We start from the raw sequence: 288358 nt of genomic DNA, 5'->3' as shown, positions 1-288358 counted from the left end.
ATCTTATTCTAAAATACTGCAAACCTAAAAAAGAAAGTGGTATGCTTTATTTTTCTGATATTTGGGTCAGAAAGGCTGTAGCCTACTTACAAATGTACTAATCTTATTTTACTTCCAAGAAAAGCAATGTTCTGTTACCTGCTTTAACATTTCCTCTTGAAATTGCTAGTAGTAACACTGATTTTTTTTTTTTTTTAAATACATAAAAACATCAGCGGCTAAAGAATTCTTAGTCTAATTTAATTTACTGTCAAGCTAAGGTGATTGGCACATAAAATCTGATTGCAGAACTGAGCTGTGATGTGCCAAGATGACAAATATAACATAATGTACATTTGGGGGGTACTTTTGCACCAGGCAAGCAACTGCCTCTGACTGAGCCTGTTTTTTCTCTCTCTCCTTTTCACTCCAGCGGTTTTGAAGTTCTTGCCTTGCCAATCTGGGGTCTGCAGAACTGCCCTATACAGTTGATTTACATCCTATAACACTGACATCTATATTGAACTGAAAAGACTCAAAATTAAAATTTTGCACATAATATTGCTAATAAACATTACCATAAAGCTGCCTTAGGTCTGCTAGATATTGATTCTGCAATATATAATGTGATAGGAATACAATTTCACTAGATGACTTCAATATCTCTATTTGGGGAAAAAATTATCATTTTAGATTGATTGGGATGATTCGGTAGGGGAGTGCATATTAGTGAAATATAAGAAACGATCTACAACCATAGATAAATTCAACAATGAAAAATATACTAATTAAATAAACAGTGTTTTATTGTTTTCCAATGAGTCGATCTGTATTCAGGTATACAGTAATTGAATGATCCAATGTAAAAAAATAAAATAAAAAATACTGTGTAGTCTTCATTTTATAAACAATTCAATAAAACTAATCGTTTCTTAATTTGGAAAGTTATAAAAAAAAACGGTACAGTTTCTTAGCCCTGAACATTTTTAAAACCCTCACACAGTCACAGGCCTCAAAAAACACTAGCAAAATTCCAGACTCGATATTGCATATACTCACGATGTGACTATTGATGATTGTGATATCGATGCTAAAACAATATATTGATCAGCCCTAAGCAGCTTTGATTCAATCTTTATCATATAGTGCTATAGAAATAAAGACCACAATTTGAGCCAAATTGAAATGTTAAAAGATAAATGGTAACATTTTGGTTAGATTTAAATCTATTGACAAATATTTTATCAATGTAATAATACGGGTAAACATAAATTAAATGTTTCTCAGAAAAAAATGGTACAATGTTGTACCAAAGAAGGTACAATCCCTTGTCACTGGGGCAGTACCTTTATATGGAACAGAATTGTACCTTAAGACAAAGAAACAAATTTGTACCACTGCAGTTTGCACCTTTAAGGACATGATTTGCACCATGGGGAAACCAAAAAGTACATTTGACCTACAGATACAATATGGTACCATCATCAAAGGTAGAAATCTGATCCAGAAAGGGACCACTACAGTAACAAGACACTGTGTACCTTAAGCGTCAAAAATGCTTACCAAACATTTATTTAAATGCCTTAAACGTTTAGTTTACAATACCTATAGTTTTGTTTTACCAGTTGTTTGTATTATTCTATTATATAACTTAATAATGAATGCTTATAAGTTTCTTTAAACAAATACTTTTAAATGAGGATTCATGTTTAAATAAGGAAATAACTCATAAAATCACTTTGTCTTTCCAGTAATATTTATTTTCATAGATATTGTAATAAAGAAGGAGTTTTCCAATACTTATGTACCTTTTTTATGAGAACAATTGTGATAAAAATATACAGAACAGTATGATAAGAGGTCTTTTCTGTACCATATAAGGTACATTTTTTATAAATGTACAAAACTGTTCCTCAATGAACATTATTTGTAACACTTTGCACCTTTTTTTCTGAGAGTGCATGCTGCATTGAGAAATGAATACATCCTGCAAAGTCACTGCTACTGTTTAGTTCATGATAACTTATGTATAAACTAATGTAAAGATTTCAAACTGGATCTTATTGTAAAGTCTTCAAGCAACATTAACTCATACTGGGGTAAATGTATTTAACAGTGTCCTTGTAACAGTGTAATTACACATTTAATTACTGAGTAATAGTAATTAACATGCACTTGCTGCAGGGTTAAGATTAGGGTTATTGGAAGTAGTTATGTATAATGCGTTTATTGCTATAATATGTACATGTAACATTTAACAAAAGCAGCTGTAACAAAGTTTTGGCAATAAAACTTAATTATTCCTGCTACTTTTATTATCATATAACTGAAGCAAATGGAGCAGCTAAAAAACATAATAAACTCCAAATCTGAAAGCTTCCTGAAGCTAAACACATACATCATGCCCTTTTTTATGGAGAGAACATCTTAAAATCATTTACCATTAAAAGTGAATTGTTCTCAAAGGGTAGAAACAGTATTGTGAATAAAATAATAATAATATAATAATATAATATAATAATATAATGTATTCAGAAGAGTTTTGAATGTCTGTTGGGCATAATCAAGTTTTGAATGCAACACAATTTTCATCAATCAATTGTTAAAACTAAATTAATCATTAAAAAACAACAGAAAACTAAGATAAAATACAATACAAGCCTTGTCCAGTGAAGTAAAGGCATAATATGCAATCACAAATCATTTAATGGGAAAATCTGTCAACTAAACTTTCAAACCCAACAGAATTCCAAGCATGCAAAACAGAAAAGATAAATGAAATACCTCTTATACATGATGTCTTCAGGTCTGCTCAACATGAGTTGGTACAATCCTGTGACAAGTCCACTCAGCACAGCACAAAACACATCTCTGCCTCTGTGAAACTCATCCCTGCAGGCTGACTGTGTGTCATTCAGAGTGCCAAGAGCAGCCGTGAATTTCTCAAATCACATTACCTCACAGAAAGCTCCACCTCATCTCTGTGTCGAGCTGCATTCCCTGCCATGCTCCAAGGTTCTGAGGGTATTAGTGCCTCTCAGCAGCAGTTACTGCTGTCAGGAAGAGAGAGGGAGAAAGAGAGAGAGAGTAAGAGAGAGAGAGAGAGTGTGTGTGTGTGTGTGCGTGTGTGAAAGACAGAGAGAGAGAAAGAGAGATGTTTTAATGTATCTTCTATTCTGTGATCCAGCAAGCTAAAGCTTGACCCTTTACCAAAGAAGTACTTCCAAATGTTTCCAGCAATGAAAGAAAAAAGCCTAAACACTCCACTATTTTTAGTTAAAAAAAAACCTCAATGGCATCAAAATCCATTAGCTTCTACTGTGCATTGAGTACTCATACATGCACATAACCCATAAGAAACAGAAAGTCAAGGTCGCACTAGTTAGCATGACCCTGTTATCTGCAATACTGCTGATTGCGAAATTTTGGTAGAGTGACTGGACCCCCCGAGAGGTTTATAGGATTGGGAATAGGAAGTGAGGAAATAGAGGGAGGGATGATGGGTTCGAGAGAACAAGAAGAACAATGCTAGAGGGCTGGTCTGCCTTAAATAAGTTCAGCAGTTCAGTTGGCCGGCCCTGGCCCGGTTGGAAGAGGCGTGCCAGAGTGCAGTACGCTTGTAGTGTGAAAGCACGCCTGAGCCCGAAACTGAAGATGCAATGTCACTTTTAGGGGACTGTTTCATGTGGATTTATTAATCATCCTTGCTGTTCAATGAACGCAAACTGCTGTAGTTTATTAAAGACACAAACCCCTCGGTACACATCAGCTGCATCTTCAGCAAACCTCCTAATACCTGCAGCTTGAGGACTTTTAAGATAATTTATGAGCGTCAAAAATGGTGGATCTGTTCAGCAAAGTGTCTGACTGCATGTCACTGCATCCCAAACGACTAAAAATAATACAAAACGATATAACTAAAGCAATCAACACTGTACTGAGCGAGAGTGATCATCGATGTAAGCGTGCTCAGGTCCGGTAGGTACAAATGGAATGTGAGTGCAGGCAAAGAGGGTGAGGGGATGGGGGACAATCGCGCTTTGGCATGGTTCAAGGCAACTGTACCTAATTTGAGTGCACACAAAGTGAGACGTGGTTTCGCCGCCGAATCTTTGTTAACAAGATAACTCCATTTCTTACTAGACTGGCCTCAAGAGTCTCCCTAGTGACTAGCGAAGTTAAGTAACCTTGTTAGGCCATGTCCACACATACAAGGGTATTTTTATGAAAGGGCTTTTCCCTGTTTTCATTTTATAATTCATTTGTTTTATAGTTTCATTTTATATCCACATGAAAACCAAAATAGCACTGTGAGGCTCATAAGGACTCATAAGGCCTACAACTATTTTACGATTTGTCAGTTTAGTGGCTAATTCATACTAAAATGTACGATTTTAAAAAGGGGGCGTGGCACCCAACCCTGTCCCTAAACCCAACCGTAATTGGGGGACCAAATTGTAGTAAATTGTACTAGTGAATTTAATTAAAAAGTTAAGAATTGCTGTGAGATTGTGTTGGTGATGCATGTTAAAGACACGCTAAACCAATAGGTGGAATTCCATTTATGCTGGGTTCACACCAAATTGGGAATTAAGATTGCAAAGAGTAAATTGCAAACAAATAAATGCAAATGTGAGAACAGTTATCATCCAGCGGGCGAACGATGAATTACGCAATGAGTTTCCTGCAAAATGTGTGGAATTTTGCATCTACCACGTTTGGTGGGGACCCAGCCGTGTTGGCCAATCAGTAAGAAGAAAAAAAAAAAGCACACACACTGACGTCATCTGGCGAAAACTCTGGTTATAGTGTCCACATGACCACACTGTACCCTGAGTGTCTGAAAATTAATCATCTTTATTTCTATAGCTCATTTACAATGCAGATAGAAGTTCTAGTATATTGAAATTGAAACTGTGTCAGTCCAGTTTTTAGAGTTGAAGTTCAGTTCAGTTCAGTGTGGTTTAATTTCACTGCTGAAAGTCAAAACACTGAAGAGCAACTCCATCAGTTTGTGCAGCTCCACAAGTCCCAAACCAAGCAAGCCAGTGGCAATATTCACCCTCTCTGGAGTTTTCAGAAAGTATCGGTTTGAGGCACCTGACGCTGTGTTTTTCATAGAAAAAATTGCAGTTTTGAAAATACATGTTCATGTGGACAGGATCTTAGTTCATATCCTTTTCACGTGGCAGAATTAAATCAGTCTATATTTGTTCAACTTATGTTTATTTCATAGTGCTTTTACAATGTAGACTGTGTCAAAGCAGCTTAAAATAGAAGTACTAGTAAACTGAAACTGTCAATCTAGTTTTCAGATTTGAAGTTTGGTTTAGTTCAGTTCAGTGTGATTTAAATTTTACTGCTGAAAGTCCAATCACTAAAGAGCAAATCGATTGATGCGCAGCTCCACAAGTCCCAACCAAGCAAGCCAGTGGCGAGGAACAAACTTCACCAATTGACAAAGTGAAGGAAAAAAAACCTTGAGAGAAACCAGACTCTGTTGGGCAAGACCATTTCTCTGGCTTGCTCTGGCCATTTGTTGCAAAAACTCGATTTTCGATTCTAAATTGATTTTCGATTCTAAATCCACATACGTTTCTGATTTATTTGCTAATTTTTCTCTGTTCGTTTAATCATAATATGTGTAGTAATCAAAACATCAAACATGATAAAGTAAAATTGTGAAGTATGGTTTACATGAAATTGGTTTTCGGCATCCCATCCAAATTCACATTATGAGTGGGAAGTGAGAGCAGCTATTGCTTCCAGTGCCCAGGGAGCAATTATCGGATACGTGCCTTGCTCAAGAGCACCTCAGTTGGGTCCCGAAGACAGGAGAGAGTGTGGTTCTTTCATACTCCCCACTTTCATTTCCTGCTGGGACTGGCAATCGAGTCTGTAACCTATAAACACTAGGCTACAACTGCCTGTACATGCCCTAAAGTGTAGAGTACAAACCCCACCTGGAAGTAAAGCTAATATTTAATTAATTTGGCATCTAATTATAGTACTGTAGTGGAAATACTTTTAATTAAATATCATTCTTGTGTGTCCTAATAAACAGGGCCAACATTTGGCAGAAAGCTCATGACAGGATGCCTGTCAGCAAATAGGATATGAGATGGTGAGGAAAGAGTGGGCCGACTTTTGAGCACCATCCAACAACCATGCCATGAAGTGCGATGTCATGCAAGTGTGTATGCGTGTTTAACAAATAGGCTACAGTGGAGTATGTAAGCCGCTTTAACAACTACTCTGTAGTCTCTACTTTCAAAACAACTTACATTAATTGTTTCTATCTATTTATATGTTCTGTCAATTAAAGGATTTTGCATCAAAAAGGTTTCTTTTACATCTGTGTCGATATTACTACTACAAAAGGTGATCATTCTGTTCAAAAACATCATATTTTCACATCAGCAGTTTAAACGGTAACCAATTAGTTCAATGTTCTTCTGTTTTCACAATCACAGAACCAAACAGCTGAAAAGATGTGGCCACACATAAGTAACATGGTTAAATATACACTCAAGACACCACTTGAGCAGCTAGTGGAGCAGGAATTGATGGACATAGGGGACAATCTTGTCAGATACTGTGCCTCCAGCTTCACATGCCAGCTATGTCACCTTGGCATCGGTAGCGCTTTATGAGCTTGGAATAAACTCTAGATTCCTGGCACACTAAAAAAAAAACAAAAAAAACACACACACACTTTTATAATAAAATAAATTAAGAACTGTCAATCTGACTTTTATCACTCCAGGCAAAGGCATCCTAATGTTTTGGCAGAGGGTAGATGCCTTAGGACAAACTCTGAGGAATTGTTGCCACATGCCAGTGAGGAAGGTGACCATTATAAAGCAGAAAAAGTATCTTCACTGACCTTATATTCAGTTTTTAAAAGAGATCCCATTTCTTCAGACAGCCAAAAACCAAGTATGGAACTTCACTTCAATTAATTGACTAGACATTTTTAGATATGAACAATATTGTGAATATTGCACTTCAAATCAACACAACCAGAAGATACACAACATGAACCATAAATGACAGAAACTATATTTTAAACAACATTAACAAATTGTTTCAGCGTCAATGGAAAACAATGACTTTCAGAACCGACAATGCATCAGAAAGGTCAGTGCCTTTATAGACATTGGTGCACACTTGTCTACATTTCGGACACTGACTTTCAGTTTCAATGAATAGTCTGCCTTCCTCATTTAGTTTGGTAAAACGTTCCCCACCCTTATTACAAAGTTAACACCTACAAAAACTAACATCAATTTGGAACAACTAACTATTGGTTTTACATAATGCTTAGTACAAATGATTGCATTGAATTAAAGAATACAAAAAATTTAACAAACAGTTAAAGCTTGCCTTGTGTTTATGCAAAGCATCAGATTGTGTTTGATTCTGGGGCTCAAACATTTGAATGCTGCCTGTAGTTGTTGTGCTTAGAAGTCTGTCATCACCTGAGTGGTTTTCCTGTTACTAGAGGCAATGTTGAAGTGCTCTTTCATTACTGAAGTGATTTCTTGCAGGACTTGTGCAGCCAGCAACCATCACACTTCTTCAATTCTTTTAAACACATCCTGGAATCCACTGCTGCCATCATCTTTGACTGAAACTGAGATTTACCAAAAATCCCATTCCTCATTTTAGGTAGAGTTTTAAGGGATTGACAGACAAATCATTTGCTTTAGATTAACAAATGAAAGTGAATACTGTCAACATTCTTTGATTGTCTGAGATCATCTTGGACAATCATACTATTGGAACTTGAGGGAGAGTAGATGACTCAGTAGTGAGTAGATGTTCTTGTTAACTTCAGTGTCCATCATAAATTAAGATACATGTTGACTGCTTACCCAGCAAGCAATTCTTTTAGTTAACAAAAAGTCTAATAGAAGTCTAAACATAGATGCATTAGCTAAAAAAAAATAAAGAAAAAAAATAAAACTAGGTCTGTCAGTAAAAATTGAAGACATCAAACAATAGTCTTATAATAGGCTATTTATCAAATAGACAAGAATAAAGTAACTTACATGCTCCATTCAGCAATGAAGATTGAATTTCATCTGAAAAGTTAAGGTAATAGTATTCAACTTTTACAGCTGTAATTGTACAATGTACAAGTTCACTTGTTAGCAAATACTTAGGTTTGTTTTTCTATCTTAGAGAAATCATTACAAAAGATTTCCATTGTTAGTGATACTGTCTACTACAGCCTAACTTACCCCTAACCATAAACCCCTCACATAAGCGCAAATCATTAGTTACTAATAAAACATGCTTGGACACACACACACACACACACACATTACAGACTGCCACTAAAGCTAACGGCAGTTGAAGATGGTGACAGACATGACTCACTGTTGCAGTGTAATCTATAATGACCACTTGGTGAACAGTCTAATCCCTCCAGTAAAATTGCCCGTGTTCATATCGTCAGTTGAATACCAATTTTAACTATTAATTTACTTAAGGAAACTTAACCAACTTAATGTTGTCTCATCACGTGAATATATTGGAGTAAATGGCTTCTCACAGATGAAATGTAAGACAGGACTTGGTTTACTTTGATTAAGAGTTATGATGAGCATGGATAAATGAACTCTAATAAATATTTCAATCTCTTTGTCTGCTTTTATTTCATGGTGATTTTAAAAATGTATTTCTAAATGATTATTACAGGTGCTGACAGTTCACACCTCTGCATTAATTTAATGTTAACAAATGTCATTTTATAGTCATCCGTCTTTACAAGTCAAATGCTTTAGAGTAACAATTTTTGCTCTTGTTTCAGAAAGACAGACTTTACTACGCTAGCATGAACAACAGGGCTGAAAGTGGTGGAGAATATGGCCACAGTGGGGAGTATACAAAGGTTTAAACGCTTCCATGAGCTGATATCCCCTCGCTGTCACTTGCTGAAGAGCTACACGGACCCTTACGAGAGACAGGTCAGAGCATTTTCCAGCTGCCCAGCAAGATGTGCCCTTGGGTCACAATAAGCTCTATCTGCTCTCCACACATTTTAAGTTCAACCTCTACTAACCTTTTTTCAGTGGTGGTTGTGTGTAAAGCTCTTGTGTCTCCTTGGTTTCTGCAAGCTGATGGTATGTGTGTGTTTGTGTGTCTCTAATGTGCGATTCCTTTTTGAGCTTTCAGACACCACTGTGCTCCAGCACGCATCTGACATTTATAGTCAAAGCCATGGAATGTCTAAATAACAGCCTTATGCAATGTGGAATGATATACATGTCACTAATCTCAATGTCAATTACAGGTAATTCTAAAGGACCTCCAGTGCTGTTAGATGCTTTTCTTCTCTTTTCCTGTTGTATCACTTTCACATTGAAAAAGTATAGAAGTAATGGATTAAAAGCATAGCAATTAAATTCTGGCTGTAAAACACATACTTCAGTAGGTTCAATGACGTTTTTGGAAACATTGAGCATTTGCTTTTGCTAAAACATCATAGCAGGAATACACTGGAATGATGATTCTGGTCGGTAGCTGTAATTATTTTCATGTTATAACAAAAAAAAAAAAAAAGGAGAAAGAAAATGGATGATAGATTTATATGCCAATTCGTGATTCTACAGGTAAATGTTAGCATGAAAAGAGTTGCAAAATTGACTTTGGTTTTGTTGTAAAAGAATCATTAACTTAGAATCTGAAATATTTTATGGCATTCTTTAAAAAATAAAGATATATATATATATATATATATATATATATATATATGTGTGTGTGTGTGTGTGTGTGTGTGTGTGTGTGTGTGTAGTTTATGGTAAGAGGTTGATAATTTAGAAATTATGGGATGTGTAAAAAAAAAGTAATTAAAATACAAGTGAAATTAAGTATCACATCATAATACACAGAATTTAAAAAAAGGATATTCACATGGACACATTTAACTTTTTGTTCAAACCAGTAAAATAGATGTACATTTAAGCATCACAACCTAATGTGCATAATGAAAAGTACATACTTCTTAAATAAGATTTTACATTTGAGTTTTAAATGATTAATTTTTACAGATTAGATTCAATCAGGGATTAAATAAAAAATAATTAGCTAGCTCACAAATATAGATCAATGAAATGAAAGATAAATAAGCCTGCTTAACTACACAATTAGGCATCGGATGATAACTGGTTTCAAGGATTACTGTGGTTTGGAAAAGTCAAGCTTTTAAAACCGCAAAAATTTCTGTTATACTGTTCCTACAGTTTATCTAAGGTTTTTTTTTTTTTGTTGTTGTAAAGAAATCTGTGTTATTGAAAGAATGAAAAAGACAAAATTATTTATTAGAAATATTTAGCCTGACATGTTTACTGTTCCAAAATATTGGGTGCCGAAACTTTTTTTTAAATAATGGCTGTTAAATTGCAGAAATTTATTGTAAAATAACGAACATTAAATGACAGATATTTCCTAAAATTAAAATTTCTAGTAAATTTCTATAATTCAACCTCTGTTATTTTACAGTACATTTCTGTAATATAACGGCTGTTATTTTACGTTTTTCTTTCGGCAACCAAGCTGCCAGAAATAAACTGTAAAATTATGTTTTTTTAAATGCTCAATAAATTGGTTCATTCTGCTGTGGTGACCCCATGAATGAATGAAATGAATGAAAGAATGAAAAACTTAACACTTCATTAGGACATTTAAATAACTGTTCATGAAGATAGATATAATTGAATTAAGGTATAAAGCGGGTGAAATGCACGTGCAATTAAATTTTCACCAATAGTATCAGTTGTTTAAAACTCACTGGTATAATTAATGATGATTGATCTAAAGTACAAGTTTGGTTAATAAAGAGGTACAAGAACAAAATACTGAACTAAATAAAATAAAAACAAATGAAGAAGCCGCTTATTTAGAGCCAAGAGATGCTTTTTCAAAAAAATAATAATAATACAAACTGAACTCAGGGTTTAGTCATTTCTAGATTTGTCCTTTGCTCCCTTCAGACAGGCCTGGGACGGTCAGATGGATAGAATTACCAAAACAGGATGCAACACAATAGCATCTCCCTCCCTTTCTCTCTCCCAACATTTTCCTCTCCATCATCTATCTCTAAACCCACAATTCATTCCTTTATAACCAATGAAAAGCAGAAAGAAAACGGCAGCAAGAGCAAGATTGTTCAATCTAGCGAACAACAGAAAGGATGCAGTATTTGACCAACAATAGGGCTGTCAAATGTGTCACGTAAACATTTACCGAAAAGCTTTTCTTGGCATTGTGTAAAGTCACCTTCAGCTGCAATCATTGCTGGCTCTCAAGCAGAAAACCTCCTCCTTTTTTCATTTTGGGACACTCATGATTCTGAAACAGAGCTGCATGGAGGGAAAATCTAACATTTAAACCCTGTTTAGCACTATATTTAAAACAAGTCAAGTTTTTTCTTCTCACTTTTATCCTAAAACGTCACGCCAGTTTGTTAATCAGGTCTGCCTGATTAAAAAAAAAATCTAATGAATGATATTCCCCTTTTTTCAAGCAGCGTGACTTTATTACATGTGGATGCCTAATTAGTAAAAATGGTCTTTAGCACAAACATTTGAGAATGACTCTACAGCACGTCAGTTATCGAGAAGTAGTGTTTAATTATAGTCTATTCTGTGTTACCATGGCATTAAACTCCCAGCTTCGTGCTAGAGAGGGCTTGTGATCAACCGCTGTCTGGGGACTGTGTGTACAGAGAGATTCATGCACAGGAACAACTTAAAAGTCATTTTGGGTCTTGCAATTATAGCATGTTGTAGAAGGAGGAGATTCGGTTACACTGAGAACAAGACAGCTAGTGTCAGATTATCTTAAAAGCTTAATCAGCACATTATGTACATCGTGTATGCACTTATTCTTTGACTTGAGTGAAGCAATTATTACAATAATCAGCTGGCACTATCGATTTCAATCAAAGGACATGCTCCTAATTCACTTATTCTGTATAGTTTCTCTACTGTGCGTGTAGAAAAGTTTCTCGTGGGAAATGTCAACTGAATTCTAATGCTAGTTCTACACCGATAAGTACATTTAATATGATGTTGACATTTAATATGGCTTGTGAGGTGGAGCCACCATGGATCAAACCTGTTGGGAAATCTCATTGATACTCCATTGCATTTGGATTTGAATAATTTGGAGACCAAAGCAGCAGCAGGTTAAAATTTTCATCATATTCTTCAACTATTGCTGAACGTGTGCAGTGTTACAGTGTCCAATATTCTGCTGAAAGCGCTCCCTTTCACCATTGTCATGAAGACGGGGACCTGGTCTATAGCTCTGTTTAACCTTCCTGTCGTGTACGGGTAAAATCTGACCTATTTACAACTTAAATCACTCATAAATATTGTTATACATCTGATTGCCTCAAGGCCTTATGATGTCCTTCACACTATGCATTTGAACATATAAAAGTGATGATCACCTCTTTCATTATAATTTTAAGTGTTTTAATCAACCTTGTTATACCTGTGGTGTTCCCGGTCAAAAGCAACCACCATAGGATATGAATGGGTATCCAGGCTATATTCATTCATCAGACAGAAAACATCCCCACAAACACTACCCCAACTCACTCACTCCAGACTGAAAAATGTCTTTTGCAGGTAGACAACTCCTTTACGTGTTTATGTGCTGATCCTCCAGCCTGATCTCACAAGGAAAAAAAAACTATTTTACGTTTTGTCAGTTTAGTGGCTAATTCATACGAGTTCAGTCGTACAAAAATGTACGATTTTTAAAAGGAGGTGTGCCACCCAACCCCACCACTAAGCTCAATCGTCATTGGGGATAAGCAAATTGTACACAACTGTATGAATGAGATCGTACAAATTCATATGGATTAGATACTAAACCAATAAGTTACTTTCAATATTGCCATGAAAGTTGGATCCTCCAATGTGAATCAACTTCCTGATAAAACAGTGTATCAGATCTTCACACAGACAAGGTGTCTGTTATGTGAATCCATCTGTTTCTTTTTTTCGGCCAATCTCTTAATGAAGCAGAAGCACTTTTAGCTTAGCTTAGCAAAAAAATATTTTATTGGATTAGACCATTAGCATCTTGTTCAAAAATTACAAAAGTATAACTAGTGCTAGCTCAGTGTCCATGTTTACCGTATACCCTCAGTCACTATTCCCTGTTAGTACACTATTGTGCAATTGAAGGACTGACAATTCGATCACTCAAAACACAGGAAAGGATAGCATTTTGTTTGTGCTTTAGCGGATGATAAATCATTAAGATTGATTACATTTTTAATTTCTTTGCTCAGACCGTGAGATAGTTATTTTAGCTAGCTGTCTATTAGTAATGAAACAAAGTATTTTGATTTCTGTCATCTATTGTTCAATTTGTAATACATTTTTAGCACCTATTTTTATTTTCATTGCAGTTATTGAATATAATAATCTAATTCTGTAAATTAATATTAAATAGTACTTTGAGACATTGTTCACAGCTAAAGAATGTTGAATAAAAATTTGAAGGAGAAAAATGTTTTTTGTGCTAATATAAGAGCAGTTAAAACAGACATGAAAATGATGGAGAGGGTTGGGGCGAATGCCCTTAACATAGATCATCATTTTTTAATTGACGTAACCTTTTTTTGTTTGTTTTATTGCTTGTTATTTACTTTGAGCAAACTGAAATGAAATGTTTCAATTTAATGTTGTAAATAAATCTTATTTTAAAATGTAAATATTGTCTCTCGATGAATAGAGAACTATGCAGAGAACATTAGAGAGCAAATCAGGGCAAAAACTGGTGTAATTCAGTTATGAGTTTTAGTTTTTACTGTAATAAGTTCAAAATAAAATCTAAAAAATACTGTATTAGTTAATATAGGGCAATGTTTTCTAGTCACTGTAAAACCTTAATTAATAAATTAGGAACTTACCCATGGCAAATATTTACCTTTGGCCCACAACAGACATCTAAGAATAGCCCAAAACTAGACTAGTCGTCCAACAGACTGATTAGACGGACTTTATATGTGTGGTCATTAATTTCTGTTTATTTGATCTAGTCAGTCTAGTTATCTGTCTAGTTTTGGCCTGTTCAGACATCTATTAGATTTCACTGAGAGCACAAATTTAGCCTTGTTTTAGCCAAAATGACTATGTTTAGACTATCTATTAGACATCTTTTAAAAAATTATTGCTGGGCCTCCTCAATTCACCTTTGGTAAATACTCACCACTACTGACCTATAGTTTCAGAAATACTATAACAATTTGGCATATCAAAAATTGGTTAGAGAACTAATATTCTTAATTCTTCCTATAATAATTTTTTAATGAATATACCATGAAAATACTCTCCATATAAACTGAATACTGCCAAATCTAAAATAAGCATAATATTTTGGCATACATTTAGCTGATTTGGTTCTAAATATTATATATCATATTCCAAGAATATGGTATGTCAAAAAACAATGATGAATGCATTTTTTTTTAGCCATCGCGGCAAAGGATATGGCAAAGCATGTGTGTTATTCTGAACTCAGCCCTAGTCATTAAATACAACGAAGAAAAAGGAGGGGAAAAAGTCCAGAAACACTGGCAACCTTTCTGATGTAGAGGAAATGGGCAATTTTAGCAGTAGGTGTTCCCAAAAAGGTTGAGTTTATGGTTGATTACAGCTCTCACATCTTTCACCCAGCAGCGCCGATGTGGTCAGAACCAAGTTTGATTGTCTTTGAAAAAGCCGTTTTGAAAAACTGACCTACTTCTTCAGATGTGCTGCCCACACTATTTGAGAACACACTATGTGTTTTTTGCTTTGAAACAGTTTCTAAAGCCTCATATAAAGTCGACCTACCTAGTCCAAGACATCTGATGACATCTGAAAACATTTAAAAAATGAAATTAGGTAAAACATGATGCATGATTACTCTTATATAAACAATTGCTCCATTATCACTGCTCTTAATAGATAGCCAAGTGGTCATTTTAGTCATTATTGGTTTGACCTACTTGACAAAATGTTTAGAAATAAAAAGATTTTTCACACAAGCAACAACTTCAACTACCAGCTGTGTTGAGTGAGCAAATCAGACTTTCATGCCCCACATGAGAGCATGTAACCTGTCAGAATGTTGTTGCAAACTAGAAAAAAAACAACATGACATCATCGTCCAGATATGTGCTCGCCTTGTGTGAAAATATACACCAGTCCCAGTTCATTCATTTTTGATTCAAATTCAAAAAATAAAAATATGGCTGTGAATGAACCTCGGGGCAGGGTGGTAGCAAAGTGGGTGGCTAAATGAATGAATGAACCTCAACTATCTCCTCTGTGTCTGTAAACTAAACAATGAGACATGACATTTCATTTCAAAGTTCTGCTCAGAAACCCAGGATGATCATTTATGTAGATGTAACTTGTACATTACCTCCCTAAGCAGTGCTGCAGACCAGGTTCCCCTCTTCATGCCTTTCAGCAGGAAAATGCACACTGCAGCTATGGGATGATAACCGTTTTCAAGGTATACTGTGGTTTGGAAAAGTCAAGGTTTTAAAACTGTCAGTTTTCTGCTATACCGTTCTTAAGGTATGCAAGACATTTTTATTTACATTTTAGTTTTATTTTTTAGGACAACATTATCTCCAGCAGAAAAGACATCCAAAGATGCTGTTTTCAATTGTAAAGAAATCTGTGTTTTTAAAACTAAAGACAGCAAAAGTCAATGATTCATTAGAAACATTAAACCTGACATGTTTACTGCTCCAAAATCCTTTAAATGTTTCTTAAAATAAAATATATTGTGTTCAAAGGGGAATTCCAGATTCCAACACAATAGAGTATCAATGGGACATGCTGGACCAACAACCATTTTGGCTCCATCTGACAAACTAAAGAACTTAAGAAGAATCTACTGTTAAGATACTGTTGCCAGATACCACAAGACACTTGAAGTGGTCTCGCAGAAATAAATATATTTAATATTATTTTAAATAACAACATAGCAGTATTTATCACCTCTTTTAAATGTGAAAGGGTTTCATTCATATACACAAACTGAAAAACTGAGTTTGAACATTGAAGTTAATTACGTAGAATGACACCTCTGACCACCCCTAATCTAACTTGTGATTCATTGACTTTACAACACCTTGTGTCACTTTCAGACAGGTGCCGAAAGTTAGACAGTGAGCTTCATTCAACCAATCCGCTTTCATTGCTGAAATCATCTCCAGATGAATGCCATAGCAACCCTCATCTGGTCCTCAAAGTGGCACATTACACTCAAAGTGTCTGAACACAAGACATCAGAAAAGAAAGGAAAAGAATGGCCACTCACCGATCAAATTGGCCCCTGCTAAGAGCCAATGCATGAAAAATACTGCATGTCACATTGCACAATACAGCTTTGCTGTGACAGCTTTTACCTGTTTCCAGCTGAGAATTGTCTGAATTGGTAAACAGGAGTTGCACAGCATGTAGCGTTTATGCACAGAAGTTGATACTATTTGAAACGGCTGACATTTTGTGATCCCTCTTCTGTAACAGAGTGGGAATGTAAAACAAGTGTGCTTAATAATTTAGGAAAACAATTAATATTGTAGAGCCGTGAGTCTGTAAACAACCAACAAATGAAGCTTTGAAACTGACAACACTATGATAGCAGCTCAGCATGAATCACACAAAAGCACATTTACTCCACAAATGAACACCGACAGCCTTCCCATGGTGAGCTTAGGCATCATAAAGGACATCTAGCTTGACAAAGAAGATTGAAAACCCACAGCGTTTTGGGATGGTTAAAAACCCCCTAACAAAAGAGGAAAAGTACAGAAAACAGTGTAATCTGAAAGACACTTCGAACAGACAATGTTTCAAACAGCAGCTTGAAGCCTCAAAGCACATTTAAATAGTTTGATGGTTATATAAAGATGAAGTCAGCGGGAATAGAGGTTTTAAGTTTAAATAAAATACAGATTTACATAGCTATGAAAGCATGAGGGTATCCTTGTGTTATTGAAGTAAATAAAAGTTGCCACTTGTTAGTATTTTCAGATTTTCCTTTTTTTTATCAAAGAGATGATAGTGAAACAAGGGGAGTCAGATTCTTATAAAATCAGTTAATGTTATAGCATAACTGAAATATGTGACTTTCCGTGTATGAAATATGCAACAAACAAATTCTGCTGTAATAATAATCTAAATATTTAAAATTCTGGCCACATTTTCTTAAAAAGCTCACCCTTATGGATTTGGTATGTGTAATCAAAAGGAAACTACAAACACTTAGCTCCCCCTGCTGGGGTAAAATACTTATTAACATTCGGACATTAAGATAATTATTACACACGCGCGTGCGTGCCTGCATATCTGTCTGTCTGTCTACAGTTGAAACCAGAAGTTTACATACAACCTGAAAAAGGGAACATAACCATTTTTTTTCAAATAAACATCTGACGGTAAATCATACTAAACATTGACTATTTTAGGTCCATTAGGATTACCTAAATCATTTACATTTGCTAAATGCCAGAATAATAAGAGAATTTTTTATTATTATTTCTAGACAGTCAAAAGTTTACATACATTTCCTTAGTGTATTCTTAGTGTTGCTTTGCTTTTTTAACTGTATAACTTTGGTCAAATGTTTTGGGTATCCTTCCACAAGCTTCTCACAATATTTTGAGGAATTTTGGTGTAACCGAGTCAGATTTGTTGGCTGTCTTACTTCCACAAGCTTTTTCAACTTTGCCCACAAATTTTCTATAGTATTGAAGTCAGGGCTTTGTGATGGCCACTCCAAAACATTCACTCTGCAGTCTTTAAAGCACATTTTAACTAATTTGAGTCATGGTCTGTTTGGAAGACCCATTTGTGGCCAAGTTTTAATTTCCTGGCTAATGTCTTGAGATGTTGCTTCAGTTTCAATTTCTACATAATGTTCTTTCTTCATGATGTCATCTATGCTGTTAAGTGGACAAGTCTTGTAAGGCTTGTAAGCTTTCCCCTTTGTCCTCCTAATATAACACTGGTCATTATGGCCAAACAGTTTAATCTTAGTTCCATCAAACACCAGGACATGTCTCCAAAAATTATTCTTTTTCCCCAGTGTAATTTAGCTAATTGTAATCTGCCTTTTTTGTTGATTTCCCCATGTTGTCCAAAAGAAAGCAGGGCGTTTGAGGTTTTCTTTAAATACTATTATACAGATGCGTCTCAAATTAACTCAAATGTTGTCAATTGGCCAATTCCAAAACCTTGACACCAATATCTGAGCTTTTTCAGAGGCATAATAATCTTATTGTACGTAAACTTGACTTTCAAGAAAAGTTAAGCATAACAGAAACAAATTTAATAATCTTAACTTACCTAAAAGAGAAAAAGTTTAGTCACATTAACATCTGACTTTTTTTTTTTTAAATGGTTATGTGCCTTTTTATACAGCGTATGTACACTTCTGGTTTCAACTCTATCTATCTATCTATCTATCTATCCATCTATCCATCCATCCATCCATCCATCCATCCATCCATCTATCTATCTATCTATCTATCTATCTATCTATCTATCTATCTATCTATCTATCTATCTATCTATCTATCTATCTATCTATCTATCTATCTATCTATGTCAATCTATCCCTCCATCCATCTACACACAATAGAAAAACACAATCCCAAGAAATAAACTCATCAGAAACAGACTCTTATGTGACATAGGAGTCATTTTGTTTCTTACCAGTGCATTTCACCCAGAGACTACATATAGGGGATGCCATTTAGCTGGACCTGTGTGAAGTTGCTTGAGTGCAGAAAAACAGCCTCATCATGCAGGCAGAGACTCTGGATACTGGCTCTAATGCAGTGGGATTCAGAGGTTGAGTCATCTGATGCTTCTATAATCCAAGGAACCACACACTATGAGGAAAAGGATAAACAAGATCCAACTGAAGCATGCTTGAAACATCTTTCTCTGGGTTGGCTACTATAAAAGCACTGATAGACCAAATGACAGAATAAAAGGACACAGTTTTTGGCGGAAATGGATTTCTAAAGAGAGGCCAACTCGGTTGTTTCCACAGCAACAGGAGCCTGCACAAACAATCCTGTGGTGCTGCGGCTTGACTGATCCATAACTGGAAAGGGGGGAATACTACAAAACAAATTTTAAACTGGAAATTGTTTTATATAAGTGATACTAGCAGATGTGTTTTGATTAATGGCTTACCTTTGGGATGGAATTTTGAAAATAATCAGCTTCAAATGATGCATAACTGTGAAAAAAAAAAGTTACAATTAATGGCAAGTAAATAAAAACGTTACATTTTACTTCAGATTTCAAGTTACACAAAAAATGTAAAAATAAAGCCGAAGACAAAGATGGCCAATACCAAACATGTTTTTATTAAAGAATATAACATTTCTTTTATAAATCACCATCTGTAACACACACAAAGTAACAGTATACAAGTATACAGTCAATCTTGGACAATTGTATCATATAGGAATGATACGAAACACTGTTTAGAAAAAGGATTGCTTACATAAAGTAGTTTCTTCAGACGAGTTCTAATGCAAATACTTCGAGTATGATTACATGCTTAACCAAAATATCACCATATTATCAGTCTTGTGGTTCTTGATACAGTTTAACAACCAAAACATGAGGAAATACAAATGTCACCTAGTAAACACATTTTTTGTTTTATTAATATAAACAGCTTATCAAAATGATCAGCTATCAAACTTCGAACTGAGAGGCAATTCATATCCTATGAGTGCAAGCATTCATCGGAAGTGCTCATCAAATAAACTGTTAAACCGTTTTCTCAGAAACATTATCATGCTGCCCTCCTGAAAAATAGCTTTCCTAGAAAGCAGCGCAAGCCTTCAGAAAGCTTTCAATTCTTGTTCTGTTCGGTGTGACTACAGGAAAAATAACGATTCTTGAATTAGAGTAGCAAATTGAAAGTTCAGGGTTTCGAAGCAGCAGAGCTCAGAGAAATGCAACAACTATACACAATAAGTTTAGGTCTGATGAAGTCGATCAATAAGAACAAATCACACTGTAACTGAGCAGTCCATCTGCAAGTTAGATTACATGCTCCATTAGGATTAAAGAATATGCAGTGGAGCTTAACTCTCATGCCAAGTCCTCACACTATGTGCTTCAGATCAACCTGAGCCATGTATGCATCCAGCTCTGCATCCAGATGGCTCTTGCTCTTGGACATGTACTCATCCAGTTGTTCATCCAACTGCTCCCGAGTGGCTGGAACCTGGGGGCTGTCGAATCTAACTCGGCTGTACCCTGAATATGCCTTCTTACTGATGGGTGTAAAATGACCACGGCCTGCGCACACAGGACGAGAGTTTATAGCTGTAACAGAAAAACAGGTATGTGAAATATATGAAAACAGACGTACTGAATAGATCACTTAAAAGAGCTGAAATAAATGAGTAAGTCAGCGAAAAAAAATTTTTGGGGACATTTGGAAGCTTTTATTTGTGTCCTTAGTCATAATTGTACTATGTTCGTTTGTTTGTCATTAAAAACTATCAATGAATTATTGTATTAGCAACCTAGTATTTTAAAAACAAATAAATTGCTGCAATCATACCATTTATATGATGGTCGCTGGACTGCGAACGAGCCAAAAGCAAAAAATATATGTAAATGTAAAATATATTTACATGCATATATTCAATTCAATGTGTAGCAATGTTTATGCTGTTTGTCATGGAGTACATGTTTTTAGTTAATGTTGCTGGCTTTTTTTTTTTTTTTTTTTGAAAGTTTCTTGAAAATCAGAAAGATTTGAATTGTCATTATGGGTGTAAAGGATCACGGTTCATTTGTGATTTATATTGATCACAACCCACAGTTCGGAACACACGTGACCCGCGGATTAATCCTTTTTTTCTCCGTAGATTCATCTTAAATGTGTAGTGATCACAGAGAGATCGCCTCTCGCATCATTCAGACCACATGTATGAAAGCATGCTTTCCTGTAAAATATAATGATAAGGGGAGAAGTTGTGGTAGGTTAATTGGGATGTAGTGGATTTCTTAGGTTGAAGGTGTTTTCTGTCACTAGTTTAGCCTGTACTCAGTGTAAGCTGCACAATTAGTCATTAAAAGATTAGGATCTCAACACCCACGCAAAATAAATTATAAATGTTGGCGATTTGCATATTTTTATTAATCCTTCGAATCACAGCATTAAAACCTTTGTTTGAAAAATGCAAGAATCAAGAAAGAGATTCAGTCTTTAGTCTTCTGAGGTTGGTAACGAAGGTACAAACAGTCAAATAACACAGAAGAACTGGGATAACAGTTTATAGTTTTAGATGTAACCACTGATGTTTATGGTAAAAATCAAAATCACGGTCAAAAATGAAAGTTGTAGGCAGCAATTACATTATTTAACCAAAAGGTGATGACAATCAGCCATCAAAAATATGCCACTGAAAACATGAACTAAAAATAAATATGAATTGTACAAATTATAACAATGGATTTAAACATTTAGTGTTATCAGCAACAGTTGTAGTAACAGTGAATTTTTCACAGTACTAATATTTTACAACTTATTTTTATTCAGCTTATGATTTCTTCATTTTGTTTTTAATAAATGTACAGGTTCTAAGTTCTGTTTGTTAAAATCAAAAGTTTCTTGTAATACTGTTTATGTAATAAATGGAAAGCAAATTACATTTGTCTCCTCCCCTTTATGGCTGATGCGAAAAATGGCCCAATCTGTGACTAAAAACATTATGTGATCCAAATCATGAGATTTGTGATCCATTAAACCAGTGGTTCTCAAAGTGGGGGTTGGGACCCCCCGAGGGGTCACGGGACAATGAAGACGGGTCACCTGGTGATTTCCAAAAATCTATTAATTTTTAATAAACCATAGGAATTACTATATTCTATCCATAATCCATAGTTGTTTATAGTTACTATATAACACTGCAGGGGTGGCCTACCCTGTTCCTGGAGAGCCACCTTCCTGCAGGTTTCTGTAGCAACCCATATCAAACACACCTGCCTGTAATTATCACGTGGTGTTCAGGTCCTAATTAATTGGTTCAGGTGTGTTTGATATGGGTAGCAACTGAAATCTGCAGGAAGGTGGCTCTCCAGGAACCGGGTTGGCCACCCCTGTATTTCGTACTGTATGTAGTTACTATAATAGATTATAGTTACTAGTTTTATTTGGTTGCAACCCCTGGGGTAATTACATAATATTAAAGACACTGCAATAGCGTCAGATGCAGCAGATTGATTTTACAACACCAGGTTAAACTTTCTGGCTCATTTACAGCACTGACAAACATTAAATTAAATTAAACAGACTTGGGTCTATTGGTGTGTGTGCGCCATTGCAAGCAAGATTTCTGTATTTATAACCACCTTAGAAGATATTGGGGGTCGCTTGCATTGCTATTTTGGGGGTCGTGGGCTGAAAAGTTTGGGAGTCCTTGCATTAAACCACTAATTGTCATATAGCCCTTTTCAAAATCTAGTTTTAATCACTGTAAAAAAAAAATAAAAAATAAAATAAAAAAAGCACAATGAAACCATCAGAGCTCAAAATGTCTTGTTAATCTATAGAGAACAGGTGCTACAATCTAAACAAGGAGTTGTCGAAAGTGTGAGTCAGGTGAGTCTGGCAAAATATTACAACATATTAAAAATCAATAATGTAATCAATAAAAGATAAACATTTCATTTTACAATAAAAGTAAAACAAGTCTCTCATACCTTGTGCTGCTCCTGGATGTAGCACCTGTCGCACTACATTTCCTTCTGAAGAATCCAAACAATAAAAACAAGTTGTCATTTATACGAAGCACACTTGATTTCAATCATTTCAGTCTGAAGTTAACAATTTTAGAACAAATTAAAATAGTTGGTTTTGTCCTACAGCATGAAAGTAATTTAGTAACACAACACATTTTAAAGATGCCAATAAGATAGGTATCCAGGTTACAATCTCTAAGCAATAAGCATATAGATCAGTGGTCTTAAACTCAGTTGCTGGAGGGCCGCAGCTCTGCATAGTTTAGCTTCAACCACCTCCAATTCACCTGCTTAGTAGTCTCTAGTAGTCTTGAACACCTTGATTAGTTGGATCAGCTGTGTTTGATTAAGGTTGGAGCAAAACTTTGCCTAGCTGCAGCGCTCCAGGAATCAAGTTTGAGACTTATGATTTAGATCAGCGGTGCCCAAACTCAGTTCTGGAGGGCCGGTGTCCTACAAAGTTAAGTTACAACCTAATCAGACATACCTGAGCTAGCTAATCAAGCTTAATAGGCTTTCTAGAACCATCCCTACAGGTGAGTTAGGGCAAGTTGGAGCTAAAATCTTCAGGACACCGGCCCTTTAGGACCGAGTTTGGGCACCCCTGATTCAGATAACGGTGAACTTCAGCAGGTGTTATACCTGTCCTTTTAATGGCTCCTCCCCCTCTGGGTCCCATTGGTCCAGCCCAATTCATATTGCTTCCAGGCTGTTGCTGGCTCCACCCTCTCTGAACAGCTACACCTACAGTGTTGACTTTACCTGGCAGTCTATTCACACCTGCACACAGAAACACATGCTTGTACGTGTGATTTGAACTACTGTTCGTTTCATCTACTCGGTCACTCACTCTTTTTTGTACAAAATCCTTTGACCATTCCTCTTCTGCTTCTTCCTCCTCCTCTCATCTGCCCGTGCAATCCCATCATGCCCCCTCTCCCCACAGGATGGCCGAGCCTCGCCTTCACGTTCATGTTCACTTTGCACAGTTGATTATTTATATGCTGCAGAAAGGAAGAGTGCCAGAAATGATTTAGTCTAGCACGCTGAGATCAGCAGCTCTGATAGTTTTGTATTGTGTCAAAGAGAATGTGTCTGACAGCTGTATTGTGTAGAGCGGCTAGCACAGAAGGTCTGTTGGCCATCTCCAGAGCCAGACGCTGATTCTTCAGTGAGGCTGCAGTCTGCTGGTTCCCTGCGGCAGCGATGGCCATCACATCTGCAGCCTGATGCTTCAGCAAACTGGTGAAGCTGGAGGAAGGAAGAAAGACAAACACAATATTTCAGCTGCACTGTAAACAAGAGTATTTCAGGGAAACCTTTCAAACAACATCATGAATGTAAAATCAAACAAAAAGTGCTCAGGGGTAGATTAATTATTGCATCGGTGCTCTTTGGGTAAGGTATTTATCAGAATAAACAGCAAAAGAAAGTCTAAAGCACTCAAAAATGTGGAAAAAAATATTAAAAAGCTTTTATTGACATGGCTCATCCTTAAAACTGGGCCTAAGCATTTCGGCAAACACTTGCCTTTATCAGGGGAAATGTTGGTTTTATATTCGCAGATTCGTTCAGTGACAACTTGCCTATATTGTTTACCCAGGTACTTTCGCTCTCAAATCTAAAGTCACGTGCAAGTATGACTTGAAAACAACATTAGCATCATTTATTTGATTTGACTGTGAACAATGTACTTTTGATGTGATAGTCATTGACTGTTAAAATGATTTCCATTGGTAAAGAATACTTTTCTGAAATAATATTAATAAGGAGAAAGTTCAAATGTGTGAATATTATAGCAACTTTACCTTAATATAAATGCAAAAATAAATTCTTACCGGTCGTGCAGAGAGACAGTGCATGTGCTGTTCAGAATGATCTTCTGGGTCTCCATAGGATTCATTTTCACATCCATCTTGCGGTGTTAAGGTCAGAATTTCAGTCAAACAAATGAAAAGGGGCATAATGAGAAGTCATATCAATATTTACATTTAACTTTAATATAAGTTATACAGGTCTAATGCTAGGTAAACATGTCAAGACAGTCTCGGCTAGCACTAAACTGATTTGCACGAGACAAAACTTAGCAAACATCGGAACGCTCAAAACTTTAACGGAAAATGTCGTATTAAATAATTGTAAATTTATACATATTGATCATAAAACGCGTTCATTGACTTCCTACCATTCAATATAGCACCAAAGCTCGTGTACAGCACCCAGATGTTATTGGAATAACGTTGGTTTTGGTCGACTGATTTCTCTGCCAGGTGCGTGAAGATTGGGACAAATTCTGACACGCCGATGTGTCCGCCTGAATGCTCTAGCGCCCTCTGCCGGTCATAATGCCACAATCCGCTTAGTATTTATTTTTTATTATTCTTTTATTACGTTTTATTTAGTAATATTATTTACAATTTTATTACTTCATTTTTATAAATTGATTAATTGCTTCAAATTTATTTAACCTTTTAAAATGGCTTTCATCTTAGGAAAATCATTGTAAACCATTTCATCATTTTTCTTTTTCTTTTTTTTTTTGAGTTTCCAAAAAAAAAAAAAATACATATATAACTTACATAATCTCTCATACAGAAAGAGACTTACAGATCTTGCATTTGCTTTGTATTTTCTTCCCTTTATAAAATAAAATCCATAAAATGGCCTTTAAGCCATGTTGCCTTTAAATTAAAAAATAAATAAATAAAAAAAAAATTATATATATATATATATATATATATATATATATATATATATATATATATATATATATATATATATATATATATATATATATTTTAGACACATAATATTACATTCAAAAGTTACAATTCAAGAAAAATCCAGGCATATTGGTAAAATAAGCTCAATCATTTTTTTCAATTTAGAAAAAAGTATTTAGTTTGTGTTCTTAATGAAAAAGAAAAAGTTTCTTCCATGAAATATTTCTCCTGAGACCCGAAAAAATTATTTTTTTCTATTTTTCCTTTTTCTGTGATTTCCTACATTTTTTACATTTTGTTTTTATATTAAATTTCACAGCATGTCCACTGTAGTGAACCACAGGACAATTTTAGTTTAAAACGGTCGCCACTCAGACAACAAAACTGTACAGGATATGGCTGTAAAGGGATATTAATCTAACATTAATGTAACAAAAACTAAACAAAAGCCTTTTTTGTGTTGAAATTCCTGAAACAGTTTAGTCTGAAAGAGAGCCGAACTCCAAATTTAACATAAAAGTGATTTAAATATGATTGTCATTCTCTAATTGTTCTGCCTCCTACAACATGCAGTCAATTACATTAAGATGGTCCTGGTGTCCACTATAGTGGACATTTAAAAAAGGATGATATTTTGAGGCACAAACAAGTTAACTGCTTTGAAAGCTAAATGTATTGTTTCTGACACTTTAATAAACTAATATATTTATGTATTAATAATAGTAAAAAAAATAATTAATTAAAAAGCTTAATTTTACATGCTTCTCTCCTTTCCATAAAATGTGCTTTTTTGTATGTCGGCCATTTTGGATGCAGTGTTAGAAATGGTTCCTAGCATGCCAGCCAATCAAATGACATGTCACTAGAAAGCCCAGGATGTCCTCTGAACAGTACAACGGGACTTGACAGAGTAGCCCAAAAAATTCAAAGAAAATTCATGAAAACGCATTGTCCACAACAGAGGACACAAGTCAATGGGTTCTCAGGAGAATATATAGTGTGCATTGTATCAATCCATTCTCCAATGTGACTCTAATTTTAACCATTTTTGTAATTACTTTTTATTAGCTGCCAGAAGAATTAATAAGTTTCTTGTCTTTATTAATAGGCAATCTCTACTTCAAAAATGGCAACTTAATGCATTTTAATCTCTTTCCAGTATGGTAAACCATTTAATAATGTCAAATCAAATGGACAATCACAGTTAATAATCTTTTTATCAAAATTTACTAAAAAAAAAAAAGTGAATTAAATACATATGAATTAATATCTAGTTAATATTTTTACATCCCTATACATTGGCTTATCATTTTCTGAAAATCCAACGGCTTGGCTTACATTATAAAATAAACTTAAATTAAAAATATTGCAGTTAAATGATGCTATTAACCATGATTTAGCTAAACCATCCATAGTTTACCCATGCAAAATAAAAATAAAAACACAATCTTATGCTAGCAGGCATTACACTTTCACATGTGACACAACAATTTCCAAACAAAAATCTTTTTTTAAATGATAAAAATATTCATCTGACAGAGGTGACAGCGCTGACAAAGTTGACAGATTTGACGAGTGTAACAAACTTTTTACTATCAAAACCACACCAACATGGCGAGAACATGCAAACTCCACAAAGAAACGCCAACTTTTTGCTATCAAATACATAAATTTATTATGTATTAAATGAATTATGTTTAACAGTGATGGGTTGCAGCTGGAAGGGCATCCGCAGTGTAAAACATATGCTGGATAAGTTGGTGGTACATTCCGCTGTGGCGACCCCATGAGGGATTAGGCCGAAAAGAAAATGAATGAATGATTGAATCATTAACAAGCAGTGAATATGTTACTATTAATTTTCACATTTATGTTTTTTAAGATTCAAATTTAAAAAGATATAATGATGTTGACTTCTGATGCTGTTGGCATTTTAGAAATTTATTTCACTAACAAATGGAGCTTATGGGATTTTGTTTTTTGTTGATGCTTGATGCTAGGAAAATCATCTAAAGATGTTAAATATCTTCCTCAGCAATAACATGATTATGTTGATATATATTTGTGACACAATTACTATCAGTGTAAAATATTTTAAAACATTTAAACTCAGAAATTTGTCTGACACAAAAAAACTTGTCTGACACTAAAATAGACATAGACTGTGGTAAATGTTCTTTTAGACTACCGCTCCTTATAATAACTGATTTATTAAGTTTTAATAAATGTCTGAGATTATAGACATAAAATGGGGACACATTTTTGAAATATTGTCATGCTATTAAAACAGCTTTGTTTTAATTTAATATAGTGCTAAAATTTTATATAATAATAATAATAATAATAAAGTAAAATTAAAGAGATAGTTCTATTAATTTTAATTACATTTAAAATTGAAATAACTAATTTTTCCTTTAATATCATCAGATATATTTTTATATCTCCTATTTGTAGTCTACTATTTGTAGTAAAACTGGTCCTACGCAATTATTGCGCCTCCCAAAAAAGAATAAATGAACGAAAAAATGGATTTACTATAATAAAACTATGGTTTACTTAATTTTACTCATATTTGTAAACATAAACAGGTAACTCAGGCACAACGAGACTTACAGTAAATGTTTGAGGACTTCAGCTCTCCCTCCGTTTCATTTTATAAAGTAAGTTTTGTTGAACTTGAATAGCTTCACACGTAACTTTACGTTTGTCTCGCTAGGGGAGTTCTCTCTCTCTCTCTCTCTCTCTCTCTCTCTCTCTCTCTCTCTCTCTCTCTCTCTCTCTCTCTCTCTCTGCGCTGCTCTCAGCGAGCTAGTCAGACGAGCGACACACACAGAAGATACGCACATGTGACACAAAACGAACTTGTAAGTATTAGTGCTTATATCTGCTTCTATACATTTATAGTTTGTGTTTTATGTATTTTGTCATTAACATTTGCCTGGGAAACTTGGCCATACTGTCTCGGAATACCGAATAAATCAGCGTCTGATTCAGGAAGTAACTGTTTGGCATTTCCTTGACTGAAGTAGCTGAAGTTATAAGTGATGGAGACGTCTACTGTGGAAAAGCCTATCAAATGATTTGCTTTGTCAACATATATAGTTATATTATCGAATTCTATATTTTTATAATAAAGCTTTTTTTATCTGTTTTTGTAATTTTAATTAATTAAATTTTAATTACATTTTGACAGCATATTAGGCTCAAAAGTTAAAATGCATAACCTGTGCTGCATTGTCAGTGATTGTTCACTATTGCTGTAAAAACTATACAGTGGCTTCAAAAGTGTTTGGACATTTTATCCACATTTTAGTTTTTTTTTTATTATTACTTTAAATATTGCACAGTGGTTCGACACTGGTTTCACTTGAGGACTGGAAATCTGGAAAGTGGTGACCCAACGCAATGAAATAGTTTTCTGTCCAAAGGTAAACATACATACTTTTAACATCAGACATCACATTAATAGTGAATTACAGTAACCATTTAACTGAAGCTTTACCAAATGATTGACCATATTTTGACTGTTTTAAATAATGGTTTACATTACAACATGGTTGGCTTACAAAAAAATAATCAAACATAATCCTGTTGCACTACTTCACCTGATTTTGGTTTTATTGTAAAAAAAAAAAAAAAAACAACAACTAACAAACAAACAGGTAAACATGTTAAATGAGAATCTGAAATATTTTACTTAAAAAATAAAGATGATTTTGTGTTCAAAAATGTTTTATTTTGATTATGTTTTTAAATAAATAGATTTTACACTTCATATTTTCAGATATTTCATAGTATATGTATTAATTCTGGTACTATTACCATAAACCAATATATATCTACCATTTGGCAGAGGCTGATATTTAAGAAATTATGCGGGGAAAAAAATGCATTAAGTGTGGGGACTAGTGACATTAGGACTTAAGAAATGCAACCCCAAAAAAAATATTTTTTAATTAGCCTAGCAATATTTTGCTTGCCAAAAAAAGAGAATCGCTATAAAATATCCTTTATTATTATATGCTATATAATATATAGACGGTCATGCAGGTCAAAAATTTTATTAAATATTCTGCTACTGTATATATACTTTTAATTTTAAAAATCAGAAAACTCCTTGTATCACCTAACAAATAATTATGCAGAATAGCTGAACCTTATGATTTGTCATTACTAGCCAATTATCATCTGTCTCAGAAGTTCAATACAAGTTTGAAAAATCTAAATGTTTTTGCTTGAAAAGCGTTTGTGTGCTGTATTTTAGTGTACATTTTTATTGTACATTTATTTATTTGTCTTTGATACAATATGTTAGAATATCTTACTCAATTGATATAATTTTTTAATAGTACTTACTAAAGTCTTTCTCTTTCTCTTCTAAATCAGTGTGAGCAGAATGTCTGTAAATGCCCCGAGCAGCAATGATGCCTGTTTAAGCATCGTTCACAGCTTGATGTGCCACCGGCAGGGGGGAGAGAATGAGAGCTTCGCGAAACGTGCCATCGAAAGCCTGGTAAAGAAACTCAAAGAGAAACGAGATGAGCTGGACTCTCTCATCACCGCGATCACTACAAATGGAGTTCATCCAAGCAAGTGTGTCACCATTCAAAGAACGCTGGACGGACGTTTGCAGGTCAGAGACAACCAGCTAACATCATATTTTTATACTCATCTTACTTTATTTATACAGCACAATGCATTTTATCACATATTGATTACATTTGTGAAAATCAGATGATGTCTGTGGTTTGTTGTTGCAACAGGACACAAGACTATACTAACTGCTGAAATGTTAATTCAGCTGGTTTTATGCTGGTCTGTTTAGTGAACCAGCACAGCCATGCCAAACTTAGCAGCCAACATTATTTACAACAGGTCAGTGACTTTTGAAGAAGCTGGTTGACCATAAAAGCAAGTTAAGTAAGTTAAGAATCCTTGGTGGGAACAATTGCATACCAGGTTGTTCCAGCATATGAAAATTTAAGCCACAGTTTTTTTTTTGTAACTATGATTGATCAATTAAAGTGAATTAAAATGTATTTTAAGTTTTGATAATCAAATTAAAGCTAAAATTTAAATATTAGTATTTTAAAAAGCTGATTATAAGAAGAAATAATAAGCTTTTAAATAAAAAATACTGAAATTTAGAGTACTGAAATTGTTTTTTTTTAGTATTTGGATTATGAAAGTTATACATTATAATATACATATATAATCTATATAGTTGTAATTATACATATAATTATATGGGTGGCGCAGTGGATAGTTCTGTCGCCTCACAGCAAGAAGGTCGCTGGTTTGCGCCTCTGCTGGGTCAGTTGGCATTTCTGTGTGGAGTTTGCATGTTCTCCCCATGTTCGTGTGGATATCCTTCTGGTGCTCCGGTTTCCCCCACAAGTCCAAAGACATGTGATATAGGTGAATTGGGTAGACTTAAATGTCTGTAGTGTATGTGTGTAAATGGGAGTGTATGGGTGTTTCCCAGTGATGGGTTGCAGCTGGAAGGACATCCGCTGCGTAATAACATATTCCGCTGTGGCAAACCCAGATTAATAAAGGTACTAAGCTGAAAAGAAAATGAATGAATGGACGAATATAATTATATATAGTTATACATAACATACATATATTATTATTATTATTTAGTCAATTTATTTTTTAAAACCTTCTAATAATTTAAAATAAAAATAAAATTCAAATCTAAGACTTATAATTACAAAATATTAACAAATACTGCAATGATATTAATATGATGTTAAAATAATGATACTAGCATCCAAATCAATTCTCTTCTTTTTTAGCAGAGTTATCATTATGTACCAGACTGTTGGTATCATCTTACACATAAAATAGTTTGTTTTTATGGAAAAGCACATCAGCGTTGGATTATTTTTTATGAATGTGACTGCACACATTGTAAACAGGGTATGTGGCCAGTTCTCAGCTTCAAAATAAAACTAGAACATAAACAATATCAAATAAAGCTCCAGCATCAATATTCAGGAAAAGAAGCAATTTTTTCCTAAAGGTTGCATCTCCATTCCAAGTGATTGCACTATTGTCATCTGCAGGGGCAGATTTAGTGATTGGGGGACCTAAGCCCTCAAGCCATCAGGCCACAAGTTCTGAAATGCATCCTTTCTACTTTTATTTCATTTTTATTTATTTAGCAGTTTTTATATATCACTCAATCTTCTTTTCTATGTTTTATCTTAATGTAAGCTTTACATTTTAAATAATTATATATTTTTTTAATAAATTTACAATTGACTGATTTATTTTTTCTTTGCCATGATGACAGTAAATAATATTTTACAAGATATTTTTCAAGACAAGTTAGGGTTATTAGGCAAGTTATTGTATAATGATGGATTGTTGAATAGACAATCAGGGGGGAAAAAATAGATTAAAGGGGCTAAAAAAATAAAAACTGCTTTTATTCTAGCCGAAATATAACAAATAAGATTTTCTCCAGAAGACAAAAAATATTATCAGACATACTGTGAAAATTTCCTTGCTCTGTTGAACATCATTTGGGAAATATGTAAAAAAGAAAAAAAATCAAAAGGGGGTTTAATGTTTCTGACTTTAACTGTATATATATTATAAATTTGACTGCTGGACTGCTCCATGATTGGGGGTGGTGGATTTTTGTTTCATAATATTGTTTTTACATGACATTACATAATAATAATATTAATAATAATAATAACAATATTTTATTGTATATTAAATCATAATTAGGCAACGCAGTGGCGCAGTAGGTAGTGCTGTTGCCTCACAGCAAGAAGGTCGCTGGGTCGCTGGTTTAAACCTTGGCTCAGTTGGCGTTTCTGTGTGGAGTTTGCATGTTCTCCCTGTGTTTGCGTCGGTTTTCTCCGGTTGCTCCGATTTCACCCACAGTCCAAAGACCTGCTGTGCAGGTAAATTGTGAAGGCTAAATTGTCCGTAGTGTATGAGTGTGTATGTATGTGTGTGTGTGTGTGTGTGTGTGTGTGTGTGTGTGGATGTTTCCCAGAGATGGGTTGCAGCTAAAAGGGCATCCGCTGAGTAAAAAACGTGCTGGATAAGATGGCGGTTCGTTCCGCTGTAGCGACCCCGGATTAATAAACGAGACAAGCCGACAAGAAAATGAATGAATGAATGAAATCATCTTTAATTATGTAATAATTTTACTTGTTTGACTCTCATTATACAAAATATGATAGACAACGTTATATATAGTTTATAGGTATAATTTATACTTTTAAATATTTATTGGGGGCCCAAAAATGTCCTGGGGCCCTAAGCTGCTGCTTGTTGGTTAAATCCACCCCTGGAATCATAATGGATTTTCAAGACCATAATTAACTAAAATAAATACAAAATGCCTATATTCACTTACACCAACATAAAACAGTCATATCACATTACTTTTCACAATTAAGACCAAAAGTCTGGCAGACTTTCACATTGGCAGCATTTTTGAAACCATCAGAGGAGGGGAATCGAGGTATGGCTGATGTTAACATGGAAATCTTTTCTCCCAAAATAGTCATTTGAAGATTTGAGAGAGACTCAGAGAGGCTCGAGACAGAGAGTTTTCCCTTCCCCCAGCTGTAGACGGAGAGTGAGGCGGGTGGAGGGCGAGGAACGCTTGTTTTGTCTGAAACACAGGAAAGAGGCGGAGCCAAGCTTAAGCCTGTCTGTCTCGCACTCTGTGTATGTGGGAGAAAGAGAGAGACGACTGTGTCAGTATTTGAAGCATGAGTGCAATGCGTTCAAGTGGCACATTTATGCAACAAGTTCTAAATGTATATGTTCATCCGTATGTATGTGCGCTAAACTCTCTGTTTCACGTCGTACGCAGCTATTTGGGTTTGTTAGTGGAGAAATGTGATGTTTATGAAAACTAGAGAGTTCTGAGAGTTTAATATGGTGTTCTGTCTGTGTTTGAGTTTGTAAAACGTAATGGGTTTGGCAATAGACCAGCTCTGTCTCTGTGTCTGTGAGCTGACTGTCTCCGCTTTGACTCGCTCAGGAAGGTCAGTCTCCAGGGTGGAGAGTTGTAAGTCATTCCAATAGCAAATGAGGTCACAGTGTGTTGCCACTCAAACATGATTTAGAGAAGATGGTATGACAGCAGAGTCAAATGTTTTTCTGTGCTTTTTATCTTCTGTTTGCTTCCCTTTCTTTTACTTCTTTTACATTGTATCGTTTTTCTCCATGATGTTGTGGTCTTAAGCTTTTGAAATGGCTTATTAAACCTTGAACAGTCAGTAATTAGATTGGGGCCACCACAGCAGAATGAACCGACAACTATTCCAACATTTGTTTTAGCAGTGGATGTCCTTCCAGCCCAGTACTGTGAAACACCCTTACACTCTTGCATTTACACACACACTTATACACTACGGCCAATTTTGTTGACTATTCACTTATACCGCATGTCTTTCGACTGTGGGGGAAACCGGAGCACCTGGAGAAAACCCATGTGAACATGGGGAGATCATACAAACTCCACACAGAAATACCAACTGATCCTGCCAGGACTCGAACCAGCACCCTTCTTTCTCCAAGGCAACAGTGCTAACCACTGAGCCACTGTGCTGTCAGAAAAAAATGGCAAAATCTTTCGCAAATTTTAAAAAAAAACTTAGGTTGTCTGCATTCAACGTCAAGTGGAAGATATCTCTCAAAATCCTCAGCATGCATAGAAGATCAAAAATAAAAATATAATTTGAATAATGAAATAAAAATAATAATTTATTCCCTCAATTTTGTTTTCTATTCAGGCTGAAATATTACAATTTGCATATTAGCATAATAAGCATCTCTCAGAAATGTACATAATACAAAAAAGTATGGGGTCATTACAATATGATAAAATACTATATTACAATATTGAAAAATTGGTGACTGTGACAATGTATTAACTTTTATTGTTGTTCAGTAAAGCGTTAAAAGCATCTTTTACAAATCTGGTAAGTATAAGAAATGGTTTCTAAGCAACATTTTTTCTGATTTCTGGTTCATGTGACCCTGAAGACTATAGTAATGGATGTTGAAAATAAAAAAAGTATTTCACATAGTAATTTCTCAACAGTACATAATATGCTAAAAAGGGTGCCTTGGTATAAGAGTATTAAAAATCTTTATGTTTTGAACAGTAATTTATGTAAAGCACATTTTAGTTGAATTTAAAAGTTGAATGATTCTAAAATAATAATTATTATAAGTCCTGATGTTCATACTGAGCATGTTTCATACTGAAAGCCAATTAAACAGATGAGGCATCATGGTTTTCCAGTTGTGTTTTACATCATATTACAGCATCAGTCTTCTATTTCATTTGGCATTTAGTTATGTCTTACTTGTGTGCCAAAAACATCAAATACATTTTTCTCTTCGAGAATAATTCTTTGGAACAGAGCTCGGACTCAGGAAAGGGTGGAAAATGAATATAATACTGGGAATACTCTGATTATTAAGATGTTTTGGGTCAGTGCAGGAACAATAACACTAAATTGATATACTCACTGGCCATGTTATAGGCACACCTTGATAGTACTTTGTTTAACCCACTTTTGTTTTTGAGCTGCCTGATTCTTTTTGGCACAGATTAAACTAGGTGCTGGAAACAACAATTAGATGTTTTGGTCTATACTGACATGATAGCATCAAGCAGTTGCTGCATATTTGTTGACATTTTCATAATGGCACTCCACCAAATGTGCTATATTAGACTGAGATTTGGTGGCTGTGGGGGATATTTTGTGAATTATTGAATGTTTAGGAAACCAGTTTGAGATGAGCTTTAACTTTGAGACATGACACTTATGTTATCCTGTTAAAGGTAATCACAAGATGGCCACATTGTGGTCATAAAGGGATGGAGTTTGTCTTCTTCAATAATTGGTAGGCAGTGGCATTTAAATCATGCCCAATTGGTACTAAGAAGCTCAAAGTGTGCCAAGAAAATATTCCCTAGACTATTCCCAGGATCTATGCTTTCATGTTACTGATGCCAAGTTCTGACCTTCACAACCAAATATCAAGCCAGACATTGAGACTCAACATACTAGAACTGTTTCCAGACTTCTGGTACCAAATTTCTGTAAGCCTGTGAGACTTACAGCATTCTTAACTGACAGGAATGTCACCAGTCTGCTCTCTTGCTGCTGTAGCTCATCTGCTTCAAGGTTTGATGTGTTGTGCATCCATAGATGTACAGTATATGTTGATTGTAACAAGTAGTTATTTGAGTTGTATGTACAGTTGAAGTCAGAATTATAAGCCCCCCTGTTTATTTTTCCCCCAATTTCTGTTTAACAGAGTAAAGATTGTTTCAACACATTTCTAAACCTAACGGTTTTAATTACTCATTTCCAATAAGCGATTTTTTTTATCTTTGCCATGATGACAGTAGATAATATTTTACTAGATATTTTTTCAAGACACTTCTATACAGCTTAAAGTTACATTTAAAGACTTAACTAGGTTAATTAGGTTAACTAGGCAGGTTAGGGTAATTAGGCAAGTTATTTTAAGACGATGGTTTGTTCTGCAGACTATAGAAAAAATATATACAGTAGCTTAAACAGGCTAATAATTTTGACTTTAAAATGGTTCTTAAAAAATTAAAAAGTGCTTTTATTCTAGTCGAAATGAAACAAATAAGACTTTTTTCAAGAAGAAAAAATATTATCAGACATACTGTAAAAATGTCCTTGCTCTGTCAAACATCATTTGAGAAATATTTAAAAAAGAATGAAAATCAAAGGGGGGCTAATAATTCTGACTTCAACTGTATATATATATATATATATATATATATATATATATATATATATATATATATATATATATATATATATATAAAGGTGGCTGGTGAATGTAAAAGAAAACATAAGTGATTAACAAAAAGGTCGATCAGAAGTCTTCCTTTTGTTAAATGTTAATAGCTTAATCCTATGTCTAACTACACCTTAAACAAAAGAACATGCCAGTCTCAGAAGATACAGTCAATTAGGAAGAAATAGCTCATATATAAATCTAAAAAGTAGTAGAATATATAAATCTTATGATTTATAATACATTTTTAATTCATAATTCTTAACCATTATAATTCTGAATGTGTGTAAACTACAATGGATTTTTGTACTGCATGTTGAGATGAATTGTTGTCACTGCTCCTCAGGTGGCTGGACGGAAGGGTTTCCCTCATGTCATATACGCTCGTCTGTGGCGATGGCCGGACCTTCACAAGAATGAACTCAAACATGTCAAGTTCTGTCAGTATGCGTTCGATCTGAAGTATGATAACGTGTGTGTGAACCCCTACCACTATGAGCGTGTGGTGTCTCCTGGAATAGGTGAGTATGTTACTCACTTCATCACTAATACATTTTTTTGAAAATATTTTGATCAACAGGCAGTAATCTAAACATGATTTCATTATATGCCATTAAATTTATCATGCAATACATTGTGCTCTATTATTTTTTCATTCTTCTTGTTTTGCAGTGGGATTCAGTTTGCCAAACACAGGTGAGTGAAGCTCTAAATGAATAGGGCCATTAGTGCTTGTGTTTCTCCTCAATGTGAAAGAATGTCTCAAACATTCATCACGGCTAATCGCTGATGGCCCTGATCGGCATGCTGCTGGCAGCCAGCCTTTAATCAGACAGAGACTGCCATAAAATGTGTCAGATCGAGACAAGCAAGGACTCGCCTTGCAGTGAGAGGCATAAACAGGAGCATGAGCTTGGAGAGGAGCTCAACAATGTTTTGACACTCTTTCTCATCCCTCAGGCAGGATAATAAAAGAAGAGCACATACATGACTGCATCCAGTTGGAGGGTCCGTCTAGTATGACATTACAGCATGACCACCATCCTCCAGATCACTACAGCCCACAGCCGCTGAGACTGATGTCCCAAGAGCCACCCCAGAGGACCACTTCATCTGTAACTCTCTACCCCAACCTGCCCCTTTCTCCACCCCGTAAGTACAGCAAAACTTTGATTAAGCAAACCAGTTGACAGAGTAGTTTGATATTGATAATAAGTAATTTAAAGTGATTTTCTATCTGTCTAACTCTATCCAAAGCGAGCGCTCCTAGGTTGTCCATACAGGCTGAACGTCCTGAAGGTCTTCTCCAGATCGCATCACCAGCAGGACGGGCCTTGTCCACCAGCACTCCACCCTCCACTCCAACACACAGTCATCCACCCACACACAGCCAACCTTCATCCCAGCAGCCTTCTGTCAGCCAGAGCGAATACAGCAACTCCAAGCACACACAGACACAGAGCTCTTACCATAGTGAGTTATACATTGTGTAAAGGTTCTTTACTATCTACTGTAGCTCAATTGGAGTGTTTGTTTTAGAACCTGGCACATTTTCTCCATTAGCTTGGTTTATTTGTGCATATGTGAACATGCCAATTGCTCTCAAAACCAACCAAACAACCAACCAACCAACCAACCAACTCAAATCCAACAAACCAGCCAACCTAAAACCAGTCAACAAACCAGCCAGTAAAATCAACCAACCTAGATCCAACAAACCAACCAAGTTAGAACCAGTCAACAAACCAGCCAGTAAAGTCAACCAACCTAGAACAGAACCAGCCAGCAAATTAGTCAATAAAACTAACCACCCAGCAAAGCCAACCAACCTGGTTCCAACAAATTAGCCAACCTAGAACTAAATAACAAACCAGCCAGTAAAACCAACCAACCTAGAACCAGCTAACCAACAAGCCAGTCAAAATTAACCAACCCAATTCCGACAAACCAGCCAACCTAGGACCAACCAACAAACCAGTCAGTAAAATCAACCAACCCAGATCCAAAAAACCATCCATCTTAGAACCAGTTAACAAACCAGCCAGTAAAACCAACCAACATAGAACCAGCCAACAAAACAGTCAGTAAAACGAACCATCCAGTAAAACCAACCAACCCAGATCCAACAAATCAGCCAACCTAGTACCAGATAGCCAACCAGCCAAAACAGTCAGTAAAACCAACCATTTAACAAATCAACCAACCAACAAAAGCATCTTGAAAACAAACTCTGGAGCAGTTTGGTTGACTGGTGTGAAAAAGTAACAATTTTAACCCCAAAGTTATTATATGCATTTTTTGTATTCATATCCAAAAAAATGGTCACATATACACAAATCCTGCATACCGAGTCTGATGCGTATTAATCAATTACACGCACAACATCCAGAGTCAATTTAAGCAGTGATGCTTGTTCTCTCTCCTCTTCAAAATAGAAGAAGAAAGAGGAATAGGAATAGGCCACATATTGTGTTAATTCTATACTGCATAGAAAGGAAGGCGAGTTTTGCTCATTATCAAAGAGCTGCTCAGGATTATCCCAAAAGTTTATTTCAGAAAATCAATGGAATTTTGATACATTGCTTGTGATACTTCACACATTTACATATGTTAACAAAACCGAAACACAGACTGGCAGTACTATAGAGATTATAATAGATGGTGGCCACATTGACATATTGGAGCAAGCAATAATGTCTATGGGCAGTATATCAAAGGTATGGATACACACACACCAAACAGCAGCAGGAGAGAAGTGCTACAGCGGATCCCAACACTCTGCTACATTCTGTCTTTATTTTACACACTGTCATAAAGTTATCTTTCTGGGCATTCTGTATTTTGCCTTTCACTACGGTAGATCTGAACCGTCAAAACACCTCTCAAAGTGCTTTTCATGTGAAAAACACAACAAATCGAAGCTGATTCGATTTTTTTTTTTACTACGGACGAAAATTGTCAATATGATTCACACAATGTGAGGTCAAATTTATTTTTTAAAGTGTGAAAGTTACAGATAAAAAACTCTGATCCAGTAAGCAATAATCTGGAATAAATTAAAATGTGTTCACCATTGACTTTTTTAATATTATCAAGACTCTCAATTGTGTTCTTTTATGCATTGAAAATTGGAACAACTAATTTGCTTTAAATTTAATTGTGTTTCAGCGACAACCTGGACAGGGACCAGCACAGCCTCTTATACTCCTACTGGACCACAGCAGAATGGGCGGAGTCACCAGCAAGCCCCTCCCCCTCACACTAGCCACTTCTGTTAGTAAAAACTGACATCATGTCTACACCCAATCTTCTGAATGCTATATAATAACTCATTATAGAAAAGAATGAATAAAATAACATTTAAAAATAGATAATCGTAATGTTATTTTTCATGATCATATTTATCAGTAACTATGATATACCTAACATATGCCCTTCGTTGCATTTTAAATGTGTTTTGTTTTCATTTTATACTGTTTTTAGGGTCTCAGCATCACACACCGACATCATATCCTCAACCAGTCTCCAATCATCCAGGTACACACAAACATGATTATCTACATGAAAAATGTATATAATCAATTCGTATTAACCATAATGCATGGTGTAAATGTTTTATTGTGTGTGCACTACAGGCCCAGAGTTCTGGTGTTCAATCTCTTATTTTGAGATGGACGTGCAAGTTGGGGAGATGTTCAAAGTTCTAGCAAACTGTCCAGTGGTGACGGTAGATGGATATGTGGACCCTTCGGGTGGAGACCGCTTCTGTCTGGGTCAGCTTAGTAATGTTCACCGAACTGATGCCAGCGAGAGGGCACGGTCAGTGTGCATTCAGCATATAAATTACACATGTTTATAAAAGGAAATGCGAGCATATGAATGCCTGACATCCACCCAACAGGCTTCACATTGGTAAAGGGGTTCAGCTGGAGTGCCGTGGGGAAGGGGACGTGTGGATGCGCTGCCTTAGTGACCATGCTGTCTTTGTGCAAAGTTACTACCTTGACAGAGAGGCAGGGAGAGCGCCAGGGGACGCGGTTCACAAGATCTACCCCGGAGCCCTCATTAAGGTGCACCTTTAATGACATCACACCTTTTAACTGCTTCCTTCGGTGCAGTTAAATCAGATCTACCACATCTAAAACAGAAGGAGAAAAACCATGTGCTAGTAGTACACTACAGATAATACATGTATTTGTAAAATCTGTTATTTCCAGGAAAAAATTAGAATAGTGTAAATCATTAGGATTAACCGTTGTGTTATGTTAGATTTTCATCAACTTTCGGGTACTTTTGAGTCACAAATGTCTCTTTATTTCAGCAAATGGAATAATATTTGGTAATGAATCTTACTTTGACACATATTTTGGGAAAATTATTTGAATATGTAAAAAAAAACAACAACAACACACTCTGGGCAAATTTTCCACCCTTTCATTATGTTCGAGGCTGTCTTTGGCCCATTGACTTTCATTATAGTTCCTTTTTTATTGCAAAGCAATGGCACCATATTATTATCCATTCTTGATTGTTGGTGGTTTTTCCATTTAGGAAGATGTACAATTTGTCATTTTTATCTTATTCGTCAGTTACAGTGCAAAAAAAGCTTATTTTATGGCTTTTATATTGAGTTTTATGGAGTATAGTGTGTGAGGGTGTTTTTTTTATCTTATTTGTTTATTCAAGAATTAAAATATACAACCACAACCAGGAGATCAATATTAATGAGATACAAATAAGGAAAAATGCAAGCTACATCAGCTGCAGAAAGAAAAAAGACTAACAAAACAAAGAAAGGGGTAAGTGATTTGCAATTGTATAAAAGGCATGAGAGAGACCTTTGCATACTTGAAACATCAGAGAAAATCAAAATAAGCACCTCAGCTCCCAGAACATAGTAAGCATAGTGAGTGTATTTATACATACACACTATAATGTGATGTTATACTCCATAGAAATCTATATAAAACCCAGAAACGTTTTTGCACAGGCCTATCTAAAGGGTTAATGTTGCACAGGCCTATCTAAAGGGTTAATGTTGCCAACTGATGATGAACAGTAAAATTAAATGTTTGACCTCCTCCCAACAGGGAAAACCACCAACAATCAAGAGTGCATGATTATATGGTGTCATGCAATGAAAAAATGTCATTATAATGAAAGTCAGTGGGGCAAAAACAGCCACTAACATAATGAAAGGGTAGTCAATTTGAACAGTGCGTATGGGTTAAAAATTAGGATGTAAAAGACTGAAATATCTAGCTCAGTTCAAGCACAGGTAAATAAATGTCATTGAACTCTTCTAGGTGTTTGATCTCCGTCAGTGTCACAGGCAAATGCAGCAGCAGGCAGCGACTGCACAGGCAGCAGCGGCTGCTCAGGCTGCAGCGGTGGCTGGGAGCATCCCTGGGCCTGGTAGTGTTGGAGGAATCGCTCCAGCCATCAGTGAGTCACTGCTCCCACAATTATTGGTTTCAGTAGTATCAATATTTCAGTGTTTTCAAAAACAATTCTTCAAACCCATAGACCAAGCTTTTTAATTCTGTGCCAGTTTTTTTGAGTTTGCAGTCCACAGCAAATAAGTGCCAAGAAAGCGTAGCTTTCTGTTAATTTATGTCGGCAAGCTGCATGATAACATACAGTATGAGTTGTGTAGTTTAATTCAAGTACAAAGGACTCTGGTTTTTAGGAAGAACATTACCAACATAACAGCACAACCAGCGTAGTCAGATATGTAAGCGAATTACCTTATGAGCTGCTTCTTTTAAATGAGCCAAAAACATACAACAAAACTATTTTAGCCAGATTCACAAAAATGACTCTTATGAAGCAGTTTTTTTTTAAATGAATCAAAAACATATTAGCCCAGTGTTGTCTGATTCTTGAACAAATGACTCTTTTGAACTAATTATATTTGGTAAATCAAATGCTTAATGCAGGAGGCTAATTCATGAGCAAATGAATGTATCTTTTTTTTTTTTTGAAGACAATATATACTCTATAACTGTAGGTTAACCATGTTTATATCCTGCCCACTGTACACACAACTTCTCAACTCTTCTGATTTTGACTAATGCAATGATATGCACCTTTTGTGGAGCTGCTTTGGAATGACAATCATTGTGAAAAGTGCTACACAAGCAAACTTGAATTTAATCAAAACATAAAACACAACAAGAGTTTTCTGATTCATGAACAAATGAACGGATTCTTCTGATGTTTAATAATGAATTCAACACATGCAGCATGGCCAGTGTAAACTACCTGACTAAAGTCTAGTCGTCGATCCTAGTTGAAAGAGCAACAAATAATAACTTGATGATTAGTTGATGATTTGGAAAAGTGGCAGAAGGTAGATTTGTCTGTTGAACTGCATCCCAATCATCACAAATACTGCCTATTGGAACCCACATGATCCCAAGATTCTCACAGAAACCAGTCAAGTTTGGTGAAAGAAAAGTCATGGTTTTGGTGTTGCATCAACATGAATGGCAACATCAACAGACTGAAGTTTCAAGACATTTGTGCTGCCCATTACATAACAAACCACAGGAGAGGGCAAATTCTTCAGCAGGATAGCGCTCCTTCTCATACTTGAGCCTCCATATCAAAGTTCCTGAAAGCAAAGGTCAAGGTGCTCCAGTATTGGCCAGCCCAGTCACCAGACATGAACTTTATTGAGCATGTCTGGGGTAAGATGAAGGAAGAGGCATTAAAGATGAATACAAAGAATCTTGATAAACTCTGAAAGTCCTGCAAGAACGCTTTCTTTGCCATTTTAGATAACGTTATAAATAAGTTGTTTGAGTTATTGCTGAGATGTATGGATGCAGTCCTCCAAGCTCATGTGACTCATACACAATAGTCATTCTTTTCCACTGCACCATAACTTTATATTCTATACTGTACATTATTTCTGTTAGGTGACAAGACTTTTGTCTAAGCAAAGTCAGATCTGACTGTCCTAATAAAATAATTAAAAATCAAGGCATGATCGTATTTTATTTAGGTAAAGTAGGCATAATCTAGAGGCCTTTGCCCTTTATATAAGCCACTTCTGATATTAAATGATCAACTAGAAGTCAAGTTATTATTTGTTGTTCCTAAAACTGGGATAGACGACAAGACTTTTGTAAGGTAGTGTATAGTCTGATTCATAACCAAATAACTAATACAAGCTGGTTGTGTTTTAGTTAAATCAGATTCTCCAATAAATGACTCTTTTCATAAAAAATACAGCTTGACCAGTACTTTCTGATTCACAAACAGTAAACTCTTTATATTTAGTCCTAGAATTTTTGTAATGTGCCAAGCTAGATTACAACTGCTGAGAGAGAATTTTATGAATTGAATCCTGAGCCAGTAAAGAAGAATGGAATCACATCATATGTCCAGCCCTACTCTTACAGATTCTCCCTCATACAATTTGGCAGGTCTGTCTGCTGCAGCTGGGATAGGTGTTGATGACCTGCGTCGCCTGTGCATCCTGCGCCTCAGTTTTGTGAAGGGCTGGGGACCCGACTACCCTCGACAGACCATCAAACAAACACCGTGCTGGGTGGAAGTACATCTACACCGTGCCCTGCAGCTGCTGGACGAGGTCCTGCACACTATGCCCCTCGCTGACCCCGGACCTGCCAACTGACCCACAGACTGCAAAATAACAAGTTCTGTCACAAAAACATTTAGGTCGACAGACAGAAAGAAACCTGCACGGGCAAACAGTGACTCATAATACCAAACACACACATAAGCCGTTGTGCCTTCACACACACAGTGTTTCCACAGACATGGCCAGCAAAGTGCCACTGAACTGACCAGTGTTTAGTCCTGTCTTGGGTATTGTTGACAAGGTTGTCATGGTAACACAGACCAAAGGCCCCACTGATGAGTAAACACTAAAGGTCCTGATGTACTCAGAGCAGATTTTTTTGTTCTTCATTTAGTGCTTAAAGAGTGTGTAATTCTTGTACAATGGTACAGAGAATACCCACCCACTCTGAATTTACAATGGTGAGAAAATAGCAGCTAAGAAAGCATCTGTTTGGGAAAATTCTGCAGTTCGGCTTTACAATCAAGTCTTGGCACACTTATTTATACCGAATAATAATTACACTTTAATTTGTACTACAAAGTAGCTCTTTACAGCTTGTTTTTACTTGTAGACCCACAGATAATTCTACAATACCCACAGGATGATGGTAGCTTAAAGCTCTGATATTTAAATATTTTATTTTTCATTCATTCAGTTTCTTTTGGTCCCTTTATTAATCTGGGGCCACCACAGCAGAATGAACCACCAACTTATCCAGTATATGTTTTATGCAGCCGATGCCCTTCCAGCTGCAACCCATCACTGGGAAACATCCATACACACTCATTCACACACATACACTACGACACTACGAACAATTGAGCTTATCCAATTCACACAGCACATCTTTGGACTTGTGGGGGGAAACCGGAGCACCGGGAGGAATCCCACACGAACACAGGGAGAACATGTAACCTCCACAGAGAAATGCCAACTTACCCAGCCAAGGCTCAAACCAGTGACCTTCTTGCTGTGAGGCAATCGTGCTATCCATTGCGCCACCGACACCCTATTTTATTTTTCTTCAATAAATGTTGCAATATGAATACAGTTTTGCAAGATGTTTTGTATAGCTCAAATTGGCATTTTTCTGGGAGTCTTTCTAGATTCAGGTACAGAACATTGCAATGCAAAAATGCTTTTCTTACTTTGCTTTATTTAATTACTAGTTGAAATATTCTTAAATCAAGTAAAAACATTGTTTTGTTTTCACCTTAAGTTAAAGTTGAGAGTTTTTCCTTAAAACAAGCACATTTATCTGTCTATGGGAGAAGTAAAATAATCTTGTATTTGCTGTGAAATGTGGATGTTTGGACTAGAAACGAGACAAATTCAAAGTAAGATAAGCATTTCTTTTTTTTTCGTATAAATAATTAAATACAAATAATCTTTGTTACACCTCCAAACATTATAATTTTTGAGCCCAAATGTTTTAAATTCTCTTGAAATGCTCTGTAGGCAGCACAGTGGCGCAGTTCAATCAAGGAGGAAACCCATGCATAGACTGGGAGAACATGCAAACTCCATACAGAAATGCCAACTGACCGAGCTGGGGCCCAAACCAGCAACTCCTTGCTGTGAGGGGACAGTGCTAACCACTGAGCCATCATGTCACCCAAGAAAGTCATTAATGATGCTGCTTGCGAACCTACAACCTTAGTGTTGGTAACGTAATGCTCAGCTCACTGAGCTAGCTGATCAGACATGTCTTACTGGTTATAAAAAATATTGTATTTAGCCAAAATTTGCATCCTGGCATAAATTGGAAAACCAAGACATTTTCTCCAAGACTAGCATTTTTTATTTATTTATTAATTTTATTTTTTTGTATTTTTTGTAGGAGAACAGCATAATGCTTCATTCTTATTTTTCTGATTGCTAGGAGTTGCAAAATTCAACTTTGGGTGAAACACACTGCTCCTCACTTTCACCGCTTGTCAGCGGTCCAATCACCATGGAGGAGGGACACCAATCAGATCAAAGCATTGTTCATAATCAACGAACACAGCAGCAAACAAATGACAAATTGGCTATAAATTTTTTATACACAAAAATAAGTTTCTAAAAACAAAACCTATTTTTAATACCTTCCTTGTTGAAATTTCGTACAATATTGAATCTCTTAAGCTTATTAATAATAATAAGAATAATAAGTTTCTTAAAGCTTATGACAATCTTTTTTCTTAATGATTGAGGCTGTGTATTTTTCTCTCTCTCTCTTCTTTTTTATTTTTTGTTATTGTATTTTTTCTTCAATGCAGTGATGTTATTATTTTTGTATTCAATAAAAAAATGACAAATTGGCTACACTCATATAAAAAAAGAAGGCAAACATTTTGATTATCCTGATGGCGAGCAGCAGTTGGCCAACAGGTCATAAATTCGCCAAAACTACCAATTAAACCTTCAGTACATTTCCTGAGCAACAGTTTTTGCCATTTTAGGTAGATCTCATCTTAACACACTGATATTTGTTTATCTTTGGAGGGTAAAAAATATCTGAAGTGTAATTTTATGTTTAGGTTTTGCTCTCGTCCGACTGCACAGATTCCAATATGTTTTGGCCTCAGTTATGTCATATTATGAGAAAAGTAAGTCTGAAAAAGATCTGTTTTATGTTCTGTAATTTTAAATCTATGTTGCCAGTTCATTCCACTGTGGTGGCCCCAGATTAATAAAGAGACTAAGCTGAAAAGAAAATGAATGAATGAATGAACAATGCAGCTGATCTGAATGCAAAGTGCAGGCCGTCAGGAACAAATACATTAAAACCAGCTAACAGCAAGAACAGAAATGGGCTGTATTCCACAGACCAGTATGTTTGAACTAAAAAATCTTGAACTGAGACCAAAGACTTGCTTGAGATCAAAGACCCGCAGTCTTAATGACAATCTGCTTGTTAGGAATGCCATAACATTTTCTAATTCAGTGATACAGAGAAAAAAGTTTTGTTAAGAGTGAGATTTTCTTCTGCTAGGCTGTATGTGAGTGATATTAAACAAACAGTGCTAAACTATGTGCCAAAACAGTCTGTCACTTCCATGCATGCTGATGCCTTTATAAGCCATGCATGCTGAGACAGGAGTGAGGTCACCTAGTGGTTATTTAAAGGACTACATTTAATCTGACAGAAGTGTATGTATATTGTGTATTGTATAAAATATATGGTGCATGGTATAATGTTTTAACAACAATCATATTGATCATCTTTCTTTGCAGTTACTGCACTCTTCTGGCCACATAAGGCAGCCTATTTGCACGTTTCACAATATCAGCAGGTACAGATGGTCAGGAATTCCAAACTGTTTTTTTTTTTTTTTAGATTCCCAAATATTCTTATAGTCTCCCCTGAGATTTGAACTTAGTATTTATAATGTCATTTGACATGCAGGTAAACGAATAAAATATTGAATCTTTTTTATTGTGATTTCAAATATTTTACAACATTAATATATATTTTTTTCAGTTCATTTAATGTTGTTTTTGTACTGCAAATGCTGTATTTTCAGATGTCCAACATATTGATCTTTGCATATCACATGTGGACATATCAGGTTTTTTATTGCAGGCATTCCTTTAATTGCATGCATCATTAAAGCAAAACTAAATTATATATTTTAAGAATATTGATCTTTTTTTTCATTGAAAATAACTGCTTTCTATTTTAATACTTCCAAAAAATTGGAAACAGTATTTTAAACATAATGTTTTTAAAGAATCATGTCTTTGTCACATGATCCTTCATAAGTTAGACTTATCGTCTGATTTGCTGCTCAAAACCATTTCTGAATGTTATCGATGTTGAAAACTGCTAAAAATCAAACATGTTGTTTTTGTTTCAGGCAGCATGGTGGCTCAGTGGTTAGCACTGTCACCTCACACCAAAAAGTCTCTGGTTCAAGTCCCAGCTGGGTCAGTTGGCATTTTTTTGTGGAGTTTGTATGTTCTCCCTGTGTTGTCATGGGTTTCGTCCAGGTGCTCTCCCCCACAATCCAAAGACATGTACTGGTGAATTAAATAAACTAAATTGGCTGTAGTGGGCAACACAGTGTAGCAGTAGGTAGTGCTGTCACCTCACAGCAAGATGGTCGCTGGTTCAAGCCTTGGCTGGGTCAGTTGGCGTTACTGTGTGGAGTTTGTATGTTCTCCCTGCGTTCGCGTGGGTTTCCTTTGGGTGCTCTAGTTTTCCCCACAGTCCAAAGACATGCGGTACAGTTCAATTGGGTTGGCTAAATTGTCCGTAGTGTATGAGTGTGAATGAGTGTTTGCGTGGATGTTTCCCAAGGATGGGTTGCGGCTGGAAGGGCATCCGCTGCGTAAAAACTTGCTGGATAAGTTGGCGATTCATTGCGCTGTGGGAACCCCAGATTAATGAAGGGACTAAGCCGAATAGAAAAAGAATGAATGAAATTGGCTGTAGTGTTTGTGTGTGTATGTGAGACTGTATTTGTGTTTCCCAGTACTGGGTTACAGCTGTGTAAAACATATGCTGGATAAGTTGGTGGTTTATTCCACTGTGGCGACCCCTGATGAATAAAGGGACTAAGCCAAAGGAAAATGAATGAATGAATGTTTTTGTTTCTTTTAAATCACTCTTTTTAGAATATTGAGGACACTGAACAGACCAAAATGGACAGTAAAGATATCTATAATATTACAAAAGATTTAATTGTTTATAAAATCTTTGTGTTTTTCAAAGAAAACTGAAAGTACTAAAAGAAGCAGTAAAAATGCCATCATTCTCAACATTGATAACAAGAACAATCCTTAATGATTAATCCTTAAGTGATTAAATTATTATTCCTCACAACAATGGCAGGAAATCAAGAATGACTTCTGAGAGATCCTGCACTGGAAAAAGCCTTTCGTTCATCCAATTTTAAAAAATTAGAGAAATGGTTCACATCTAAATTTGATCACTTGAGCCAATGAAAAATAAATAATTTGCCTTCAAATATCAAGTCCATGAAAGAACAAAGCATATTGAGTTTCTGTTTAATATGCATGCAGTGTGAGTAACCTTAAAATTGTACACTGGTCAAAACAAATATTTCATAGTTTCCTAGAGCTCTTAAACAAAAACACATATTTAACTATGTAAGTTAAAATATATTACTTAAAAATATATAAGAAATTATATTAAACTGAAATGAAAGATACATTTTTAATTGGATGAAGTGCTTGAAATTTTCTTCTAGTGTGTTAAACTTAAAACTGAATTAATGATGCGTGAAATTAACGTTTTTAAATAAAACAATTATTGTGTGATAAAGCTGAATAAAATAATATATATCAAGCCAATCGTACTTTTTATTCTAAAACACATTATCCTGAAATTAATTAATTACTTAATGGAAGGAACTCCATGTACCTCTGCGGATCTGAAGTTGCTGGAAAGAGACAGAGCGCTCTCTGTGTGTGTGCATCTCGGTGTTTGGATGCTGAGGCTGGTGGGCGTATCTTACAGTCAGGGTCTCGATCTGACGCAGTGCATCTCATTCCATCTGCTCAGCATCACACCGGCCTGGACCGCACCACACACGAGCACACCGTCAACCGGAGAGATGTAGTCATGAACTATCCACAGTATATCAGCTAAACGAAGTACCACCGACATCTAGCTTATTGTTTACTCCTTGGCTGTTATCCGCATCGCAGCGCGCCCAACCCTCAAAATGGCTGAGATGACCGAAATCGGCGCGGCGTACGGTGAGTTCCCTATAGCATTTCCCCGACAGACCTGTGACATGAATATGGCGCATTTATGAACGCACCTGACCTTTTTAGGAATGCGTGATTTTGGTCTAATGTGGAAAGTCGACTGTTTAACCGGGATATGTTATTCAGTCATTAAATATTAAGTGTTTTTGAATGTCGCCATGATGCTGTTTTAATGAAGTGATGCGCAGTGAGAAGGAGCAGGAATGACGTGATGTCTGTTCCTGACAGGACCCCAGGCCTCTTTGTTTGTTAAAATCAGTCTCCACCCCGGTGTACTCAAAAACCACCAGCTGATAAGGGCTGGTCTAATTTATCACGAAGACAGTGGCTTTATATAGGTTTTCAGTCAATAAGGCTGTTGTACAAATGTGTGTTGATTCCAGTAGTGGTTTTGTTTTAAAGAGTTATAGTTGTTAGAGATTATAAACCATTCATTAGGTTTGTCATTTTCTGTTTGCAAAGTACTACTGACTTTTATCTATTGAGAAATTAAATGATAATAATCAAATCAATAAAATATTATTTGTAAAGACATAACATTATAATTAAATCAATAAAAGATATGATGAATAAATCAATACAATTTAAGACACTTTTTTTAAACATATTTTGTTTTCAGCTGAGAGATGCTGTTTTGCAGAATGTTTTTTATTGTTTCTTACTTTAAGTCTCTCATCCACTGTCAAATTCAAAGGCAACATGGGTTTCCAGTAGGGTTGGGCATCTAAGCTATAATGCCGATCCGATACGCATCTCGATACAAAGAATACGATCCGATATATTAGCGATACATTTGTGACATATTGCGATGCAACACGATACGATTCACACCCATATCACGATACGATGCGATATTTCAGCACTAACTAATTAGATCAAGTTCATGAGATGATGTGAAAGAGGATGCTGTGCCATTGAATGAGTTTGATTATTTATAAACCAAGCAAAACCAAGACTTTTTTTTTACAAACTGGCTCTTCTCTCAGAGCCAGAGTGTCAGTTTACATTTGTAAGAGCCATTATGTTTGTTGTAATGCTGTTTTTGACCACTGGGTGGAGTGTGGGTTTGGAAGAGTATATAGGTAGACAAAGACTTAGAACAACAGGTGTGTAATTAGAGGGAAGCACAACATTTTTTGACCGTGTTTGAAAGAGCTTTATGGAGGCATTCAATGTGATTTTATGAGCATTTATATACCAGACTGTAAGTGGAAATTGAGCCATAAGAACTGTCTGTGCAAAAAATAAATCTGATAAGCAGTATTTGGAGGATGATTCGTTTGTTGAGCTCTCACGCGTCAGAAACAACCCTACAACACCTCAAGTGACAAAATGGTCATTTGTGTCACTACATTTGTCAAAAAATGGCTTCTTTGTGGATCATCATGCATCATTTTTGGACTTTCTTGAGGAGCAGCCGTGATGAACTGAATGAATGAAACAAAGGTATGTGTAGCGCTACTTAATGAATGACTTTGTGTGCACACAATAGCGTAAATCCAATGCATTGGTTGCTTAAGTTTTAAAGTTGCTTAGGAGGCAAACGATTTCAGCTGTGAATATGAGTTTAATGAATTGTGATGATGATGGTGCGGCTACCTGTGAACAGACAGAGAATATTGTGCCATTTGAGAAGTTTGAAACAGAGCATGTGAGGGAAAAGCGGCTCATTAAGCTTACTCCTAAGGCTTTATTGGAAAATTTGGAAACTCTGCAAAAGACACGAAAGTGTAAACTAAGCAAGGCAAAGAACTTAATGGCTATTATAAAGGATTTTATGTCCAACCGAGAATATGAAAAGGAGGTGCAGTGTTCCTTTGAGAAATTCATCAAATTGAGAGACGAAACAAAGGAAATGCACAATTCGGTGATGGTTCTTTTGCCCAGTGAAGAAAAGGAAAAACAACAAACATGGTTCAATGGAAAGATGTTGATTTGCGATGAGTTTGTAGATGATGTTGAGAAATGGTTGAGCGCTGAAAGTCAAGTTTCATGTTCTGGTGTTGATGCAAGGGTATGTCAAGAGGATGTTAATCCAGATGATAGCATTTCCAACATATCCTCATGTAAATCCAGTAAATCGTCCAGTAAGAAAAGTTCAAGCAGTGTACGTAGTGGGAGATCTTCTGCTGCTTCAGCACGAATCATGGCAGAGGCAGAGAAAGCTGCATTAATAGCGCGTGCAGCTGCTTTAAAGGAAAAGCATACTTTGGAGGTACAACAAGAAAAGCTGAGACATAGACAAGAACAGCTGGATATTGATGCAGAGATTGCAGCCGCTACTGCAAAAATTGCTGTTTTAAATAATCAGTCTCTCAAAACCTGCACTGATGATATGAATGCATATTGTGATAAAGGAACTGTTACTCTCAACCCTCATGCAGAGGCATATGTGCCAATAGAAGTCTCCCTGCAAGAAAGCTCAAGGAACGTGATTCAGCAAATTCACAGTGTGCCACAAATTGATCCTCATTTCACGTCACAAATGCAATCCTCAAGTGTAATGCAGAACATTGATGGAATAATAACTTCGAACCTTTGTAGTATCTTGCAAAAACAAAATGAAATTACCACTCTGCTTGTACAACAACAACAATCCAGCACACTGCCTCAAAGAGATATTCCTGTGTTTGATGGCAATCCTCTGCAATATAAAACTTTTATGAGAGCATTTGAGCATGGAATAGAAGACAAAACCAAAAATAGTAGAGATTGTTTATACTTTCTGGAACAATATACACAAGGTCAGCCAAGGGAGATTGTGCGCAGTTGTCAGCATATGGATGCACAAAGAGGGTATGTGCAAGCTAAAGCATTGTTAAAGGAACATTACGGCAATGAATTCAAAATAGCTTCTGCATATGTAGAAAAGGTTTTGGCATGGCCTTCAATAAAATCTGAGGATGTAAATTCATTGCAGAGTTATGCTCTCTTTTTGCGTGGATGCTGTAATGTAATGGAAGAAATTGACTATATGGAAGAGCTAGAGATGCCAAGCAATTTGAAAACCATCATCATGAAGTTGCCTTACAAATTAAGGGAAAATTGGAGAACTGTTGCATGTGAGTTAATGGAAAGACGCAAGCAGAGAGCACGGTTTAAAGATATTGTGATATTTGTTGAACGTCAAGTCAAAATGTCATCAGATCCCTTGTTTGGTGATATCCAGAATACCCAGCCTGTGCAACAGAAATTCCAACCTAAGACTAAAGTTAGAAACAGCTTTGCAACAACGGTTGTCACCAACAATAAATCAATTCAATGCTGTGAGACTGATATAAGATCAAAGGCCCCAGTTGTATGTTTGTGCTGCAAACGTGATCACTTATTGGAGCAGTGTACACAAATGCAAAACAAGCTGCATAAAGACAAATTGAACTTTCTAAAGGAAAAAGGTGTTTGTTTTGGCTGTCTTTCTTTTGGACACATAAGTAAAAGATGTGATAAGCGCTTGACTTGTACAGTGTGTGGTCAAAAGCATCCCAGCATTTTGCATATCCAACAAAAGGAAAGAGTGTGCACTCAAGAACAAAGTCATTCATCTTTAAGTAGTGCACATGTTGCCCTTACAACATGTGGTCAAACAGGGGCCGGTGACGATGGAGACTGTGCATTATCAATTGTACCAGTTCAAGTCAAATCCAGCAAAGGACAAACGGTAATTCAAACCTATGCATTTTTGGATCCTGGCAGTTCTGCCACATTTTGTTCAGAACGCTTAATGCATAGTTTGAAATTAAAGGGAAAGGAAACTAATATTGTTTTGAAAACAATGGGCAATCAAAAGGCTGTTAATAGCACTGTTTTGACTGGATTGGAAGTGTCTAACCTTCTTGATGACACCTTTTATAATCTTCCAGAAGTCTTCACTCAAGAAAGAATGCCTGTATCCAGAGACAACATTGTCACTCAAAAGGATTTGGAAAATTGGCCATATCTGAAAGGTGTTGAGATTCCTCAAATTCCTGCTGATGTGGATTTGCTGATTGGAGCAAATGCTTCCAGGGTAATGGAGCCCTGGGAGGTTATAAACAGCAATGGAGATGGACCTTATGCAGTTAGAACCCTATTGGGATGGGTTGTAAATGGACCACTCCAAGGAAGCAGGAATAAGGTCAAATGTTCAGGTGTGACTGTTAACAGGATTTCTGTAAGAAAATTGGAGGATATGCTTGGTAAACAATACAATCATGACTTTAATGAGAATTCTGTTGAAAAGAAGGAAATATCAAGAGAAGAGCATGCCTTTATGGAAAAGGTAAGCAAGTCAATTGAGTTTCAAGATGGACATTATAAATTGAATCTTCCTTTTAGGATGGAAATTCCCATGTTGCCAAACAACCTTTGTGTGGCTAAACAGCGCTTAATTGGATTGAAAAGGAAATTTGAAAGAAACAAGATTTTCCATCAAGAATATAAAGATTTCATGGATGAGGTAATTAAACACGGTTATGCCGAAATAGTACCGTTACATCAATTAAAACAGGATGAAGGGAAAGTTTGGTATATCCCTCACCATGGGGTTTATCACCCCAAGAAGCAAACATTAAGAGTGGTGTTTGATTGTGGAGCTGCCTTTAAAGGTACATCATTGAATGATCAGCTTCTGCAGGGTCCTAATCTGACAAATTCACTGTTGGGAGTTCTTGTGAGGTTTCGACAAGAGCCTATTGCATTTATGGCTGATGTAAAAGCAATGTTTCACCAGGTTAAAGTTGCAGAAGAAGATACTGACTTTCTTCGTTTCCTATGGTGGCCAGATGGTGATATCAATCAGGACTCTGTGGAATACAGGATGAAAGTGCATTTGTTTGGTGCTGTGTCGTCCCCAAGTTGTGCTTGCTATGCTTTACGTAGAACTGCTGAGGACAACAAAGATGACTTTCCTGAAAAGGTAATTGACACAATTTACACAAACTTCTACATGGATGATTGTTTGAAAAGTGTACCTTCTGAGGAAGAGGCCGTCTTGATGATCAAGGATCTCACAGATGTCTGCTTAGCAGGAGGTTTCCAGTTAATAAAATGGATCAGCAATAGCCGTATTGTGCTACAAAGTGTACCTGAAGAACACCGAGCCCAGGGCATAAAAATGATGGATCTGGACAAGGACCAGTTGCCAATGGAAAGAGCTCTTGGTTTGTGGTGGTGTGTTGAATCTGACACTTTCAATTTTAAAATAACTAGCAAAAATCATCCTTGCACCAGGCGTGGTGTCCTGTCAACGGTATGCTCTGTCTATGATCCTTTAGGATTTTTGGCTCCATTCACTCTTACAGCAAAAATTCTCCTGCAAGAGTTATGTAGGATAAGATGTGGATGGGATGATCTGCTACCCTCATATCTCCAAAGGCAGTGGTCTTTATGGTTAAAAGAGCTTGAGAAGATGGCAGATTTCAAGATGGACAGATGTCTAAAACCAGCAGGAATGGATGAACTTACCAACGTTCAGTTGCATCATTTTGCTGAAGCAAGTACACTTGGATATGGCACTGTGACGTACCTTAGGATGGAGACAAAACATGATGTTCACGTAACATTCCTACTCAGTAAAGCTAGAGTAGCACCTTTGAAATCAGTAACTATTCCACGTCTTGAATTGACAGCTGCTGTGCTTGCTGCTCGAGTGGACAAAATGTTAAGGGCAGAGATGCAGTTTCCATTGGTTGATTCAGTATTCTGGACAGATAGTACGTCCGTGTTGAAATACATAAAAAATGAGGACAAACGTTTTCTTACCTTTGTCGCCAACAGGATCTCTGCAATAAGAGAAATTACAACACCATTACAGTGGCGATACATACCTACGACTCAAAATCCAGCAGACTGTTGCTCCAGAGGTCTGAAAGCAGATCAGCTGTTAACAAACAGAGAATGGATCAATGGACCAAGTTATCTGTGGAAACCAGTGGAAGAATGGCCAGCACAAATATTTGATTCTGCTCTTAAAGCAGATGATCCTGAAGTCAAGAGGAACATATGTGTAAATAGCACTCTTGTAAGTGAACAGTCAAATGCTACTCATAGGCTGATTACTCATTTTTCAGACTGGACAAAGTTGAAGGTTGCTGTTGCTTGGCTCTTGAAATTAAAGACAGTTCTGAAACAACGAAGTCAAAAGAGAAAGGAAATTCAAGCCTCTTTAGACTCTTCTGGAGTAACTTCTAAAAAGACGGAGAAAGAACTTCGAAAACTAACTGGTTCTGTGGTTACACCAAATTTAAGTTTGCAGGATGTGAATGAAGCTGAAGTAGCTATTGTTGCATTCAGTCAAAGGCAACAGTTTAAAAAGGAAATCGATGCCCTGTCAGTTTCACCTGTTTCAAAAATAAGCCGAGACAGCAAGCTGTATAAATTGGATCCCGTCTATCAAGACGGTATTTTGAGAGTAGGAGGACGATTGATAAATTCTGCAATGCCGGAAGAAAGAAAGCATCCGATCATTCTGGCTAAGGATCAGCATATTGCCACGCTCATCTTGCGTCATATACACCAACAGTTAGGTCACAGTGGAAGAAATTATATGCTTTCAGAGCTGAGGAAAAGATATTGGATCATTAAGGGTAATGCAGCTGCCAGAAGGATTATATCGAGTTGTGGCCATTGTAGACGTTTTGGAGTTAAGGTGGGTGAGCAGAAGATGGCAGACTTGCCGAAGGAACGACTCCTTCCCGATTTGCCTCCATTTTCGAATGTTGGGGTGGATTATTTTGGTCCTGTGGAAGTTAAAAGAGGACGCTCCATTGTAAAACGTTACGGAGTCATCTTTACTTGCATGGCAAGTCGAGCAGTTCATCTGGAAGTCGCCTACTCATTGGACACTGATTCATGTATTAACACTCTTCGAAGATTTATCTGCAGACGAGGGCAAGTAACTCAAATAAGATCAGATAATGGTACCAACTTTGTTGCCGCAGAAAAGGAATTAAAGGAATCACTGAGATCATGGAATCAAAACAAAATTCAAAGGGCAATGCTCCAGAAAGGTGTCCAGTGGAGTTTCAATCCTCCAGGAGGTTCGCATTATGGTGGAATCTGGGAACGTGTAATCAGAATGGTCAAAAGAATTTTGAATTCCATCCTACATCAGCAGATTTTGGATGATGAAGGATTCCATACTGTACTATGTGAAATTGAGGCCATTCTAAATGATCGCCCAATAACTAAGTTGTCAGATGACCCCAATGATTTGGAGCCACTTACTCCAAACCATCTTCTTCAGATGAAAGGTAAACCAGTATTACCACCTGGATTATTTGAAAAATCTGAATTATACAGCAAGAGGAGATGGAAACAGGTCCAGTATATGTGTGACTTATTCTGGAAAAGATGGACAAATTAATATTTGCCTTTGCTTCAAGATCGGCAGAAATGGAATAAGGAAAGGAGAAACTTTGTTCCTGGTGACATTGTTGTCATTGTGGACTCGTCTGCCCCTCGAGGGTCTTGGTTAATGGGGCGAATTCTGGAGGTTTTTCCAGATAAAAATGGACTTGTTCGTTCTGTGCGAGTACAAACTAAAACCAGTGTACTTGAGAGACCCGTGACAAAACTTTGTCTGTTGTATGACAACATGGAAATATAATGGACTGATGGTAAAGACTGTTAAATTTGACACCTACACAGAATTGATTAATGCAATGTTTATAGTGTTGCTTTAATGGCTCTTTGTATGTACATTGTTGAATTGTTATGTCTACCTGCCATGTACAATTAGGGGCCGGGGTGTAAGAGCCATTATGTTTGTTGTAATGCTGTTTTTGACCACTGGGTGGAGTGTGGGTTTGGAAGAGTATATAGGTAGACAAAGACTTAGAACAACAGGTGTGTAATTAGAGGGAAGCACAACATTTTTTGACCGTGTTTGAAAGAGCTTTATGGAGGCATTCAATGTGATTTTATGAGCATTTATATACCAGACTGTAAGTGGAAATTGAGCCATAAGAACTGTCTGTGCAAAAAATAAATCTGATAAGCAGTATTTGGAGGATGATTCGTTTGTTGAGCTCTCACGCGTCAGAAACAACCCTACAACACCTCAAGTGACAAAATGGTCATTTGTGTCACTACAACATTAGAGGGCCATTTTATAACATATAGCACATATTATTTAAGTATTTTCAAGATAAACAGAATGTATAAGTGCAATATATATTAAAAAAATATGTATATATTTGCACTCTTTCAACATAAATAAATTTAGCATTGCACAACAAGAATTGTGATTTAACTTTTCAACTATGAAAACAAGTTTTACAAAGATATTTTGCCACTGATTATTCAAAACTTAAGGTTGTGAACTAGCAGTGTTATGCTGCTTTGAAACATCACTGTCACTGTAAACAACAGGCTAATAAAAATATAACAAACCAGCAATCTTCTTGCTGTGACGTGGTCAAACTACCCACTGTGCCATCGTGACACCCAATTATTTTTATCATTATTATTATTAATATTATTATTATTATAATTAAATAAAAATTAACAGTAGGAGGTTTAAAACCTTCGTTCTCCGTGACACTAGGCTGAATATCTTTGCAGATGAACAATGCAATAGCATTCGTTATTGGCGTAGAGCGAGCAGAACTGTTGCGCATGGAGAAAACTTGCAATGCTTTTCTCACCACTTTTGGAGTTGGTTGAAGCAGTGCGAAAGCCGGGGATGCAGAAACACTGGAAGATGCTTTCACAACAACACCGTGGTCCGCTTCAAGTGAGATTTCAGATTAGTCGTACTGCCCGCGTATTTTACAGATGCGCGGCACATTTTACAAATTGCATCTGTCCTGTCATGTCGTCCATCCTTAAATCCATAATGTTGCCATACTTTAGATTTAAAACTCAGTGGGGAATAAAATGTTTGTTTTGCTTCTCGCGCTTTCTGAGGGCGCACCACTAGCTTCATCCGCACACCTGATACACTGAGTTGTAGTGTGTGCACATCCGCAAATCCGTTGCTAAGGCTTACTTTATGTAGGTCGATTAAATTATGCGCCAAAAACAGGTTGACAACACTTGTTAATAAATAAAAAATACATTCTATATTAAAAATATAAGCTGTATCTCGGAAAAATCGATGCATCTCGCAAAAACCGATGCATCTCGATTTGCTTCCAAAATTTCATTCATCCTCTGCTGCTCAACCGATGCACTCGCATCGTGCACGCGCATGACCGCGTATCGATACATATCGGTTAATCTTCCCATCCCTAGTTTCCAGGCATTCAGGTTTTAACTGATGAGAAATAACCCTCATAACCAGGGCCCGATCTTGGGATTAATTTAGGTTGCCCCCTGTAGTGCCCCTCCTCTAAGTGAGTGCCGATTTATATTAAAGCTCAATTATAAAGATGCACTTTAATTCATGTCATACACCAGATGTTACCTGTTACTTCAGCTATTTTTCTTGTGTCAAGTGGTTTTGTCTCTGTAGATCGACTGATTTGTTCTGAAATAGAGATTGAAATTGTTACAATGTTGATTGGCATGGTTTGCTTTTCAGACAAATATTTTAAAAAGGATCAAAATTGATAGTCGCGACTTGCGAGTAGACTAAACATCCCATTCGTTGATCAGAATTACTAGGTTTACTTCCTTGGATTCCACTCATAGCTGTCAAATATGTGTTATTTTAAATTACCATTCTGAGTTGTTATGTCAATGGTAAAGGTGTGCTTCATGGTGAAATCGATAGTGAAAGCAAATAATTCAAACGGTTGTAGCACCAATTGAATAACTTGACCCCCACCACCCCCCATTGTAAACTGTGGCCCCACCTTGGCCCTTGCCTTTTAAAAAATTCCTAGATCCGCCACGGCTCATAACACAGTTTTGACACCGAAGAAGTCTCTAAAAAATAGTTTATAGTAAAGGACTGTCATACACACTTCAAGACCTTCAAAATACTTGTTAATTTTGTCCAGTTTTTTAACAATTACTTTACAGATATATAAAACAGGAATTTTATATGGCGGGCTAAATTTCAGCTGTTTTAATTAATCGTGAGTTAATTCATTTCAAAGGGGTATATGCCGAGCTAATGTGTTACCCATGCTGATACACTTCCGGTGACCTGTTATCATGATTTTTTTTCCATTTCATATGGTTCCTTTTAAAGCATCGATGTTGTAATGCAATTCAAATACAATCTGTTAAACAGACTTTGGCATCAATCTAGTTGCTCAAGCGTATAACGAGACAAAAAGCGTTTGCTTGCACGCGCCCGTCAGAATTGGCAGGCTAGCGCAGAAGCTCCATTGAATATACTGGGGTAAAATAAATGCTCATATTATAAAGACATGGCGGGGAAAATGTAATTTAATGCAGTGCTTCTTGTATAATCTGAGACCCACTTTATATCGGATATCACTCGGCCAGTGGAGATAGATGATTTTTAAAGAAAACAGACCTTAAAAGCGCAGATTTTGCAATGGCATACAGTTTGCCGGAAACGATTAACCCAGGTTACTGGCAAATTAAAAGTCCTATTAGCATGCTTCGGCATATACCCTATGGAGTCAAAATTTGCAATTCTCCAATTATATATGAATAATCTAAAATACACATTCAAAGAAAATTTCTTAGCAATTCTGAACATATGTATGGATTTTGCAACAAGGTGTGGATTATTTGTAATTTGAAATGTCAAAGGATTTGGAAGGAATTATTCAATATTAAGAAAGTTGCTGATCAGTTATAAAATGCTTTTAGTTGAAAAATATTAATGTACGACTGATTCAGTACTTCAGTTCAGTTCTTTGTGGCCAAATGGACATGAAATGTTAAAATTTTATACAGATTTATAATGCATTCTGTGGGTTAACATGTGGGGCACACTTTGATCTATTTCCACCCAAAAGCTATAACACATCATTTCAACCAGTAAACTTTATTAATTACTTTAAATATATATATATATATATATATATATATATATATATATATATATATATATATATATATATATATATATATATATATATATTCATGATAAGGATTCATGATTAACATGACACAGCTCCTGCATGTGCTTTTTTCTAAACTTTATTTAATAAAGATTGTAATGTGTTTTAATTTAAATAAGAAACATCAAGTTTTTTTTAAATACTTGTTTTTATTAAATTTCCCTGGTTGCTACAATGGAGAAGGACTATGTTGTCCTATTATATTTTTCACAACCATTCAGTATGCATTATTATGTTTAGTGAAAGATAGCTTTTAAAGGGTAATGTAAAGGCAAAAATGTGTCATGTGTGAAGCTGTAAAGTCATATGAAAGAAAGGAGTGTCCTCAGACCTGATGCCAGCACCAGCTGGTACCACAGTGCCCACCTCCATCTGGCATCAGCCTCCGAGAGACATTTACCCTCCAGACAGTTAGTTCACCCACTCTCACAGTGGGCTCAACATGTACACAAAGAACAGGCACCGTATATTTCACCATGAATGTCATTTCACTGAACTGCACTGTTTTAAAACTGAACTACACAGTTTCAATTTACTATGATCTTCTATGTGAAGCTGCTTTGACACAATCTACATTGTAAATGCGCTACACAAATAAAGGATTAATTGAATGTTGAAAACAAGGGCCTATTTAAGAATTCTATAAGACACATTTTGCAAATACTGTACAATTATACCTTGTTTTGTGTTATGCTATTCAACCATTCAATCAGTGATTAATTTTTAATGAAGTAAATGCTAATGGGCAGACCAAGTCAACAGAAATGGAACTGGAATGTTTTCTAAATTTGCGATTAAAAAAAAAATCTATTCATTTTTAATTGTACTGACCATGACTTGATTTAGGTGAGATGTCAGCTTTCTCCCTGGTGTTTATCCACTCATGCTTTCAATATTTGTATACAATTTTCATATTCTGATATATTTGGACCAAATCGTAATTTTTATATTAATATTCTATATCCATATTGTAATAAACTGAAGAAAATGTAAAGTTTTGAGTGTCTTTTAAATATGATATTTTTATTTTGACCTTAAAGCAACACAGAGCAAATACAAAAAGCAACAACAATAATAAAGACAAAAAAGAAAAAACAAACAAAATAAAACAAAGACAAAAAAAAAAGATTTAAAAAGCATTGTTACATTAGTTCCTCCAGTTTTATACATTAACAATGTTACACATATATTTCCAGGCCAGTGGGCACAGTTATGGTGATCTTGACCTTTCAAAGATAATTAAAGTTTTGAGTGTTGCCATGTTTTTTTTCCTATGCTTTTATTCAATTTATGCCCGTTAGTTAATAAAAAAAGACATTCTTAAAAAATATCAAATTATATGTGAACATGTATATTCATCAAAGTTTTTGAGTGCATCCCATTATAATGTATACTTTTATTATAATTGATAAGTTAACCCCATTCAAATGAATGGACTTTAAATAAATGAAACAGACCAAATTTATCCAAGCTATATTTTATTTCTAATGAAACATCAAAACAAAAACAAACAAACAAAAAAACTTATATGCTGCAATGGTTTGTCAATAGGTGTACATCTACATGTTTATATTGAGTCCCAATTCCAGCAATATGCAAAAGTATCAACATTTTTTCAATGGTTATTTATCTTTAAAAAATAACAGTAAACAATACATAAACAAATGAAATTGAATAAATTACCCGTCTTTTGAGTCATTCGCAAACTTTTATTCTTTAACTAAAACTAAGCTTTTTTGGGCAAAACCCAGTCAACAATCCCTGTCGTACATTTTCATGATGTTTTTTGCATCATTATGTGTGACGCTAAGACCACAATGCTGGAATAAATGGCACAACTAATTTCTGATATGGTTTGTAAATTGAAGACAATTGATTTCACGGCTGTAAATCTATATTCCCTTATATGTATATTTCCTGGAATGGTCAAATCAAAGCAATTTTCACTGAACCCGTCATCCTCCACCACAGAGTGGATGGCTTGCTTGCTCACCATTCAGCAGATGTTTTAGTTTTACAGTTGCCCTGCTTGAGGGTGTAGCATTGATAGAGCTCTTTTAACAATCCCTCACATATCCCCATAAAACCAATCTGTAATGTAACAAGCAATGGAGCTACCGTCACCACCCCAGACAGATCTTCTCTGCTGTTTGATATTTGATTATTCTACCGTGTCCCCAGTCTAGACACACCTGTCAGGCTCTAAAGGGATGTTATTTAGATTTATATCCTCCGAAATTCTAGAATTGAATCCTAGAGATGTCTCAGTTTAGAGTTCAGAAGCTCTGAGCTTTTTTTCTATAGGTTGGTGTCTATTCTCTCTGTTTGCCTATTCTGGTTCATGCCCCATGGGATGTTTCCAGGTAACTGTAGCAGCTGTTTTTTCTTCTTACATCATATAGCAATAGGGTGAGAGTCTTTGTCTGTGGCTGGTTGAGAGTGATGAAGAATAAAAAAAACAGACTGGGTGGAGCACTAGCTAATCTCTTTTTCTGTCTGCCTCGAGCTGTTCATTTTGGCTGCAGCTCCTTCATGCTGTTCTTTTGGGCTGTAATGACTCTAGATATTGTTTGCTGCCCTTCTCGTTCTCTTCTGAATCTAAATTGCCTTCCATTATTTAAACAAACACGCAGGGATCCAGTAAAACTGCTGACCTCATGTCTGATCTCATAAGTTAGGTCACTGTGACCTCATAATATGGTATGGTGAGGTGGACAGAGTGATCAGCATAAAGACTCATTGTTATTCAAGCCATGTTTAAACAGCTTAGCTTGGCCATGTATCAGCAACACAAACACTCGCCTGCAGGGAGCATTTCTGTTCTGCTGCCATCAATCATAGATTAGTCTCAATTTATGTCACTGCTCTGACAGCGCAAGGACAGAAAGTTTCAGTAAATACACAGTCTTTCAGGATTTTTTCTATCATTTACTGTGAATGCAGTTTTTTCTTACTGATCTGTAATACAGTCACATACAAATTCATTAAACATACTTTGGGATCAGTAAAAATGTGTTGAATGCCCACTAAAGTTGTACTTTTTAATACAATAAATACAGCAAAAACAATATTTATATTTTATTCAATACAACTATGTTTAGGGGCCAATGCACCTACGGATCCGTTCCAGTTCTTATTATTCTTACGGCTTCTTCTTATGCTCTGGTAGTCTATTGGCAGCCATATGAGCCTTTTGTGGCATTGGCGCAAACTTTGGCACACTGATAGAGGACAGTCTCATCTTCAACCACAACAAATTTGGACTCTAACTCAAACTTTGTAGTGCCATCACCTGTCCAAACTTATGTTAATCTTTATAACATTTTAACCGAATGAGCAACAATCAATATTCTTTTTGATTCTTTTCATTGGCTCAAGTCCATTCAAACGCACCCTCTCACATCACTATTTTGAATTTTTTGTAAAACCTATTTGAACAAACTCGTCTTAGGCCATTTCGATTTTCACAAACATTCTATCACATGATTTACAGACCATGTTAACAAAAAATTATGAAATTCAAGATGATTAGACAAACCGGAGATACGGAGTTTGATTAACTTGCAAACAAATTTAACATAGAGCTTGCGAAAATTGACGTGAGCTGCAGCATTTCAGCGCAGTGGTCTGGAGATTCATAAAAATGCTTTTTTGCTTATAACTTCACAACCCAATGTCCAAAATTCATAAAATTGGTATCTTTACATTCATCAGAGCATGCCGAGTCAAGTGAGGTCTGATTTTTTTGAATTATGTTAAAAGTTGCTAGTTTTTACGGATGCAATGGCGAATTGTTATAAAAGTCAGTATGTGTCTTCGGGACTGTGCCCTGAAGGCGTTCAAAAAGCTTCGTTGCAGCACCGCTTTTTGGCCAAACGTTACACGACCATATTTCTACAAATGCTAATTACTTTTAAATAACTTTGCATATTGTTATGAAACTTGTTGTGTCTTGATTCATTCCTTGGGTTGTCCTGAGAATATCGAAACCAATTATGCCTTAATTAACCGAACTTTGTGTCCGCCATGTAGCCTTAGGTCAACAACCTACTTTTTCAAACTCCTCCTACATCGTTTGGCTGATTTGCACCAAATTTGACTCATCATCTTCAGGCCATGCTGACAAACGGTTTTTGACAGACCAAAAGTTATGGCAATTATGTTGATAGAAAATACTGTTGTTATTTAGCATATGCACAAACGGTTTGAAGTATCAAAACCAAACTTAACTTGTGTGATTTAGACCTGACATTGACGAAGCTACGTCAGTTTGCACCACCTTCTGGGTAAAATTGACAAACAATTAAATTCTATCAATAGAAATCATACAATATTTATCAAAAGACTTTTGAATAGTTCTGTCTACTGTCATGAGACTGGTCTTTTTTATTTTAAAATCTGTTGTGTTGAACTCTCCATAGATCTTTAGCCCAATTTCCACTAAATTTGGCTCAGACCATGGTGCCAAAAAGTTGTAGAATTTTCCAGTTGCTCTGTAGCTTGTTTCCATGCTTGTTTATGATGTGGACGCTGGTCTGCTTGGCCCTGATAATTGCTTCTTGCAGCTATATTTTAAACTCTTATTCATTTCTGTTAAGACGTACATTCTGGCAATTTTTTTTTATTTCAGGGAACAAATCCCTAATTAATGGATTTATAAAACTAATAATAAGTGATTAATTTGTGGGAAAAATTCATGGCCACTGCTTATGCTTCTGTAAAAAATGACGATGTTTTTGATTGTTTATGATGTTTTTGATGAATAAAAATGAATAAAATATCTTTATTATTAATTTGATCAATGTTCATCAGCATATATAAGTATTTATATCCTAAAATAATAGGACATCCTTTCCAATGTAGGTAAAAAATATGAGAGAAATTAGAGGAAAGTTCATTCAGTACAAAGTAATAGACAGATAATAGACAATACTACACACTATCCAGACTCTATAGGATGGGACTAGCTCGAACAAATCTGTGTTGGAAATGCAATAAACAAGAGGGTACTTATTTACACATGATCTGGGGATGTTGCTTAGTTTATCCATTCTGCTTTAAAATTAAAACAATTATTGAGGAGTGGCTACGCTGTGAGTTATCTGTAGAGCCATGGCTTTGCCTTCTGGTTGACAAACGTTCGAGGTTACAGAAGTAACCCTTCGTTCCCCGAGGAGGGGAACGGAAGTGCCATGAATGGGAGGATTCGGATCAGAAGCCGCTTATCTGGAGAGTATTGAACGGGCCAATGAATGAAATTAATTGGCAGCGTAAGCTTGCGCAGGTGTGCGACATCTGCAATTATCTCAGCATATAAGCACACCTGAAGCCAGCAGACGCCATCCTTTTAAGCTGAAGAGACTTTCAAACAGCTAAGGGACAGTCATTATGGCGACGGAATATGGCACTTCCGTTCCCCTCCTCGGGGAACGAAGGGTTACTTCTGTAACCTCGAACGTTCCCCTTCGGTTGGGGAACTTCAGTGCCATGAATGGGAGAATATGGAAAGCGCCATAATGACTGCACCTTACCAACACCCCCGATGAGGAGATAGTCAAGCAAGCGTGACGCACCCACATCATGGGGGGCGCGGTCCTCCAACGTGTCCCTGGCCCTAATTTATCCTACTTCAACAGAAGTTTTACGGATTTAGATATATTTTTTGGGAAGTCGTGAGCATCTAGATAATTCTAGGAAATACGACAGTACGTTGGGAAGCGTGCAATCCCGATAGGGAGGACGCTGCGGAGGCCATCCTTTACCCAAGGGGGGGATAGATGGCAGAATTTACCTATGGACTAGCCCTAAAAAGGGGGAGTACGCATAGCAAAGAGTGGTTAGCGGAGAGGGAAGACACGGGTCCGCCCAGGGGGGGGACTTAACCGTGGCGGAATAAGCATATGGGATCGCCTAGTGGGGATCACGCATAGCAGGCACCTATACCCAAAACGCGGACTGACCAGCGGGCAGACCTACAACGTAGTGGGCCAGCAAGTGACTCCTCCGCTGAGTCAGTGCTGGGGGCCACGGAGGAATCTGCAGGGCTCACCTGACGGGGAACTTTACTGACAGATAAAAAAGGCGCACGTACCTCCGTGTTAGGGAGAATGGCGCAGCAAGCGTGTTTCAACACCCTACCGAGTTGTCTCCTCAATCACCAAAGGGTTACCTAATACCCTTGAGGAAACCGGCTCCACTCGCAGATTGTAAAACCTTGCAAATGTGTTGGGTGTCGCCCAGCCCGCAGCTCTACAGATGTCTGTTAGAGAGGCGCCGCGTGCACGCGCCCAAGAGGATGCAACGCTCCGAGTGGAGTGTGCACGTACTCCCGGGGGACACGGCTGACCTCGACTCGAATAAGCGAGTGAAATGGCATCCACAATCCAGTGGGATAATCTTTGTTTCGATACGGCACTTCCCTGCTGCCGACCGCCATAACAGACAAAGAGCTGCTCAGATGATCTAAAATTCTGAGTACGGTCCACATAAATGCGCAGAGCGCGAACTGGACAAAGTAAAGAAAGGGCTGGGTCTGCCTCCTCCGGGGGCAGCGCTTGCAGGTTCACTACCTGATCTCTAAAGGGGGTGGTAGGAACCTTGGGCACATAACCGGGGCGGGGTCTCAGGATAACGTGAGAGTAATCCGGCCCGAATTCCAGGCACGAGTCACTGACCGAAAATGCCTCCAGGTCCCCGACCCTCTTGATGGAGGCCAACGCAACCAGCAGAGCTGTCTTCAGGGACAGAAATCTTAGAGATACTGATTCGAGTGGCTCAAAGGGATCGGATCGCAGACTCGTGAGAACGAGGGCGAGATCCCAAGAGGGCATGAGAGGGGGGCGAGATGGATTAATTCGCCTAGCACCCCTAAGGAACTGGATGACCAGGTTATGCTTTCCCACGGTGCCGCCAGCTACCGCGCTATGATAAGCGGAGATGGCGGCCACGTAAACCTTGAGAGTGGAGGGCGACAGCCTGCTGTCCAACTTCTCTTGAAGGAAAGAGAGCACAACACTAATCTGGCAATTTCGGGGGTCTTCTCTGCGAGAGACGCACCATTCAGTGAATAGACTCCACTTCAGGGCGTAGGCGCGCCTCGTGGAGGGGGCTCTAGCCTGAGTGATGGTATTAACCACCGCAGTCAGTAGGTTACCTAAGTCTTCCTTAGGTTCCAAAGATTGGGGCGAGGGTGCCAGATGGTGCCCTGTCCCTGAGAGAGTAGGTCCTCTCTCAAAGGGATCCGCCAGGGGAGGGCCGTCGCGAGGAGTGAGAGCTCTGATATCCAGGTCCGGTTGGGCCAAGGGGCGCAACTAGCAGAACCTGTTCCTCGTCCTCCCTGACCTTGCACAGAAACTGCGCGAGCAGGCTCACTGGGGGAAACGCATACTTGCGCATGCCCCGAGGCCAGCTGTGGGCCAGTGCATCCGTGCCGAGAGAGCCCTCGGTCAGGGAAAAAAACAACTGGCAGTGAGCGTTCTCGGGGGAAGCAAACAGATCGATCTGGGCCTCCCCGAATCGCGCCCATATCAGCTGAACAGACTCGGGGTGGAGTCTCCATTCTCCAGGGCGTAACAGTCGTGAGAGCGCATCGGCTGCACGATAGAGCGTGCCTGGGACGTGAATGGCGCGCAGCGATTTCAGCCGCGGGTGACTCCAGAGGAGCAGACGGCGGGCGAGCTGAGACATGCGGCGAGAGCGCATACCCCCCATGCGGTTGATATACGCCGCCGCCGCCGTACTGTCCGTCCTGACCAGCACGTGTTGCCGCTCCAGCACCGGTAAAAAGCGGTGGAGAGCGAGGAACACTGCCAACAGCTCTAGGCGATTGATATGCCAATGCAGCTGGGCACCCTTCCAGAGGCCCGCAGCCGCATGCCCGCGACACACGGCCCCCCAACCCGTGTTGGAAGCGTCTGTTGAAACAACAACATGGCTGGACGCCTGTCCTAGAGGCACACCGTCCTGTAGGAACGAGGGGTCGTTCCAAGGGCTGAGGGCGCGGCGACACAGCGCAGTAACCGAGACCCGGTGTGTGTCCGCGTGCCATGCGCGTCTGGGGACCCGATCGTGAAGCCAGTGCTGAAGTGGTCTCATATGGAGCAACCAGAGCGGCTTGACGGCGGCTGCGGATGCCATATGCCCCAGGAGCCTCTGAAAGAACTTCAGTGGGACCACTAGTTTGCTGTCGAGCTCCCTCAGACAGTTCAGCAACAGGCGAGCGCGTTCTTCGGAGAGGTGCGCTACCATGGTGATCGAGTCCAGCTCCATCCCGAGAAAAGAAATCCTCTGCACGGGGGCGAGTTTGCTCTTTTCTCGGTTGACCTGAAGCCCCAGTAGGCGGAGATGCCGAAGCACCTCGTCCCTGTGCATAATCAATTGCTCCCGCGAGTGGGCTAAAATCAGCCAGTCGTCGAGATAACTGAGTATGCGAATGCCCGCGAGCCGAAGGGGCGCTAGGGCACCCTCCGCGAGTTTGGTGAAGACCCGCGGAGACAGAGAGAGCCCGAAGGGGAGGACCTTGTACTGCCACGCTCGACCCTCGAACGCAAACCGCAGAAATTGGCGGTGGCGTGGAAGAATGGAGACATGGAAATACGCGTCCTTCAGGTCTATGGCTGCAAACCAATCCCGAGGACGAACGCATTGGAGAATGCGCCTCGGCGTGAGCATTCTGAACGGCAGCTTGTGCAGACAGCGGTTCAAAACGCGCAGATCTAGGATTGGCCGTGACCCACCGCTCTTTTTGGGTACGATGAAGTATGGGCTGTAAAACCCACTCTCCATCTCGTCTGGAGGAACCGGCTCGATTGCACCCTTCGCCAGGAGGGCAGCAATCTCCTCTCGCAAGACAGGGGCGGACAGGGGGTTGACCCTGGAGAAATACACGCCCGAAAACTTGGGGGGCCGTTTCGCGAACTGAATCGCGTAACCGAGTCTGATTGTGCGTATGAGCCACCGCGAGGGGCTGGCCCGCGCTAACCAGGCAGGCAGAGCCCTCGCTAATGGAGTCATCGCTACAATCGCTGACGTACCAGCGGTGGGGCAGCGCGGAGTGGGTGTGCTGATCCGGGAAGCACGAGGGTCCTGCGGAAAAGCTGGAGGAGAGCGAGTCGCTCTGGCTCCGCACCCTGACTCCGGAGAGGGGGCTGGAGGGCTGAGGGAAGGGAGACCGTCCCCCCAGCGCTCGTGAGCCACTGGCGAAGCACGTAGAGTCTGCGAGCCGGAAGGCAGCGCGTCCCGGACTGGCAGAACTCGTGCAGTCACATCCGGGGAAGGGAAAAAGTGCTCTTTTACTGATGTTTTGGTGGCACTGAAAAGTACCGTTGTTATCGGGGCCCCGCCCTCCAGCGGGGAAAGAGCAAGTTTCCTCTTCTCCGGATGGCCTGTCTCAGGGACGCTTCGCGGTCCGTACCGGACTTAACGGCGCCCTGGGCAGGAGGGGCTGCCTGCTTTCGAGGTGAACGCCGCGCCCGATTGGCCGGAGGCGCAGGCGGGGGCGGGGCAGCACTCGTTGGCGGGCGCCCTCGGCGAGGAACAGCGGAGGTGGATGGCTCGGCGGGCGGAGCGGGCTTACGGCCACGCCGATAGATGACATTGCCCATCGCATCCGACTGCTCTTTCACCGCCTTGAATTCCTGGGTGAATTCACCGACGGTGTCGCCGAACAGGCCAGCCTGGGATATGGGCGAGTCAAGAAAGCGAACTTTGTCAACGTCGCGCATATCGGCCAGGTTTAGCCAGAGGTGGCGTTCCTGAACCACAAGTGTGGACATCGTCCTCCCCAGCGCACACGCGGCGGACTTAGTAGTCCGAAGAGCATAGTCGGTCGCGGTGCGCAGCTCATGTAATAAGCTTGGGTTGGACCCGCCCTCGTGCAGCTCGGCCAGCGCCTGCGCTTGGTAGCGCTGGTAGGTGGCCATCGCGTGCAAAGCAGAAGCAGCCTGGCCCGCAGCCTTATAAGCTCTGGCTCCGAGGGAGGCAGACAACCTACAGGCTTTGGACGGGAGGCGGGGCAAACCCCGCCACGTAGAGGCGCCGCGCGGACAAAGATTGACCGCGATAGCGCGCTCCACTGACGGGATCGCCTCATACCCCCTGGCAGCTCCGCCGTCAAGGGCGGTGAGGGCGGAGGCACTCGCAGCACGGGCAGAGAAAGGTGCCCTCCAGGACTGCGTGAGCCTACTGTGCACTTCCGGGAAGAAGGGGACGAGAGGCTTCGAAGGCTTCGCCTTCTGGTCCTCTACGTAGCACCCATCTAGTCGGTCCGGCCGCGGAGCTGGGGGATAAACCATCTCCAACCCCACGGCCGAAGCAGCCCGGGAAAGCACGGCTAACATGTCCGCTTCAGGATCCGATTTGACAGCGCTCACCTGCCCGGAGGGGGCGAGCGGGTCCGGATCTTCGTCGGACAGTGAAAGCCCACCCTCCGATGCCGCGGAGGACATCTGATCTCCGGTGTCAGCGAGTGTGAGAGCTACCATCTGGTTAGACGGATCACTCTCACCACCCGAAGCTTGGATGGAGCGCCGTGAGGAGCGAGAGGTCCGCGAGCCCGTGGGCGGCGGATTAGCTCCCGCTGAAACCCTCAGATCTGCCCGAGCGCCCGCTGCTTTTTTAGAACAGGAGGCAACTGGGGTGGCTCGCTCTCTTGCGAAAGTTAGCCGCGATCTTAGCTGTGCAACGGTCATGGCATCGCAATGACGACATGAACCGCCCGCGAGCACCGCATTAACATGCTGGACCCCTAAACATGCAATGCAGTGATCGTGTCCATCATCCGGAGACAGGAAACCCCCGCATCCAGAAACGCACAGTCGGAGCGCCATCCTGAAAAGGACGTGCTGCACGACTGTGTTGCTCTTTTAGGAAAGTTGCAACTATACGCACCGTTCTGGAGGACCGGACCCAAAGAACCGCAGGCAAGGGAGTAACCCAGCTCGACCGTCTGCCACCGCGAAGACCCACTCTGGACCGGGAGACACACTCGTTCGCTCTGAAGTGCTGATCAGCAAGAGGAACCCTCATCGACTCACTCAGAAAGGATCTGAAGCGAAAAGGATGGCGTCTGCTGGCTTCAGGTGTGCTTATATGCTGAGATAATTGCAGATGTCGCACACCTGCGCAAGCTTACGCTGCCAATTAATTTCATTCATTGGCCCGTTCAATACTCTCCAGATAAGCGGCTTCTGATCCGAATCCTCCCATTCATGGCACTGAAGTTCCCCAACCGAAGGGGAACTAGTGATACCTAATATAGGTAAAAATTCCTTTGTTCTTCTCAAGATTGGATGCATTACAGATGCTAGGATGACCCTACATAATTGGAAGTGTCCCAGAATGCCAGAAGTAAAAGAGTGGATTAATGGGATGATTGAAAACGTTGTGTATGCTGGGGAGATTAAATAATGTGGGAGAAGTACATAGAAAAGGGGATAATCTCTGGCGACATTTATAATAGGGATAAATAAGTATGTATCACAAAGGTACCACAACCTTAATTTCCATATATGGTTACTATATGTTGTTCAATTTTCTTGGTGTGACAGGTGGCTGTATATGTACCATGTATCATGTGTAATGTGAAGTGTGTTTTTTGTTCTTGGCAGTAAAAAAGTCGAATTATAAAAAAAATTAAATAAATATTTAATAAAAAAAAATATTTTAAAACAATTTAGTCATAAATCATACTGACTCTAAACCTTTATTCGATTATATATATGTTTTTATTTATGGTTCAGCTAACTTTACAGCATTTTAAGTGACAAAGTTACAAAAAAATATGGTTTTAAACAACCAATTTAACATAGGACAACATTAAATGCCAGTCACAAACACAAATGACATTTACACAAACCAAATGTAGGAACACTAGCCAGGATTTGATCTAAAATATTTGATAACTGTGTTGTTGCGTGGTGAGACCGGATGCCGTAGTCTTGTTGTGGGCTGATCGTGGTCCTCTGCATCTTGCGGGTGGAGTGGGCATGAAGCAGAATAAAGAGACTGCCAGTCTGTCAGTGGCTGCTTGTTCAGAGCTGGTGTGCTATAACCATCCATAACCAGAGAGACTGTCGCTTAATTCTGTTAAAGATAACCATCTGAACGTCTTAAGGTATGAATGTAGAAGATGTAAATGGATGTGACTGAGTTATGTCCCCTTGTGTTTATCTCCCGTCTGTTCTTCTCTTTCAGACATGTCTCCAGTGCTGGCAGGGTTTATCGGTGCTGGCGTGTTGGTCGTTGCAGTCTTTGCGTTAATCTACCTGTGGACTTGCTGTCAGAAACATTACAACAGGACCAACTACAAGCTCCATGGCATCCAGTCGGAACACAGCGATCCTCTCACAGACCCTCCGTACAAATTTATCCACATGCTGAAAGGGATGAGCATCTATCCTGATGCACTTACCAACAGCAAGAGAATAATTCGAGTGGCACGTGAAGCCAGAGCTCAAACCTCTGACCGAGTACAAGGCAGCAAGGGCCGCCCAGTGGTGCTGGTGAATATGGATTCGGCAGCAGAAAGTGGCTTGCTTGGGGAAAAGCAGATGAGGCTTGAGGAAAGTGGGCATGAGGTTTCCAGGCTGGAGAGGGAGCTTCCGGTGCGAGCCGATTACTGCTGCTTGGATAGCAGCTCCGCAAGCAGCAGTCAGACGTCCAGCACTACGGTTTCCAGCACTGCTACACCCTTCACCCCTGCCGATGAACCCAGCCGGGGAGACCTCAGCATTGCAATCGACTATAACTTCCCCAAGAAGGCCTTGGTGGTCACCATCCTGGAGGCTCGTGGTTTGCCGGCAGTGGAAGGTCAGACAGGCAGCGCCGACCCCTATGTGAAGATGACCATTCTTCCGGAGAAGAAGCATCGAGTGAAGACTCGAGTTTTGAGGAAGACTCTGGAGCCTGCGTTTGATGAAACCTTCACGTTTTATGGCGTACCGTACAGCTCATTGTCAGATCTCACGCTGCACTTCTTGGTGTTGAGCTTTGATCGTTTTTCAAGAGATGATGTGATTGGTGAGGCTATGGTTCCGCTGGCTGGCGTGGACCCGAGTACAGGACGGGTTCATATTACACAACAGATCACAAAGAGAAACATGCAGGTGAGATAACACAAACAATTAATTTGAGAAATCATTTACTACATTGTAGGTTTTATGTGAAACTTATGAATAATAAAAATCTATAAATTTGAACTTTGCATCCCCTTAAAAGTAAATTCTGTATAGTACAAGTAATATGAATTAAATTTAGGCCCCGTTTACACTAATGTGTTTTTGTTTTAAAACGCTTAAGTTTGGCTACGGTTGCGCCATCCGTCCACACTACGCCGGAGTTCTCGAGCTCGTCGTCTGTCCACAAAAATATTTCTCTTGCTTTCTTTGCCGTCTGGCGTTTGTTGACTAACAATAACCAAATGCCGAGTGAGACGCACGTTTCTGTTTATACTAGAATGCGCATGCCCAGAGTGCATGAATGGTCACGTGATATACGTTTTTGGTGGCGTAGTGTGGACGGAGATATGTTCAAAGACGCTAGGTAAAATGCTAGTGTGGACGCGGATCGTTTTTGATCTAAAATGCCGTTTTAAAACTAAAACGCACTAGTGTAAACGGGCCTTAGACTACTAAATCCGCCATTTTGTTAGTTTAACGTGACATCCATTTGTAAATGGCATCATGGGATGGAAACAATTGATGGAAGAGTCCATCAATTGCGCATTTAAAAAATCTGGTCATCTGGCTGTTTTTAGCTTACATACTATACTATAATATACTATACTATACTATTTTACGATTAATTTCTATACAGTATTAGAGTAGGCAGATTCAGACACAAAGTCAGTGTCCTATTGTACCTAGTTTATTTTGTGTATCACTGTCAGTTATAAAGCACTATGCACTGCATCATATAGTACTTCATATAAGCCGCATGCAAAAAACAAAAATGTGATATATATTTATAGCATAAAATACTATATACTACTACATATACATACATAAAGTATGTACAACTACAACAATACCTACAGTATATACCATATTATGTACATTATATAACAAGACTAAAGCATTTAGATTCCTTAAATGCGTTTCCTGTACTGAATGTGTGCTGTCACGCTGTGATTGATTCATCTGTGCTCTTATTATAAGTCAGACTAAGTCAGACTCTTGTATGAGCTCAGCACTGAATCATCACTGTGTCATCCTCCTACTGCAGATTGCAGTCATTGATAAATGTGCTTATCCTCCTGCTCACTGCGTGGGTTTGGATGATGCGTACATCAAAGCCTGCTTGTGCCTCCACACAGAACTTAAGAGAGGATGAGCTGTGAAGATAAACGGAAAACAATTATTCACGAGTGAACAGCTCGTGTACCCATCATTAATGAATCTAAACAGTTCCTCTGCTAACACAACTTATGTTGAGGAGCTACTATGAGTCTCACTTACCTTCTTGAGCTGAAGTTATAGTGATGTGGAGGTGCATAGAAAACCTGTTTTATTGTTAATTTAAGGGGGAGGGTCGGAGCACTGACTCTGATTCCCCAGGCTCTGCATTTTTGGGGAAATTCCAAATTGAACCAAAACAAACGATAGCGATTGGCCTAATATTGGCAAAATTCAGGACATTGCAACCTGCAGAATCTGAGAATGAATGAATGAATAAACAAATAAATATTAATAATTATTTACCCTCAATTGATAACAAACCTGTTTGAGTTCCTTTCTTCTGTTGAACATAAAATGTTTTTTTTTCTTCTGTTGAAAACAAATGAAGGCATTTTGAAGAATTTTGGTAGGGAAAATACTATCAAAGTTAAGATTTTTTGTCCTGCATTCTTCAAAATATATTCATTTGTTGTTTAACTGAAGAAAAATCTTCAACAGGTTAAGACAGGGTTTCACAAACTTTTCCAACCCGCAACCCCCAAAATAACAATGCCAGTGACTTGCAACCCCCAATATTCTCTATAATAATATAAACCTTGCAGTTGTACATTATCTACCTTGACTATTCATTTTTTAATTTTGTAGAATACTACTTGGAGACCATCCTCCATGTACAGTTGTTTTAAATTAATTTTAATATACATTGAGTGCCATAAAGGTGTCAGAAAGTTTAACCTGGTTTTGGATTTGGTGCATCTGACGCTTTTGCTGTGTTTTTAATATAACATAATCACCCCAGGATTCACAAAAAAATTAAAAGACTGATGGCTTTTCATTTGCATTTTTTAATGTAACTACCAAGCGACCATTGCATCCTGCAACCCCACGGGGGGGTCCTGACCCCCACTTTGGCAACCACTGGGTTAAGAGGATGAGTAAATTATGATAGAATTTTCATTTTTAGGGTGCACTACTTCTTGAAGGCAAAAAAAGAGATAAATCCAAATGGTTCCATTCAGTATTTATTTTTTTATTATGCAACTGTGAGTGTATGGATGCCTAAGAAAAGCTGTCTATTTAAACATCGACTGTGTTTTTTTTTTTTTTGCAGTGTGTGAGCCATGGAGAGCTGCTGGTTTCTCTTTCCTATCAGCCTGTTTCTCACAGACTCAGTGTGGTGGTGTTAAAAGCAAAACATCTTCCAAAACTGGACATCACTGGCTTGTCTGCAAGTAAGTCTACATTTAAAAAGACGTTTCAATCAATACAACCCTGTTATTGTTTTTCTATAAACAATATTAGTGCTTTTATTAATTTGGTCAAGTGACAGTAAAGAAATTTACGTTGCAAAAGGTTTTTCCATTCAAATTTCCTTTTATTTTTTTATTTGTATATAAAAGACACTTAGACATGATTTCATGGTTTTCAGAAAATATTAAACAGTACCTCAGTTTTTAATATTAAGCGTGCATGTCCACCAAAGTGTTTTTGCACTGCTTTTTTTTTCTTTTGTTGTCAACGGAAGTGCGTGTGCATTTTACGCTCAGTGCTAAGCGCATGGCATTTTATAAATCCTTTGACAGCTGATTTTTTAGAGTGAAAATAATGCCTTGGTGAACACACCCTAATAATAACTTGTTAAATAATAAGTCATAAAATAATTTTACTGCTGAAAAATGCACGACAGGAATACGGTATATATTAAAAACGGTCCCACTTTATATTAAGTGTCCTTAACTACTATGTACTTACATCAAAAAATAAATACAGTGTACTTACTGTGTTTATAATGTATTTGAAAACACTTGTGGTGCTTTTGAGTTGGGATAGAGGTTGGGTTATGGACAGGTTTGGTGGTATGGGTAGGTTTAAGGGTGGGTTATGGTGTAAGGGATGGTCAACAGTGTATTTACACATGTAATTACAAAAGTTATTTAAAGATGTAGTTACATACATGTATTTAATCAAGCATAAGTACACAGTAAATACATGTATTTACACAATAAGAACATTGTAACAAACTATTAATTCCTGTGTAAGTACATATTAGTTAAGGCCACTTAATATAAAGTTGGACCTTAAAAACAAACTAAAACACACAAAATTCTATTTATTATATTTATAAATATCACTTTTATTGTATTTTTTGTCAAATTATTTCAGTATTCTTTTTTTTACCAAACCTATGCTTTTGAACATCATATATTTTTTGACAAAATACAAATGTCACTTTTATGACATTTTAAATGTTTGTGAATAGATTAAAAATAAACCCATTTAAAACAGGTTCTGCTTTCTTCTGAAGAGACGTGATCACTTTTGATACAGATTTCATTTCAGCGTTCGTTCACATAAACATTGATCAGTAACAGTAGCTGAAGCTTAACCTGATGCACAAGAACATAATAGCTTTTGTGGCCAAGTTTGAAAGTCCTTAACAATTTACACTATTCCATGTGCGAATAAAGGATAAAAAATATCGGTTCATATAGTTGATGTACCATAATTCATAAAGATTTTTTATGTCTGTCAAAGTTTTGGGTGGACAGACATTCAATAGAGGGACAAAATCTGTACCAAAGGTGTTTAAATATGAAATAGTTTTGAAATGACAGGAGAGAACAATGATAGACTTTTCTGAACTAATCCCTAAAATGTAGTAGCAAATCCATAACAACTGTTGGAATCTAATAACTGGTCTTATCTCTTGTCCCAGATCCTTACGTGAAGCTGAATGTGTTCTACGGCCACAAGCGCATTGCCAAGAAGAAAACGCATGTGAAAAAATGCACGCTCAACCCCGTCTTTAACGAATCCTTCATCTATGACGTGCCAGCTGAGTTGCTCCCTGACATCTCTATTGAGTTCCTGGTCATGGACTTTGACCGCACTACTAAAAACCAGGCTTTGGGACGCCTGGTGCTCGGCGCAGACAGCCCATGCCCTTCAGGTGCTGCCCACTGGCAGGAAGTCTGTCAAAACCCACGACGCCAAATATCAAAGTGGCACACGCTCAATTAACATTAGAGCTTCACATTAACACTCTCTCTCCACACACACACACTCAAAACACAGGCACACAGGAAACATTTCTGAATGAGAGAGAGAGAAAGAATTCTGGGAAAAGATGCCTTTGTTACCACCCACAACATGGTAACTAAAATTCAGGAGGATTTGTAAAAAAAGGACTTAAGCCAACTTTTACATCATTGCTGATGCAACGATGGGCCTCGGAAATGAATCATTTTAAAATCACAAGGACACATTACCTAATCACACATACATAGAAGATAAATAATAAAAGGAGACCAAAATATAACAAACTGACAGACTGTTAGAGGAGTTGTTGTGGTTTGGGATTCTATAGCTGTTCTCAAGAAACGTATCGCATGTCTTAACGCTCCGTATTTAAATCCAGAATGGGACATTACGTGCTTTTATGCGCAATACACTGGCTCTTTTAGAAGGGGAGCTTGTGAAAAAATATCTTCTGATATGTACTGATTATCTCCACTGTATGAGCAACGCACCAAAGTGACGCAGAGGTTGTATGATCTACGTTAAAGTATGATTTGTTCCGTTCTGCTTTGGCTGGAGATGTTACGGAGATTCCTGCTGTGTCACATTCTCCTCAGCTATTAGTCCAGTCATGTGATTGTACAACAATAACCTTTTTGGCAGCACTCCGGGCCTGATTTATTGCTTGGGCAACAATTTCATCATACACTTTGGATAAATCAGGCCCTGAAAAACCTCAGTCTACACTGCTATGCCACAAACACACTCTGAATGTCACTTTCTGTCTGAATTTCATACATCAGAGCTTCACTTCACCATGAAACAGAGGTTCACTGTGTTGTAGACTTGACTAGCCCATGTCATCAGATGCTCTTTTTATAAGGTGAATTGGATCTGCTGTCATTTTATATCCTGTGTGATATAGAGATAGACAAACATGTGTGCTTGTAGAACAAAGCTGAAAAGCTTTGGTATTAATAAGGAGGCTTTCTGAGCCATTTGATATGACCTTAAGGAAAAAGAAGGTATGTAGCATTTTATCCTTTGTATTTCTGTCATTTGCATACCACCCTCTCCTTACTTCCCCCATTTCTGTCTCTCTCTTTTATGATGAGAACATGTATAATAATGTGATTCCCACTGGTAGCCTGAGACTTTCTGACTGGTGCTCCTTACTTTGAATTTACTTTTATTAAGTCTACAGTCTATGTCTGGGATAGAATATTGTGTCTTATGAAGTCAGAATAAAGGCTGATAACTTTTTGTCTACACCAGACACGAGCAGCACAAGCACTGAATAAATCACAAGGCAACAAATTTCCAACAATAAACTGAAGCCGGTTTCATTTCTGAAGAATAGATCATTCTTTTCATTGACTAACCAAATTATATTTGGTTCCTTTAATGATCCTGCTTGTGCATTTCTTTTAACGCGGAAAGAACACTGTAGTAAAAAAATGAACTCCATTGAAACAATTCATTTTAGTGAATCAAACATACACTGCAGTTAAGTCTGATTCTAGAAAAAAGGACATAATGTAGGCAGTTGTTTTAAATGTATCAAAAGACAGCGACAGTAACTAATCAGCATGGTGAATGGCTGGTTGATCATAAGACAAACTGTACTTAAAGATACAAATGATGCATTTTGTCAGGACAATTTCACGACAGTTAATAGACTGCAATTATGCTGCTACAAAATGCAGAGATAACGCAATCAAGCCCTCACCCTTTAACGCCTCTGCTTTTTTTGTGGATGAGGTTGCCCTGATGGCATTTACTAGAGCAGTTTGAGCAAGGAGAATGCATTGCACTAGGCATGACAAGCTGGGAAGAGACCCAGAATGAACCTAAGACACAGGAAGGATTATATCTAGAGCTGAAGGAAGTTAACAAAATAAAGTATGTTCAACAGTTCTTCCACTATGATTTAGTCCCATGTATTCAGAAAACTATAAATGATTGAAAAATGTCTTAACTCATTTAGTTAATACTGAAAAGATCTAAATTGACATTTTCTCCAAAAAATGCATTCCTAAAAGTGCAAAAAAAAAAAAAAAAATTGGAAATGTGCTCAGGATTGAGGAAAATCAGAAAAACACGTACTATTGCCCAAAACACTTATTGTTATTTCTCTAACATAGATTACACACACTCCTGCTTAATTACCTACATATAGCCAATAGTGGTAAACAATATAGCATATGCTTTCTCTATCATAAAGATGCTATTTCTGAATGGATCTTCTTCCATGTTCAAGTCACGCTTCCTGTATAAAAGCACACTCTATCCACCTAGCAATCTCTTTCATGTGGAAAATCACTGGTATGCCAAAAGAGAAAGATAGAAAACATTATTTGGAGAACCTAAAACACACAGGTAGAATAATTATACTAATAATACAGGATAGATAAAAATAATAAAATGTAAAACAACATTCCTGTGACCTTAACACAATTAATGTTCAAAAATAAAGTGGCAGGACACTGCAAAATGTATTAGTGCAAAACAATATCTTGTGAATATTTGACATGATGTACTGGAAAATGCTGTGAGATCTCTGCTAATGTTACACACCCACCTGTATGTTAGTGTTCTTAACATCCACTGAATGTGCAAAATAAACGTGATACACAAATTAATATCTTTTTGTCACTTCCATATATAAAGGGAAATTTTTGAACATTTCTGCTTGAGATGGATAATAGAAGTGCTTTCACATTGGCAGCATGGTGGCTCAATGGTTCGAGATGTCTTCGCTGCAGTCCGTAGCACGATGACGTACTGGATCAGGTCTAATAAGTGGAAATCGTAACACTCACTATCGTAATGCACTGTAAAAAATGCAGGGTTCCACACAATTCTTTCATGTTGTCCCAACACAAATCGATTAAGTTAACTTAACACTTTTACCAAAATTTGTGGATTGAACATGAAAAAAATTAAGTTAACGCAATAAAATCTCAAGAATTGCGTTTATTCAGCTGGTTTTAAATAAGTAGTAGGAAGAATTCAATGATGTCAATGACAGAATTCAATAATGTCGCCTCACAGCAAGAAGGTCGCTGGTTCGAACCTCGGCTGTGTGTGTGTGGATGTTTCCCAGAGATGGGTTGCGGCTGGAAGGGCATCTGCTGCATAAAAACTTGCTAGATAAGTTCGCGGTTCATTCCGCTGTGGCAACCCCGGATTAATAAAGGGACTAAGCCGACAAGAAAATGAATGAATGAATGGATAATAAATTTAATTTGTTTAAATTCAAAACATAAATTGTTTGCAACAATTTAGCAGACAATTCCCAGTGTTGGGTTAGGGCTGGAAGGGCATCTGCTGTGTAAAACTGTGCTGGATAAGTTGGTGGTTCATTCTGCTGTGGCGACCCCAGATTAATAAAGGGAATAAGTCGAAAAAAAAAACTAATCAATTTCAGACATCTTTTTTGTGTGTTTGTGTAGGTGTATAAACATTAATAACTGTGAGGGTTGAGTTTAGGGTTGGGGTAGGTATAGATGTTAATAACAGAATGTAATGGGTAATTCAATAATATCAATAGTTTAATTTTCTAGCAACAAATGCTTGCGCATACACGTCTACTACTCAATCTTGTGCTACAGGCTGCAGCGAGGACACACTCCAGTGGTTTGCATGGTTGCCTCACAGCAAGATGGTGGCTGGCGCAAGTCCTGGCTGCACCAGGAGGCCTTTTTTTTGCAAAGTTTGCATGTTCTCTCTGTCTTTGGAGATTCCTTCAGGTTCTCCTGTTTCCCTCAAAAGACATGGAAGATAGTTTTCTTTGTTTATAGTTTTATCTTTATTTATATTTACAGCGCAAATCCAATTAGATCTACTTGTTACACTCAAAAAAATAATAATTTTTCACTTATTCAAACTACGTAATTAAAATGAGCTGAAACAACACAATTCTTGAGATATCACTGGGACAACTTAATTTTTTATATAAATCCACATAAATTTGTTAAAAGTGTTAAGATAACTTAATCGATTTGTGTTGGGACAACATGAATGAATTGTGTGGAACCCTGCATTTTTTACAGTGTAGGTAAACTGCTCCGGTTTCCCCCACAGTCCAAAGACATGTGATATAGGTAAATTGGATTAACTAAGTCAGTCATGTGTGAATGGGAGAGTGTGTGGTTGCTTCCCAGCACTGAGGGTTTTGGGTTTCACCAGGTAGGGCATCCTGATAAAGCAACCACTGTTCATCATAATGGTATTGGCTAACAAAACATTTTTAGAAAATTTGACTAGGGACTTTTGTAGCTGTGTGACAAAAAATGAATCAAACTGCAGTCAGTGGTACTTTTGTTTCTTCAGCGATTCTGCTTGTTTACCGCAAGTGTTTAATCATTGATTCTCAATGACACTCAATCAATGAATACATTCACTAAAAGATAGAAAATATTACTTTACAAATTGTATACTGTAAATCATCAGAACATTTTTTATATTAGTCAATAACATGATACTGGTATTTATATTTAAACTGAATAAATATATACAGTATTTACCTACATTTACATAAAGGAAAAAATAGATTGAATGATGGGCTCTGTGGGGTTTTCTGTGGGCACAGATTCTGTGTGGGCCAACTGTAGCTATTTTGTACAGTGTGTAAGAAATAGCAAGGTTGGATTTTGAAGGTTTAAGCTTAAGCAAAGAGAAAGTGAAATTCCAAACTGATATTTAACACATAAAATACGGATGAAGCCTGGATTCTCACTCAAAATAAAAAAAAAAGAATATGACAGCCATAAAGAAAGCCACACTATAGCCATCAAAGCTGTGGATTCTGTTGGATAACTGATGGATGAGTTGAAACTACGCAAATGATGATGAGAAAACGTTCAAAAGAAGTTTCTGAAAATCAAATAATGAAGTATATTACAGGAATGTATGTTTTAAAGCTAACCTCGAGCAAATAAATGCGTCATGAGCATTGACGTCAATTATTTTCCAAAAATAAATAAAACCATGAAAATTATTCTGTCTCCCTTTAAAAGGTCTGAGAACTTTACTGAAAGTAAAAAAAAAATCGTTATTGCCACCAGACATGTTAGATTGTGAAATGCAATAATATGATAGCCTCCTCTTTTGATACAGATCCTTTAGGCAAAGTCTGAGAAAATTTCCCAAGCTCAAACTGTCAAATGATTGTTTACACTTATTTAAGTCTGCTTTACTGAATCATTTTTGTTGGAAATTGAGGAAAAACCAACATGACTCTCCAAAGAGAGTCTTTGTGAAGATTTTCCATTATGCCTTGGCAATGTGAGATGACCTTAATGTACTTCTTGTTCAGTGATTGATTTTCTCGGAAGAAACTTCAATCTTCTGGTAGTTTATTCCCATTCGTTCAATTTCTGAATCAGAACAGGAATGCTGCTGAAAAGGGTCTGAACAATCCATAAACTTTTGAACTGTGACATTAAAATCATAACTCTCTAGATACATCTGACTAGACTCTCTGTACACAGCAGACATGTTCCTACATCACAAGTTTAGGTAACATTAGATTCCATTCCTCAAAATGTCTTGCTCATTAAGGCAGAGACTCTACTTCTTTGTTTATAACAACAAAGAGCTGTCTTTATTGTCTTTCCGCAGATTTTTACTGAATAGACGTAATTCTGGTATGAACATTGATGTCAATTCTGGTAGCTGATTTAAACAAGTCAAAGAGCATACGTGAGAAATGGCAGTCAAAACTGTCCAAAAATCCCACAGTCCATCAACTGTCTGGTTGGTAAACCAATGGCAAACAACGCCACAGAATCATCTTCACATACGTGGATTGGCCGCACCCTAAATGAGGGGCATCACATGCACCTACCATGAAAAATGACAAATTCATCCAACAAAACCCTCAGATCAGTCATTGCAGACAGATTGAGAACTAACTGAAAGAGTTCAAGTGGGTGTGAGACTATTAAATAACTGATATTTTTGATAACTGATAACTTTGTTAACTATTTAAGATATCGCTGTATTTTTATTTTGGTATTTTTCCATCTTAAAGGACACAATATCTTTAAGGTAAGAACTATTGCTGCTTATTGTCTACTCTGTAAAAAATTAAAAAAAAAGTGAAATAGTGTAGATACAGCAGATGGTAAAGCCTCAATGTAAAAAAGCCTGTTTGTTGGGATTAAATTTGATTTCATTGGGATTTAATTTGTTTTATGCAATATATTCCTTTTGATACAAATAAATAAAAAATCTATTTATTTAATTGTAAATTATAGAACTGGATTCTTGATTATAGCTTTAAGTCTAGCACAATAAATTTTATAAGAAATCGTATATAGATAAAAATAAATCCGTACAATAACAGAAACGTTACTAGCCAGTTATTACTCTGTATTTCTAATGTAATCTATGTATACCTGGAAATAATATAGTTGTAAATTACTACAAACATTTTTTAAAAATAGGGTGTTACAGTGGGTAGCACGATCCCCTCACAGCATGAAGGTCACTGGTTTGAGCCCTGGCTTGGTCAGTTGACAGTTCTTTGTGGAGTTTGTGTGTTCTCCCTGTGTTCGCGTCTGTTTCCTCCGGGTGCTCTGGTTTCCCCCATAGTCCAAAGACATGTGGTATATGTAAATTGAATGAGCTAAACTGGCCATAGTGTTTGTGTTTGAATGCAAGGGTGTATGAGTGTCTCACAGTGTTGGATTGCGGCTGGAAGGGCATCTGCTGTGTAAAACATATGCTAGATAAGTTGGCGGTTCATTCTGTGGTGACCCCTGACTGTTAAAGGGACTAAGCCGAAAATGGATGAATGAATGAATAAATATAAAAAATTTACTTTTTTACATTTTTTATATCAAAACTTCCAGTTGCAAAAGGAGCAGAGATCATTATGCAATATAAAATATAAAAACACAACAGGCAGATAATTTTTGCAATGCAGCATAAACCGAGGAAGAATCAAGTCTTCTTCAGAGTCCTGAAAGATGATTAGCTACCCCTTCCATTATTTGTATAAAGTATGTTCAATAATCTTTTATATTTTTTCATCTCCCAAGGATTTTTCACCAAAAAATAAATAAATAAATGTGTCATTGTTTGTTCCAGTTGTTTCAAACCAGTTTGATTTTTTTTTTTATATTTATGAAACCAAAAGTCATTGGTTTCCATAGCATTTTTATCATAGTATGTGGATCAATGGCTACCATTTTCCAATATTCTTCATTATGTTCTTGTTTGGGTGGATTGGTGGCTCAGTGGTTAACACTGTCATCTCACAGCAAGGTCACTGGTTCAAATCCCAGCTGGCATTTCAGTGTAGAGTTTGCATGTTCTCCCCATGTTCGCTTGGGCTTTCTCCGGGTGCTCCAGTTTCCCCCAAAAGTCCAAAGACATGCAGAACAGGTCAATTGAATAAACTATGTGTGTGTGAATGAGAAAGTCTATAGGTGTTTCCCTATACTGGATTGCAGCTGGAAGGGTATCTGCTGCGTAAAACATGTGCTGGAATAGTTAGTGATTTATTTCACTGTGCCGACCTCTGTAATAGAGACTAACCCAAAGGAACATGAATGAATAAATGAATATCTTTGTTTGTGTTTAACAGCAGAAAGTTTAAAGTGATATTTGACATCATGTTGTTATTTCACTTTGTATAAAGTTGTTAATTTAAAAAAATATATACAGATTTAAAAATTATGATTGATAATAACTTGATGGATAATTGATTCACGTTTTTGGTGAACAACCTCTTTAAGGCAGATTACAAGAGTTTTTTTTTTTTTTTGGCTATCTTTTATATTACCTATCACTTGAATTTCCCGCAGGTAAGCACTTGTTCAGAGCTGACATTCACTGGAATTTTGGGGCCCATCTGAGCAGTAAGTGAATCTAAAAAGCACACACTTTATTGTACAAACAGGCCTGTCATTAAGCTTTTGATCTATTTTCCGTTGTATTTTATTTCATGAGATAACATTCCTTTTAAACTCTTTGATCTGTACATTTGACTTGATCTGATAAGAATTAGACAGACTTGGAAGTTTTTGTCTGCCCATGACATTTCAAGGACACCAAATCAATTGACTGCTTTCATCCCACAATATTACTTACTGCTGGATTTCCCCCCCACATCCTATACTCTAGATTTCATTGTTTAAATGCAAGCTCAGTTTTCTGGTGTGGTTTAAACACTTAATGAAATTTTCACAGCAAGGGTGTTCAGCACTGACTGATAATGTCATGTGACATCAGCTGACTTGGAATGGGCAAGTCATATTATTGATTACAAAACAGTATTGACGTAGTTGAAATTAAGTATTTTCAGCTGTCAGAAGTAAAGGCCTTTGGTTTGGTAATCATAATGTATAATTAGTACGATAATACTAGATTACTGTTTTAAAAGAATTCTACTCAGGGTTTCCACTCTTTAATGAACAGCAGATTCAAGGACTTTTTAAAGCACCATTAATTTTAAATCAAGCTTTTTTTAATTTCCCCAGCATATAGTGCCATGTACTCAACATTTCACTTACACTTAATATTCAGCTTAAAATGTCAGAGTAATGATGATGTTTTGAAGGTGTCATTTCAGTGGTTAAAAAACAATAGACCATTTCAATGTGGTCATGTCACTGGCCCATAAACGTTTCCTGCTTGATAACAAACCATTTCATGACTGTAACAAGAGCAATTTAATAGTTAAAACAGCTCTCATAACATCATTTATCACTATGTAGCTATTTTTGGATTCTGGAAAGCCAATGGAAAATATAAAACAGGAAATATGTTGGGACCGTTGTTTGTTTACATCCCTCAGAATGGTTTATACTAGTGTATTTAAATATGGTTTTTGAAAAATTAATAAAATGTGCTTCATTTGTCAAATTTAAGATTTTTAAATAAATATTTTTTTTTACATTTTTTTTATAATTTTAGTTTTGTTTTGGACAGCTGCACAGTTCAATCTCTAAAATAACACCATAAACAAATTCCATTTCAAATTTCATTTCAAGGATCTATGTTTGTTTTTAAGTACTTTGCAAGTCTTGAATCTAGGGCTGCACAATTTATCCTTTCAGCATTGATATCGCAATGTGATCATTCGCAATAGTCACATCATAAGCAGTGTTGTAGAAATTTATTTTAAAAAGTAATGCATTACAATATTGAGTTACTCCCCAAAAAAGTAAATAGCTGTGTTTGTTAGTTACTTTTTATGGTAAGCACTGTGTTATGTTTTTTGAGTTAATTTGCATTACTTTTTCTGAGCTGGCTGAGGCTTGATGTCTTTCAGAACTTGCAAGAGTTGACTTGCAAGAGTTGACTTGCAACTTGAGTTTTTTTTTTTCTTTTTTTTTTAAATAGAGGAGTTAACGACACGCTGTATAACCTTCATTTACCTTTAAAAACACACAGTAAAAAATGAATGAAGGGTAATGTTATCTTCTGAGAATTTCCTGACCCCACCCCGGAGTTACGCATGTCGTATATACAGATTAATGACAGTTTAAAGCAGTGTGTTTGCTACTTTTGTACTTTTTGTCTTATTCAAAAGTAAAATCACTGTCAATTCAGATAATCCTCTTTTTTCTTTTTTTCCATGCGTTTAAAATAATGAGAATATGTTTATTGCAAAAATCGAAGGGTCTGTCATCTTCATTTCTGTCTGTTCCTGCATTCTTTTATGGAGTGTGTGATTCAACATGACTACATTCATTTTAATTTAGCAAATACTTTTTTTTGGAATTAAATTAAAAAGTAACTCACATAATTTTTTTTTTTAAGTAACTCAGATATTATTACTTAATTTTGAAAAGTAATGCGTTTCTTTACTTTTTACTTAGAAAAGTAATATCATTATGTAACTCGCATTACTTGTAATATGTTATCCCCAACACTGATCGCAAGTAAGCAATGTTAAGTTTTTCAGGCCTGTGACTGTGCAAAGGTTTTAAAAGCCTTAAGGCCTAAGAAAATGCACCATTTGTATCTTTGAAAATTTAATGATTAATTTTATGGAAATTCATGGATTTTTTAAAATAAAACGAATGCTGTTTCATTTTACATTGGATCATTCAATTACTGTATACCTGAATGCATTTCGACTCTTCGGAAAACAATTAAACACTGTGTATTTAAATAGCATATTTTTCTATATTGAATTTATCTATGCTTGTAGATTGTTTATTATACAAATATTGTGTTCAAAAATATAAATATTATGCTTATTATACAAGACTTATTGTGCTCAAGTGCTATACAAATAAACTTGAATTATATTTTAGGCATTCCCCTGAAGAACCTTCCCAATCCAATTACAATTATTCAATTATACTCATATTTAAAAATACAACCTCGATAATTATATTCCAAATTAAACGATAATCATATATATTTCGATATCAGTTTTTAATGCTTCCAGATTTGTAAGAGTACCCCTACGATGATGCCACAACAATGAAGCCACAAAAATTAGAGGGTTCATTAAATGGCATAACATTTTTGGCCAATAAATGTTTGGTGGTCGAAAATTCAGTACATCTCTAATATTAACACACCTTTAGAGTCCCATTGTTACGCATTTCTGCTGTGTGATCTTGGATCAATATGGAGTAAAAAAAAAAGTAAAAAGCTTATCATAGTTATTGACATACACTTTAGCGCAATTTGATATAATATCGTTTATTGGCCCAACCCTTCCACATTACTTTCAAAACATACTTGCAATTCAACATCAGTGCAATCTAATCCTTCCAAAAAAAAAAAAAAAGTCAAAATGAAAATAACTGGAAATCTTTCTGACACAATATGTTTGATATGCTCTGGTTTGCCTCCACAGCACTAAACAGACATGATTAAAACAAGAAACAGTGAGGTGAGCTTACTTTTCAAGGTTACTCCACACTGTTAACTTCTGCATCGTTATCATGCTAAATGACAGACTTGCCTGCGCAGGGGAACGTCCTAAACCGTGTGGTGAAACTGCCACTGGTCAGCTCTGCGCTGCAGCAGGCCTCATCCGTCTACACAGTTGTGAAAGGACGGTATCCACTGCTGGGGTTTGTGGGAGGTGTAGCAGAGCTGGGTGTCCGTAGTGCATCCACAGCAGCCCTCCAACAAGCTGCTCCACTGCTCCAGAACCTACAGCCAGAAAGTGAGTCCTTCATAGTCCTTTTTTTATAGCTGAAATTATATATGAGACATGCATGCTCACAACAAAAGTACAAAATATCTATAGAAAAAAAGCATACTAAACAGATGCATATATATACAGTTGAAGTCAGAATTAATAGCCCCCATTTGATTTTTTTTCTTTTTAAATTATTCCCCTAATCAGGGGTGTCCACACTCAGTCCTGGTGGGCCGGTGTCCTGCAAAGTTTAGTTACAACCCCAATCAGACACACCTAGGTTAGCTAATTAAGCTCTTACTATGCTTTCTAGAAACATTCATGCAGGTGTGTTGAGACAAGTTGGAGCTAAAATCTGCTGGACACAGCCCCTCCAGGACCGAGTTTGGACACCCCTGATCTAAATGTTGTTTAACAGAGCAAGGACATTTTCACTGGATGTCTGATATTATTTTCTCTTCTAAAGAAAGTCTTATTTGTTTTATTTAGGCTAGAATAAAAGCAGTTTTTAATTTTTTTAAAAAACATTTTAAGGTCAATATTATTAGCCCCTTTAAGCTATATTTGTTTTTGATAGTCTGCAGAACAAACCATCGTTATACAATAACTTGCCTAATTACCCTAACCTGCCTAGTTAACCTAATTAACCTAGTTAAGCCTTTAAAAGTCACTTTAAGCTGTATAGAAGTGTCCTGAAAAATATCTAGTCAAATATTATTTACTGTCATCATGGCAAAGACAAAATAAATCAGTTATTAGAGATGAGTTATTAAGACTTTTATGTTTAGAAATGTGTTGAAAATTTTTTTCTCTCTGTTAAACAGAAATTGGGGGGAAAAAAACAGGGTGGCTAATAATTCAGGGTGGCTAATAAGTCTGACTTAAACTTAAACATTTTACAAAGTACATGTCTTGGTAATAAATTAAAATAATTATTTCATTTTGGCTTTCGCAGTTGAGGCAGTGAATACTTATGCAATGGTGGGTTTGGACCAACTTGAGAAGTACTTCCCTATCCTCCAACAGCCCACAGATGAGGTGTGTGTGTATTTGGATGTGTGTGAGAGAGAAAGACTGGATCATCAGCATGAATTAGAACTATTCTAAATATTTACCATTTAAATTAAGTAACTATTTAGTAAACATTTTTTACTTTATTTATAGAAGTTTTTTGTAAAAACATAACACCAAATAGTGCACATCGTGTATATATGTTAACAAAATGATCTCAGTGTTATTACCTGATACTAACTAGAACATGCACCAAAACACTAGCAAACAATACAGCAATTATACAGCACCATAAAATAAAACAATAAAAAATCTCAGCCAGACTAATGGAATGAAAAACAACATAGAATGACATGTAAAAAGGAAGGAGAGAGAGAAAAAAATATTACCAAAAATAAATGATTACAGAAACATTATTAACCTACACACCTAAGGAAAGGGGCCCATATTTTGTCATTCAAATTCTATTCGCCAAATCTAGAGAAAACTAACCTTTCCAGATTGAGGGCAGAAACCATTTGGCGAACCATTAAAAAAAATTTGGAGGTGTCGTGGATTTCCACTCCCTCAGAATCACTTTCTTGGCCAGCACCATGCCAAACATAAGGGAGAGTTGTTGATGTTTCGGCCAAGTTTGAGCCTGGTCTGATCATCCAAATAGTGCTATTTCCACATCAATTTTAATGTCCATTTCAAAAACCTGGGAGTAAAGTCTGAAGATACTTTTCCAAAATTTGTAGGACCAGAATATATGACCATAGGTCCCTACTGCGCCTTTGCATTTATCACACAAAGGAGACAAAAAATACAGCTTATTTAGTTTGGCTTTATTATAGGGTAAATATCTTAGATTTTCTGTAAGTTAAATATTATTCATAATATTTTTTTTACAATAAGGTAGATGTAAATTTATTTGAAATAAAATGTATATTTTAGCATGACCTTGGGATTACTTAAAAGTACAAAATTAATCAAATGTTAACCTAATTTAAAGGAAATATCCGATTTTTAAAATCTCCCTCAGTAGCTTACATTTTGAGAATACAGTTCTGGAATCTGTAACAACTATAATACTTAATTCAACATCTGCACATTTATTTTTTGGTGATACTAAATCTGAGCAGCTATTGTTTAACAATGATTATTGGTTATAATTATTAGTAGATTATTAGCTTTCAGAAAATGCAAATGATTACAAAGTTCAGATGTCATCTGGCCATTTAAAGCATTTTGACGCTAGTTACCAAGTTTTAAAGACAAGTGTTTACATGATTTTTAAACATAGTAGAGCCTGCATTTTTATTGTATATTTTAAACATTCAAGTCAATCTTATGGATTCATAACGTCATTGAGTCAACTTGTTTCTGTTTCGTCAGTGTTAAGAGGACTTTTCGCGCGCTTTTCGGTAACAACATCTTTGATTACTACTACAGCTCTTATTAAATATCATAATCTATAGAAAGAAACAGACTTAAGTAGACATAATTTTCGATATTTGCACTAACATATGGTCTTTATGTATGATTTGGAGGCAGTTTTGTCGTGGTTGTCGGTTTGTTTGCTTAATGGAGAGTTTACCCCTTACCTCTGCTTGACTGCCCTCCCCTCAGGTGGTCGCTAATCTAAAGGACGCTTTCTTTTCTCGGCTGGACGATGCTCAGTCTCGACTGAATGATGAGCTGGACAGAGCCGTGGACAGATGGGACAGGCTGATAGACCAGATGTGGCGCCTCCTGGCGGAAGCTCAGGGATCGGGCCCGGGACGAGCAATCACAGCGGGTCTGGATGAGCTCATCACGCAGTCAGAAGAGGCGGTGGCGTATTATCTGCCCCTGCCACCCACCTTGCGTAAGAACGTACACACACTGAACTGACAGCGAGACACGAGGTTTATTGGAAATTACTTTGAAAAAAAGTTAGCACAATAGTATTATGCGTATGCGGGATGTAACCACAAGATGGCGCAAATGTTCTGTCTGTTTGAGATTAGTTTGTTGGCTTTTTTAGGGTTATTTTCTGCCAGAATTAGCAGCATTGCAAGTCATTTAGCAGTCATTAGCATAGAAGTAGACTGTATACGTATTATTCAACACTATATTTTGATAGCATACATTTTTTGTTAAAAATAAACAATTTACTTCATTAGTAGCATATTTTTGATACTTTTGCAAGTATGTCAACTTACAAACTCACCCATAACCGAGCTCACAGAGAATCACAGGAGGGTTATTAGAAGAAAAAGCATTTTAAAATTGTCAAAAATGTTATATTTCATTTATTAATAAAATTAAAGGGTAAAATAAACGAATATCAATATTCAAATAAATGTTTAATTAAATTGATACACAGATGAAATTTACAATTAATTGTACAATAAATTAAAAATAATTAAAATTAAATTAAAAAAGTAAAAACACAGATTGAATTAAAATGAATAATATAAATTTGTTTAAAACGATGTAAACAAATTATTAAACAGAGTACTGTCATGAGTATGTATAATACATAATGACATCATTTTAGGCCTATTATTAAATATTTTATGATAAGGCATGTGGCACTTGAAAGGTTACACAAATTTCTGCATTGAAAGTTATTTGACACGTTTTTTCTCTCACTTTCAGAGGGATATAGTCATAAAAATAATAAAATATAACTAAATATATTCCTCAGATCAGCTGTTTAAACAAATTGAAGCCACTTCAGTTAGTTTCTGAATAATACATTGAAATCACAAGCACTTTATACTGTCTCATCTTTAGGTTACGAGTATGAGAGAATGGTGCAGAGTTATGAAGATGAACACCTTCATAATGACGACGATGAAGATGATGATGATGAAGAGCCTCCAATGTGGATGCGCATCCGTAGCCTGTTGTTGTGCCTATACTTTCAGCTGTATTACAGACTGATGAAGCTGAGAGAAAGAGTGGACAACATATTGCAGATGTTGGGGGCTGCAGCTGAAACGGTAGGCCTCTGTATAAAAACCACTCTTTAATACAACTTTGACCATTTCTTAATTAATTGAATTCCTAGCAAAATGTTTATATAATGTTGTGATGACTACTTTCTTTTGTACATGATTTACTCATCGAAAGCAGTACATACATACATGCATACATACATACATACAAACATGCATAAAATAGGGTATAAAAATATATAAGATAAATGATCATTTTAGCATTTCAAAATGTTATAATTTTTAATGATTTTTTCAGGTCTATAAATCTTATATCCAGGTTTTCCCTAATGGAATGTTTATTTTCAGTGTTTTCCCAGTGTTGGGTTGCAGCTGGAAGGGCATTTGCTGCGCAAAACATATGCTGGAAAAGTTGGCGGTTCATTCTGCTGTGGCAACCCCTGATTAATAAAGGGACTAAGCCGAAAAGAAAATAAATGAATGAAAACAATTGTTGAGGTTGTCAGTAAAATGAGGATTAGCTTGACTTTTAATTTTTGTGCCTTTTTGGAAACATTAATAATGAAGAAATAAACTCCTTGTATTTGTTTCAGAATATATATATATTTATTCCAATGATTTTAAAGATGAATTTTCAGCTTCAATACTCCAGTCTTAAGTCACATGATCTTTCAGAAATGACTCTAATATTATTATTGTTATTATTATCATTATTATTATTTTGAATAATAATGGTAATAGTAATAAAAGCAATAGTTACTGGACTAATAAATTCATTCGAAAATACATACAGTAAGTAATGAATAAATGTTTCATAAACAAGTATTTAACAATTTAACATTTTTTTACATTTAATAAGTGCTGGTTTGATAAACAGAATAGTTATATATATATATATATATATATATATATATATATATATATATATATATATATATATATATATATACTTATATATATATATAATTTTACTCTAAAATATTTTTTTATATTTTAAATATATATATATACACACACACACACACACACACACACACACACACACACACACACACACACACACACACAGTACTCAGCTTATATGAGTGCACCCCTTTTTTTAATTTATATTTTCTTTACTATAATATATTACTCATATAGTGACTATACATTAGATTAGTCAGTACAAAAGACAAAACTGGAGCTAATCTAACTAAATAATTTATGATAAAAGTACAAAAATTTGTAGCAATTGTAGCATTTTAGTAGCATTTTCAAAATGGGATGTACTCATTTATGCTAAGCACTATATACAGTTGAAGTCAGAATTATTAGCCCCCATTTAATTCTTTTGTCTTTTTTAAATATTTCCCAAATTATGTTTAAAGAGCAAGGAAATTTTCACAATATGTCTGATAATATTTTTTTCATCTGGAGAAAGTCTTATTTGTTTTATTTTGGCTAAAATAGAGGGCTAAAATTTGAGGACAAAATTATTAGCCCCTTTAAGCAATTTTTTCTGACTGTCTTCAGAACAAACCATCGTTATACAATAACTTGCCTAATTACCCTAACCTGCCTAGTTAACCTAATTACCCTAGTTAATTCTTTAAATGTCACTTTAACCTGTATAGAAGTGTCTTGAAAAACATCTAGTAAAGTATTATTTACTGTCATAATGGTAAAGATAAAATAAATCAGTGACTAGAGATGAGTTATTAAAACTATTATGTTTAGAAATGTGTTGAAAAAATCTCTCTGTTAAAGAGAAATTGGGGGGAAATAAACAGGGGGGCCAATAATTCTGACTTCATCTGTATATCATCATCCTATCATTTTGCTTCAGCTTAGTCCCTTAGTCCTACTCATCAAGGGTCGCCCCAGTGGAATGAACTGCCAACTTATTCAGCATATGTTTTATAAAGCTGAGCTACTGAGCCACAGTGTGACCTATATATACAGTGCCTATAAAGAAAATCCTCATACCCTGTGAAAATCTACCTTTATTCAGATTATACCCTGCTTTATCAATGAAGCAGTTTCATTTAGTTCATTTAACGCACCAAAATACAGACAAGGAAAATATAAACCCTAAAATAAAAGACATATGCACAAATAAGCCATAAATGACAAAAAAAAACTTAATAAAAAAACGTAATAATAGAACTGTGAAAGTATTTTACAAATACTGAAATAAAACCGAAAAAGAAAACAAGACATGAGTCATGAGTCAGTATGAAGAGCGGTATGTTGAGATCAAATCACAAAATAAATATAGCCACAAACATGTCTGGTTCAGAGACTCAGTCGACACTGAAAGCATGATAACGGCAGGGAGTGCCTCCTCAAAACCTCCTTAAACCAGAAAGTATCTCTTCTTCTTCAAGTCTAAATTTAAAATATCTCATGTACGTGCCTCAGTGCCATGCTGCAGTCATTCCTGCTGCCCTGCCACCCTCAGGCCTTCCTGTCTAGTCTGTAGTCACACACACATAGAAACAATCACAGCAATCACTTGTTCCAAATCATGACCCCTGAGACACATTAAGCCAAGGAAAGACGTGGGGAAAGGCAGAGAAAAGTTTCGAGATGTACTCAAACATTACAGGCCTATTAAGTATGACCTTTTCAGTGTATGAAGCATTATTAGCAACAGAATTTGTTTTATAATTTCAAATTATTTTTACATTTGTGCTTTTAGTTGATTTAAAACCTTTTTCTTTGACTTGCCTTACTAAAATTAAGAAGACTTTAACTTAAGTAAGTTAAAGTTGTGTAAAGTTTAAGTATAGTTTATGGAGTAATATTCTAATATTAATGTTCTAGTAGAATACTTGTAAGTGCATTTCAAGTAGTTTGATATTATTTGGGAGTTCACAGAAAAAAATATTTATTAGATTTTCTAAACCTTTTTAAGGTAAGGGGTTGCAAACAATCTATATAGGCTGATTATTATACATTGATTGTATTTATACAAAGTAAGTTGAACCTTAATAAAATTAATTTGTTTGTTTAAATGTAGCCCATATAAATTGTTTGCAACCACTTTTTTTTCAGTGTAGCTGTTAATTCAAACGTTTACTACTACCTAACGTTACATTTAGACTACCTTACAAGGTGTACTTTTATAAAGAAACAACACTGTAAAAAGTGATTAATTACTGAAAGCGAGTAAACCAGTAGCCTTAAAAGCAACAAGTTGACTTTACAAAAATGAAAGTAAACCCTTGGAACTGTTTAGTTGACTTAATGTTTATAATTATGCAAATTGTAATCACTTTTTTAAAAATAAAAGTGAACTAATCACTTTTTTCCCAATACAAATGTATTGTTTTGTCCCCAGCAATTCTGTATCTAGCAAAATGACATACAGTAAAATATATCTGTAACACTTTATTTAGATGATTCCTTTGACATTTAAATGACTATTGTAAACGTTGCAAGTACATGTCAACTTACACTAGCCCTAACCCTAACCCATAACAGTCTGCTTATAATCTAATGAGAATTAGTTGCCATTTAGATGAAATAAACCTTAAATTCAACAAATGGACCATCAAAATAAAATGTGACCAATACATCTGCTTTCCAGACTCCAGTGTGTCCTCTAAACTCAATACAGGCTATAATTGTAGATTTTATAAACTTAATGAAGCACCAAATATGAAATATTGTAATAATTACAGTATTATATGAAAACAGACGTGCTAAAATAGTCTGACACTGTAAACAGGGAATAGTTGACTTAATTAGCATAATTATAAAAATGAAGCCAACTTAACAGTTCCAAATTAAAATGGATTTACATAGCCTTTGTGAAGTCAACTTGTTGCTTTTAAGGCAACTGGTGTACTCGCTTTCAGAAGCTAATCACTTTTTACAGTGCATAACAAGGGTTAGTTAAAATATTTAAAGCAAACTTTATTTTAAGGTGTCCTTTTTACACATATTCCGTGTACTTTTATAGCAGTTTTAAGCATTATTATAATTAGTTACAATATTATATAATTTTTTTAAGCATATTTGTAGGATTTTAAATGCACTTAACATCATGTCTGATTTTTATATTATTGTTTCATAGTATTTTTGTAAGTTTTAGTCACTCAATTGTATTCTTCTTTATATTAAAGGAGAAAATAGTAACTTATTTAGGCTGGTTGGAGGCGTCTAAGCTTTTGAAAGTCTAACATTAATGCTTTAGTGATTCCAAAATGGCAATTAAAATAAATATGAAATGTTTGTGTGCATAAAAGAAGGCTGTTTTTGATTCAAAGAAATCAAAGTTGAAATCAAGAAGTCAGTCTGCTGAATGTTTTGATGGGAGTGCTTGTTTAGACAGAGGATGGTCATGATTGAGCTGAAAACCCAGTGGGATTTAGTGCTACGTGCTGTTTGGCGGTCGCTGCTTGTGACTTGAATACCCACCAAATCACTCACACACACAGATTACAGACTGAGCTACAGGATGAGGAGATGTGGAGATTGCAGGAAAGAACAAACACAGTGCCAGCGTTCAGCAGAATCAAGCCCTCCACCCTTAAATGACACTTTGAAAACATTTATATACAGTCCTGGTCAGAATTGTTGGCAGACTTGGCACCCATGGTAAATAAGCAGAGAAAGATTTTGGTTTCCCAAAATACATTGACCTCTGTTAGTGGCACCATTTTGTTCAATACTTTTTGCGTCCTCCATTTGCTTCGATAATAGTCTTCTTCATAATGCCAAATGAGGTTGTGAACATGAGATGAGACCATTGTTTCATACACAGTCTCCTCAGATCCTTCACATTCCCAGGTTCACATAGTTGCCCTCTGTTCAGTTTACCACATCCATTCGCTATCGGGTTCAGTTCAGCACACTGGGATGGCCAGTGCTGAATCTTTATTTTATGCTCAGTGACCCATTTTTTGTGTTGCTTTTGAAGTTTGTTTTGAGTCCTTGTCCTGGTGGAACATCCAACCACAAGTCTATTATAAGACTTCTAGAAGAGGCAGTCAGGTTTGAGTTGGTTGCATTTGTACAGTGCTCAGCATAATTGAATACATCCCATTTTGAAAATGAATATCTTTATCCATTTCAATATAGGCATTTGAATTTAGGCAATGTATTTTGGTGCATTTAAACAAAACAGATTTATTAAACAGATATATTTATTAAAATAACATTTTAGTCACCATATTTAGAAATTGAAAGATAATACATTTAAACTCATGCAAAATAGTGTTAAAAAATACAACCTACAAAGTTTCAACAAAATTTTTCCAAATTTTTTTGTTTGTTTTTTTGCTTCTCTTGATTTTTCCTCTTTTAAAATTTGTATTTAATATTTTTCTACAACATATAAATTTAGGTGAACTGGTTTTTGGACTGTTATTTTAAGTTATTTTGTTATATAAGCTCCAGATTTGGCTTCAGTACTGACTAATCTAATGTATATGCACAAATATAATATTGAATAGCTTTCTATTAAAACATGAAATAAAAAGACAGATTTGTGATCGGTGTACTTATATTTTAAGATTTCTAGGACCACAAGCAGAGCAATAGACTCACACAATTAAAGATTTAACTTATTTAACTGTGGACATGGGTACCTTTTGTGATTTTCAAAAAGACAGTTAGTTGGCAGAGTTCCAGTAGTGTCTGACAAATGTTGCGTAGTGATAAATGTAGTTGAGTTTGTTTTTGAATGAGAATGTTTTTCTTAAAACCCTCTCAAAATGTATTTGGTGGTTTAGCTACAGTTGATTTCTTTACAGTTTCAATTGCAACTGTAATACTCCAGCTCATGCCTGTAGTATTTGCCATTTGTACTATTCTCCTCAAAGTGCATTATCCCTTTAACTGCCGCACCAAGAAAACTTTTTTGGATTGCATTTCTTAACTCCTAATTTCACTAGTTAGAGACTCAATGTATTATTTTTCAACACATCCTATAATTTCTAAAATATCAGCCTCTACCAAATAGTTGATATGTCGGTTAACAGTAAAAGTACTGTAAATAATACATATACTATGAAACATCAGAAAATATGAAGTGTAAGACCAATTTATTTCAAAATATAATCGAAATAAAACATTTTTTAACACAAAATCATCTTTGTTTTTTGAAATATGCCATAAAATATTTCAGATTTTCATTTAACACATTTTCTTGTTTCTTTTAAAATAAAACCAAAATGAAGTCTAGAAGTGCAACACGATTGTGTTTGATTATGTACAATGCTGAGTGTGTAAAACATTATTTATAACAGTCAAAATATGGTCAACCATTTAGTAGAGCAGGCAGTTAAAGCCTTAAGACAGTATAGACACTTCTCCAGGCTGATTTTTAACACCTCCAGTTCATTGGAGCTTCTTATTTATTTTATACTGGAAATTCTTTTCAATGTGTTGGCTATTTACAACCACTTTCCACAATATGAGAAATTAAGGTACAAAAGCAATACATTTTCAGAAGCTTTTTTGTTTATTTAAAATCACTGTATTAAAAACACTCCAGGTATCTCTATAGTTTAAATAATGTAACATTATGTAGAGCACACCTCAGTTCTGCAGCCAAACTGATGGGAAAATTAAATCTCATGTTCATCTAGAAACCCCAGATACTAACTGACCCGTTAGACACATGGCCTATCTCAGACAAGCGTTCCATGGGTAGACCAGTTTGTGTACTAAGGATCAAAGGGGCAAGGTGGGCTATTGTCTGTACAGAGTCCTTCGCTGCTTTCCCAGCAGTAGGGTGGAGAGTAATTGGGTCCAAAAGCACGAAAGCCCCTGTGCACCATGTTCAAAAGAATCTTCATTAACCAACTCTAAAAGACACCCCAGAGAGTCTGGAGCGCAGAAATGTGAGTGTGTGCTACCGGGACTGATGCTGAGCTGTCAGAGACACACACAAGTCTAAGACTTGGCAGCATAATGCCCTACAGTAATTCACGTGTTGGTCACGGGCTGTGCAGTGGACCGGAGGCGAGGTGACGGGCTTATGACAATGGGAGTTGAGAACACAGAGGGGACTTTCAAATTTGGCCGACCCACTTTTTTCTCACCTAAATGAACTGGCAATAGTCGGGGAGTCCTACTGCCAAAGCAGGGCTGTTTGTGCTGGTGTCCGCCAGACTGCTCTTGTGTATTCTCGCTCACGTTGCCTGATGGCAGATGAAGCTGCACGTGAGACGTTGGCTGGTTGTAGGATGAGCAGACAGACCTTGATAATAACCCAGGTTTAATGTGATTGCTTGTTTCAAAATCAACTTAAATGTGCTGCATAAGTACGTAAAACCTTTAAAAGTGAAGTTGATGCACTTATATTTTTGGTCTGATAAGAAAATGTACGTAAATGACACTTAAAAAAAGTGTCTCACTTTGGTAGTGCCTTTAAAAAAGGGACATTTTAAGCATTAATATATACCTCTAAAGTACAAAAAAATTCTAAGACTTACAATGTAAAAACATTACCAAATGAATTCCTTGATCCCTGAATGAACAATTATTATTTTGTGGCAGTTTCCCACATGTTTTCTTGAACACAACAGATGGAAATGATACTTTATTTGAAAATTATTTGAAAATGATTTAGTGCTGGGCCTAATTAAAGTTCAGGTACATAATGTGTTCAGACCAAAATTAAGCTATTATGCATAAGAACTGTTATAGTCTAAAAATACCTCCATTTGGTTTGTATTGGTTTGAAGTTCAAACTAAACTGGCAATATCTGGGCCTATTCTCTGAGGCTATAAACTAACAATTTCATTTTTAACAAAGACATAAGCAAAACACCCTTTTTTTGACATAGACATCTTTTGACCGTCTTCATATATATGACCTTTTTATCTGGTACACTTGCTTGGTGCTTCACCTGGTACACCAACATTAAAGGAGACCTATTAAGCAAAAATATCTTTTATGAGGAGTTTAAACACTGTTGTGTGGCACTAAAGCCCACCTCCAATGACAAAAATAATTAATTCTATTTATTTATAATCACACTTGATAAACACAGTCTGCAGAAACACTTTGATTGACATTCTGCCTTTGGACATGTCATTAGAGGGGGTAAAGTCCCACCCAATAGTGAGAATCTTTCCTTCATTAACATTAACAGCCCTGAGTAAAAAGCACCCATCCATTATTAGAGTTTTAGCACAGTACTTACTAAAAACAATGTCAGCGACTGAGATGCATTATAAATTAACTTTAGGATGCACAAATGAACACTGTAGTCTTAAAAAATGTACTAGCAGTACATTTTAAGCACTAATATCTAACTTTAAAGTACAAAAAAAATCTAAGAGTTACAATGTAAAAACATTATTAAATTAATTCTTTGATCAATAAATGAACAATTATTACTTTGTGGCAGATTCTTATGTGTTTTCTTGAACACACGAGATGAAAATGGTGCTTTATTTGGAAAATTATTTTTTGCAAAAGTTAAATTCACATTTCAGCATCCGTGAGTCCTTCAAATAAGTCAGATTACTCTTTTTACACTTAGTACTTAATTTTTTTAATAAATTAAAGTTTGTATTTACTTTAAATTACACTTAATTTTACTAATAAAGAAGTAATTGCTATTGTAAATGGCAAAAAATAAACATATTTGCATTATTTATACATAGAACAAGAAAAAAATGGTTTAATCTTAAAAGATGAAGAGATTTTATAGCGTGGACGAAACAGCTTTTCGTTACTTATCTGTAAATCTATTTTGTTTTTTGTGAATAAATAAATAAAAATCAAAAATCAAAAAATTAAACAAGCAAATCTGAACATTTAGAAACAGGGCATGGTGAGCAGGAGAGGGACAACGTTAATTTAGGAATGTCTCTTTTGTGAGTCTGAAAAGGTTCAATTGACCCCAACTGTGGCTGACAATACCAGTTTTTCTAGCAGTTATAGTTTGCTTTGTGTGTTGTTTGTTGCTTTATTTGCTCAGAGCATAGAGAGTATCCCCAAAGAACCCTTTCACGTTTCTGCAAGTTGTCTGTGGGCATTTAAACAGAGTCATTACTGCCACTTCATCAAACTGTAAGGCCCCATGTCCAGTTCACCAAGTTCAGCAATAAAAACGTGACTTCATTAAAGCTCTTCTCAGTCCATATGATCGGTTGGGCTGTCACGTTTCCTTTTAAACACCAAATGGTGTTATTATCAGGTCTATCAATGTTTCCTGACCAGCATTTGTTATATTCAGGTGGGTCTAAAGAGGCTGATGGAGATGGTGGAGATGCTGCTGCAGCTGCTTCTGTCCTTTTACACCGCTCGGGTTCATCATGTGGAGGAGCTGCGTTCTCAGCTGGTTTCTCGGCTCACAGCAGGTCTGCAGGCACTGACGGTTTGGCCTCCTGTACAGCAGATGCTGGTTCTGCCTACACAGGTACGCGCTCTCACGAACGACCTGCTGGAACTGGGACAGATTCTTATACAGCTGCTCATCAACACCACCCCGCTCTATGACCTGGTGAGCAGCACAACGTTCATTCAAATTCTGTCAATAACACACACATGCGCTTCTAGTGAAAATGAACACTGCTCTCAAAGAAAACCAGATGCAGAATGGTTGAGTCTGAAAATCAATTTGTGCTATTTAAAGATGATAGGATGAACAAAGCTAAATATGTCAGTCTGTGTTCCTGTATATAAAAACATCATAGTCTGTGTAGCACTAATCACATGGCCTGGTTTATTTTTTCTCTGTGTTACTGTGTTTCTTTATTTTCATTTAGTGCTGTACCCAATTTAAGTTCAGGTACATAATGTGTTCAGGCCACAATTAAGCTTCAATTATGCATAAGAACTGTTATAGTTTAAAAACACCTCTATTTAGTTGCACATTGGGTTTAAATTGGTTTGATGTTTGATCTTGCCTTTTGTATTCTTAGACTATAAAATGGGAATTTTGTTTTTAAACAAAGACATGAAAAGATGAAAAAAAAAAAACGCCCTTTATTTGACACAAATATCTTTTGACCATCTTTATATATGACATTTTTTTTTAAGTGGTATACTTGCTTGGTGCTTTACCTAGTGCACCAATCTCTTTTATAAGGGATTTAAACCTTGTGCACTGTTTAAATTGACTACCCTTTGTTATGTTCAGGATGAAAACATCCACTGAATTACACTGCTGTAAAAATGCAACAGATAAATATATTTTTCACATTTTGTAAAATGTTATTATTATGGGGTTAACAACCTCAGTCTTGATCAAAAATACTAAATTGTTTAGAAAATTACAGGATTTTAACTCTTTAATTGCCAACTTCTCAAATAATGTGACTGATTTGGAAAAAAAAAACGCAAAATGATGTATTTTCAATATAAGAAGTAATTGTGGACTAGATTTTTAAATCTTTTATGAAAGTTTTAAACATATGAACGATTAGTAACAACATTGGCTTTGATGCATTGTTAGATTTTCATTTTTTTTTCTTCCTAATTTACTGTTGGTGGCTGTTTTTGCCCCATTGACTTCCTTTATAACCACATTTGATGGTGTATAAATACATAGTCTTTGTTTTTCTTTACTCGGTGTAGTTCTGAGAACTGAGATGCATATTTAGTTTTCTCAGACACATCAACGTAAGTGCGTAAAGGTCATTTTTACAGTCTAACACTCTCAGACACACTTTAATTTGCTGTTATACTCGATATAAAATTGATAAACTAAGCTTTTTTCTAAAGGCTTAATGGTGCTAACTAACGATCAACATTAAAAATTACAAATTTAACCTCTTCCCAACAGGGAAAACCCCGAACAATCAAAAATGGATGATTATATGGTGTCATGGTTTTGTAATTTTAAAAAATGTGGTTACAATGGCAGTCAATGGGGCAAAATTAAATAAATTAGAGGGAAAGAAAAAAAAATTAATCAAATGCATCAAAGGCAAATGTTGTTTCACATGTCCAAGACTTTATTAAAGGGTTAAAAAATCCATTCCACAGTTACTTTTTAAATTGAAAATACAGTTGAAGTCAGAATTATTAAACCCCCTGAATTATTAGCCTCCCTGTTTATTTTTCCCCCAATTTCTGTTTAATGGAGAGAAGATTTTTTCAACACATTTCTAAACATAATAGTTTTAATAACTCATTTTTTATAACTGATTCATTTTATCTTTTGCCATGATGAAAGTACATAATATCTGACTAGATATTTGACACTTCTATACAGCTTAAAGTGACATTCAGTGACATCATTTTTAATTTGGCAATTAAAGAGTTTTTAGAAGAATTTTTCTAAACAATTTAGTAGTTTTAATCAAGACTGAGGTTGATTACAGATTTATGCAAAAAAACAGAAAAAATATTTATCAGATGCATTTTTACAGTAGTTTAATTCTGTAGATGTTTTTATTCCTAACATAATAAAAAGGTTGTAAATTTGCCCACGATACATGTTGAGTTTTTTTTTAATTTATGTTATTTTAAAGCATTTTCTCAAAATAAGATTTGTCACCTAAAATCATTCTGCTAGCTATAACACAGAAAAAGTTATGGCTAAATTAAGACAGAAAAGCACCCCAGAGATGATGAAAACATCCCCAACAGTACATAAGGGTTAAACACTGTTGTGTGGTACTATAGCCCACCTCTAATGATAAAAATTCTTTAATTGTTATAATCACATCATAAAAACAGTCTGCAGATGCACTTTGATTAACATTCTCCCTTTGTACATGTTATTAGAGGGGGAAAGTTCCACCCATTGGTGACAATCTCTTCTTCATTAGCATAAACAGCCCTGAGTGACCAGTTGTCCACCATTGGATTGTTAGCACCCTACCTGCTGAAGATAATGTATGAGACTAAAATGCTAAGAGTCCTAGTAGTTTTATTATGCACAAATGAACATTGTAGTCTCCATGGACGGCCTTTTTTTGACCCATATCTTCTGAAATTTTCAGCTTTTCACAGAGATAATGTTAGTCTTGTTTTAAATCTGCCACTATGCTGACACATATGCATTTGTAGCTCCGCCCTGTTTTGAAAAAAAAAACACAATCTAATTTAAATTTGTGTCATGCAAATCTTTGCAAACGCTCATTAGCTGGAGCTAACTGGAAAATTTAATTAGATCTCAAATATTGACAACAATGGTACAGGTCACTTCATATTTTTGTTGTTCATTTGAAATGTAGTATAATTGTGAGTTTAGAAATCAGTGTTTCAGCATTTTCCCATTGAATTAGATTTGGTCTTAGATAAACTGCAAATATAGTCTCAGATTGAACAGGACATTGACTGAATTGAATAACATTTCCAAAATACTAAAAAATAAGAATCAGAGACCTACGATAAGAGCGTTTGGTTCTACTCTCTCAGGTGAAACAGGTGTCTGATCTCGATGCTGCAAACAACCCGACTCCAGATGAGGTCCCCGAGAGTCCCTCTGGCCGTGCCTCTGCAAACAGTCTCTTCCTCAAGGCCATGGATGGTCGTCCACGTCGCCGCAGAAGCCTTTATGCCCGTTCCCGCCGCGGGTCCAGCAGTGGGGTTCCAACCAGCCCAGTTCAGTCCCCAACTCCAACCCCAAGCCCGGTCCCAGCAAATGGACGTAAAGGCAGTTTGAAGACGGATTCCAACTCAGTGGGGCCTCCAGAGCTCGACACATTGGCTGTGCCCACCACCGATATGATTCGACGCCGTTCCTCGACCACCGAGGTCCTGCTGGCTCCCATTATGCAGTTAGTAACACAGAGCCAGCGAGCGTTTGAGTATCTGAGCTCCTCAAATGAAGATCAGGTCTTACCTGTGGTGGAAACCACAGAGCACTAGGGTCTACTTATCTTCTACATTAAACCTACATTCAATTACAGATCATTTAATTACAGATTATTCGGTTTGCTGATTGTGACGAAGAGTACAGCAAACACACCGTTGAAAAAATGAATAGAATAAATCCTTTAGCTTGTCTACAAAAGACAATCATATCGTTACAATTTAACTTTTGGATGAAATCATTTACCTAGCATTGAGAATGTGCAGATGAATAAATCTTATGACAAAATCAAGCATTGTTTAGCTATGTGTATTACTTCCCTACATTAAAAAATACTATAGTAGTTTGTAGTACATGCTATAGTGGCTTTGAACCGTCCTAGTACTTGAAGAAATGTTAGCATAGACAAACAAATTACACAATATTGTACTCTACACTACACTACACGGTTTACTGTAGTAAATAGGCTGTTTAAACAGCAAAAATCAGTCCAAGGTACTTGAAAAATGTGGAAAACATATTAAAAAGCCTTTATGCACATGGCTAATCGTTAAAAAACTTGTGCGTTTCAGCAGAGAACTGCCTTCACCAGGGTAATGATTTGGTTTGTTTGATTTTGTATTTTTATACATAGGCTATTTATTACAGTTCATCAGATCACGATTACTATAAAGTACTATAGTATTTTTCATGTGGATTAGAATGAAATGAAAACAGTATGGATTTGCTTTCTGCAGTGCCATTCGTGTATGTGGCATTTTATTGCTTTCATTGTCTGATTGTAGTAGTAAGTGCAAATAAACGTATGATGTAACAGAACAGTTTGTGTAGAGCAAACAAATGTATTTTTTACTTCTGAGCCTTAGATTCTGTGGACTGAGAGTTGGATTCATGATTGACAACTATTTGCTGGAAATCATTTGTTGAAAGCTGCCAAAATGTATGTTTAATCAAGAGAAGAGGAGAAAAGTATATGATTAACATTACTTTGATTTCTCATGGGCTGAATCATGCTTTGCTAAGCAAGTGCTGATAGAAAACAATTGTGTTACGCATAGATGTGTATGAACGGTCACCGAAGGGTGTTAAATGATGTTAAAAATGTGATGTTGCAAAGCAAGTATGTTACATGTTTCAAGCTTCTAGCTTAAATCCTAACAGCCTATTGTGCTTTTTCCTGTAAACAAATGTAATATTTCTCTTTAAATGTAATTAAACAATTTAGTAAATGCAGTTGTTGTTCTGAGTACTAAAAATCAGTATATTATCAAGAATCGTGGTGTGATTCTAAGTCAGTTATGAGTTTTAGTAGTCATGTCAAAGCAGTAACTAAATCAGCATACTATCATCTCAAAAACATGGCAAGAATTAGATGCTTTGTTTCCAGTGAGAAGCTTGCTCAAGCTTTTATGACCAGCAGGGTGGATTACTGTAATGTAATGTTACTGTAACTTCTCACCCGCCTTCCCAAAAAGACTTGCATCTTACCCAAAACACCGCTGCCAGGATTCTGAACAGAACAAGAAAATCTGAGCACATCACACCTGTCCTCAGGTCTTTTCACTGGCTCCCAGTTACATTCAGAATAGATTTTAAAGTATTATTACTGGTCTATAAATCACTAAATGGCCTAGGACCTTAATACATTACAGATTTGCTGACTGAGTTCAGCCAAAGCAGGGTGAATCCACCTTCAGCTATTATTACCCTCCCTGCTGGAATCAGCTTCCAGAAGTGATTAGATGTGCTCCAACATTAGGCACATTTAAATCAACACTTAAAACACGTGTTTGGCTGTGCCTTTGCTGAATGAGCACTGTGCTACGTCCAACAGTGCGTGCTATTAAGTCTTTCTTTTTTATATATATATACTTTTATAACCTGTTTTACCACATTTTAATCATTTATTATTCATTTTTATTTTCTTATACTTGTCTCTTTTAGTCCTGTTTGTGTAAAGCACTTTGAATTACCACTGTGTATGAAATGTCCTATATAAATAAACTTGCCTTGCCTTGCTATTTGAGCAGAGAATGAATGATTGATCAATGACTGGACAATAAAGGTACATGTTTTGTTCGTCTTTATTGACATCGATAATTGACGTACATTCAATAAAAACACATCTGAAAAGTATAGAATACAGTGTAAAGTATATACAAGGCGATAACATGTACACTATTAATATCCCACTTATCTGCACTGCAGGCTTGTTCACACCAAGAAAGACGATCACTGTAAAATTATCTATATTTCCATAACAAGAATCAACAGCAGTCTGTCACCTTGAATGCTCAAGCTCTTTAAAGTCTGAATGTCTGCATAGTCACTGAAAAAATGCTGTCTGCAAAGTTGTTGCAAACATTTTATTTGTGTTGAATTTAAACAAGTTAAATTTAGTAATGTTCAACTTTGTTTAAAATGAACCTAAATAAATTGTTTACAACCCCTTAACTTAATTTTTTTTAGTAAATCCAAGGAATCATCCTTTAATATTTTTTTCTCAGTTTTGTTATAATTGTGATCTGGATGTTGGTATCCCCATAGAATTAGTACAGTTACAGTGATCCTCCTTGGTATGAATGTTCACATGTGAGTAACACTGATACTAGCACAACCTCAAAGAAAACTTTAGTAAATTACAATATGTACATAAAATATACAGTTTACTACACAGTTACTACATTTAATCACTCAGAACTAACATGTCAGTAGAGACTCATGAAAATAAAGTCCATCTGTGCATTTAAGGACATGAGATCCAGCTCATTTAATTCCTTGAACATATTTTCAGAAATAAAAGTTTATTCTCGACGAGGATTACAGTTGAGAGCAACTGCTGGTCTCTGGAACTTCATTTTTTCCACAGCAACTGATCAACTTTGAACATGGATCTATTGTAGGACTGTTAATCAGTCGTATGTTGAAATCTGCTTGCATTAAAACACTCAAGCTAAATAACAGAGATCATACAACACAAAAAAACTACATTATCCATAATGCTGTACAGAAAATTCCACCAATCAGCAAGTGGCAGCAAGATAAAGTCACAGCCACTGCCATGAAACACTAAAAATGTGGAATCATCCTAGTACCCTGTCAAAATACTTTATAATCTATTGATACAACCAACAGCTTAATTTAAAAGAGGAATTTGTTTGATTTGCAATGCATCATGGGATTGTAGTATATAGTTCAAATCATTTTCATCTAATTGTATTTGCTTCAAATCAGAGTTTGTAATTCACGCGGTTGCTGGATATTTTAGTAAACTGTTTTAGGACACAGGCCTCAAACGGGATTCCTGGAGAGCCGCAGCTCTGCACAGTTTTGCTCCAACCCTAATCAAACACAGCTGATGCAACTAATCAAGGTGTTCAAGACTCTTTTGAGAGGTGTTTGATTAGGGTTGAAGCAAAACTGTGCAGAGCTGCAGCTCTCCAGGAATCCCGTTGAGGCCTATGCTTTAGGAAAATACTCCAGATATGTTACTCCCCTCTGCTGAAAAAGTGGACATGCACTAATGCAGTGTCCCACTGTGCCGTTTACACTAGTGTGTTTTCATTCTAAAACATTAGTTTTGTATATATCTTGTTAAACCTGGCATCCACACTGCTCCTCAATCTTTGACCTGCAAAAACTGAGCATAACGAGGCCATCCAGATTCTCAATTGTAGATTGTGTTTCATCAAACCCTTCTCATATGACCTAAAAGCAATTGTAGATGGCAAATATGAACGCTGACAAAACATGAGCATGCCTAGTTAGCATGAGTGTCATGCTGCTAAGTGTGGATGGAGATTGTTTTCTACACTGCAAAACCCAAAAAGTTAAGTTAACTCAAACCATTTGAGGAAACCGATTGCTACAAACTATTTCAATTCAAAAATTAATCCTAATGAGTACTTTGAACTTAATCTATTTGAATAAATGAAGCAATTTGAGCACAGTAAAACCCACTAAATGAAGAGAACTCAAACCAACTGAGTACTGTAAAACCCAATAAGTTAAGGCAACTCAAACTGTTTGAGAAAACCGATAGCTACAAACCATTTGAGTTAAAAACGAATCTATACGAGTGCTGGGAACTTACTCCATTTAAGTTGAAGTAATAAGGTAATTAATTAACTCATTACCTTCGACACTGAGTTCAAAACGCTTTTCAAATGAGTAGAATTAACTTCCAGGACATTTTGAGTTAACTCCACTCATTGTATTTAATAAAGTGGACTGTTGGGTTTTACAGTGTGCACACAAATATTTATGTTTACATTTTGTTCAAACTACGCATTTAAAATGAGTGTAAACACAATTCTTGAATTTTTTTATAGACAACTTAATTAATTTATGTCCAATCCACTTAAATTTGTAAAAGCTAATAAGCTAACTTTCCTTCATGTTGCCCCAACACAACTCAATTGTGTGGAAGCCAGCATTTTTACAGTGTAGTAAAATAGCTCAGTAAAAACGGCAATATGCCATTTTAAAACCAAAACCTACTAGTGTAAACGCAGTTTTCATTTCAATTTCATGTACGTACCCTGTGACCAACTTAAATCAAAGCCCAGGATCACTTATAAGGACTTCCTTCATCACCTTCCTCAAACAAACTCAATCTACTTTTCTTCAACGTTAAGCTGAGCTCTGAACTTTTAACATGCTTATTATTCTTCTCTCCATCATCCATGTTGGCTACTTGACCCCCTTCAAGCTCAAAAACCCTTCAGCCGGGGGCCTCTTCTGAGCTATTTAGATGCTAGGCTGCCAGGGGCCTCATATGGTCATCATGATCACCAATTCGCCCTCAGATTTCTACTCGCGCTTCTTTCCAAACACGGCAGACACGCTTCTGACGATGCCCTTGATTCCCACCATGCCCTTTTTTATTGCTCTGGACTCCTTGATGAGGTCCAGGATTTCGTGGAAGACCAGAAGGACCCCGTGGTAGGTTTCAGCAGCTGAGATCTCGAAGAAGCCGCAGTCTGCAGACAGGGCGAACAGACGGCCCTCCTCGCTTGGGACGGCCCGCTGATGGAGCAGATCTCGCTTGTTTCCTACGATGATGATGGGTACGGATGCGGAAAGCTTTCTGGTTTGGCGGATGAGCTGCACCTGTTGTCGGACCACCTCAAAGCTGGAGTGGTCGCAGATGCTGTAGACCAGGATCACACCGTCAGCCCACTGGAGCTGCTTGTCGCTGATAGATTCGGTCGTTTCGCAGCTCTACAACGGACGGAATTCAGATTGTCAAAATACATTAACAATGAATATAAAGAATTATACAAAACACATACAGTAATGGATCAACTCTAGTGTAAACAGTAGTTGTTCTGGTTTGTTTTTCAAACAGAAAATATGATGCTGACAATCACAAAATTTTTTTATAAATAAATGTCATTTGCTTTATATTTTCTCAGACAATAACATACTTAAAACTACACACAAACTTAGTTTATTTCAAGTTTTTCAAATTTGATTAAAAATGTTTTAGATTTATCAAAATACAGTTAAAGTTTTAAGGTGGAACGAGTACAGAAAAATCGTACCCAAGTAAAACTACCATTACTTCCCCAAAAAATGTAGTGAAAGTAGAGTAAAAGTACTTGTAAATTTTGCTCAAAGTAGAAGTAAAAAGTAGCCCTTTAAAAAGTACTCAAGGGTGGCGAGTATTACGCTGTGAATGGCTTATGCGTTTTCATGCAGTTTTAAACATGTAAACGCATGTGTGAACGTAACATTCTGTAGTGGATTTAGCTATTGTTTAAGGCCATTTAGCCATGTTTTTAGTCATCATGCAGTAAGCATCCTTCATCTTCTCATCAGTGTCTAAACAGTCTCTGATTTAGTGTGTGAAATGAATGTGGATATTTTCTTGGACAATTTTAATGCTTCCAAACACTTTGCTGCTTTTATAAAGTGCCTATGAGGATGTTACTTTCTATGTGTAATTTGATTACCAGGACTGATTTTTCCACAATTCCCGTAGACCAGAATAAAAAAAAAAGTAGTGACTGCAGGTTGAAGGAAAATAACCGAGTAAAAGTACCAATACAGCACTAAAAATGTATTCAAGGGAAAGTAAAGTACATATTTTTATTAAAACTTAGCAAATTACAAATCGTGAGGAAAAACTACTCAATTACAGTGATTTGAGTATTTGTAATTTGTTACTTCAAACCACTGAATATTAATTACAAAACTTATGACGGAAAAGTTTAAACATACACACTCACACATTCACAACAATGAGACCTACAAACACTCAAATTTCTGAAGCCAGACAAGACGACATACCTGTGGATACAGTGAGTCCCAGATGTTTAGGGATACCTCACGCCCATCTGTTTTGTCGATATGACTGTATATTGATTCTGAAAGAGAGCACAGAACGATTAAAAACAGCTCGTCTGCAAACAAAATGTATTGTGGGTCTATTATGAATGTTTTTACAGCAAATACGTACCAATATCCCCATATTCTCCAATGAATCTTCTGGTGAGAAAACGCACTGTAAGAGCTGCAACAAAGAAGAAAATATTATTTAGATGCTTAAAACATACCTTATACACATATAACAGAAACCTTCAAAGTATTTCTGCTTACCTGACTTCCCGACATTTTCTGCTCCAAGTAGCAGAATATTCGCCTCCACCTTGTGCTGATTTCCATCCATCGCTTTGCTGCCCACCTGAGGACTCGGTTTGACCAGAACAACCATTTCACCAAATGAACAACTGCGAAAGTCTCAAGTGTTGAGTGAGAGCTGCACTTGGGCTACTTGAACTATTTATGGATTTAAACAGTGGGTGGGACTTGTACTCTTTTTCACCCAATCAGAACAGTGCGCTCTCAGTTAGCCTTGGCAAATCGTCAATACTGATTGTGGGATGCATCAAAATGAAAATATGTTGATTAACAGCTAATGTTGTTCTTTGTCGTCAAGAATAAACTCAAAAACTGCCCTCGAAAACTGGTTCACACGAGAGCCCATTAATTCTGCTTGTTTTGTTCTCTTTCATACGGTGCAAAACACAAGACGTTTTAAACAGTTTATTTGAAAAAACATACAATTACCCCATTATATTCACTCGTAAAGCTCAGAAATTAGAGGAACCAAGGAGACCTACACAAAGACAGAAAAAGTATGATGTGATATAAGGACTTACCAAATTATAACCCTGCTGAAAAATCCATGGCTGGTTTCAGCTGGTCGACCAGGCTGGTTTTAGAGGGGTTTTGGCCACTTCCAGACTGGTTTCCAGCCATTTCCAGCCTGGTCTTAGCTGGTCAGGCAGGGAGATGACCAGCTAAAAACAGCTTGACCAGCCTAGCCAAGCTGGGAGTCCAGCCAAAACCAGCTATATCCAGCTTAAACCAGGCTGGTCAAGCTGGTTTTAGCTGAATTTGGCTAGTAATTTTCCAGCCTGACCAGCTAAGACCAGGCTGGAAATGGCTGGAAACCAGCCTGGAAATGGCCAAAACCAGGCTGGTCAACCAGCTAAAACCAGCCAACCAGCCTAGGCTGGTTTAAGCTGGATTTTACAGCAGGGAATTCATCCGCATTTTTTATTTTTTTTTTTTGCATTTTCCATTATTTCTATAACTTTTTGTAATCTGAAGAAAAAGTTTGAAAGGCGGTATAAAAAAATTATCTTGAAACATAACTAAATAATATAGTTTCTTGGTGGCATACTTGCCAAATATGATCAGATTCCAGTCAAAAAAGCTCAAATGGAATTTGAATGTGTATTTCCATGTTAATATTTATATATCAAATATAAGGAATTTGTTTTTTTTTGACAGGCTGCACAGTGGCGCAATGGGTAGCACGTTCGCCTCACAGCAAGAAGGTCACTGGTTCAAGCTTCGGCTGGGTCAGCTGGCGTTTCTGTGTGGAGTTTGAATCTTCTCCCCATGTTCGCGTGGGTTTCCTCCAGGTGCTTTGGTTTCCTACACACGTAAAAAGACATGCAGTACAGAAGAATTGGGTAGGCTAATTTGTCTATAGTGTATGTGTGTGAATGAGTGTGTGTGGATGTTTCCAAGTGATGGGTTGCAGCTGGAAGAGCATCTGCTGCGTAAAACATGCTGGATAAATTGGTGGTTTATTTTGCTGTGGCGATCCCAGATTAATAAAGGGACTAAGCCGAAAAGAAAATAAATATATGAATGTTTTGTTGACAATTTTCTTTGTTTACCATCTGTCTATCTATCTATCTATCTATCTATCTATCTATCTATCTATCTATCTATCTATCTATCTATCTATCTATCTATCTATCTATCTATCTATCTACCTACCTACCTACCTACCTACCTACCTACCTACCTACCTACCTACCTACCTATCTATCTATCTATCTATCTATCTATCTATCTATCTATCTATCTATCTATCAATACACAAATGTAACACTAGGCTTGCTTCAAATCCTTGACCAAAGGAAACCAAAGGAGCATTGCGCCCTCTGCTGGCGGACATAATAACATTGATCAACACAAATAACGCACCTTCATAACTAAATCACAGCAGAAAAAAAGACAAAGTGAGCACTGAAACCTTAAAATTAAATAAAACATCTGTTTAATTCACATTTAAGTAAAGGCGAAGCTAAATAAACAACAGCAATAAATACAAAGTGGTCATTTTCTCTTCAAAACAGTATTTCTGTCAATTCAAAATGAATGAATGATGTTCTTCAATGTTTAGCAGCTGTAGTGTCCTCCTTCCCTTTGTCATTGCAGGATTTCTTTACAGCGATAGTAGATTTTGTAGTGAAAAATTCTCTCATGCGTTTCAGAGTGTTTCTGTGCTTCTGTTTCTGAGGGTCTGTTTGTGATGTTTCTCCTGCTCCTGTGCTGCTGGAGTGCTGCAGGAGAGAAGCGTGAAGACTCGTGCCAAAAGATTGATTCAGGCATTGCTGAAAAGATTGCTGAAGACTGACAACCAGACTTTTGTTCTGTAGAGATATGAAAAAAAGCACATTGCTTCAAATAATATTTAATTCAGTGATTACAAGTGTTTATGTATATATATATATATATATATATATATATATATATATATATATATATATATATATATATATATATATATATTTATATATATATACACACACACACACACACACACACACACACACACACACACACACAGTTATGTATACATACAGAAATATTAGCCCCCCTGAATTATTAGCATCTTTGTTTAATTTTTTTCCCAATTTCTGTTTAACATAGAGAAGATTTCTTCAACACATTTCTAAACACAATAGTTTTAAAAACCTATTTCTAATAATGATTTCTTTTATATTTGTCATGATGACAGTAAATAATATTTGACTAGATATTTTTCAAGATACTTCTATACAGCTTAAAGTGACATTTAAAGGCTTAACTAGGTTAATTAGGTTAACTGGGCAGGATAGGGTAATTAGGCAAGTTATTGTATAATGATGGTTTGTTCTATAGACCAGTGGCTTTTAACCTTTTTTGCCTGAGACCCCCTTTTCCCCCGGAAAATACTGTGAGGCCCCCCTCCACATTTAATGATATTACTGCTCATAAAAGTTTGCAGTAAAGATGACAAAAAAAACGCTGTTTTCAAACAAACAGTTTATAACTACATCTAGATAAGTTTATGCACAAATAATAGCCTAATGTAAAATATAAAGCAAAACATCAGTAGGCTGTTTGTAACTAAAAAACATAAGCCTTTGGCCTTTTAATTGGCCCTTTTCGGTGTTTCATAGGTTGCTAGGCAACCATTAACTGTTTTCTCAGATGATGACAAGCTGAAAAAACATTGCTGTCGCTTTGATACAAGTTTTATTTATGGGGAAAAGTACAAAGCACTGCAGTGTTAGTGTGTTCCGTGTTTGTCTGAGAAAACTAATTATACCAAAATGTGAATATTCCATACAAGCTGAAGCTGATCAGTCAATTCTTGTCATGTGACTTCCGGTGCCTTCGCAGCCCGGGGTTAATTGGTGCGAATGCGTCACGCCGCTTGTGAGTGCAAATTTGGGCACTTCCATTGGAAACAACAAACTTGTGCAAACTCTAGAAATACGCGATATGCAACTATCCCCTAAAATGCTGCTGTCATTTCCAATCTCCATCAATTGATCTTCTTGCACAGACATGCTGGATTCACCTGATTTGCTGACAAGTGGGTTGCGGATCTATTCCTTGGCAGTTCCTTCACTGGGCCTTTTCCCCTTGGCAAAGAAACTTTCCAAAGACATATGTTTCTTACTCAATTTGCTGCTTTTGGGTTAAATTTGGGCGCTAAAGTGACCAAGGTGTAAGCGAGAGAATGTTTCTTGTGCAGCCTGGTATCGATTGATCCACAGACTGATGGTTGAGGACCACTGAACTAGGGGATAAAATGAACTAAAGCAACATGATCCTTCTCCTAACTGTCCACTGCTAAGATTTTTGTTAAATATGACCTGACCCTCCACAAAGTTTGCTGAGGCCCCCTTGTGGGCCAGTACCCCCCTGTTGGTAGTGATGGGTCGTTCATGAACGATTCGTTAATTTTGAACAAATCTTCAATATGACTCGGGAACTACAAGTCCTCTTAGGGAGTAATTCGTTCATCCGCGAGTGCGCACATTTGTGCAGGTGGTATCGTTCATTTCTAGTCTTTTGAGTCCTAAACAGTCCTAAACAGCAGAGAACAATTAGCAAACAGCTAGAACCATCCACAAGCAGCTGAAAACAAGTCAAAATGTCCTCAGAGGGCGCGAAATCGTCACAAACATCTGAAAAGCAGCTACACTACAGCTAGAACCATACACAGACACTGAAAGCAAGTCTAAATGTTCTTACACACGGCTGGTCTCGTTGCTAAAATGCTTCTATGGCATCAAATACTATAATATCACTGTGCATTTTAGTATCATTTGTTCTTTCCCCAAGTGAAGGGTAGAGTTAGGGGAGCTGTTTGGGTTTTTTAAAAAATGGAATCGTTCATATTTGAACAAATTAGACACTTTCTCTGGTGAATTCATTTAACTGCTGATTTACAAGTGAGAAAGAAACAAAATGGAAGTGAAAAATAGTCTAACCATAAAAACAAGCAAAAGGTGAATATTTTAAAAATAAATATATAAAAATACGCTTTTTGATAAATGAGAAGTAAAACTGAAAAATGACAAACAAAAAAACTTGATCCTCTTTGGCTTTCTAAGACTTTAAAAAAAGGATATTCATGATATTCCAGAAATTTTGTGGAAACCCTGGATAATGTACATCCAGCCGGTTGCTCCAGCAGATGCTGTTGTACAAAACTAAAGGGTTCTATTCTGCAACAACAACTGGCTTGATGTACAGTGCTCAGCATATACAAGTACATGCCTTACAAATCTTTCTTATAAATCCATATTTTTAATAGGAAGCTATAGAATATTACATTTGAGCATATACATTAGATTAGTCAGTACTGCAGCCAAATCTGGAGCTTATCTAACAAAATAACTTGTGACAACGGTCCAAAAACTAGCACACCCAAATGTAAATGTTAGAGAAAAATGTTAAATAGAAATTTTAAAAGAAGGAAAATGCAAGAGAAGTAAAAAAATGTAAAAAAATTTTTTTGGATATTTTTAAGTTGTAATTTTGTTTGCAATATTTTGCTTGAATTTAATTGTATTGTCTTTCAATTTCTTAATATGTTTGATGACTAAAATATTATTTTAATAAATATAGCTGTTTAATAAATCTGTTTTGTTTAAATGCACCAAAATACATTGACTACATTCACTAAGAAATAGCCACAAATATTCATTTTCAAAATAGGGTGTACTCAATTATGCTGAGCACTGTACATTATCTACCTAACATGTAAGAAGCTTGACCGTTAAATCTGACATAAAAGTGATTAGATGAATAGCAAATATTTACCTCAGAACGAATAAATAAGATGTCAAAAAGAGTCCAAACATCCGACACCAGTTCAGCAGCTGTCCGGTAAGGTGGTTTCCTGTTCCCCTGCAGCCGGCCGAGTATTATATCAAATTCAGCTGTTTTTGAGTGATTCTTCATAAAGAGAGAAAAGACCAAAAGACAGATTTCATCATAAACCATTCATTTAACCAAAAACACACTTAAACGCCATTTTATACAACTGTCTTGATGGGTTTGACTAAAATGTTTTTTTAATTCGATAAAAGTCTAATAAATAATTAATATAAATAAATTTCTTAGAAATACACATAATAAAACAGAATTCTTATTAATTATTGACCATTCAGTCATCTGTCTTGACTATCATATCATTTTAGTATTGCCTGGAATACCATCAATATTTGTGAGAATTCTTAGATTCCTAGTGTATTTTCATAGCAATATTATATATAACATGCATTTACTTTGGTGACGCTGTAGAGCAGGCCCATGTTCTCATCACACTGGAGGCCCAGGAGAAGCTTCTCACACCTCTAAACAAAACAGACGACATAGGTACATGTGACTTTACATTAAATAAAAAGTCTCAGTCCTTCACTAAACATCCTTTAAAAATGTTGAGAGTATAACTAAAGAGTGTGAATCCATTCAGGCTGCTGGTTTCTCACTCTTTGATCTTGAAGACTCAGACCGGTCGTCTTCATCTCCTCACCAGAGTCAATCATAAGAGTCTCGCTGACATCCTGACAGAGCAAACACACCCAATCCTCACTGCAGGAGACACAAACAAACAGTTATTATATTAACAGCTAGATCACCCATGAACGAAAAAAATTTATTTACTCGTGCTGTTTCAAATTCACATGATAATGATAAAGATGTTTTCCGTCTCTCCACTTAAAGTCTGTTCACCCAAACGTATAAATTGTGGGCTTTAATCTAAGTCTCCAGTAGAGACACACTTGCTTTATATTCATTCATTGTCCTTCAGCTTAATCTCCAATTCATCAGGGGTTGCCACAGCGGAATGAACTGTCAACTATTCCAGCATATGTTTTACGCAGTGGATGCCCTTTTAGCCGCAACACAGTACTGGGAAACACTCATCATTCACACACACACGCACATACACTATGGCCAATTTTGTTCATCCAATTTGCATATACTGCACGTCTTTGGACTTTGAGTGAAACCGGAGCACACGGGGGAAACCCACGCAAACATGAGGAGAACATGCAAACTCCACACAGAAATGCCAACTGGCCCAGCCGGGACTCGAACCAGGGATGTCACCTAACAGCGACCTTCTTGCTGTGAGGCGACAGTGATAAGCACTGAGCCACCATGCTGCCACTTGCTTTATATGATAAACAGATATTAATTTGGCTTTTACTCACATAGAAACCTTCAGAAGACTTTGACTAAATCATCTGATTATTTCGATTTATTTTAGACTAATGTGTTGCAAGTTATAAAAACATCATCAATTTGACAACACACACACACACAGACACAAACAGACACACAAACACACACACACACACAAATTCTCATAATGCAGTCAAATATAGAAACACAGTGGAATTAGTGCAGACCACAACAGAAATGTGTCAGGAAACCTCAAACAGTGAAGAATCCATACACTTCCTGTTCAGAGCCAGTGGTGATGTTGTATTAAAATAGCATTTGAGTTAAAGGAACACTCCACTCCTTTAATATCAGCTAGAGTTATAGAAATATACCATGGCTGCAGCAGGCACACTGATATTATGCAATGCTTAAAAATAGTCACCAATGAGGTAACATCGATGTGTAATATATAATTGTGCATGCGCTGCAGCCATAGTATGGCAGCAAAGTTCATTGATTATTATGGCGAAATGAGTATATAGTTCCTAAACCAATCGACCTAGAAAAAAGCTACCTCACCCTTTCTGTTGGTCTATGTTCAAATTTTAACTTCGGATGAGTTAAGTAAAAAATCTTTTGATACCATAACCTGCACTGAACACAAAAAAACTCAACAGCATATTTGCTTTAGCATATAACTATCGACGTTCCCTGTACATATCATTATCATCTTCATATCTTCCTTAATGACATGCACTAAATATTTGACAGTTTTACTACCATTTAAAATTTGCCCTGACAAATAAACATCTAGGAAAATCAAATGTCTATGTTTATTCTTTCAACATGTCATGTAAACACTCTTTTTTGAATTATATTGCACATCATATCTCTGCCCATAATACACACAAAAATTAAGCAGCTGAAGAAAACCAGCGCTACCTGGGGAAAAGATAACCAAATCATCAGAATACACGTAAGGATTTATGATAGCATCACCAAGCACAAAGCAACGATCACTTAATTCCTCAGACAAATAAACATTAAAAAAAAGCAGCTGAAAGTAAACCTTCTTGTCGTACTCCATTACATACTTTAAGAATCAGATACAGAATTGCCCCACTTAATCCACAAACTTTTTGATTAGTAAACCAGTAAATTAAAATTCTTAAAATACTATTCGTTATTCCTCTTTGTTTTGAATTACTAAAAAAGCTTTAGAGGCATCAATAAAACCAATTATAACAGCAGAATTTTGCCTTTTATACAGTTCTACTACTTCCTTTAATGCATAAATACATAAACCAGTGCTGTGTTGAGACTTAAAACCAAATTGATTATCAGTAGTCCCCAGAAATGCACCTAGGCAAGTAATTCAATCTCAAGACTCACCATAATATTTTAATATGGAAAAATGGGTAAAAAAAAAATTATCCATTCAAAGCAGTCAAAAATATATGGTGTGTGGCTTTTTGGATTTTGTGATTTGATATGCACAAGATGAGGCTCGAACTGCTTTTTGTGGGATGCTGGCTGTAACTGTGATAATTGTTTTGTTGAAAAAGATACTCTTCTTTTTTTAGAAGAGAATATGATCAACCTTTGATCAAGCCCCGTCACATCGCAGTAAATTCCACTGCTAGTGTGGAGTCATAAGAAACTAAAGAGCTTTTTGATCGACTACTACAAGCTAGGAAAACGTCGGATAAATATGCCAATGCAAATAACATTATTGCTGAATTGATCTAATATTTACACCATTGCTTAAGGAAGGAATGATGGGGGTAGTTACATTACTATTTTCCATAACATCTATGCCCTTCAGTAACATTAGGTGACGTTAAAACTAACAGATAGCACTATAGCTATTTATTGATTAGCAATCTGTCAACGTTGGGATGTAAAAAATATGGGAAAATAAATAGCTCCAAATGAAAGAATACATAGTAAACATTAGAAAACATTGACAATAAAATAAAAGGTTTAGCCAATTAAAATCAATGGCCTATCCAGAAATTAAATAAAGCTCTAAAATCTCTTTCACTTTTAATTGTATATGCATATTGATTAAAGTTACTATAGTTATTTAGTGAAGAGCAGCAAATGAATCTCTCATTTTGTTTTTGTTTGATTGTGTTTTGTTAAAGTAAGAATGCAAAGATCTATAATGAAGCATTTGACTACTTTAGTAACTGTTTGTGCTCATTTAAGAGAAAATTGGTAGTGTTTAAAATAAAACCCTCTGGACGGAGCAAAAAAAAAAAAAAAAAAAAAAAAACAACTTTTTCGACGGTCCCTTACTGAGAGCTCTGCTCTGCGCAAGCTCTACCGGCTAAACGCAGATTGCGAGGGCTCAAACAGAGCAGTGCTCGTAATGTTAAGCGAAAAAAAGAAAAAGACAGCTGTGAAACATAACCAGCTTTGTCTTTTTGTAGGAAACACACTTTAGATATTTTTAAGGTGAGAGGTTTTTGATTTATTGCCATCAATCATACTGGTTTTGATTCACCGCAATGTAAATATAGCGGTAAATATATGTGACGTTGCGGTCGCGACCCACAGTTTGAAAACCCCTGTGCTAAGCTAAGCTAAAAGTGCACCTGCCAAACCCAGAGATCAGCTGACTGGATTTAAACTCGATGGTAAAACTCAACTGTTTAACTCTAGGGGTACAATAAAATAGATGTTTAGGTCTCATAATACACAAACAAGGAACCTTATAAATAGGATGATAAAAATAAACAAAATAACTCACCTCTCATATTTTTGACAGTACCACTGACCCTAATGAAAAGCAGCTAGGTTCATCAATTTTTGTGGTGCCCTGACACACTTAAGTTTTGGCTTGTGGTTTGAGTTTCTGTATTTTTATGTGTTAACAATTTGTGTGTATGCTGTTGTCAAATTGATGATGTTTTCTCAATTTGCCATTGTTTTTCTAATGTCTAATAAAGTCACTTTCATAAAATTCCTTTTAGTATTTTATGGTCTCACCGAGGTTTAGTGAAGATTGGTGGGATGTGACAGTCAGAGTGAAAAGCGGATCCACATTTTGCACAGAGAAGTGAAGCTCCTGCAGACTGGCACACGACACAGAACTGTACATCAGACGCCGGAGAGCTGTCGATGTCACTCATCTGTGATGTAGAGCAGGAGGAGGCTCTGGATGCTACTGGACCATCATGCCATCGCCACACCTGCTTAATCTGGAGAAGAACAGGATAAAACCAGAGCAAATAAGACCATTGTTATGGCTTCTGCGGCCTCCAAGGGAGTCCTTGAGTGCGTCTCAATCAGCTCCTTAGCAAAAAAAGGCCTTATACAGCAAGATTCTGGCTCACTACACTTTGATACACTGTTGATGACATGAGAAAGTCCTTGTTGTATAACATTAAAATAGCAAAAGCAGAACTGGTGTCTTTCACATATCAATGTTTTAAAGTCTTTTTTTTTATTACATTATAGATAAATAATTTGACTATGACAACTTTTCAACCATTAATCAATTATAAATGCTTGTTAGTTAGTTTTGTGCCTGTCTAACTATGTCCATTTATGATTCAATAGAAATCAATAAAAATAATAACAAAAAGTCATTAAAAAACTCATGTTTAATTGAGATGGATCACATTATTTATGTTTTGCACTTCGGAAATTCTGTTGAGGTACTAGTCAACATCAATTTTGCGTAATTATCATAATGCATTGTGGGACTATTTACCAAGCAAATGTTTCAGTGCACTAATAGAAATTTTGCGATTTATAGCCCCTAAAATGGCTAGTGCTCTGACTAGTGACAAAGAGAGCTGATTGAGATACACAGCTTCATTTCATGGGTAATGAAGAATAAAACAACATGAATAATAGTTTGCAGCTCAGAAAATCCTACTTTATGTTTTTAAAAGTGTACATAGATGCACCAAGGGGAGCTTATTTAGACAAATTGTAAAAGTTGTTTTACTTTTAAACAAAACAATATGTTAAAAAAAATAATTAATAGTCTGTTCCTGCACATTCTTTTAGTTTCTATATGTATACCCTAAGGCAGGGGTGTCAAATTCAGTTCCTGGAGGACTGCAGCCCTGCATAGTTAAAGCCTGGTTTTTACTTCTGCGTCAAGTGACCGGCGTGACCCACGGCGCATGCAACGCACATAGCTGTGCATTTACAAGTGGCTCAAACTCGCTCATTTTGAGGCAGGAACCGGCGGACAACAACTTTAACTATGAGGTAAACACAAAACAAAACTTTCTATCCAGAGCTTCTTCACGGGACTTCACACTTGTAAACAATCGCTCCATCGGGGTCGCGCCATTCGCGCGGCTCTCGGTCCTGCCCAGACTCGTCAGCGCTACCAAGTCGACCAATCACAGAGCTTGCACTATGCATCGTTGCGACGTGTAGTTAAATGGCCAACAGCCACGGCAAAGGGCTATGCATCAATGCCATAGCATATGTGTGCGTTTGACGCAGAAGTATAAATCATCCTTTAGTTCCAACCCTGCTTCAACACTGAAAAGCTGCGGTCACACGGAACTTTTCTCGCCACAGACTTCCATTCATACACACGCGAATGCGTCAGACTGGAAAATGCAAGGTCATGTGGCAGGTTTCGCAGGTCGCTGCATTGGAAAGTTTAAGCTTGGTGAACTCTGACCTGTGAAATCGCATCACTTGACTACGTGAGACCAATCGAGGATCAAAACATAACCTCTTTGTACAGGAATTTAAAACATGGAGCAATCGCTCGCTTTTTAAATAGTCTAATCATCTTGTTTAACCCCACCCCTTTTCACAGCACCGTACGACAGAATTTTGCAAGCTTAAACCCTAGTGTGACTGCAGCTTTACCTGTAGATTTCAAACAATTCTAAAGGATTCAATTAGTTTGATCAGGTGTGTTTAATTAGATTTGGAACTAAACCATGCAGAGCTGAGGTTGATGTTTTTGGGAAGCTAGAACTGTGCTACCCAGCAAACTGCGAAACTTGTCACACGAGGTTGTGTTTCCGGTCTGTCGCATGCGTATGAATAGAAGTCTATGGGGCGAAAAGTGCAGTGTGGCCAAGGCTTGAGAGCTAAAATCTGAAGTACACCGGCCCTGCAGAACTGAGTTTAAGCACCCCTGCCCTAAAGGCATGAGAAGTAGCTGGCTGCAGGTTCAAACATTTTGATATTCCATCTGAAAATAAATATTTTTGCTAAATGCAATTAGACCAAATTATTTTTAATTGAATTTGGTCTATATGATGCTCACTCTGTAAAGTTTATCAGAGTAGCCTGTAAAATGGGTATAATCTTGTGACTTTCTTACACTTACATATAACAACGGATGACAGAAATATCCGTTATATACTCAAATGCCAAATAATATATTTTCTCTACTAGCAAACGAGAGCCTCAACTAATATTGTTTTGTTGTCCAGTCAGTCCAATCTTTTAAAGCACTTCAACGTCCCCAGTTTTCAAAATATTTGTTACACCTCTACAGTAACTCTTGTTTCAAACTCTTTTTCTATTTCTGAGTGACATAGTTAACAGCGTGCTTACCTCCCCTCCCTGAGACTCCTGCACTAAGATGTGGTCTGTGGAAGAATCTGTAGTAAGGTGAAACTCAGGGAGTGGATGCCCATATGGAGGCAGAAAGACAGGCAGACGCACCAGAGAAACACACAGAGACCTGTTATGGACAGAAATGTGGTCATATACATAATAAAATGTAAAAACATTTTGCATTAACATTATACACATTACATTTTGACAAAACAAAAAAAAAATCTAAAATGTAAATACCAATTTGCTAATAGCACTAATTAAAAAAACACAGCAACTTAGTCTTAGGCCACTTTTAGATTTGTAGTTTTAGCAATGATATAATGACAGATATTATTCACTACTGGGCCTAAGATTTTTGCACAGTACTGTAATAAGGGTAATAATGTCTGATGAAGGAAGAAAGCAAAGAGGAAAACCCTATAGATCCTACATGAAGCAAGTGAACCATGAACCAAATCAACAGAGTTGGAATATCTCAAATTCACCTCCTGAATTCCTTCAATTGACTTTTGAAGTGTTTCAGCGTTGCTGAAAACAGAACAAAAACAGATAAATGGAGTTAAAAAATAGTTAGTATACACCAGGGGTGGGCAACTCCGGCCCTCAAGATCAATTTCCTGTTATGCAGTAGAACTCTAATCCTGATCAAACTCACCAATCTGAAACTGTGCGTTCACACTGAAGGCGACAAAAGTGTAAAAGTTCGCTCTGGCCAGCCTGACAACAACGATGTCTGCCTTCACAGCTCTGCCGGCGAGAGCATTAAAATTTGCTACTTGATCTCATATTTAAAGAAGCCATTGCAGCATGTCAATTCCCCACAATCCACAGACATGTGGTACAGGTGAACTGGGTAGGCTAAATTGTCCGTAGTGTATGAGTGTGAATGGGTGTGTATGGATGTTTCCCAGAGATGGGTTGCAGCTGGAAGGGCATCTGCTGCGTAAAATGTGTGCTGGATAAGTTGGCGGCTCATGTGGCCACCCCAGATTAATAAAGAGACTAAGCTGAAAAGAAAATGAATGAATGAATGAATGAATTATGCACATCAACTCATCCCTACTTGTCTTTTTTTATGTATGTCACTAAAAAACATTGTAAATAATTGGAAATTAGGGAACAATGGTGGACGGAAACAAAGTTCACAGGACAGTGTTCTCTGGAATCCTCTCAAGTGGCGGACGTCTACATTCCGTTTGCTTGCCGCTGAACCCCGTCATAGCTCATTACCAGAAAGTTGACTTGATTTCAACTCTCCTCGATGCCCAGACTGACGAAGACGCGATGTGCAGCTCCTCGCAACTGACTCCCAATGAAAATGAATGGCTTTCAGCGACTTTGACGCTCTCGCTGCTTTCAGTGTGAACGCACAGTAACTGTCTAATGATACGAAGCTCAGCAGGAAATTTGACGTCAAGAGTGAGAATTGCCCAGTCCGTTATGAAGTAAACTTCTGAAAATAAATAATGAAGAAAATCACCAGCAGATTCTTTTTCATTCTTTTCTCCCTCGCTGTGATCAAAACAACTTTGGATAGTCTTGCCATGTGACACCGTCTGCAAGAAAAAGAAAATGTTTCAATTACACAAAAGCTCTAACAACTCTCAAAACGTCTTTCTGTAAAGGTAGAGACACACCAAACTGACACCAAAAAACTAACACTGAGGAAAGCAGACAATTGTGTTGCTTCACATTGCCTGCATCAGGTCAAACAAAGACTTTAACTCTTGAACTCTCTTCATTGTCAAAGAGCTGTGTCACTGATTCCAAAACCAGGGGAAAACCCATTCAAAGCTGATATTTCATCACATTTTCTGTGTTTTGCAATAATGAAAATGACTAAAAATAATAAGAACTAAATAAGCTATGGCAACTATTGATGCTACATATCATTATTGACCAAATTTAGCATTCTTCTGCATTCCCCCAATTAGCATACTATTACATCACTGTAGTTCCTATTGTGCCAAGAACCTGCTCTAAAGTAGGAGCTAATTTAGTTTCTCCCAAAATAGAGTTTCTATATTTAAAATTGTTCCTAGTTCCTGCAGTGTGAGCACAGCTCAAAGCTGGTACTTCCACACGTCACCTCTTGCTTTCAATTTTGTTGGCTTTCCACCCTTCTAGAGGAAGCTTTTTGGTCATGATAGGACCAGAGGAGGATAATGCAAGGCCAGTTTTCATCAATGCTAGGATTTTTGGCATTGGTTTGGTGTGTCCCGGGCTTAAAAAAAACAAACAATTCACCCACCTTCCCCGTAATGTCCTCTGAAGATCCACAAGGAGTCGAACCCACTGGAGTTGTGGCATTCCGACTGTCTATTGAGTTGACAGGGGTGCAGGCTGTTTCTAAAAGCTGACGAAAAGTTGTTGGCATGTCAGCACTCCAGTGTTTTGATCCAGAGTCACACTCTGTGGTTGACTGACCAGCTTTATCTTGCCTTACACATTTCTTTGTGGTGGAAGAAAGAGAGTCCAAGACAGCGAAGCATAGGTCTGGAGAAAGTGGCGAAGATTCTCTAGGATCAGACACGGTGGAAGTGGGCAAGTTGCTCTCTGAATAGTCTGCATAAGTAAAACTTGTGCTGCTCATTCCTGCTTCCTGATCACAGGCAGAGTCAGCCAAGGCCTTAACTGGGATGTTAGTTCTATTGCTTCCACTAATGGGATCAGAACACAATGGGTTTGCATGGGGTGAAGAACCACTTGGGGTGACATTAAAGGCTGAATTGATGGGACAATGATTCATCACATCATTGGATGTTCCAGTAGAGTGGACATTAGATACTGCAGTAACTTCATTTAAAGGAAGTGCATTCACAGTTGAAAGAATAGTTAAAGGAACATTGGGTTGTGCAGCAAAACCATGTACTGCCCCCAAGAAACCAGCTTGAATTGGATGGGCCACTATCAGTGTTTGAACGTCACTCTGTATGTTTGAAACTGGGTGGGTTAGCCCAGGTGTTTGGTTGTTGAATTGTACAGAATGGGTTAGTGTAGCTGCTTGGTTGTTGGCTTGTATTGGTGGCATTAAAACAGGTGTTTGATTGTTGTTTGGTTTTGGGTGGGTTAGTACCAGTGATTTGTTGTTGTCGGTTATTGGCTGGGGTAGCGGTTTTCTTTGGTTATTAAATGGAATTGCATGGGTTGGTACAGATGTTTGGTTGTTTGCTAGTATTGGTTGGGTTTGCACCAGTGTTTGGTCATTGGCTGTTAATCCATAGGGTACTACAGGACTTAGGTTATTGACAAGAACTGCATGGGTCAATAGGGTTGATTGGGTGTTGGCTGGTATTTGCTGCAGTAATAAAGGTTGATTGCTGCCTGGTATTGGATGAGTTGGTATAGATGTTTGGTTGTTGCTTGCAATAGGTATTTGGTTATTGCCTTGTATTGGATAAACTGGAATAGTTGTTTGGTTGTGGGCTAACATCGGATGAACTGGTGTAAGTATTTGGTTGTTGGTTGGATTTGGATGAGTTTGCACTGGTGTTTTCTTGCTGGCTGGTATTGAATGCGTTGGTGCAGGTGTTTGGATGATCCTTGGTATTGTTTGATTTGGCATGTCAGAGTAATAGTGTAAAGTCCAAGTATTCCCACGCTTGGCAGTCTTGGAGTTACATTTTGTTTTAGTCTGTTGACTCGATGGAAGATGGTGCTGAGAATGAACAGAAGGACTGTAAGCATGCTTGGATTGCCCAGACATGACTTCATGGGACTGGGCTTGGACAGATAGCGGTGAGGAAGAACATGAACTTTGAGAGTCTGAATAGCGAACATTCGATAGGTCGGGTTGGAACAAGGTGCCGTGGTTAGGTTGTGGTTGGGTTGTGGCCTGGTTAGACCGAGATAGCTGAAGTATACTTTGAAGGATCTGGTGATTTGGTGCAGTTTGAGAAGATGTAGCAGGATCACCTGGAATCTGTTCATTAACACTTGATGAAGCCATAGCATGACCAACATTAGTGGCAGTTTCCATAGAATTTGGATTTAAGCTTTCCACAGACACAGGATTTGTCTGAATGTATTGAGTCCTCTCTGAGGTAAACGGAACAAAATTCTTTGTAATTCTTACAAATCCTGAGTAGAAGAAAGAAATGAAATCAAATTCCTTTTTAACATTAGAAAGCACAAAAATGTAAGATTTTATGTACCAAAATTCAGGATGTGCTGACAGAGATCTTTCTGAATCTCAATGTGAAGTTTAATCATGGACTCAGGGGTGCATGTTTCCCGGGACAGAAGCATCTTCACCTGGGTCTCAATCTGAGTAAGAGACAAAAAAGCAAACATTTCAACTCTGAATGACACCCAGTTATAATAACAAAAATGACATAATTATACAATGGATTCACAGTCAGCTCAGTATGCAAATATATGTTCTTCATCTCGAAACATACAGAGCTATTATTAGAATCTTTAAAGGGTCACAAACACCAAAACACATTTTTTGAGCTGTTGACAGTCATATATGTGTCCCACACTGCTAAAAACACTATTAGGACACCTATATTTCACTAAAAAGTGTAAATTGGTTGTTTTTGTGTTATTTCAAGCAAATTCGTACTTCCGGTTTGAAATTAATTTTTAAAGCTGTGTCCTGGCCATGAGATAATAGCGTGTATTCCAGCGTGTAGACTGGACATCTGTGCCAGAGTGAGTCTTATTACGTCTCAGAGTGTGCTGCATTAATGCATGAGTAAAGGCTTGATTTAAACCAATCAGCGCGCTCTATTGTGCAACTTCATTAATATTCATTACTGTCAGTGTTTACACGACAGAGACACCACGTTGTATTGGCAAAACAAGCGTGAAGTGTTGCTTTTATAGTTTGCTGCAGTTAAGTTTTGTTTTTATTTTCTCTCTGTGAGAGCGCAGCTACAGTCACGTGTGGATTAACAGTGTACGCGACGCTCAACAACAATAACTTGCGTGTCTAAGGAGGAACATTGTTTACCTGAGAGCTGTTCTCATCTGCAAACGCTGAGATCCGGATTCGCTTGTAGTCTTCTCTTAATAAAGACGCGGCAGTTGCTGGTGATTGTCCTGCCTCTACAGGTTTGGTAAGTGAGCGACCAGTGCTCTTTGTTTATTCAGTTTGTTTGTATCGAACTAACAATTGCACTGAGTGTAAACATGTTAGCACCACAACCAAACTTTAACCTCGTGTAGGGTTTTCACCGCATTTAGTGACCGGAATAACCGCGCGGCTTTCTGACACTACCTGCCGTGTGCATCTAAGTTTCCTGGAAATGTGGAGGGTTTTTTCTCTCATTCGCCGTGTGGTATCAAACATTGCATGAAAAATACACGCTTAGAGCAGTTCCTCGAATCAAATATCTCGTTTGTTGCAAGGGGCATGAATGAATTCCCTGAATGAAAGAGCCTAACTGCAGATAAAGTCCACCATTTAATAATTTGGCAAATAATTCGACTACAGATTTGCATGTAAACACAGTCACTTTCTCCCATGTAAACACAGTCACTTTCTTCACCATACCACTTTAGTTCCTCCGACACTCCCCCCTAAACAGAGCTGGACACGCCCACTTTTCTGACTTTAGTAGAGGTGTGAAAACACCCTGCTGAAACGAGGGGGTTTCATGGCCCTTTAAGAATATTACTAATTTTTCAGGGCAGACCTTAAAGTGCCACAAAAAGCCCTAAACACCTTTATTGAGATGTTGACAGTTACATACATGTCCCACGTTGCTAAAAACATTATTGGGACATCTGAAATCTGGAAATGGTGAAATGCACTCATCTTCGCACTCATCTTCTTTTAAAAAAAGACACGGTTTAGAATCCAGTTTGATTGTCATGTCTCTTGGATTTGGTAAGTGAGTAATCATTGTTCTTTGTTTGTGTTTATTCGGATGGCAAAGTTAGTTCGTATCATCAGCAGTACTCTTTCGGTTTTTAACGATATACCTTAGTCAAAATGATTTAGTTACTGAGTTTACAGTAATATCACTACAATATTGTGGATTGAATATCCTCCACTTCCACATAGCTCTCAGATCCGCTGTGAATGCTCCCCCTGAATCACTGTCTATCTCCCCTGCGTTTGTGTTTGTGTTGCCGGTGTGAAAATCAGCTGTTGTGCACATATTGAACCCCCCTTTTTCATGCAAACCCTTCCCTCGACACTCCCATCTAAAAAAAGCTGGACTCATCCGCTTTCCTGACCTTTTTCAAACTAGAGGTGTGAAAACACCCTGCTGTGTTTTATGGCCCTTTAAACATAAGCTACGTGTATGTAAATAGCCTATTTAAATGTGCAAGGGATAGGCAAAAAAACAAATCAGCTTACTCTTTTTTTGTAAACCAAGAGGCAGTGGCCCTGTGTTCTTTGAATCTTGTCAATAAAATCTGCTATGTAGTCTTGACAGCCTTCCAACCTGCTCAGAGAGCTCTTCCTCTCCAACAAAACTCTCACCTCCTCTGCAAACACTGCCTTAAAGTGAAACATGCAAGAAGAAATCAGGGCTTACAGGCTGAAAATTCCAGTACAGGATAAAACAGAAATTACTCAAAGAACACTTTTTTCAGTTGGGAAAGCTATTGAAGAAAAAACTGAACAAAATGATTTACAACCAAGTTATTTTTATATATTCAGCATAATCTGTGTGCATTGTTTTGCTGATCAAATTAACGAAACACTGACTGACATAAAAATAAGTCAACAAATTAATTATGTGAATATAGAAAATTTAAATTTCATTGTGGCCCGTGAACATTTCCTGCATGTTATCAAACTATTTCATAACTGTAACAAGAGGAAATTCCCTCATAACCTAATGTTAAAATGGCTATCATAACATTATTTATCAATATGTGGCTTTTTATGTGGCTCGGAAGGTATAGAATTAAAAATGTAAAACTGGAAATATATTGGGACTATTGTTTTTGTTTACATCCCTCAAAATGGTCCGTATGAAGTTAATATTAATACCGTACTTAAAGTAATAAGTACAAGCATTCTTGATTACTTTTCCATTCAAAAAAATGAAACTCATGTACATGCTTTTAGAAAATGCTTACCTGTATATCCTTTAAGATCTGAGAAGCTTTCAGAACCATGCTGTGATAAATCTTGTGGACGCTCTGTATCAATAACTTCTTCGTTAACATTTTCACATGCTCTATGTCCTGTAATCTAAACAAAGATAACAATACTCACAACAATGGATTAATTATAGACACAATTACAAGATGAAGCAAGATATACAGTTGGGTCCTTAAATATTTGGACACTGACACAATTCTAAACTTTTTTGGCTCTATACATCAACACAATGGATTTTAATTGAAACAAACAAGATGTGCTTTAACTGCAGACTGTCAGCTTTAAAATGAGTGTATTTACCACTTTTTGCATATGTGCATCCCACTTGTAATGGGACCAAAAGTAATTGGACAGAATAATAGTCATAAATAAAACTTTCACTTTTTAATACTTAGTTGCAAATCCTTTGCAGTCAATTACAGCCTGAAGTCTGGAATGCATAGACATCACTAGACAATGGTTTCATCCCTGTTGGTGCTCTGCCAGGGCTCTACAGCAACTTTCTTCAGTTCCTGCTTGTTCTTGGAGAATTTTGCCTTCAGTTTTGTCTTCAGCAAGTAAAATACATGCTCAATCGAATTCAGGTCAGATGATTGACTTGGCCATTGCATAAGATTCCTCTTCTTCATGTTTGAAATCTCTTCGGTAGCGTTTGCAGTATGCTTTGGGTCATTCTCCATCTGCACTGTAAAGCGCTGTAAAATAAGTAATGTAGCACTTGGCTTTGTATGAACAGAAAACATTGCCTGAAACACTTCAGAATTTTGTCAGCGGTCACATAATCAATAAATGCAAGACAACAAGTTCCATCGGCAGCCATACAAGCCCACACCATGTCACTACCACCTCCATGCTTCACTGCTTAGGATCATGAGCAGTTCCTTTTCCTTCTCCATATGCTTCTCTTCTCCACGTCCACAGGATGTAGTTCCAGAACTGTAAAGGCCTTTTTAGAACTCTAATCTGACCTTCCTATTTTTGAAGCTCACCAAAATAGTTTACATCTTGAGGTGAGCCCTCTGTACTCACTCTGGTGTGGACTACACTTGATTGTTGACTCTAACATACATAGACCTACCTCCTATCTCCAGTTGCTTGATCTGGACAACTGTTGTAAAGGGTGTTTTCTTTAACAGAGACTTTGGTCATCCACCACAGTTGTTTCTGTGGTCTTCCGGGTGTTATGGTGTTGCTGAGCTCACTGGTGCATTCTTTCTTTTTAAGAATGTTCCAAACAGTTGTTCTGGTCATGCCCAATGTTTTTGCTATCTCTCTGACACACACTTGAAATGAACTCTGGACCTTTTATCTCCTCATTGTAATTGGGATAATGAGAGAATAACACACCTGGCCATTGAACAGCTTAGAAACCAATTGTACAATTACTTTTGGACCCTTAACAAGTGGGAGGCACATATGCAAATTGTTGTTATTCCTACACCATTAACCTGATTTGGATGGAAGTACTCTTAAATTAAAGCTGAGAGTCTGCAGTTAAAGACATATTGCTTGTTTAATTTCAAATCTATTGTGTTGATGTATAGAGCCAAAAATTTTAGAATTGTGTTGATGTTCAAATATTTATGGACTCAACTGTATGTGTAAAACAAAATCTCTATAACATGTATCATTATCACATTGGCTAGAAACTAGTATTGTTCTCTACCATTTAGTGCTACAACACAGCCTGAAAAATGCTTTATGATTTGCTTTCAGGTCCATATTGCGTTCAGTGCAAAACACACAAGGATGTGCATTTAAAAGGTGCTGCTCCACTAACATTAGTAGTTTAGACATATTATAAACATTTTGACTCTCTTTCCCTGCTCTTATCAGACAAATCAGCAAAAATCTGGCTTAGACTGATTTACGAGCATATGCTGAGCCTCTTTACAGACTCTTCAAGGCTTGCATTCCTTCAGAACCAACAGGAGCTCTGTGTTTTCTCATTGTATCATCCAGCTTTGGCACTATGACCCTGGCAGAGTACTTCTTCATTATTATTATTATTATAATTATTATTATTATTATTATTATAGCTTATTATAATATTGGCTTAAAGTGCTATTTAAAGGATTTACTAGATTAATTAGATTACCTAGGCAAGTAAGGTGAATTAAGCAAGTCATTGCACAACAGTGGATCTGTAGCCAATCAAAAAATATATATTTTTCAAATAAAGAAATGCATAAATAATATTGAATTAAAAATGTTTGTAAAACTAAAAACAGCCAAATTAGGGCTGTGCTGATAAACAATATTATATAGAATCGCGATTAAAAGAATGTCAATAACAATTATAAGCTCTGGACTTTTATACTCTATATTGATCTAAGAGCCAATCACACAGCAGAAATGTGCATCAATGGGAATCGAAGTGTGTTGATATTAAAATTTATCGGCCGAAAATATGATATGCCACTTAATGGACCCTCTAATTTCTCTCTTTTAAATACGGAAGCAACAGCTTATACCGAAATATATATTGTTATTGTTCAATATTGAAAATAATTGCATTTTTGCCATATCACACAGCCCTAAGTCAAACTAAATTAAATAAAACTTCCTCAATAAGTAAAAATGGTACATTAATTACTGTAAAAATGTCTTTACTCTGTTAAACATCACTTGTGAAATTTGCTACATTATTAATCATTTTGCTATCAACTGTATGTAAATACAAAGAAATTTTCCATGTATATTGCATGGCTGAAAAAAGAACAGTGCCCAGTGCCTCTTTCTGTACTCTTAAAAACTGCATCATGTTGTGGGTGAAGAGGAAGGTAGAATTAGTCAGTTCATATAGAAGGTTTAAACATTTTGTGCATCATCAGTTGTGCAGAATGCCTGGCTTTGAGATGAAGCAAATGTTATTAAAGAACAATAATAAGAAAACTTCCATTGGAGTGGCCCTGACCCTAATGAAGGATTAAACTAACCATATAAAATCATTTTAGTAATTAAAGATGTATATGTGATTTTTCACAGTACATGTCAAAAGCACAATATTAATGTGAGTGTTTAATAAGGCACAAAATGCAACATTTTTTGCACATAATATTTAAAACAGTCATAACTTTTCAGGTGTTCAAAACTGCTTGCCAACAGTAAAAGTTCACAGTGATTATGTAGTAGGTATGTGTGACTCTGGGATTCTTTACAGGACCTGCTTTAATCTGCTGTTAACACCTTTTGTTAACCCTCTTTCGCTAGACAGATCTCCATTTTGCAAATCTCAAATGCGTCTCTAGACAGCACTTGTAATTGCATTTCATGGGCAGGGTCTCAATCCTCTATATTTCTTATTCAAATTTGTAAAACAGTCCTGCAAATACACAAACCTAAAACATAGCAGCATTTGCTTACTATTTTGAATTTCAGTTGTTTTCTTCATTCCAGATGGATCAAGTTGATAAGAAAGTATTTGCATACTGGAACTTTCAGATTAAACCATGTCAAATTAGAACAGCATTTTGTCAATTCGGTTTTGACATTGTTAAGCTTTTGCTTTATAAGATCATGCGCTGGCTCCTTGGCTACACTGATTATCCTATCAGAGCGATCTCTCTCTGTCGTTGATGGTCTGATAGCCTAAATCGATTCAACATGAGGAACACAGCAAAAACTAACCCTACAGATGCTCTTCAAGTGCATAGCGAGTTCCGAAAAAAAGATGGCAGCTCAAATAGCCCAATTCACTCACCTTGCCTCTAGCAGCAGGAGGCTGTGGCTGATCGTCCCTTTCTGACGTCTGATGGAGTCCAGCAAACTGTTCATTTGCTGTTTCTGAGATTCCACAGCTTCCTCCTGATTCACAAAACTGATAAATGGACGGCCATTTAAAACATGGACTTTCAGACTGTGATGTGAGTTATTGTTGCAGTGGAATACTAATATATGACAAATGGATAGTGAACAGTGAAAGTGCAACACTGACATTGCATATGAATTATACCTGTGTCCTCTATGAGTGATCAGCTGACAGTCTTTACAGGTGAGCTCTTCACAAACAAGACAAAAGAACCTCAAGCTTTCCTGAGAGTGTAAGGGACAGCGTCTTCTCTGGATCCAGCCTAAACAAAAGAAACAACAGAACTAAACTTACACCGACTGGACAGTGGTGTTAGTCGAAAGCATGCAGGTGGGATGATAGATCGAACCTGTGGGTGGCTTTTTGGGCATGACTTCATGGTCACGGGTCACTTTAACCCTGTGATGTGCAGTCACGCAGTCCAAACACAAGGCCTCCTCACACTGGACACACCAACCACTGACCTCATTCTCCTCACACCCACCACACTGCAAAGGGGGATTCAACATTAAATGTACAGTGAAATTAATTTATTTATTTTTTAGATGTTAGTTTTCAGTAAAATTACATGCATGATTATATGGTGGCAAGTGTTTGCAATCAAAAAGTGTCATTATAATAGTCAAGTCAAGGGCGCAAAAACAGCCACTGACAATTTTAACAATACACAAAAGGTAATATAAATTAGCTTTAGTATATAAAGCTTTCAAAATGGCTGTTTGTGAACCTACATTTTTAAAAAGAATGATTGAATTGTGTTGATGTAATAATATTATGTTTTGAACTACAATGATACAGACAGAGGAATAATATTGCTGGAGCCATTTTCCACAAACTGATGAACCGCAAAAATATTGGCAGCCAATCAGAATCCGGCCTGCAGTGTATGTTAAAAAAAAATAAACAGAATGACATTGTTTGCAGAAGTGGACGTTAATATATTTGATCATATTTACAATGAAACAAAAAACAGGAATCATTTTAAGATATTTTCCCATTTGAAATAAGATAAAAAAAGGATTCATTGACCTTAAATCTGCAGACTACATAACAGCTTATATTAAACAGCACACATATCACACAAATTCTAATATGGTCATCATATGAATATATATTATTCTTTGTGCAAGCAGGCTTTTATAATGTGTGAAACAATTGAAGTCAAGTGAGAGAACTGAATGTACTGTCAAGGAAATTCATAACCTCTATAATTAGTCCATTTTTACCTTGGGGGCCTTGTTGTTATCAGACAAGTCTTCAAAAATGGCACATTCTGTGACTTCAGACAAACCAAAGGATTGTGCACATGAAGGGCAGTCTAAATGAAGAGACAGAGAGAAAAAACACAGACTAAACTTCACTGAATTCAGACTACTCGTGTTGCTGACAACATTTTTGGTTTATTGTTTATTGCAGCAGCAGAAATGATTTTAACAAAAAAGGACATATTGCTAAGTATGAGTATACATAATATTAACTGTTCATCTAGCTCATGAACAGGTAATTATTCCCCTACTGTGCAATAAATGTGCAGCACTTTCTCATACGCACTTGTAAACAGCACCTTATATTAATATACAATGCAATACTTTCTCATTTCGCATTTATACACAGCACCTTATAACCTGTATATATGACAAATCTGTACATGCAACTCAATATTCAGATCTTTTTGACTAACTGCATCTCTGTTTAATGTTTATCGTCTTTTTTATATTTATTTTGTGTTGTCACTTGTCAATTTATGTACACTGGAAGCTTCTGTAGCCAAATCAAATTCCTTGTGTGTGAAGCACACTTAGCAATAAAACTGATTCTGATTAATTAGTTTACCAATTGAACATTTCAATGGGTTCATGTCATTGGCCCATGAACATTTACGGCTTGTGATTTATGAAACTATTTCATAACTGTAACAAGAGGCAATTCAATCATAACTTAATGTTAAAACAGCTATCATAACATTATTAATATGTGGCTCTTTTTGGATTCTCACAAGCTATAGAAATTAAAAATGTAAAACAGGAAATACATTGGGACCATTGGTTTTGTTTACATCCCTCAAAATGGTAAGTAATATGTGCACTCTTTAGTCTCTCTTGCTTGCTTTCCTGTTTTAGTGACCAAAAATTACATTCACTAGTCATTTAACAGGCACTTATGTCCGAGCTACTTACATTCAGCAAACATGAAGAGGCATACAATACAAAGAACTTTTTTGTGCTCAAATAAATAAGAGCTAACCTTGGAGTAAGGAGGGGGAGGATTGTTTAAATAAAATAACAATAATCATGGTTATGAAATCAATCAATAACCATTATATTTCTAGTTAACCTATAGTTACCACGAATTAACTAACTGTAGTAAAACTGTGACTACAAATGGTTATCAATAGGCCCAAAATATATCAGATTACACTGAAAAATACAATCATTTAAGAAAGAGATTAAAATAACTGTAACGTTGTTTAATGTTAATTTAAAAATCATATTCGGGTTGTACAGCTGTAGTAAATTAAACTTCGCCAAATAATACAAGTAAAAAACAGAGCCCCTCGAATATAACGTTACCTAACTTCCGGTGTCTTCGGTAGGAAATACGATTACCAAAAGCGACTTCAGGAGTGATTTTTTTATCTGGTCAAATTTAGTGCGTTTGTAAAATGTTACATATGTCACAACTGTAAAGTTAATTACAATTTGATAGTAAAATGTCTAATTAATATGTAGATACCACAAATTAGTGTTTAATTGTAACTTATGAGCCCCCAGTAGATAGCAAGTTATCCGATATGCCGTTAACGTAAGTCCAAACTTACATAGCCACACAGTTAACGTTTCTTTAGGAGTCTGCAGTTTAACGCGATTTGATTCATTCAAACTGTGAACAGTAACTCGAGTTCTCACCTTGTGAGCTTCCATCTGTGCAGATCTTTGTAAGACATGTATTGCAGACTGTATGGAGGCAGGGCAGAAGTTTTGGCTCTGTAGAATCGTTTAGGTGTCCTTTGCAAGCTGCACAAGTTCCGCAAACCGCTTTTTGCAAATCCGGACGGGGCGACGCTGAACGCCCTGTCGGGCCAGTGGTAAACATCTGTTACTTAAAAAAAAGAATATGTAAACAAAGGCGTAACGTTTACATATATTTGGTCGTTAGGGAAATTCGACCCGTTGATCTAACGGTAAGCCGTACAATAAGCAGTTTCTTCCTAGAACTTTTTTTAGCTTGGGCGGAGCCTCATAGAATATTCATGAGTTCATATATATAGAGGGCGTGTCCCCTGATGATACAAAAGCGAGACAATTAAAACGGTTGGTGGTGTTATTTCGACTTGAAAATAGGCTTTCTGTATAAAATTACGAACATAGTAATGTTAACCTTGAAAATCTGTTTGTATTGGATATAAGTAGTTGCACGTAGCCCATGCAAGTTAGTGCGACGTAAAGGGACATCAAATAATATTGTTGCATCATTGAACTTAGTTTTAACACAACTGTACGCTTCAACTATTTTACGGGTATCAGGTATAATGATTTTATTTTGAGAACTTCATGTTAAGGTATGGTTCAAGAGCGTTTCAGTCTGTTTTAACAGTTTGAAGGTGTAATTAATTCCGTGTGCAACTGTTGTCTACATGTTGTCGTCTGGGTTCTATTCTACCGGGATGTTCGCAAGCTGTCATGTCCAGAGGATAAACCTGAAAGTTAAGCTTATTTATTTATTTATTTATTTATTTATTATTTGTTTATTTTTTTGTGTTTAGGTGACCTAGATCAGTCTGCTTACAGTTTTTCTCAGTCGCTGTGGTGCATTTCTCACAACACTATTTACATTTGCACAACAGGTAACCCAGATAGCAAAATACACTCGGGCCAGTTCCGGCTAGATTGTCGCCTGCCGGAGACTAACCCCTCGGCCCAACTTTGGCTGCCGGACTCGGGCCGGATGCCTGTGGACTCACTGCCCGATTCCGGCCCGAATCAAGCGGGCCAGATGCGGCGGCCGTAAGCGAGCCGACGCTGCGCATCCGCGCCGGAATCGGCGCGAGGGTAATGTGCGCTGCGGCCCGGAGCTGGCGCGACTCCGTATTTATACACCTTATAAAACCTTTTGGTATTACATTGGTACTTGATATATGGTATTACAACCATTTGAATTTATATAACAGCAAACACCGGCTATAATGTAAACACAAAGTGTAAGCACTGCGTTTAACCTTTGAATAAAGTGCAAACTGCATACATATTCTGTAACGAAAATAATCAGACAAATGACAAAATAAATAAATGTTAAACGTTTATTGATTGCATGAAAAAAATAGTACTAAAATTTTATAAATAATTTTGTAGTGCACAAGAATATCAATATAAAAACAACAATAAAACAACACAATAAAGAAACAGAAAGATTTAAACAAATTATCTAAAAATTACACACAAACACAGATGTTTTTTAAAACAACCCTGTTTTCCCCAATAGACTTGAATAAAAAATTTGTAAAAAACAGCTAAATTTTATATAAACCTAAATATAGAAACCAATTTAAGATATAGCAAGAAACATCTTAAAAATACCAATGACAATCCGTAAAATATCCAAGTCAAACTTGTAAAAAGTACTGCAGAATTCTGAAGAAACATCTTGAAACATTTTTAATAAAACATTAAAATAATAATAAACAAACAAATATATATATATATATATATATATATATATATATATATATATATATATATATATATATATATATATATATAATTGCAGAAGTATAAAGTCAAACTTTTTTTTTTAAATAAACTTGAACAAAATCAATTGCACAAACATATACATTTCATATATACACACGTCTTGTGCAATTTTATATTTATAATTTTATTTGTATTACGTTTATTAAAAATGTATCAAGATGTTTCTTTCTTCAGAATTTGGCGCACACACATACATACATACCATACATATATATACACACACACACACACACATATATATACATATACATATATATATAAATGCAAATGAAAGAAACAAATTGTTCAAGTATCAGGGAACATCCTAATACACTTAAAATGTTGTTTAAAAAATAAAACAAAATAGTGATGTAGACATTTGACACATTAGCTTTCTCTTCTTTCTTCCTCCATCCCTGTCAGGGGCAAGTTGTAGCTACCTTGTAATGCATTTTTCCACTTCTTTATCAGTGGCGTGGTATGGACATTTGTCCTCACTCCATCTGTGATTAAAAGATAAACAGATAATTAGTAGTGAACAAGTACTAATGTAAAAAAAAGAGAAAAAAATTAGGAAAAAAGTAGGCTACCTACGAAGCAAAAAAACTATCAAAAAAAACAAATAAACTTAAAACACTTTGAAATTAGCAAGAGCTTGAACTTACCAGTTTCTTCATTTGTTCAGGCTGCTCCTTTAGTTGATTTTCAAGCTTTTCCAAATCAAATTGGCCAAAGGAAGGTCAAATGTGTTTACATCTGGAATTTCATCACGTCTGTTTTGGTTTTGTGAGAATCAGGCCCAGCTGCTGCTTTATGACGTTGCATGATTTTAAAACTTCAGTCAGTCGTGCTAAAAAAGAAAAATAACAGATTAGTATAAATCAACCTGTAGCTTATTCTCATACAACTTCTGTAAATACAACAGTGGGTTAGACACTGCTGATATTCTCTAGTTGATCTTTACTTTCTAGCTGCATTAAACCTTAACAAATTTAGTGATGTCTTCAATTCTTACAAAGACATCACGAGATGCAATAAGTTCTGTCTTGATCTCACTAGAACAAAGACTGTAAATGTTCATAGGTGTACTGCAGGAGTGTCCAAACTTATTGGGCCAAGGGCCAGATGCAAAAAAACAAACGTTGTCGTGGGCCGAATTTTACATACATCACACAGACACACGTGTGTGTGTGTGTGTGTGTGTGTGTGTGTGTGTGTGTGTGTGTGTGTGTGTGTATGTATATATATATATATATATATATATATATATATATATATATATATATACAGTTGAAGTCAGAATTGTTAGCCCCCCTAAATTATTAGCCACCGTTTATTTTTTCCCCAATTTCTGTTTAACGGAGAGTTAAACATTTTTTCCACACATTTTTAAACATATTAGTTTTAGTAACTCATTTCTAATAACTGATTTATTTTATCTTTGCCATGATGACAGTAAATAATATTTGACTAGATATTTTTAAGACACTTCTATACAGCTTAAAGTGACATTTAAAGGCTTAACTAGGTTAATTAAGTTAACTAGTCAAGTTAAGGTAATTAGGCAAGTTATTTTATAACAATGGTTTGTTCTGAAGACTTAAGGGGCTAATAATTTTGACCTTAAAATGGTTCATAAAAAAATTTAAACCGCTTTTTATTCTAGCCGAAATAAAACAAGTCTTTCTCCAAAAGAAAAAATATTATCAGACATACTGTAAAAATGTTCTTGCTCTGTTAAACATCATTTGGGAAATATTTAAAAAAGAAGAAATAAATCAATGAGGGGCTAATAATTCAGACTTCAACTGTGTGTAGACAGACAGACAGACAGACAGATAGATAGATAGATAGATAGATAGATAGATAGATCATAACAAGAACTGCTGCTTAATTGAATGCATGTAATAGCGACACCCGGTGGTTATTTATTGAATTACGTTCATTTTTGTATAGCGGGCCAGATTCTATTGATATTTATAAAAAGCCACGCGGGCCGTAGTTTGGACACGCCTGGTGTACTGGAATGTACAGTATCTGTGCATCTTGATGGTGGTCTTAAGATTTCTGCCATAGTCATTGATGGTGATGGTACTTGTGGTGCTGCATTGATTTCTGAAATCTTCATACCTGCCTTTTATCCAGCCTCTTTGTTCCAAGTAATTTTTCTTCATCACGGTATAGATGTGTCTATACTGTCCCTGGATCAGATACATTTACAAAACAAAACATCACTTTAGTATAGTGCCAGGGCAAAACTCACAGGTTGTAATAGATCAATGACATAATGTTGACAGTATGTGTGTTAAAATAATTGCAAACAAACCTGTTCTGTCTTTAGATGTATGACAGGCGATCATCATCCTCATCTGTCTACCAGTCAGAAATCACAGTTGCGTGTGGATGTTTGAGTCGAGCTTCCTCATATGCATCTATAATAAAACATCACATTGTTGTTAACCTCCCGTAAAGAAAAGTTCAAATCCCGAAATACTATCAAAGTTAATTAATGCATATAATACCTATAGTGTAAATAATCAGTACACAGAAGGTTGCACAAGATTTATTCGGAGATTCATGCAGAGTGACAGCCTTATGAATCTGAGACATAGATTTGTAAGATGGTCAAGCACATGCATTATTCTGTACCCATGAAGATTAACCTACCATTGTGAAAAATGTTTGATGATGAAAGCCAATAACAATAAACCATTTCAGCTGTTTGTGAAGCAATTAGTAATGTAATGTCTGAAAAGCTCAATCTATGTTGAAAATATATCAGCAGTTTACAGCTTATAATGGACTTTTAGCACACAACTATACCATGCCTATTCACGTTCAAAAGAGTGTGCCATTGACTTCTTTGGTCGTGATGTGCTGCAAAATGATCTCACTAACCTTTGTTAAACAAGAACAATGAGACTTAACCAACAAATATTGTTACCCATTCATTTAAATCAGAATTTATCACTGTCAATAACATAAAAAACAAAAAAAACATCAAAATCTGCTTCAAGACGTTCAGTTTTACATTAACTGACCATTACAGCTTGAACAAAAGATATAATTGATTCACATAGGCTAACACATATGAATTAAAGTGCATAGTAATATATTTCTCTTGGATAATTTAATGAGAATAGTAAACAGTCGAGTTTCGATCATTTTCGTGACTAACTGCATAAACAAGATAAACAATAATATTTTATTAATCCAAACCGATTAGTTTTTATTTACACATAATCACAGAATTAATACTGTTGGATAAGTATACGCCTGTACAATGATTTTTTCAACATCCACGGAACTTTATAATGTTAAATCAGGAAAAAAACACGTTTTGCCTTGTTAGTTAATGGATTCGTCTACAGAAACTTTCTTTAACGCAAAGTTAGCATACACACAAATTCGTTTCATGTTTCTTTAAAATAATTAAAATAGTGTTCAGTTACTACACACGTTACAATCTAACATTGTGTAAAAGGAAAAGGAACTTTCAGACGTGTTTGTAACTGTTAGCGTTAGCATACATTAGCTCCAGTCGTGTTTCTTAAAGCAAGTTACATTTCGTATCAAACTGTTTTAAATTACTAAACGCTGTTACAACCAAACACCGTGGAAATGTTTTAAGCTCTAAATTCGCTAATTATACAGAACACAAGCAGTAAAAAGCTTACCTTTCTGACCGGAATCCACGTGAGTCTTTGAAAAACCAAACTTTTCTTCTTGTGATCTTCGTGCCATGGTGGTTGACAACCAGCTTTTTGGAGCATTACCGCCACCGTCTGGATTGGAGTTTGGATCAGGAGTTACGCATGTGTTTATTATGAAACCAACTTCTGCTTTAAAAAAAAAACAGTCAGCACAGGAGCGTGCTATCTCAAAAATAAGCGAATTTTACATAGTTTTTCTCTAGATGACATGTATAATCTATTTATAAATAATATTGTTTTGTTTGCGTCTAAACATTGCGACCATCCACACTAAATATTCTTTTTTTTTTTTTTTTTGCTATCGTACCATGAATATTTTCTCAAATTATCATTAAACGTGGAGCTAACAGATTACTAGATAAAATAAGAACTTAATCGGTTGCCATCAGCCGAATCCTGGCCAGGATATGGTTGACCGGAATCGGGCCAGTGCTTTACAGCCGCATCACAACCGCATGTGCGCGAGCGAGCTGCGGGCCGCACTCGGCCCGGATAACACTCGCCGATGCCGAGTCGGAGCCGGAGGCGCCGGAGGGCAGCCGAGCTCGGGCCGATTACTGCCTGCTATCTGGGAATGCATTTCTCAGAACAATTAGTCATTTGTGTACTCCTAGTAGCAGTTTCTCATTACTTCCAACACACTGCAGATGCTTTTGGACATTCATCAATTGCTTTCATACAACTCTCTGCTGTTTTATAACATTATCATTTGTCATGTCAGTCAAAGTTAACTAAACTTGAAAATGCTTAATAGGCATTCCATATAAAACTAGTAGTCCTCATTTCATTACTTGAGTCATTGCATACAAAAAATTTAAACTAGCTGTCAAAATCTGTCTAGCAAATTTTATAAAAAATGTCAATCTTTATTTTCCTGAAAATGCCTTAAAAATGTAACAATTTCATGAATGATTTACAGACCTGTGTTGTAGGTTCAGTTCAAATATGTTCTGCAATATCGTTTACAGTTGTGCACAGCTCTACCCAAAGGAAGTTTATGTTTGTTGTAAAGGGGTTTATTTATTCTTTTGCACAATGCTGTGACTAAATTAGAATTGCAATGAGCAAATGCAGTAAAACTGTGAAACCTACATATTGTACTCAGATAGTTCACTAAATGCAGTGATGTCTAACTTTATTGTAGTTTTCAAAAGGCTGTGCAAATAGTATATAGCGCTGTCTTGGGCATTTTCAGGAAGTGTTACCAACATCTGACTTTTCTGCATTGAAACAAATGTACAGAGTAAACTGTCATAATAAAAACATGACAAAGCCATTTGACTATCTTGTTTATAAACAATGGTGTCAGGACTTTTCATTTTGATGATACTGACACATTGATTGACATCAATACTTGCTTTTGAGGAATGAACTATCCATTTTGAGCATATGACGAGCTTTTGCAGGTTATCAGCTAGGTTTTGCAGTTTGTACTAATTGTTTTGAGATTTGCATTAACTGTTGTGCAGAAATGCACTAGTGTTGTGAGAAACGCACCAAAGCAACTGAAAAAAACTGAAAGTAAATGTAGGAGGCAGAGCTTTCTCTGAATAGAAATTTGCCTCAGTCATTGTTTTTTGTTTTTTATTGATTTTTTTTAATGTAGCTTATTTCTTGATATGGTTTGATTTTATTACTCCTGTTTGTTCTTACTAAATAGCTACTTTCTGTTGTTAAAGTTTTAAAAGAAAAACATATTTTCATCTTAGTGAAACAATGGGTGTATTTTTATTTGCAGCCAAATCTGTTCTGTGGCTCACAGATACCATATAAATCTGAGAAAATGGAGGAAGTGAAGAGCGTAAGTAAAAGCAGAACTGGTGTCATGCTGTATGTATTTCTAGAAACTGAAGGACCATTGTCTTTGAACCAGTTTGACTAGAAAAATTCTCATACCTGCAAGGCCCTTCTATATCCTACATTTAGTAACAACAGCACAAAGCAATGCCAGTGCAATGCCAACTAGAGTGGTTAAATCAATTAATGTTATAAATAGATAAAGATCAAAAGCTAACAGAACTAAAGTGTAATGAAACAAACATCAGATTTAATTCAAGCAATTGTACCATGTTTTGCATGTTTTGGTTTGAGCTGCTAGCATTGCTCTAACTCCAAGGAAGTCACAAGTTGCTAATCAGCAACATTTTAGGCCCACTTTCTTTTCACTCATCATAGCACACGTGCTGCTGATGATATGACAATAAAAGTGATTTAATTTGATTTTGTTTTTTTTTTTAAAAGCATGCTCGAATTTTAAATTTTTCCCCACTGTATGTTTAAATGGCATTTTTATGATGTACATATAAAAACATTCATACCAATTTTTAGATTAACCATATATATTTTTGGAAATTCTTTAAATCTTTATTCCTAATTGTCTAATGTTGAATGTATGCAGCAAATGGTGCTCATACACACTTTGATGCTTTAAAAAGTCATAACTACAACTAGGGATGCTCCGATTAGGATTTTTGCAGCCGATACTGAGTACCAATTATTTGTCATGCTGATCAGCCGATGCCAAGTACAGATTCTGATGCTTTATAATGCATATAGCACATTAAGTATGCTACTAAAGTGAAGATTTCTCCTTGCCTAGGAGAATAAATCAAAGATGTTGCACATAAACATGTCTCTTATAACCATTTAGTGTGGACATGTAATGGTCAAAAGCAGCTTTACAGGAAAAAAAAGATAAAACGGATACAAAAAATGGTAAGAAAAATCACCAACAAAGCAATTTGGAAATATTGCAAATGATGGAAGAAGAATTGAACATGTAACAATGAAGTTTGGAGCGCATATTAGATGCATAAGAAGTTAAATTCCACACCTTTAAATCCATTACTTCTTTACTAAAAGGAAATAGCTCCATAAACTATATTATTAAATATTTAAGGAAAAAAAAAAATATATATATATATATATAAAATCTGATTGGCTGATAGCCGTAATATATTTCAGTAATATCAGCACCTGTACAGCCTCTTTACCCTTTGTGTATTACTCCGCCCACATACAGCAAGCAAAAAGCAGACACTACAGATCTAAAGTTTAAAAGATGCTTGCTCAGCTGTTTAACTGTCAGCTTATGATTTGAATCTGGAAGAAAGTAGTTCCTCATACAAAAGGGTTTTTGAGACTCTCCATGTTTGATTTTGTTTTTATATACACAATTATGCTGTCAAACTGTTGTTTAAACGCAATATCACACTCGTAGCAGTGCGATATGGCTGTATATCGGCAGTGGTGGAGGCACTGCGGCCTCGTGCCAACGCACACCTCCCACCAGTGCCGATATACAGCCATATCTCACTGCTACTCGTGTGATATTGCACATATATATATATATATTAACATTTCCAGCAAGGTTTTAATGAACTTGCAATATTGTTGAAAACACAAAACTTTCAGTTCTGAAAGGCAAAAAGATTTCAGTTCTTATTTGTCCTCTGCTTGGAAACTCAAAAATAAACAATTGTGGTCGGTTCATGAGATCAGACAGATTAGCGAGTACCAATCAAGTCATGAAATGTGATTATTGGCTGATACCGATCTCTGGCCGATCAATCAAAGCTTCAGGAGTCTACTACAACACTCCTCTCCTTACCAAAATCTCAGATTGTCAGATGGTGGTTCTTGATGATGGTGAATCTTTTGTGTATTGTTTAAAAACATGGTGACACTTGAGTTTTTAAAAAGTTTACCTTAAATGTATTATATGATTAATATGACTCCACGTTTAAAACAATTAAAAATAATTCCACGTTTGGCTCCCGACTCTTCCATCATCACTTCTAAGTTTCATATCTAGGCTCTCTGTAAGCCTAAAGGGATGTGGAATGGTTTGTTGTGTTCCAATGAGGATTAAATAACATCTATAGAGATCAACAAATATCATCTCCATCATGTTCAGCTATATTTAAATTATGCCAACTCACAAATCTTTGCACATATTTAATAATATCAACACAGATAATTACATTGTGTTACCATAAACCCAAATACAGTACAGAATATGTCGTGTCATCTCTATTTCCCTCTAAAATACTTCACATTATCTGTTTATGAATTCATGTCAGTCAGCACAAACAAATACGATCACAATTGTCACATAAAAACTTTTTTTCCAATTAAGTGTATAAAAAATATAGTTAAAATATTGAGCAGGCTAAAAGTGACACACAAACACAAAAACCTGCAGCACCAGAACAAATAAGGAAATAAACGCGCCACTGGATCTTATGTTATCTGGCCGAACAGGTGTGGCTCAGGTTACACTGATGATAGAGATTATACAGGCGGTCTGTTTCATAAGAGCTTGAGGGGTATTTATTCAGGAAGCTCCTTGTGACACCTAATTATGATAAGACCTCAGTGACCAGCAGAAAAATGCAGAGGAATGATGGGAAATAGGAGTGACAGATTGGACGTGTTTTCTCAGGGCAGTGGCGGACATCTACGTAATGTTGAACGGTCTTGTTTGCTCAGGGCCGGTCTTACATCAAACTGCATTTCACACATTTCACCTGCTTCTCTTTGCTCTGCAATCCAAATTGATTATTGGCCAGAGACTCAACCAGTTGCCAAAAATCCTTGAACGTGATGCCCTGCCCTTCTTCCACGTTCAAATCCTTCAGGATTTTGCTGAGTCCTTCCTGGTCCCCTGCTGTCTGAAAGAGAATAAAAAGGGTGGGGAAATTAGAGGGTGTGGAAAACTGTGCAAATCAAATATTATCATGATTATACATTGTTGACCAAACGCTTTCACTGGTCTGAATAAACATATCATTGATTAACGTCTCATATTAGGGCTGCATGATATTAGGAAAAAATATACATTGCAGTATTTCTTTTTTTTATTATTATTTATATCACAATTTTTCTCAAGATAGCTTAATGATTTTAGGTTGATTGTAGATCTGTCACGATATAAATTTTTTGTTGTATGATATATTGCACCAAAATATATTGCGATAAATGATATTAGTGTTATTTTAAAAACATTTTATACCACTCGTTATATAATGCCAGAGGGACAATATAATATCATCACAAAGCAAGTACACTTCCAAACAAAACTAAATATTTTATTCTTAAGTTGATTTTATTTCATTATAGTATTTTTAACAATTTAATAATTAGCCATTGGTATCAGAATGTGAAAATGTGTATCCTAAACAAATAATAAAAAAATAGTTATCAAAAAAAGTGCAGTAAAAGTAACAGAGGATGTTACCAGGTTTATTTTCAGTTGTCAGACACCCACATGAAAATATACTATAGTAATTTATAGTAAATACTATAGTGTTTTTAACAATACTGACACCTCCAATAGAGATAGAGATGTTGCACAATCAGCTAAATTAAGCTAGAATTGTTTTTTATGTATAGGCGATATACAGTTAAAGTCAGAATTATTAGCCCCCCTGAATTATACCCCACTGTTTTCTTTTTCTCCAATTTCTGTTTAACGGAGGGATTTTTCAACACATTTCTAAACATAATAGTTTTAATAACTCATTTCTAATAACTGATTTATTTTATCTTTGCCATGATGACAGTAAATACCTAGATATTTTTCAAGACACTTCTATACAGCTTAAAGTGACATTTCAAGAGTTCACACTTAGCTGATGATTGATTATAAAGCTTGTTTGACATGCTGTCCCGGGAGAGAGCCCTGAGCTTATAAGATCCTTGAGCCAGGGGTTCCCTCCCGTTTGCAAGGTGGGAGGGGAGTTTGAGCTCAGGTAGATCTTGAGAACTCCCCTGCTGTAATAGCTAATGAACATATAGTGATTGCTCTTAAGAGATAACTACTTACTAGGAGCATGTCTATGGTGCCGATTTGGATTAGTCAATTGACTTAAGTTGCTTGTTTTTGGGTGATGGGAGGAAACCGGGGAACCCAGGGGAAACCCACGTGAGCACAGTGAGAACATGTAAACTCCGCACAAAATTGCTGGCCGGCTTGGTAAGGACTAGAATCAGTGGCGTTCTTGCCGTGAGGCAACAGTGCTAACCACTGGGCTACCGTGCCACCCATCTAGTAATGGAGGAGGAGTAGGGGTGGAAGGAGGGTTCTTTAAAATGAAGATAGCTGTTATATGGAACTTAGGGTATTTATAGTGGCTGAGGAATCGTCTGATTGGTGAATCATAAATTGAATAATGCGGGACCGGCTGCAAGCAATCATAAGCACGTGATCCTCTCGAAATTAGTTTATATATAAGCTTCACTTAAAGGCTTAACTAGGTGAATTAGATTAACTAAGCAGGTTAGGGTAAATATGAAATTTATTGTATAGTGATGGTTTGTTCTGTAGACTATCAAAAAATATATAGCTTAAAGTGGCTAATAATTTTGACCTTACAATGGTTTTTAAAAAAAATTAAAAACTGCTTTTATTCTAGCCAAAATAAAACAAATAAGACTTTCTCCAGGATTTTTTTTTATCTGACATTATTTGAAAATGTCCTTGCTTCTCTTAAACATTATTTGGGAAAAATCAAAGGGGGGCTAATAATTCTGACTATAACTGTATAATTGCATCACCAAAATGATTGAGGTTATGTCCATGTGTTTAATGATAAAACAATATATTGATTATTGTGACAGGCCTAATTGATTGGGAGGATTTTGTAGGGGAGTGCAAAAAATGTAATCAACAAATTATAAGTGGAGATAAATAGAGCACATATACAAATGACACAGAAATAAAATAATCAAATGTACAATAAAGCAGTGTATTCTTCATTGTGTAAATAATTAAATACAATTAATCTTTGTTAAAGCTACAAACAGAATTTTCCTTGTGCTCAAGTGCTTTAAACTTGCTCAAAATGTTTAAACAAGCCATAAAACACAAGCAATTGATACAGTTTTCACTTAATTATGGTTAAACTAAAAATAAATTATCTTGTGTTGTAAAATGTTGTACCTTGTCAACAATAATCCTGACTCCACACTGCCTGTCCTGCGATTGTGACCATTGCTTATTCACACATTGCGATATTGATGCTGAAACTATATATCGTGCATCCCTTTCTCTTATTGAAGTTTCACATTTAGTAGAAAATGCTAAAAACTTGAAATGTCTGAATTGAACTCCAGAATTTCATTCCAGAACCTATTGCTGCTTCTGAATTGCATGCTGTGCTACATTTGGTTCGAAGTTGTCTTATGTAGCATAAATGTGAAATGTGGATGACTGTGACTGTCATGTGAACTACGGCATCAGTTGTGTCATTCACAATTCTTCTCTTATGTCCTCAAGGGATAGTAAAATATTCATGGAATGCACAATTCAGACTCTCACAGAGAGTAGGGATCTAGTTTTTGCATATGTGTAATGTGGTTTTTGCATACTGTGTCGTTATTACTATGACTCTGACATTCTATTTGGTTTGCCTACCGTACTGTTTTATGTCTGCATTTTTTAATGGAGGAATTGCTTGAGTTTCTTAAATTATCATATTTTCAATACATAACTCTAGTCAGCTCTAAACTATGATAAGCTATTGTAAATAAAAGCTGTGGCTTCTGGTTTAATTGTGTTTTTTTATTTTGGGTATTTCTATGATATTGTTAATTTTAAGAGTCTTAAATGACTTAAATGTGCTGAAATAATGTGATGACAGAATGTTGGGTGCTAATATTACAATTACAGATTGCTGGCTGAATTTGTGGGCACACAAATAGGAAGAAACTACAGGAGCTCTTAAGTTTTCATACTTTTTGGGATTTTTGGAAGAAGCTTGTTCTGTTATTTAGCTGAGTACTTATTAGGATCAACAAATCGCTGATTTTCTAAGACTCTTAACTATCGAAATAATGTCTTTAAATTAAGTTTTATAGGTTGCATGTCAGTCTGTTATTATAGGGACATCAACATTACATTTTCATGAACCTAAACAATATGACGAACAAAATATACTATGGTTGATTGCTTTAGATGTCAGGTACTCTTGGGTGGTCAATAAAAACTCCTAAGGAAGCTAGACTACTGTTTTAAGTTTGAAGATCTAGTTACTCAAGGCTTTTCCTGACTTACTTTCACCATGGTGGGCAGCTCTTTGGAGAGCATGCTCTGGAACTCCTGGGCTGTGAGCGAATCAGCATTATTCGGTGATGCTGAGTAAAAGTTTGTTACCAAGGTGTTGATGGCCAACTCTAGATCTGTGTACTACAGAGAAGGAGCAGTTTAGATTCAAGTACAGCTAGAATGTCTCTATAGCCACATAGAAATAAAATATTCAAAACATTGTTAAAATATATACGTATACCAATGCCATAGAAGAAATTTCCTGAGTTCCCTGAAGAACATTCCAGTCAAGAGTTATTAAAATAATACATATTTGACTTTGAAGAGGATTTTAGGGTTTTATAGAACTTTTTTCCACTGTAAGAAACGCTTTTTGTGGTATGTAAATAATCTATAGATACCAATAAAGATAATTTATTTTTAAGAATATGGTTTTACCAACTTTTAGGCCTTTAAGAACTTCAAGTTGAAACCATGTCCATTAAAAAGGTGGTTCAGTATTAATATACAAGATTATAAAACCCCTTATATTAATATTTATAATATAATATTCTTACAATACACAGCAAAAAATGGTTTCAAAATTGTCACAACTTTTTTTTAAACTAAGTTTAATTTTGTTTAACCTTTTACAAAAATGTCTATTATTTCTACTTAATGAAGTTCCAAATCTTTGAAGTTAATAATGTAGTAAAACGTAGGGTAATTAAACTGTTTAAAGAGTGAAATTAAATTACAGACTGTAACTTAGCATATTGACTTGGCCTATAAGGGTTTGTGTTTGTTAAAGCTTTGTTCCATTCCTCATAAAATCCTTTGTATATTAGTTATAATCCATTTGTTTGCTGTTGAACAGGAGCTGTAGAGACCTGTTATACCTCGGCTTTACAATACATTCCACTGCTAGACAGTTCAGCATGACTGACATCCTACTAAAACTCTGGGCGTTGGTCACAAAAAAGACATTAAACACATGTCTACTAAACGCGGTTATAATAATAATAATTATTAATATTGTCTTGTTAGAGTTTTTACACTATCTAATGTCCATATATAACAGATATTGTTCAAAACAAAGTAACCTGTAAATAGGCTATATACTGTAATGTGGCCTATCTATAGGCTACGTTAAATGTAAGATAGGCCTATTAGCTCATGCGATAGTCGACATTATAAATTAGTCAATGTAAAATAGCCTACATAAATACATTTTAGTAATACAAAATTTAATCTGAATGAATACAATTAGATGGATAGAAACGCCTGTTTTAAAAGAGTCTGTCTTTGAAATCAAAGTTATGACCAAAAGATAAGCTTAAGTGAAATAGGCTATACACGTGAAACAAGCAACAAAATACATCACAAATAAAACTTACCTCTGTCGCCATTGGGCTGGTTTCAAGTCCCGTGCGGAAACTAGAGCAGGTGAAGAGAAGTGAAGGTATTTCATCACCTGACCAGTGTAGCTTTGCGCGCCCCCGACACGCCCACTCTTCACGAGCGCGCGGCTATTGTCAAAGTTTTTACAGTACTCAGTTTGTGAATTCGTTTTAATTTTTGATAAAGACTGGGACTGGGATATACATTGCAGTGTAATTCAGAAAAGCTCTTTTAAATACATTGTTACAGGTAGCATAATAACTGTAGCAACATCATGTAGGCTTACTCTACATTCCTTAGACATTGAATGACGTTAGCCAATGTAACCAGACATACCACATTCTGACAGATGTAATGAGATAACATGAGTTAACGTTTCCAAATATTTGTTTCATCACGTATAGATCCACACTATAGTGTGGCCAAGGTAATAAAAACACATGCACACAAACACTAGCTGCCTCTGTTGTAGCACATTTATTCACGACCATATACCCGAATGCTTTCAACACACCAAATATACAGCATAAAGCATATTTTGCCTTAGATTATGTTAATAGCCTCCGTATTCTGATTGCTACTTTGGCCATTGATCCATACGGAATGATCCTGATCAGAGATACTGTAGCAATCAAACAAAAAAGACAAAAGGTTTAACTGTCAATGTCTCTTTTGGATCTGTATACCTCAAAAAATGGTGTTTTAATCTGGACACACACCTGATCTTTGCACTCTTTTCCTTTGTGCTCTGAGGTAAAGTTTCAGTTGGTTCCCATAAACTGGTTTGCTCCTCATCACTGGAGTCTCTACAACAAGGTATCCTTTATTTAAAAAACTTTGCTGTGCATTTTGAAAATAACAGGAATAAAAATTATTCTGAACAATGGTCATATTTTAACTTTTTCGAATCACAAAATCTCTCCCTGCATGATTGTACTCGTGTGATTTTTTTCTTTATAGATGAATGTATGTATTATTCTCTCAGCCCCTTGAGAGAAAGCCCCTTATTCCTATTTTCCAGTAGATAAAAAAAAATTCAATCAATTTAAATCAATTTATTGATTAAAACTTTAGAAGCCTTGTTGATTTATTTAAAATCATTAAAATGTTTGCTATTTACCATATTTTTGACAGTTTAACCCACATTTTTAAGACCTGTTTTCATTACTTGGTCATCATATACAAAGGCGGCCACTTTATTAGGTACACCTGTCCAACTACTTGCTAATGCAAATTTCTAACCAGCCAATCACATGGTGGCAACTCAATGCATTTAGGTATGTAGACATGATCCAAATGATCTGCTGCAGTTCAAACCGAGCATCAATGAGTGACAATGAGTTCAGTGTACTCAAATGGCCTCCACAGTCACTAGATCTCAATCCAAAAGAGCACCTTTGGGATGTGTTGGAACGGGAGATTCGAATCATGGATGTGCAGCTGACAAATCTGTAGCAAATACGTGATGCTATCATGCCAATATGGACCAAAATCTTTGAGGAATATTTCCAGCATCTTGTTGAATCTATGTGAAGGACAATTTAGGCAATTCTGAAGGCAAAAGTTGGTTAGTAAGGTATAGTACCTAATACATTGACCAATGAGTGTATTTCTAATAGTAATGGAATGCAAAAAAAGTATTAGATTTACAATTTGATTTATTCATCCAAACTTTTCTAAATTCCTTGAATTTTTTTAAAATAAAGATTTCCATGATTACTGTAGGACTATAGTGGAATTGCATTAGCATTTAAATTATAGAAATCACAAGGCTCCACTCTGATTTATTCCAGTAATGTTTTTTAAGGTGTCAATCTATATCTTTTTTTTTGTTTACTCACAGTTCTTGCTCCTCTTGAACTGTGAGGGCTCCTGTGCAGAAAACACAGATTTCCCCCATCAGTTTGAAGCACAGCAAACAGTAACGGCCTGTGAAAGGAAATCATTTCACCCAGCAGGTTAGTCAATTCTTTTTGACAATCTAATCTGAAATCAATCTTTTCCCTCAAGTGAAAAAACCAACCTGTGCAGCGAGGGGTAGGACAGATGTGCACTTTATCATCACAACCTCTTGTCTCCAACACTTTCCCACAAGCCATGCAAGATTCTTTCCCAATATCCAGGAGCCTGGCTATGATGGAACCCCCTGGCAGACTGTAAAAAAGGCGTTCTTCAGGTTTTATGATGGTACAGGTATGACTTATTAAATAAGCTTTAATTTAAGACACAGTAAAGAAAGTTAATTGCTTGAAAGAAATGCAATATGCTATAATGTTCAATAAATATACATTTATAGGGAGCACAGAAGTCAGCATTTGGAAAATACAACTTCATCTCCATTAGTTTTTAATTCGTTTTAAATAATAAAAAATTAGTAAACAAATTGATTATGGTTTAAATAACTGCTGTTTTTCTCTAGTACTTTTTTGCTTTTTTTTGCATCGCAGATTTGTAAAGATTTCTAAATAAATATATATTTACTTGGGAAACAAAAGAACAATTTTTCATACTTCACTGACAGATAATCAACTTTGTTTCGACAATGTTTTTATGTTTACAATATATTACACTAAATATTTCTGGTTATTATTAATACTGAAAATATTTTAGCGGGCTCAAATGTTTATGGAAACTGTGTTAAAAATGTGGAACTTTTTAAAAATGGAAAGGAATAGCAATTTATCTATATAAATATAATTGTAACAATGTAAATATGTTTTCACTTTCAGTCAATTTAATCTGAATTGTTTAATTTATTACTCTAACTTTAAAAATATTGCTGCTAGGATGTTATTAAGCAGAAAAACGAGTGATATTTAGTGTGATTTGTATAGCAGTTTAAACTCACTGTTTGGCCAGTGCTTGCATAATGCCACCTTGTTGCTGGTCCACCTTGTTACGTTGTACAGCCTTCATTAATGCTTTTCCCAAAGACCCACGCTGAGTGAGAATATGCTTGTGAAGGTATTGAATCCTCTTCTGCAACATACATTCATGTAGTTTACACAACTTTATATTTAATTAATTTGTTTAGTCATTGTCCATTTACAAGCCAAATCTGACTTATTGTTAAAAAAAAGCACATACAAGTTCTTTATTCTTCTCCATTATACACAGTTCCCTTCAATTGATTAAAATTCTTAGTGCATTAGAAGTAATAGCAAGCCCTCGGTGTGATCAGCTTAGTATATTTTGGTAAATGCTTTATATCAGTATACAGGAATAATTCTATAAATGGTAAATGTGCATGAAACTATTAAAGCTGTCGTTGTCTTACTTTTTCTCTTTCGGGATGGTACCTGGCACACACAAACCTCTTTAAACGTTTGACGTAGCCACCAGCAATCACAATAAACAAGGTGAAGCCATAAAGGAGACCTTTGTTTGAAGAGAAGACAAAGGTCAGGGATATAACCAAATAAAAGTTAAATGTTTGCATATAGCCATTGTTTTTGCTGTTATTAAGCTGCGGTCTGTGGAGCCGTTGTAAAATATAAAAACATTTCTGACTAGAAAAAAAAATATGGCTGCATCTAAAAGCAATAAAAAGAGTTCAGAGGTTGCATTCCAGGATAGGAAGCCATTCAATTTCTGTTTTAATCCTCTCCTGAGGTTCCATATTCTGATCGAATTTCGAAAAATCCTGTGCATTCCGTTTTTGACAGTTGAGATAAAAAAAAAAAAACATAATTTCTTGAAGCACTGTTTGGGGGTAATTTTTTGTATTAATGTTTGAAAGAGTTTCTAGAGTTCACACTTAGCTGATAATTGATTATAAAGCGTTTGGCATGCTGTCCCGGAAGAGAGCTCTGAGCTCATAAGATGCTCGAGTCCAGGGGTTTTGCAGGGGGAGAGGGGAGTAAGAGCTCAGGTAGGTCTCGAGAACTCCCCCATTTATTATGGCAGATTAGAGATTGCTAATGAAGATACACTGCTGATTAAAAGCTTGCCTATGGTGCACGTTTGGTCAATTTACCTATGTATCATGTCTTTGAACTGTGGGAGGAAACCGGAGAACCTGGGGTAAACTCAAGTGAGCACCGGGAAACCATGTAAACTTCAATTCGAAGATGACTAAGGTAAGGCACTCTGGTTATTTATAGTGAGTTAGGAGTCATCTGATTGGTGAATCATGCATTAGCTAATGCAGGACCAGCCACGGTCAATCATAAGCACATGATCCTTTCGAAATTAGTTTATAATTAAACATCACTTCAATATTGTAGTACGCAAATATTCCATGTTTATATCATGCTGTTCATGCACACTCTAAAGTAATTCTGCTGCTTGTTCAAACTGATTCATTCATTCATTCATTCATTCATTTTGTTTTTTGGCTTAGTCGCCACAGCGGAACAAACCGTCAACTTATCCAGTATATGTTTTATGCAGCAAATGCCCTTCCAACCGCAACCCATCTCGGGGAAACATTCATACACACTCATTTACACACATACACAACGGACAATTTAGCCTACCAAATTAACCTATACCACATGTCTTTGGACTTTGGGGGAAACCGGACGAAACCCACGCGGACACGGAGAGAACATGCAAACTCCACACAGAAATGCCAACTGACCCAGCCGAGGCTCGAACCAGCAAACTTCTTGCTGTGAGGTGAATGTACTACCCACTGCGCCACCGCGTCACCCTTGTTCAAACTACTTATATAAAATGAGGCAACTTAATTGTTTTATCCTCAATCCACTTAAATCTGCAAAAATAATTAAGTTAACATAATCGATTTTAAGTTAACAATCGTGTTAAATACACGTGTTAAAAAAATCAATGATTCAGAGTTCTGCTGTTCAGTGCTTGACCACTGGGAGTCACTGTAAAACAACTGATGACCGCATGTGCAATATAAGTACATAATACTTCGAATTGTAGTTTTACCAATGAGCAGGTATCTCATGTAGTCAGGCTCCGAAGGCTTCACGAGACATTTCTTGCTTATCACAGTGATGTTTCCTTTCTGCAAGATGTCAAATGAGGCTGCAATGTCCCGGAAGATATCTGAGGCATAACCAGATCCATTCACTTGTACTGCAACAACTACTGGAGCTGAAGGTAAACAAAACGGTGACAGAAATCACGAGGTTGCAAAAACATTTGGCTGTAAAAAAAATGAAAAGATCTTGAGTTATTATATATCATTTTATATTTAAAGGTGTTATGAACTGGATTTTATGTTGTTTTTTTAATGTTTTCTTTGGTTCACTTTTAATAGTTTTTTTAACAAAACAAAAACAAACTTTAGATATAATAGGCAGAAACAGTAGAGACAGAAAGATAAGGTTTGAAAAATATGGTAAATTAATACTTTTTTGGATTAGTGTAGCGTACACTAAAAATCATATGGGACATTTTGTCAACAAATCAAAATAATCATTTTTTTAAATATCAAAATTTTTCAAATAATCTTTTTACTGTCAAAGCAATACTCTCAAATCCAAAATAGACAACACACTGCACATCACGTGAAAAGTCTGCATTGAAGGTCATTCATTCATATATTTTCTTTTCGCCTTATTCCCTTTCAGGGGCGGATTTAACCAACAAGCGAAGTAAGCAGCTGCTTAGGGCAGACAGGTGATGATTTTATCTATATTGAGTGTGGAGTGGCCCAACAATTCGCCAACAGTAATGCAATGTTATGCAAAAACATCGTTTTGCAACAAATTGACACTACACAATGTCTTGTAAACGTCTGAGGGATCACTGTCGTTTTGTTGCTCAAGTAATCGTGTGCTTGGTCCCTAGTATTTTTTCTCTCCAATAAAAACAGAAAAATTGGACAGGGCTAAAGAGGGAATGAAAAGAGCTAAAAAAGGGGTCTTATTGTGCAGAGGCCATCTTTCATCACTATCATAAATTTATATATATTAAAATTTAAAAGGAGCCATTTTGGCAGCTCAGTTTTAATAAAAGCTTTGTTTTGGCCTAAGAAAGCTTTGAGTTATGAAATTTCTTTTTTAAAGTACAATAATCTCTTACAAGCCAAAATATCTAATTTAATTTAATTCCATACTAATTAGGGCTGCACAATATTGGAAAAATCAGATCTTGCGATATTTTATTTTTCTGCGGTACATATTGCGATATAAATACAGTTTCACCAGATGGTTTAAATAGCTCTATTTGATAGTTTTCTGGGGAGCCTAACAGTATTCAGGTACTAAAATTCTTCCGTACGTCACCGTAGCCAGTGGAGTAAAATAATCTTGTTTTTGCTTCAAAATGTAGACATTTGGACTAGAAACAAGACATTTACGACATTTTTTTACATAAACTGTATAAGTTCTGGAGAGTAATTAAAAACAATTCTGTAGCTCCTGTCAACTATAATCCAGACTCAACATTGCATATCTTGCAATGTGACTATTGCGGAATCACACACTGCAATATCCATGCTGAAACAATATATTGTGCAGCCATATACTACTTATTTAATTTATTTACATACTAGTCAAACTGTGCAATGCAACAATAAAAAGCGTAGATTAAAATCAAACTGAGATTTTCATCTCATGTGTACCTTGTGCCACGATTTCACCCTGGGCCAGGTGGTGAACCAGCTCGAACATCCAGAACACCATGAGGTCAACAGCTATCAGGACGATGGTCATGACCATAAACCTGAGCAAAGACAACATCTGACCTGCTATAGCTCGTCTTTCCCTCACAGTCAGATACAAAGAGTCTGAGGAAGACATAAGAAACAAAGTCATTATCACAGTGAGATCTGTGTGTCTGTGGTCCTGGTGAAGTTGAATACTACAGTTTATTATCTGTGGTAGTATCACAGAGTGCTCTAGATCAGTTTTTTTTTTTTTTTACTGGTTTTACTCTAGAGATATTTGGCATTCCAACATGAGATTAATTCCAAGCAAATGTCAATCTTGCCATGAAAAAATGTTTTCGGCAAAATATCGAAATTGTTTCGGCGTTTTTTTGTGTAGGCAAGTATTTTACAGTGCTTTAAAAATACTCAATACTCTCTGGTAATGTTTTTAAACTATTAAATTGAATTAACCAAAATGACACAAGTGCCAATTTCACATCTGCACATCCATAACGGTGCTTTTTTCTCACAAATGCAAAAAATGTCACATAAAATAAAATCAATCGTTTTTGTTATATAAACACCAAACTCTTTTGATTATTTCTTATGGTTTGTGCAGTTAAATTCACAGATTTTCTAAAAAGTATGTTGTTTACTGTAAACTCACAAACTTTTTTGGTCACATCCATAATGCATGTTTATTTCTCTGTGAATTTATGTTCTGAGATTTTACTGCAAATGTCACATCCATAGCGCTGGAATTGGTCATGACTAAACTTGTATCCCATTTTATCTCCTTTAAAATGTAAATATGAAAATGTAAGTGTATAAACATGGAAAAAAACACACATATGAATAAATGACAAATCAATAAATATAGAGTTATTGTTGTTTTACTTTTCTTTACATATTCACTATATATGTATCTTTTAATTTGTTCTTTTTTTTATATTTCTTTGCGAATATAAATAAATAAATAAATATATTTATTAGAACCAGACAACATGAGATACCTGACTGGTATGGGATGGGAATCTTGCACAAAAAAATTATATATATATATTTCCCTTTTTCCTTTCCTTTTTTGTTTCCAAGCCCAGATTCGTCAAAATACCAAAAACTGCATCTATTGGATATCACACACAAACACACACACACACACACACACACACACACACACACACACACAGTGGACACAGACACACAGCGTGCATGTTTAACTTTGCGCTGTTTTTGCATGGCAAATTTGACAGGATACATGTTAATATACACTGCTGTATGGATATCAGTTATGTTAATGTACAAAATAAATCTGATTTAACGTCCACAAACTGGGATTGAAGTTTTATAATTAATCTTTTATAATTTTACTGACATGTGGCTGTGGTGCTAAAGTAAAGTCGCTGCAATTCATTACAATCATGCACTGTTTTAAAAATGTTTTAAACTTGTAAAACTCATTCTTGACCACATTTGATGAAGATTGATGATCACAGCGAGCTGAACAGATCTTTTAATCCCGGTTACTTTTCGCACGTGCTGTTATGGCTGCTCGATTAACGTAAATATCATAATCATGATTATTTTGGTCATAATTGTAATCACGATTATCAGTTGAAGTCAAAATGATTTGCCCTTCTGTGAATTTTTTTAAATGTATAAATATTTCCCAAATGATGTTTAAAAGAGGAATTTTTCAAAGCATTTCCCATAATATTTTTTCTTCTAGAGAAAGGCTTATTTGTTTTATTTCGGATAGAATAAAGCAGGTTTAAATGTTTTGAAACCTATTTTAATAGCTCATCATTTATAGCCCCTTTAAGCAATATATATTTTTGATTTTCTGCAGAAAAATCTACTGTTATACAATGACTTGCCTAATTACACTAATTAAGCCTTTGAATGTGACTTTAATCTGAATACTAGTATCTTGAAAAATATCTAATAAAATATATTGTACCGTCATCATAGCAAAGATAAAAGAAATCAGTTATTAGAAATTAGTTTTTAAATCTGTTATGTTTAAACTGTGCTTTAAGCATCTTCACTGTAAGAAAAAAACTTTAGCCACAAAAGTTCTTCAGTCAAGAGCAGTGAGGGATTTTCTCCTTTTGTTGTTTGATTAATAATAAAAAAAAGGTGGCAGCAGGAATATTGTGCGCTGTCACTTTAAGAACAGCTCTGATATGGTTCTGTTTTACGAGTCTTTTGATTCTCAACTTGTTTGTTTATTGCACAAATAAGGGTTAATATGAATAATCACTAAACACCGTGCTCTGACACAAATGTCCATGTATTTGACCATTAAAGCGCTCACATTAAGATGGCGTTAGATGTGTGTGCTCTGCTCTTCTCCGAGCCTGTCCGAGGCTAAGCGCGGCTGCAAAAGTTACATGACAGTACATGCTTTTAGTCATTTTCACGTGGAACTAAGCTTTGCCCGCAACAAATGTGTACAACTGGAAAGGGGGCAGTATATGATGGAATAATCATTTATCTCGATTAATGGCTTTTCATAATCGTTAGAAGTCAAAATCGAAATCGGATTTTCGATTAATTGCACAGCCCTACGTCCTGTCTTTGACATGATTATGCTTTGAGGGCATCCACTGTGTAAAACATATGCTGGATAAGTTGGCGATTCCCAGATTAACAAAGTGACTAAGCCGAAAAGAAAATGAATGACATGATTGCATATATAAATGGGTTGTTTTTGTTCCAGTCACATACATTCATTCATTTATTAATTTTCTTGTCGGCTTAGTCCCTTTATTAATCTGGGGTCGCCACAGCGAAATAAACCACCAACTTATCCAGCAAGTTTTTACGCAGCGGATGCCCTTCCAGCCGCAACCCATCTCTGGGAAATAGTCACATACATTAAATGTTTAAATATCTCTGAAATAGTTACTGCTTATATAATTTTACCATCTGTACACCAATATAAGTAGTCAATGTGTGTGTCCTTGGATGGGGCTGTGTCGGTGTGGTAATGTGGGCTGGTGTGGCTACAATGCCAGGGCTGATTTTTAGTCCCAGTCTGCCCCTGCCTACACATAGTTCTGTCCAAACAACTCCCAAAAGATAATTTTCATCATAGGTGCCCTTTCAATTGCAAATATGCATGTAGGTCCAAACAATATATAACATTTTCCATGACAATGACAGTTTTGCTCCACCCCCCCTCCCCCAAGTACAGATGTGCTAAATTTTGTGGGCTACTTTACAGCCCTTTGACATGTTTTGTTGCTCTAATTGCGAAATCCAATTCCTGTTCTCTGATAGTTGTTGATGACCTTTGCCTTGTGAACTTGTTCTCCTCTTTCCTGGTTGGAAAGTGTCCTCCTCCACATTTCTGAACCCCTCAGCCTTCTTCAGCTCTATTTTACTTATCTAAACATTCTTTCCTTTCTTCCTTCCTCTTGACCCTTCACCCCACACCATCTTTTTGCTAACAGACACATTTACAGTGTATTCATTCACTCACAGGGCCTGATGTAGGTGAGAGCTTCTCTGTGGCTGAGAGGAAGTACTGTAGCTTTGCCTTGTCTGGAGCACTTCCTGTCCAGCTCAATGAACTGGTCTGTTATGTAGAAGTTCTCGAATTCATCGTTATGGAGGTACTTATTTTTGTACAGAACGACCCTGTTTAAGATAAAAAAGACAAATGAGCATAACACAAATGGGAATAGAGGTACTGTTTGTATATTTATAGCAGATTTGTTCTTTATGATGTCTGTGTGATCTGTAGACCAATCTAGAGGACTAATTCACTCAGGAAGTTCTAATGGACTTTCATATTAAGTATAAGTATCAGTGCGCTACGCAGTGGTGCAGTAGGTAGCGCTGTTTCCTCACAGCAAGAAGGTTGCTGGTTCAAGCCCCGGCTAGGGCAGTTGGCATTTCTGTATGGAGTTTGCATGTTCTTCCCATGTTTGCGTGGGTTTCCTCTGGGTGCTCAGGTTTCCCCCACAGTTCAAAGTCAGGTGCTATAGAAACTAAGTTGTGCGTAGTGTATGTCCTGGTTCCCCAGGTTAGGGGTTGAGTGTAGGGCTAATGACCCACCTCATAAAAATTTAGATATTACGAAACACCAACATGGTGCGTTGAAATATCAACTTCGCTATAAACAGCCCTTGGAGTAAATAAGTATTGGTCTCAGTAAATTATATAAGTTATGTATGCATACATAAGCATATGTAGTTATCATAATTTATTAACAAATTAAACTGTGCTATGTTTAGTTAATCTCAAATAACTCAAGTAACTTTTTCATCTTGAAATATTGTACATTTTCTTCACTTTCATCTGACAATAAACAACAGCAACAATAATAGCTATTATAATAATACAAAAATAAAATTAACAATGCAATTGCAAAAAAATGATGATAGTAGAATTACTATTTAGCTATATTTACAATTATTAATCACATTTAATAATAAAAAGTATTAATTAACAATAATTTTCATAAAATAAAAGTTTTTTTTTTCATAAAAAATAGTTATAATTAGGGCCAGACAGAATCTGCAGACATTATTTTGCTCTTTCTGCAGAGAATTTGTAAAAAAAAAAATGCAGATTTATGAATGAATTTGACAGTATCATAACTGAAAACATAATATATGAAATAAAAAATAAATTATCAATAATCAATAAAAAATAATAATAATATCACTGAAATTTAGTTACAAACTGAATAAATATAAATTTACACACATTTACACAAATATATAATTAGACTCAATGATGGGCTAAAAATCTGCAGAAATCTGTGGATCTCTGTGTGTGCAGATTCTGGGTGGCCCTAGTTATAATTAATTAATACTCAATGTCTTAAATTATTACAATGATTATTACTGTTATAAATCAATTTTTAAAAATGTAAACAAATTGACAAAAATTCTTTGGTAGTACTGATATAGTAAACATGTTATAAATGTATGTGGTTGTTGTTTACTATGTCATGTTGTGATTAACAGGAAGTACATACTGGACATAGATGAAGAGAAGCATGAAGAAGCCTGTGTATGTCAGCAAGGCCTTTAGCTCCTGCAGGAGCACCAGCTCTTCAGACACCTCCTCCATGATCTGCTGAGCCGCGTCCTGCATGGACTGACTGCTGTTCATGAGAAGCGTAAAGTTGATGGATGTAGAAATGTTGAATTCAAACTCTTTTTTAATTCGATCAAAGGCTGCAATGGTTGCTAGAGGTAACAACAAAAAACAAGAAAGTGGCTAACAACAAACTTTATTGGGTTAAATAGACATTTTAATCCTTATACAGTCTTGTTTAATCTTTGTTTTTTATCTTTTGTATCTTTTGTAACAAACACTGTACATCTCTCTATATTTAGGCTAAAACACTGCTTATTTATTTATTTAGGCCTACTTATTTGTATTTATGTTTGTACTTTCATTTTAGTTGTCTTTTATTTCTTTAATTCTACTTTCCAAAATGAAACCTCATTGCACTTAGCAAGTTTACAATGATAATAAAACTTGCTAACTAGTTTTTAATAATTAATGAAGGAACTATAATGCTTTGTTTTATTGTTTATCTTTATTTACAAGTGGCAGAGAATTTACAGCAACTGTATAGGCTATTTCAGTCTGTTTACATCCCGTCCCTTTGTGCCCCTGGTGGTATAGTGGCAAACTGCGGTCATACCTAAAAAACACATTCTTCTTTAGAGCTGCGTCGGTAGAAGGCGCGGCAGTAATGCTCATATTATAGTGTCACCTACCAGGGCCAGAGTGGGACTCCTTTTTAGCCCTGGAGTTTCAAGCATCAGACCGGCCAATCTCAGTTCACGACTGACTATATTAAAATAAGGTCATTTCCAATTCAGTTTATAATTACACTAACACGTCTTTTTCAAGAAAACAGCTGCTTTAGAATTCAAATGTTCAACAACCTTACAGTTTTATATGTCTTAACAATAAAAATGAAAAAAAAAATTTATTTAGGTGAGGATCGAACACGGATCGACAACGCTATAAAGCAACGTGCTGTCCACTGGACCACAATAACGCTGCTATGTTTGTGTGGCCGGAATGATAGTTACATCATCACCCTGCAGGCTGCAGTTTGCTCATGGGGCTGCGAGACAATAAATAAGAAGAGCGGAGCTGCGGCAAAATAATGAATAAAAAGAGTGAGGCTATGGTCAAATAAATAAATTAATGAAAAAAAAGTGCGACTGCTAAGAGTGCAAGCAGCTAGAAACACCGGGTCTCGCGGCTAAAAAACAGCTCCAAAAGGACTAAATATTCTGTGTTTAAAACAATTTTAAATGTGTCATATTTAAGAAACAAATTGCACTTCACTGACATACAAAAGATAACATACAATAGATTTCTTTTCCAACACAAGTCCTGAAGATATATGACTACAGAAAATTCATCCATTTGAAGGATTTCATTCATTCATTCATTTTCTCTTCGGCTTAGTCTCTTTATTAATCTGGGGTCACCACAGCGGAATGAACTGCCAACTTATCCAGCATATGTTTTACGATGGCTTGAACCAGTGACCTTTTTGCTGTGAGGCGATCGTGCTACCCACTGCGCCACCATGACGCCCCATTTGAAGGATTTTCAACATTTAAATTACATTAGGTTTACAAATCACAGCTGTTGTTTTTCAATTATAATAAAAAATCACAACGATGGAATCGATTTTCTCATAAACTGAAGGTTAAACAGGTTTTAGATAAGTCAATGATATCTTATAACTACTACACATACAAATGTATCCATATGCAAAACAAACTCTGATATCATCCACAGGCAAAACTTGAAAAAAACAAAAACAAAATACTACATATTTTCCATTTGTATCATGTAATTTTACAAAATAATGTTAAAATGTATCCTTGACAACTAAATAGCTTTTTGCATACTTGGCACTGGAAATTATTTATTTTTATTGGGGTTCAGAGCCGTTTTATAGTTTTGTTTTCAAATAAGAATGCACTAGGGTTAAAGAATCACTGTATACCAAGAAATCACTTAATACCTTTCAAAGTCTGACAAATCTCAGAAAAGCTGTACTTACGGTAAGCCAGAGTGGTCTTCAAGTGTTCTGCAATGTATGATGGCAAGATGCAGAACAGCTGTCCCACTGCAGGAAAGTTCATTGATATTATTAATAATAGGCATTCATTTTAAAAAGAACATATGCAAAAATAGCTTCTTTTAAAACAAATTTTGTGTTTGTATTATTTGAGAACGCAGTGTGGAGCAGCAAGAGTTCATGTTTAGATTTGAAGATGAGGTCAGACTGTTAAAAATGTAATAAATACATACACACATGGGAACTCAGCCACCCCTCTTCACACGGTAACATTTAGGGTACTTAGGCATGACTAACGTGACACTTATTGTAAATAAACTGTGTATATATCAAGCATCTGAGATGAACAGTACTTAAGAGTCTCTATAACACAAGAACGATTCGTCACAGTTGCTGCAACAGCAAAATAGACCTAATATACCAAATGCAATGAAGCCAAACCACTGTGACGCAGAAAAAAAACAGGATACAGTGAATTACAGTACAGAATCAGTGTGTTGTGGTTTTAAGGCTTCCCGTTGGAGTGTAATGACAGGCCTCTCGTGGCACTATAATCACATGCTAGTGACGCACCGCGTGCGAGTCCGCAGAGAGACTGGAAACCATCCAGGAGGTGGCAGAAAAATGAAAACACAGACAGCAGCTCCATGCAGTTCTCACGGGCTTCATCAAATAACCCAGTGCACTTCTCATAAGGCAGACCCAGATTGTCATTACACGCGTCGCCGATATCTGCCAGAAAGTGCAATACATTTCTTAGAGTACGAGCTGGAAAGGAAACAGGGAGACATGGAGACATGGAGACGTCAAACATGCACAAACCTCAAACCTCAGGGAATAAAATGAAAGGCACAGATGATGGGTTTACCGAATGTTTGTGATTCACTTACCAACATGCCGAACAGATTCACTAAGAGCCGTGATGAAGTTTTGTGCTCGGCCTGCCATCGAGTAAGCATTCCTCGCCATTTCCTTGATCTTATTCAGGGCCGCTAAAAAACACAACAGAATATCAGAACAGAAAACATGCAATTTGTGAATACATCTGAAGGCTGTGATTGCCTGAATCAGAAGTGTTTGAATAGAGAGGGTTTAATTAGCAGAGTAATAGCGCTGTTTTTCTTAAAATATTGCAACGCACACAACATTATGGCTGACATATCAAAGTTTGAAAAAGGACAAATTGTTAGTGCCAACATAGGCTCTTTTTGAAAATGTAGCCCTAAATACATTTCTGGAGATTGCGAATCATGTAGCCAGAAGTATGTATGGCTGCATTTCGTGTTTAAAATGAATGCTATGGGAAGTATGATGCCATTCCTTTTCATGCACAGCAGCTGACCACTTATCTTCGTATGGGCGGCTTTCCTGATGTTACCAATTTGTCCAGTTAGCTTGCCATGTATGTCGGTGGACTTGAGATGCAGAGAGAAGTTGACCTCAACGAGGGGGTTCGAGTCCGGCAAAGAACAGTTCCAGAAAGCATGTAAGACGAAACCGAAGCCAAAAAATAAAATAATCAAGTAAATAACAGAGTAAGAATGGGGTAAAATCTGAAAACATGGTAAAAATCAGGCACAGGCTTTTCTTTTTCTGGATTGCTTTTCAAAACTGTCGGTTGGGAAGTAGGTGGGCGCTGGTCAATCGGTGCTTTTGAAAACACTATTTGTTGGGTTTAGGGAAGGAAGAGGGTGGGTCAGTCAATCGGTCAGTCAGTCAGTCAGTTGACAGTAGCCTCTGGTGGATTCACACGAGAACAGCAGGTGCGAATGGCACTAACAGGAGAAATTTGAGATCCTAAAAAAGCGTACACAATGGCCTCTGGTGAATCTGCTGAAACAAAAACTGCAAAAATCGTACTTCCTGGGACGTATTAGGCTCTCTCCAGAAATGTATTTAGCTGTGCGTTTTCAGAATGAGCCTAGGTTGGTTGGTGTGCATCTCGCTGGCACATCTGTTACCAAGACAGCATGTCTCTGTGATGTATCAAGAGTCAAAGTAACTAGGCTAATGTCAGTATAAAACCAAGAAGGACGAACCACTTGCAACAGGAGTAACTGTGGATGCAAGAGGAAGCTGTCTGAAAGGGAAATCATAAAAGCACAGCTGCCCAGCTCAGTGCAGAATTAAATGTGCGTCTCTACTCTCCCGTTTCCAACAAAACCAGCCGCTATTCTGCAAGAAAATGGCTCAAAATTCCCTTAGTCACTGTGGAGGACATGTTTCTGACATTCCCAAGACAAATTGATGCTGTATTGGCAGCAAAAGAAGGCCCTACACCATACTAATGAACTATTGTGGTCTAAAACCAGTAGTAGTGACATGGTGGCTCAGTGGTTAGCACTGTTGTCTCAAAGCAGTAAGGTCACTTGTTCAAGCCTCGACTGGGTCAGTTGGTGTTTTTTGTGTGAAGTTTGCATGTTCTCCCTGTGTTTGCGTGGGTTTCCTCCGGGTGCTCTGGTTTCAATCACAGTCCAAAGGCATGCGGTACAGGTGAACTGAATAAACTAAATTGGCTGTAGTGTATGTGTGTGAATGAGTGTGTATGGATGTTTCCCAGAGCTGCTTTGCAGCTGAAAGAGCATCCACAGTATATTTCTAAATAATTTCACTTTTTTTTTTTGAGCAGATGTTGGTCTTTTTGATAAAGGTGCATTGTTGATGTCATTGACAATAATTTTGCAGATGGACTCACGCAGCAGTGGGTTGGCAGCACGCTGCAGGAGTTGTTGTGTCTGGTTCATGGTAAGTTCTGTGCCACAGATCACACTGTCTGCTGCCCGTTCAACATTCTCCATCGTGTTGCTCACAGGACCGTGGATCACCAAGGTACAGATGAAGAAAAGAAGCAAATTTTTACCTCTCACTTGAAGACAGAAATAAATTGAGTGTCAAGGTAAGCAACGCAATAAAAATAACTGAAAGAGAGAAATAAATTCACAATACAGTAGTTTAAAATTAAGTCAAAAAAGGTTTAGGGGAGACAAGAACTAGTTGTCACATGAGGAAGGACTTTGTCTAATTAAAAAAGCTTGCTAAATAAGCAATGTTTTGTTTTTAAGCTCATCTATTCACCGTATTTTCTGTTTAAGAGATTGCTAGTTTACTTAGAGCAAACACGAAATGGTAAAACGATTTATAGTTGTTTGCATTTCATTTTATTTTTGATATTCTGCACTTTTTGGACATCATAATTACAAATTGTACATTAGACAAAGATATTGTCCCCTTTAGGTATGGCAAGGCAATTACGCACCTTTTGTGTTCCCAGATTGCCTATTTTTTCTCTTTTCTTTTCCCATAAACAGCAACTGTAAATACTAATATTTTGTTTCATTTATTACTGCAAAAATAGAAAACCTACAAGAAATGCGTGACAATTATCCCATGTCTACCCAATTTCATCTCCTATGCGTGCCTCAACACAACAGCATAGTTTTCATGTAAACTTTCCACATAAAACACAAGAGAAGAGAGTGACAGGTGTCTAGTTACTCGAGCACAGCACTGGAAACATCAGCATGACATTTGTGCGCACGCGCTCGGAGAGACCAGTTCCAAACCCCACGAAAACGGCCAGGATGGCGGTGCTGATGACGCAGAACCAAACGTCGTGATGTTGGATGTAAAGCGCCGTGACCCCGTAAACTGATGCGAGGAACAGACCGAGAGCAAACCCAGTGAGACTGCGCTTCACCTGCCGCACCGCCAAACTCCTCCGCAACCGTTTCCTCCTGAGAGACGTCAAAACAGGTTCCTGTGGAGTCATCCTGAAGTAAAATGAGAAAATATTTATAATACGTGACGTGACAAAAATTTATTATCAGTTTAGTGATTAAAGAGAGAGAGAGAGAGAGAGAGAGAGAGAGAGAGAGAGAGAGAGAGAGAGAGAGAGAGAGAGAGACGAATTGGAACCAAAAACATCAGTTTTTTAAAGACTTACCTGAAAATCTTGTTGTGCTTGTAACTGGTCTTCAGAGTAAAATATAATCAGTTTTTTATTAATATTTCATATTTGTTCCTTATGAAGCTCGTAATAATACATTTTGCTATCATAAATCTCATAGACATCTTAGTCATCTCGTTAGTCTACGAGAGCTCATTCTAACGGTTACTGACTCGTTGCATCTTTTAAACCTGTTTTCTTTAGCGGTGTAGCCTAGCGGTGGCTCAAGAAAACAGCAATGGAAACTAGACGTAAAACCCCCCATTCAAGTGCGTTTAACTACATTCTTAGACAACATGAATCTATTACTGTAGCTGTCATGCAGATATATGTCATTATTTGTATTGGCAGCTTTGGAGCAGGTGTGTAAGCGAATTCTGCCACTTAGAGTTTTTAAGTTCCTGTTTGGGCCTCTGTCAGAGTTTTCTGTGGCCAGAAGGATCACAGGTGCTGTGTTTGGAGCTCTGAGTGGAGCTGGTAAGTAACTGCAAAACCAGTTGTACACTGCTGTTTAAATATGTATGGTCTGTGAAATGTATTATGCATTTATTTGATCAAAAATACATTATTACGACTTATATGAACTGATTTCTATTTTAAAATTGTATAGCATATCATTTATTCTTCAGAAGGCAAATCTGAATATTCAGCAGCCATTGGTCCAGATTTCAGTTTCACACTATTCTTCTGAAATTATTCCACCTGCTTTGAATGTTATCACGCGACTGAATGTGTGTTATTATCAGTGGTTATCAGCTGATGGCAGGGTCTCCTCGAGATCTTAAAAAAGTCTTAAAATGTCTTAAATTTAAAAACTTTTAAAAATTTAGGTCATAAAAATTCTTAAATTTGTTGAAAAATTGGGTTGTAGGTCTTAAATTATTTTAAACAGGTCTTTATTCTCCTAAGTGTAGTTAAAGCTATCCTATTGGGCTGACACGTGTTAGGTACCTAATCACCAATAATCCATCTCTTCTTTAATTATTTATTAAATTTCCCATTAATTGTTTCATTAACGTCTGCCCTTAACCCAACCCTAAATCCAACCATCACAGTAAAAACAGATCTGGATCTGCAGTCTTCTCTATTGGTATTGCTGATTAACCAAGTGGATGGATGGTGCAGAAGGCCTCTACTGGCCCATATTTATCAGCTGATAAGATTTGAATCGGCTGAATCATTCTAATAAAATGCTTTGAAAATATTAAACATTCCATGTTATTATATTCCAAGTTAAAGGTTTAATGCATCCTAGTTGAATAAAATAACGAATAACATTTTTTTTTTTATCTAAATCAAAACTTTGTAAGTGCAATTGATAATTTCTTCGATTTGGGGTGCTGATCTTGTCTTTACCTGTTTTTAAGGTTTGTTTTTTGGACTCATTTACAATATCGCCATGACAACGGTACAGCATGTTATTGTTGGATGTGTGTTTGTGGGTAAGTACACTGCAGAAAGTGAACATACTGTGTAACACTTTGCATTAATGTTGTATATTTTTTTACTAAAATGAATAAGCAATGTTCACATTGTTAACATTAGTTGTTTGTTGTTAGTTCATGTTAACTCACAGTGCATTAACTAATGTTCACAAGCATTTTTTTAAACATTAATTTAAAGATTTACAATGACAGAACAGTGGTGTAGGTGTCTCATGTCATCATACAATGATAGAGCCATGTGTTATACAATCGTTCATCGGCTAGTTATTAAAACCTTTTGTGAAGAGAAAAGTTAACAAAAAATGTATTAAAAAATAAAATAAGTGTTCAAGTGTTCTCCCGTGTACACGTAGGTTTTCTCCGGGTGCTGCGGTTTCCCCCACAAGTCCAAAAACATGTGTTCTATATGAATTGGGTAAGCTTAATTGGCCATAGTATATATGTGTTAATGAGTGTGTATGGGTGTTTCCTAGTGATGGGCTGCAGATTGAAGGGCATCCGCTGGGTAAAACATATGCTGGATCTGTTGGCAGTTCATTCCACTGCGTCGACCCCGGATTAATAAAGGGACTAAGCCGAAAAGAAAATGAATGAATTAATAGTCTTTCAAGATACATCAAAAAACGCCTGTAGAGGATTCCAGGTATGCCAGAAATCATCAGATTTCTGACACAAGTCATAAGTCAGTCGTTCTAAGGCTAAGAAAATGGCAATCTGATTTATCCACACACTGGACGAAGAAATGTTAGGAGAGGACAGAAGAATACATTTCCTTGCTAGATACATACAAAAGTGTAACTAAGATTATAGTCCATCACTAAGGTGTAGAGCAGTTTTACAATTCAAAAGATAAATAGCTGGAAATAGGGCAAAAGATTTACCAATAATCTTCTGAACTAATTTGTGGATTTCTTTCCAGTATGTCTTATTCATGTCACAGTCCCAGAATATATGCATCACAGTACCAGCATTGGATTTGCATTAAAAACAACAATGAGAGACATTAGCACATATCTTATTGAGATGAACTGGCGGTAAATAAGTTCTGTAAAAGAATAAAAAATTTTGCTTTTGGTTTGATATTGTGGTACCTTTGAAAAATATGCCAAAACAGACCTAAAGCCATTTTTTTCAATAAAATTTGTTCCACAATCTTTCTCTCATAACTTTGAAGGAGGTAAGGGAAGAACACCCTACATTAGATAACAGTGAGTAAAAAAAGATATCTTCCTTTTGAGAAAAAATAAAAAATACAATTGTTTTTCCATGTTAAAAAGATCAAGATGTATTCAGTCATCCTTAAGGGACGATTCTTGAAAATGAAATATCTGGCCTAATCTGATCTAATTCCAAAATTATCATAATCCCTTTTAGTCTTCATGATCGAAAACCAATGTTCTGAATAGCAGGGGGAAGATCAGGGTTACACGAAATAGGAGATTTTAAGGAAAGAGTATAAGTAATATTAAAATAGTTCACCACATCTTCCCATGCCAAGAGAGTTTTAGATACTGTAAAGATGTTGATGAATTTGCATTTTAGTAATGCATTAGTAAATGTTGAACTATGATTAATAAATGCTGTAAAGTAATGTTCATTATTAACTAATTCTTTTTAGTAAATCCATGAACTAACATTAACTAATAAATCTAATTGTAAAATGTGACCACTATTTTGTAGTATTGAAGTATAGCTTCAGGTGTAATAAGCGTTTTTTTTTTTTTTAAACAAACTAATGTCTTTGAGTTTTGTGCTATATTGTGTGATTGGGCAGGTCTGTGTACTCTTGGAGGCATGTTTTCCTCACTGTTTCGCTGCTCTGTCCTCCTGATGTTTCCTAGTATGATTGGATCTCATGGTCGTACATTTTTGATGGTTTTTGTGCTCCATGGACTTTATCAAGGTAAAAATCCAAGAACCCTACGGTATATGGGTACAGATCTTGGAAACTAGGACAGCCATGAATGTTCAGTAGTTATCCACTCATTAGTTGTGCTCTTCCCATCAGGCCCTATTGCGAACATCCAGCATAATGTACAGGATGTGGCCTCCTCCATGGGCTGTAACATAGACCTGCAGATCACACACAGCAAGCTGATGTGGAGAATGCTGACAGAGCCTTATGTGGAAGTAGTGCAGGAGATAGTGGTGAATCTTTAAAGTTCACATCGTCAGCTATTGTTTTATTTATTCTTAGTCTTAGATAGCGGTAGGTCACACAAAATTGAAAATATGCTGTTAATTAACTCCATCCAAGATGTTGGTGACTTTTTGTTCAGTGGAATATTGAGGATGCTTTGCTGAAACTGTTGTGCATTGTGATTCATAAAAAACAAGTTAACAGCTGATGGCATTTTGAAAGTAAAACGCATATACAAGCTAAACTAGTTCATGCTCCGGTTTGTTTATAGAGGCTGTCAAAGGAAAATTGCAAGTAATGTTCAGTTTCTTGCATAGATTAAGTGTTTTCTTTCGTAAAACCTCAATGGAGTATTATTTTTGCCTCTATGTGTTTATTTTGACTCTTAAAGTTCTGATAACCATTGACTTGCATTATATGTATAACCAAGGACTGGAGTTCTTTTTTTTTCCCTCAATATGCACAAACGGTTTGCTGATTTTAATTATGTTTAACCTCAGACTGACAGTGAAGAATTTCAAAACGAGGCTCAAAATGTGAGCATGCAGTTCCAGAAGGTTCGGGATGAAGTAATGGGTCAGTATGGATTCAACTCTCTTGGTAAGGAGTCTGTCCATACAGCCAACAGCACTCAGGAGGAGTATGTAGCCAAGACTAGAGCACGCTGTGACTGTGAGTGTCAATGACCAGAGAACAAATATTATCGACTGTGCTTGGGGTTTTAAGCTTAGCTTTATTGAAATGATGGCATGTGTAACAGATGTAGTGCAGCAGGGAATCACCCGATGTCAAGACTGGTTCAGGGTGAAGTGGGATGAATGTATGAATACTATTCAGGTCCCTCTTATTAACCACTTCATCTGCATACCAATGCAGTTCCACTTTCTCTGTGATATCATGAGAGGTAAGATTTACATGAACCTAGTAACCACCAATGACTTCCAGCGTAATACGTCGTTTTTCTCACAGTGATGAACCCTTGGTGCACAGAGAAGATTCCAGTTGAAGGAAACTTTGGTCAGACCTTTGATAAATTAAATGACTCGATCAACAGGCTTGCAGAACACTTCACCACCAATTTAGTTCTTGAGGTAAAATGAAAAATATTCAATTTTCAGATAGAAGGCTAGTAACCTGATGTTTGGTTCATTTTTAAAAGAATATTTTCTCATGATTGGTCCTCAAGGAATTAGAGCAGCAAGCAGTGCTTGGAGTGAATGTCCTTCAGGATTTCTCAAAGGAGCTGAGCCGTGAGTTTCAGGAGAAAACAGCCATTGCTGAGAAGATATCTGGGGTTATTAACTTCCTTCTCTCATTCACCTTTATCACTGTGTTTACCTCGTAAGTTCTCCCTCCTTCGTATGTTTAATGGTGTTTGTATTTATGATTTTTATGGGCTATTGTATTCTTAGAGTATAAAATACTCATATATATATATATATATATATATATATATATATATATATATATATATATATATATATATATATTATTTTTTATATGACAAAATATTATATATTTATATATTTGCAAAAAACAAATATCCTACTGACCCACACATATATATATATATGTGGATGGATGGATGGATGGATGGATGGATCGATAGATAGATAGATAGATAGATAGATAGATAGATAGATAGATAGATAGATAGATAGATGGATGGATGGATGGATGGATGGATGGATGGATGGATGGATGGATGGATGGATGGATGGATGGATGGATGGATGGATGGATGGATGGATAGATAGATAGATAGATAGATAGATAGATAGATAGATAGATAGATAGATAGATAGATAGATAGATAGATAGATAGATAGATAGATAGAAACTGACAGTAATCTCAAAACAAGAATCTTTGTGGTCTTTTTTTTTTTTTAGAAAAACATTTTATTTATTGAGCAAAGATGCACTAACCTGACCATTTGAATGCTACATAATAAATATTTTTTTTATATATATATTTCAGACAGTTAAAAAAAATGTATGTAGCTCAATAAATTTAATGAGGGCTGAAAATTCAACTTTGCTCCTACAATAATTTAAAAAATGTAAATGAATATAGTTTAAACTTTAAGAGCATTTCATAAAAGTACTGTTTTTTCTATGTTTTAATATAAGAGTATAGAAATTGTTTTTTAAGAACACCTGAAACCTGAACAAAGCTTGAACAATCAAGTTTTTATTGTATTTTTTTTTTTGCAGAGCATTTGGATATGTTCGTCAATATTGCAGAGACATTCTGTTCGACAATGTCTACATAACTACTTACTTCAGACAGATTGACGCTCGCAGAATCAGAGCTGTAAGTTAAAACCTTACACTTTACAAAGATCCATATCTGTGTTTGCACTAATCTGAGCATCTGTTGTAGGAGAAGAGGCATTTGCTGCCGCTGAAAAAAGCAGAGCGAGAGAGTTTGATCAACCCATGGAGATTATCTATTCACGTCAGCGAGCTCATGCCTGTGGTACTGTTTGAGGGCCATATGCTAATTATAGTTTCTGTTTTCAGCATTAAATACATTATCTGTTGTTCATTCAGTCTGTTAAAAATGGATAACGGTTAAAAGTCAACTGTGACATTTTTGTTCTCGTTATGGCACCAAACAGATTAGCAAATTTAATGTTTTAAAACACTTTTCTAAAATATTTAAACAGAAAATTCCTCCCAAACTCATGCCATTGTTTAAATCAGCACTGCTGTTGTGCCCTTAAAGAAAAAGAGCAATGCTTTGTTGTAGGAATAACACTATTGTGCCAGTATTGGGCCTTATCAGGGAAATCAACCTATGATTTGACCTAGATATTTGTGTATGTAATTGTGTTGATGTTAGTTCTTAAACAATGTCTCTTGTGCAGATTGTAGGCTTCCTGCAAGTTGCATCTCTGGCTCTATTTGTGTGTGTTTTGCTTGCTGTTGATGGAATCCTGTACAACATTTTTGACCTCATTCGAAGGCACACTTTCACCACATACTCTATTACTAGTGAGCACAAATGCACACTTGCAAATTTGCATAATTTTTCTTATTAAATTTTGAATACGTTTATTTTCTTTGCTTGATTTTTAAGGTGTTCAGCATGCAGACATTGTGATCGGTGGTGATTCCATGTTAGCCAGACTTTTGCGGAAAACTATTGGTGCCTTCAACACCTCATCCAACTTTGACATAGAATCCAGTAATTTGGGTAGGTCTATTCAAAACTACTGTGCAAATACTGCATCTGTTTGCTTATGGTGAATTTACATGTTTGTGGATTCAGTTAGTTTAAAACAAACTACTGGATTGCTATGTTGCTGAATAAGCATGAATGCTGCCATCCAAACCTGGTGCACTTTCACTGAAATCTGTATGCAAAACAGGCCAAAGGCATCTAAACAAACCAAAGAGATGATATCATGCCACTAGATGTGACCATGAAAGGCATAGAATTCTCAAGCACAACAGATTTTTCTCATAACTGTAGCAAAATTGCCTAAAAAAGTTATGGTACTTCAGAAGAACTTCCCAAGTTTCCAGCTGATATAAATACCATGACATTATTATGCATTTAGTTCAGCATACAGCATTATTTTAGATGTATGTTTCTTTTTTATATCCTTAAAATGAACAGATTAAACAATTAACAGACCAGGACTAAATGTATTTATTTATTTTTGGTCAAGACCAAAAGAATTACAGTAAAACAAAACATGAACAAGTCCTTGGTCAGATTTTACTTTTAGATTTTAAAAAATATGCACAAGAATGCACCAAATATACTGTATGACGAACAACTGAGATGATAATGTATGTTATGTGCCTGCATGAAAGGATCTAGGATCTGAAAGGTGGCAGTAGTCTGTGTTATCATTCCACTAAGGGAAACTGAAACTAGTGCTGCACACGTCCAAATCGTAAACAAATCAGCGTTTACATAAAGTTACAATTTTTACAATTTCTCTCGCACCACAGAGGAATTCACTCGTGCAAATACGTCTGTTAACAGGGCCGGAGTGGGACTCTTTTTCAGCCCTGGAGTTTCAAGCCTTAGACCGGCCGACCTCAGTTCACCACTGACTATACTAAAATAAGGTCATTTCCATTTCAGTTTCTAATCACACTATCACATCTTTTTTTGAGAAAACAGCTGTTTTAGAACTTCAAATGTTCAACAACCCTTACAGTATTATATGTCTTAACAATAAAAATGAAAAAAAAAAAGTTACTCAGTTGAGGATCGAACCTGGGCTGGCATCATCATAACCTAACGTGCTAACCACAGTACCACAACAACTGTATATTGAATGGTGACTTATATCATCATTAACCTGCAGGCTGCAGCTTGCTCACGAAGCTACGAGAAGATAGATAAAAAGAGCAGAGCTGCGATAAAATAATGAATTAGAAGGCTGTGGTCAAGTAAATAAATAAATTATTTTTAATAAGTGTTTTATATAAAGGTATATAAATACTGAGTCGGCTCGCTTACGGCCGCCGCATGTGGCCCGATTGATTCCGGCAGCCGGAGCCGGGCCGAGTGGTAAGTCTCCGAGTGTATCTGGGAAAGCTCTCTCTCTCTCATTTGCGTGCGCACTAACATACACACACACAAGCACCAAGCACACACACAGGCAAAGCTCTCTCTCTCTCTCATTCGCATAGCAATATTCGCGATATTGCTAGACAGCCCGCTCCTGTTCCAAATTAAACCCGTTACCGACCGCTCCCGCGATTTATTCGGAAATTTGCAGACCTCTACTCCTAGTTCAAAACACATTTCCACTCAGCCCCTTCTCTGATGACTCCACACAAGTGCAGGTTGCAATAGTCATTCAGCATGCATGTTTAATAATATTAAAAAGGTAAAGAGGTCTATTAATGAGACTGTGAACCTGACCATTTCATTGGAGTGCAGTGAGTGCATTATTCTCTGCTTCTGAATGGCTGTATTTGTATGTCGTGTTGCGTTTGGTACAGGCACACAAATTGCTTGTCACTTTAAATCTTGCGACAGTGTGTTGTAAGGACACGGTGTTACAATGTAACCTGCTCACCTAGTTTTTTATGTTTTCTAATATTTATATTATTTGCTAAATAATAAACACCTCTTGTGGAACTCGGAATCTGCTACTCATTTCACTTTGAGAGCCTTCCTGACTGAATAAATAAAATACGCTGTTTTCCACCAAGGCAACTCGGGGTGCTGAAATTTAATTGGCTAAACTGACAGTGAGCAGGTTAAAAGAAACAAAACAAAGACAGACGTTCTGAAATGTAACACACATTTTCAAAGCAGAATATCTTCAGCATTGTTTTTTAGATAAACAAGAATGTTCACTTTGCATGTTTCTCAAATATCTGCAGACATATTAAGGTATTTTTATGCTTTAGAAGAGTCAAAAACTTACATAAAGCACCTGTCATGATAGTCGGCTTCTTTAAGTTCACTCTTGATTTGTGCCTTTTGAATAATTAGCTGAGCAGCTAATCACAGCTGCCTCTTTCACACATGGCGATTTTACATGCTGAATCTCCCAAACTTTCTCTGACATGGGCTCAATGAGGGGCAATATGTGTCTCTGTCTTCATTGATGAACTGTTAATTAATAAATTTGTTAATTTACTTGTGATTAGCAGGATCTATCTTCTAGTACTTTTTCATTTCAGAAATATCTAGTTTTCAGATATTCATAGTGCCCTGAAAACCTTGGTGACTTTAATTCACAAGCTGTAGTATCATTAGAGAGATTGAGAATGCAGTCTGAGATACACTCAATGCTTCATTACTGGCTTCACCAGGTGACTGTTGGCAGTGGCTCAATGATTCAGTCGGTTTCTTTTGAGGCTAAGTGACGTCTTTGGTCTGGATGTCCGTTTAATCTGATCAGAGTTAAACTGTGTGCCTTATTCAAGTCTAAATTGGTCTAGACTGGTTGGCACACGGCATTACACATGCAGGCTGCTCCTGAGTGGAATGTATACAAGCACTAGCTTGGCAGCATGCATGCCAGACAACATACTGTACATCAGTTAGACACATCAGCTATTGTCCTGACCCTTTTCTAGACTGGTTGGCACACGGCATTACACATGCAGGCTGTTCCTCAGTGGAATGTATATAAGCCTTAGCCTGGGAGCATGCATTCCAGACAACACACTGTACATCAGTTAGACATCAGCTATTGTCCTGACCCTTTTCTTAGGTTTTATGTTGTTAATCATAGGAAAGCGGGCATCACATATTTATCTAAATGACACTCAGCTGCATTGTCAGGGATGCAATTGGTTCTTCATTATCATTATATTGCCGCATTGATTTTTCCAAGAAGAAAAAAGAGCTGTTAGTATTTTAGGATACTGAATCATTTAGTCTTTTGAGTGCAACCAAAAGCAATAAATTATTGGATGCAGTTCACATAATGGTCACTGGTGTATTCTAATAATACTAATAACAAAGGTTTTTACAAGTTGTACGTACAGTATAGCCTGTTAAAAAAAACACACCGACCACAAAGTAGTAAACTGTAGTGTACATATTTGTATGTTATAGGATGCATACTTAATTAAAACTGTTTAGTTTTGTGAATATTCATTCATTCATTCATTTTCTTTTCAGCTTAGTCCCTTTATTAATCAGCAGATTGAACCACCAACTTATACAGCACATGTTTTACACAGCAAATGTCTTTACAGCCACAACTCATCATTGGGAAACATCCACACACACCCATTCACACCCATACACTACGAACAATTTAGCTTACCCAATTTACCTATACCACATGTTTTTGGACTTGTGGGTGAAACCAGAGCACCTGGAGGAAACCCACACAGAAACACCAACTGACTCAGCTTAGGCTTGAACCAGCAACCTTCTTGCTGTGAGATGAACGTGCTACCCACTGCGCCACTGATAATAATATTGTCTCATTTTTATATTAGATTATAAATTATAATATTACATATAAATATGATAAATAGGGAAAACAGTGGTTTGCACTGTCCCCTCATAGCAAGAAGGTCGCTGGTTCAAGTCCCAGCTGGGCCAGTTGGCATTTCTGTGTGGAGTTTGCATGTTCTCCCTCGTTTTGCATTGGTTTCCTATGGGTGCTCTGGTTACTCCACAGTACAAAGACATGTGCTAAAGGTAAATTGGATAAACAAAACTGGCCTTAGTGTATGAGTGCATGTGTGAATATGAGAGTGTATAGGAGTTTTTCAGTACTGAGGTTATGGCTGGAAAGGCATTTGCTGTGTAAAACATATGCCAGAATAGTTGGCAGTTCATTCCACTGTAGTGACCCCTGACAAATAATGGACTAAGCTGAAGATGAATGAATGAATATTATAACCAATACATTATATATAATATCACATATAAAAATCTTGAAATAATACATAAAAACATAATGAATACATCATTAATATTTGACATAAATATTTCCAATGAGTCTTTTTTTCTGAGATCTCTTCAAATCGTCTTCCTTTTTTCTTTCTTCCATTTACAAATTACATAATTTTTAGTCTATTACTTGTGTTTTTATGTGTTTACAGATTGTTTGCCACAGCCGCATTCTCTGATCCTGTCAGACTACTTAAGGATCTTCATCCCTCTTTTATTGATGTTCCTAATGTGTCTCCTGCAGGTGTACAGCCATCGACTGCGCAGGGTAATCACTGCCTTTTACTTCCCTAAGGTAAAACCACCGTGTAAGCCCAGATAACTTATTTCTCACTGATAAAGCACTCAGGCCCATAGCCAGCTTTGAGATTGCGAGGACCTAAAATTTGAATGTTCAAAAAATAAATTTTTTAAGTTCTAGAAATTAAACCTTATTTAAAATCATGTCTCTGAATACATTCGCATGTCTAACCATGGTGTCTGCGGGATTTTAAAAAGTATTAAAAGTTGATAAATCAATTATGAGAAAATTAAAAGTTATTAAAAAGTCTTATTCGCATTTTTACAAGGTCTTACATTTTGTTCAAGCATTGTGCAAAGTGTTTGATTTAAAAAAAACATAAATATATTTATTTTCCTCCTAATATTAATAATGGCGTGCTCGATCCACGCGATTGGTTCGGGCCAGGGTGAGGTGGCCAAGCTCCTCCATCTGGGGGATGTCACGTAATTTGCGACGTAATTTTCGAAGGTAATTTGACGCTCTCCACATATAGCAAAACCATTGAGCACAACAGACGGCGAAATGGGAAAATGTAAGTTTGCGTACTCTTTTGTTTGGAGAGGATGAGTTTAAACAGTGGCTGAAGCCTGTCACTGAAAACAACCACGTAATTTATTCTTTCAAGCTTTGTTTCTTCCGAGCTTATCTGAGTTTTGTTGCGTGGTTTTGCTGCATTAATTCATTTACTGTTTATTAACAACTGTTTATTAAGTAGAAGGTTTGATTCTGATTAGAAATTGAAGTGGTGATGAGGCCTTAAAGTTTTCGGAGAAGGTCTTTAAAAAATCTTAAAAAGGTATTGAAATTATCTTTAGGATTCCTGCATATACCCTACTAACTCACAGCAGTTGTCAGATGCAGCCTAAGGGAAGCATCTCACCTCATGTAGCCACCTCAGCTCCTCCATGTCGCCAGATCTAGTCATTTTAGGTTGTAGGGGTTTCAAAATTAATTGTTTTTTCAATGCATTGAAATACAAACATGGATAGTTTGGTATCCATCCAGTAGTAGATCATAACTGATTATGACATACTGATGTCTTCATATATGCACTATTGTATTCCACGGTTGCATACTATGGCCAAAGACTAATAAGGGACTTGGTGAGGGAGGTGAGATGCAAGTGCAAGTAACTACAATGCTACAACTAATTAAAAAGCTCACAACTGCACAATTAAATGTATATATATATTTTAATATATACACATATATTTTAATTGTAGCCATTAATATAGCACATTTGTTTACAACCCCAGACTAATTTTCAAACCTTAACTTTGACCGTTGATAGCACCCTACGAATGACTGACTGTGTGAATGGGTTTGATTGGATTTGAGAGACAGAAGCTCCTGTAGTACTCCTGGCAGCGTGCTTGTCATTATCGGTATTGGTCAGTCATAAACATCAGAAGCTCCTTATGCTTTATTTGGCTAAGATGCTTAAATGAGTCACGGTTCTGCATGTGCTGCTGCTTTCTAATGCTATTCACGTTTAGCATTATATAACCCGACAGATGTTGGAATAATAGCTGTTAGACTTGGAGTAATGTAATGTGTGTTTGGCAAGTATCAAGCTAATGTTCTGTTAATGATCTCCAAATACAATCTAAAGGCTTTTTTCTTTAGTATTGCATTTTTATCGACAGAAAAGATTTCATTTATTTTATTAAATGACATTTTATCAGAGTATCAGGAATACGTTCTGGTATGAGGTCTCCTTTCATAAAAGATTTCCCCCAGCAGGAGAATATTTATTATTCTGCAGGCTGTTGTTTTGTCGTTGTACTCTTGGCACAGGAAAGCTTGAAGAAATGCTAAAGGTCTTTCCTAACATAATTGAAACAAACAAAAAGCACAATGACAGGCAAAATTACTTCCTCTGATATCATTTTTTGTTTACAGCCATTTCTGCTAATAAAATAAACTATGCACAGTTTTGTTTTTATGAGATAGGTGGTCTGGATTGAGAAAAAGAACGATTCATTTTTAAGCAGTTATTCATAAAAATTCTAAAAAAAAAATAAATAAAACTGAGAGGATTTTAATGACACACACTGCAGATTTGGTTTCTTGGTTCACGTCTGCACTGTTTTTGCAGCACATGTGCAAATACCTTATGCAATCTAATAGCTTTAGTACTATTGAAACCGATATCCTGAATCAGCAAGTTCAAAGCCTTTGAGACACAGCACACAGTGCATACTTTCTCACATATACTGAGTGAAATATGTGTTCTCTAGTGAGGGTGTGGGTAAAACACTAATCAGATAAGAGGGTTTTAAAGTAATAGCATTAGATTTACAGCATTTTGTGTGCCCGTGCTGGCGTGAGAAGGATTACAGACCCCCTGTAAAGCCTGATTCAGCTAGTGCAAGTGTTGCCTCATTCACGAAAAGGTGTACTCTGGTAGTGTTTTCATTCCTATAATCCTACAGGTGAGCCTCATAGGGTCTTCAGTCCTTTAATCTGAAATGTTATGTTCAGAACTTTTCGGTTCGCTTCTGATCTGTCATGATTTTTTTTTTAGAGAGAAAAGAAACGCATTCTCTTCCTGTACAACCTGCAAATTCAGAAGCGCATCTCTTTCATCAACAGACAATGTCATCGGCTTAGAAATCCAAAACAAACCTTTGTAATGGTATGTGTGATACATCTGCACTGTTGAAGTCGTTGATGAAAAACCTGTTTAGCTTTTTCACATCTCAGTTCTTTTGTTTTGATGCATTCAAGCGTTTAAACTTTGATGTGTTTCAGTAGTTTATGCATTTAACACTGAACACCTGACAGTGGGATCACATTACATATGCTTTTATATGCTAATCACTGAAAGAAACACTCTAATTATTTGAAAATAGGCTCATTTTACAATTCACCCAGATGTTAAACAGTTGAGTCTTACCATTTTATTATTAGATTCAGCTGAGCTCTGGGTCTGTTGGGGCATTTTTAGCTTAGCTTAGCATAAATTATTGAATCGGATTAGACCATTAGCATCTCATTCAAAAATTAGCTTCTAAAACTTTTTTGTTTAACACTTATGTAGTTAACAAAACTCTTCTGTAGTTAAATTGTGTACTATGACTGATGGATAATTAAAATTTTTTTGTTGATATGGCTAGAAACAATACTCTTATTCCGGCATAATATTAAAGCAACTTTGCTGTCATACCTTGGCTGCAGCAGGCAGAATATTACTTATCACCTCAAATTGTTTTGAATCTTCTCAGAAATGTCTTCATGGTTGCATGGTTTTCAGGTGCTGCAAAATATCATTGTACCTATACTGCTCCAATGGGACACTAGGGCAGTGGTTCCCAAAGTGGGGGCTGGGACTCCCTGGGGGGTCACGGGACAATGATAAGAGGTCACTTGGTGATTTTCAAAAGTCAAATAATACCTTTAAATTAGGTTTTTCATAGGAGTGTGTATAGTGATTGATGTTATAGCACCATGTTAAACTTTCTGACACCTTTATAGCAATCCAATACATTCAAAATAAATACATGCCACAACTGAACATTGAGGATGATCTCTGATTGGCGGTCCAAAATTAAACCAAGAATACACTTGTGCTGAAAACATTGTGCCCACCAGTCTCTTTAATTGAGGTTAATATTAAATTAAACAAATTAATAAATTACTATAAAAATGATAAGGTTGTGAGACTGTTGCACTTTTTAATATTTATAACCACCTATGAGGAATTTGGGGGTTGCAAGTCACTGGTATTGTTATTTTTGGGGTTGTGGGCTGAAGAGTTTGGGAACCCCTGTTATAGGGGACTTGTAAAATGAGCCCATTTCCAAAAAAGTGGAGAGTTATTTTTAGTTTGCATCATGCATAAACCTTCACAGATTTTCATTTTTATGCAATCATCCTTTAAGGTTTGAAATCTTAATATCAAACATGATTATGGAACCAGCCTGTCTGCCTGTCAAAGTTTTAGGATTTGATCTGTAAACATACATTACAAGAATAAACAAATATGGACAAGGTCTTCTCTCAGATCTGTCTATAATTTTATTGAACATGGTGAGGAAAAAATATGAGGAAATATTGCTTCAGTGCTTTTGCTTACGAAACATTGCAAAAAATTGTCTCATTCTCTCATAAAATATTTACTTTCTCTTACAGAATTTGTGCATTCTCCAAAGAAACTCTGTGCTCATTTGTGAAAGCAGTGAAATACTCACTCCCCCACCCCCACCTCACATTATCCCCAAACTTAACATTTTACATGAGAACACAAAGTATAATTAAATGTGTTATATTCATATTAAAATATGTATCATATAGACCATGTGCATTTAGGGTTGCTATGAATCGTACATTCTGTAAAATCTAAGACTCATTTGGATGTACTTCCCCTCTTAAAAACTGGAAAATATTTTGTGGGATTATTGTGATTTAGGTAGCTGACAAGCAAACAAAAACAATCTCACCATTCTTCAAATGCTGCACCTCTCCAGCTGTAGCAGTAAATGCACAACAATGACCCTACTTAGTAAAATAGTCAGCAAATTCAGCAACCAAATGTATTGCTTTTATTTAATAAATCTGAAAATACACCTTTAAAGTTTGATCTCACATTTGGCTACTTCTGTTCTCTGGCAGGTGCTGTCGGGTGTGTTGGCTCCTCTGACGCGTGTGGGCTGTAGATTGCTCTGGTGCTGTGTGTGTGAGGGGTTTGTGAGGCAGAATCAAGCTGTGGAGTGCAGTTCTGTGGGTTGCACAATGATCTATTGTCAGCAGTGCTGGACAGACCTGGACAACATCTGCTGCATCTGCTACCCTCGTAACCAATGTGTACCTCAAGACAGCAGCTATGATTCTGAAGTCTATTATGGCTGCTGATAAACTTTACCTCCAAGCTTCAACATCTTACATGCTGTGTTTTCACAGTTCCAAAGTCCATGAATGGCTGATGTTTTATGCGTAGAAACTTAAAAAGGATGGTAGATCAATAGACTTTTTTTATTGGTAGAAAATAAAGAATTTCTACTGCATAAAATATTTTAAAGCTTGGACTAAATAAAAAATATATATTCATAATGTGTATAAAAATACCTATGTGTTTTAATTTACCTGGCTTATTCAGGTCTACATTTTGTAATTGTAAGTATACCAATTCCCCTCCTATGGCCTTTTGGGACATCAGGTTGTCTGAGGACCCTCAGTATTCTTCTAAGCAAACTTCTCAAAATGACTTTTAAATTAGTGGAAACAAACCTGGTTCTCATTGTCTTGAAAAGCTTACAGGTCGCCCACAGATACAGATGTACACAATCTTGTTGGTACCTTTCAATTTTATCCAGGCCAGGTTTATTAGTTTGTCTTTTTTAATGCATGTGTTGATCCACAATTCGAAAGCAATATCTAATTTTTATCCAGTCATTATTGATCAATCATTGCTTTTTCACTTTCAAGTTATTCCAGTGACTGTAGATTTCTTTCTTCAGTGGAGGGGTATCAACGGTTTTGTCCATGTTTGTATCTGTGGGCTACCTGTAAGCTTTTCAAGACAGTGGGAAACAGTTTTTTTTCCACTTAATCAAAAGTCATTTTGAAAAGTTTGCTTAGAAGATTACTGAGGCCTTCTAATAGACACTCTGACAGGAGGGTAATTGAATAGAAGGAAAGTGATGCCACTGATGTTTAAGTAGATACTTAAAAAATGTTTCTTAAATATGGCAGAATATATCAGAATATACAGTTATAGGCAGAATTATTAAATAGATTTTCTTTTTCTTTTTTAAATATTTCCCAAATTATGTTTAACAGAACAAGGAAATTTCCACAGTATGTCTGATAATATTTTTTTCTTCTGGAGAAAGTCTTATTTGTCTTATTTCGACTAGAATAAGAGCATTAAAAAACATTTAAGGTTAATATTATTGGCCCATTTAAGCTATTTTTTTTCGATTGTCTGCAGAACAAACCATCATTATACAATAACTTACCTAATTACCCTAACCTGCCTAGTTAACCTAATTAACCCAGTTAAGCCTTTAAATGTCATTTTAAGCTGTATAGAAGTATCTTGAAAATTATCTAGTAAATATTGTGTACCTATATTATATTATGTACTGTCATCATTTCAAAGATAAAATAAATTAGTTATTAGAAATGAGTTATTAAATCTATTATGTTTAGAAATGTGTTGAAAAAATCTCTCAGTTAAACTGAAATTGGGGGGAAATAAACAGGGCTAATAATTCCTGCAAGGGTGAATAAATGACAGAATTCAATTTTTGGGGTGAGTTACCCCTTTATTTTACAATTATGAGTTTACTAAAGTAAATTGTAAAAGACAAAAAGCACAATTTTCAGTTTTGTTTTTCTCAGTGGTGAATTTCATCTAAAACTTTTTTAGTAAATGGTCACTTTTACATAACCAAATTTTGTGCTTTGCATTTAAAGTTTGTATTGTGGAATTTTAGACATTTATAATTTCCATATAAAGATGGAACCAGCTGGAATATATTGCTATGCGATATACACCATGTATGTTTATATGTCATTTCAGATCTTTTCCAACCTTGTTTTGACTCCCTAGTACACCCCATCCCCTGCTTTAAGGGGTAAACAAATACTAGGCAACGCCCTCTAGTAGGACCCTTTTGTATTATAGCAGCTGCTGGTGAAACTATGCGTATAATCAGTCTTTCAGAGATGTAAATCCGCCCTGCCGGACAGCAAAGAGTTAAGGCGAAAGAGGAAATCCTATCTGGTTGGCCATACGGAGAAATGCGATTATACTGCCTCAGTTTAACGCGGGCGAGCGGACGGATTGCGCACAATAAGATCCGGCTCATAGAGAAAGCTTCAACGCGGTTAGCATCACAGACGAGTCTGCTGGTATCAAAACGAAACGAGCGCTACAGAAAAACCACTATTATTGCTGGGGCAGACCTGAGGTTTTGAGCAGGATGGACAGAGCCCACACTGGGCCGGGAGCGCTCTCTCAGGACGGACTGCAGTTGGGCGTCCAGCAGGTGAATGGTCAGGTGCGAGTTTACGTGTGACGGACCGCATTAACTTGATTAACGTTAGCCTGACTGTTTTTGAGAAGTGTTTCGATCAGAATTCATAAAGGCAAAATCAGTGCGTCACCGAACCATGAAGCAGCACCATCACCAGCTGTTCAGGTGTTTCTGGCGGACTCTCGTCACCATTCTTCTGTTTGAAGGCACACCTTTGATGATGTTCAGGGGGTCTCTCACTCTGACCCTACACAGAAATGACAGCAGCTTCACACCGCAGCCGGACGCGCGCATAACTCATTCCTCACACAACGGTACGGGACAGAACACTCCGCTTTGTTTTTGTTATGAAGCAACAGTTGCATTAAAATGACATAATTTTCAAAGTTCCAACTAAAACAATTGTTGGTTTACGTTTGACAAGAAAGAACAAATGTTCATTATTGACATCAGTGGTTCCATGAAGAACCTTTCACACACGTGGAGCCCTTCCATTGAGCAAAACCAGGGAGGAAAGAACTGTTCACTGAGAGGTTCTCTCAAGAACCTAAAATCTGTTGATTTGTGGCTTCACTTATGGTTAGGTTTAAATTAATCTGTGAGACGATCTGTCTAGTCATGTTTGTTGACAGTCCCATTTCAAATGCAGATTTGATGATTTTCAAACTGTCTATACTTTATTTAATATTCTCTACATATAGTTTAACATATGTCATTTTAAACAATACAGAAAAAAATACTATGCATTTTACATTTGTTCATTTAAATTAGGTTTAATTTATTTAAATTATATATGTTAAACACAAAAGAAAATATTTTTGAAGAATGCTAAGAAAACAATTGCTATTGACTTCCATGACATTTTTTTTGTTTGTTTGTTTGTTTTTACTATTGGCATCAGTTACTACTTGTTTCTGAAATTCTTTAAAATATCTTGTTTTTTTTATGGCATCACTTATTTTTAGGTTTGAATTAATTTGTGAGACAATCTTTCCAGTCATGTTTGATGACTTATTTCAAATGGAGATTTGATTTTTGTCATGCTGTCTATACTAGTTTAATTGTGTTTATACAATTGAAGTCAGAATTATTAGCCCCCCTTTGAATTTTCTTTTTTTCTTTTTTTAAATATTTCCCAAATGATGTTTAACAGAGCAAGGAAATTTCCACAGTATGTCTGATATTATTTCTTTCATCTGGGAGAAAGTCTTATTTGTTTTATTTCGGCTAGAATAAGAGCAGTTTTAAATTTTTAAAAAGCCATTATAAAGTCAGTATTATTAGTCCCTTTAAGCAATTTTTTTCAATAGTCAACAGAACAAACCATCATTATACAATAAGTTATGACTTTAAATGTCACTTTAAGCTGTATAGTCTAGTCAAATATTTACTGTCATCATGGCAAAGATAAAATAAATAATTATTAGAAATTAGTTATTACAACTATTATGTTGTAAAAATGTGTTGAAAAAATCTTCTCTCCTTTAAACAGAAATTGTGGAAAAATAAACAAGGCGGCTAATAATCATACTTCAACTGTATATAGTTTATCTATAAACGTATCTAAATTTAAATAATACAAATAAAATTAAGTACTCTATGCACTTTTCAATTGTTCATTTAAATTAGGTTTTATTTATTTAAATTATTTATTTATTTGGGTTAAAGCAATAATGCAATTACTATGAAAATAAAGTCATTCAGTGTAACAATTGTTTATATATTAAAAAGTCTCTTAAGGCATATTAACAGCAATAATGACACTTGATATTTAAGGACTGATACTGAGAGATTCTAGTATATACATAGAATATGCAAATTAGTCTGTATTATTAAATTAGTTTGAACGCCACAATGAAAATGACAGTGAAAGCAGATGCAGCACTCGTTTGCTTAGCTTGTCATTTCAATTTTGACATATTTGGCCCAAAAAATATTACTTCCAGCTAATATTACTTTCTACCAGCATTATCGAAATGGGTATTCTGGATGGAGAATCCCAGCAGTGCCTGCACTTTATTTTTTAAAAAGCTTGTGTCTTACTTGGGCAAAAGAGTTCAGCTATTTTAGCTAGTCTAAAGGCTCTTTAAGAAGGCAGATCAACGGTGTCATTTACCCACCTAATCACAGGCTCAATGTTTGTAAACTGCTGCTGGAGTATAATATAGAACGATTTATTCTGGAGCATAATGGCTCTTCGATCCGAGCTGCCGGAGACAGAAGCAAAAAAAAAAAAAAAAAACATACGCATCCAAAACAGTTGCTCATTTCATTCAGGATTTCCATTTTTGACTTCTTTCCAAGTTGAGAATCCCACAACGGTAATGTCACCCCTGAAAGTTTTGTCATTTTTGGCTGCTTGTTCTAGCTGTTTGTTTGATCCAGATTCATTAGCTTGTGCTTCTGGTGCAGTTTAGAAGCCCTACAAACAGTGCCATCCATGCACAGCTGTCAGTCACAGACCAAACAACAGCTGCCCTCACAACACAGCTAGTTTTTATAATGCGTATTGCTCATTCACAGCGTGTTCCTGTTAGGACATCTGTGTATGAGTATGCGTCTGAGTAAAACCACACTGATATTGTGAGATGAGCTTGCATTATTACAAATGAAGAAACACCAAAGGCAAATCTTTTGTAATTGATAGATTCATGATCTCGTAAGATAATACTGGATTGTTACAACACTGATATACAGATGGAAAAGAGTCTTACTGTTCCGAAAAAGAAAAGAAACTGAACTGGTCATGTTAATTTCATTGTACTTGACATACATGGAGGTTTTTGACTCTATAGCCAAACAAGAAACTATTGTTTTCCCTGTCTCCACTGCTTTTTAAAATAGGTTTATGGCTCATAGTTGACTTGTTTTAAAGTGATAGTCCAAATTGCGCATTTTGCAATAATTTACTCATTCTCCACTTGTTCAAAATTTGTTTGCTTGTCTTTTTTCTGTTGAACACAAAAGTAGATATTTTAAAGAATGCTGGGGGGAAACAAACAGTCAATGGCTGCTTTTCCCCCCTGCATTTTTCTGAATATCTTGTTTTGTGTTAAACAGACAAATGAAATTCATAAAAATTGAGCATCACTAAGAAATGATGAGGAATTAATACTTTTTGGGTGCAAAAATTAAAGAGGAAAAAAATTTAAAAGAAGCCCTCTTTGAGAGGGCTTGAACAAATGCCTGTTTGCATCAAAGGAAAAAGTAGGCGAAGGTCTTATTTTAATTCTAAATTGTGTCACAAATTGGCAATGCAAAAGAAACTCGTACAGCCCCTTTAAACAGACATTGCTTCATTTAAGTGCCATTCAGATATTTTGTTGCAAAAGATGTGAACACACTGACTATGCAGAGATTCAGTGGAGATCTAGAGATTCAGTTTGTGTTATAAAGCACTTGAAGGGATAGTTCACCTAAAAGATATCGCCATCATTTACTTACTTTTAGCTCTGTAAAAATATTATGGACTGAACTCAAAATTATAAGGCAACTTGCTGCAGAGATTTTTGAGTTGACTCAACTTTCAACCCAAGTACTGCACTTGACTCAATTTAAGTTGTCAACTCAAAAACACCCTGCAGCAAGTTGCCTTACAATTTTAAGTTGAGTCAACTTTGTTTCTTACAGTGAGGATATTTCAACCCTGTATACATTTATATTTGGAAGAATGTTGGTCATCAAACTCATTTATTCCCATAGTATTTATTTTTTCAGCTATGGCAGTACATGTGTGGTGAGATCGGTTAAGTTACTGACATTCTATCAAATATCTTCCCCTGTCTTTAGTGAAACAAATATGTATGTGTCTTTGGAACCTGCTGAGTGTGAGTAAATGATTTCAGAATTTACTTTTTGAGTGAACTTTCCTTTTTAAGATGCCAAAAGTGATTGAAAAGAGCCCTGTAAATGTACATATTTTGGTGACTCTTGATTGTACTGTTGCTTCATATTAGTAAGTTTAAAGAACTAAAGTTGTCTGTCTCTTTCAACAGTCACAAATCATAGAAGAGAACAGAAGCCTCTGGCAATGACAAGGCCGTTTGCTTTTGTTGATGGAGTTAGGAGAAGTCTGAGCGATGTTTTACAGGTATGTTTTTGTACTGTCAAATAACAACAAAACAAAGGAATACATTTTTACCCTCAAAAAGATGTATCAGAATTTACTCACCCTCATTGGTTTCCATGATTGTTTGTTTCTTTTTTCACTTAAACATAGAAGATATTTTAAAGTAAGTAGCCATTGATATTATATTTATTCTTACCATGTATGTCAAATACTACAGGCTTCCAAAAGTGTTTAAAATAACTAATTTTGTGTTAAGCAGAAGAAAAAAGGTAGACAGATTTGACATTTAGCAGTAAACAATCTTTTAATCTTAAAGGGCACCTATTTTACCTCTTTTACCAGATGTAAGATTAAGCCTTTTGGTGTCTGTAAAGTTTCAGCTCAAAATAACCATCAGATTATTTATTATTGCCTCCGGAATCTGCCCATTGGGCAACCCAGGCTCATTCTAAAAATGTAATCCCGTGGACGTTTCTGGAGACCGGGAAATACGTCCCGGGAGGTGCGTATTTTTGCAGTTTTTGTTTTCGCAAATCCATGAGAGGCTGCTGTGTGCACTTTTTCGCATTTCAAATGTTTTACACGAAGTGCCAATCTTGCGCTGTTCTTGCGTAAACCCATCAGAGGCTGCTGTCGACTGACCGTCTGTCTGTCTGACTGACTGATTGACTGGGCGACCGGCCAATCGACTGACCCATCCTCCTCCTTCCCTGAACCCAACCAATTTTACCGATTGACCCGCCCACTCACTTACTTCCCTAAACCCAACCAAAGCTTTACAAAAGTTGTCCGGAAAAAGAAAAGCCATCGTCTGAATTTTACCACGTTTTCGGATTTTACCATATTCTCTTTTTATCATTATTTTTTAGGGGTTTTTCACCTTTTATCATGATAGGATTGTAAAGATTTCAGACAGGAAAGCATTGGAAGCAGAGAGAGGGGAAGGATCGGCAAAGGACCTTGAGCCGGTAATCAAACTTGGGTCATTGTCGTAGTCAACTCCTCTCTGCATCTCAAGTCCGCGCACTCAAGATGCACACGACAAGCTAATTGGACAAACTGGTTGCGGCGGGAAAGCCCTTCACACGGAGGTAAGCGGTCAGCCGGTAAGCGCGAAAAGGAACCGCGTCATACCGCCCCATAGCATTCTCTAAAAAAATTAAATGCAGCCATACCTCCGGCTATGTAATAAACGGTCTCCAGAAATGTCCACGGAACTACGTTTTCAGAATGAGCCTGTGTAGCATTTAGGTGTCTGAGTACATTGTAGCTGTTTTTGTAGCCTGTATCTTTAAATGCAAATGAGCCGCTCCTACCCGCCTACTGTTCCCACTTGCGTGTTTTCTTCTCTTGTGTTACATCAGATTAAAGTCAGTCAGTGATAGAGACAGACACGGATAAAGCTGAAATAAGGTCACTAGTCAAAAATACCAAGCAAGGTTATTCGATGTATTTGTGGTGGAATTTGAAAAGCCTTTCTGAAATGATGAGTCTCACACAAATGCCGTTTGCAGTACACACACATATTAGCGTTTACTGACACCATGTGGCCGTGGTGATTACAACGGTTAAGAATTAAATAGAGATTTCACTGTCATTATTACAAAGATGGTCTGTTTTAAAAACATTTTAAACTTATACAGCTTATTAAAAACACAGAGAGTTGGATCAAATATTTTATCTCAGTTTATTTGAAAAAAAAAGTTCTGTTAACATGTGTAAACATTAGAGCTGCACAATTAATCGAAAAAAAAAATCGCGATCTTGATTCGAACCCCTAGACAATCTTAATCCAGAATTTTTACAATTCTATCAATTACATTTTCAAGTTCAGGAGGGAAGCAAAGGCGGCCGCACAAGTCTTTTATTGTTTCACACACGTAGCTCAGCTACAAGGACACCGCCGAATGATGTTAAAAGAGTCACATACTGTATTTATAAGGTATAATTCACCTAATAATGCTATTTTTTAATGCCAACCTGCATACCTGAGTAACAGGTAATAAAGTTGTAAATAATATTTAGTTTGTGGCACAGAGTGAACGTTTGAGAGCCGAGCGCGAAGTATAAACAGCACTTAGCAGTGAAAATGAAACCGAAAGCGTGCACATCATTTAAATAATCATATCGCATTTTAGAGTTATGACTGCGACAAGCATTTGATAAGTTTTTTCTTTCTTTTTTCTTTTTTATATTGTTGATTTTACCAGTGAACTGTCTAAAAATGTTGTCAATGACAATTTGCAAGCATATATCTCAAACATAATTCAACATCAGAGTTATTATAAGTAGAATAGAATTATTTATAGAAACCAGTATACCTACACATAATATTAATATTGTTGTTTTACCACGTTTGAGAAAAAAACAATAATCTTATTTTAAGCTTTGTTTTACATCTACAAAATCTTGAGAAAATTGTGATCTTTATTTTAAGCAAAAAAATCGCGATTCTCATTTTAGCCAGAATCCTGCAGCTCTAGTATACATGTAATTATAGAAACATTGCACCTGTCAATCCACTCGGTGGGCAGGAAAAACCACACTCAGAATCACTGAGATTTGGGTCCTAGTAAAAAAAAAAGAAACTTGTTGGGTTTATATCACTCCAATATGACAGTGGACACACTATAGAGAAAGTTCTGTCCAAATAGCTTATAGAAGTTGATTTTCATCATAGGCGCCTTTTAAGATGCGATGTTTAATCGAGTAAGACACATAATTTATGCTTATGTGGATGGAATTCATTACTCATAATGGAAACTAGTTATAGAAAGTGTGTGTGTGCGCGCGTGTGCGGACTGAGGAATGGGGGAATTTGGCAGGACATGACTTCAGAGCTGCTCTCAGCTGCACAGGAAGTGTCCGTCCCCTTAATGTTGCCTCTAGTTCCCCTGCTCTCAGATCATGCTTTATGTCAGGAAGTTTCCAGCCGAATATGTCAACACACCTACATTCTTCCTCCAGGATGGGACAGATACGGACACAATCCCACCTCCCTCTCTTAACCTTTAATTACTCATTCACTGTCTCATTCATTCTTTCATGCCATAATCTCTTTTTTTTACCACTGACATTGTGAAATGGTCTCTGGGTTACAAGCTGATTCATTTATTTTGTCACACACTGTAAAGCAGCCCCTCTGTTGCCTGGCTGAATCACAGAAACCGAGGCAAACATGGGCTGTTTTTAGCATGTTTTGCCGTGGAAAGGAAAGGCGGGTGATGATTTGTGTGTGTGTGTGTGTGTGTGTGTGTGTGTGTGTGTGTGTGTGTGTGTGTGTGTGTGTGTGTGTGTGTGTGTGTGTGTGTGTTTGTTTTTGTGTGTGTCAATGAATACAGTGTGTTGATTATAATCAGTGTCCTCAAACCATCCACCACCCACAAACTAGATCAAAATAAAACAGCAATTAGATAAAGTGTTCATTTCAAGCTAACTACTGAAAATTGTCTTTATTGCTTAGAGGCGTACTTCATCTAAAAAAAAAAAATACAATTTTATTATAAATTACAGACACTCGATTGGTTCTAAACTTTCATGAGTTCGCTTTTTCTGTTGAACACATAACATGATATTCTGAAGAATGTTGGTGAAAGGCAGACATCGACATCCTTAATAGAATGGAAGTCAGTGGCTGTTTTTTCCCCCCCAACATTCTTCAGGAGACCTTCACTGTAAAAAGCGATTAGTTCCTTTACTTATAAGTGAATAAATTTATTGTCTTAAATGCGACAAGCTGACTTTAGTTTAAAAAAAGTGAGTAAACCCGTAACTAACCCGTTAAATTGTAACTTGAAACTGTTATGTTGATTTGATTTTTTTAATTACACACATAGTTTTTTTTTAGTTTTAGGGCAACTGGCTTGCTTACTTTTTAAGTGAAGTCAACTATTCTTACAGTCTTCCTTTGTGTTCAGCAGTAGAAAGAAACTCTTGTTTGGAACAAGTGGCAGATGAGTAAACTGGCAGAATTTTCTTTTTTTGTTGTTTTGTTTTTTTTATGATTATTTTTTAGAGGTTTTCACCTTTAGCAAAGCATTAAATGCAAAGAGAGGGGAAGGATCGACAAAGGACCTTGAACTGGGAATCGAACTCGGGTCACCGTGAGCACTTCTGTACTATTTGTCGGTGCGCAGTACCACTAGGCTCTGACAGACTTTTTGATTTTGAGTAAACTATAAAAATAAGCTGTATTCATTCACCTACCAAATAATTTGCTGGAGTACCCATCAGCCTCATGAAAGTACACCCCAGCTATGTGTACACTCCACCAGCCCTTCACCCGGAGTACACATCCCATCATGTATTGTGCTAATCAACCATTTACAGCTGAAATCAATCAAGTTTGTGCAAACATCCACATCAGTGTTATCAGACACTTTTTTTTGATTAGCTGATTTCTCATTGCTTTAATTGTCATTTTATTTCATTAATATAAGGAAAGCAAGGAGCACTTATTTATATTTTCTTCCAAATGTGATGAAAATTTTCCATATTAGCAAACATTATGGCTTTAATGTTTGCTAATACGGAAAACATTGGAAAATACTTATGTGCTTCAAATTTCGTTTTACCTTCAAATGAAGAATGCTTACATCTTTGCTGTGAGATTCAATATTGAAATCATTTCAGAAATCTTCAGGAATCAAAGTGAACTATCACAATAAATGTTTTTAAAGTAAAACTTAAAGTTTTTTTTTCTATTGTCTTATATTAATTCACAAAGTTGTTATTATAATGTAATATGTTTTATCTAATATTAATACGTTACTCTTATGGCAGTAAACAAACAAAAACATTTTTATTGCAGAGATGTGTTTATTTCACAACTGCTCTTAGACATTTAAGACATCTTAAATAAATTCCCTAATGAAAACTAAAAACAATTACACAATTTCCTATAGTTATAACATCAATATATCCCTTTACATATCTTCCATTGACACAAAAAAACATTTACAGAAGTAAGTGTGAGTGGACATAAGACTTATAAAAAGGCATAGAGCAGAAATGCATTAGGTTGAATAGGAGAAATACTCAATTAATTTGGACCAAAAGCAAACAAATATACAAATATACATTTTTGAATATTTCATGTAATTTCTTTCATAATAAATATACTTTCAACAATGTTAAACTTGTCTTTAAAAAAAAATGTGTGTGTGTGTGTGTTTGTGTGTGTGTGTGTGTGTGTGTGTGTGTGTGTCTATATATATATATATATATATATATATATATATATATATATATATATATATATATATATATATATATATATATATATATATATATATATATATATATATATATATATATATATATATATATTGAAAATAAAAAGTTTATACAACTAGAGCAGGGGTGCCCTATCTTTTTCTTATGAAGGGCTAAGAACCAAACTTGATCGAGGCTAGTTGGCCCAAGGTAAATATTTGCCATGTGTAATTTCCTAATTTATTCATGTTTAACAATGAATGGAAACCATTACTTTATATTAACTAATACAGTATTTTTTACATGTTATAATGAGCTTATTACAGTAAAAAAACACCTGAATTATAACAGAATTACACTAGTTTTTGCCTTGATTTGCTCACCAATGTCTTCAACATAGTCCTCTATGCATTTTTCTTTGCAATTTACATTTTTAAATAAAATAAAGTTCATTTACAACATTTAATTGAAACATTTCATTTCAGTTTGCTCTAAATAAAAAAAATAAAAAGCAATAAGACAAACAAAAAAAGGTTATGTCAAATTAGAATTGACGATCTCTGTGTTAAAGGCATTAGCCCCAAACCTCTCCATCATTCTCATTCTCCTTTCAGATCGGATGGTGGGCCAAATCTAAGATTACAATGGACCAACTTTGGCCCATGGGTCCTACTTTGGGCTTTTCTGAACTAGAGTTTTGTTGTTTTGACATATTAAATATGTGGATAAGATGTAACTACATTTGATTTTTTGTTTATGTTTTATTGGCCCAACCAGGCCATTACAGAAAATCCTTAATGTTTAGCCCCATATAAGCCTAAAATTTCATCCATAACGGTCTTAAAAGGGTCTTAAAGAAGTCTTTAATCTGACTTGATGAAACCTGCAGAAACCCTGCCTTTCCCAATCCCATCCCCCTCTCTCTCCCTCTTCTTTTATTGTAGATATATTTGCTGTCCTATCATAATAAAGGCTGCCAAAATTAAAACAAACAAACTGAAATCTTTAAGAAATTAATATTAATAACAGTAAAATGTAAACCCAATTGAGCAGTTAAGTCAGAGGCAAACCATGAGTTCTTGTTCAAACCTCCACCCATTCCCCCTTTCCTCACACTCTTTTATTTTTTTTCTGCTTCACCCTCTGCTAGCCTCAGTAAAAGTACCGCACCCAGCATTCATCTACTGCTGAGCTCATTGAGCTGCTTACAGCATGTGCTCAGGGACATTACCTCACACTGAACCAGAGAAGGGCAGAAAGAGAGAGAGAGAGAGAGAGAGAGAGAGAGCTGAATAGATGGGGAAAGAGGAGAAGAATTAGGCTGAGGTAGAGAAAGAAAGAGAGAGGGGAATCAGAAATGAGTGTTCAGCAATGTAGCGGTTGATGAAGTGGTTCAACAGAAAATGTGCTCGCCCTCATGTCGATCCAAACCTGTATGACTTTATTTCCTCTGGAGAACACAATAGGCTCATTTAATGCTGTTAATCCTCATGTGAACTGAGAGGTTCAGGCTTTAAAACGAACACAATGAAACCATTAAAAAGAATTAGAAACCTTATTAAAAAGTGGCATTTTACAGGATTTTTCTGAAGTTATTTAGAGAACCACCAGATCAATGAGTGGATCATTAAGATTATTATTGCGTAATCGTTCATTTTAAAATGTTTGAATTGAGTAAAAAACAAAACATAGTCACACTTTAAAGTAAGCTTTGATTAGTTAATGTATTTACTAGCATGAACAGTAGTTGTACAGCATTTATTAATCATATTTTAACATTTATTAATGCATTAATAAAATCCACATCCATATTTGTAAACATTAGTTAATGCAATGTCACAAACTAACAAGGAACAACTTTATTTCCATCAACTAATGTTAACAACAATGAATAAATTCTGTAATTAATGTATTGTTCATTATTTGTTCATGTTAGTAAATACATTAACTAATACACCGTCGTACCCAAAACACATATTCATTCATTAATTTTCCATTCTTTGATTTATTAGTGGTTGCCAAAGCGAAATGAACCAACAATTACTCTAGCAAATGTTTTATACAAATCCAATCTAATACATGTGGATCCTAGTAGTACATTGAGGTCTTATAAATGAAAATGTTTGACCTATACAGGCATTTAGAGTACACAGAGCATTATTTAGAACAATATTACCCTTAATATGCAGCTTTAAACATACACATAAGCATTTACTGTATGTTTTAATTTTATAAAAAAAAATTTATGTTTTCATTATACCCTCTAGTTTTATATTTAGTTTGTTACATTTTATTTTCAGCAACTAAAATGGGGTTAAATTAAATAAAACGTCCCTGACGTCCCAGTTTTTACTCTAATATTTCTAGTAAACTTGACCTGTTAAATACAGTATACTGTTAATAAAAAAATAACACAGAATACAGTTTTTTAAGGCAGAAAGATTAAAAAGATAAAAAAAAATTTAAAAGGTAAAAAATTATTTAAAATGTTTTAACATTTTTGAAAAGTCATTGGTGCAATGTTTGGAAAGGTGTATTAGTTTTTGAAGAACTGTAATAATAATGCTGAAAACTCATATTTGGTTCAGGGGACAAATCATGTTTCAATCAATCATTCATTCATTTTCTTTTTGGTTTAGTCCCTTTATTAATCTGTGGTCACCACAGCGGAAGAACCACCAACTTATCCAATACTTTTTTTGGAAGTTGTGTGAACACAAAAAAATAGACAATCAGCATACCACAGTGAGCATAAAAAGAAAATACATGTAATAACCAAAATACAGGAATACAGAGAGTTGTGAAATAATAATAATAATAATAATAATAATAATAATAAAAACAACAATTAAAAAGGGCAAACTGGCCGGTTAAACTTAAGAGTAAATGACAGAAACATACTAAAACAAACAATATCAATGATATGATATATATAATAATAAATCCTTACATTTATATAGTGCTTTTCTGGACACTCAAAGCGCTTTTCGCATTTGGGGAAATCTTATCCACCACTAGTGTGCAGCATCCACCAGGATGACAAGATGGCAGCCATATTGCGCTAGAATGCACGCCACACACCAGCTGATTGGTGGAGAGGAGACAGGGTGATGAAGCCAATAATGATATGAGAATGGTTAGGAGGCCATGATGAACTGGGGCCAATGGGAAAATTTGGCCAGGAATCTAGGGTGAAACCCCTACTCTTTTTCAAAGGAAATCCTGGGCAGTGGCGCCCCCAGAAAATTTTCTTAGGGGTGGCCAGAAGAGGCCGCACCAAATCTTGGGGTGGCACACACAAAAAATAATGAATTCAGTGTAATGTTATATTTTTGTTTCTGGTAAATGAAATAATGTAGTTTTTATTCATTTAATTAATTCTACTTGAAATATTGCAATTTATTCTTTGAAATAATTCAGCAAGTACATGTGCAAACCAAATAAAAATCTATGTTTATTTTAAAAACACTTTTCATATACTGTATAAATAACTTCTTTTTTTACGTGCCTTTATTGTACATCATACGAGATATGTCATGTCTAAAATTAATGAAGATTAATGAGTTTATTATTCCCAGAGATGGGTTGCAGCTGGAAGGGCATCCGCTGTGTAAAAATGTGCTAGATAAGTTGGCGGTTCATTCTGCTGTGGTGACCCTGGATTAATAAAGGGACTAAGCCGAAAAGAAAATGAATGAAAGAATAATGAGTTTATTAATTACCCAAACAAATGAACAAACTGAACAAAAGGCATTACTATACACACTCACTATAACTAATAATATTATTTATCCATATTGCTTTTTGAACCATTTTATTAATGCAGCTTCTTCTATTGATATACTGTAGCTTAAGGTAAATATTAAATAGCCATTGCTGTCTATTGAAGGTGTGTGCGTGCTGTCAACAACGATCAGGGAGGGTAGTGGTGGTTGTAGTTTAAATGACACCCTGGGCGAACCACCCTATACACCCCCACCTCTCTTGAATTGTTAGATTTGTTATTCAATAAATATAACAATTTATTTATATTTATTCTAAATAAATACAATTAATATTAATATACAATTATTATTCTAAATAAATAACAGAAATCAGTCCTAAATATTACTGGAAAACAACAACTGGAGTGATATGCCAACATCACTTAAGAAACCTTTTGCATGAAAATTAATTATGACAATTCTAAAGAATACAAAAAATGTATTATAGAATTATCTGTGATCTTAGACCAGATCATGGCTGAGAAATCATGTTATGAAGTCTTACCTCCCTGACTCATTATCCCTCCTTTCTGCTTTAAAGGCATGTTTAGTGAAAGTAGCATCATCATCATCATCATCATCATATTATATAAACTTTAAACGACTTTCAAAACTCGCTGCGTGCCGACACCTCTGCACAAAAGGCTGTTACTCCGGTTTCACGGCGCATGAGCGGTGCCTATTATGTCGGCGTGCATGCAAACAACCAACCGGGATTCACACAGGAGTGCGTGAGGCGCGCGGGAATGGTTTTCCGCGCGCATGCGTCAGTTTGCTTTCACCAGCATTGAACCAGAGGGGGAGAGCTACGTCAGTAACACCAACAATAATTAAGTGACTGCATTTTATTTATTTATTTATCTAAATATTGGGAATTTATGAGTTCATTTAAATCAATAATGTCAACCGCAAAATTATATTGGGGTGGCCACAGGGGTGGCCAGAGTTTACCGAGGGGTGGCCGTGGCCCCCCTGGCCACCCCTTGGAGGCGCCCCTGATCCTGGGATTTTTAACGACCACAGAGAGTCAGGACCTCGATTTAATGTCTCATCCAAAAGCTGAGCAGTATAGAGTCCCATTCAATATACTGGGGTGTTAGGACCCTCACAGACCGCAGGTTGAGCACCCACTGCTGGTCTCACTAACACCAGAACCGGCAGCAACCTAGCTTCCCCAAGTGGTCTCCCATCCAGCTACTGACCGGGAGCAGTCCTGCTTAGCTTCAGTAGGCAACCATGTGAGAGTTCCAGCTAGCTGCTGGATAATAATATGCATAATACAAACTTTAAAAATCTATAAAAAATGCAAAAGACTGTAGATGTATTAAAGGTTAAGTGAAAGTATTATTAACCCAATCCAAAATAAATAAATAATAAATAAACAAAATAAAAATGGAATGGAGTATGGGACTCGTTCACACACTCATGACTATTAACATAATATTAAAGACGCACAACGAAGACACTCAATAAAAGAAAACTTGCTAGTTTTGTTGAATGACTTGGTAATAAACATTGTATGCTGGAGATGTTCATCGTATAACAGCAAAGTTCATACATACAAAACTCCTCATTTTCACCTTTCCCTCAGTTACCAGTCTGCCTTAGCCCTGGTTGCTCTGAATCATGTGATCCACCCATTCCATGTGAACTGTTCCCAAGTCTAGTCTGTTCCCAAGAGTTCATAGTGAAGGCAAGCCACTAACCAGTAGCATCTGATACCAATAAATGCATGGCCTTCAATTTAGATGCCTATGATTTTGTAGGAAACCTGAACAATGCTGGAACGGTATCTGATGGCTGAATTCGCTGTTGAAGTGTATGTTTGGGTGTGTTGTGCAGCTTGGTAAATGACTGCAGATGTTGGTTAGTCTGTGTGATGTCAGTCTCATGGCCTTTTGAAGAAACTGTGTGCATCACCACAGTAACACAGTATCTTGAAGGTCATTTGTGTTTTTTTAATCGAGGCTGAATGAGATCTGAGCTGTAAGAAATTCAACATCCATTTGCATTTAAAACGCTGGATTTCAGCACCGTCTTGTACTTGAGATGTGAAATGAAAATGGCCGTGTTTACTTTTGGAATTTACATTCTTGGTCCTTTTATGCATTATTCATCAATATATACAAGTACTCAAAACTTGCTGAGATCTATGCAGAATTATATTACATAGAATTACATGCAAATTACTTACAACATACAAGTTCATATTTGTGTTTTAAAAAAGGATGTCCGCTGGGTTTTAAAAGGTCTTAATGTCTTACAGTTCCAAAACAGAATATTAGGGCTTTAAAAAGTATCCAATCAGGCCAATTTTATATATATATATATATATATATATATATATATATATATATATATATATATATATATATATATATATATATATATATATATATATATATAAATAAAAAAAATTTTTTTTGAAAAACAAAATAATTAACACCATAATCTATTTTCACAAATGTATTATTCGTTGTTTATTTGCATTAGTAAATACATTAACTAACTTAACTAACATTTAACCACTTGTCTGGCATTGTAAAGTGTTAAATAAAATAATTTTACCTGGCTTAGACTTCCAGAAAAAAAATAATCATGAGAACATATGAAATTGACGATTGCTTTGACTAGAGTCCAGTTAACCCTGTTCTGAATGGTTGGTTACAGAGAGAGGTCAGATACGGTGGCTTTTATTGGCTAGGAGAAAGGGGTCAATAAAAGGAGCTGTTCCCGTTAGCACATTAGAGAAAAGCAGGAAACAGCAGCAGTGGTGTAACAGGAAGCTGAGTGGGGTTTTACTTTTTCATCAGACTGCTGAATGTGTGCGCGAGCCAAGGGGATGTGATAGAATGGCAGGAAAAAGTGCTCAGAATAGGAAGTGAGATGAGAGAAAGGCACAGAAAGAGTCTGGAGGAGGGGGAAGTCTGTTTTTAGCCTTAAAATGCTGTTTTATCCTTTTGGAGAACCCATCTTTTCCTCTGGCAGTGTGTTGATGCTGTGATTCGATACCAATCATGCATTAACAGTGATTGGTATGTTTGTAGATTCCTGCATAATCTAAATTTAATCATTTTTTTTTACTATTGATAGTAAATTTGTATTTACATAATATTTTTAACTAAACAGGGCACTTTTAGATTAAGGGTTAATAAAATTATTTCTTTAGAATTTGGGTTTTCTGTTTTAACAAGTTTATTAAATTAATGATGGGGAAAATATTAATAATAATGTGTTTTCCCAACTTTTCTAATCAAATCTCTTGATGCCATTTGATGCAGGCAGACAACTTGCCGCATGATGAAGCTTACAGAATGCAGTTATATGCCCTTAAAATTCCAGATACCAATTCAAGATGAGTTTTTGTGGACTATTTGTATTTATATTAACATTACATTTACATAGTACATTTTTTAAGTATGTTTAATAAGAGAACAAAACAGCTTTTTTATTATGGCTCACCACTTCATTAAGTCAGTTTAAGAAAAAAAATCATTGTGGAAACTTTATTCTTTCTCATATTTACACGCCATATATTTAATATACTGTATTTAAGTCCAGAGATGTCAAAAAAAAAAAAAAAAAGAATATAAACTTTTTTAAAATATGACAGATTTGCTATAAAAAAATGGATAAGTAGTATAATGATGCATATTCAAGTAAAACCCTGTGCCATTGTGTCTCAGGGCCATACAGACTTTATTGATTATTGACCTTTTTACCGAATTAAATTAATATTTTAATCATTCATTATATAATTTTAATGCCTCGACATTTACTGCCACCCTCTGGTACAATTTAGTATTTTCATATCAATAAAAATCAGACAGCTTAAGCGACAAATGAAAAAAAATCTGTGATCATTTACTCAACTTTAATGTCTTTATCTTATCTCAAACCTGCATAGATTTCTTGCTTTTGCAGCAAATGAAATATATTTACCTTATACAAGGAAACTGTTGTGGAGATACTGTAATGAGTGTGCAAATATACAGTTGAAGTCAGAATTATTAGCCCCTCTAAATTATTAGCTCCCCTGTTTATTTTTTCCCCAATTTCTGTTTAACGGAGAGAAGGTTTTTTAACACATTTTTAGACATAATAGTGTTAATAACAAATTTTTAATAACTGATTTATTTGATCTTTGCCATGATGCCAGAAATTAATATTTTAGTAGATATTTTTCAAGACACTTCTATACAGCTTAAAGTGACATTTAAAAGCTATTGTATAATGATGGTTTGTTCTGTAGACTATCGAAAAAAAATATAGCTAAAAGAGGCTAAAAATTTTGACCTTAAAATGTTTTTTAAAAAATTAAAAACTGCTTTTACTCTAGCCGAAATAAAACAAATTTCTCCAAAAGAAAAAATATGATCAGACATACTGTGAAAATTTCCTTGCTCTGTTAAATATCATTTGGGAAAAAAAAGCCAAATGCAAACACTACCAGATCACTGTTGAGATCAATTTCTTTCTTTTTCCTGAACTAGTCTGCAGTAATAAACAGGGAGAGGGGTCTGGCTGCAGACTTGGTGCAGTGCAATCTGAGCTGCATCCAATGCTTTTTAATTTGCTCACCTAACCCCGGCCCTAACCCTACCACTCACAGTGACGTCACTATAGCTCCATTAAGTGGATTGTGTCTGACATTGCATCTCTGAAATATGCAGTCTCAGTTTGCATCATAAAGGCTGCATCCAGATACTCTTAAAAACCGGAGACTCATTAGAAACAAACAGATGGCCAACCAAAAAGTTACTCAGGGTTTTGCAAAGTGTTGCCAACACAAAATACATACATTCCTGATATGTGAGTCCCATCTCACACTCAATACACTACAATTACTATGGAATAAGTACAGCACTACAACATAAGAGATTGAGAATGTCACTTACCCGTAGGCATGGGCCGGTATAAGATTCTAACGGTATGATTACCTTGGATAAAAATATCACGGTTTTACAGTATTGTGCTAAAATATATTCTTTTTAATTGTCTGGGTAAAAAACTAAAACCTTTTTCCCCTTTGAACATAATATATTTTATTTTGATTTTGTTACAATTTAAAACGACATATTTGGATATTTTTTTTCTACTAGAGATACTGTTGTCCTAAAACACAAAACAAAAAAAGTAAACAAAAAAATATTACACCTACCTTAGGAATGGTATTACAGAAGAATTTAACTAATAAAACCTTGACTTGTCCAAACACGGTATACCTTGAATACGGTTATCGCCCCATGCCTACTTACCCGCCTTATAATGATGTTTTTTTTTTCAAAAATCTTATTGTGCAGTCTCTGTCACCTTCTTGTGGATGGTAAACATCAACCATCTTTGCTCTGCACAGTATTACAGGCTGATGGATGCTGGCGTGCTGTATCTTCGAAATTATAAATATTTAGACTTATAAATAATATAAATAAACTGCATAGTTGCAATCTAAACAACTTGCCTAAGAAAGCCTCAAAGTTACATTATGTTGTCCAACAACTGCAATATTTGCCAAACTGTAGTGTTTATTCATCTGCTGTCATTCTATGTGGGCTGAGTAACACACAAGGCAGAACAGGCTGTACGAGTGCTGATATGCAGGGTTATCAGCCATTCAGAATCGAGAACCAGACAGAACAGTTGTACAAACCAATATAGTCATTTTCAAAATGCAACTTTAAAATACAGTTACATACTGCATAAAAGTCCTATAGTAAAATACAATTTACATTACAGTTAAACACTGTAATTTACAAAACTGTTAATGTAGTCTCTAAGTTCGCTTTCTAAATTCTTTGTTGAATCTGTATATAATACACTATTTGGGTAATCTCTTTCTTTTTATCATGAAATCTATCTCTCTCTCTTTTTCTCTCTCTCCAGAAGGGTCACCCTGACAGATTGCAGTGTGGTTTACAAGTGGGAAGCAGCTTGTATATCCTCGACCTGGAGAAAAACCAGTAAGTCATTTCCTGTCTGGAGTCTGATCAGCAACTAATAAAGATACAGTCATCATATGTGAACATTTGCTTGCAGAGATCTTTTGCCAAAACCACCTAATGTGTTTTACTACCTGCCAAATGGAACTGGGGTGTCCATGAAAGAGAACACAGTGGTGAGTAAAGCCTTTCATATGTCAGTCTGTGTACAGTTCATAATGGTTTAAGGCAAGACGCTGCAGTTGAATAGGGTAAAATACTGAAGGGATGGCTCGTCCAAAAAACACAATTGTCACGGTTTACTCAACCTTCACTTGTTCCAAACTTGTTTGAGATTCTATCTTGTGTTCAACATAAAAACATATTTGGAAGAACGATGGAAACCGGTAGCCATTGACTTCCATATAGGAGAAGCAAACACCAAAATTCAATAGTGACCAGTTATTTACCAATACCAATACCAATATTTTAAGAACAAGTGAAGGGTGAGTAAATGATGACAGAAGAATTTTTTTTTGGGTGAACTACACCTTTATCGGGTTGTATTCACTATACTTCGCTTTTTGCAGTTGATTGACTGTTAAGAACTGCAATAGTACATTTTATAAAATGTTTAAATACGCAAATGATGCATATTTCATTGAATATTTGCTAAATATGTGCATACATTTCTTGCAAAAAAAATCTAAACACTGGATGAAGTCAAATTTTTTGTTTCTTTTTTATTTATATATATATATATATATATATATATATATATATACTTATTTTACATACATAAATATATATATATATATATATATATATATATATATATATAAATAAATTATAAATATAAATATATTTATTTATTTATTTATTTATATATATATATGTGTGTGTGTGTGTGTGTGTGTGTGTGTGTGTGTGTGTGTGTGTGTGTGTGTGTGTGTGTGTGTGTGTGTGTGTGTGTGTGTGTGTGTGTGTGTGTGTGTGTGTGTGTGTGTGTATTCAATTATATTCAATTATCACTCCTTATTTCAGAATATACTGCAAGAACAGCAAAAAAAGGAAATCACACTTTTTTGTTGAGTAATTGTTTTATATAATCAGGAAAATTATGAAGGAACAAATCTCTTGAGAGTATACAGTATGCAGTATAAATAAAACTTCATATACATAAGGTTAATGTGTTGTATACCCAGTGGTGTAAATGATGCTGAAGTAGATATTTATGACTGATTTTGAAAAAAATTGCCTTTTAAAATATGTAATAAAATTCACTTTGTATTGACACAAGTTTATAGTGTAGTACAACAAAAATGTGGCCAATTGAAGTATGACAAAAGTTTTTTTTTCTTTGTTGTCTTTCCATTGGTCAAAAAATGTGCTGGGCAAATACTAATTATGATTAAATCACATCCATTTGATTTAAAAAAAACAAATAAAATAATATATATATAGTTTTGTTTTTATAGTACACACACATATATAATACACACACACACAAACTCTTATATTGCATGCGGTTAAGCACAATAAATATTTTTGCCCTGCACATTTTTGTCTACTGCCCAGCATCATTATTTAATCTACTGAATGCAAATTTTATCTTTTTTTTCCTCTGTCAGACACATTGTTACTATCATGGTTCAGTGCAAGGTTTCCCTGAGTCACGCGTGGCTCTCAGCTCCTGCTCTGGGTTACGGTAATACTTTCTTTACATCACTCATGTAGTTCACTGACGACTTCCTGTGAGAGATTTAACCGTATTATGGCCATTGCTAAACTTTTAAGAATCCTGTGGCTTAAAGTATTTTTAAATGGTAAAACCAGCTTAGAGTTCAGAGGTTATGACCATGAAAGACTCTTCACTATAATAATTACTTTGTATTATTTATAGGTTTGAAAGCCAATTTTTGGAAAGTTTGTTACTTAATGTAATATGCTTTAATTGATTTACTTGTAAGATTATGACCTTTTAAATTATACATGTTTACAAGATTAACACATCAAAAGTTAAATACCGCAGGAGCTGTACACTTCTATTCAATAGTTTAGTATTTTCAATGCTTTTGATATTAGTCAGTTATTCATTTATTTATTTATTTTCTTTTTGGCTTATTTTATTTATTAATCAGAGGTCACCACAGCGGATTGAACCGCCATTAGTTAGTTATGTAAGCTGTAATTATTAAAAAAACAATAAAGTATTAATATTGTGACTGTAATATATCTTTTGTAAAATATTTTCATGTGTTGTATTGTGAATTTCTGTTAGTATTCATTGTTACACGATCCTTTAGAAACATTGTAATGTACTTATTCGGTGCTTAGTTTTGACCCAAATTTTGGTCAAATATGGACAAACCCAACCAAAAATGTGAATAAAAAATAATAATTAAGAGTTACATTTAAAATATGAATTTCTGATTATTGAAAATTGAACCAAATGATTGATTCTGACTGTATTTTACTTGATTATGAATAAAAAATATTTTTAAAATGTTTCATAATAGACCATCTCAAAAGCTTTAACTAACTTGAATGCTTGACTTTTAATGTTTTGTTTGAATTTGTGAAAAAAAAGAGAAAACAAGACGAGCTTTTCTGAAACTGAAACCTTTATTTCCTTCTTTTATATGCGCTTATTTGCTTTATTTGAATTTAAGCCCATTTTAAAATTTGATTTTGTACCAGACTGGCCGTGTTTACTGTTTCTTTAAGTAGAAAATAAAATTAATTAAAAATTACAATATTGAATAATCTAGAGACATTATTCATAATTCAGGGCCTTTCCATAAACTAGGAAGAGGCCGCTACACTAATATCATCAGATGTGTGCTGGAAGGTGATGCTCAGTCTGTGTTATACAGTACATCTTTCTCTCTCTGCAGGGGAGTGATAGTCATTAACGCCACACTGAGCTTTGAACTGCTTCCTGAAGGAGAAGAAGAGCGAGGAAAAGATGATGAAGGGAGTGGAGAAATGGAAGACGGAGAGATGCATGCAATTTACTCCACACACTCGCCAACATCTGAGTCTAGAGACTGTGGGGTGTCACACACTTCTATACCTCCCATTCAGATCATCCCACACACACACAGGGTGAGCAGGGAGTGTTTAGTTTAAACGTTTATTAGTCCCCTTTGGGCAATTCATTCTGACATGGTATGGTGCTTCAAATGACACACTTAATACAGTAAATACCAACATGTAACATCAAGTACACAAGCCTAGACAAATATAATAATAATAATAGAATAAAAATAATACTAATAAACCATTGATCAGCTACATGTATTACATAATTAAATAGCTTCAGGCACAAAAGTAAATTTATAACAATTTGTGGAACATCTAATTGTCCTTAGATGTCGCCCAAGGCAGGGGCATCCACATAGTTTAAGGAGTGTGTCTATCTTCTGTTATTTTATGTGCCATCCTCAACACCTGCTGTTCGCAGTAGGATGCAACACTTCGCAAGGAAACTCAAAGAATTTTTGAGCACAAATGAACAATGCTTTGAAGATGGTTCCAGACGTTGTGAATGCGTGTATGATAGATAGTACTTATGATTATTATTTTGATGTTTTCTTACAGAGTAAGAGAGACATTCTCTCTGAGACCAAATACATTGAGCTGGTTCTGGTGGCAGATCATAAAGAGGTGAGAGAGTGAAGCCATAATGTCACACACAAACACACTTTGTGAGTAGTCTTAGACTTGTATTGTTTTTTTACTGACCTAACCATTTAGTTTTTTTATCAACTAAATGTCAACCCAACCACAGATTTTTATTACATTTTATTTTACATTCTCAGATAAACATCATTTAGTGTTTTTAATATTTTATCTCACTTTGAGCTCTTTGTTTTTTTGTGAGGACATTTGGTTCCCATAATAAAGGTTAAACATACAAACAATGATTTTTACAAAGCTATACAGTCTTTACAAATTCAAATATATGATCGCAAACACAATACGCATGCAGACGCACACATCTGTGAGACTCTTCCACCCTCTGCTGGTACATACCATGCATGACATCTAGTCAGTTTGTCTTTATCAATATTTGGGATTTCAACATTGCATTTGTTTTCCTTTTCTGTCTTCCTCACAGTATTTGAATTATCAAAAGAATAACAAAACTATAATTTACCGCATGTTGGATGTCGCAAACCAAGTAGACTGGGTATGTTATACATTTACATGTTTTATATTACACAACCCTTATTTATGTTTTGAGTTTATTGGATATATTGGATATTAAATTCATTGGATATAAAATACAGTAAAAACACTAATACTAGATTATGATAATAATGATTTTATGGATTTATTTTTCTTTTAATAATATTAATTTCATAGAACGTTTCAGTTTTCATTGACATATGATCCTCCAGAAATCATACTAATGGGATCATTTGGTGTTCAAGAAACATGTATTATTGTTTTTATAATGAGAATAGTTAATTAATGTCTTTGTAAAATGATATATTTAATAAAATAAAAATTTTTTGCACTATTTTAATAGTTTTTAGTTATTTCATCTTATTAAATTTTCATTATGTTAGCTAATACATCAGCTAATCCAAATATTTTTACAATATATTTCAGTTGATGAAATTGTCACTATTTATATACTGAAAGCATTTGAGTCTTGCCATTTTTTTAAATCACTGTCTGCTCTGTGTCTCAGTTCTACCGGCCGCTGAATGTACGTGTGGCTCTGCTGGGTTTGGAGATCTGGAGTGACCAGGACAAGATTAAAGTTGATAAAAGTCCCACTGAAACTCTAAACCGCTTTCTGGATTGGAGGACCAGGGAGTTACTGCCACGACTACGACATGACAATGCGCAGCTCATCATGTAAGTCTAGATGCACTGTGGGAATGATGACAACAGTTTAATCAGATTTGAACATTTTGGGCAAAACCATTATTTGCTTATATGTTCAGGGGTGAGTCATTTGATGGAACTACGGTTGGCATGGCATCTCAATCCTCCATGTGCTCGAAGGATCGGTCAGGAGGAGTAAATGTGGTGAGAAAAAAAAAAGTTAATTTATCACAGTATTCACTGAATAATCAGGCTTCAGTGTTTTATGCCTTTCTTTTAAAAGTAAGATAATTGTACTAATAGTGTAATGGCTGTTTGCAAAAGCCAACACATCACAAGTGAGCAGCAACATGCTATTTGATAGGTCAAATTTACCAATGCCATTTGCACCACGCTTTTCCACAACTTTATCCCTTTCTTTTGGTATATTGATCTATTATATTAATTAAAGGAACACTCAATGTTCTTTTTGAAAACAGCTCCCCTAGAGTTAAACAGTTGAGTCCATTTTTGAATCCATTCAACCGATCTCCAAAGTGCAGGAGCACTTTTATCTTAGCTTAGCATAAATCATTGCATCGGGTTAGACCATTAGCATCTTTCTCAAAAAAAAAAAAAAAGAGTTTTAAGGAGCCCTATTTAAAGCTTGTCACTTCTGTAGCTATATTGTGTGCTTAGATCAATGGACAATTTGTTAATATGAAGTTGCTTTTTTTCTAGGTTTATGTGGCTAGGACGTATACTTTTATTCTAGCGTAATCGTCAATTAACTTAGCTGTCAGTCTTAGTGCATGATGTAACAACAGAATTATCAAACTTAAAAGGAATATTATCTAAACTTTTTTCAATTGTTTTTTTTTTTTGAGATGCTAATGGTTTAGTTTAAGCTAAAAGTGCACCAACCAGTAACCGAATAAAATATATAGAGAAAAATCAATAAAAAATAATAAAAAATAGCAATAAAAGATATTGCCATCATAATTACTTCACAGGAGATACATTTGTACATCAAGTTACATTGTGTTGCATTGTAGTTACATCCAATTACAGTGATGATAGGTTAAGCAACTTCTCAATATACATATCTAAATATGTCACAATACTTTTCCACCTCTTCAGAAAAATATCAGTCTTCATTTGTTGACATGCAGTCATTTTTTCCATTATATAGATCTGTTTAACTCAAAGAGACTTTATTTAATAAAAAAAAAAACATGATCTGCTCTCAGGAGAGCAGTTATCTTGTTTCATTTTATTTTACATTCTATACTGGGAAAAGACACAAAAATATTGTCTTAAAGCCTTTTTTAGTGTGTAGATCAGTTTAATTATTCAACACACACAGAGGAAAGCTTTGAACCAAAACATTTGTGCCTTTTCTTGGTAACGAATGTAAAGTAAATAAGATATAAGAAGACTATTATTTAATCAATAAGAAGATTATTTAATCCACAACAAATACATAAATTTACATGTGCAGTTAGAACAAATAAGTCTTTAATCTGCTAACGGTAACTTATGAGTAAGATTAAAGTGAGATTCACTTGCTTTGTTGTTTCTGGAGTGTCAGGATAGCACAAAGACTCCACCCTGTAATGCAGTTATTCATTTGCATTTAAAGGGACACACACATTTTTTTTGACAAGCTATTAGAAATGATATGTAAGTTATTATGAGCTGAAACTTCACAGGGACACATTCTGGGGACGCCGGAGATTTATTTTAGATCTTATGAAAAGTTGTATGATATATCCTCTTTAATCTGCAACAAATCAGGCCTTATTTTTGTGTTTATTTGTATTTTCTGTTTTACAGGATCACCTGGTGAGTGTATTAGGTGTGGCGTCGACAGTGGCACATGAATTGGGTCACAACCTGGGAATGAGTCACGATACTGCTGACAGGCGCTGTCATTGCCAAAACGAGCCTCGCCTTGGGGGCTGCATCATGGAGCCGTCCACCGGGTGAGGGAAATAAGTGTGTGTGGCAGTCTGATACCATATCGCTGATGATTAATCATGATGTAAATGTCTTCATGTGCAGGTTTATGCCAGGTCAGCTGTTCAGCAGCTGTAGTGAACGCGACCTGTCTCTTAGTCTGCTGCACGGGGGCGGCATGTGTCTGTTTAATGTGCCTCAGCCGGAGAGTCTTCTTGGGGGACCACGCTGTGGGAACCTGTACGTGGAGAAAGGAGAGGAGTGTGACTGCGGCCTGCTGGATGTAAGAAGCACCTTTTTTGCTTACTGATATTGTTGAATCACAATTTTTCCAATTGGAGGATTGTACACACGCACAAAATATACCTGGGTTTGAGTTGGCATGTTCTGATGGCATGTTTAAAAAAAGTTACACTCTTGGTGATTAGTGTGAAATAGACATATTTCCATATAATGAAAGTGTTTTTCTTTTTGTCTGCTGCTTGCTTATAAATAGAAATACTTTAGGCATTAAAGGGATAGTTCATAAAAAAAAAAAATTCTGTCATCATTATTTTGGGCTTTTTGTTCAAAACCTTTATGGCTTTCATTTTATTCTTTAAAGCACAAAAGGAGACATATTGAAGAATGCTGAAAACCTGTAACCATTCACTTTCATAGCATTTGTTTTTCCTACTATGGAAGTCAATGTTTACAAGTTTTCAGCTTTTTCTCTTATTTAGTCTTCAACAGGATAAAGAAACTCATAAAGGTTTGAAATCACTTGAGGGTAAGTAAATGGTGAGTAAATTTGCATTTGAACGTAAACTTGACTAACAAAATCAGCTACAAATCTCAAACAGATATGAAGGACATATCCTACATACATGAAAGTGCACAAAAATAAAACTCCTGTTCTATTTACATTTTAGTTATGTATGACTTGTACATATTCTTTAGTTAAGAAATATATCAAAAAAGATGATGGTAGTAGTTGGCAACATGACGTCCAGTAGAATGAATGGATCTTTATAGCCCTCTGCTGGATGTATGTTAAAATACTAGCACATTATTTCATCCGAAAACCTAGATCAGTATCCACAAACACCTTCTATTTAATTTAGATCATCTTTAAGGTAATTAATCTTTTTAAAAAGACTTATTCAAACCAATGTTGTATTTGAGTGTTTCGTGGTAAATGGGGAAAGTACTGCATATCCTCCAACACAGAGCATAAACATATTGTTAAGAAGTACATAAGTATTATTTATCATTGTTGTAATTAAAAGAGCCTATTTTGATGCGATGTGTCCAGCAGGTGCCAAAGACCAAGAGGGTAAATGGTAGATGAGGAGAATTTGAGATTCAAAAAAATAATTCAAGGAAAGAAAGCAATGCAAATTTGAAAAGTTAATAATTACTGAAATTCCACTGCTTTAATGTGAAAGCAAACGTTACAGTGTAAATATTAAATCGTCATATTTACATCTGATGTATTTTCTGTTGTATAAACATATTGTAGATGAATATTTAATGGTGTTTTATAGGCTACAAATACTGTACAGTTCAAGATTTTGTCCCCAGTCCGAAGACTGTTCATTCATTCATTCATTCATTCATTTTCTTTTAGGCTTAGTCCCTTTATTAATCTGGGCTCGCCACAGCAGAATCAACTGCCAACTTATCTAGCATATGTTTTACGCAGCGAATTCCCTTCCTCCTGCAACCCATTACTGGGAAACCACCATCCACTCTCATTCACACTCATACACTACGGACAATTTTAGCTTACCCAATTCACCTGTACCGCATGTCTTTGGACTAGTGGGGTAAACCGGAGCACCCTGAGGAAACCCATGTGAACGCGGAGAGAACATGCAAACTCCACACAGAAATACCAACCCAGCCGAGGCTCAAACCAGCGACCTTCTTGCTGTGAGGCGACAGCACTACCTACTGCGCCACCGCATCCCCTCCGACGACTGTAACAAAAACAAATTTTTCTATTTCATATCAATTGTGTTCATTGAACTTATCAAACAATAATCTACAAAGAAGATCAAAGGTTTGAAATGACATGAAAATAAATAAATAAATAAATTACAGACTAGAATAATAAATCATTGATAAATAAGGGTAGGATAAAAAAAAGGTCATCCCAAGCGTCAAAATCAAATAAAATAATCCAAACAACACCCGTTTCTAATAATTACTGCCATTGTCAACACTGTCCAAACATATAAGTCTGGAAAGCATCTAATAAGCTCTCACATCTCTAATCAGTCTCTTCGCTGTGTGTGTGTGTATATGTGTGTACTATGTGTGTGTTCAGGAATGTAATGATCCCTGCTGCAATGCCAGCACATGTAAACTGGTTCCAGGGGCCCAGTGCTCTTCAGATGGCATCTGCTGTGAAAACTGCAAGGTTTGTAAGTTTATTTATAAACAATTACACACTCAGGCATGCCCACTAATACCCATCTCTTCCCCTGCAGCTGCGTGTGGCCGGTTCAGTGTGTCGGGAGCCGCTGGGAGAGTGTGATTTGCCTGAACACTGCACTGGTTCTTCTCCATACTGTCCTCCCAATGTCTTTCTACAGAACGGAGAACCATGCAAAGGCGGTTCCTCCTACTGCTACAGCGGTGTGTGTGCCAGTCTGGATGACCAGTGCCAGATGCTCTGGGGACAGAGTAAGTGTTTCATGCTTCAAAATTATACATTTGATTATTGATAAAACTTTGACTTTAATGTGTCTTGTTGTCCATTTCTCTGGCTCTCTCAGACTCCACCCGAGCTCCACCCATCTGCTTCTCTTCTGTGAACAAGCAGGGCAATAAGTATGGGAACTGTGGTCAGATGCCCAATGGTTCCTACATCCCCTGTTTGAAATGGTAAGAGAATGTTCTCTATACTACGTTTGTGTTTTTTACTTGTGTTCTTTTTTTTTCTTCTTTTTTTTTATAAATTAGGGTAAAAGGAATAGTTCATCTGAAACTAAAAATTACTCACCCTTCATATGTTCCAAACCAGTTTGATGCTCTTTCTTCTGTTGAACACAAACGAAAACTGGAAACCTGTAACTATTGACTTCCATAGACTTTTTTTTCTTTTATGGAAGTTAATGGTTACAGGTTTTCAGCTTTCTTCAAAACATATTTTTGTTGTTCAGCAGATTAAAAAAACTCATAAAGGATTGTAACCACTTAAGGGGGGAGTAAATGGGGTGAACATTATAATTTTTGGGTGTATTATACCTTTTTAGAAGGTTTTATTGTACCCTTTTTAATGTTGCCTTTTTAGTAAAATGAGGACTTTTCATCATGACTTTGTCTTGTTTTGCTCAGGGATGTGCACTGTGGTAGGATCCAGTGTCAGGGTGGAGGTGAACGTCCTCTCCTGGGCTCTAATGCTGAGATTCTGACCACAACGGTCATCCTCAACCAGAGTGACTTTACCTGTCGCGGGACCTACTTTAATCTGGGCGATGATGTTTCTGACCCAGCCATGGTGTTACAGGGGACAGCCTGTGGGCCCAACAAGGTGAATGCTTATAAATTGTGTACTTTTTAGGATTGTTAATGTAATACTTACTGTAAATCTGTTGTAAATTATTTTTGAAGAAATAATGTTATTATCCAATTTCTCAAACATCATGCATTCAAATGATGGTGTAGTTTAGCAATATGATTTTCTTACCATCTAGTGATTGCAGCTTTTTCATACATGTAAACATTAAATATTTATATAGAGAGAAACAAATATAATCACTCGAATTAATACCATATAAAACTTTAAATATCATATATTGGACACAAATGATTAGCCCTCCTTTGAAATTTTACAATACACAACATTTTTATTTCCCAAAATACTAGTATTCAGTTCCAAGTGCAATTTAAAGGCTTAACTAGGATAATTAGGGAAGTTAGGTTTATTAGGCAAGTCATTGTACAGTGGTTTGTTCTGTAGCCAATTAAAAAATAGATTTTTAAGGGCAATAATAAAATTGACCTTAATATTGAACAGTTAAAAGAAATATATCTATTTTTTTATTATTCCAGCCAAGCTAAAAAAAATAAGACTTTCTTTAGAAGAAAAATATAATAGGAAATAAAGTGAATTTTTTTTACAGCTTTGTTAAATAATACTTGGGAAGTATTTGAAAATGTGTGTGTGTGTGTGTGTGCGCGTGTGTGTGTGTGTGTGTGTGTGTGTGTGTGTGTGTGTGTGACATATCAGGACACAAATCTGTATAATGACAGGGGTATGACACAGGTATTACAAAAAGGAGGTGAAATATAAGGACATTGGTGACGTCCTCATTTCTCAAAATGCTTATATATCCCACAGAATGAGTTTTATCAGAGAGTAAAGCTGTACACAGTCTCCTGTTATGGTTGGATTTAGGGGTAGGGTGGGGTGAGGGCAATACAATATGCGGTTTGTGCTGCATAAAATGAATGGAAACCTATGTAATGTACCCACTTTTTACAAAAACAAACGTGTGTGTGTGTGTGTGTGTGTGTGTAGAGTCAAAATCAGAGTTATTATTGAATTTTAAAAAAATGTTTTATTTTTTTTATATTTCCCAAATAATGTTTAACAGAGCAAGGGAAATAACACAGTATGCCCAATAATATTTTTTCTTCTGGAGAAAGTTTCATTTGTTTTATTTCAAAGCAGTTTTAAATTTTTTAAACACCATTTTAAGGTCAAAATTATTAGCCCCTTTAAACAATATATTTTTATAGTCTACAAAACAAACCATTGGTATATTATAAATTGTGGCTAATAATTATGACTTTAACTGTATATATATATAGCCTTGGCTGCGTCAGTTAGCGTTTCTGTGTGGAGTTTGCATGTTCTCCCCGTGTTTGCGTGGGTTTCCTCCGGGTGTTCCGGTTTCCATCACAGACCAAAGGCATGTGGTACAGGTGAATTGGTGTAGGCTAAATTGTCCGTAGTGTATGAGTGTAAATGATTGTGTATGGATGTTTCCCAGAGATGGGTTGCAGCTGGAAGGGTATCCGCTGCGTTAAACATATGCTGGATAAGTTGGCGGTTCATTCCGCTGTGGTGACCCCAGATTAATAAAGGGACTAAGCTGTAAAGAAAATGAATGATTGAATGAATGTAAATAAAAGCTGAGAAATATATTTCCATAATAATACCTTTTGTATATATTATTGTGTTTTGGGAAAAGTCTGTCATTTCTGGTCACAAAAACAAAAACTTGCTGGTTGAATAAAAGTAACTTTAAGTCAGAATTTGCCTGGGGTATGAATAATTTCAGTCTTGACTGTATACACAGATATATATATAGTGAAGAGTATTAAAGTATAGTATTTTACAAGATGTAAGATTAAGCCTTTGGTGTCTCTAGAATGTGTCTGTAGCTATTTCAGCTCAAAATAACCATCGGATTATTTATTATGACCTTCAGAATCTGCCCATTTTGGTGTCTGAGTATACTGTAGCTGTTTTTGAAGCCTGTGGCTTTAAATGCAAATGAGCTGCTTCTTCCTGCCCACCACTCCCACGTGCGTGTCTGCTTCACTTGCGTTATGTCAGTGTTAACAGCAGTCAGTGATAGACACAGACTTGGATGAAGCTGAAATACAGCTTAGTCAAAAATACCAAGTTAGTTTATTTCATGTATTTGTGGTGGAGTTTATTCAAGCCTTTCTGACATGATGAGTCTCAAATGATGGGTCTCAAAATCACTGGGATTTGGGTCTTATTTTAATGTGAGGAAATTTTAAAAAAGAGACTCATTGAATTTATATCACTCCAATATGACAGTGGACACACTGTACATACAGACAGTTCTGTCTAAAAAGCTTACAAATGTTGATTTTGCATAATATTGCCCTTTAATATTTCCCAATATTAAATATCATATTTGATAGGCCTTGTAAAATGTATTGTATCATTGTATTCCCAGGCTTGTGTGGACCAGAAATGCCGGGACGTGTCCATGTTTGGTGTTGACGAATGCCGCAGCAAGTGCCATGGCCACGGGGTGAGTAGTGAACACTCCTATAACTTCACAGAATTCAAAACAATTAACAAAAAGCCATGTGTCATTAAAACATTTGATTGGTAGGTGTGTAACAGTAATAAGAACTGTCACTGTGATGAGGGCTGGGCTCCTCCTGACTGCAGATACTCTGGAAATGGAGGAAGTGTGGACAGCGGACCTGCACAAGAACCCAGAGGTACAACACACATACACACACACACACACACAGGCATGCAAAAGTAAATTGTGTGTAAACATTTAGACTGAGTTAGTAACACGCCACCACTCTGATTACATTGCTCTGCTGGTGTTTAGCCTTGCTTTTGTCTGTATACAGATTCAGATCCTGCGCGGGTGGCTCTTTTGGTCATTTTCCTGTTTGTGCTGCCGGTGTCTCTGCTGTTTGTGGCGCTCCGTTTTCCTCGCTGTCGACGAGGCCTTGTGTACCTTGGGCACACACCGTTCAACAAGACCCGACAGAGCCGGTGAGACTGACAAAAATCAAAAGACATACAGAAAGAACAATGATGATAACAGTAATTGATATAATTAGTGCAAGAAGGTTTAACTGCTGTCCAATTTCAAGAGATATAATAATGATAATAATGATAATAATAATAATAATAATGTACTGAAAGTATATTAGGGCGACATGGTGGCTCAGTGTTTAGCACTGTCGCCTCACAGCAAGAAGGTTGTTGGTTTGACTCCCGGCTGGATCAGTTGGCCTTTCTGTGTGGAGTTTGCATGTTCTCCCCGTGTTCACGTGGGATTCCTTCGGGTGCTCCGGTTTCCCCTACAGTCCAAAAACATGTTCTAAAGGTTAATTGAATAAACTAAACTGGCCATAGTGTATGTGTGTGAATGAGAGTATATAGATGTTTCCCAGTGATGGGTTGCAGCTGGAAGGGCATCTGCTGCGTAAAACTTATGCTGGATAAGTTAGTGGTTCATTCCGCTGTGCGCGACCCCTGATAAATAAAGGGACTGAGCCAAAGGAAAATGAATGAAACTATATTAATTTATGTAAATTTATGCAAGCTATAACTTTGATGAACATATGCTTGTAGTTTTACAAGCTAAACATATAATTATAGGCTCAAATTAAATTAAATTAAATAATAAATTTATTTAAAATTAAAAAATAAATTAAATTAAATTAAATTAAATTAAATTAAATTAAATTAAATTAAATTAAATTAAATTAAATTAGAATAATCCATGTGCTATTACATTATTCTAATTATAATATAATTACAAAAAAAAAAACGATCAGGTATTTTGGCTCCGAGTCATTTGATTTTGGGTATCTACCAATACGAAACCCGAAACGATACTTCTATAAAACATAAAAAAATGAAGAAGAGCAATGAAACAGATCCAGGATGATTTTTTATTTAATTCACCATATTTTAACATTCAACAACTCTGGTAACAAACAGAGCACTTCTGTGAGGTAGCATGAACAATCAAGTAATAAATAACACAAATTCTTCACTTTCGGACTTTAATGCAACAATAAATAAATAAATACATTTTCTTTATTTAAATACAATACAGATGAGATTAATTAAATTGCTTGTGTGGTTTTTTTGTGTTCCATGTAGCCTAAATGTCTGTTTAAAATGTACATTTTCCGCTACACTACAGTCAATACTATTATTTAACATTTATTTGTAAATCTTGTGCGTTTAAAATGTTTTTCACCTCTTGTCCTTGTTTTATCCATCAAAATTAATCATTTTATGTTTTAATCATATATGGCCTTTTTTTTTGCTTTTTCAATGCAGACTGAGAATGCTAATGAAAGTCTATGAGGGGGTGCATTTTGCGGCAGCGGTGCGTTTCTCGGCACAACAGTTGCATTTAACCAATAGTGTTTCTGCAACAAAGTGATGTCATGCTACACGCGTTGCTGTTTTTGTGTGAACTCAAGAAAAAAGTCTAACTCTGTGCCACCACTATAGATATGTTTAAAAATAATGAGAATATATATAATATACATATATATTCGAGTCCTGATTGGGAGGTAACGTCTGATTCCGATCGAGTCTGAAATCACATGATTGGGCCTGATTTTCGATCACATGATCAGATTTGGACATCCCTAAACAAAAGAAAGATACAATTTTTAACAGAAAACATTCTGCAGAGCCATTATCATTTATTATGTACAAATAACCGTTGACTAATAAATAGAGCTTATAAATATCTCTAAATATATTAAAGTTGTTAACAAAATGTCTTTAATAACAGTTCTATGGTAAATGATGTAGATTTATATTAAAATTGTAAGTGATTCTGAATATAAAACAATGCAGAAATGTTTTACCCATGTTTCTGAAGGATTTTTTTCTTTTAATTTGTGTGCTCAATCTAAAGATACAATAAACAAAACCCGTGCAGTAAATCAACAGAAACTCAGTCAGATCTTCCATCACATTCATCATCACATATTAAATCATTTATTATGTTGTGTTTTACCCATGGTGCAGTGGAATCTCAGTGTCCTACATTGAATACTGTATGAAGGAGGAAAACCCGAGGTATCTGCAAATGTATTGTAGTGCATAAGCTGTATAGCATATTAGCTGTATCTGTACTTTGTTAAAGATTTTTCTCAATGAAAAAAACTGAAATTAACAAAATAGGCACGACGTCTTCTGTGATTTGCTAGCTCCTCTGTGTGTTGTGTGACTTCAAGCAGAATAGTTACTCTGAAGAGTCTTTGTGAAACACCAGAGATCAGTGGTGATGTTTGTTTAGTATTAAATGTGCAGTGTTTCTCTGCTAGCTGTCTTTCTCGCACAGATCTCCAGTTTCCTATTACTCAACGGTAGATTTAGATAGTGAGATGCATGTTTATCTGCCCGGTTCTGTAACAGTGTATTCCCTCTAATGTTATCAGTATAAAATGGATGTAAAATGGACTGAGGCTTGTAGGGCTGGATCATATGGCTGAAATAAATAAATCAATACCAATAAATGATGATACATTTTTATTATCAGTAAGTAATTAACAAAGATAATTATTACAATAAATGTCCTGATAAAAATTTGAAGGCATATTTTTTTTTTAGAAAGTTATATGAGGTTTTATGTGGGTATATGTGGTTTTTAATGTATGAAAAACACTAGCCTGAATTCAAGAAGTACAAATGCACATATGTTGTGCCTTAATGAGTACATTTACTGTATTTATAAACTAATACATCCGTTAATTAATACTGGTCTAATGATAGAATACAATCCAAATCTGTATCTTCCAGTCCTGCCACACTACCACAGTGTCAGATGCTGGTACTTCAGTAAATCAATGCAGTAGGCTTTTAACTGTGTAATTCATGGAACAGTGTTTGTCTGTTTGTCAGTGCTGTTGAGAGCATTGCTTTTTTTCATCTAGCTTTAATCTAAAACTGAAAGACAGTTGTGTTCTTTGATGAATTCTGTGGTTTTTCTTTGGAGCTGGTTGCATAATCAGTTCGAATAAAAGCTAAACTTGTGGTCCACTGCTTTTGCAATCATCATTACAACATTAATCAAACACGTGTTGCCGTTTTATTAAGGACACATTAGATTGAGATAATGATTGCTATTGTTTTATCATCCAGCCCTTGTCTCATTCAATTTAAAGGGTTACTTCACCCCCAAATTTGAATTTTGTTTTTAATTACTTACACTTATGTTATTGCAATCAACGGAGACCTTCGATCATTTTCTGAACACAAATTTAGATATTTTAGAGGGAATCAGAGAGCTCTCTCATCCTCCATAGAGAGCAAGGGTCATGTGACATTCGAAGTCCAGAAAAGGAACCAAACATTGTCAAAATATTCCATGTGTCTTCAATGGTTCAACAGGAAGCTTACAAAGCTCCAATAACTCTTGTTTGGCTATGTTCGCTAATTATCTCTGCGTCAGATCAAGGTGCACCTTTACTATGTGCAATATGGCAATAGTGTGTTGCACTGCTGACTCAAGTGGCAATACGTCACACTGCCAGTAGTAAACATGCACCCTGATGACCTGCTGAGGACGAGAAAACAAAGGCAAACAAAGTCAATTAGACTATTTTTTGCACAAAAGTTTACTTAGAGCCTCTCATGATTACAGGTGAACTGCTGAAGCCACATGAATGTTTTGACACTGTTTTTTTTTTCTAGTATTCGAACATCTCAGGACCTTTGCTGTCTATGATGAATAAGAGAGATCTCAGATTTCATTATAAAATATCTTGTGTGAAAATTTCTTGAGACAGCGGTCTCCGGGAATTGGAATGACATGGGAATGGGTAATTAAGAACAGAATTTTTATTTTCGGCTGAACAAACTCTTTAATTTCTCTATGCTAAAACAATGTATAAAGTGTCCAGTATTGTACATTAAGTAAATATTATATTCCACTTAGGACTCCTGCAATGGAACTTGCGAACGCTCGAAATGGTGATCAGGCGCAGCCGCTCAGGTACCAGTGGCCTCACCAGAGTGACATCCCCCTCACCCAGGCAATCAGCAAGGTACAGTCAAGCACTGCCAAAAAACAGCACTGCTTCAGAGCATCTGGCCCAGACGATGATATGATTACTCGGCTGTAATGGGGTGTAGGGTTACTGAGAGTCAGAATTAGGACAAATGAGCTTAATGTCCTGAGAGTGGACAATAGCACAGAGAGCTGGTCGAAGCTGGTGATCAAACAGAATATAAGGTATTTTGGGTTTTGCTGGTATTGTTTAATGATTAACAGTGACGAGTCGCATACAAAATAAAAGTTTCGATATACATAAAATGTTTATGTATGTTGATTATGTATATTTTCATAAATTATGCATAATAAAAAACATTTACATATATTCATGTTTAATTATTATTTATGATTAATATATTATTTATATACTGTATACATACTCTCAAAACATGACTTTTGCTTCTTGTTTAAATTACTTGTTTAAAATGAGTTGAAATGAGTTTTTTAGGCACAGCTCAATTGTTTTATGTTCAATCCACTTAAATTTGTAAAAATTAATAAGTTAACTTAATCAATTTATGCTGGGACAACATGAAGTAATTATGTGGAACCCAGCCTTTTTTACAGTGTAATAAACATACACAGTGCACTCAAAATTATTATATATGCAAACTTTAAATTTGTATTCGATTACTCATGATAAATTGTTAAACAGCACTAATATGCTGATATATACTACTTGGATTTAATTAACCAGTACATAAATTTATGATTAGAAAGTTGGTTATGAAGTTGAAAGTTATAAATTGACCACCACTTGGCCTGAACTTTGCTAAATGTGCTGGAGTCAACTTCATTAAGTGGTTACTCTCTGGGTCAGATAGTGACCATATACTGTACAGGATCATCTTTGATTACAGCATGTTTTTCAATTGCATTGTTTGGTCAACCTTATGCAAAATCACAGTGTTTATTTTAATCAACAGAAGCATAATTGTTTTGGCTGAGATCTTTTGTCTGTACCGGGAATATCACCACTATCTGACACTGTCTACTCCAGGTCATCTCAAGACTTTCAATAGGGTTCAATAGGATTCAGCTTAGTTCAGGTTGTGTGTGAAAAGAAGCCTTTTTCACAGTTTGAACCTGTTAAACTTTTTCGTTGTCACCTCAGAATATCTGACCATGAGATACATGTTCTTAGATGTTTTTTTTTTTATAAAATAAAAAGCTACAAATTGCATCAGTTATTATTAATTACAAATTTAAGAGGTGTTATCAGGTATGAACATTTAGTTGAACATGAACATTTACATTTTACACTGATAAAAAAATTACTTTTGCTTAATGGTTGAAAACTATTTATATGTGCTGAATTTAAACAAATAAAATAAATTCAGTAATATTCAACTTAAATTGTTTGTTTAAATTCAGCCCAAATAAATTGTTTGCAACCATTTACCATAAAGAAATTTTGTAAATCCAGTGAATATTTCAGGTCAAATCCTGAGAAGTGATAACTTAATAAAATAATCTAAATAAGCCAACAAATGCTACACATTAAGATTTCTCTTAAAAAGGAACTAAACTCCAAACTGTTTAACTATGTAAGTATTGTAAGTAATGTAAGTAAGAGCTTTATCATTAAATGTAGTATATTAATCAATGTGGAGGTCTTGATTCATCAGTTGCCCGAGGCGATCCTACGTTTAACTGTTGCCTAGGGAACAGATCCAGTGTGATATATTTAGATTTAGTATCGTATTAAAGCCAGACTTCTGATATCGATCCAAACACCTACTGTAATTGCATGCTGTGATTTTCTGTGGTAAATTATTAATTTTTTTATGAGTAACAGGACATGACAGAGGCAGATTCTAAGTTTTATGACCCAACTTAAGGACGAGCAAAGCTACTAAGGGTTGAAAGTCAATGTTTGGGTTTTAGAGGTCATAGTCCAGATTTTTTTTTCACCTGGTTGAACTCAACATGTTTGTAAAAATTACCAGGATGACAAGGTGAATGTAGTATGAGCAGATTACATTCATACTGACATTCATAACATAGCAAGTACTTTTTAGTAGTTGTAAAATTAGGATTTCTTCAAAATAAGTAAGCTCTACTCATAAGGACGACAAGGTGAATTTCGCATGACCAGATTACACACTGCACAAAAAGTGTTTTTATATATATTATATAGTATAATAATATAGTATTAATTTGCTTACCCTATTGGCAGGTTATTTTGCTTGTTTTAAGGAAAAAACATCTAATTTTGGCCTAATATTTCTTAAAGCAAGACAATATTTTTTGCTAGTCTAGAAAATGCTTTTTGATTTATGAATTTTGAGATATTTTATATATTTTTGTTGTAGTTTATTCATACTACACACACATAATATATAAAAAGTACTTTTTAGTAGTTTTAAATTTCGGACACAACCAATGACAAAAAGATCTGCCTGTTTTATGAAACCTTCTGTGTGAAACACATATGCTGCTTCTCATTTGTCAAATCTTTCCTGCATGAAGTTTTATTTCTAAACAACCTGCAAAAACATCTGACAGTAACTGAAGTTCATTTGCTTCGGCTGCCATTGTAACACCACCAGTTAACTCTTCATAGCTCTATGTCATAACCCAAACAAGCTGACTAACTTTTCTTATTTTAACATGCATGTGCTGTAAACGCTCACTCGCTCTCTACTACCCCATCTGCAACCCTGTTTATCTTGTCAGGTCCAGAACAGGCCTGCTGCTCCAACTAAACCTCTTCCGCCAGATCCACCTGTCTCTAAACCTGCTCAGGTAAATGTCCTCGCTGCCCAGGAACGCTTGTGAGGAACACACATGTGTGTAGTGGATTTAGCAGTGTGTGTGTGCTTAACACAATCCAATGCTGTTTCTGTTACTCTTTGTGGTTCTTCAGTTGGCGGCGCATTGGCCCGCCCCTCCTACCAAGCCCCTTCCACCTGACCCCGCCCCCTCAGAGAGCAAGATGCAGTGCAAGGTAGAATGTGCTCTTGCTGCTGCTGGAGCAGCCGTGTTCGACTGTCTGTTCAGTGTCTAGCTTTAGAAACTCGATGTTTGTAGTTTTGATTAATGTCTGGTTTGTCTGCATCTGTGATTTGGGTTAAACAGTGAGGATGATGGTGTTTTGTGCATGTGGATGAGTTGATGGTTCCTCTGGAGTGAATGGAGTTTGTAGATCAGACTGAGAGAGAACTAGAGGTCTTAATTCATTAATTCATTCATTCATTTTCCTTTGGCTTAGTCCATTTCAGAGGTCACCACAGTGGAATAAACCGCCAACTACTCCAGCATATGTTTTATGCAGCGGATGACCTTCCAGCTGCACCCCAGTACTGGGAAAGTCTTTAATTTTATTTATTTAAAAGTTAAATTAACCTAAAATTTGTTTTGGAAAAAATTTATTTATTTGAATTATGGTAAATTCAATTCAATTATTATGTATTATTTACTGCTGCAGGTCGTTTTATGTGAAGATAGTTTAACAAAAATCGCGAACATGATTTTTTTTTTATAAAATAAAAAAACTGCAACTTAAGTGATCTGGAAATGTAAAAATTTAACTCAGTTATTGTTGTTTACACCTTAAGGTATATCTTAAATAATACTTGAATAGAAATAAAAAAACATAAATTCTTAGTGGTCTTTAGTGAAACTTTGCAATTAAGTTGATTTTTTTATGAATGTTTCAAACATTTTGTTGACAGTTGAAGATATTTAATAGTGATGTTTAGAACCAGCAGACCCCATAATTTTATTTTATTAAATTAAATGTTATTTTATTTAGATATTTTTGCATGTACAGTTGAAGTCAGAATTATTAGCCCCCCTGTTTATTTTTTCCCCCAATTTCTGTTTAATGGAGAGAGTTTTCAACACATTTATAAACATAATAGTTTTAATAATTTATTTCTAACAACTGATTTATTTGATCTTTGTCATGATGACAGTAAATAATATGTGACTAGATATTTTTCAAGACACTTCTATACAGCTTAAAGTGACATTTAAAGGTGTAACAAGGTTAATTGGGTTAATTAGGTAGGTTAGGGCAATTAGGCAAGTTATTGAATAATGATGGTTTGTTCTGTAGACTATCGAAACAAATAAAGCTTAAAGGAGTTAATAATTTTGACCTTAAAATGCTTATTGAAAAACTAAAAACTGCTTTTATTCTAGCCGAAATAAAACAACTAAAACTCTCTCCAGAAGAACAAATATCAGAAATACTGTAAAAATTCCCTTACTCTGTTAAACATCATTTGGGAAATATTAAAAAATGTGCGTAGAGTAATGAAGTTTTTTAAACAAAACTTCTTTGATGCGTCAATCTTGTAAATGCTATTATTCAAAAAGGTAACGATTCGCATTCATCAAGTAATTGCTTTGTACTGTTTTTTTTTTTTTTTTTTACGGGTGATTTAAAAACACAAACGTTTCCTCTGTGCCTCAGTTTCCAAATGCCTTCCTCAGTGTGTGCTACAATCTTCTCACTCCACCCTTTTATCCTATAGTCAATTACACTGTGTCAAAAAACACATTTGACGGTCACTCGATGATTAAATACAATCTTACCTTCACCTCAACACGCATAACTTACCACACAAGAAATATTTACTCTCACCTTCAAAAACATTTTCACAGGAAAATAGCATATTTACATCAACACAATGAAATTCCAACAGTCCAAAACATTAAAACATACATTTGTTATATTCTAGACGGCTACTCGATGGGTACCAACAGTCTGTTTTTCATTTCAGTATATCATAATCAACCACACGAAAAATACCTTTACCTTCAAAAACATTATTTTCTAGGAAAATAGCATATCACACACTGAGGAAGCCATTTTGGTGAAACATTTGGCCCTATCATACACCCAGCGCAATGTGGTGCACTGCGCAATCCAATTGTTAAAAATTGCATGAGGCGCACAGAAAAGCTATGTGAAAACTTCCACTATGACGAAATCCCCATAGTGGACGTTTCCACATAGCATTTTCGTTCCGTAGCATTGAAGTTCCCCTCCCAAGGGGGAACATAATTCATATAGAAATATAAAACATAATTTAACCGTAGTTCAGTCTTACTAAGTTGCTGTGGAAGGTCTACACAGCTGAGTTTTTGCACACGTTTGTATCTCTCCCAGTCTTTCTGCAAGTGGAAAACCAAAATATAAGTGCAGCTGCTTGCTTTGCATAGTCAGAAAAATCAGTTGTGCAGTGCATGGCCTGTGATTCAGTCTGGTCTTAGACTTGTGGTCAAGTGGTGCAATCATGATGCAGTAGTTGGTAATTCCCATTGATCTAATTAAAACCCCCCGTAAATTAGTCTCACTCAGCGCCTGCTTTTCTCTGTCACATGCCTGCATCCACAATACTACGTCCAGCCTACAGGAGCTCGACCAGCAGCACCAAGCAAACCTCTACCACCTGACCCTGTTCTCTCCAGCAGACAGGTATAACCACAGCTCTGTTGAAGTGAGAGTTGACCCAGAAATCTACACCTACTCAACATTTACTTGAACTCAAGTGCTTACAAATCTTTTGGGGTTACTTTTTTGTCAGTGTTAAAGTAATGGAAATAACACACTTTATTAGAATAAGAGGCTATTTAGGCCAAAAACAAATAGTGATAGATGCTAATCATACTAAATGCAAATAGCAATGAGGAACCAAGTGAAAATATCAGTGTTTTTAACGTTATTTTATTTTTGTTTTTCGGTGCAATCTTTAGCCTATCTTAATCTTTAAAAAAAGAATTTAAGATTACTTATGTTAAAGTATGTGTTATGTTATTTTTTGCTGCTTTTTAAAGATGAAGATCAGCTTTTGTGATGTGTTTCTTTGCACCCAACACTGAATACTATATATAAACATATTCATTTATTTATTTGTTTTTCTTCTGCTTAGTTTCTGATGCAAAAATATTATTTTATTATTTATATACTCTTCGAAATAGATGTATTTACATGCTATTTAATCCAAGTGGAAAAGCAGGAGTTCGCACATTAGCATTTAGACTACATTATGAAACAGTGCAAAATAATATCATATTCAGTGTAAATAAGGACATTTATCAAATTGATGCTGCTTTATAGGAACTCTTTACTCCTGCCCATAACTATAATCATAAACACTTTGTTATTAAATAACCATTTGGCGTTATACTAACAATGTTTTATAGTTTATCATGTTTTATTTAAAATAAAAATGTTCTGGATGTTCTGGATTCTGATCTGGATGTTGTTCGTAATAATCAGTAGCCAAAAAAACTATGGAAGTTAATACCCACAAACAATTTTCCGAAAATCTTTCCTGCAGGCACTGGACATCTACCTGACGTCTTATTGACCTTGTACCCAATGTACCCCAACGTCGTGAGAACGTTGACGTCAGAACCCAGCAGGTTGACGTCAAAACCCAATGTCAGTCCGACGTCAATGTCCAGTGTCCAACCAAAAATCAACCAAATTTGATGTCGTTATTGGATGTCAAAATAATGTTGTCCTTAGATGTTGGCTAGACATTGAATTTTGATCGCCTGCCATCACGACCTAAATCTAACCTAAAATTAACGTCTTATGATGTTGTGTGCCTGCTGGGTTCTTACGTCTGCAACTATAGAAAGTCAAACAAGTTTGTGACCACTTGAGGGTGCTTAAATAGTGAGTAAATGTTCATTATTTGGGTTAACTGTCTATTTAATAGTGGCCCTCTATTAATAACACTAATCTGCTCTTCTTCTAATACATCTGAGACTTTTGCTGTTCTTTTAAACTGAAATGATTAACAAGTTGAACTTGAGATGAAAAAAGTCTGAAAAACTGAAAAACTGTCCTTATTCTATTTCAGAACCCTGTTCCCCCAAAACCTCCTGTTCCCAAGAAACCCCTGCCTGTGGATCCTTCATGTCACCTTCCTGTCCCTCCGCTGATGGGACATCCAGTATCTGCTGCTGCATCTTCTTCTTCATACTCCTCAAGAAATTCTGCGTCGGCCGCTGCTCCCGCCAGGTGAGACCGCTGAAGCTGTTTTAGCAAATCATTCAAATGAAGTCTGTGCAAGTGAGTAAACTAGCTTGTAAGAAGGAATCTGATTGAAATTGTATTTATTTGTACAGGCCTGCTCCTCATCCGCCTTTACGGAGACAGCAGTACCATGGGAAACCCCACTCTTCTCACCCCGTATAGTCAGGAAGGAAACATCGGCCCTACTGCAAATTTCTGCACTATGGTTTGTTTTCAGTATTTTGTCTTGTTTTCCAGTAAAAAAAAAACATCTGAGTTTCTTGAAAGCAAGGTAACTTTGATAATACGTTTTAGGTTTGTTTTAAATATAGATTCTGATTTGTTTATTAATGAATAAATTAATTAGTTAATATATGAATATAGTTTAATATATTCTTTATAAATGTTGTATATTTATTTTATAGACTTCAAATATTCTTTCCTTTTCAAAAAGAACAAGTCTACAACAAAAGTCAAACCAAACTAAGAGATTAATAGTCACAAGTCCTCAAGTAAATAAAATAGCCAGAGCTCTGTTCTCTGTAAAAAAAATGCTGGGTTCTTCATGATCGGTTTGTTTTGAGACAACATGGAGGAATTTAGTTTACTTATTAGTTAGGCCAAACAAAATCTGCTGACATTTTTTGCTATTTCTGCACAGAATATTGAAAAATCTGCAGATTTTTGTGGAATCTCATAAAAACTTAATATGTTAAATAAAAAAAAACAATACATGTTTAACTTTTATTTAATGTTAATCAAATTAGATCCCAATTAGATCCATTTATTTGGTAAACAAAGCAAGTCTCTCATAATGTCTACTAAAAGACGGAAAATATTACTTTACAAACTTTATTGTAAATAAATCTTCTGAACATTTTCTTATTAATCAATAATATTAATAAAATTCATTAAAAAATGAATAAATATAAATGTACACACAAGTCAATAAATAGACTCTATGGTGGGATTTCTGTGCACGAATTCCGTGTGGGCCTACTTATTAGTAAAGTTAGTAGTAGCTAGTGGATTGAACATAATACAAATACGTTATCCCCCAAACAAGTCAAGAGTTGTGTTGTTGCTGCTCATTTTAAGTAAGTAGTTTGAAAAAAATGCAAACATAATTTTTTGAGTGTTGTAAGGATGACAAAAAGTCATTTGTATCTGTACAAAAGGTACATTTTTGGCTGGTTTTCCTCAGCTCTCTAATGCTGTTCATTAAAGTAAAAATTTCTAAGATGGCCAGTTCAATTAGGGCTGTACTCACATTAGGTACTGTTGCCTGGAACCGGGCCAAAGCACGCTTGTCCCCCCCTCCCCTCTCCCCCGACGGCCCGCACTCACACCATATCGGGCCTCGGCACGCTTGTGTCATCGCTGCTGCGCTGTTCAGTGAAAAGCTCTCACTCACTCAGCAGCACAGTGGAGATTTCTCTCGTATGCAGTGACATGCAGTCAGATATTTTGCCAAACAGTCCTTAGGGATGCGGTGACACGCAGTCAGATATTTCGCCGAACAGATCCACCACTTTTGCCGCTCATAAACAATCATAATGTTCTGGTGCTGCAGGAATGTGGAGGTTTGCTGAAGGCGCGCAGCTGTCGTGCAGTAAGGAGTTTGCGTCTTTAATAAACTACGGCAGTTTGCGTTCACTGAACAGTAAGAAAGATTAATGAATCCACATGAAACAGCCCCTTAAAAGTCACGTCTCGCTTTCAGTTTCGGGCTTTTTTTGCGCGTTTTGCACTCACACACAAGCGTACCGCGCCAAAGCTCAAGTGAACCGCGCTCAGGCCCACCTCTTCCAACCGGGCCAGGGCCATCCAAGTGAACCGTGCTTGAGCCCGATTCGGCGCACTTACACTTCTCAAACGATCCGGGAAACGGGCCTGGGCACGGTACGGATGGCATAGTGTGAGTAGGCCTTAAATCAGCAGGGTTTGTGCAGAGTGCAGATTTCATTATTGAAGCACAGAGATTAATCCTGAAGGACAGTGATATAAGATGATGTAGCAAAACATTTCCTATTTGACAACTCTTACCCTATAAGGGCTAAATGATAAACTGTAAAATCCAACTTTGAAAATTTTTAGCAGTTTTAAACAATTCAGATATATCTATAATTTACATTATTTCTCATTATTAACTGAACGTAAAGAGACAAAACATGGTGTGCCTTGCATTTAGCAAATATCTCAAAACAGTCCCTACAGTGCAAAAAAGCACAAGTGATTAAATACTAAACCAACATGAACATTCAACTCGCTGAATCTGCTTCCATGCTCAAATTACAACTACCATATCATTCACCCTCTCTCTGAAATACTACTCAGAAACAATTTAGCTGGAATCAGTTAACAGGATTCAATTAGCAAGTGGAACTCAAAGGAAGATGTGGCAATTATACAAAACCATTACAACAACAACAAATATTGGGTGAACGTTTAGTGTAAGCTGAGCACTGAATGTGCTGAAATTTGTGCTTGTGTTGGTTTAGAGGTCATTAACACCAGTGGTTCTCAAAGTGGGGGTCGGGACTCCTAGGCGGGTCGCGGGACAATGAGGGGGGGTCGCTTAGCGGTTTCCAAAAATCAACATTTTATTAATTACCATAATTTATCCATAACTTACTGGAGAACAAATAAGTAGTTAATAGTAACATTGCTATCATGTTAATAATAAACATTAAAAAACAACATGCAATTAAAAAGCCATCAGCCTTTAGAAATGTTTTGTTTTTGCGACCCCAGGGGTGATTACGTTATATTAAAGACACAGCAATAGCGTCAGACATTGATTTTATGTCAGCTCTCTGACACCTTTAAGGCACTCACATACTGTACATTAAAAAAAAAAACAGGCCACAACTGAACATAGAGGATGGTCTCCGAGTGGCGTTCTCAAAAAATAAATTGACGAATAGACTTGGGCCTATTGGTATGTATGCACCCGTTGTGTGCAAGGTTTATATATGTATAACAACTTTAGAGGGTATTGGTAGTTGCGCGTCACTGGCATTGTTATTTTGGGCGTCGCAGACTAAAAGGTTTGAGAACTCCTGATTTACACAATTAAAAACTAATGCGCTTTATTTGTTCAAGTATATGATAACAGTATTTTGGTGGTTCGAAAATAAAAAAATTTAAAAAAAAAACAGTGTTTCTTAATAAGTGACATCGCCACCTACTGGCCAGGCATGCAGAAATCATCGTCATCTTCTTCAGTGTGTGGCTAATAATCTCTCACTAGCAAGCAAACAGTTAAACAGCATCTACAGCGCGAGAATGAGAGATAAATGATCTACTTTCACTTTCGCTCTCGTGGATAGGGAAACCTTGTACGCACAGACATCAATTAGCCTAACAATAATTCATTTTGTTTGTTAAACGCAAATATTTATTTCAAAACTTATTTTAAATTCAGTTCTAATTTCCAGCAAATGAATAAATGAACAATAATAACGAAGTGTGTTCAAAAACCTGAGTTATATCCTAATACACATGCTGTATGGTCTAAAACCTGACAGGTGGACAAATCTAAGCTTGTTTTTAATAAAACAAATATAAATATGGATATGATAAATAATACTGCTAATAATAATAACATTATACAAAAGCAAATTGAATAAACTGAAAAAGCCTCCCGAGATGAAGAAGGCATGAAGGCAGTGGGTTTTCATATTTATGTAGGCTAGAAAATAATATGTTTTGTAATATTTTAATCCTTTATATTTATATCCTATATATATATATATATATATATATATATATATATATATATATATATATATATATATATATATATATATATATATATATATATATATATATCCTTATTATATCCTATATATCCTTAATATTTTAATTCTTTTTCATATGTAAAGATATTTGCATATTGCTCTACATCTTGTGTGTATTAAGCAGTGTGTAAACAAGGCGCAACTCTGTGCTCTACTTTAGACCGGCTTTGTTTTGGTCTATTGAAAAATCGATTATAGTTTCTCAAAATAGCAACACGCCAGCAATAAAAAAACATTTATTAATTTATGAATAAGATTGACGCAACTGATGGGGATAGGTCATGTGATAATAACAAACGGTGGCTGCACTACACCTGAATTTCATTAATACTACTCCTATTAATAATATATTAAACATATATTTCTAATGCAAAATCTAACAAAAAGTGCTTAGGTGTAGCTTAAATAATGTGTCTGTGCTCTTTGGGAAAGAGGTTCATCAGAATAAACAGCAAAAATCAGTCCAAAGTACTTGAAAAATGTGGGTAAAGTAATAAAAAAAGAATAATTTTTAATACTCTTTCCACATTTTTTGAGTGCCTTGGACTGATATTTGCTATTTAAACTTATCTGATGGTTGTGAAGTAAATCTAAGTCAATTGTAGTTTCTATTTCTAAGTAGTTTGATTTAACCTGATATTTTTACACAAATTTTGTTAGATTTAGTTCGCATATTAGGAAGCCAAATATGAAAAGGCAGTTCAAGAATTATTCTATGATAGATTTTATTTTATTATTATTATTAATTTAAGGACTTTTACTGGAGAACAAGACAATAACACTGATTTAGGAAAAAAAGCCGTATGGATAATGTATGGATCCACTGTGGGAAACAATGTGATGAAGACTTGCACAATTCTTTTTGCACTGACCATGAGTGAGGATTTGACTCTGCAGGGTGGACATTAAACACCTTACAGGCCTCTGTTGCTCTGCTTCTGAATCACAGCTTCAACTTTGAACTTAATATGGGAGGATTTACGGACTCCAATAAAGCTGAAAGGATGCTATCAACCTGAAGATGTTTTCAGAGTGGACAAACAAAAACTTTTGAAAGTGGATATACATTCCTTTTGCGTTTAGACGCTAAGTTAAACGCATGGACATTGGATATGATGAGATGATGCCTTGAGGAAGGATTTCCTTCTCTGAGATGCTGTATGCATGATTGATTTGCCTGCCTAAAACAATGTTTGTTTGTTTGTTTTTTTTCCCTACAGAATCTCTTCGGTGCCTAATTAAATTAGACTTGTCACATTTTAGCATGATTGTTCAAAATACACACAGATCTGAATCCCAGAACTTTTATTTCTATAGCTGAAGGTTTTCAGTAAACTCTGTCTGATTTAGTTCATTCCATTTAACCTCGGTTGATCTTAGTACAGACACAAACACACACGCGCACAAGATCACTGTAAAGTCTTTACTGTAATAAGTCTTATATCAATGTCAGATTACAGATTGTGACTGTAAATGCTGCTGCTGGTTGGTTGAAAGATGAAGATTGCCTTTTTTTGATCAAAGCACTGAGGAAGGTCTATGAAAATATTTAAGTGTATTTTGAAATATGCAGTATTTTTAATGCAATAAACATGGGATCTATTTTTACAGTTGAATGCAGATTTGATTGACTTAATGTGTTTATGATTAATCCTTGTATTGTATGTTGGTTATTTCTTGTGTTTATCCAGTCGTTTAGATTTATCTCACAGGTTATGACCGTATGAACATGTGCTAACAGGCAAAATTAAGACGTAAAATAATATGACAGAGAGATGTGACAGCACATTTTTTATGGTGCGAGTTGGCCATATAAAGTTAATGATTGTGATACTAGACTGATGCTCCTCAGGGTGTTGATGTGAATTTACTAGAGAATGTTTTTAAGACAAATTTTTGTTAGTTTACCAAACAATATCTAGAATAATAATATGAAGCAGGTAGTGGCAGAATAACAGGCAATAATTAAGAGTAAAATCTAAAAATGGCTTTATATTATGAGCCTGATATGGTGAAAAGTATCAAGTGTGTGAAGGACACGATTCATGACAAGAGTAGTGTTACCTTTGCTACCACTGAGTTTTATTGCATTTTATGTAACCAGAGCACATGGTACTGTATTCACACCTAGCACTGGCCTAAACTATGTTTTTGGTCTGGTAAAGAAAATATCTTAATAGAATTCTCTTTTTGTCTTATGCTGACAAAATTTTTTTTTTAAATGAATAATAGCCTATAACATCGTATAAATGTGATCTTGTGATCTAATCTTCCTTGTTTTTTTAACCAGAGGGATGTGAAATTACTACTCAGGCTTTTTCAGTCAGGTTTCTGTAACCACACGGAACAGGTTTAAGTTAGTCTTCTCCCTATTTTATTTGAGTGAGTGGCCCACGTGAACTTATGATGACCCATGTAAGCAGTAACCTTTAGAAAGCCTTCTTCCTAAGCATATCCGCTATTTTTATAACACACAGACTGTAAAATAGGACTAACAAGTCATAACAGTATCTTTCGTTAACTGTATTTTATTTGATTGATTAATCATGTTTTTAACTTAGTTAGACAAGCTTTTTTTAAGTTTTAGATTAAACATTTAGGTTTAAGTCAAAAACTGTTCAAACAATAAAAATAAAATAAATTGAAGAAGTTTCTATTTAAAAGAAAAAAAAACAGTCTGCAAAATGAAGTAAAATTAGTTTGATTATTTCAATTCCAATAGACTATTTTCTCTTCAATGGTAAATTTTGAGACCAGAAAAAATCAATTTCTATTGATTTATTGGATTTAAGTACGAAAAATATTAAAATATTAATATTTGTTTCATTCTGAAGGCCTGGAAACATTTCTTCCAAATTTTAAATATAAATATTGTAATTTTAGTGTTTTAAAGAACAATTAGTCAGGGTTATTCCATCAAATACAGTAGATTTTGCAAATCCGCTCTTGAAGTTAAGATGTTTGTATTGTGTTGTCTTAAATTGTCATTGTGTCTTGTTATTGTATGCTAAAAAAATTTAAATGACAACATTTTTATTATACGTTTGGAAAACAGTAGACCCACAGAATCAAACAAACTCAAACACAAAGTGATCGTAAAAAACAGATAGTTCATTGTTCTTTTTCAGTCAAACCTTATTTTTCCATGTTATGTTTAGCTTTAACATTCAAATAACTGTGCAATGACTGAATTAAATATTTAACATTGGCGGTTCATTGCGCTGTGGCAACCCCTGATTAATGGAGGGACTAAGCCAAAAAGAAAATGAATGAATGAATTTTCAACATTCATGAAATACGTATGTGAGCATATGACAATAACATTTTTTTTCATAGATAAAATCGAGAAGGTGGGACATGTCAAACTCTCCATTTGAAAAGAGGACAAACACGTACATTTATTAAACTCTCCACTGTTCACGCTTGGTTAATTTCTAATTAGCCTACATTATAATTGGAAAACATCACAAACATGTGCTTCGAAAATCTGGAGACCACCATATTGATAAATATCCCATCAAAAATTAATGAAGATAATGTTAGACATCCATCCTAAGCGCCTTTTTCTGTCGTAAAAGTGTCCGAATGATTTCGGAAGGAGATCTATAAAGCATGCAGGCTGTGATGTAATCCCTAGAAACATAAAGTCAAGGCTGTATAAACGTGCGCGCGACCGCGATCTGTCAGATAGTCCTCCAGTCCCGCGCCTCGCTGAGCTCATTGTGGAGGGACAGCAGGGTGGGAAGAACACCATCAGAGCGGTAAGTATCTTTCATTTACTCAATAAAATATTAATTTACCATGATAACCGTAGTCACCGGTGAAAATAATGGACATAATACTTCATATTTTAAACAAATCACCTATGGTGACTCGGTATTAGCCATCACTATCAAAACCGTATAACAAAAATAACAAACATTTTAAATGCTTCTACTGTTGAAGAACAGATCAAAATGCCTGAAAACGAACAAAATTCGTAATTGCTTCATAACATTGATGTTGATATCTGGGAGAATTGTTTGATAGTGGTTTGAGAGTCGGTAAACATTATTTAAAGCGACAGAAGCAACAGGATTCATTTCTAAATTCTTTAATACTGCTTTACTTTAAAAGCACACAGTAGTTCAACGTGGGAGTGACAAAGTTCATAAATGTAACGTTAATACTCTGAACTCTTATGCCGTAAAGTTATAAATGAAGTGGATTTTAAATATTGTTTACATTAGGTAAATTGGATCGTCTGTTTATGCTAGCAGGTTAACTTACATCTGTATTTATCTGTCAACTCAAAATAGGAGAGTTTTTAGTGTCCGTAATTGTACAGTGTGTTATACTGTGCTCTTATGTAACACAGCACAAAACCACCTGCCCCATCCAGACCATTAAATCCAGATTAACACCCACCCGGACTATCAGCATCTGAGATAACAGCAAACATGGGCAAGAAATCCAAACTCAAAGTGTCAAGTGACAAAAAAGAAGAGAATGGAGATGTAAGGTAAGTGACTCTTCTGTTATATACCAAGGAAGTTTGTGTTGATTTTTTTGTCATTTTAAAAGACCTTTGTCTGTAGTAATAGTTCATAGTAATACATTTGTTTAAGCTGGTTTATTGCTGGATTCATGTCCTGTCATATTAGTTTTCTCACGAAAGAAGTTGATCATTTATCTGTGTTAAACAATGTTAACAATGTAGCTGTAAAAAAAAATCTGAATCATTATTATTTCATTTTATTATTAAATCTAATGTTTTTTTTAAACATATTTCCTTCTAGCGGTGAGAAAAATGGAAAGGAAGAGAAGGAGGAAAAGGAAAAGTTGGAGATGGTGGGACCGATAGAATTAGTGAGTTGAATATTGCAGTATTAATACTGTAACTTTTTTGTAACACATTAATATTTCTCTATCATAAAGGTCAATACACAAAACTGTATAAGAAATACTGAAGGAAGGCTTAGCTATAACTAACCGTGGATGGTTTATATCATAGAGATTTACATTAGATATCACCTATGCTGTTGTTGTCTATTGGAAGGAATGCATCAATAGAGCCACCATTTTAGTACAGGGTATCGCTTCTTTGAAATCAATGTGGTACCAAGGTGTGGTGGAGCACTGGCCCTCCGGAGCCATAGATATGTAAACATATATCTATGATCGGGAGTTTTCCCAGTGGTCAGTATGCAAATATTTTTTTTAAATTACAGAAATTATAATTTTACATCACTTTTCTACATCGATGGATAAGTGACTGCACGGACATTGCCGACAAAGAGCATGTGTTTGTGTGAATAGAAAAGTGTTTTGTCAAATGTGAAATGTGCAGCATAACAGTCCGGCATCTTCAGATTAGCTTTAATCTTCTTGACTAGTGCGGTTGAATGAGATTTATCCTGGGAGCACTGTACTAATGTGGCGGCGGTATTGACGCATGCTCAGGGCTCATATGTGATATCTAGTGTATATATCTATGGGTTTATATAAATAAAACTTAACCTAACCTGTACTAAGAGAAGTGTGTCTTTGTGTTAGTTTCGATATGCAGATAGTATCGACATTTTACTGATGATGCTTGGCTTAATCATGTCCATGGCCAATGGGGCAGTTCTTCCTCTCATGGTAATTGTATTTGGAGACATGACGGACAGCTTTGTGGATGATACATTGTTGGACAATTTGAAGAACATTACCCTCCCACCTAGTGAGTGATTTTTTTTTTTTTTTTTGTATGCCTCATCGCTGTCCTATTAATTCTCAAATTACAATACATTCCTTCATTTATTTTCTAGACTTCACCTTTCCAGAGACCAGTAATATTACTTTGGGGGAGAAGATGACAACGTTAGACAACTTTTCTTTTTATTGAAACACTGCAGTTTTCATATTTAATGTTTAAATCTTAGTCTTTTATAGTGTATGATAGTCTCCCTTTTCCTTCTCAGACATGCTATATACTACAGCATCATGGGATTTGTGGTCTTGGTGGCGGCATATATGCAGGTGGCCTTTTGGACTCTTGCGGCAGGACGTCAGGTGAAGAAACTTAGAAAGATATTCTTCCACTCCATCATGAAACAGGAGATCGGCTGGTTTGATGTCAACGAGACGGGACAACTCAACACACGCCTTACAGAGTACGTCATGCAGTTAGATTGATGAGCCTACATGTTATTCACAGTGGCGAATGCTTACATTTCACTCTTATTTTTCCTCTCCAGTGATGTTTACAAAATAAATGAAGGCATTGGGGATAAGCTTGGCATGCTGATTCAGAATCTCACTACTTTTATTGTTGGCATTATCATTGGCTTTGCTAAAGGCTGGAAGCTGACCCTCGTCATCCTCGCTGTTAGCCCGTTACTCGGTATCTCAGCCGCTGTCATCGGAAAGGTAAGATTAAAAGGAACATGGAGAGAAACAGTTTTAATATTTTTATGACTGCTGTAAGCTGCTGATTCACATGGGTCCCCTTAATACAATACGTTACGGTATGGTACGTCAGTTGTACCACAAACAAACACAAAAGACATTTCTTTTTACACCAGAAGTTTTAAAAGGAAAGTTCATCCAAAATGAAAATTCTGTCATCATTTACTCTCCCTTCAAAGGTGAAAACCTGTAACCATTGACTTCCAAAGTTTTTTTTTCCTAATATGGAAGTCAATGGGTACCAGCTAACGTTTTGTTTTTCAAAATATTGTTTTTTGTGTTCAACAAAAGAAACGCATAAACCCAAAATCTGAATTTAAATATAGACTTAAAGAACATTTATCAGAGTACTACATGACTATTTTAGCTCCCCTTTGAGGGGGGAACTTCAATGCTATGTGGAAACTTCACATAAACAGTTTTGCATCTGAACTCTTCATATATAAATTGCTTCACGAAAATATATTGCTTCACGAAGCAATCTCAGACACAATGCACTCAATGGAGTGAGTGACGTCACTGTGACGGGTAGGGTTAGGGGTGGGGTTAGGTGAGCGCATTAAAAATCAAAAAGCTCAGATCGCACTGCACCAGCCCCCCCCCCCAATCCTGTTTAACGGAGATATGTTTTTTTTAACACATTTCTAATCATGATAGTTTTAATAACAAATTTTAAATAACTAATTTATTTTTTCCTAAGTGACATTGACAGGCTTAACTAGGTAAATTAGGTTAACTAGGCAGGTTAGGGTAATTAGGCAAGTTATTGTACAATGAAGGTTTGTTCTGTAGATTATAAAAAAATATTGCTTAAAATGGCTAATAATTATGACCTTAAAACTGTTTAAAAAAAATTAAATTAATTAAAATTAAAACTGCTTTTATTCTAGCCAACATAAAACAAATAAGACTTTCTCCAGAAGAAAAAATATTATCAGACATAGTGAACATTTCCTTGCTCTGTTAAACATCACTTGGGAAATATTTAAAAAAGAAAAAAAATCAAAGGGGGACTAATAATTCTGACTTCAACTTTATATATTAAAGAGTATTATGAACTAAAATGATAATGAATGTAAGAAAAGTAACTTTATAACCTTGCCTTATTAGGTGATGACAACATTCACGTCGAAGGAGCAGACGGCCTATGCGAAGGCTGGAGCAGTGGCAGAGGAAGTGCTGTCATCCATCAGAACCGTCTTTGCCTTTGGTGGACAGAAGAAAGAGATCAAGAGGTGTGATTGAAAGTTATCTTGCATCTAAATTTGAACACTATTTATTCATTCATTCATTTTCTTTTTGGCTTAGTCCCTATGGTAATCTGGTGTCGTTATAAACACCATTTAATCATTTGGTAAATTATCTTAGAACTATAAATGCTGGACAGCAAGAGCTTAATTTTAGCACATTGTAGTCTGGCTGTGAGAGTGTTAGCCTGTTGTTGTCCAATAAGATGAATTGGAAAAGCATGGGGAATAACAGCCTATTTTTGTGTTTTTCACAAGGTATCACAAAAACTTAGAGGATGCTAAGAACGTTGGAGTAAGGAAGGCCATAACTGTGAACATTGCTATGGGCTTCACATTCTTCATGATCTACATGTCCTATGCACTGGCCTTTTGGTACGGCAGCACTCTTATCCTGGGTGGGGAATATACGATTGGCATGCTTTTGACGGTGAGTATAAAGCAAGGATATTTCCGATACACAACCTCAGAAACTCCCACAGTCACATTGGTCCAGGATTTGGTGTTGTGTCAAATGTTGTAGGTGAAAGAAAATCCTTATTAATAGCATGTGGTTATGTTTTCTTTATGGGAGCAGATTATTAAATAGCCACGAGTCTGTTTCACAAGTGCATTTTCTATTCTTCTTTTTTTAGATTTTCTTCGCTGTCCTAATTGGAGCTTTTGGCCTCGGTCAAACGTCTCCAAACATACAGACCTTCTCCAGTGCTAGAGGAGCCGCCCATAAAGTTTTCCAGATCATTGATCACGTGAGTGAACACACTGTTAGCTAATCATAAATGAGTACAGGATATTATATTATATAATGTTGGAAGAAAAAACTGTTGTCGAAAGTTCAACAATATAATTGTTCCACATGATATTACAATTTCACTTTCCGCATTAAATAATTAAACACATTAAAGAATTAAACTTACAGTAGCATTGACTATTCCGCTAACACTTTCTTTTCCTAACTGTAGTACTGTGATCTATTAGCTGCCAAACTCTTGTTTACATGTCAAGTCATGTTTAGATTGAATTTTCCTATGGTAAATCTCATGACAATGTGCGGATGCCTTTTAAAACGACTTTAAGGCATAAGCATATCCAGGGTCCCTATATAGTCATAAAAAAGTTTTTCTGTTGAGTCATATTAAAATTGGAGGCCATTTTGTACAGAAATACTTCATGATTGTGCCTATAGTACTATTCAGTTGATTTTCTAATATTTTAAACGAAGTCTACTATTCTCACCAAGACCAGTGTTGGAAAAAGTTACTTTTGAAAGTAATGTATTTCAGTATTGAGTTACTCCCCCCAAAATAACCGGTTGCATTATTTAGTTACTTTTTACTGGAAAGGGTAACACTTTATTTTGATGGTCCACTTGAGTGTTAGTAGACTGTCTGCTTAATATCTGTTGATACTGCTCCTTCAGCAGATATTTAATTGACTGTAAGAAACTTTGCAAGTACATGTCAACTTACACTAACCCCAACCCTAATCCCAACCTGACAGGCTATTTATAATCTAATGAGAATTAGTTGGCAGGTAGATACAATGTAACTTAAATTCAACAAATGGACCATCAAAATAAAGTGTGACTCTGGAAAGTAATGTGTTCCGTTACTTTTCTTACCTGGCTGAGGCTTTTTTAGGAGCTGTACACTGTACAACCTACATCTTCATTCATCTTTAAAGAAACACATCGTTCTGCCATCTTGGTTTCTGTCTGTTTCTGCATTCTCTCATCGAGTGCATGACTACATAATTTAAATATCATAAAATATTTTTAATTCAACAATTTATTTTTTTAAAGTGAATTAATTAAACTAAACAGGACTGTGGAGGAAACCAGAGCACCCGGAGGAAACCCGCGTAAACACGGGGAGAACATGCAAACTCCACAAAGAAATACCAACTGAGCCAGCCGGGGCTCGAACTAGTGACTACCCACTGCGCCACAGTGACACCCTTATGTATACATCAGGGTTAATACGGTCATGGAAAACCTGGAAAAGTCATGGAATTTTGACATGGCATTTTTCAGGCCTGGAAAGGTTTAGTAAAAACAGAAAAATCCACAAGGTTTTGTAAATGTCATGGAAATTACATTTACATTTAGTCATTTAGCAGACATTTCTGTCTGCGATCGCACTAAAGCTTGTGCTTGCAAAATACTTTCATATGGCACTGCCAAAAGGGGCGGAGTTAAACAATATGATTAGACATTAATAAAAGTGAGCGATTGCTCCATATTTTAAATTTCTTATTTTAAATGATGTTCTATTGGTCTATCACCTGATGTGATTTCGCAGGTAAGAATTCACCAAGCTTGAACTTTCGAATGCAAACTTGAATGCAAAATGTAAACTTGTCACACATATTCTTGGTCTGCCGCATTCGCATGCCTATGAATTGAAGTCTATTAAGCGAAAAGTGCAGTGTGATCGCGGCTTTAAATTAGAAGTAGTTTTACCTAAGATTACTAGTTTAACAAGCTATTAAGATTATCTAAAATTAGTTTGACAAATGTCTGCATATTGGAATGGAGCTTAGTTTTTACTTTTTTTCTTTTCTTGGCCAAAACATGCTCTCACATTATTAGTGCTGTGTAAGCATCTATTTTACATAGATATAAAAATAAACTGAAAGTATTGTGTGTTTTATGATATGCTGTAAAAAATGTTAACATTTCTTATGATTTACCATATGTAGACATTACATGGAATATTAAGTCATACAAATTGACTTGAAAGTCTTGAAAAAGTTATGGAATTTTTGTAGTAAAAATGTGTATGAACCCTGATACATATAAATTGTTAATAACTATACTATCTTTGCGATCCAAAATAAGTTTTCCTTATTTTACATACTTCAAAGTTTTTATTCTTAAAAATATCTATTCTTTAATAGCAAAGAGTACAGAAAATGTACACAAATATGCAGCTGGCGTACAAAGGGAAATCATTTGCAGCCATTTATCTAAAAACGATCTATGCAATCATAAATAAGTGAAAAAGAGGTGCACCATTGGTCAAAGGGGTGGGGTGTTTTATTTGTGAAGCTTATTGTATTGTTTCCTGACTTTGTTGTACTATAGCTCCATATATATTCTGGTAATTTGTACATACTTTCAGGTGTCCTGGACTGTACATTTTTAACATCTGTTCAGTATCCAAGAAGGAAAAGTCTGGACAATTAAAAGACACACATGCACACATGCAAGCACTGAACTTGTCTTTATTTAGACTCAGATGGTCCAGTTTAAACAAACACCACACACACGGTGGACAGGCAGCGGCTTTGAGATAAAGTCCAGAGACAAAAAGGTGCGCACAAATAATCCAGAGCCAAGTTGCATAACTTCCTGTCATTGTTTTAGCAGCATGAAATATGGCCAGGTCTCAGGATCAGAGTTGTTTCCCTGCTGAGATCCAATGAATAGAATACCACAGGGGGTCGTTTGTCTCTGCATTAGTGCAATTAGTGTGCTATTGATGTCTATTAGTCTGAATAAGGTTTGATTTGTGAACTTAATTCGTTGCTGGAAAATAAAATATGAAAAAAATTGTTCTTATCAACAGGAACCCAAGATTAACAGTTTCTCTGAGGAAGGATACAAACTTGACGTCGTTAAAGGAAACATTGAGTTCAAAAACATTAATTTCAGATACCCCTCGCGAGATGATGTTAAGGTAGGTCCATCAAATTGTTATTTTATGTATATTTGAACAGGATGACAACAGAATGAAATCTGTGTCTCTGGTTTGGCTGTGTAGGTCCTGAATGGCATGAATCTTAAAGTCATGAGTGGACAGACCATTGCTTTAGTGGGCAGCAGTGGGTGTGGAAAAAGCACAACAATCCAGCTGCTGCAACGCTTCTACGACCCACAGGAAGGGAGCGTAAGTACAAAGAGAGACAGAGACGTGCACACTCTTTGACCTCCCTGTCTTAATCTAAGGCTCCATTTACAGTGATGCATTTTATTTTTATAAAGGTTAATCATCCAGCATTATAGAACAGGTCTCCGTCCACACTACACCACTGAAAACATTCATCACATGACCATACATGCACTCTGACAACAGCATTTTTGAAAACTGTGGGGTAGTGTGGATGGAAGTGAAAACTGTAGCAGAAGTTTTAAGTGCGTTAAAACTAAAACGTATTAATGTAAATGGGGCCTAACTTTTCTCTAACCCTTCAGGTTTCTATAGATGGTCATGATATTCGCTCTCTGAATGTGAGAGGTCTGCGAGAACTGATTGGCGTGGTCAGTCAAGAACCAGTGCTGTTTGCCACAACAATTGCCGAAAACATCCGCTACGGCCGGCAAGACGTCACCCAGGATGAGATTGAGCAGGCTGCACGTGAAGCCAATGCCTACAACTTCATCATGAAGCTCCCTGATGTAGGCTTCTAATTTGATTACCCTGATAACAAAGATTGATTGGATCTAGTCTAACCAATATCTCTGGTCATTTTCAGAAATTTGAGACGCTGGTTGGAGACAGGGGAACCCAGATGAGTGGCGGACAAAAGCAGCGTATTGCTATTGCACGAGCACTTGTGCGCAACCCAAAAATCCTTCTTCTCGACGAGGCTACCTCTGCCCTGGATGCAGAGAGTGAGACTATTGTGCAAGCAGCTCTAGATAAGGTAACAAAGAATATTTTCGTGTTCGTTTTTCTATACTATATATATATATATATATATATATATATATATATATATATATATATATATATATATATATATATATATATTTCCCAGAGATGGGTTGCGGCTGGAAGGGCATCCGCTGCGTAAAATACTTGCTGGATAAGTTGGTGGTTCATTCCGCTGTGGCGACCCCGGATTAATAAAGGGACTAAGCCGACAAAAAAATGAATGAATGAATATATATATATATATATATATATATATATATATATATATATATATATATATATATATATATGTTGTTTTTTTTTTCATCTGAACAGGTGAGGCTGGGAAGGACCACCATAGTTGTGGCTCACCGACTCTCTACTATTCGAAATGCTGATGTCATCGCTGGTTTCCAGAATGGTGAAATAGTAGAACTGGGCACGCATGATGAACTGATGGAAAGGAAAGGAATCTACCACTCTCTGGTTAATATGCAGGTTAGAAACCCACTGTTCAGACATGAATCATTTGCAGCTAGTACTCTGTAATGTTTTCAAAACTACCGGACATGAGACCATTCATTGCTGTCATAATAAAAACTCTCATTTCCCGATAACATTTGAGCTCTTTTGACTGGGTTCTTAAAACAATACTGACTGTCTATTGTGTTCATGCACAGATATGACTGTGATTATGGCTGGACTATATCGTGAGAAAATTCTCATATCATAATATAAGTCATCTCATGTCCTGATAATGATATATTTATCACGATATAGGACCATTTTTGTAAATTCAGTCAATAAAAAGTTTATATATGAAGAGTTTAGATGCAAAAACCTCTAAGCACCGTCTGAAATTTGCTTTATAATTTGTGTTTTTCCAAGCCTTCTGTTTATGTTAAGGTATTTTACTTTAAAAGCAATGAAAATAACCTATTCTTTGCACTAAGAGGAAAAAAAATTTTTTAAAAACCAATTTTGGGACAAAATTATTTGCCCCTTTAAGCTAATTTTTTTTACGATAGACTACAGAACAAACCATCATTATACAATAACTTGCCTAATTACCCTAACCTGCCTAGTTCACCTTATTAACCTAGTTAAGCCTTTAAATGTCACTTTAAGCTGTATAGAAGTGTCTTGAAAAATATCAAGTAAAATACTATTTACTGTCATCATGACAAAGATAAAATAAATCAGTTATTAGAAATAGGTTTCTAAAACTATTATGCTTAGAAAATGTGCTGAAACAATCTTCCCTCCATTAAACAGAAATTGGGGAAAAAAATAAACAGGGGCGCTAATAAGTCAGGGGGGCTAATAATTCTGACTTCAACTGTATATATATATATATATATATATATATATATATATATATATATATATATATATATATATATATATATATATATATATATATATATATATGTATATGTATAAATTGCACTCATATATATGATAAAAAAATATGAAAAATTATTACCGTAAACAATGTATTTTTTAACACCACAGCATCAACAATAGAGCATAATAGGAAATGACAGACTTTTTTCTCCATACAGTATATAGTTTTAAAAGTCAGCTAATCACTCGTATGCAGTATCTGCTCATAGACTGATCCTCTGATAGACATGACTTTCAAATGCTCTTGTGTTTGTGTCAGTGTAAGCACTTGGACGAGGCCAATCAACTGCCTTTAACAATTCTCTCAGCATCACTGTCATGTCAGCAGTCAATTCATGTTTTTTCTGTACCAACTGGTTTTGCATTTGGTTATTTTGACAAAACTGTGACGTATGGCATTCTGTTCTTGGATGACCTGATTTTCAAGCCTTAAAATCCTTTACTGGCTCTTTTCACTTCTATAAATGTTTTATTTCGTTCCTGTTCCTTTACTAGTTAGTAAGGTCAAAAGCAGCCCTCTTGACATCTCATTAAGACCGTCAGTGATTTGGTTCATCACAGCAACCAGAAGTCATTCATGCTCTACAAGATTTGTCTATTTGAGGCAGCATGAGTAATGCTGGCTGTCAAAATATGTTGAGCTGATAGCAAAGCTGTTTCATGCCAAGTTAGGATGTTGTAGTCAAGTAGCAGCTAACAGTACAGTGACTTGACGACTTCCAGTTACTGCAGATTGAATTTGTTTTACTGTGAACAACTCTTAAAACATACATAAAGAGACCTTATGGATTGCATCTATCTGGATTTGAGTGAATGAGATACATTGACCAAATCAAAAAAATTTGTTTTACTTTAGGCTATCCATGATGTAATGTTTTTGTTTGTTTCAGTGCAGCATTATATTCAAGCTGTGGTCTTTTGTGGTTGATAAAAATCAAGTCAACAGTGAAATGCGCTTAAAGAGTCAAAAATCATCAACAAGTAAACCAAAATAAAATGTTCAGCCTGTGCACAAATTAAAATTGAGTTAATATTTCAGCAGTATCTAACACTATCTGTTTGTTCTCTGGTAAACAATCAGGGTTCTCAGCAGTCATGGATTTGTTTGGAATATTATGCAATTTTAAAAGGGATATTCTTTAAATATTTATCGTGGAGCCGTTGGAATATCAGAGATTTCTGTTTGTCGCTTAATATTTTTGTTTCCATTGATCAAATTGTAATTTTTCTTCACCATATTTTTTATCACATTGTTTTATATGTCGATTATGTTTAGGATCTTTTTGAGTTCCATTTTATTTCCTGCCACCACACAAACAGTCAGTACCTCTGATTTATTTATTAATTTTCAAAATCTGGGGTAATTTATCCATTACTGTTCTCATGGTGCCATTAAAGTCCTACAAAATTATATTCAGGGTAAAACACAAAAGTCAGAGAATTTGACATTTGCCTTAAAGTGAGAAGCTTGAACAGTGCGTGATAAAACAGGAAATGTGTTTAGAATGCAAAGAAGGTATATTTCTAGGTTTTGTGTTTGAATTACAGATGTTTAAAAGCACAGAGGTAGCAGAGGAGGACAGTGAGGAGATGACTATGGATGAGAAGAGTCCTTCAGTCAGCTCTATGAATGAACGCACACTCTTTAGACAGAAATCCAGAAGTGGCTCCGAAAAAGAGCTGAAGGAAGAAGAGAAACCGACAGAGGAAGTAAGAGACACAAAGTACCTACGTTTTATTTGATAGATTGACTAATTTGCTTATTTCCTTAGAATTCTTTTTAATTTGCTTACAAACACACACACACACACACATGTTGGTACTGGTGGTTTTGCTGTAAATCTCCACAGGCTTAATGTATGTTATACAATTAAAATTGCTTGTTATATGGCCCTACATTACCCCTACTTCTAAAACCAATCCAGTTTGTATATAAAAACCCCATTAAATATAATTTGGAACCCTTTTTTATTACAGTACAAGTACATGAGGCATGTTCACATAAGTCACTGTCTGTAATAGTGTACAACTACACTCTCTAGCCACTTTATTAGGTACACCTGTTTAACTGCTCATTAATGCAAATTTCTAATCAACTAATCACATGGCAGTTACTCAATGCATTTAAGCATGTAGACATGGTCAAGACAATCTGCTGCAAACCAAGCATCAGAATGGGGAGAAAGGGAATTTAAGTGACTTTGAATGTGGCATGGTTTTGGGTGCCAGACTGGCTGGTCTGAGTATTTCAGAAACTGCTAATCTACCTGGATTTTCACGCACAACCATATTTAGGGTTAACAGAGAATGGTCTGAAAAAGAGAAAATATCCAGTAAGCAGCTGTTCTGTGGGCACAAATGCCTTTTTGATGCCAGAGGTCAAAAAAGAAGGGCCAGACTGGTTCCAGCTGATAGAAAGGCAAGAGTATCTGCAGATACTAAATGCGCAACTCTGAGACAAATGGGTTACAGCAGCAGAAGACCACAAAAGGTGCCACTCCTGTCAGCTAGGAACAGGAAACTGAGGCTACAATTTGCAAAGGCTCACCTGAAGATTGAAAAAATGTTGCCTGGTCTGATGAGTCTCGATTTCTGCTGCAACATTCAGATGGTAGGGTCAGAATTTGGTACACTTTGGGCCTTTTAGTAACAATTTAGAATTGTGTCAATGCCACTGCCTACCTGAGTCGCTGACCATGTTCATCCTTTTATGACCACTGTGTACCCATCTTCTAATGCTTACCTCCAGTAGGATAACGCACCATGTTATAAAGTGCAAATCATCTCAGACTGTTTTATTTATTTATTTATTTTTTTAACATGACAATGAGTTCACTGTACTCAACTGGCCACCACAGTCAACAGAACTCAATCCAATAGAGCACCTTTGAGTTGCAGCAAATGTGCAGTAACCACATTATACTATCATGTCAATATGGACCAAAATCTCTGATGAATATTTCCAGTACTTTTGTATCTATGCCATGAAGGATTAAGGCAATTCTGAAGGCAAAAGGGGTTCCAACCCCAGTACTAGTAAGGTGTACCTAATAAAGTGGCCAGTGAGTGTATGTCATACCCATGTGATTTTACAAAAAACTGTCCTTTTAAGCAATAAGTTAATAATAATATTTTAAATTAAAAAATATATATATAATAATAAAAAATAATATATATTTTTTTTTAAATGTGGAAACAGACATGAGTATTATTTTAACTTAAACCTAATGTTTAGCTTGAATTATTATTATTATTATTATTATTATTATTATTATTCCAGTTTAAGGAACTTCAAGGTTATGATTAAATATTTTGAACGAGATTCTTTTTCATAACTGTTAGGATTTGTTCACTCTTTTCTTCTCTGCAGGAAAAGGTTCCAAACGTTTCGTTCCTGACTGTCCTGAAACTAAATTATCCTGAATGGCCATACATGGTGGTCGGAATTCTCTGTGCCACCATCAACGGAGGCATGCAGCCTGCTTTTGCTGTCATCTTCTCTAAAATCATTGCAGTATGTTGCGCATAACGAGAGATCAATAATACCATCAAAATAATGACATCATTGAGACATCATCATTCCTTATAGTATTTTGTTGTTTTCTTCCTCTTCAGGTGTTTGCTGAGCCGGATCAGAATCTCGTGCGGCAGAGGTGTGACCTCTACTCTCTGCTGTTTGCTGGCATTGGAGTTTTGTCCTTTTTCACTCTTTTCTTACAGGTTTGTTTCATGTTATTACACATAGCACTTGATAAAAACACTCTATATACAGACATTAAGCCACTTAGGTGTCATCTAGATAACCATCTGATACAAAATTTTAATCTGAGATGTAAAAGGCTGATTTATATGGATGCACATGAAAAGATTTTGTCCTGAAAACATACATGTAAGGTGCATCTTGTACATTTAGTGGTGGTAAAAAGTACATGTGATCTGATCTCTCTTATCTAAAAGCTGAGGACTGTTGTGAAATACCGCTTTGTAAGCGCCAAAGAAAAGCAGACAAGTCTGTCAATTATTTGCTGGGTGAAACTACCAATGTTAAAGATTCAGAAATGCCAAAAGAATGCTTTTTTTTTTTTTTTGGTTTGTTTAATTTCAGATGTATTTTTTATTTCAGTAATATTTCAGCAGAAAATATGTAGTTCTTTTAAATATTATAATAGTATTTAAAACAACACAAAATATTTTATTGGAAATAAAATAAAATATAATATAATATAATATAATATAATATAATATAATATAATATAATATAATATAATATAATATAATATAATATAATATAATATAATATATGTTTCTTGAGCAAGAAATCTGCATATTATAGTGTCTTTGAAGAATCATAATATGATGTAAATATCAGAAAATATCAACCACATGACATGTATGTTGTATTAGCTGAAATGAAGATAATATGTATATATTTTTAAACAATGTATAAATCAGTGTTATGATAAGGGACATCTATGATAAAAATCATTTTTGTAAGGTGTTTGAACAGAACTGTGTGTAGGTATAGTGTGTCCACAGTCATATAAGAGTGACATAAGCACAATAAGTCTTATTTTTGACGTTAAAATTTGATCCAAATCCTGTCCCATGACTCATTGTTGCAACTCCACAACACATACTTTAAATAATAATTACTGGGAAAGTTCTTACTGTAGTATTTCTCACTAACATTACGTGAGATCTGCTTCCTTCATGTTAGTCACTGTGCTGTTTATCCGACTCAGCCTTTGACAGACACGTGGAAACGGTGGGCGGAGAGAACTAGCAGTAAAGGCACCGTCTACAAAAACAACTGCTTTGTTTTCAGAGCAGATAATTGCAATATTCTGAAAGCTGTAATAAATAATCTGATGGGTGTTTTGAGCTGAAACTTTCCAGACACATTCTGGAGACACAAAAGACTTATCTTAAATCTTGAAAAAGGGGTAAAATAAGTGTCAATTTCAGATATTTTTCTCTATTTAGTTTTATTGCTGTCTTTTTCTAGGGTTTCTGTTTTGGCAAAGCTGGCGAGCTTCTGACTATGCGACTGAGGTTTAAAGCCTTCAATGCAATGATGAGACAGGTGAGAGCACAATAGACTCATCGTCTCAAGGTTAACCACAATGATGCTATAATTAGATGTGTATTGATGGAGAGTAGCATGACACCTGTCTGTGTGTATTGTAGGACCTGGCCTGGTATGACGATACCAAGAACAGCGTGGGTGCGCTGACCACCAGACTGGCTGCGGATACTGCTCAAGTGCAGGGCGTAAGTTTTACCAAAGTCTCTCACTGAAAAAAAATTATTCAGAGATGATTCCTTGGATTTACTATTTTTTTTACGTTAAGTGGTTGTAAACAATTTATTTGTGTTGAATTTAAACAAACCAATTAAGTTGAACATTATTAAACTTAATTTGTTTGTTTAATTCAACACAAATAGTTTGCAACAGTTCTGCATGCAACACTTTTTTCAGTGCTTTAAGGAACAAAAAAGTGTATTAAGTATTATTTTATTATATTAATATATTTTAATCATAATTTCTATTAATATATTAATATAAATTAATAATAATAATAATAATAATAATAATAATTATTATTATTATTATTATTATTATTATTATTATTATTAAATATATATAAAATTATAATAATGTTATATTATTGTAATATATTGCTAAAGTGTAATCTATAGTTTTTGGTTTTACTGCAGGCAGTAACACATAATCCTATACATAACTAGCTGCTAATCTCCCAAATTGATACTCCGTATCCGTTAATGTTACGGATGTTAATTATACTGCAATTAATTATACTCCGTAATGTTAATTATACTATTAAAATGACTTATGCTGAAATATAAATGATCCATTTTGTTTATTGGAAATTCTGATGAAATAACAATGTATTTGTGCCTCCTCTTTTTCTTTTATATTTCTTTGTCCACAAATTATTGTGTATCTTTTTATGTATTGTTAAATATATACAAAAAATTAAAACTTTTTTCATTTAATGATATAATAATATTATTAATTCATAATAATAATATTTAGATACAAACAACCTCCAAGTCCGAGGCCATGGTGCTCCACCAGAAAAAGGTGGGTTGTCATCTCTAGGTTGAAGGAAAGTCCTTACCCCAGGTGGAGAAATTTGAGTATCTCTGGGTTTTGTTCACGAGTGAGGGAAGGATGGAGCGTGAGATTGACAGGTGGATTGGTGCAGCGGCAGCAGTAATGCAGTTGATGTATTGGTCCATTGTGGAAAAGAAGGAGCTGAGCCAAAAGGCAAAGCTCTCGATTTAGCAGTCAATCTACAGTCCTACTCACTATGGTCATGAGATTTGGGTCATTACCAAAAGGACAAGATCCCGGATGCAAGCGGCCGAAATGAGTTTCCTCCGCAGGGTGGCAGGGTGCACCCTTATAGATAGGGTGAGGAGCTCTGTCACCTGGAAAGAGCTCAGAGTAGAGCCCCTGCTTCTCCACATTAAGAGAAGTCAGCTGAGGTGGCTTGGGCATCTGTTTCGAATGCCTCCTGGATGCCTACCTAGGCAGGTGTTTCAGGCATGTCCCACCAGGAAGAGGCCTCAGGGAAGACCCAGAACACGCTGGATTTACTATGTCTCTCGGCTGGCCTCGGAACGCCTTGGAACCCCCCTGGGGGAGCTGGAGGAAGTGTCTGGGAAGAGGGAGTTTCTCTCCTAAGACTGCTGCCCCCGCGACTTGTCCCCGGAAAAGCAGATAAAAATGAATGAATGGATGAATAAATTGTTTGTGATAGTGATATCCCAGAAAACTTTTTTTCTAACCTTTTTTCCGACAGGCGACTGGTGTGAGATTGGCAACACTGGCGCAGAATGTGGCCAACCTAGGCACCGCCATTGTCATCTCATTTGTGTACGGTTGGCAGCTGACCCTCCTTATCCTCTCAATTGTGCCAATCATGGCTGTGGCAGGAGCTATTCAGATGAAGTTACTGGCAGGACATGCTCTAAAAGACAAGAAAGAACTTGAACAAGCTGGAAAGGTTAACATTTACACTCACACTTCACCATGGCTTAAACATAAATCAACTGTTGTTTATAATGCATTATTTCCCCGTTTAGATTGCAACAGAAGCCATTGAGAATGTCCGTACTGTGGTTTCATTGACCAGAGAGAGCAAGTTTGAAAGTCTCTATGAGGAGAACTTAATTGTGCCCTACAAGTATGTTTAAATAACTTAATCGTATATGTTTAAAGATCATATATGCCTATTAAGATTTTAATTGTTTGTGTGACTTCCTAGAAATGCCAAGAAAAAAGCACACGTCTTTGGCCTGACGTTCTCTTTCTCTCAAGCCATGATTTATTTTGCCTATGCCGGTTGCTTCAAGTTTGGCTCTTGGCTCATTGAACAAAAGCTGATGACCTTTGAGGGTGTCTTCCTGTAAGTGAATCTTAACTCACAGCAACCAATGAAAAATATCCCTCATTAGTGTCAATATGATCCAGAGTTGTCTTCCATGATCATAACTGGTAAAAAATAAACAGATGTGAGAGAGGTCAAGTAGTAAAGAAACACAGGGAAGGTCCAAAGTCTGCTGTTCTTTACAGTATGAGTTAATGATTGAGGAAACAACAGTGAGTCAGAATAAACTTATCAGATGTGCAGTAAATGTAGATTCTGTCTAAGACTACACCAGAATGAGACTGGTGATCCACATATTGAGATGCTGATTTTCAGATAAAACTTTCAAGAAGATCTACATAAAATGTAAAAGAGAAATAAGATTTTAATTTACATCTGTAATTTCTGTGAAAAAAAGGATATTACATTTTAAATATTGCTATTATAAAAATGTATGACCAAGTGATATAACCAGTTCTGTAGTATAACCAGTGGTATAACCAGTTTTATTTATTTATTTTTATTTATTTGAACTCTTGCTTATTTATCTGAATTTAAAGGGCACATAGTTTACCCCTTTTTTTAAGATTTAATATTAATATTATGGTTCTTCTGAGTGTGCCAGTTTAGATTCAGTTCAAAACACAATTCAGATTTTTTTATTATATTGTTTTAAAAAGTGTTATTTTGGAGGCGTGTACACAGCTTGCTGTTTTAGGGGTATGTTGCTTCACATAAAAATTAGTTTCGACTTCCCGCCCAACATAACAGAGGGGCGGAGCTAAGAGCTCCCCCGCTCTGTGTTTAACAACAGACAGGCAGACAGAGAGAAGCAACATGAGTGAGAGGACCAGCATTCAGCCGTACATGTACGCCTCGGACACAGACCTAGCAGAGAGTACAAAATCATTTGTGTCTTTGTATAGTTTTACAGCCAACTGTGACATCGCTTTGACTCACACGCTGAAAATGGCGGACGTGAAACAACAAACAGAGGATATGGTGATGTGTGCCTGTCAATCAGTATTGGTGGGCGGGGGGACCGCACTCCTACGTCAAGTTGCGGTCGATCTAAAAACCGCTTTAATTGGTCCACCGTTTTTATGTTGTTAAATTGAAAAAAAATATATAACTGGGTGTGTTTATATCATCCCTATATGACAGTCTACACACCATACCTACACACATGTCTGTCCAAACAGCTTGAAAAGTAGAATCTTCACCATAGGTGCCCTTTAAGGTTAAATTATTATTTATTTTGTTCATTTAATTTTTTATTTACAAATTTGTGTTATTCATGCATCATATACAATATATAATTATAGTTATATTAAAATATTGTGTCATCATTCATTAGAATACTTTCTGTTTTTTAGAATTAATAAAAAGTTTTTGTTGTTTAATTGTTTTTATAACATTTTAATTATTCTGTTATTTTACGTTGAAATACCTGAATGTTTATTTATTAATTAATTAGTTATTTACTTTTAGTATGATTTATTGACTTATTTTCTATACTTGTCTGTTTGTTGATAGCGTGATCTCAGCTGTGGTGTATGGAGCAATGGCAGTTGGAGAGGCAAACTCCTTCACTCCAAACTACGCTAAAGCCAAGATGTCTGCTTCTCACGTCCTGATGCTCATCAACAGAGCCCCGGCCATTGATAACTCCTCAGAGGATGGAGACAAGCCGGTACTCAATCCATACATGAACACACGTTAACAAAAAACAGCATGTTTAACAACTGCATAGGGCCTTATTTCAAGGCAAGATTGTATAATTCTTAGAAGCCTGTCATGATGAACTTCCTCAGGAATCACTCCTGGAAATGAATCCTTTATCATTTCTGCTGTTCCATTCTAATCTGATAACCACCCAGAGAGAGCTGGACTCTGTCCACCTTAAATATCCGGAGTCATTCAATGTACACACATCATCGAGAGACAGATATATTGCTATGTCAACACTAATATACACCGATGTGTACTAATAGGCATGTTTCCTCTGATCTCTGTAGGATAAGTTCGAAGGGAATGTGGGTTTTGAACATGTGTATTTCAAGTACCCATCCCGGCCAGATGTGCCAGTGCTGCAGGGTCTCAAGCTTCGGGTGAAGAAGGGGCAAACACTCGCTCTGGTGGGCAGCAGTGGCTGTGGAAAGAGCACCACCATCCAGTTACTGGAGAGATTTTATGACCCTCAGCAGGGCAGAGTGGTAGGTGAACACATTATAATATTGACAAAAACTATTACCACAAAATGTTTGTTAAAGGTAATTATCACACTAAGTTCTTTTAAATAAAGTTTTCTTTAGATTCTTTCAAGTTTAAAGGCAGATATTTGCTCCTGAGGGAAAACTGTCAAAACCAGACAGTTCTTTGTGGTTTTATTATGAGAAAATTCTGACAGATTCTTGCCAAAAATCTGAATAAAACTTGCTCAAAGCTACAATATAAACATATTTTGTTGATGGACTTATTCAAAGAAACATAAAAAAATTAAGACAGCAGGTGAAGTTAAAATATAGTGCAATGCAATATAGTTTTTTTTTTCTGGTTGATTAATGTGTTCATTCAATGGCTTTCCTATAAATGAGTACATTTACATTACACCAATAATAAAAAAAGAAAAATGACACCAATAATCCGATTTTAATGTGATTAAGACAATACTCTGATTAAGCATCTACCATGTAAACAGGGATTTAATTTCTGATTAAAAATCTGATTAAGGTCATAATCGAACTAAACAGAAATCAAATTAAGACACGTGGAGTATGCCAATTTTAGTCGTATTATTGAACTGCAGTACAGACATGTAAACACCTTAATTAAGCTATTATCGTCATGTAGGATTTTCACCGCATTTTGTGACAGGATAGTCTATAGACCAGGGCTATTCAATTGGCGGCCCGCGGGCCGGATCCGGCCTTTCAAATTGTGTGACCAAGACATCAAAAATAAGTTTAGTTCATTTGAAAAACGGCCGCTGTAGTTATGAAGTGATGTGCATCTGTTTAATACAGCATGATCTGAAGAGGCGCATAGCTTGAGACACCAAAACGAGTGGCGCAGCAGCGGCACACTCGGCAGCAAGATTTGGATGTGTTTGTAGAAAAGGCCTTTTGTACTATGCATTGATATCGTCAATAGGGATGCAACGATATTAGCAGTTAAAAGTTAGTTAATCGTAAAGGCTTCTAAGCAGCATTTCTGTTATGAAACTGTTGCAATTAAACAAAGTTATGCCAAGTTGCCTGTGCACTAGTTTAAAGTTCGAAGCTTGTACACAGAGGCAAATACGCACGCACACCGGATAAACTATAGCAGCGGCCATTCCCATATCACGTCATTTCTGCTTGCAAGATTGTTATTTCTAATGTGAGAATGACAATATGCGTGCACAAGCGGAGCAATGCACTTGCGTCTTTCCGGACACGCACAGTAGAAAACATTTCACGGTGAGAGTCAACGTGAGTGTCTTAGGGGAAAATTCAGCATATGGGCTCTCATATGCAGTTGTGTTATCACTTATGTCTCTCCGGCCCTTTGTTTTAAATGCTTTTCATGAACCGGCCCCAATGACAAACTAATTGAATAGCCCTGCTATAGACACATGGCTGTTTGACACTATTCTCTGCACCTACCAATAAAGTGAAGGACCACAGACATCTGCATTACAAAATGCCAAGGTTTTTTCCCTCTATACGACATGTGGTCTGAAATTCCATTAAAATTACACTCTTCCAGCAGTTCATACTCGCATCCACTATTTCATTTGTCGTGGAGGGCATGCTCGAAATGTTCCTGAATAAAAATAAAATTGCCAATCTGCAGTTAAATTACATGAAATTCAGGTGGAAATGTGGATAAAATGTAAAACAGGAGCATGAAAGGAGCATGCAAAAAGCAACCTATGTAAACACATTAATCCTATTATTGTCTTATTCAGATTAACAAATAATTCGATTACTGGTGTCCATGTAAACAGAATCAATGTGATGTCATGTGACATTGTTTAGAAGCTGTTAATATATTTTTAGAAGCTAGAAACAGGGATTGAGCAATTTGACCTTTTAAAGTTGTTTTTTTATTTTGTTGTATTTGAAAGCAGCAACACAGCAAAATGTACAGTATGGTTAGTTTTGTTCTTCAACTACAAAATAGCACAGACAGCAGCTCCCACTAGTCTGGAATATCATGACATTTTAAAAGGTCTAATCCACACATTGACAGTCAAAATATATACATACATATTTTATTGTTTGTCAAAGTAATGGAATATCAGGGACTTTTGTTTGTCTCATTGTTTCACATTTTTTCCTACTGTTGTGGTTTAGCTATTATTAGCACCATTTTTCATTCATAAGTCAAATTCATTCACCAAGATGTACCTGTTAGTTAAAGTTAACATGCCAGAAAAGTGTCCGTTTCAAGAGCTTTGGCAACAAAATAGCCACTTTAAAAGACTGGGGGATTTTTTTTTTTTTTTTTTAGTTAAGTCTGAGTTTGAATTATGTCTGAATTATGAGTCTGAATTAGTTATCGTTACTCTCATAATAGCTATTAAATTCATGATAATTTCTATTCACTCTCAAACTTTTTTACATATTATTATTTACAGCTGTATGCAGAAATTATTAGCCCCCCTTTGAATTTTTATTTCTTTTTTAAACATTTCCCAAATGATGTTTAACAGAGCAAGGACATTCTCAAAGTAAGTCTAACAATATTTTTTCTGGAGAAAGTCTTATTTGTTTTATTTTGGCTAGAATAAAATCAGTTTTTAATTTTAATTGTGGCTAATAATTCTGACTTCAACTGTATATTAATATTATACAAAGCAAATGTTTATTTGTTTTTTGTTTGTTTGTTTATTATCATCCATCTCTTTACTAGGCCATGGAAGTTCAGCTTTTTAGTCAGTGAATGTCACAGAAAGTCAGAGGATTTGACATTTGGCTTAAAGTGGGCAGTCCTGACAAAAAGTCTGATCTTTGTTTTTAAGAGTTCATGTTAGTGTCCCAATTTTTGAAATATAGCAAGTTTTTGTTAAAATTGGTTATATTGAGTTATTGTTATCATTTTATTGCACCAATCCTCGAATACAAGCAGGCCAGGAAACACATTTTAAAACTTTTTTTAAAGCAAATTTTCATATTATAACATTTATTGATAGTGACTTTTCCCTGAGGATCTGTATTTACACTTAGCTTTAAAGTTTTAAATCATTAATCCAGCTCAGCAAGAGGTCATTCACAAAACCAGGGAAGTTAACATCTTAAAACCTCTCCCAAGGTCAGTGATAAGGTATCTCTTAAGGTTGTTAAAAAGTCAGACCAGAAAAAGGAAACCCGAGCATGAACATCAAAGGATGCTCCTTCACCTCAATACTTCAGGTTCTTAACTTTAATATCACACAACATAGACCTGTTAACATCAGGTGATCAGATTACGAGCAGACATCGCTAAATAACTTGATCATTTTTGTGGTTCGGTCAGTTAAACTAAATTCACAAGCAGTGAAAAAACATACACACACTAAATTTGCTGCATGAATGCAAACATTACTTGTTATACAGCATAATAATCTGACTGGTCAAAATACATGACAAAGTGTAAAATAAAATCTGAATATTAATAATAATAAATCAAGTCTTAAAATAGTAGCAGTAGAGATGAATTGTCCCAGTAATAAATCATAGTTATTTACCCAAACTGATAAGGGTTACGCTTTGTTGACAGATGCTGGATGACAATGACGCAAAGCAGCTGAACATCCATTGGCTGCGCTCTCAAATTGGCATCGTTTCCCAGGAGCCTGTGCTGTTTGACTGCAGCCTGGCTGAGAACATCGCATATGGAGATAACAGCAGAGAAGTGGACCAGGAGGAGATCGTAGAGGCCGCTAAAGCTGCAAACATACACTCATTCATAGAGAACCTGCCACAGGTAAAAACACCACACATGAACAATCACCCACATAAACACTGTTCAAATGTTTGGTGTCATTTTTTTATAATGAAACTAATGCATTTTTTCCTCATATTAAATTAATTAAAAGTGACAGAAAGGGAAATTTACAATGATAACAATTCTTTTAAAATATTCTAAACAACAAATAATTCCTTTGTTCATTAACAATTATTAAAAAGATCACTGTTTAATGAAAAAAAAAAAACAATACAACTGTCTTCAGCGTTTATAATTATGGGTTTTTTTTTTTTTAGCAACATATTAAGGCGAAGTCACATCATCTCACAGACAAACGCCAACAAACAAGTTGTATTTAGAATGTTTTCTATTCCAATTTCCACACACACAATAATTAAATAACATGTTTAAGACCTAAAAAGATATTTACATGAAACCTGTCTGATCCCTGGTCAGAGTTTGAAAATAATATCACACTGCTTAGATGTAACAATGCAACAAATTATGATTGAACATGTTCAGTCATGTGAAAACAAACAAACAAGTGTGTTAAACTGACAGGTTTAACACACTGATCCAACAAACACCAAACACACTTGTCTGTGCGGTGTGAATCGACCTTTAGAGTAATTTCTGAAGGATCATGTGATAAAACACTGGTGGTGGTGAGGAGAGACCCTCTCATATGATTGTAAAGCACAGAGCAGTACATGTTAAAACTGCTATAATAAAATGCATTCATTCAAACAGGGCTGGAGTAATGATGCTGAAAATGTTGTCCTTCCATCACACGATTACAATAAATATAGTAAATTATATATTAAGTGACTTAAAATAGCAAAAAATTATTTTGCTTTATCAGTGTTTTGCTACATTTTTTAAATGTAGTCTTAGTAAGTTACAACTTTCTATAACATTTTAAAAACCTTGAACCTTTTTAACAGTAATAAACTTCCTGTTTAACCTTCAGTAGCTGTCAAAAAGTCATTTGGAATGTTTAATTTCCACTCTTCTCATAAAACATGAGTTATCTAAATATTCTCATTTCACAAAGTAACCAACAATTAAAGAAAATATTTAATGATTGTGTAGATTTTGACCAAATGATATTGTGTGTTTTGTCTTCAGCGGTACCAGACGCAGGCGGGTGATAAGGGTACGCAGCTCTCAGGAGGACAGAAGCAGCGCATTGCCATAGCGAGAGCCATCCTCAGGAATCCCAAAGTCCTGCTGCTGGATGAAGCCACGTCTGCTCTGGACACAGAGAGCGAGAAGGTACAGCATAAGCACCGTTCACACACTACTGACGTTCTGGTCAAAAAAACATTGAGTCGTTTTAGGTTGAAATAACAAACAAACAAACAACAAAGTAAAGATTAATCCAAATTAAAACACATACACTATTAAACAAATCATTGTTGCCTTGAACCAGGAGCTGAACTCAAGTTGGGGAATCTATGAATGACCTGTGCATCTGCACTGCAGTTGCTTTTCTGCTTGGCATTTCTCACCTTGTGTTGTTATGCTTGGCTTTTGGTACTTTCTGATACAGTCAGAAATCTGCATCATCCTGCAAATACGCTGTCATAATTAAAGTCCTCAAACATAACCTATTTTGTTCAACAAAATCAAATCATAAAATTGTCACACACACAAAATAACTCAAGTTATCATTCAAAAACTACTAACAGTTAAATAGTATGATCCTTCAGGTTTCGTTACATTGACTGTGTCAACTTTATCAATGTTTTATTGCAAATTTTTCAGCTTTCACTGCAAAATCTTTTATATCTTTATCTCTAATAGGAATGTAACGCAAATGAACATCAACACAGAAATTATAGTTTGGTGTTGATGATGGCAACTATTGTATTTATCAATCTCAAAACTACAAGCTTTAGTCTTCTCTTTTATTATAGCAACACATATAACTGTTTGGTAAAAAGCTTTGACACAGCGCCAACCAAGTGGTTAGTAGATAAAGTTCACATGAACCGGAAGTTGCGGAGTCTTCTATTTTAGTATGTTGATATACTTACAACTGAAACCGAATATTGAATAGGGGCAGGGCTTTCCTTTTGCACATCATTCCCTAGTTGCAAACTAACAGTTATGTGGCATAGTTAATAATATCGTGGCTGAATCTGTCAAACTGACGTCAACAGAGAAGCACCGCCAATCCAAACACGAAAGCAAATGGTCTAACTTTGATTGAAGATTACCAAAACAAACTGTTATTTACTGGATTAACCTCCACAGATTAATTAATTGTTCTCCTAAAAGGAATAAAAATGTGCACCATTACGCAGTGAATAATCGTCTACACCTCCAACCTTAAACCCAACTGTCACAGTAGTATGGGTGTTACCTTAGAGGATGTTACAATGTCCACTACATACTGGACCTAGTCCAGTACATCATAGTGATACAGACTGTAGCAAGGACATCCTGCAAGTTTGACCACACAGACCAAAAATAAAAATAAAAACTGGGCTCAGTGAGGCATGCTGATTCCTAATCAAATACAATCCAGTGTTTTCAGTGTCAGCCATTTTGAATTTTTTATTTATTTTTTGTTAATTATTGGTATTTGACACCATAGATATATACAGTTGAAGTCAGAATTATTAGCCCCTCTGAATTATAAGCCCCTCCTCCTGTTTATTTTTCCCCCAATTTCTGTTTAACGGAGGAGAATGTGTTTTTTCAACACATTTCTAAACATAATAGTTTTAATAACTTATTTCTAATAACTGATTTATTTTATCTTTGCCATGATGACAGTAAATAATATTTGATTAGATATTTTTCAAGACTTTTATACAGCTTAAAGTGACATTGAAAGGCTTAACTAGGTTAACTAGGCAGGTTAAGGTAATTAGGCAAGTTATTGTATAATGATGAGGGGCTAAAAATTTTGATCTTAAAATGGCTTTTAAAAAATTTAAAACTGCTTTTATTCTAGGCAAAATAAAACAAATAAGGCTTTCTCCAGAAGAAAAAAAATATTATCAGACATACTGTGAAAAATCCCTTGCTCTGTTAAACATTATTTGAGAAATATTTAAAAAAGAAAACAAAATTCAATGAGGGGCTAATAATTCTGACTTCAACTGCATATTTATGATTTAACACAATGCCTTGAAGGTGTTTAACATTGTTGGGGAGGCAGCGGCGTCTTGTGGTCAAAATATAAAGAATATATTTTTCAATGGCTTTTTTATTTATTTATTTGTTATAAACAAATACAAAATAAAACAAATACAAATAAAAAATTTGAAACACACACAAAAAACAAACTAAAATAACAATGGTAAAAAGCAAAGATAAATAAAAAATAAATTAATCACAAAGTATAGTGTACAGCATTTCTTCATCCAATGATTTTAAGAATTGACAGGTGAATCAAAAAAAAGTGTCTAATAATTGATGCATATCTCAGATTTCAACAATTTCACAGTAGAAATAAAGAAGTCAAACTCGATACAAAAAAACTATTAATGTGGGAGATGATGATTTAGCTAATTTCTGTTTTGTGTATGTAAAACTGCGCCAATAAAATAAAGAGATTAACAATACATTCAAGACATTTGTTGAGTTTGTTTTCATAATAAAAAATTATATCTTAATGTAAAATAATAACTAAGTTTTGTCCTTTCAAAAATGTATTTGGCAAGATCTTTCCAGAAATTGTTTACACTGTTGCATTCATAAAATAAATGACAAAGGCTCTCTTTATCCAAATTGCAGAAACCACCGATGTCCTCCATTTCAATGACTTTCATAAAAACGATTTTACCGGGTAAATTGTATGTAGTATTTTAAAATGAATGTCCTTAATTTTATTATTAATAGTGTATCTGAAAGGAAGTTAACCAGGCTCTTTTTCCAAAAACAATTTTCAATGGCTAATAGCTTTTGAGTAGCCTTTCATGTGGTCATTTGACTGAACGTCCAGTCAAGCAATTGTCAGCAAATTTATACTGCAATTCATTAAATCCACATCATGATCACAAAAAGTTTATACATTTTGTGTTGACAAATAGTCATCTCACACTGACCACACCTCACTAGTGACTGAAATAGCTTTTCGGCCATTTTAGCATGCCGTCTTAATGTCTTTTATCCTCTATATTATTTTTTACCGTCACATCTGCGGTAACGTTATCAGTCGACACTTATCCTCATTCATCACTTCTGTCTGTCTGTCCTGTGTGTAGATTGTTCAGGACGCTCTGGACAAGGCGAGCAAGGGCCGCACATGCATCATTGTAGCCCACCGGCTGTCCACCATCCAGAATGCAGACTGTATAGCGGTGGTCCAGAACGGGGTGGTGGTAGAGCAGGGCACGCACCAACAGCTTCTCAGCCAGCAGGGGGCGTATTATACTCTTGTCACCTCACAGATGAGCCACTGATGATGGAGCAACGACACGCCCCGGAGAAACGCTCTCCTCTGCCTTCAGCTCCATGGTATGTTAGGGTCAAATACCACAGGTAATGGGGGAGATACTAAGAACATGGACATTTGTGTCCAGATGTAAGCACTTGTGTAACTGTGCCTTGTCATGTTGTACTTTTCAGTTTTAGGCCACAATATTAATCCAAATCGGCACTTTCTTGTTGCGGATTGAATTTTATATATATATTTAAATTAATTTCAACTATCAAGCACTCCCATGATCTCATTTCCTGGATGCACAGTTTATGCAACAAAGAATGTTCAGGGCAGAACATTTCAAGCGTGATTATGTACAGTAATTTATATATGAACAGCGTAAATCATGACTAATAGCAGAGATATTCTCATTGGTGAAGACTGTTGTTGTGCATTAAGTGAATATATGACCAAAGAGTTTCTATTTTATAAGGATTTCTGTATGTGTGGTTCCTTGATGTCTGTCAGACTAACATGAGGCCATTTTATTTTGTCTTTTTATGGCACTGTTTTCCTAGCACACATACTGTATGTAAAAAAATGTTTGGAATAAAGTTTTCATTTTTCATTAGTGTTTATTATTATACTTTGAGACTCATGAAAACAGAAATTCATTTTTTTTCTCAATTCTGCAGCAGAAATCACTTTCATCTTGGAATGCAGGGTTGGTTGTCAATTGTGGCGGGGTTCAAATAATTAGTCTCACCTTCAAAACACTGTTGTTTATAGAATTAAAATCTATTGTTTTTCATATGCTAAAGGTTAAGCAGATTTTTTTTATTAGTTTTTTATTTTTTCAATGTCACATTTATAATAAAAAAAACATTGATTTTTTCAATATATACACTACCAGTCAAAAGTTTAGTGTTCAGTTGGATTTTTAAATGTTTTAAATGAAACTTTTCCTGCTCACCAAAGCTGCGTTTATTTCATCAATACAGAACAAACTGTAAAATTGTGAAATGTTCTTGCACTATAAAATAACTTCAAGAGAAGTTTATTATTTCATTTAATCATTTATTCTAGTGATTTTAAAGAGGAATTTTCAGCTTCAGTACTCCAGTCCTCAGTCACATGATCCTTCAGAAATCACTTTAATATTATTATTGTTTATGGTATATAAGCAATAATGACTGGGTAATCATTTCATTCGAAACTACATACAATAAGAAAGCAGTTATTTAATTTTTATTAAAAATTTGACAATATCTTTTTTTTTTTTTTTTTTTTTTACATTTTATGTATTATTAGGATGAACAGAATGATTTTCTTTAAAAATAATGTAAAACTGTGTGTGTGTGTGTGTGTGTGTGTGTGTATTTATGTAAAATTATATATATATATATATATATATATATATATATATATATATATATATATATATATATATATATATATATAAATCATTTTTAGCCACATGCCAAACTCTGTTTAAACAATTTTAGATAATAATAATAATGAATTGTCCTTACTATTAAAACTGAAAATATTTTTCCAAGTAACGTAAACGTAACGTAAACAAATATAAACCAAAGTTCACTGCTGGAGTCAATAACTCTCCAGCAAACTGTTTGTGCTTTCCACAAAATAACTTTATTAGATTTGAGATCTGAAATAACTTCAGTTTGCTACTGTAAAATGTTTACAATCAATACATATTCAAGAGACGCCAGTCTCCAGCCCACCTGTGTTCTCTGTAAACCTCTGAGCAATTCACATTCAAATTTACATGCGTGCTTAACAACATTTGCTATTCAAAGTGGAATGATTGCAAAAAAACTCTAACAATGAAGCATTCAAATTTCCCATGAACAAGGAAAGCAGTGCAAATTACATGTACACCTATCAAACACATGATTTAATCATGTACATCCACACAACATAAAACCATTCATTTATATCATATTGATGCAAAACACACACAGTAGGCTCGAACGTGTAAAGCCTTTACATCTTCTAACTAAGAAAATAAACTAATTATATGTTGCATTGATCTCTGCATTAAAACTGTAAAATCAGTACAGTTTACACACATCAGAGCTGATTTACCACCCATCAGTCACTAAAGGTCATCTTATGATCAGTCTGTTTTGTGTTAATGTTTCTAGTGGACTCACTAGGCCTGAGAATCCTGTGGTAGTGGACACTATCACAGAAAACAATACTGTTAATGTAGTAGAAAATGGAGGTTAGAAGTCACAGTGGATTTCCTGACTGAAGTGATTAAGAGACGATGAACTGAAGGCACATGACCGTTTCAAAGCACCTGCAAAGCATCTTAAAGGGACAGCTCCATCAGAATTGAAAATTCTGTTATTTGTTACTCACCCTTTACTTGTTGTTTTTTTAGATTAACACAAAATAAGATATTCTGAAGAATGTAAAATGGTAACCATTGACTTCCATTTTAGAAAATGGCAGAATTGTAATGTCTGTTCATTTAAAGGGATAGTTCACTTAAGCTTTAAAACTCTGTAATTATTGACAACACTGACTGAGTTTCTCTGTTCTGTTAAACACAAAAGAAAATAGATTGAAGGATGCTGGAAACCGGAAACCATTGATAACCATAATATTTTCTAATATGAAACTCGACAGCTGCTAATTTTCCTCATTACTTAAAATATATTCTTTTGTGCTAAACACAAAATGTTTGGAACCTCTTGAGGAGAAGTCAACACAACATTTTTGGTGAACTACAGTATTTCTCTACAATTATTGAGTATCTCCTATTTGAATTGTGCACATGAGTGAAGCTGTGAGGATGTCATGTTGGTCTGCAGGGATGCCTGTGTCTGAGACTTTACGTCTGTCCAACAGCAGAACTAAACCACTGGGTTTTGACTGTTTTCCCAGAATGCTCTGCTTTACAGTTGGGACTGGGTGGTGATGTGCATCATTTCATGTAATGAAGTGGCGAGGTTTTGAAACAAGGTTTCAGCATCTGTCTCAGGATTGGACTTCCAAGCAGTGCAGGATGCAACAATTCTACAAGAAGAGAAGCATAAGAAATTGAATTGAAATCATAATGACACTGTAAAAAATGCTGGCTGCCGCACAATTCCTTTATGTATGGGACGATGATCGTTTTTAAGGTATACCGCGGTTTGGAAAAGTCGTGGTTTTTGCTATACCATTTCTAAGATATGTGCAAGATATTTTATTTGTGTTTTTATTTTAGTTGTTTAGGACAACAGTATAGGCGACGCATTGGCGCAGTGGTAGCACGTTCGCCTCACAGCAAAAAGGTCGCTGGGTCGATCCTCGGCTCAGTTGGCGTTTCTGTGTGGAGTTTGCATGTTCTCCCTGCGTTCGCGTGGGTTTCCTCTGGGTGCTCCGATTTCCCCCACAGTCCAAAGACATGCGGTACAGGTGAATTGGGTAGGATAAATTGTCCGTAGTGTATGAGTGTGTGTGTGTGTACGTGTGGATGTTTCCCAGAGATGGGTTGCGGCTGGAAGGGCATCCGCTGTATAAAACTTGCTGGATAAGTTGGCAGTTCATTTCGCTGTGGCGACCCCAGATTAATAAAGGGACTAAGCTTAAAAGAAAATGAATGTTTACTGTTCTGAAATATTTTAAATGTCTTTTAAAATAATATATATATATATTGTGTCTAATAGAGAAAAATAGTTGTTTTTTACCCAGACATTCAAAAAAATGAATATATTTTAGAGCAGTTATCACACACCGTGAAACTGTGATATTTTTATCCAAGGTTATCATTCCATCAAAAACATACTGACCCATGCCTGGCCCCAACACAAATCAAAAAGTTAACTTCATTTTTTTAAATAAATTTTTAAAAAATTATTATTTTTTTTTTTATAAATTTAAGTGGATCAAACATAAAACTCTCTAAAAAAACCTTTAAGAGTTGTGTTGAGTCAGCTCATTTTAAGTCAGAAAAAACAGAATCCTGAAATATAAGACAAAAAAGGTTACATATTGAGCTTAACAAAAATGCATTTACTGTAAAACTGTGGAATACATGATCTATAGAACATACAATTATAATATATAACAGAAATAAAAAGCAAAACAAAATATATAAAACATGTATATAATATTAAATTAATATTAAAGTTTTGTAAAAATATATGATACAGAAATAAATTACAGTTCAATTAATTAAAACATTTATAATTAATTATAGCATTACTATAAATTATTACTTAATATCTAAAATAAAATGTATATATGATGTTATCAAATGTAATAAAACATCTCAAATGTAAATAACATTAAATACAAACAAAAAGTAAACGTAAAAAATAAAAAGCAAAAACAAATACATAAAAATGTATATGATATATGAATTAATATTAAAATGTTGTACAAATATAATGTATGAAATGAATTAAATTCTAACATAATCATGATTATTAATAACATATTTATAAAATATAATTAACGAACAATATGTCAAATAAATATATCATTAAAATATCGAAATGAACCGCTAATTATTCCAGCATCTGTTTTATGCAGCGGATGCCCTTCCAGCCACAATCCAGTACTGGGAAAAACCCATACACTCACATTTACACTCATACACTATGGCCAATTTAGTTCATTGGATTGACCTATAGCATGTCTTTGGACTGTGAGGGAAACTGGAGCACCCGGAGGAAACCCACATGAACAAGGGAAGAACATGCAAACTCCACACAGAAATGCCAACTGACCCAGCCGAGCCCCAAACCAGTGACTTTCTTGCTGTAAGGCGACAGTGCTAACCACAGAGCCACTGTGTCACCCCTACCATCTTTTATTAAACAGAAATACTGAATCATGTAAATTTAAAATTGCAATGGACCAACCTGTCATCACGAATGCGGTAGAAAAATCCATATCCATGGGGGACCATTGGTGCAACTGCTCCCAGAACAGTAGTGTAGCCCACCAGACTAGTGGAAAGCACAAAATTACCCCCTCCGCCACTGCAAACACAGAGAGATTGTTGCATTAGACTGGCCTCATACAGCATCACACACAGATCAGTCCACTAGACATGAAGCAGGACAGTCACCTCTTAGTATAGAGCGGATCCGCATAGAGCTCCGGCACAGGAATGCTGTTCTCTTTAGCAATCAGATACAAACCCAGCAGGTGCCTGTCAATGCCTGAAACCAGCAAACATCATTCAAACATCTGTTGTGCTGGAAATGATCATCATCACACACACACACATACACACAAACACACACACAATGTAAACATCATCAGTCTGATGCAAACAAACCTTTCCCATCCTGAGCCTCTGCCATCAACTTGTTGTGTTTGTTGACGGCTGCATGTAAAGTGTGTCTTTTCTCTTCAGTCTGTAAAAAATAAATAAATTAATGTAAAAATGTGTTTATGTTTTTTTTACATCAGTATATATCCAGCGCGTAAAAAAGTGCTGGATAAGTTGGCAGTTTATTCCGCTGTGGCGACCCCGGATTAATAAAGGAACTAAACTGAAAAAGAAAATGAATGAAAAAAATTTGTATATATATATATATATATATATATATATATATATATATATATATATATATATATATACACACACACACACATACATACACACACACAGTTGAAATCTGAATTATTAAACCCTCTTTAAAAAAAAAATTCTTAAATGATGTTTAACAGAGCAAGGTAATTTTCACAGTATGTCTGATAATATTTTTTTCTTCTGGAGAAAGTCTTATTTGTTTTATTTTGGCTAGAATAAAAGCAATTTTTAATTAAAAAAAAAATGTAAGGTCAAAATTATTAGCCCCTTTAAGCTTTATTATTTTTCCGATAATCTACAGAACAAACCATCATTACACAATAACTTGCCTAATTACCCTAACCTGCCTAGTTAACCTAATTAACCTAGTTAAGCCTTTAAATGTCACTTTAAACTGTATAGAAGTGTCTTGGAAAATATCTAGTCAAATATTATTTACTGTCATCATGGCAAAGATAAAATAAGTCAGTTAATAGAAATGAGTTATTAAAATTATTATGTTTAGAAATGTGTTGAAAAAATCTTCTCCGTGTTAAACATAAATTAAACAACTCACTACAGTTTGACAAATATTGCAGGTGTTGGACAACATAATGTACTTTTAAGGATTTTTTAGGCAGTAATTAGTTGTTTATATTGAAACTATGCAGTTTATTTAGAAGAATAGTGCATATTTGAAAACATGTTTGCACAATTTCGGAGATAAGAATTTCAGCGTGCTTACGGTTGAAGATCTGCCACAAGATGGTGACAGAGTTTGCATAATAAGGCGGGAAATTTTTTTCTCAGATTAAATTTAAAACTACAGCCTGAACAAACCATAATAGAGCAGGTAAGTGACATTCGAACCAAATGTCTAACCATTACAACAACAAAAAAAAAACATGTCTAAATCAGTGGTTTTAATTAATCAGCAAACTTCCAAGGGCACCTCAAATTGTTACAATGACTAAAATAAAAGAAAGCACATGTAAAAATAAACTAAGGTAACCGTCATCAACCAACCATTAAGGATATCATCTAAAAAGTTAGTTAACGTTATTTAAGTTAAATAAAACATATGGAAAACCCTTGAATATAAGTATCCAAATGTGTGATTATTAAGTTAAATAAATAATAGAAAAAAAATTAATAATCATACGTATGTTTCAATGAAAATATTTTTTCTGTTTTAAAAATAAATTGTCCACTTATGAAATAAAAAATATTAGAAATTAGAAATTGCAAAAAAGTTTGAAAACCTGGCTGTAATGCTCTAATCTTATTGTTTTACACACACATTTTCAAACAACCATAAAACTATAAAACATTCTTTTAAATATTCTAATTAGAATACTACAATTAATAATCAAATATTATAATGAAAATGACATAAAAATGTCTTAAAGTCTTTACAGTCTTAAAAAAACCTGGATATACGAATAAATCAAATTCTGACAGCGTGATTAAAAAACAAAGAGTTTTCAAAATGACACTTTTCTTTACATAATTAAAATGTTTTTTTTATTAGATTTTTTTAATTAGGTAGAAATTGAGCAAATATCACTAAATTGTAAATCATAAATGAACATTAATGAATATTATTATTGTACCTTGTAGTTTCTGCAAATAAAGTAAAATGTACCAGAGCAAACCTATGTATACAGATTGAGCATGTGGAAGTAAATGGGTCATATGGATGAAGAATAACACGATGATGTTGAGCTGAATTCACATCATTCACTGGACACTCACAGTAGCCGCAGGGTTCATCATGGTTCTGCACCAGTGCTGAGCCTCCACGGTGCAGGGCCTCATGGTTTCTGTGCGGCCGTGGAAGAAGCGGCGAGTGGTGGCTGTTTCGTAACAACAGCCCGGCCTAAGAACAGAGAGATGCCAGTTATGGCTTATAATATCATATCATAATAATGTAATAAGGCATATGCTGGAATAGTTGGTGGTTCATTCCGCTGTGGGATCTCTGATAAATAAGGAACTAAGCCAAAGGAAAATGAATGAATGAGTAATAGAATATCTACTGTCTAAGTTGATACTGCAATTGTTGCTTTTTAACAGCATGAGAGCTGAGGTTATAAGTACGTCCACTGCAAAACCACTTGTTACCAGGGGAGACTGTGCTGTGCAGTTTAGACGTACAACTTTAGCACGATCAGTCTTCTCAGTTAGAGCCAGTCATTTTTGGAACACACTTCTGATTGATTTAAGGGGTGTTACAAATTATTCTACTTTTAAATACAAGTTAAAGAAGTGGCTAAAAGCAAATCAAGTTTGTAATCATGTGTAATACTTCTGTCTAACATTTAAATAAATTCTTATTACATGTTTTTTATCCTTTTGTCATATGGAGTTTTACTGTTTTGTATGTGTGATGTTGTGTTTTTTATTTTAGGTTGCCTTTTAAAATCTGGCAGGGGGCAACAGATGAAAATTTGCCCTTGTGGCTAACTCTGGCTTATTTACAGTTTTACTGTTGATTAATGAGCATTGACCCTGTTAAAATAAAATAAATTAAAAAAAAAAAAACACATGTAAGGAGTCCCAAGTATTATTGATTGAAAAGGCATATTAGGATACAGTAAGAATAAAAGCAATTTAGTTGTTCTTTAAATTGAACTTTTAATATTTTATATATTTAAGATCATATTTGTTGATCCATGACAAGCCTAAGTGGAAAAATCTGTACTAATCAGGCTGATGTACAAACACAAAAACACACTCAGCTAAATATGACTTAGCATTACAGCATTAAAAATCGTTGAGATGCCAGACTCAGACTGAGCAGGATTATTCTGTTTATTATATTTGGCAGTGATTGAACACACTTACTGTCCGTGTTGTCTGTAGTATGCTAACTGTAGAGCCAGCTGGACAAACGTGTCAGGGTGAAGCTTTCTCTTCTTAATGGCAGTCTTTCCAAACGAGGTGAAGGCGTAGCTGACAACCTGCAGGTCCTGACACTGAAAATACAGAGCGCTGAGATAAATCGCTCATGATGATTAACCAAAAAACAATCCCTTTTATTTTTTAATTTTTTAAATATATTTTTTTAGCAGACATTTAAGTCTCTCACAGTGAAAAAAGAGCTGATGCTGGAACACATATAGTTCGAAAATTAAAGACCCCTTTTTAGACCCCTTTAAATAGATTTAAAGAATTTAATGGATTTTTGGACTTTTCCATGTGCACGTCAATAGATAGTTCATACTTTGATGCAACTGTCTGTGTGTGTGTGCTACTTACACTTTTGCTGTACTGTTCTTTAGCCAGAGCGATGTCTCTCCTCACTCGCTCATCTACAGTGAATATCAGCTCCTCCGGCACAGGCATCTCTCGCACAACCTCCGAACCCTACAAGTCAAACAATAATTACACCATACACACTCAAGCATGTAAAATAACTAGGACAAACATAAATACAAGCACTCTTACCTTCCACACTCCACCACAGGCCTTCAGTTTCTGATCTACGTAGTATCCATTCGACACCAAAACCATGGCATCATATGGCGCATGCTTTAAAACAAACACAATCATGGAATAAAACTGCCATTATCATCAAGTTTTATATATATATATATATATATATATATATATATATATATATATATATATATATATATATATATATATATATATATATATATATTCATTTCACGAAGAGATAGCAATAATTTGAGAACTTGTAACATTAGAGCTTCATTCTGACAAGAACATAACCTTGAAGTGTTTTCTGAACAAATTTACCAAAAAAATATATATATATTTTGACCCTCACCATTTACTTAAAAACACAGTAATAGTGTAAAATAAAGTAAAGTATAATAAATCAGTTATGTAAAATGCATTTTAAATCTAATTTATATTTTTATTATTTCTATATTTCAACTGCTTACATTTATTTCATATCTTTAATGTTGAACAAATAAGTTTTGATAAAGTTGTCACACAAGACAATTGTAAGACATTTGTGAATAAGACATTTAATAAGTTGTGATATTTTTGTAGATCTTGTAATCAGGATTGTTTGGTCCCACTTTATATTAAGTGTCCTTAACTACTATGTGATGATGATGATGATGATTAGCCAATCAGTCGACAACAACTTTCAGCCACTTTAAGGACCATGATTTGCCAAGCTTTCCTATTTCTGACTGCTTCTTTCAGTTGTTCAATGTTCAAGTTCAAGTCCGTCTTGATTGTGTCCAGCCATCGTGTTCTCTGACGCCCTCTTCTTCTTGATCCACTGACTGCACTGAGCATTAAAGCTGTTTCCATGGAGTTGGCTCGCATGATATGACCAAAAAACGAGAGCCGTTGCTTGGTGAATTTGCCCTCTAGAGATACATTTTGTTTGACACGCTGCAGGATTGTTTTGTTTGTGATCCTCGCCGTCCATGGTATGCGCATCATCAACTACTATGTACTTACATCAAAAAAAAAAAATACAATGTACTTACTCTAATTATAATGTATTTGAGAACACTTGTGGTGCTCTTGAGTTGGGATAGGGGTTGGGTTATGGACAGGTTTGGTGGCATGGGTATGTTTAAGGGTGGGTTAAGGTGTAAGGGATGCTCAACAGTGTATTTACAAATGTAATTACAAAAGTTAATTACAGATGTAACTACATACATGTATTTAATCAAGCATAGGTACACAGCAAATACATGTATTTTACAATAAGTACATTGTAACAACTATTAATTCCTGTGTAAGTACGTATTAGTTAAGGCCACTTAATATAAAGTGGGAGCGATTCTTTTATAAACAGAAACGTTAAAAAATATGTATTTGAAACACAAACTTCTGTACTAATGTAAAGAACAGCCCTATCACTTTTTATTCTAATTAAAGTGTTTTTTCAGAGTAAAACATACATTTTTAATTAAATTGCACTACACTTGAAAGTAGAAGTGGATATAAAATATAAATGTATTATAATAACGATGCAATAATCAATGACAGCTTTTACATCACAGTTGGAGCTGAAGATCCCATTTGAGTAGCAAACGAGGTTGTAAGATTTGTCTCCCCAGCGGTTTGTGGGGTCACCAGTCAACGCCAGATCAGTCAACTACAACAAGAGAGAGTGATTGTCATGAAGGGAATCAGATTAAGAAACTTAATATCATGCAACTGGAATGAATGGTGTTAAACCTGTGTGTAGTTGTCTGGTGTGGCATAAGGTTTGGCATCATCCAGGCCGACCACAAATAAAGCACTCTGAATGGTCTCCAGTATGGTCTTATTCACAGGATCAATGGAGATCAGATATTCCCGAGCCTGAAGAGACAAGAGAGGTGAAAAATGTCATTATAATAAGCCTACATTATACTTTAGCTATATTATATGGATGATTTACTCAAAAATATCAATTCTGCTCCTCCATTTGATACAAACATCTTTGAGTTTTTCTCTGCTGTTGACCACTAAAAGGACAGCACTACACAGTTTTCCATACAGATCAAATGTGGATCATCATAACCTGCGTCCAGTCCTAGCTAACTTCCGGAAAGGGGAGGTAACCAATAACTTTACAGATAACAAGTAAACCAAGTCCCACCCAAACCAAAAAGTTTCGTGCGAGCAGAGAGAAGAGCCAGTGAATGAGCGGAGTTCCTTATTTTAGGGCAAGGGGAAGTTTAAAAAGGCTGAGCAATATTATACTGTTTTCAAACAGGTTTGCAAGACTCTTTGAAACCCTAAACAGACCCCCTAGTTCTTCGCAATTCCGAGATCATTGAAACCCAAACGCAAAATAATCGCAAAACATTTTATTGATCTCAGAAAACATCCGATTCCAAACCATATAGTCTAATAATATTTATTTAAGTTTGCAATTAATAGTTTTACATAACTTATAGACGATGCATACAAAGCTCACGTGATGAATGTGAGTGTCTTTCGAAAAATGACATCTCACTTGCGCTTACATTACATTAGAGCGGAGGGACATGTTTTGCAGCCTGAGCAGTAAGCAGACACGCATGAAGTGCAAGTGATTTACATGTGAAGTCAATGCAAAGATGCGATAAGACATCCTGTGGTGCAAATTGGCCGTTTTGTGCGTTTGATGAGCTTCAGACTGCAAAAGAAAGTTGGAACAAACATCTAACAAACAGAGCAATGGAATTTTATGATGTGCGTAAAATCGATAAATGTTTTCGTTTGACTCTTTCCCTGCAGTTAACCAGAGAAAACGCTTCCCTGCCACTGACAAGTTTTACGACAATAAGTGTTTTAGGTGTATTATGGTGGTGGAAGCCCTAACACGTGTCTTGAGCGAGGTAACGTTACATGATTTCAGATTCTCTAGAGTGAAATCTAAAAAAAAGTAAGATCGTAAATAAAAATAAGAGTTATACAACCTTCCTTTGATTTAATCCCCACCATTTTAGATCTGCTTTAGATCTTGTCTTGACAAGAGACCAAAATAAAGAAGCTCTATTTTTTTCAGCCTGAACACAAACACCAATGACAGCTGTGAGAGAAGAATAGTTTTGTAAACAGTTTGTCATGGCAATAGTATGTAAGTAAGTAGGTAAAGGTTTATTTATATAGCACCTTTTCCAGACATTGAGTCACAAAGTGCTTTACATTAAGAGAAAACAAGTAAAAGGACACATAACAATAAAAAAACATGCAAAACATATTAAAACAAGTTAAAAATCCAAATACAGAAACACTAATACTGTTAATTTAAAGCTTGACCAATAAGATGTGTCTCTAAATGCTTTTTAAAAAGTTCAACTGATCCCAGAGTTCTCAGTGCTATAGGGAGAGAGTTCCAGAAGGTACGGTCACCTTTAGTCTTAAGACGAGTTCTGGGAATGGTTAAAAGGTCTTTGCAAGAAGACCTCATAGACCGGCTACATAAGTGACTGCGTACAAGATCTTGAATATACAGGGGTGCTTGACCATGCAGAACTCCACATGTCCACCAGAATCTTAAAATTTACTCTTAAATTAATAGGAAGCCAGTAAAGTGCCTTAAGCACAAGAGTAATCTGTGACCTCCTACTGATGTTGGTTAAAAGCCTCGCCGCTGCAGTCTGCACAACTTGCAATTGATCCATAGTATGTACTATGTGTGTCAACTTAACAAAAACAGAAGAAATCGCACATGAAGGAAGGTGGACTTCCAGAACCCACAGACTGATTGTGTAATCACTGAAGACCAACAGTAGTTCAAAGGAGCCAAAAGAAACTCCCCCAAAAAGTGCCAAAACAAATTAAAAACAAATCTTGATTTAGAATTTCTTTGAAATTACATCATCTTTCGATTTTAAGAAAGATATACTGCAGAATGTTGGAAACTATCATCATTCATTCATTTTCTTGTCGGCTTAGTCCCTTTATTAATCCGGGGTTGCCACAGCTGAATGAACCGCCAACTTATCCAGCAAGTTTTTACTCAGCGTATGCCCTTCCAGCCGCAACCCATCCCTGGGAAAAACTATTATCAAATTCTATGTATATTATTGGCAAAAAGGTTTGGAACTACTTAAGGGTTAGTACATTTCCATTTTTGGGTGAAATATCCTTTCAGGGTCCCGTTGAGCAAGTTTTTAATTATTGCACCTGCTTGTAAAATGTCAGGTAGAGTTCTTTTGCATGCTTGACTGTGATTGGTTGTGTTGCTGTAACGGGTGTGGCTCTCACCTTTGCCCAGCGTGTTCTTTCCTCAGTGGTGAGCGCACTCACTCCATCCCCCTCCGGCTCTCCATCACAGCAGTTTTTAATGTACGTCAGCTGCCTAAAACACACAAGGCCCATGACTTATATATTCTGAGCTTTTTACAGATATTGTCAAAAAAACCAACCTGCTGAATCACTGAAATGCTGGACTAGGGCTTCATGATAATGGACAAATCTGATATTGCGATATTTTGTTTATTTGCAATACTGGATATATTGCGATATGAACACATTTACACCAGATGCCTTGAAAAGCTGTATATGGAAAGAACAAATTAATTTCTATTGATTCAATGATTCTGTAGGAGAGTGAATTATGCATGAATTATAATAAACAAATTACAAGCATAGATAAATACAACAGAGCTTAAATAAAAGAGAAATAAACAGTGTTTAATGGTTTTCTAGCCAGTTAAACAGTGCTCAGGTACAGAAATTGAATAATCAGATGTAAAATAACACTTTAGAGTCTCCATCATATAGATAATTAAATCAAGTTAAACTTTGTTGAACCACCAAACATAATGACTTGTTGTGCACAAATGATTAAAATAGTCTTTAATTGCTCACAGTGTCACAGGCCTTAAAAACACGTGCAAGTGTAAACTCATGGTTAAACTCTGCACAAATCTCAGTTAACCAGTTAAACTCTAGTGCTATTTTGGGATTTCCGCCTGGATTTTGCCTACTCAAATTTAAAAGCTTTCCAAATCCACATGCAGAGATGTAAATGCAAAAAATTAGTATAATTTTAAAGAAAACCCTTTTCATTTTTATAAAAACACTATTGAAAGTGTTTTAAATATCTGTATATGTTGTCTGTGTTATAATAAACACCTAAAAAAATATTTTTTAAATTATTTTTATAAACTCAAATTTGAAAGTATACCTTTTAGGTACTGTGTGGTCTAAGTTGCTGTAATTGATTTTGGTGGTTGCTGCACATGTCTGTAATCATAGGAAAATAGAAAAATGTCTCTACCATATTCTATGCAAAAGTTATTGTATTCCAACTGATGAGAGGTGCTATACAAGCCACATGGATCAATCATTGTTTTTATATTTCACTATTCTTTTGTTTGATCAAACATAATTCACTATGTTTGGACCACGTCAGACATATAAAAAGATTGCTTATGCACATCACCTCAAAAACAGTGGAGAATAGCCCTGAAGGGCACAGCATAAGGTAAGAGATGACAGCTGTCTTTGCTATCTGGGGCTGCTTATTGATCATAAATGTATTGTTTTCACTTCTGTGCCATGGAAACACAGCTATTCATCCGACAACAGTTTGATATGTGGATATAATTCAGTAAAAAGAATGCTAGAACCGTATGAGCACCAGCAAGAGCTTTCATTTGAGCTATAACTTGTACATGTGTCATTAATGAACCATATGAAAAATATAAAAATGAACCAATGTTCTATACCCAGCTCGAGTATCCAAAATACTGTGTATTAAAGTGTAAATAACTTTTGTACAGTAAAATAAAAACCAAAGTGATGAATATGTGCGTAAAATATAGCTCCTACACTTTCAAACGAAATCATTTAAGGGGGTCTGGTGCAATGCTAGCCCTTTTAATCTGAAAGCGAAAGTCGATGACATCACAGACCCGGTACCGGGTCCGAGGAGTTTAACTGGTTAAACTCTAATGCAGACTCAACATTGCATGTCCTGCGATGTGACTATTTCAGATGCATACAATGAGATATGATATGTTACCCTTTTTGCCAGATAGCAATATCAAAAGTCCTGACTTCAAAACTAATAGTTACTAAAAAAAAATGTAAAATGTAACAATACAAGCATTTCCCGCTTGCATTTAAAGCACTGTTGAGTTGATTCTTGAACTAAACTGATTGGTTATTGTGCAAGAGATGTTTCCATCTGTTGACAATAACAATGTAAACAATACAAATTATACAATAGCTGATTCAGTAAAAGCAAATGATAATGCTCACAGTATCACAGGCCTTAAAAACACATGCAAGTGTAAACTTATGGTGAAACTCTGCACAAATCTCTGTTAAACTCTAATGCAGACTTAACATTACAGATCATGCGATGTGACTATTGCAGATGCACACAATGCGATATCGATGCTGAAATGACATATTGTGCAGCCCTAGCTCAGATGCTAGGCACTGTACCTCAGCAGCTCTGGAGGAGTGAGGATTCGTCCATCACAGAGGGCATCGAATGTGAAAATCCTTCCACGGCACATCACTATCACATGAGACGGGCAGGGTCCTTCACTCTCTACAAAACACAGACAATAAAGCCACACGCATGCGTGCTAGTAAATGTGTATATATGAACACTGAAGGGGCCTGACCTGTTTTAAAGAAGTTGAGGATGGTGTCTTTAGTGATGCCAGGAACTTTGCAGGTGCAGAAGAGCATGCGGAACTGATCCATGTCAAAGGGTATCGTTCCTGCTTTATGAATAGCCAACCTCTCCCTGATCAATAGCAGTAAACATAAATCAATAACCAAATTACTTCAATAAATAAAACGCCACTGACAGAGACAGAAACAAGCCATTCACAACTGAAAATAAACAGAAATCAGACACTTTTGAAAAACATTTATTATTGAGCTGCATGCAAATATATAGCTCAAATGTAAACACTGATGTCTACTGTAGCGTTTAAATTAGTATAAATTATCTTTTGAAAATAACTTTTTTGAAGTTATGCCAGTAGGTGGTAACTTTTGACTATAAAGAAATGATTTTGTGGCTGAACCAAATATTGTAACATTTAGGCATTTTTATGGCAGTAGGTGGCAAAATGTGTCAAGGAATAAAAATGCTACGTTACCCTTTTTGCCAGATAGCAATATCAAAAGTACAGACTTCGAAACCAATAGTAACTTAAATTGTAAAAATGTAAAAATACAAGCATTTCCCGCTTGCATTTAGACTAGAGCACTGATGAGTTGATTCTTGAATTAAACTGATTGGTCATTGTGCAAGTGATGTTGCCATCTACTGGCAATAGCAATGTATACAATACAATTTATACAATAGCTGATTCAGTAAAAACAAATGATTTGATAGTCAAATGTTGAACTTATTGGCATTAAGAATGTCAAGAGTACAGATTTCAGTTTCAATCGCTACTGAAATTGTAAAAACATCCATTTTCCATTAACATTTAAGCGTTTTGTGTTCATGTGCTCACATTTTGTGTTCATGTGCTAAACATATATCACTGTGATTGGCTACCATAATCATTCCTCGATGTTCTTTACCAAGTGATTACACAGATACACACTGGAGCATTTGAAAGTCATGTCTATCAGAGGATCTGTCAATGAGCGCATATATATATATATATATATATATATATATATATATATATATATATATATATATATATATGACAACATGACGGGTATAAACTTTCTTACTGAAGCACATGTTGTTTGTGCTATTAAATCAAATATTGTATAAATTGCGATCATTACAAAATTAGTCATTGAATCAAATAAAGATTGTATCTATTACATTATGCAAACAGGAAGCAACAGTTGTCTGTTAAATTGTTTTCTACTGAATCAAATATTCTATAAATTACATTGTAATGCCAGTAGATGGCGACATGTGATAATCAAAAAATTTGTCTGAATCCATTTAAAACTGTGTCTTTTACATTAAGTCAGCACATGGCGACAGACAGTAAATAATTTGTTTGCTATAGAGTGGAGGAACTATGATGTCACCTTGTAGGCTAATCGGCTGCTAGCATAAAACTGGTTCCCTCGATAAAATCCCTATTGGATTTCCCTATAGGCTTTTCGAAGATTGCGAATAATAAGCTCTGTGTTCAAACACTGTTCATTTCACTTACACGTTTTGTCCAGCCAGACAATCCTCACACGAAAATACAACTTTTAGCACTTTTGGATCTTAAATGCAAACATAAGAACTGAAAAGCTAACATTAAACTATAAACAGACTACAGTGCCTTCGGGGTGCTTGCCTATGACGTTAGCACCACCCTCCTACAGACAACTTTTCATCTTATTTTTAGAAATATGGTCAATGACAAAGAGTTAATCTCTCTGTTTATTATATTATAATACACGCTATATATTACAAACAAGTACGCAAAAACACAAAGACCTACGTACCGTTTGGATCATTTTTAAGTGGAAATACATTTTGTTTTGCTTTATGGTTGTTGTAAAAGTTTTAAAACTGTATGTAAAATTGTGCCTACATAATATCATAAGACATTTTTAAATAGGTGCATTGCTCGCGTACACACAGCCTGCTTACCTTAGTAACAGACGGCAGAAATGAGGCGTGAGGAAGAAGTCTAAATGCACGCAAGTTCAATCACGGATAGAAAACAACATTCAATATTATTTTTATGTCACGAAGTAGAGTGAATAGTAGCCCATAAAGTCACATTTACTATACTGTACATTTCATGGAGGAGTGTATACTGCAGTTATGACGGAGTTAAATGTGTTCAGATAAAGAAAAAACCCTAACGAAAAATCTATTGATCACATTAAAAATAACAGTTTTATGTCTGTATTTCTTATATATTTATTCACACGTTTGCATTACTGGGAGCAGGAAAGAGACAGACAGCACATGTAAGAGTTATCTTTATATTATCGTTTAATTAAAATAAATGATCAACAAATGATTCTGTCTTGACCGTCTTTACATGTGAAGGCATTATCTACACACAATATTAATTCCCAATTAGAAAAACACTACAAACTATAAAATACTATTCATGAATATACTTAAATCACAGACAACTGGAAATGCATTCCAGACCAGATCAGCTCGATGACGTATAATGTCTCAGACACCACCTGTAGTCCCATTTAACAACTTGATAGCAAAAGTCTTTTTAAAGAAGCATAACCAATTTAAAAAATCAAGAGTGTGCTGTAACTGATGTGTTTTGTGTTGTAGAATAAAACATGAAATAGTCTTGAGTTTGTGTCAGCCAAAAAACCTTATTTAAGCAATTTTACTAAAATCCAATTGAAAAACCTATTGACTTTGGGACGAGGGAACTGGAACTGCTAAAATGCTAACTCACTTCCGGGTTTTTGCATACAAATTGACGTCATAGTTCCTCCACTCTATTGAATCAAGCATTGTGTAAATTACATTGTAATACCAGTAGGTGGCGATGTGACCATAAAAATAATTTTTTGCTGAATCAAATATACTTTTGATTTGACAATTCACAATTGCTGGAGAATCATTAAAAAGGGACTTATTTGCTTCTGCTTCTTCTTTTTATTCATAAATAACCACTTACGTGCGGATAAGATCCCAGTACTGGAAGGTGAGCCACAAAACCATACTGGTCCTCTCAAGCTGTGTCCCTTCTTGTAGAGGCCAGCAGTGCTCCAGATAAGCTGTGGGTCCCCCAAAATTCACATTGAGCTGAGAGGGGATGCGCACCTCTAGATACGCTGTGTCCAGCCACCATTCCTCTAGCTGAACAACAAACACAAGGCTCAGTACATGTCATTTTTTGAGTTATGTGTTCAATGCAGCTGAGGAAAACACCAGTGTCCTGTTACCCAGTTACGTTTGCTCTTGGCTCTCTGAAGAAGCTTCTGGTGCAGCTCTTGTCCAATGCCCTCCTCAAAGCGCTTAACAATGGCCACCGTGGCTCCAAACTCCTCCTCAGATGCAAAAGGTTTCACTGCAGTAACAATCATAATAACAACAAAAATAATACTTTCATTTAATTAAATATAATAAAAAACTTAAATAATTCTAAAGACCATATAATCATTTGTCTAGCAGTAGTAATAATAATACTATTTACAGCTTATATTTCAATAACATTTTCATAGAAACATCAAACACTATAACAAAAATAATAATAGTACATTTTAAAATGTTAATATAATTTGTATTTTAGTAATAAAAATAATAATAATAGTAACAACAACAGTAATACTTTTTAAATTTGTATATAATTATTTTAACAATAATATTTTTTTGCAATGATTTTTATAAAAACGGCTACAATAATGACGACTATTACAGTAATACTGTACAGTCAGTTAATTACACTGATATTACATATAATCTTTTAGAAATTCTGAAACTAAACTCTAGTCATGCCAGTAATAACTATTTGTTTACTAAGTACTATTCACTTATTACACTAGTCTGCACTTTGATTAACAATCAGAAGCTCAACTTGTAAAATACACCAACAACACTGCAAAAACTCTCCAAAAACAGTCTCAAAAGTTAATTCTGGTCAAAATGCGTAACATGTCCAGCAGGAGTGTTTGAGGTAACCTCTCACCTGCATCCAAGTATTTGCTGAGGGTGTCGCGCAGCGCGGGCACGGGCAAAGGGGGAAGACTCCTCTGGTACTGAAATGTCCGTTCTGCGCTTGACTCAAAGACCTGATTATCCATGACTACTGCACTGATTCAGCTGCGAACAGAAAGAAAGACTCAGTGCCAGCATAATTGTTATATCACAAATGCACGTCTGTCAAAGCTGTTTGTTTACTCCCCCTAGAGACTTTTCTTGACGCAGCGACTTTTATTGCAGATTATTAAATGATTTTATTTGAATGCATGAATACATCGCTGAATACATTAGTTCAGCTGTCATAGAAGCAAATGCAAAAATACAAAACTAATCATAAACACATATGCAAGTAATGAGGAACAAGCATAATGTTCAAATAGACAATTGTCGAAGTGACAGACCTGAGAAAGTGACTGCAGTAGTTAATCCAGAAGCTGAGAGAACCGTAAATCTGCTCGGGTAAAACTATCGAGAGTCTTTTGGATACTTTACTGACTAAACTCGATGTGTGCATTCAACTCCAGAAAGGGAATCGCTCCATTTACCTTTGCCCCATTTACTGTACGTGAAGTCAAAAACAATAACAATGGATCCACCATCATGGCCTCCTGCATGAGCGCATTTCAAAATACAAGTTCAGGGGTTCGACGTGTGCAGTAAGCGAATGAATGAACGAATGAATGAAAGTTTGTGTTCTATTCGTTTTTTTTCTGTAACAAAATAAAACTTATTTAGACTAACAATTGTAAACCACAACAATGAAATCAAAGAAAATCAAAGTTTTCATATATTTTCTGTTAGTTATTTTCTCATTCTTTTTTATTCTTTTCTTGTTTAAACTTAGTTCTTACATTAAATTACGTGCAAAAGAAGATGTATAGATTTGTTTGTATATTGAGCAGGGTAGCCTATAAACCCATTTAAATGTAAGATTTAATTTTGATATTATGCCCTTCTGCAATTTTTTGTCTTTTCATAATACTTTTATATTTAATATATGCAAAGACTAAATCCTACAAAACATAAAGAGACTTATATATCTCACATCTCCCTGTTCTTGC

The 288358-nt window shown here is 35.8% G+C and overlaps 13 protein-coding genes and 2 long non-coding RNA genes across 107 annotated transcripts in view; 6 read left to right on the top strand and 9 right to left on the bottom strand.

Moving 5' to 3' along the window:
• Nucleotides 1–2999, bottom strand: part of npr1b (natriuretic peptide receptor 1b) — an 89835-nt gene extending 86836 nt beyond the window's left edge. The window contains exon 1 of the mRNA XM_087287147.1: nucleotides 2764–2999. The gene's annotated coding sequence lies outside the window, so the exon portion shown is untranslated. The remainder of the gene's footprint in view (nucleotides 1–2763) is intronic.
• Nucleotides 3000–19369: 16370 nt separating this feature from the next.
• On the bottom strand, nucleotides 19370–25109 carry chtopb (chromatin target of PRMT1b). 3 transcript variants are annotated; one of them, NM_001431062.1, is given in 7 exon segments: nucleotides 19370–20366; nucleotides 22755–22799; nucleotides 23436–23573; nucleotides 23644–23797; nucleotides 23894–24044; nucleotides 24632–24708; nucleotides 24979–25109. In NM_001431062.1, coding segments are annotated over 6 exon segments (777 nt in total). In that variant the 5' UTR covers nucleotides 24697–24708; nucleotides 24979–25109; the 3' UTR covers nucleotides 19370–20142.
• Nucleotides 25110–28330: 3221 nt separating this feature from the next.
• On the top strand, nucleotides 28331–44989 carry smad10b (SMAD family member 10b). 2 transcript variants are annotated; one of them, XM_087287176.1, is made up of 13 exons: nucleotides 28331–28380; nucleotides 28864–28944; nucleotides 29903–30149; nucleotides 36696–36870; nucleotides 37022–37045; nucleotides 37310–37501; nucleotides 37607–37822; nucleotides 39518–39622; nucleotides 39833–39886; nucleotides 39985–40168; nucleotides 40251–40419; nucleotides 41656–41794; nucleotides 43783–44989. In XM_087287176.1, exons 3-13 carry the CDS (start codon nucleotides 29913–29915, stop codon nucleotides 43992–43994), a joined length of 1707 nt encoding a protein of 568 aa, XP_087143302.1. In that variant the 5' UTR covers nucleotides 28331–28380; nucleotides 28864–28944; nucleotides 29903–29912; the 3' UTR covers nucleotides 43995–44989. The 2 variants fall into 2 exon arrangements, with proteins under 2 accessions (XP_087143302.1, XP_087143301.1); XM_087287175.1 differs by lacking the exon at nucleotides 28864–28944.
• Nucleotides 44990–49435: 4446 nt separating this feature from the next.
• On the top strand, nucleotides 49436–80681 carry syt11b (synaptotagmin XIb). 2 transcript variants are annotated; one of them, NM_001162531.1, is given in 4 exon segments: nucleotides 49436–49652; nucleotides 72821–73731; nucleotides 76133–76253; nucleotides 77738–78206. In NM_001162531.1, coding segments are annotated over 4 exon segments (1371 nt in total). In that variant the 5' UTR covers nucleotides 49436–49618; the 3' UTR covers nucleotides 78043–78206.
• LOC147833362 (retrovirus-related Pol polyprotein from transposon opus-like) lies at nucleotides 72329–91858 on the bottom strand. Its single transcript, XR_015511520.1, has 3 exons — nucleotides 91759–91858; nucleotides 88979–89172; nucleotides 72329–74957 (listed from the first exon to the last, which is right to left on the bottom strand). It is a non-coding gene; the product is annotated as a retrovirus-related Pol polyprotein from transposon opus-like (long non-coding RNA).
• Nucleotides 83932–107846, top strand: plin6 (perilipin 6). 3 transcript variants are annotated; one of them, XM_087286312.1, is made up of 9 exons: nucleotides 83944–84093; nucleotides 85857–85910; nucleotides 88871–88906; nucleotides 88987–89185; nucleotides 90117–90199; nucleotides 91784–92021; nucleotides 92936–93144; nucleotides 102282–102548; nucleotides 105416–107846. In XM_087286312.1, the coding sequence occupies exons 3-9, from the start codon at nucleotides 88883–88885 to the stop codon at nucleotides 105866–105868; spliced, it is 1473 nt and encodes a 490-aa protein (XP_087142438.1). In that variant the 5' UTR covers nucleotides 83944–84093; nucleotides 85857–85910; nucleotides 88871–88882; the 3' UTR covers nucleotides 105869–107846.
• Nucleotides 107847–107878: 32 nt separating this feature from the next.
• Nucleotides 107879–112577, bottom strand: zgc:171704. Of its 8 annotated transcripts, none has more exons than XR_015510117.1 (5): nucleotides 112416–112570; nucleotides 112276–112329; nucleotides 112107–112183; nucleotides 109272–111035; nucleotides 107879–109132 (listed from the first exon to the last, which is right to left on the bottom strand). XR_015510117.1 is itself a non-coding variant. In NM_001328398.1 (4 exon segments), coding segments are annotated over 4 exon segments (612 nt in total). In that variant the 5' UTR covers nucleotides 112486–112577; the 3' UTR covers nucleotides 109832–110624.
• Nucleotides 112578–114373: 1796 nt separating this feature from the next.
• Nucleotides 114374–138710, bottom strand: trim33l (tripartite motif containing 33, like). 2 transcript variants are annotated; one of them, XM_087287141.1, is made up of 17 exons: nucleotides 138418–138710; nucleotides 136738–136829; nucleotides 135861–135999; nucleotides 135656–135773; nucleotides 135404–135520; nucleotides 131676–131790; nucleotides 130945–131088; nucleotides 128786–128897; nucleotides 126883–128711; nucleotides 126112–126187; nucleotides 125117–125159; nucleotides 124626–124755; nucleotides 122070–122281; nucleotides 118394–118496; nucleotides 118190–118258; nucleotides 117723–117857; nucleotides 114374–114772 (listed from the first exon to the last, which is right to left on the bottom strand). In XM_087287141.1, the coding sequence occupies exons 1-17, from the start codon at nucleotides 138602–138604 to the stop codon at nucleotides 114512–114514; spliced, it is 3882 nt and encodes a 1293-aa protein (XP_087143267.1). In that variant the 5' UTR covers nucleotides 138605–138710; the 3' UTR covers nucleotides 114374–114511. The 2 variants fall into 2 exon arrangements, with proteins under 2 accessions (XP_087143267.1, XP_087143268.1); XM_087287142.1 differs by having other exon boundaries at nucleotides 126883–128669.
• A 1084-nt stretch (nucleotides 138711–139794) lies between these two features.
• On the bottom strand, nucleotides 139795–143944 carry LOC147840318 (uncharacterized). Of its 3 annotated transcripts, none has more exons than XR_015511508.1 (5): nucleotides 143916–143944; nucleotides 142565–142670; nucleotides 142369–142439; nucleotides 140904–141088; nucleotides 139795–140741 (listed from the first exon to the last, which is right to left on the bottom strand). It is a non-coding gene; the product is annotated as an uncharacterized LOC147840318 (long non-coding RNA). The 3 variants fall into 3 exon arrangements; XR_015511510.1 differs by having other exon boundaries at nucleotides 142373–142439; XR_015511509.2 differs by lacking the exon at nucleotides 143916–143944 and adding an exon at nucleotides 142761–142877.
• A 3949-nt stretch (nucleotides 143945–147893) lies between these two features.
• On the bottom strand, nucleotides 147894–153435 carry s100v1 (S100 calcium binding protein V1). Its single transcript, NM_001366340.1, is given in 3 exon segments — nucleotides 147894–148624; nucleotides 152008–152139; nucleotides 153375–153435. Coding segments are annotated over 3 exon segments (318 nt in total). The 5' UTR covers nucleotides 153387–153435; the 3' UTR covers nucleotides 147894–148450.
• Nucleotides 153436–153832: 397 nt separating this feature from the next.
• dcst2 (DC-STAMP domain containing 2) lies at nucleotides 153833–171180 on the bottom strand. Of its 9 annotated transcripts, none has more exon segments than NM_001366341.1 (16): nucleotides 153833–154000; nucleotides 154098–154184; nucleotides 155220–155307; nucleotides 155402–155532; nucleotides 156227–156357; nucleotides 156656–156756; nucleotides 158278–158445; nucleotides 159920–160084; nucleotides 163434–163591; nucleotides 164940–165153; nucleotides 167007–167072; nucleotides 167598–167792; nucleotides 167915–168016; nucleotides 169720–169890; nucleotides 170520–170794; nucleotides 170968–171140. In NM_001366341.1, coding segments are annotated over 15 exon segments (2130 nt in total). In that variant the 5' UTR covers nucleotide 170794; nucleotides 170968–171140; the 3' UTR covers nucleotides 153833–153921.
• Nucleotides 170488–187298, top strand: dcst1 (DC-STAMP domain containing 1). 54 transcript variants are annotated; one of them, NR_200073.1, is given in 18 exon segments: nucleotides 170488–170777; nucleotides 171175–171239; nucleotides 171322–171447; nucleotides 172338–172412; nucleotides 174190–174318; nucleotides 174424–174566; nucleotides 175059–175227; nucleotides 175316–175459; nucleotides 175525–175646; nucleotides 175742–175896; nucleotides 176770–176869; nucleotides 176939–177034; nucleotides 177426–177552; nucleotides 177638–177754; nucleotides 178556–178641; nucleotides 182104–182246; nucleotides 184762–184872; nucleotides 186849–187298. NR_200073.1 is itself a non-coding variant. In NM_001442825.1 (18 exon segments), coding segments are annotated over 15 exon segments (1872 nt in total). In that variant the 5' UTR covers nucleotides 170488–170777; nucleotides 171175–171239; nucleotides 171322–171447; nucleotides 172338–172398; the 3' UTR covers nucleotides 187089–187298.
• Nucleotides 187299–188999: 1701 nt separating this feature from the next.
• Nucleotides 189000–237892, top strand: adam15 (ADAM metallopeptidase domain 15). 14 transcript variants are annotated; one of them, XM_087287153.1, is made up of 27 exons: nucleotides 189000–189531; nucleotides 193213–193307; nucleotides 208148–208224; nucleotides 208301–208379; nucleotides 209814–209890; nucleotides 211080–211290; nucleotides 211786–211851; nucleotides 212306–212377; nucleotides 212885–213054; nucleotides 213144–213228; nucleotides 214840–214988; nucleotides 215068–215245; nucleotides 217274–217366; nucleotides 217437–217632; nucleotides 217725–217833; nucleotides 218287–218482; nucleotides 220890–220967; nucleotides 221052–221163; nucleotides 221305–221452; nucleotides 223463–223513; nucleotides 225375–225483; nucleotides 228171–228239; nucleotides 228361–228441; nucleotides 230854–230922; nucleotides 232319–232479; nucleotides 232587–232699; nucleotides 237029–237892. In XM_087287153.1, the coding sequence occupies exons 1-26, from the start codon at nucleotides 189354–189356 to the stop codon at nucleotides 232654–232656; spliced, it is 2979 nt and encodes a 992-aa protein (XP_087143279.1). In that variant the 5' UTR covers nucleotides 189000–189353; the 3' UTR covers nucleotides 232657–232699; nucleotides 237029–237892. The 14 variants fall into 14 exon arrangements, 13 of the variants coding, with proteins under 13 accessions (XP_087143279.1, XP_087143282.1, XP_087143281.1 ...); XM_087287156.1 differs by lacking the exon at nucleotides 223463–223513 and having other exon boundaries at nucleotides 237226–237892; XM_087287155.1 differs by lacking the exon at nucleotides 223463–223513.
• A 2111-nt stretch (nucleotides 237893–240003) lies between these two features.
• Nucleotides 240004–268337, top strand: abcb4 (ATP binding cassette subfamily B member 4). Of its 2 annotated transcripts, NM_001316714.1 has the most exon segments (28): nucleotides 240004–240037; nucleotides 240634–240777; nucleotides 241055–241124; nucleotides 241812–241980; nucleotides 242069–242120; nucleotides 242222–242413; nucleotides 242498–242669; nucleotides 243819–243943; nucleotides 244214–244385; nucleotides 244591–244704; nucleotides 247525–247635; nucleotides 247720–247845; nucleotides 248151–248354; nucleotides 248432–248602; nucleotides 248929–249090; nucleotides 251548–251709; nucleotides 253370–253513; nucleotides 253615–253719; nucleotides 255005–255082; nucleotides 255187–255270; nucleotides 256830–257033; nucleotides 257113–257213; nucleotides 257295–257435; nucleotides 258933–259089; nucleotides 259415–259612; nucleotides 263142–263348; nucleotides 264459–264605; nucleotides 267551–268337. In NM_001316714.1, coding segments are annotated over 27 exon segments (3828 nt in total). In that variant the 5' UTR covers nucleotides 240004–240037; nucleotides 240634–240715; the 3' UTR covers nucleotides 267749–268337.
• A 1005-nt stretch (nucleotides 268338–269342) lies between these two features.
• On the bottom strand, nucleotides 269343–287907 carry crot (carnitine O-octanoyltransferase). 2 transcript variants are annotated; one of them, NM_001018151.1, is given in 17 exon segments: nucleotides 269343–270756; nucleotides 272592–272711; nucleotides 272801–272894; nucleotides 273014–273092; nucleotides 275006–275129; nucleotides 276098–276228; nucleotides 276512–276619; nucleotides 276701–276784; nucleotides 278244–278345; nucleotides 278429–278554; nucleotides 280934–281027; nucleotides 283127–283235; nucleotides 283312–283436; nucleotides 286273–286454; nucleotides 286541–286665; nucleotides 287284–287417; nucleotides 287699–287848. In NM_001018151.1, coding segments are annotated over 16 exon segments (1839 nt in total). In that variant the 5' UTR covers nucleotides 287399–287417; nucleotides 287699–287848; the 3' UTR covers nucleotides 269343–270635.
• Between the last annotated feature and the right edge of the window lie 451 nt (nucleotides 287908–288358).

This window comes from Danio rerio, chromosome 16 (genome assembly GCF_052040795.2).
Source record: "Danio rerio strain M-AB ecotype USA chromosome 16, GRCz13ab, whole genome shotgun sequence".
Lineage (NCBI taxonomy): Eukaryota > Metazoa > Chordata > Actinopteri > Cypriniformes > Danionidae > Danio > Danio rerio.
Note: the sequence above shows the minus strand (reverse complement) of the source record. Positions and strands in the feature narration are given on the sequence as shown.

Bases quoted from the DNA above. Each gene is read 5' to 3' on its own strand.
- dcst2 (XM_087285815.1), bottom strand. From the start codon at position 170,793: ATGACTCCACAGGAACCTGTTTTGACGTCTCTCAGGAGGAAACGGTTG. The intron at 163,592-164,939 runs GTATGTACTTCC...TATCTTAAACAG, and splicing joins CTTCTCTTCATCTATGTCCA to GGTCGTTCTGTACAAAAATA. The intron at 158,446-159,919 runs GTACACATGAGA...GTTTACCTTCAG, and splicing joins GGGTGAAATCGTGGCACAAG to CTCCAGTAGTTGTTGCAGTA.
- syt11b (XM_087286311.1), top strand. From the start codon at position 72,823: ATGTCTCCAGTGCTGGCAGGGTTTATCGGTGCTGGCGTGTTGGTCGTT. The intron at 73,732-76,132 runs GTGAGATAACAC...TTTTTTTTGCAG, and splicing joins TCACAAAGAGAAACATGCAG to TGTGTGAGCCATGGAGAGCT. The intron at 76,254-77,737 runs GTAAGTCTACAT...CTCTTGTCCCAG, and splicing joins CATCACTGGCTTGTCTGCAA to ATCCTTACGTGAAGCTGAAT.
- chtopb (XM_087286262.1), bottom strand. The intron at 24,045-24,631 runs GTAAGAATTTAT...TCCTTCCTCCAG, and splicing joins ACTGTCTCTCTGCACGACCG to CTTCACCAGTTTGCTGAAGC. The intron at 20,340-22,754 runs GTATGAGAGACT...CTGTGTGCGCAG, and splicing joins ACATCCAGGAGCAGCACAAG to GCCGTGGTCATTTTACACCC.
- adam15 (XM_087287153.1), top strand. From the start codon at position 189,354: ATGAAGCAGCACCATCACCAGCTGTTCAGGTGTTTCTGGCGGACTCTC. The intron at 208,225-208,300 runs GTAAGTCATTTC...ATTTGCTTGCAG, and splicing joins CTCGACCTGGAGAAAAACCA to AGATCTTTTGCCAAAACCAC. The intron at 213,055-213,143 runs GTAAGTCTAGAT...TTATATGTTCAG, and splicing joins GACAATGCGCAGCTCATCAT to GGGTGAGTCATTTGATGGAA.
- dcst1 (XM_087285793.1), top strand. From the start codon at position 171,209: ATGGAAACTAGACGTAAAACCCCCCATTCAA. The intron at 175,897-176,769 runs GTAAGTTCTCCC...TTTTTTTTGCAG, and splicing joins TTTATCACTGTGTTTACCTC to AGCATTTGGATATGTTCGTC. The intron at 177,755-182,103 runs GTAGGTCTATTC...ATGTGTTTACAG, and splicing joins CATAGAATCCAGTAATTTGG to ATTGTTTGCCACAGCCGCAT.
- crot (XM_087285736.1), bottom strand. From the start codon at position 287,398: ATGGATAATCAGGTCTTTGAGTCAAGCGCAGAACGGACATTTCAGTAC. The intron at 283,236-283,311 runs GTCAGGCCCCTT...TGTGTTTTGTAG, and splicing joins CCTCAACTTCTTTAAAACAG to AGAGTGAAGGACCCTGCCCG. The intron at 278,555-280,933 runs GTGAGAGCCACA...TTGTCTCTTCAG, and splicing joins AAAGAACACGCTGGGCAAAG to GCTCGGGAATATCTGATCTC.
- smad10b (XM_087287175.1), top strand. From the start codon at position 29,913: ATGTCTGTAAATGCCCCGAGCAGCAATGATGCCTGTTTAAGCATCGTT. The intron at 36,871-37,021 runs GTGAGTATGTTA...CTTGTTTTGCAG, and splicing joins TGTGGTGTCTCCTGGAATAG to TGGGATTCAGTTTGCCAAAC. The intron at 40,169-40,250 runs GTCAGTGTGCAT...TCCACCCAACAG, and splicing joins GATGCCAGCGAGAGGGCACG to GCTTCACATTGGTAAAGGGG.
- plin6 (XM_087286312.1), top strand. From the start codon at position 88,883: ATGATTAAAACAAGAAACAGTGAG. The intron at 89,186-90,116 runs GTGAGTCCTTCA...TGGCTTTCGCAG, and splicing joins CCAGAACCTACAGCCAGAAA to TTGAGGCAGTGAATACTTAT. The intron at 92,022-92,935 runs GTAAGAACGTAC...TCTCATCTTTAG, and splicing joins GCCCCTGCCACCCACCTTGC to GTTACGAGTATGAGAGAATG.
- trim33l (XM_087287141.1), bottom strand. From the start codon at position 138,604: ATGTTTACCACTGGCCCGACAGGGCGTTCAGCGTCGCCCCGTCCGGAT. The intron at 135,774-135,860 runs GTTCGATCTATC...TCTTTTGTTTAG, and splicing joins GCCCAAAAAGCCACCCACAG to GCTGGATCCAGAGAAGACGC. The intron at 122,282-124,625 runs GTAAGCACGCTG...GTTCTTCTCCAG, and splicing joins AGGAGTCTCAGGGAGGGGAG to ATTAAGCAGGTGTGGCGATG.